Genomic DNA, 288,358 nt, shown 5'->3' on the forward strand with positions numbered 1-288,358 from the left:
GACCTGGGAGTAGGCTAGCCGGGCTAGAAACAGTGGGGTCTCCCTGTTAGACGGGTGAAGGGGCCGTTACCCCTTTGAGTGTTGTATACATTGGCCAGTGAAATGTTATAATAAATAAGTGTGCCTCCGACTACGTCGTCCACGTCTCATTGAACCTACTACACATGCGTGGTGGTAACCCACCCAAGCACTATCCAGGCTCAAAATCCTTGCTTAGCTCGCGAGCTCCGACGAGATCATGCACATCGCGGGTGACCCCGTTGGAGGGGTTGCAAATACTTGACGGTGATTCGGGTTGACGTCGAAACGAGCAACAGCTAACGCACATTCCGAGACGAAATTCGAAAGGCAATCGAACAGCTCACGGCGCGTCATGTTGTCGTGCAGCGGTGAACGAGCACGGGGGTACGAGCGCGAACTTTGCACGCGCCGAGTAATCCCTGCTCATTCACCCATTCTGCTCCTCTGTAAATTCCACTTCGTTATTATTATGTTATCGTCTTCCTTTTTCTGAACAAAGATCAATAATCTAATGTAGACTACCCCCTTTTATTTTATTTTGGGGGGAGGGGGTGGCAGAGGGGGTGGGGCAAAGTGAAAACAGATGTTGCCGAAATGCTGAGATCGCAGCGAGGCGGCGCGCGTGCACGTGGAAAGGGGGGCGCAAGTGACGCGCGCGGGCGCAAGCGTCACGGGGGGAGAGGGGGGCCCGGAGAGCGATCGCGAGGGACTGCGACCTCTGACCCGAGCAGCTCCCGGTCGGTCGGTGCGCGGTTCTCTTCGACACGTCCGGGGCCACGTTCCGAGTGTTATTCACTGACGCGGGTCATATCCTCGCAGCGACGGCGGCGGCAGCGACTTGTTCCCTGGCCGGTGAACGAAGACGGTGGCGGCATCGCGCGACGCTTTTCCCGACGCGCTTCTGCGGCCCGTCTGGAACGCTCTTCCTTCCGACGTTAGGAAAGTCACTGAGAGCTAGGCACTTTTAAATCATCGAGATTGACAAACTCATTTCTCTAGAACTGCTTTTTCTGCTTAGTTTGTTGTCCTTCCCCCGCACTTCCGTTTAGCGCGGTCGGCTACGTACGGCGCGAAAGAAGTTCAATATACACACGTGTATACGCACACGCACCCTCCTTTGCGGTTAATCTACTTCTGTGTGAAGGCCTCCTCACACAGAAGTAGATTAATTTTGCCGTGCTCCTGTGTACCCAGTAAACATGCAGCGTTGGGCCAACGTTGTGCTTGTCGTTGAGCAAACGATAAGTGGTAGATCAACTATGAACTCGTAATCATAGTATCCGTTAGTTTCTCTACTTTATTCTTAGGGGCCGTCCATAAATGACGTCACGCACCTAGTGGAGGGGGGGGGGGGTCAGGCATTTGTGACGATGCGTGACGAGGGGGGGGGGGGTTGAGAAATGTGACATCACATCAAAATGCGCAACTTTAAATAAATATAGACAACACGTTCTACTTAATTAAATAGACTTTTATATAAATGTTTTCTCCTACAACATCAGAGTGCAGCGCCACATTAAATACGCACTACAATGACAATAGTTTAAAGCGATTTGAAGCATGTTTTATTTTTTTTGGGCGGGGACAGAGATTTGTGACGTCATATTTGAGGGGGGGCCTGACTTTTTGTGACGCCGTGTGACGAGGGGGGGGGGGTCAAAAATCGTCCAAAATCGCGTGACGTCATTTATGGACGACCCCTTATATTGTGTCTAAAGATACGGTCACGCTTAGACACTTTACAAATACGAACTTATATTTGTACCGTATTGTATATTTGCATTGTGCATTTGTCGTGTGTATTCATGTTGTGTATTTACATTGTGTATACGAATCGTGAATTTGTATTATTAGTATCGTCTGCTGTATTTGCATTGTGTATTTGTGTTGTCTATTCATATCGTATCGCCTGTGTTGCATATTTGAATTGTGTATCTGTATTCTATATTGGCAATGTATGTTAGTAGTGCATATTGGTGTTGCTCTCTCTGAAGTGCGTTCCCATGTTTTCCACTGCAGCGGTGGAAATGTTGGTGGAAAAAATTCCGCTCATGAAGCTCTGGCGAATTGATTCCTTGCCAAAGCCAGCCCACAAGGTGTGCAACTTCGATTCCAGGCCACGGCTAACATCAGTGGCGAGTGAATGCCTCCCCCCTTACCTCTTTCACCCATCAATTCACACTCAGCCAGCGTGGTGAAGTATGGTCAAACAACCCCCATTGACCGACATTTGTCAGTGGACTGGAATAGGTTTGACGGCTTTGGAAACAACCTGTACCGTTTCATCATGGGACCTCCTTTGCCAGTACCAAAATATACTAATAGGGGTTTTCCCCTTTTTTCTGGCAACAAAACTGACACCTTTTGCAAGGAATCATGCTTACATTAACCACAATACAATCGTGCTCCTTTTGGCGTCATCTGGTCGAACACCATATGAGACTAGGCTCCAAAGAAAGCTGTCTCTGGTGTGGACCAATCAGTTTCAAAGACAATGCATAAATTATCAGAGTATTGTTTTTTGTTTGCATTTGACTGCAAGTATTGTGGTTAATGTAAGCATGATTCCTTGCAAAAGGTGTCAGTTTTGTTGCCAGAAAAAAGGGGAAAAACCATATTAGTATAACGTGTACCGTTCCCGATACCCGCTCCTATCGCGACGAGACTCAGCTCCATTCCCTTTCTGCAGCCTTCACATCCCCAAATCCGGCACAGCATCCACAGCCTAATCATTGCACTCTCAGCGCCAGCAGAGCTGACTTCAAAGGAATCCGCATGGGTCGAGCCTCGTATTGGCAAAATAAATCAAACCAATCTGTCATATTTCCTTCTGAACGAGTGTAAAACTACCCCTGCCCTATATACACTAACGTGACCTATTTTCTCTACAGCTATTCATTATCAGTAACATAGCCTCCCTGGCTTAGCGCCTGTGACAAGTGTGATCAGTGACTGGTGTAGGGCAGTGGCTGTAGGTGTGTCCATCTGGACAAACTCTGCAACATTGTTCGATTACAGCGTCTAAACCACAGCTGGAGCGGTGGTGCGCAGTGGTTAGCACGCTGCACTGTCAACCAGAGGTCGCAACCGGGTACCCGATACCCGTACCTTACCCGATACTCGGCTACCTGTACCCGGCCAGGTACGGGTACGGGTACCCGTTTGCGACCCTGGTGCGGCCGGGTACGGGTAGGCCGTGAGTCACTGGTGAGTCACCGTTTGTCACTCATTTCCCAACGTCTTGTCTCTTCTCACAATTCAAGTTCTAGAATAAACCCACCCGCGCCTGCAACATGGCTTCATCCCAGAGGTCGCAATCGGGTACCCGTACCCGTACCCTACCCGATACCCGGCCGGGTACGGGTAGTCGGGTATCGGGTAGGGTACGGGTACGGGTACCCGTTTTCGACCCTGGTGCGGCCGGGTACGGATACGGGTAAGGAATCAAAACCCGCTTACGACCTCTGCTGTGAACCCCGGGAGGCCTGAGGTCGATTCCAGGCCAAGGCTATCAGAAAGTGGAGAGTAATATCTGAACTGCTCCTGTGCACTATCACCAACCAGCCTGACCACTGTGGTGAAGTATGTTAATGTCTCTAATGGTGGAAGGGCCTCCACGAGAGGGAGCTTGAGAGGGCCCCTCGGGAGGGTATTTAGCCGAAGATTTTACAAATTCAAAATGTGTGTTCCCCCCAAATAGAATGTCTACTTTGGCCCCCCAATGAGCGAGCACCACCGCTGAATCGAAAATATTTTTCAACATTCCCCACCCCCATTCCCACCACATTCAAAAGTCATTGTACAAAGGCGCGGCCCTGCAATGCCCTCACGCCACTGTTGGCCGAAGGACGTCCACTAGAGGGAGCACGAGAGAGCTCCCATCTAGTAGCTGCTTTGTCTTACCCTTGGTCACTGGCCAGGCAACTTGGAAGAGGTGTGAGTACCCACACTTTACCCCAACATGCGTAACCTGCCGATCGACGGGGGGGGGGGGGGGGGAATTTAAGAAACCCGCTCCGTTGCTTCGACTTCCTCGCCGGGTGATGGAATTGATCTGGCGACCCACCATCGCACACCACTGTGGCAGCGTCCCATGAACGCCGGGGCTATACGTGTGTAGTATAATAGCGCCGGCTGGTGGACGGCATCTGCAACTGTGGCGGACAGCCAATGCACACGCCGGGGAGCGTGTGCACGGGTGTGTTGGCAGGGCAGAGGAACTAGGGCAAGGGTCACGGAAAATCCCATCTAGAGGCAACTGGAACCTGCTGGCGGGTTCCAGAAGGGAGGCGTGGTCAGGGCGGAGCCAGGCCGCGCTGGGAGCATAAAAGGAGTCGAGAGCGGGGGCTCAAGGCTGCCGGTTCTGGGAGTGGACTCGTCTCGTCGTCGCCATCGTCGCTAAATGTCTTCGCTAGATATTGTGCTGCCAGATAGTTGTTGGCTGTCTCAGTCAGTGTTAGACGGCCGGTGTTGTGTACATGCTAAGCGACTGTGGAGAGTGTCTAGACGAGACCGTGGATGTTACCAAATAAAGAAGGTGCCTCCTCCAAACCTCGTCTCCGAATCACTGACACTACACGCGTGTTGAATCCTGCCCCGTGTGTACATTGATTTGGCTCCTGAGTTGTGAAGTCAGCGTGAATCGGCTGTGTGACGTCGTTTAAGAACTCAACAAGTCCAGACACACAAAATAAACGACGTTGAAACATTTAAAAATCTTTTATTATTATTATTATTCCACACAGTTAACATCACACTGCAATGGCTATTTTGATTGCTATCCAGTCCATTTTGTGTTCCTTAAAGAAGCAAAACGAAACCCACGACAACCTTGTAGTTATGATCGCCCGCCAGAAAACAAAAAAAAAGATCAGCAACAATATTAATATCAATAACAACAATCGTGAGGTTGATGAACTATCCACCTGCGGATTTGCACAGCGTACGACTGTCGAACGGCTGTGTTTAATAGCACCATGGTTTGCGCCACCCTCCCGCGCTCTTCTTTGGGCTGGTCGGCTCGGCAATACAAAGCGCCGTGCCCCACACAAGTAGTGGCGGGCCGGTGGTGGCCGCGAGGCATCGGCCAAAAGCCCTGGGGTGTCCCCAAAACAGCTGAGCGGGCCACGAACTCGTGAAACGAAGCATCGGTCAGTCACCCAAATATCAGCTCAACATCCAAATGAATATGACAAGGTAATCAGCGTTAATGCGCTCATTGATATATCTCGTCGCTATCGTGCCCTAACGTCGTATTTTGTCTCGTGTCCGCTTCTCTGTCGTTCCACCGCATCTCCGTCTCATCTGTACGCGTGTGTGTATGCTAAATATCTTTCACACCATACGTGGCCAACCGTGCAACTGTAATCGGAGGTTCAGAGGAAGGACAACAAGCTACAACATTCTATCTCTTGTCAATGTCTCTTCTGTTGTGGGCCCCATCCACCTCTTCCCAAATTTGTTTTCAAATTTCCGCTTCGGGCACCCAGCGGGAGTCAACTGGGGGCCTGCGAAGTCATCGCTGTCACTTGACCAGTGTGTCGCACGTGCCACTGGGACACAACCACTGCGCTGGTTGTCCTGCACCTCCAGAATGTGGAGGGGAACGGAGGGATGTGTTGGTGACACACAACGCGGGGAAAACGGATGGGAGACTGGGGGAAAACCGCTTTTTCCCCCAGTCTCCCATCAGAAAAGTGATCCCGCCGTGTGCCTCGAGCCTCTATTGATACAGCAAAAAGTAACAGCGCGCGGAAGAGAGTTTGTACCGACCCAAGTAAGTGTTGGCACTGCGGCGGGGCCCATTTATCATAACAACGCAGCGATGTAACTACGTGCCGCGTGCAATAGCTCATTTTAATTGGATCTGTGTTGTGTGTGCTCACTTCGCCGCGGCGATCAAAGCGATTAAATTCGAGTAGAACAGACCGATCGTTCAAGTGTGTTTTCTTTCAAAAGCCGTGTCGAAATTTAGTGCATTTTTGCTTTTAAAACAGCTGCTGAAGGTATAATAGTGTTGTACAGTATTTTTGATTAACCTAAAAACGTCCGTTATTAGCACTTAAAATGAGCCATTAAATCGGGCCTTGTGAAGCAAAATAAAAAAAAATGTTGATAGATATTCATTTCAGTAATGCGATAAACTCTAAATCTGTAACTATAGCTCGTTATTTATTTCCATGATAACATCTTAACCGTCCGTAGGAGTCCTAATTACAGAAGCAAATAGACAAGATAAATTATAATATAACATAGGTGATGTCTTCGTAGTGAATGGCTTAGACTTTTATATACACAAGGCTTGACACGTTTGCATGCCAATATGATCATATTCCCAACGTTCCAAATGAGGTCGTATACAATTTTCTCTAGGTGTCAGAGTAGTGGATGCCAGATGCTGCCGAGTGACTGATTATAATGTGGCTCGCGCTCTCATCATATCGCCAGCGTCTGGGGCAAATCATGCCCCTGCACGTAATTAAATGTATGCTGGGCAGTCGCATGCCAGAATGACCTCTGTCATTGGCAACAGCTCCACAATCTTGAATTAAAGCTTTCCTGACTGCAGGAATTCATATTATTTGGGTCTTTCTGTAAAGTCACGCAGATGGGTTCAAAGAAAAGAACAAAAAAACTACCTAAAGATTACGGCTCTGCGATCTGCCATTAATATGCTAATCTCTCACATTAACATAGCCACATCAGCGCGCTCGCCATGGAGGCCGCTCAACGATCTTACATTAACATGCAAATTCTTACCTGGCAGCCCTTTGATTGGTGGAAAACCAACCACTGTCACGGTCGCTGCCCACCACTTACATCAACATTAGCTGCCCCGCCCATGCTGCTGACATTTGAGCTACGCCCATTTCCAACCTCTACAAAAACGGTTTGCCTTTAGAAGCTAACCCCCTTTTCCTGATGACGACCGCTTGTGTTGTGATCAAAACGTCATTTTTTTTGTTATTTTCGTTGAACTATATCTACGTGACTTTACCGAAAGACGCATAGAACAGCTCCACAATCAGACATGGTGTGGATGTTGGTTGCCAAAAGCCAAATGGTCACTTGACGCTCACGTGGTTTTGAGGCTTTGTGCAAGTGTGTGTGTGCGTGCATGTGTGTGTGTACGCATATGTGTGTACGTGTGTGTGGGGTGGAGAGTGTGGGGTGCGGTAGTGTAGCTGTTAGCGTAATGCGCTACGAACCTGGCGACCCGGGTTTGATTCCCGCTCACGGCCGACGACCAGTGACGATCATCTGAACCGGTCCTGGATCTCCCCTAGGTCGACTCAGGCTCAAATGAGTACCTGGTGCGATGTGTGAACATCGTTGCCAGGGAGACAAAGGCGACCGGGCGTGGTGTTGGCCACCCACCCCCTCGTGTGCCATGCCAGCCTTTATAGATGCTCGCGAACAGCACTTACCCCAACAGTCTGTTAAGGCTATATGGGGGATCTTTGTCTCTGTTTTTTCAGGTGGCGAGTGGTGGTGCAGCGTCAAGTGAGCGCACTGCGCTACGAATCCGATTCCCACTCACAGCCAAGATCGCTGACAAATATCTGCACCGGTCATGGGCCTCCACTAGGTCGACTCAGCCTTAAGTGTGTGTGTATACAACGACACTTGGGCGACACATACGGTCGGGCGTGAGACTGGCTACACCTCCCCTCATGTAATATGTCAGTCTTAATAGGTGCTCACAAATAGCACTTGCCCCAACAATCTGAACGAGAATGAGTTATCGAGGGGATGAGTGTGTGTGTGTGATTTGTAGGTGTGTCTGCGTGCGTGCGGACGAGTGGTGAGTGGCGCACGACCTCACATCGTCTCTTTACAAGACCAGCGGCTACCTGGAGGGTTTCCAAACACATCGCTGATTTTTTTTTTTACGACTCGCTTCGTTTTATATAAAGTTTTTTTTTTTCACCCAGAAGCCACGTGGCCATGCGCGGAGTCGTGCGTTCCGTGGTGTGTCGGGGGGGAAGGGGGGGTTGGTGCACCGGTCTGTCAGTTACTCTGCGAGGTTCATGCCGCTTCCAGGACTGGCGTAATGACCCAAATGAGCTCACCAAGCGATCCAACACGTGTTTAGTAAACAATTCCAGACAACGGGCGCGGGACGGCGGCGGTGTAGATTTTTTTTTTACTTGGCGCGCAGTTATATAACTCCTCGTGCACTACAACTCCACCACGCGTACCTCGATGGGGGGGGGGGGGGGCGGTGGGAAACGAACGACTCTCCGACGGGATTTTTTTGGGCTTGTGCCGCGCGTTACTCGGGGCACGGTGTGAGACGTTCCGCTCTGCCGGCTTCTTCAGGAACTCAACGAAACTGGAAGAGGCTCCCGGAGCATTGTAAGCGGAACGTCGGGCACCGTGCCGAACAGCGCACGGACCGATCCCGAAAACCCACCGACGGGCCAGACAGCACGAGCGTGAGAACACACACGCAGTGCGCGTAACGAAAGTAGAATTTGGAAAACGTACCAAAAAAAACTCGTGCATGAGATCGCTTTGTGGGTCTCCGTGGAGCATTGCTTCACCACTGCTGCTGGCGCTGCTCGTTTGCTGCTCAATGTGAGTGTGTGTTGGGGGGCGGCGGTGGGGGTGGGCGGGGGGGCGTTTCTAGAAGTTGCCCGGGACTGGAACGCCGCACTCGTACCATCCGACGTAATACCTCCCGGCGCCGATCTGCCCAAACTCCACGGGCTGCTGCCTGTACCTCCTGTAGTAACCTGCGGTGAGGATGAGCGCAACGGAGAGAGAGAGAGAGAGTCAACGAACCGCACGGCTGGCAACCATAAATCCGGCCGTGTTCAACCTGTGGCTCACAAACCTGAAAAGCTTTCGGTAGGGGCACGGATACCGTGCAGGAGAAATTTCAAAATGAGCACGGGCAACATCGTCGCCACGTCGCGGCGACAAAACACACTCGTACGCAACATGAAACAAATGCCGAGGTGTGGCTGTGGGGTGTCTTTGTATTGTGGCCGTAGTAACACGGTGAGGCAGTAAGGCTCAGGTGGAAGGGGTGCTGGTGGTGGAGACCAGTGGTCTTGATTAGGGAGGCCCTCATACAAAAAACTTTGAGAGCCACGACCTTAAGAAATTATCTTGGGCGCCACGCTGACGAGATGTTAACTTCCTCGCCTGGTATACAGGAGGTCGTAGGATCAATCCCGACCCTGACGCTTGTTGTATATCCGGAGTTTGCGTGTCTCTCTCACCGTGCGTGGATTTTTCTCCGGGGTCTCCGGTTTTTGTCTGCACATTTTTTAAAACGTGCGTTTAGAGCATTTGGCTGCTATACATTTCCACGAGAAAAGCCACTTCGTTCGGCTATCATTTGTGGCCGGGTTGTATCTGAAAAAGTTATACAGAATCGCTCAAGGTGCCTTACTTGGTAAAATAAAAAAAATAGTTTCGTTTCTTGGACACAACTAATCTCGTCAGCTGTGATGGAGATCCATCGTTTATTAAGTTGACCATGAATGTGGCCTATTTTCGTGCAGGGCACCAGGGGAGAGGAGGCCTCGAGATAGCGCCGAGGAATGTGGCAACGGGGTCCAACTCACGAATATGGGGCGCAGAGAACAGAGAGAGAGAGAGGGAGATTAAACTTGGCCTGCCTCACAGATGAATGAGTGCACGCTGCTGTCTTCTATTGTAGAAAATCAGCCACAAGAATAATTGCATCATTGAAGTAAGAACCATTGAAGAATCATTGAAGTTAAAAATATATCGTGATTTGAAGCTTTCGTGACTGCAGGAATCCATACTCTTTGGTTCTTTCGGTAAAGTCACGTATAAAGAAGAAATAATAGACTAAATACTAGCATACAACGTTTCGATTTAGCATTCTCAGGAAGAATGTAATCAACCAGGTAGGGTGTTGACTGTTATGTTATCCGACTCTCTGTTGTATTACATTACATTTCTAAGTAAACTAGATTTGTGTTTCTATTTCATTTATACCTGATGATGATTGCTTGTGTTGCAATCGAAACGTCGTATGCTAGTATTTAGTTTATTATTTTCTCTTTATACGTGACTTTACCGAAAGAACCAAAGAGTAATTCCTGCAGTCACGAAAGCTCCAAATTAAGTATAATCCAAAATGATCAGTACAAGAAAAAAGACAAGGACGTTTCGTGACTCGGCAACTGAAAAATAAACAAACGACATACAGACGCGCGCGCACGTTCGCAGTACACTTGCACGTACATTATTTTTTTACGCAGCAGCGCACGAAAAGTCCATAAAAATAACGTGAAGATCGTTTCCAACGGGCCCGCACGTAGCCCGACTGTTTTACAGTCTTGTCGCGCCATCTGTATCCGAGTGTTTATTGTTGTTGATTCTGCATTGGGACTGTTAGGTGTAGGTTTTTACGGCAGATGTAAATCTCAATCGAGGGTCACGGCGTTATTCTCTCCAGCCTCCCTCCCGCTTCTTCCCTGCCCTTCCGCGGCCAACTCAACGAGTGCAACAAAAAAAACGGAGAGAAAAAATTTAAGGAAGAAGCGAGAGGGAAGGAAGAGAGAGAGAAAGACAGAAGGATGGGGTTGGGGGGGGGGGTCTGCATGCGAACATATGGCGGAGATTCGGGCATAAATCTGGTGAGCGCGACACGAATTCTTCGCGTCCAGACATCAAAGGGGTCGCAAGGAGGGTTCTGCAATGTCGATAACATTAGACGCGCCATCGAACCGCCGCCCGTCAATGCGCATTGGCTCATGGCGCTGCGGGCATGGTGGACGAACAACGGGTCCGTGAATTCCCACGGACACAAACGATTCCCTGCGTTGCGCGAAAACAAAATTGCAAAGGGAATGCCGCCGTTGATGTTGTTTTTTTTATTTTATTTCGTGGATAAATATTCGCGTGCGCGCGTCGGTCGGCGTGATTTGGTGCGATCTTAAATCAGCCCGCGGGCAGTCCACCAAAAAAATTATGCGCGTATTCGTATTATTAATATCGGCGTTAATCACTGCGAACACTGTCGTAGGCAAACAATATTTGTGGTTCATCTTCTTAGTTCTGTCGGGAAAGTCACGTAGAATGGAAATAATAAAATAATAAAAATAAAACATAAGAAAATTATTATTATTTTTTATTATTTTATTATTTCCATTCTACGTGACTTTACCGAAAGAACCAAGAAGATAAATCCCTGTAGTCACGAAAGCTTAAAATCGAAATTTTATATTTGTGGTTGCCGAAGTGAAGGAAAAACGAGGTGCTGTAAATTGCTTGCAGAAAGCTTTGTGAATTTTCTACCAGCTGTTTCGCGACCACCAGCCGAGGTCCCAACTTTATATGTTTCAGTCTCCGCATGGGAATCGCTGCACTTACGAACCGAGAGTTTTATTGTTCCTGTGTCAAACAATTAACCCTCAACATCCTGCGCTTAATAAATAAGCACCGACACTTCTCCTTGCCAGCCGAAGTAATCCTTTCGGGACTCCATTCACAAATTAAGTGTGTCATAAAATAAAAGAATAAAAAAATAAAGCGTTCAGATTTGTCATCTATAATGATTGTGAAGATGATGATGATGATGTTGGTTGATGGTGGTGATGATAAAAAGGTAAGGTCAAAGGTCATCACAACCGATGCTAAAAGTGCCGTTGACTTTAGAACAATGTGCATATGTGTGTGCGTGCACATGTAGATGTGTGTATGTACATGTGTACATGCATAGATGTGTGTGTACATCTTTTTGGAGCGGTGGCGCAACGGTTAGCGTGCTGCACTACGAACCCAGCGACATGAGTTCAATTGCCGCTCACGAGCAACGGTTATCTGAACAGGTCCTGGGCCTCCCCTAGGTCGACTCAGCTTCAAATGAGTGTCTGGTATGGTGTGTAAGCATCGTTACTGGAGAGACAAAAACTGTCGGACGTGGTGCTGGCCTCTTACCCCATCGTGTACCATTCTGTCCTTCAGGGGAGCTCAGTAATAGCACTTGCCCCACCAGTCTGCTAAACGCTATATGGGTGGCCTTTGTATATTTTCGTCATAATCGCCTACCTATATCGGAGTGTCTGTACATGTGTGTACGTGTGTGAGTCCGTATGTGTGTACGTATGTGTACTCGTGCATCCATGGATGTGTGTTCGTGTGTGTGTATGTATGTACGTGCGTGCATACATATGTAATAAACGACTGGACCACGATGTCTGGCTCAGTGTCCTTTATTCGGTTCGTGCTGTACACCCACACGGCTGTCTTTACTCTGTAGCTTCTCCAGGGTGCTGACTCCAATGTCGGCCCGATCCACAACAGCAGCTCCGCTGCTGTTTCTCTCACACAGCCCCCCTTGGCTGTACTCGCTGCAACTCCTCTCCCTCCGCAGCTCTGACAGCCTCTTGCTGTCTCTCTCTCTCTCCGCAGCTCCTCCTGGCAGCCACACCGCTGCCTCTAACACGCAGCCCTTCTGGCTGTCTCCTCTCCAGCTGCACACTACTCCGCAGCTTCTTCTTATCTTCGGGGTTGGCTCCCGATGGCCGTCGGCGCCCCCCCCTCTCCACACTCGCCCGCGTGGCCTCACTCTTTTCCGCTCACACCCCGACTGCCTTCCCCTTCCGGTTTACCCGCTTAAGGACCCGAACCTTCCCCCCACGTCACATGACTCCACCCCCCGTGACGTCACATCCGGAAGGTCGCTTACGCCCGCATTACACCACCCTCCCCCGTAGAAAAATCCCAGCCGACCTCGGCTGACCAATAGCAAATCGTAATGCGGCGAACCGAGCTTCCCCCCCTAAAGGACACTAAGCATACAATGTAACAGCAAGAACAACAACAACAACGCAATTAACATCAACGAACGTACAAAAAGCATGCAATAAATACAACTGTAAGAAAAAAAATAACAAGACAACAACAATCAACGAAACGTAAGCGATTTGGAACGTGTGCGGGTCGCCGGCCCGTCCCGGACGGTCGGCGGCCCACTCGCAGAACGGGAACGCGATGAAAGTCGAGGAATGACAGGGGGTAATCCCCCTGTCGCAGCTGGAAGTCCACCGCCGTCCCGTGTCTCTAAAGAGTTAGTCTTGGGCTTGTCCTGTGACCGTGCCCGCAGCTGGGTCGGAAGGGCTGCAGGGCTCGAAGGTCCCGCAGACCTGGCAGGCGTCCTCCGAGCAGGGCCCCTCGTCCCCCGCAATGTCACGGCCGGCCTGTCTGGAACAGGTACGACAGGCGCTCTAGCAAGATCAATGGACGCAGGCAGGGGAGAGTCAGCAGCAACAGACCCCGGCAAGGCAACATTGGGGGATGACGCATCATGTAAGGGAGCAACATATGGTTTCAAGCGCGACGTATGCACAACCCAGCGACGAGACCCAATCTGGACGCGTGCTGACTGTGGGTTGGGAACCGCAATGAGGCGTACGGGACCATGCCAGGGTTTGTGCAATTTCGGCGAGGTCCCCGGACGTACCTGTGGACAATGAAGCCAGGCTAGGTCCCCAACCTTCCAAGGGCACTCCCCCTCAGACCGTCGCGCATATCGCTCGTTCCGGGCCTGGGCTTTGGCCGTAGCCACGCGGGCATTCTCCCGCGCCTCCGTGACTCGGCGAACCGTGTCCTGAATGTATTCAGGAAGTGGTTTACGAGGTCCCTTCACCCCAGTTCCCAATTGCACATCCACCGGCGGCACGTTTTCCCGACCATACATAAGGTAAAACGGCGAATATCCTGTAACCGCATGAGGCGTCATCCTGTACGCCGAAAGCACCCCGGGGATGTGCAGATCCCAATCTGATTGTTGTTCACTCACGGTATGGCAAAGCATGGCAGACAATGTCCTGTTCAGCCGTTCAACCATACCATCCGTCTGCGGATGGTATGGGGATGTCCGTACTTTCTTAGTCCCAAGGCCCGCGCACACTTCCGCCAATAATTTAGAAGAGAAATTCCTGCCCTGGTCCGTGAGGAGTCTCTCAGGCGCCCCCTTATCCATAATATACCCAAACAAAAAGGCGTCGGTAATGGCCGCGGCCGACTGATCGGGCAACGGCCAGGCCATCGGCCAACGGGAGAGGTACTCAACCCCTACCAGCAAATATTTATTACCCCTCGCCGATGGTGGAAAAGGTCCCAATATGTCCAGTGCCACCAATTCATTGACTCGAGACACCTGAATCGACTGGAGAGGCGGCACGTAAGGATGTTTCGGCGGCTTACGTCGTGCACACGCAGGGCACGCGCACACGTGCCCTACGACATCTGTCGCCATGCCGTGCCAAAAATAATGACGTTGCAACGTCAACAAGGTCTTCTGCACCCCTAAATGTAAGAGAGTGTCACAATGGAGGATTCTAATCAACTCGAATCGCAAGGACGTTGGTACCACCAGGCGCCAACGTTCCTGGAACCCCTCCCGCCACATAAGCAGACCATCTCGGAGAGCGGTTTGCGGCCCCACAGCCGTACTCGGACTCCCATTGTCCTTAGCAGACCGCTTCCGCAAGGACACCAATGACTCATCCATCATCTGTTCCCGGATCCAGACAGACCGCGGCAGATTCAAAACCCCGTCAGCCGGTCCCGGTTCCATCGGAGTGTCCGACTTCTCGACGGCCAACGTAAGCGGCTGAGGGGGGTTTGGAATCGGCGAACACCTATGCGTCCCCGACTCACATTTACAAGGGGCGCGCCGCGGTAATCTGGAAAGTGCGTCAGCGTTCGCATGGCGCACTCCCTTCCGATGTTGAATTTGGAAGGAAAATTCCTGTAGCGTGTCCAACCAACGTGCCAACTGTCCGGATGGCTGGTCAATTTTAAGGGCATATTGCAAGGCCGCATGATCCGTACGCACAATAAAAGAACGACCGTAGAGGTATGGTCGAAATTGCCGTAGGAAAAAAACAACCGCCAATAGTTCTCTGCGAGTGACACAGTAGCGGGTTTCCGCAGGAGACAAGACTCGGCTACCATACGCCACGACACGCTCTACACCCCCTTTAGACTGTGATAACACCGCCCCAATACCTGTGTCACTCGCGTCCGTATCAAGAATGAATGGGTGATCGAAATCGGGATAATCCAATGTTGGGGCCGTGGCCAATAGATCACGCAGACTCCGAAAGGCCGCCTCCTCCGGCTGTCCCCAAACAAACTTCCGTCCTTTACCCGTAAGGAGATGCAAGGGCCTCGCAATCGTCGCAAAACCCGGCACAAATCTTCGGTAATACGAGGCAAATCCCAAAAACCGCCGAACATCCCCCACGGTGGCCGGAGTCGGCCAATCCCGGACGCACGCCGTCTTTTCCGGATCCGTGGACACTCCCTCAGCACTCACAATGTGCCCCAAATAGCGGACGGACCGTTGCAGTAGGTGACATTTCTTTGGTTTGAATTTCAATTTGGCAGAACGCATCCTCGTGAACACTGTCTCCAGCCGCGTCAAATGTTCATCAAATGTGCGGCTGAAGACAATGATATCGTCCAAATATATAAGACATGTCTCCCACTGCAACCCCGTCAAAACGAGCTCCATCAATCTTTGAAATGTAGCAGGGGCCGCATTCAATCCCATCGGGAGACAGTTGAATTGAAATAACCCCTGCGGCGTACGGAATGCGGTTTTCTCCCATGAGGACTCGTCAAGGGGAAGCTGCCAAAATCCCGAAGAGAGGTCCAGTGTGGAAAAGAACTTAGCCCCCGACAATGCGTCGAGGGAGTCATCCATACGCGGCAGGGGGTACGCATCTGCCACCGATATCTTATTCAATTTGCGGAAATCAACACAAAATCGCAATTTGCCATCCTTCTTCTTAACCAAGACGACTGGAGCGCCCCATGGGCTGTTAGATGGCGATATAATGTCCGCAGCCAACATGTCTTCCACTGCCCCCCGTACGTGTTCTCGCTCCGCAGGACTCATCCGATGCGAATTTAATCGAATAGGGGCAGCATCGCCCGTCTCAATGTGATGGTAAAGCAACGAAGTGCGGCCCAAATCCAAATCATCGGAGCTGAACACATCGGAATATGTCAACAACAATTTACGCAGCTCACCACGTTGCTCCATGGACAGGGAAGAATTTTCGTCACATAAATGAGCAACCCAACGATCATCCGAACTCCTTGGCTCGGAAACCCCAGCAACAACTCCCCGGCTATGTGGACAATCATGGGTCGCAAACGCCGTAGTGGCATGTGCCACAACCGTACCGGCCGGGACACGGACGTTTTCTCCCCCCGCATTAAGCACCTGTAAAAACGGTAATTGATCCGGCCGGACGATGGTCTGTGCCCCCACTAACGCCAACCCGGTTGTTATCGCGGCGGACGGTGACAACAAGACCCCTACTGCTCCTAGCCGATCAGGCAGGGGCTTCCGATACCGCAAGGGTATAAGCATCTGTGTACCAGGTGGGATGTCCACAGATGCGACGGACAGCGCCTGCACTTGTACGGCCGAAGCAGGTCGCCCCCAGGGCGACGGCAGAAACGAGATTTGACGGCCCCCCGGCAGTTCAATACAATTCTCATTGATTTTGATCAAAATGGGCATCTTAGCCAAAAAATCGGTGCCTAACAAACAAGGAACCGCCAAAGATCTCGATATCAACACAACACCCGAGGCCGACACATCCCCAATAGATATCTTAGCATCCACCTGACCCACGATACCCATGCTACCCCCGTTGGCAGCGACGCACGACCCATAAACCGGACGCACAGCCCCCGGCGGGATGCCCAACAGATGAAAAATGACATCCGAAATAATAGTCGCAGACGCGCCGGAGTCGACCAAAATGCGTACGTCCACCCCTTGTATAGACCCCGGTACAGTGGACGAGCCCGTAGCGGCCGCGACGACTCTCCGTGCCAACTTGCGCCATTGCGTGACCGAGCGACAAGGCCCCGTCGAAGGGCATGCTTTAACCACAACGTTAGGATGGCGCAACGACGGTGATGGGTGAGGTGTAAAGCCTTGCCGAGTGTCTGGTGCGTGCCGACATGCCTGTTTCGGAGGATCTTTAGCCGACTTGACCGGTGCCGAGGCCTCCTGCTGCGGCGGAGCCGGGAAGCGGGCCCAGCAGTCTCTGGCGTAGTGGCCCCTACGCCCGCAGCGGAAACATTCGGCCTCGTTGCGCCGAAGCGCAGGCCTCGCCTCCTGACGGCCCCGTTCTGGTAGCGCCGCGCGCGGTCTCGGCCCGCCGCGTCCCGTCCATGGAGCGGAGGCGGCCGTCAGTTGTTGAGGGCCCCGGTCATCCGGAACATAGACAGCCTGCGCAGGGTTCCACCCCAGCGCATCCCCTTCTTTGACGGGCCCCCCCGTCCACGCCGTCACTTGTTTCCAGCGACGGAGGTTGAATTGCGCATCGAGACACTTAGCAGCTGTCCGGGAAGTTAGCTTCTCATGCCCACACACAGGCATGGGGATCCCTAGATCCCGAGACAGCTCCAACATTTTCCCTAATATGAGAGGCTCGAGCAGGTCCTGTGGCGTCTCAGGATAAGCTGCCATGGCCAGCTCCAGCACCGCACCCCTGAACGCCACGGGCGACTCCTCTGGTGCTCGTTGTCGTTGAGCGAATCGCCGATGCGCATCATCTGGTGGCTCATAAGCATCGGCCATTTCTTGAAAAACACCACATAAAGTTGCCTTCTTATCGGTCGTGATGGAACGGAAGAATCGGACAGATTCGTCGTCCAGGAGAGTCGGCAACACCTCCAAAGCCTCCGCATCAGTCCATCTTGCTGTGCGTACCGCCGCCAAGAAGCGGCAGGCGAACGCGCTCCAGTCCCCACCGACGGAAAATTCTTTAACCGTTGTAAGGTGGCGACTCCGACTCCTCTTCACGCCGTCTTCCAATGGTGGTGGTTGTGATGGCAAATTCAAAATGGCGTCGGCCCGCGGCGTGGCCAAGATGGCGGTTTGGCGCCACGGAGCGCGCAAAATGGCGGCCTCTTGCCGCGTGGGCAATGGCGGCGGCAGGACAGGCAACGTGGCGGCCCGCGGAGCACCACTTGCATCATCCATCGTCCCTGGCGCGACGAGATGGCATAGATGCGCCAGGACGTCCTTAAGTGCCTCCAGTTGTACCGCCATCGCTTGCCATCGTTGATCCGCGTCTGATGATGTCGACGGACCCGCCACCGCGCCAACATCCTCCACTCCCGTTCCCGTGGTCGCCTCAGCCGGGCTCTCCTCCACCACCCCAACAGGATCCGTGGTTGGAGGGAGTTCGTCGTCGTCGGACGAAGAAGCCGATGCAGGCGCCGGATTAACTTTCTTCCTCACTTGTTTCGACATGCCGTTGCACTTCCGACACCAGTGTAATAAACGACTGGACCACGATGTCTGGCTCAGTGTCCTTTATTCGGTTCGTGCTGTACACCCACACGGCTGTCTTTACTCTGTAGCTTCTCCAGGGTGCTGACTCCAATGTCGGCCCGATCCACAACAGCAGCTCCGCTGCTGTTTCTCTCACACAGCCCCCCTTGGCTGTACTCGCTGCAACTCCTCTCCCTCCGCAGCTCTGACAGCCTCTTGCTGTCTCTCTCTCTCTCCGCAGCTCCTCCTGGCAGCCACACCGCTGCCTCTAACACGCAGCCCTTCTGGCTGTCTCCTCTCCAGCTGCACACTACTCCGCAGCTTCTTCTTATCTTCGGGGTTGGCTCCCGATGGCCGTCGGCGCCCCCCCCTCTCCACACTCGCCCGCGTGGCCTCACTCTTTTCCGCTCACACCCCGACTGCCTTCCCCTTCCGGTTTACCCGCTTAAGGACCCGAACCTTCCCCCCACGTCACATGACTCCACCCCCCGTGACGTCACATCCGGAAGGTCGCTTACGCCCGCATTACACATATGTTGATGCGTTCACACACATGGCTGTGTGTCTGTGCCCTAGATTGATAGAGCCTTAAATGCGTATTTATAGCAGTGTGTCAAACATAAACACTGGGAGCATGAAGTGCGGCCGGTCGTGGTGTTAGCCACACCACCCTCTCGTGTGTGCCATGTTGGTCTTTCATAGACGCTCCCTAACAGAAGTTGCTCCAACAGTCTGCTAAGGCTACACGGGGGAACGTTGTCTTTGCCGTGGACATGTGCGCATACACACACACACGTGTACATATGTGTGCGTGCGCAGTTCCCGTACCGGGTATGATGGACAGTGTATCAGCTGGCGGGCGTGGCCCAGTCTTGCCCTCCAGATACGAATCCACGAACTGGCAGTGGTCCTCACCTTTTCCGTCCTCATCTCCGATCCCGTAGTACATTCCTGGACAGGCACAGCACTCGCTGAGGGGGTCTCTGGCCAACGAACGGGACGTGCTTGTTGGGGCTGGTCATCGTCAGCGCACGGGACTTTCCATTGCAGAGGTCAGGGGCCGTCCATAAATGACGTCACGCGATTTTGGACGATTTTTTACCCCCCCCCCTCTTCGTCAAACGCGTTACAAAAAGTCAGACCCACCCTCTCAAATATGACGTCACAAAGCTCTGTCCCCCCCCCCCCCCAAAAAAAGATTAAACATCCTTCAAATCGCTTTAAACTATTGTCATTGTAGTGCGTATTTAATGTGGCGCTGCACTCTGATGTTCTAGAAGAAAACATTTATAAAAAAAAGTCTATTTTATCAAGTAGAACGTGTCTATATTTATTAAAAGTTACACATTTTGATGTGACGTCACATTTCTCACCCCCCCCCACCCCTCGTCACACATCGTCACAAATGTCTCCCCCCCCCTCCCCCAGGTGCGTGACGTCATTCATGGACGGCCCCTCATTAGCTTCGGTTTGTTTCTCCCGGCGTGGCAGACGAAACAATCCTGAATCACTCTGCCCGCCCAGCGCTATGAATGGGCACGCCGCAGTCAGCTGGCCGGCAGGTCGCTTTGGTTGTTCCAGCGAAGTGTGGTCACTGCCACCATCTTCCAGGACATCCACCCAGCGTGGAAGCGTAGGCCAAAGTAACCCTCTCTACACAGCGTCTCTCTCTCTCGAGTGTGGTGGTTGGTGAAGGCGGTAGGACCAGGAGTGGCTCAGACATCACTGCTCCACCGTACCTCCGATTAGGACGGTTGGCGACGTAGGGTGCGAAAGAAGTTCAAACATACGCACATGCATGCACTCGCCACGGATTAGAGTGGCTCTCAGGAGAGATCTCTCTCACTCTAGTGGAGGTACTTTTGACAGCAGTGGCATGAAACTATAAACTATTTTTTTTTATTTTACCAGGTAAGGCTCACTGAGCTATACGGCTCTTTTTCAGATGCGACCTGGCCACAAATGATAGCCCCATGAAGCGGCTCATCACGCGGAAATGTTATAGCCGCCAAATACTCGAAACGCACGTTGTTTCTAAATGTGGAGGGAAAAACTCAGAGGACCCGGGCAGAAATCCACGCGACCACGGGGAGAGAAACACACAAACTCTGAACATACAGCAGGCGTCAGGGTGTGGATCGAACCCACGACCTCCTGCATACCAGGCGAGGTAGTTAACATCTCCTAGCCACCGTGGCATGAGGAAGCAACTTCAGGCGAAACAGTGCCTACCGGTGAGCGAGTCGCTCAGGAAGATTTTGTAGCGCAGGGAATTGCAGAGGATGACGCCAACGAACTTGCGGTAGCGCGTGCGCTTGACGTACTGGCGGCCTTTGCACTCCGTGTCGATCGCGTGGTAGCGGAACGAGAAGGGGACCCAGATGGGCTCCCCACCTTCACGCGAAAAAAAAGAAAACAAAAGCAAAGATCCCCCGCATAGCCTTCAACAGATCGTCGGGGCCAAGTGCCGTTGGCGAGCACCTATTGAAGGCTGTCACGGCACATGAGGTTGGTGAGTGGTCAGCACCACGACTGGCTGCCCCCTTGCCTCACCATTGATGATATTTACACACCAAACCAGGCACTCGCTTCAAGCTGAATGGACATAGGCACACACAAAGGCAAAGATCTCCCGTATAGCCTGCGCAGACTGTAGGGGCAAGTGCTGTGAGCGAGCACCTACAAAGGCCGGCACAGCACACGAGGGGGTGGGTGGTCAACACCACACCCGGCCCGCCTTTGTCTCCTTAGTGGTGATGTTTACACACCGCACCAGGTATTAATTTGAGGCTGAGTCGACCTAAGGGAGGCCAAGCACCGGTTCAAATAATCGTCACTGGTGTTGGCTGTGAGAGGGAATCGAACTCGGCCCGCCAGGTTCGTAGCGTAGCGCACTAACCACTACACTACCACTCACACCCATGCATACATACCTGCATACACGTGTATATGCACACGTAAACAAGCTTATGTTTGAGCAGCAATTGCCATTCATTTTTCGCTCGTGGATTATTTGACGATGGTTCGTCGTCTTTAAAAACCGCGCAGATTAATGTGTTTTTTGTGTTTATGGTTCCAGTCAAAAGGAATCGGTCGATTGAAAATCAACAAGAACATAATCGCCTGTTTATATTGGACGGATTTACGTGTTTATTTTAACGTACATAAGCGCAGAGGCGGCACTGGTTGGCAGAGGTGACATATGACCTCTACACACAAAGAGGCAATTGAACCCATACTTGTGTATGCCTGCAGAGGCTCAGATATATATTTATATTTTTCTTATCAAATTGGTAAGGGAATTGGAGCAATGCCACGAGTTGATACGTTTATATATACAGCGCCGTATACGTGTGTGTGTGTAGTGCAGCGGTTAGCGCGCTGCGCTACAAACCCAGCGACACGAATTCGATTCCCGCTCACGGCTAGCAACCAGTGATTATTATCTGAATCAGTCCTGGGCCTCGCCTACATCGACTCAGCCTCAAATCAGTACCTGGTGGCGGTGTGCAAACATCGCCACTGGGGAGACAAAGGCGGCCGGGCGTGGTGCTGGCCACCCACACCCCTCGTGTGCCATGCCGGCCTTCAGAGGTGCTCGCTAAACAGCACCTCTGGTGCGATGTTTACATGTTTACATCGCACCAGGTACTAATTTGAGGCTGAGTCGACGTAGGGGAGGCCCAAGACCAGTTCAGATAATCGTCACCGGTGTTGACCGCTCACGTCGCCGGGTTCGTAGTGCAGCGCAGTGCTGGCCGCTACACCACCGCTCCCCACACACACACGGTGTCCTAATTGCGCCCTGCTTGGCGCATGCACCACTTAAGTGAAGTGTCAACGCAAATAAAATAAATCGAATACAGGAATAGATATTCCAATAAATGCCTGTGCCCTGCCAATGATATGCGCGCTGATTTGATAGTTGTCAGGATTCCAAACGGCCAGATAGATTGCTTATGACAGTCCATTGCCACGAAGGGTGAGAATGCTCTATCAGAATAGCGAGTATTGCCCTAGACCTGATATAAATTAACATTTATAATAATTCACAGTCAATCCACGGCTGAAAGCATGCCTTAATATTCCACGTCAGTCACGGGAGTTGTTTGGCCATACTTCACCACACGGGTCCGCATGATTTAGCGAAGGGAGATTTCCAGGACTGGGTCAGACATTACTCGTTACTGATGTTATTCGTGGCCGGGAATTGAACTCGGTTTAACCAGCATCCCGAAGTGCAGTGCGCTAGCCACAGCACCACCACTCCACCTTTCATCATTTATAAAACCGTATCAGCGTGGTGAGACATTCATTCAGCAGTGGATTGACAAAGGTCTGCAAGTAAAACATAATAATCTTAACCACAATGGACTGTCACCTGGCGATAAAAAAACACGTAAACATCGTTCTTGCTTCCTCCAAACAAAACAAAAATAAATCACTGCATCGTGTTTTGATGTCCCCCCCCCCCCGCGCTGTTTCGCCATTTGTAGTTTGGCGTTGCGGAGAGAACGGAGTGACGTGGCGCATGAAGAGCTGAGCTCACAGAGCAGGGGACTGCATCCTGAGCGACAGCCCCATTACCGTGCCTATTGCACACACTACCCACAGCTGTCACGGTTGAGGCACGAGGTCCAGCCGCAACATCCTAGCAGCGTCACACGAACAAAGACATCCAACGCCCGTTGTTTGCAACGCCGCAGGGAATGGGTGCTGTTAGCGAGCGCCTATTCGGGACACAGCACAATACGGGAGGGTGGCGGTGAGGCCAAACGGGCCACACCGCCTTTGTCTCCCCTGTGCTGATGCTCGCATGCAACACCGGCCTACTCATATTTTAAGGCCGAGTCAACCTTCGGGGAGGCCCAGGACTCGTTCAGATGTTCGTCGCAGGGTGTCGGCTGCGAGCGGGTATTCCAACTCAGACCCACAGGGCTCATAACGCGGCGGCGCTTAGAGCTAAGCGCTAATCACAAGCGCTCACTAAAGCACACATAGCGTACCATCCTAAACACACATTCGACTAATTCGACCCAGAATCTACACGCACGCACACACGCGGGCACACGCGCGTTTAAATGTCACTCGTGGCCAGAAGAAATGAGTCCTTTCAACCGTAAAAAAGAAACTGAAAACCATTTCTTATTATGTTTATATAAATACTCTGTATAAGTAGTAGATTCGGATGCTAGCACATCATAAACCAAGTTCATCCACTGAAACGCCCCCCCCCCACCCCATAACACGCGCGATAAATCGTTTAATCCGAAAAATGCACGCCCTTTCTCAAAAGGAGCTTTCTTTCCTGAGAAACATTGGCAGGGTTTTTTCATTATCTCCTAGGGGAATGTGCATTCGCCTATCTTTGAAATGTTGAGCTCATTTCTATTCTAAGGAGGTGGGAGCGGGAGTGGAATTACCATTTTTAAATCATCGAAAGCCACTGGCAGACGAGCGTGCTTTGAAAAATAATAAATGCCCCAAAGTTTCTTGTTGTCATGCGGCAACCGAGGTCTCGGGACAACAACAAAAGCCGGCTGACTGAATAATAAAAATCACCGTGCCTCAATGTGCGCCGAAAGCTTCATTCAATAGGCCGCAAGAACGCGAAGCTCGGCTTGATGCTTCCCCTTGCGCACTGCCTCAATGCCGTAGCCTATTTCGAGTTCCAGGATTTGGGACAACAATTCGTGGGTTTCCTGAGCAAGTGAAGTCGAGTGAAAATTTGCCACCGAAAAGCTTTGCCCCCTGATTGAGACGCAACGGAGATTAATTCGACGCCCTGGTTTAAATGTCCACGTGCAATATTCACTGGTTTCCAAATGCTAAATCATTCATAATGTTTAATAACAATGCAAATGTTTTCATCAGGGAACTCGCAATGAGTCTCAAGACAATTTTTTTTTCAGGAGAGTTCTACAACATACAGATGGTTTGGCTAATCCCATTAATGGGTATCTGATTTCGTACGGGAAGAAACCGTATTACCCCGATATAAACCACACATCATGGGGAATAACACTTAAATCTCCACGCATATAGATTACAGAATTAACTTGGGTTCTGCCACCTCTGCGCCATGTCGCAGCCCAAAAGCCTACAGGTCCTAATCCCAGGCAATCTCCTATCCAAGTACAAACCAGGCTTAAACCTGCTAAGCTTCTAAGATCTCACAAGATCGAGTGCATTCAGGGTGATAAGAGCCCCTTCTATATAAGACTTTTGTTAAAATGTTGAAGGCGATGCCTTAAGACAGCGACAATAATAGGCATGGAGCAAAATCCACAATTGTACTGGACTATACTGCATTGTTGATGCTCCCAATCTTCGCCAACCGCACTGACCAGCTTGTGGATTTTGGTAAAATATTTCCCCATGACCCGCATGATTTTGGAAATTGACAAAAAGATCGTGTACATGTATTTAGCATGTGGACACACTTTAAACTCACAGTGCATAACGGCAATGCCAAAGTCGAATGAGAGGGTACATTGTCGTTTGGGTCACCTATTGTTTAATAGTAATGATGACAAGCTCTACTCAATGGGAGGTCGCACCTTCTCTGCTGCTGCCTCCACGTCTGAAACCCTACCGCCCACCCAGCCTTCCGTGCTGCTGACTCCCCGCCCCTGTTAAAGTCCAGGCTCAAGAACTGCCTCTCCTCCTCTGCCTGTGACTGACAACTTACTTTAAAATATATATACGTAAATACATGCCATATGCATGTCTCATGGTTTTTGTACACCATCTGGAGATGCGGGGTTGCATTTAGACACTGGTTATGATAAAAAAAAACTGCGAATTCTATTGTAAAGCCAATATATGTTTTGATAGCGACATTGAAATGGTAACTTACCAGGTGCCCGCACCACAAGAAGGGGGTTTTCTGAAAATACAAAAAAACAAAACCATATACACGCGGCAATGAAACACAGATGAATAACATCTCTTGCCAATTGGGACATCTAAATTGGGAAAATTGAAATGAAAGAAATATGCACGTACTATGTGGCGCAAATATGCAACAGATTTAGAAAGAAAAAAAATTAAAGAAAACAAAGAGATTCAGCCAATATTTGCCCCGAGACATCATCATGGCATTCGCACGCAGATATTAAACAGCACCTGGCTGACTTTTCAATAAAGAATAACCTGGCACTTGGCCACGTAAGTAGGCTTTACGCAGCCGCTCGTAATCCCAGTCGTGTTTTCTGAGTTGGGATGTTTGGTCAATGTCCGTTACACTATTATGATTCGTTAGCTAAGGGAGGGATTTGATGAAACTGCAGGAAAAAAACCCATGGCAGGGCAAGGGGGTGAACGTGGACACTGCACGCAGAAAGGCGGCCCGAATCAGGAATCGAACGCAGGCCCATTTTGCTGTGAGGCACCAGTCATGCAACTTCACTGGGGGGCCACTGGCCTGAGGGGGGGGGGACCCAATCCCCAGGCTACCAAGAGATGGGGAAGTTGGACGAACGCCAACTGTGCTGCTCCACTGATTATTACACCCCTACCGTGCTCAGAACGTTCAAGACCGTGCGACTATAGCCACCATGCTTTTGGCTGACACTACAAACACTGGCGTGTAAAACGACGGGCCATCATCTGTGCTCTGTGCATCGAGGCCCTGGGCTGAGAAGTCCAATAGGCCATCATTTGTGCTTGGAGCATTGAGGCCCTGGGTTGAGTAGTCCAATAGGCCATCATCTGTGCTCGGTGCATTGAGGCCTTGTGCTGTGACGTCCAATGGACCATCATCTGTGCTTGGTTCATTGAGGCCTTGTGCTGGGACGTCCAATAGGCCATCATCTGTGCTCGGTGCATTGAGGCCTTGTGCTGTGACGTCCAATGGACCATCATCTGTGCTTGGTTCATTGAGGCCTTGTGCTGGGACGTCCAATAGGCCATCATCTGTGCTCGGTGCATTGAGGCCTTGTGCTGTGACGTCCAATGGACCATCATCTGTGCTCGGTGCATTGAGGCCTTGTGCTGTGGCGTCCAATCAACCATCATCTGTGCTCGGTGCCTTGAAGCCTTGTGCTGTGACGTCCAATAGGCCATCATCTGTGCTCGGTGCATTGAGGCCTTGTGCTGTGGCGTCCAATGGACCATCATCTGCACTCGGTGCATTGAGGCCTTGTGCTGTGACGTCCAATGGACCATCATCTGTGCTTGGTTCATTGAGGCCTTGTGCTGGGACGTCCAATGGACCATCATCTGTGCTCGGTGCATTGAGACCTTGTGCTGTGGCGTCCAATCAACCATCATCTGTGCTCGGTGCATTGAAGCCTTGTGCTGTGACGTCCAATAGGCCATCATTTGTGCTTGGTGCATTGAGGCCCTGGGCTGAAAAGTCCAATAGGCCATCATCTGTGCTCGGTGCATTGAGGCCCTGGGCTGTGACGTCCAATGGACCATCATCTGTGCTCGGTGCATTGAGGCCTTGTGCTGTGGCATCCAATGGACCATCATCCGTGCTCAGTGCATTGAGGCCTTGTGCTGTGGCGTCCAATGGACCATCATCTGTGCTCGGTGCATTGAGGCCTTGTGCTGTGGCATCCAATGGACCATCATCCGTGCTCAGTGCATTGAGGCCTTGTGCTGTGGCGTCCAATGGACCATCATCTGCGCTCGGTGCATTGAGGCCCTGGGCTGTGGCGTCCAATCGACCATCATCTGCGCTCGGTGCATTGAGGCCTTGTGCTGTGGCGTCCAATGGACCATGATCTGTGCTCGGTGCATTGAGGCCTTGTGCTGTGACGTCCAATCGACCATCATCTGCGCTCGGTGCATTGAGGCCTTGTGCTGTGGCGTCCAATGGACCATCATCTGTGCTCGGTGCATTGAGGCCCTGTGCTGTGACGTCCAATAGGCCATCATCTGTGCTCGGTGCATTGAGGACCTGGGCTGAGAAGTCCAATCGACCATCATCTGCGCTCGGTGCATTGAGGCCCTGTGCTGTGACGTCCAATAGGCCATCATCTGTGCTCGGTGCATTGAGGCCCTGGGCTGAGAAGTTCAATAGGCCATCATCTGTGCTCGGTGCATTGAGGCCTTGTGCTGTGACGTCCAATAGGCCATCATCTGTGCTCGGTGCATTGAGGCCCTGGGCTGGGACGTCCAATCGACCATCATCTGCGCTCGGTGCATTGAGGCCCTGGGCTGGGACGTCGTCTCACCTGATTCCGTGATGAAGGAGAGCTGCTCGGTCGATGGCCCAACACCCAGCTTGTTCTTCACCTGCACCTTAAAGTAGTACCTGTTAGAGAGGGGCGCGACACGTTTAGATGCGGCACTGCAGTGTCTCGGCGGTGTGATGAAATGGCCTCTTCGCACTCCTCTTGTGCTGCTGTCAGCATCCCTCTCTGAGGACGTGGATTAGTCCATCGTAAGGAGGAAGGAGGTGGGAGACACACGAAGTGATGTGGCTGCGGTGCTCGATGCCCTGCGCTCCAAACCCTGTTACCCGAGCTTCATTCCCAGCTGCGGCTCATGTCGGTGCAAAGTGGTATCTGAAACAGTCCTGGGCGTTCAACTAATACTATTTTTTATTTTACCAGGTAAGGCACACTGAGCTATATAGCTCTTTCTCAGAAGCGACCTGGCCACAAATGATAGCTCAACGAAGTGGCTTATCACGTGGAAATGTATAGCAGCCACATACTCTAAATGCATGTTGATTTTAAATGTGGAGGGAAAACCCGTAGGACCTGGATAAAAAATACACGCCAACCACGGGGAGAACATTTAACCCACTACATCCTGCATACCAGGCCAAGTAGATAACATCCTGCCGCCATGTGTATCATTCTTTGGTTCTTTCAGTAAAGTCACGTAAATAGAAAAATAATAATAAAAATTAAATTGAATAAAAAAAACAAAAATAATAAAAATAAAATAAAAGTTTTAAGTCAAAATGTAACCGTGTGTATTCTCACCACCAGGTCAACTCAAGTGTTGAACGAGTGCCTGGTGAGGTGTGTAAACGTCAGTACTGCAGAGACAACGCTAGATGGTTGTTGTGCTGGCTACACCATTCCCTCGTGTGTGCCATGCTGGCCTTAATAGGTGCTCGCAAACAACACTTGCCTCAACTGTCTGGATCTTTGTCTCTGCGTGTACGTGCATGTGTGTTCGGGTCTTAATAGGTTACTCGATCACAGACGACGGTGCCCCCAACCCTTCTGTCAAGGCTACAAGGGGTCTGGGAGGGGGAGATTCCCCTATTGTTTCTGCGCGGTTGCTTTCCATGCCTGGTGTTGGCCTTGAGGTTCTCAATGGGCGCGTGCTTGTCAACTACAGACTTGGTCTCCCACTTGTTCTGCAGGATGTCCTCCAGAGTGGCCGAATGGATGAGATACCCTGCGGCAAGAAAGGGCACGAGTGAGCATCGGCATCAATGTGCCCGTTGAGTCGTCGTACCCCATGGGCTTCACGTGACTCAAGTTCATTTATTAGGTATAGCCCTGTGAGCCATTCGGCTCTTGAATCGGGTGCAACCGCAACAAGCAACAACATGAAGAAGAAACATCTTCAAGTGAATATGTGACTAAGTGCAAACAGAAAATCCAAGAAAAGACAGCAATATTGCAGAAAAAGCACCGTACACCAACACTGTGTGCAAAAATCCCAGTGGGATGCAAGTCAAACAACAACAATCACAAGACAACTTAGATTAAGGCCATCAGTCTAACTCCGTACTACAACAAACAAACATGGCCAAACCAAAAAACTTTTCGAAAATCACCAAAATAAAGCCATAAAAGCAATGAAACAGTGGTCATAGGAACTGTAACCGAATTTTCACAATAAACGACGTAAACAACATGTACTACCAAACTCTGCAGCCATAGCTGGCTGCATGAGTCACTCCACAACAGTAGGAGCATCAGTCGGAGTATCAACATTTTACAGGTAGGAACAATATGTTCCACACTGCCCACCAGGGATGTTTGTCTGTCTGTCGTGCATAAATAAATATATAATATAAACAGCTCTTTGATTGGTGGAGACCTACTGCCGGGTACGGAGAGGGGAGGTGCCTAAGGGAGGAGGGTCAGGGGAGGGGCCTAAGGAAGGGGGGGGGGGGCAGAGGAGGGGCCTAAGAGAGGGGGGGTCAGGGGAGGGGCCTAAGGGAGGGGGGTCAGGGGAGGGGGGGTGTAAGGGGAGGGGCCTAAGCAAGGGGGAGGGGCCGAAAGTTAAAGGGGCTGGCTACCTGGCCGGCTGCCTGGCTACCTCAAGTCAAGTTATATTTTATACAGGTAGGAACAACAGGTTCCACACTGCCCACCAGGGATGATTTGTCTGTCGTGCATATTTGTCTGTCGTGCACGAATGCGGTGTCCAACCAAGTTCCTACCTGCCCACTCCGAAGGAACGTGTTTCAATGCACCTTTAAGATCGGCACACAAAATCAAAACACAGATCATACAGACTCCGAGCAGCCACCAGAGGCGCTGCCAATTCACCGCAACGTCACGGACAGAATCGCTTCTCGAATCGTCAATGTGAAATTTGCGGCGATCGATGGAGCGTTATGGATCGTTTGGGCCCGTGCAGCTTAGCTTCTGATATCTCATGAGATCAGGAACAGTCAGGGTGATATGGGTGGTTTGCAGGAATTTTAAACGTAATGTTGTTCCACAAATAAACATGAAACAAACATTATTAATGCCATGATTTCATGCCCCTAGCAGGCATTTGGTGTGATTGGTGAAATCCCGATTTCATCGCCTTCTGCTCTAATATTATTTGCCAGCTGTACCACTTTTGGATAAAATAGTTTTTTTTAAACATTCCGGGTGGCTTTTGTTGATGACTTCCAGCGAAGAAAAGTGATGTCACAGCTGTCCTGACTGCTGTGGGCCCATCTCAAACATCTGCGCTTCCAATAATAAGATTTTTTTTATTTGCACTAAGGTCACATGTTGGCTTCCTGTGCAACCCAACGGTTCACGTGCAGCAGATTTGCAAGACTGAAAAAACACACAAGCTTGAGAAATGTTCCCATTTTTTTTATCAAAACAATGTCTCTTCTTGGTTTCAAACAAAGTTATCGCCATCATCATCATCACAATTGGCCGTGGTCAATCCACTGCTGGATGAAGGTCTTTCCTGTATTTAAACGTATGTAAAAATGTTGAACTTCTTTCGGACCGTACGTAACCAACCGTGCTAAAGAAATTCGCTTTCAATCTACAACGATCCACCCAGCACCTGCATGCGAACTGATTTCATTGCCCCATCTCCTCGGTGGGCGACCTCTTAGACGCGTTCCATGCCTTGGCTGCCACTCCGTTACTATGCTTGGCCATTGGCCATCGACCCTTTCTAGCCATGACATGTCTTACCCAAGCCCCACTCACTTTTCTCTACTGCCTCGCTTGGTATACAGGAGGTCGTAGGTTCATTCCCGACCCTTGACGCCTGTATATTTGCGCCTGTTTGCGTGTCTCTCTCTCTCTCTCCCTGTAGTCGCGTAGAGTTTTCTCCATGTCCTCCGTTTTCCCCCCTCCACGTTCAGAAACGTGCGTTGAAGAGTATTTGGCTGCTATAAATATCCACGTGATAAACCACTTCGTTGGGCTGTCATTTGTCGCCAAGACGCTTCTGAAAAGAGCTATATAGCTCAGTGGTCCTTAACTGGCAAAAGAAAATAAAAATCGTAACGGTTTGAATGATGCTACTAAACTGCACGCATTCTGTAATCCATGTGTTCCTCTTTCGGTCTCTCCAATTAAAAAATGTATTCAAATCAATATGCTTATGTCTTCACCTGGGTTTTCTTCCATGTGTAATAACAGCCATAGAGTGTTCACGTGGGGATTGGCTTGCCGGTCCTGCTTTGTAGCCAATAAGGGTTGAGACAGGGAGCATGGCCCCGGCGTGATCACGGCATGTCAGCAGGGGTGATTGGCCTGGCCATTCGGGGCCCCAGCTAATGGGGAGCCGGATCAGAGGCGTGGTCCCGGGATTGACAGGGAACCATCGAGAACGGTCAAGGCTGTCCATGGAGGATTGGCTGGGGGGTACCACGTGACGAAGGGATTAAGAGAGAGAGGGAATGATCGAGAGCAGACTTGGGAACGACAAGAGCAGGGTCACGTGCGTACGGGCGCTCTGGGTGCCACGTGCGCGGTGGGGACTTGGTGTGAAGTCTGCCCTCTCTCCGTTGTCTGCCAGCAACGGAGAGTGTGTGAGTAAAGTGTATTTGTGGAAGTGGAAATAAAAAGGACTGATTCCGAAGCCGTCTCAAGAAGGATTATTACACATGTCTCAATGGAAACTGCTGCATTTTTCACAGAGTAAGATTCAACTTAAAAAAAAAAGTTCTTATAGATCTCTGGGCAGGAGTAACTATTGTTCGAGATATTTCGGCCCTTCATGTCATAAATAACTGAATTGTGTGATTGAAATATGTATCAGTTGGTTAATTAATGAATTGCCAGGAATGCACGTGATCTCGTCAGATGTTACTGCCTTCGGAATTACTGCATGAGAGGTGCGGTATGAATAATTAGTGATGATTAATTATCATATCTCGGAAGCTAAGCAGGCGTTGCGCCTGGATAGTGTTTGGATGGGCGACCAACGCGATTAAAACAAATGCAATGGAGAAAACTCCACCGTTGTACTGTACTGACCTCCAACATCTATGCTCTCTTGCCATTACCAATCCACAATGACCAGCGTGGTGAAGTGACATCAAATAGCCAACATGATCCCCATGTCATGATGAGGCCCTTATCCAGCAGTGGATGGGGCCGTACACGCACACGTGACCTTCTTCTACCAGTATAGATCTGGAGTTGCAAACTATAAATCATTGTCGACGTTGTACATCTGAGAAGACCGCTGCTGGCAAGAACAAATGAGCAGAGAGCTGACAGCACTCGTGACTGCTGGGCGACTATTCACGTGTTATTGTCAGTGAGATGGCTGTTGCTTCTGGCTGATCGCTTATGTCATGACGAGTAACTCATGACTGCTGGCTGGTTGGTTAGATGGCAGCGAGTACTGTTAGCTAGCTGGATGGTTAGGTCATAGCTAGTAGCTAGTTGGATGGTTAGGTGACAGCTGATACGAGTAGTTAACTGGTTCGTTAGGTCATAGCGAGTATTAGCAGCGAACTGTATGGTTAGTTCATAGCGAGTACTGTTAGCTAGCCGGATGGTTAGGTCATAGCGAGTACTTGTGCTCAATCCATCAGAATCAGAATATTTATGTACACTGGAGGAATATTACGAGCTATAAAGATTTTTTTTTTGCACAGATGTTCAGCTGCCGGCTTGGGAAGAAAACTAGCGTCGCCGCCACCGCCACCCTCGCAGGCCGCTCGCAGGGAACGCGACTTACACGATGCGCTCAGATTTTTGTTGGGGGATTCCTTGATTTTTTCCAACGCGTGTAGCTATAAGCAACGCAGCGGTTTGAACGAGCCCTTACATCAGGGGTGGGGAACGTCCGGCCCACAGACCGTATAAGGCCCGCGAAATCATTTGGTCTGGCCCTGCCAAGGCAACCGCAGGCAGGACTCGAAATTCAATAAATCTAGGAGCAAACCTGGAAAATCAGTTGCGAGTAGCAGCAACATCATCAATACCAGCTAACATCACACGCCTCGCCAAAGAGAAGCAGTTTCAGCCATCACATTAGGGGTGAGTTAATTCAAGTTTGACCAAATAAACGGGCTAATTTTTAAGTTGATAATTTTGTATGGCCCGCGAATGACGTTTAAAATATCCAAATGGCCCTTGGCAGAAAAAAGGTTCCCCACCCCTGCCTTACGTTAATTCGAGGTGGGTGTTGTCTTGTGACCCTAACGGTAATTTCTCACGGCATTGCGGGAGTCTCCTCGATATTGTGGCTGCTTTTGTTGCTTCCGAGTGAAACAACGGACTGATTTATAATTCAGAATCTTTATTTGGAGCGCAGGGGGAATCCGATGAGCTGTAAAGCTCTTTGTCACACATGTCCAGTGTGTGGGCGGCTCAATTGAACGCCTTCGTAATCAGGGACAATTGCAATGCAGCACTGCGTTACAATGAACACTCAGTGGGCTCCAAGTCATTTGTCATTATCGGCGCCTTCAGCAACTTCCACGTGGCAGAATTAATCCTGGGGACGCCTCTTCTTCTTCTTTCTTGGCATGACATTGCCAACAACAGCCAGGAGGAGGTCAGTGCGTGTGTTCGTGAGCACGCTGGAGATGTTACAACTTTTCTGATGAATCCGGAAAAATTGAAAATCGAGCATATTCTTGACACGCCGTTTAATCCGAAAAACGTGTTTCGTTTCAGATCGATGCAAAAAGAATATCACGTCCCATTGCCCATGTTTCCTGCCAAACGAGGTGATGCCCACTATTTCTATCACAAATAAATGTTCAACGATTGCGTAATGCAAAGTATTTGAAAATCCAAACAAGTAAAAAAAAATCCAAGCATTTGATATCAGTAATTTCTTGTTATCCAAAGAACATCCCTTGAGCATGTGTTTCTGAGCAACGAGTGATTCTGCAGACCTCTGAGACATTTGCCTGCCCTTTGACTGCCGCTGATAAGACGAGTGAGCAGAAGAAGACACTCTCGCGAAGACCCGGATATATGAAGCGTCGCGTTGTACGGAGCGTTGTGTTGTCTGCGGCAGACACCTGGTCTCTGGGAATGGGAGACTGCAAGGTTTTGCGATGTGGGTTTTTTTCGGGTCGAATTGAGAAAATCGAGTTGGATGGATGGAGAGAGAGTTCAGTTCAGTTCATTTATTAGGTATAGCCCTGTGAGCCATTCGGCTCTTGAATCGGGTGCAACCGCAACAAACAACAACATGAAGAAGAAACATCTTCAAGTAATTACGCGCAACAGATAGAGAGTACTAAGGAAGTCCTCGAGCAGGTAAGGGAGAAGTCTTCATTTTGACGATCAAAAAACAGGTAACATGTGGATCGGGCATATATTCAGCATAAGAATATTTATTTATTCCGGAGGAATCAGATGAGCTATAAAGCTCTTTTTCACAGATGTCCAAGGTGAAAGCTTGAATTAATGTATGCTGAACTTTATTAAACCATATGACGCCGATGATAACGCTGATGATGCAATGTGATAATGCTATGTGATGATGATGGTAATCCAGAAATATGTGAATTGGAAAAATTCTCAGGGGTGAAAGCTTCATGAAGGTAGTTCTGGAAAAGTTGAGGATGTTAGGAAAGTGGCTAAGGGGCAGAAAATGAATCTGCTGCTTAATAACTTGAAGGAACGGGCTGACGCGGTGAAACAAAGGAGAGAGCTCAATATCGGACAGGGCGAAGGAGTGAGTTTGAGCCAAAGACACTGACACATGGGCACAGAATCAAATAATAAAAATAAGACATTGATGTACGTCCCTCCATCATCCTCAATATATTGGAATTCATATGCTCAAGATCGGACAGGGCGAAGGAGTGAGTCTGAGCCAAAGACACTGCCACAGGGCACAGACTCAAGGAAGAAGAAGACGTTGATTTACGTCCCTCTATCATCCTCTATATATTGGAATTCATATGCTCAAGATCGGATAGGGCGAAGGAGTGAGTCTGAGCCAAAGACACTGCCACAGGGCACAGACTCAAGGAAGAAGAAGACCCTCCCTTGCGTCCCTCCATCGTCCTCAATGTAGAGAAACGCGTAAATGCGCGGTGAACACCTCGCAATGCCCTCTCCAACGACGCGAACGCTCCCCTGTGCCCTCCCGGTTCGCCAAGACACCCTCCCTGCTCAGAATTCCTGACGCTGCCTCCACTGTCGGTGCCGGCTGTAAGCAACCAACTCCCTGATTTTCTGGGCCATGCAGAGAGTCCTTTTCTAGTGGATCTTGCAAAGCACGTTGCCTCTGGTGGGACGTTGGAATAATAGTGGAACATATCAACTTTTTTTTTTAAATACACATAAGGGCGGCTGGACATATGGGCCGTCGCGAAAACTATTTGGGGAGCAGGCAGCCTTTTTTATTATTAAACAAGGGAGACGCTCTGACCACGACAAGCAGCTTGCAGTAGTCATCAATCATCATCAGCCATCATTTATCCACTGCTGGAGAATGACCCCCCCCCCCCCGTCGACCCCCCCTCGCCCCCCTTTAAATCTGTCGTCATGTCTCACGGTCCAGCAATGCAACGGTCCTCCGAGCTCCCGCACACGTGCTGATGTCATCGCTCCGTATAAAGTACCACGAGGCCGAGCCTTTGTGGACTATGCAAAGGCAGTTTGGCTCAGTGGGGATCGATGCAGTCATCCAAGCAGCTCTCACGAACCCAGACCCAAAAGAAATATTCAGTTGCAACGCCTCACTTGTCAAACGAAGAGGCTGCTTTGCCCCAAACTTGTCATGAAAAGGCGAAATCCTTCGCAACATCACACTGGTCTTGTACATTTTTCTCTACCACGCACCTCCGTGAAAACATCTATAATATTTTTGACACAAAATTCGAAGATACCCGCCTGTGAGTTATAACCCTGAAGGCAGCGATTGCTGATTCGCGGAGTGTGATGGTGAACAAGTTTAGAGACCCTCCTTTGAGCTTCTTTGCTGTTAGCAACTTGCTTGATCGGTCTTACCCTGAGAACGTTGGTGGCAACTGCTGAATCGGTCAACCCGGAAAAGTTTCTGGAAACTGCTTAATTGGTTTTACCCTCAGAAGTTGGTGGCAAATGCTTAAATGGTTTTACCCTGGGAAGTTGGTGGTAACTGCTTAATTGATTTTACCCTGAGAAGTTGGTGGCAACTGCTTAATAGGTTTTACCCTGAGAAGTTCATGGCAACTGCTTAATTGGTTTTACCCTGAGATGTTGGTGGCAACTGCTTAATTGGTTTTACCCTGAGAAGTTGGTGGAAACTGCTTAATGGGTTTTACCCTCAGAAGTTGGTGGCAACTACTTAATTGGTTTTACCCTGCGAGGTTGATGGCAACTGCTTAATTGGTTTTACCCTGAGATGTTGATGGCGCTGCTTAATGGGTTTTACCCTCAGAAGTTGGTGGCAACTACTTAATGGATTTTACCCTGAGAAGTTCATGGCAACTACTTAATGGGTTTAACCCTGATAAGTTGCTGGAAACTGCTTAATGGGTTTTACCCTGAGAAGTTTCTGGAAACTGCTTTATGGGTTTTACCCTGAGATGTTGGTGGCAACTGCTTAAATGGTTTTACCCTGAGAAGTTGCTGGAAACTGCTTAAATTGGTTTTACCCTGAAAAGTTGCTGGAAACTGCTTAATTGGTTAATGAACCGATACGTGTGGACTCAGTGGCGATATTAAATGCGCTCTCCTGGAAACCACCACCATCATCAGCCACGATAAATCGGTTGCTGGAAGACGGCCACCCCAAGCCGTTGCCATCTGTCAAGGCTCTGCAATGAACCACAATCCGCCTGGCACCTGCACACGAGCTGCTTTCACCGCTCCATCTCCTCAGCGGACGTCCGCTCTGGAACTGCACCGCGATACTGGACTGTCGCCCATCATCGTCGTCCCTTCTAGACAACTTGGCGACTTTGTTGTTGTTGTTGTTAAATGTATGCGCCAAAGCAGCAGGGATCTCCCGAAAACAAAAAAGTGTTTTGTTGGCGAATCGGATCCAGATTAGAAAAAAATAATAAATATGTATTCTCGCTTTTTTTTTACCCAAGAAAAGCGGAATGTACATACGTTATGTACATATGTAATGGACATGCGTGATCTACATACATTATGCATCTTGATAAACTGTGAATAACCCAACCAATAATAGAGATCCATTCTCATTTTTTGCATAAATTAACCTCTGCCCCCGCCCCTCTCCCCCTCTGGTCCTTGCACCTGATTGGCTCACAAGTGATGACATCATATTTATCCGTCGATTTAAGAACGAAACAGGAGGAGGATTTCTCCATAACTCTGCCTGTCGCCTGATGATGCTGGTTGTAATAGCCAGTGAAACGTCGTACTCAAATTGTAAATGTTGTGGGTTTACTCTCCAACACACAGTTGGTGTGCTGAACTAGTAAAGAATTGGCACGTTTTGTTTACGTGACAAACCTTAATAATTGGCTGTGCCGGGTGGTGGTGGGTTTAACGACACATTTATATTTACACGATCTAACCCCCAAAAAAACCCTCTATCATGAATATATTACAGCTATCACTGAAGACTGATAGATTGCAACCTCTAGACGCTATGGCAGCCTCCTTAATCTCAAACCGCCGGAGTTATTTTCTTTTTTATTTCTCCATAATGTTCAGACCGCTGCTTTTTTGAGCGATGATCCTCCCTCCTCTGGTGTGAAGAGCCGCATGGGGGCCCATCGCTGTGAAGGTCACGAGGGCGGGAGTGACGTCGCGACCGCCACTGCGACAGCACGATCCAGAGGGCAGCCGTGCCAACAGTTTGGCCCACGCCGCCAAATTTGGCAGAACCGCAAATGAATTGCGAGCAGGTCTCCAGCAATTACATGCTAAGTCGCCACTGATTAAGGTTAGCATGGGAGGGGACGGGGCAAGGCAACGTGAGTTTACGGTTGTTGGCCGTAGCTCTGTGTGCTCTTATACGATAATTGGTGGGGGTGGGGGGGGCAATTAACCAGAATTTTTGCCTCATGGGGAATTAAAAAAGAGTGGAAACACATTTATCATTGCGAGCCAGGTCTTTTTATACAGTTACATTTTTGTCATTCCGCCCAAGCCAAACCCCCCCCCCACCAAATGTATTCACGAGATGGCGTGCCCCCATTCCAATCTCTTACAGAGCAGCGCCACGACCCTCCGAACTGGAGAGAAGCCCACAGAAGCAGATGTTGTAGAGCCGGCTCCGAGATGCCGTCAGTTGACCTCTGATCCACACGGTAGACTAACTCTGCTGCGTGGCACATCAGTTTGCCGCGGCATAGGACCAGGTGTGCCGCGGGGTTTTCGGAATTATAGGAAGGGAAAGAACCTCTAAGCCCGCGCCCTCCCTCCCTCCCTCTCCATTGATCGTGCATGCACAGTGCGGCAGACGGCCGTCAGTCTCCACCCCTGGCCCTCTCAACAGACACATTAGCAGCAGTTGCCCTTTAACAACTCTGGCACCCCCCCCCCCCTCTCAGCCAGTCTACATAACAAAGGCTCAGTCCTTTGTTATGTAGACTAGCCGTAGTCTCAAGCCGCACCAACCTTACCATCATAATAAAAGGGGGCCTGTCCTGGCTTATCCCCCCCTCAACCAGTATATATACGGGGTCGGATCTCTTAGTATTTCTCATTTACTTGATACAGCAAGCGTGCTGTGACGGTTCCACCTGAAGACGGAAGCTTGTGTTGCCTCCGAAACGTCGTGATTTTTATTTTATTTTTATTTTATTTTACTTTTATTAATTTTTATTTTTTACCTACGTGATTTTACCGAAAAAACCTAAGAATAAGAATAGACACGCAGAGACGCACACAAAGCCTCAGAGAGACACACGCAGAGACACACACACACAGACACGGAGACGACGCACACAGAGACGTCAGCAGATACACGCAGAGACGTGGAGACACACGCGGGCAAGCGACACAGACGTGAATACACTCACACAATTGGGCAAATTATTGTTATGGATTTTGGCAGCGCCGCTCGATTTCCTTTGTTCTCCATAAGATCCATATATCTTCTTGGTTCTTTCGGTAAAGTCACGTGGAAGGGAAGTAATAAAATAATAAAAAATAAAACATAATAAAACAATACTTCCCTTCTACGTGACTTTACCGAAAGAACCAAGAAGATGAATCCCTGCAGTCACGAAAGCTTTAAATCGAAAAGATCCATATAGGCACGGGATTGTGAATTCTCTCTTGGCTGCAATGCATTCCCACCCACTCACCCGCCCGGGCACACGGCGAGTGTTTTTTTGGTTCGGTGTGCCGTGAAGATCGAGCAAGCTACCAGAGTGTGCCCTGAAATGAGAGAGGCTGAGAAGCACTGCTGCACGAGGAAGCGATTCACCACACGCTCTGCATATGAGAGTAATGTTCGTCCCGTGACCAGTCAAACCAATAAATAACACTCAGAGCTGAAATATATATAGCCATATCGAGTTCAGAATCGTACGGGTTTTTTTTTCTTCGTGCAATCATTAATCACCGGAGGCTGGGACCGTAAACTCACCACACTCGAGAACGCGATTTAATCACGGTCTGATGGAACCTGGATTCGAACCCAGGTTCCCAGCTGTTACCGGCTCAGCATCCCTGACCCTCTGGGTCACGCTGCTACCTCTTGCTCACAGCGTTCCAAATGGCAGCGCGCAACTCCCCCCCCCCATAACCGCACCGCTGTGCAACGTGTTCGCTTCATCGCAATAAAAAAAAGATCCGCGGCCGAATCAGTGAACGTGACACGTGAGAATCGCAAGGGACTCTGGGCTCTACGTTATCCTCATCAGCGTTCGCGCGCAGCACGTGATTCATGCAACCCACCCTCTTTAATGACCATCGCCCTGCGTGAACGCACCAACAAGAAGGACATCCCCACATTGGGTTTGTTCCGCCAGAGGTGGCCGTGTCTGTGCTCTCTGATACAACAGTGGCCACACTGTGGTTCATGCAGGGCGCCGTGTCAAAGAGAATAGGCCAGCAGCTACCATGCTCTCCCGACGGCTGTGTGCCTACCATGGTCTTCTTGCGTTTTGGATGTGTTGTCCTTCCCCCCGCACCTCCGATCAGTTACGCACGGTGTGAAAGAAGTTCAACGTGCGTGTGTGGTCATCGACCGCTGCTGGTGAATGTGGAATTTTTGGTTGAGCGGTTCGAGCTCAGCTCTTGGTCCACGGGCAATTGGCCCAAAAGTGGGACCGTTTTGCGTGGCAAATTTTAACAGCTATTATTTTTGTTTCAAGAATTGTATCGATAAATCATGAGTACATCCGATTGCAGGGTCAACGTGTTCGAGTTTTACGAGAAGAATGTCATTGAGTGAGGGAGCTGTAGAAATCCGATGAGCTATGAAGCTCTTTTTCACAGATGTCCAGTAAACGATATACTTAAGCTTCCTGTCCATGGTGAACACTGCTCATGGTGGACGCAAGCCCTGTTGGTTATTAGCAGCATTTCCCTGCCCAGGCGATGCCACTCCACCCCCTCGGCTCACGTACGTGGAACTCCATCCTGTTCGCACGTTTTGACTTTCTAAATCGATATTGCCAAGCAGCAGTGAAACGTGCAACCTCTGGACTGGTTCCAACTTTCAGGGTCTCATTAGCAGTTAAGCGCATGCCCTTGTCTCATGGGCTAGCGATGACCTCTGAGCCACCCGGGGTCATTTTTTTGTAATCATTCATTCATCAATTTATGAACTAAACAATTTTTTTATTTTACCAGGTAAGGCCCACTGAGATATACAGCTCCAATTTAGAAGCAACCTGGCCACATATGATAGCTCAACGAAGTGGCTTATCACGTGGAAATGCATCGCAGCTAAATACTGTGAACGCACGTTTCTAAATGTTGAGGAAAAAGCCGGAGAACCTGGAGAAAAATCTGCGCAACCACGGGGAGAGAGACACGCAAATCCAGGCGACAAGATCGAAATCGAACACGACGACCTCCTGCATACGAGACGAGCTGGCTAACATCTCTCATGACCGAAGCAGCGGAGCGACTCCTACCAGACTGCGTCGCCTTGCCCCCGTCGGTCCAGCCGAGGATGACGAAAGAGTGGCAGCCCTCGACGGCCACCACGGTGAGGTTCTTGGGCGGCGAACCCGGGAGGGCCACGGGGGCCAGCTCCTTGGGGATGAGGTCGTCAAGCGTCTTCACCTGGAAGTGCTCGAGGGCGTCGGACAGCGAGCAGGGCGTGTCGGTTTCCTTGCTCAGATAGCGCACGTGGGGCGCTGCGACGGACGGACGGACGATCGGACGGACGGACGAAAAGACGGACAGACGGACAGACGGACAGATGGACGGAAGAAGGAACAGAATCAGAATGTGGTTATTTATATTGAAGGAATCCGATGAGCTATGAATTTTTTCACGGATGATCATGGATCGTGGATCATCTCCTGGGATGCCCTGCAGCACTACAATGCCATTCCTCGAGATTTGGCAATGCCAACACCAGAAGTGGTGGCCTGTGCAGAATATTGTGATAAGACCATGTAGGTTGGACAGGAGACACGGCGAAGAAGATGAAGACAGATGATCCAGTAGGAGTGGGTCAGAATGTTACACCAACAAGCAATACAAAAAACACGATAGGAGTGCAAAGTATGAGATAGGTAAAGAAATCATCAAAAAATATACAAATACAACTTTTTTTTTTAACCAGGTAAAGCCCACTGAGGTATTAACTTCTTTTTCAGAAGCGATCCGGCCACAAATGATAGCTCAACGAAATGTGGAGATTCATAGCAGCAAAATAATCGAAATAATCTCAATACAACCATGAAGGTAACGAATGCGAGTTGGTACGCACATCACGCAAGGCTGCGGTAAACGCTTGCGGCGCACGTTTGTCCCACGAAAGTGACTGAAATTGACAGTGACTTCCAGGGCAAAGCGCGTTTTGCATTATTTCGCAAACGGTGCTTCTGCCACTGATGTGTGTCGCCAAGTTTTTGACAATTGTTTAGTCAATTTGGCCACTTGTCCACAGGGCAAGTCCCTAACAGCAACACGACGTGAAGTTGACACTGCAGTGAACCATCATGACGAGAGCTATCGTGATCCCCACCCCCATTGCAGACGCGTGAACAGACTTGACGGACGACGGACGGAGCTCTTTGCGTTCACACATTCCATGTCGGTCAGAAAGCATCCAACAACAACAAAAAACATCGGAAGTAAAATTCTCGTGGTCAATATTCGAAACGCGTCAGTCTGGAGCGCGGCCCAACAGTGGCGCTGCCGCTTGGTGGGTCGAGTGGGGAACGACGCGCCTCACCGGTGAATCTCTTCCTTCCCGCCGAGTCCAGCTCGGATATCGGGTACATGCGGAACGGCGCGTGGTCCAGGTGCGAGCCGCTACCCGCGGTCTGCAGACCTGGTGGCCGTTACGCCGGCGAGGGCGACGTGACGGCATGGGAGGGGAGGTTACACCGCACAGACACCACCACACAAGAGCAGCAGTCGCAGGGGACAAACGATCGTGGCACGCGATGTGAAGTTCTGCACTCTGAGCCAGCGACTAGGGCACACAGAGAGAGATAGCAGCCGTAGCTCTCGCCGATGTGATTTCTGGTTGCCCTGAAATCACATCGGGGAGAGCACGACGTCCGACGTTTCGGCACGACGTCCAACGTTTTGCTCCCCATGCTGGGAGCTTCTCACATCCCACATGCGGGAAGGTTGCTCAGGAAATACATTCGGGAGCTCAAGAAGAATATTGCCCCACGTGAAACGAAAGATCTGACGGGATCTGGACCAACAAGCAGGAAACATTTACACTGGCGCAGAACGGCACAAGGCGGCTCGTTTCTCCGCAGCCACGGCGTCTTACGGGGTAGGTGCCAGGCGAACCGTAGGCCCGGCTCACGCCTCTTTTTTTCCACTGGCGTACGCGAGCCGCGCCGAGCCTGACTGAGCCGGCTCGGGAGGCGCCAGGTCGTTTTTCTACTGCAGAAGCGAAGCCGAGCCGTGCCGCTTAAGTCATGCGCAACGAACGCGCCGAGATGCGTGAAGGCGACGCTCCGATGTGCTCGCATTGTTACTGACCGACGTGACGTCACATGCAATGAATGCGTCATTAGCCCCGCCCTTGGCCCTGCTTAGCCCCTAGATTCTAATGTTTAATGATATCAGCTTGAATCCAGTATGTCATGGCAAACGGTGTAAAAAACCACCCGCATCACGGCCTGAAGCTTCAAACAACAATAATATACAGCCAATGAAGCGGGCCTTGTAGGCAGGTATTGTAGGTACCTTCATCTACCAATGGCAGGTCCTCAGATTGTCCGATTGGTCCTTCTGCTGATGACTCTGCATGGGCACGAAAGAAATGAAGGGGTCAAAAGGTTAAGGTTGAGAGGTCGTCAATTTGCCAAAGCCACTGCACTTCTATCCGTCACTTCTTTCCTCTCTGTCGGATGTTGCACAGTTGGCACCTGAAGCCCCCGAGGCTCTGATAGAATTCAACCTGAAGCCGCCAGGTGGATTAATGACTCGGCACTCAGCGATTCGCCACCGCAAGTCACTCGCTCACCGGCGGTCAGCCGCCCCCTTGCCACTCTTATGTTGCTGCCATTGCAGTTGATGTTCCCGTGAACGTCACTCGTTGACTCCGTCACCCCGCGCCGCGTTCAGCCACCGCGCTGCAGCTCACCGTCACTTCTTCTTTACCTCGTGAACCTCGTCTTGGGAATTCCCTCCCCATCGACTCTTTTTTTCACAAAAAGTTATTCGAACCGTGGTTCAAGAAACGTATTTAGCAGTGACCCCTATGAAAACTTCAACAGTTTCCGTTTGCTCTTGACTTCGTTTATTGTTATTTTTTGTTTGTTTTTGTTATTTTCTTTGAACCTATCTACGTGACTTTACCGAAAGACCCAAGAATATAAGTTTTCGTTTGACTTTGGACCTTTAAGCCCGTGCTCATGGACCATGACTTTGGAATACGTTCGTGTAATAGCATCGCTCCAAGAGGCTTACAAAGGTCAACATGATTATGAGAGGTTAACAAAATGATTGGGGGGGAAGGGAAAAAAACACACACACAATGCATGCTTCTTCTGGAACAGTGCCAATGTGCGGTTTCTCGGAATTGGCTCGGAGGACGAAGCTGAGTGTCGTCGTCATAGAACAAGCGGAGTGGACTCGTGAAACGGTGCGCTCACGTTGTTCCGATGCTAACGAGCAAAACAAGACGTAAACAACAAGCAACACACGCACACGCACACTCGCACGCACGGATAAATTGGACCGGATGGTCTGCACTTGGAACAAATTCCTGGAATTGACAAACGTGTTCTGTTATTATTATTGTTGTTGTTGTTCCATTTTTGCAGAACAACCGAGTTGTTGCGTGGCATTACAATCTGAAATTATTGTGAAACTAAATGCAATGGTGAAATCCATTCATAAGAGTGTTATGTTTCTATTCCCAGTTCAATTATGCAATTTACGATCATATTTAGAGTGGCCTGAAAACATCGAACAATCATCTACCACCCTCAATTGCTATCATTGTATGTCTTATTTATTCTGAATTACACAAGGGTAATTACAAATATCGATTTAAAGCTTTCGTGACTGCAGGGATTCATCTTCTTGGTTCTTTCGGTAAAGTCACGTAGAATGGAAATAATAAAAATAATAAAATAAAACATAATAAAATAATATAATAGAATATTTTATTTTATTATGTTTTATTTTATTAATTTTATTGTAAAACATAATAAAATAATATAATAAAATATTTTATTATGTTTTCTTTTATTATTTTTATTGTTTCCATTCTACGTGACTTTACCGAAAGAACCAAGAAGATAATTAATAATAATTGAACAAATGTTGCAGTTCACCGCTGGATGAAGACCTCCCGACGCCATGACGGTGATGGAGGTTGTATGACCATACTTCACCACGCTGGTCAGTGCTGGCTGCAGGGCGAGTGAGGTAATCGGGCCTGGCCCTGACGTCACTTGCCAGTGGCCGGGAATTTAACTCGGCACGCCGGAGTCCATAGCACCACTGCTCCCTTTCACGTTCACGTCAAATACAAAGGTGCCGCTGTACAATTGAGGCTATTTTGGCCTACTCCTCCACGCTGCCTAGTTAAGTTGGAAGAGTCAGGAACGCTTTACCCCATCACACGCGACCTACCAATGGGTCTAACTGGGATACCCATTTATATTGCCCGGGTGGCAAACGCAGCGGGGGTTTAATAACTTTGCACCATTGTTACAGCTGCCGTGCGGGGAGATCGAACCAGCAACCTCTGGATTGCAAGTCCAGCATAAACACACAACCTTTGATGTTTCAAATCAAAATGCCCGATTGTGGTAGACACGTGTCACATACGCTGTGTCCAGTAACCATTTCCAAATCGCGAGATATTACCAAAACACGGTGGCAGTGATGTCACGACAGCACTTGTGCCAGGCCATGTGCACTATTAAGGCCATGTGAAGTGTTGAAGGCTTGCTGACAGGAAGTCACGGGACAAACCCGGTTGTTATTGGTTTACTGTCTGAGATGAATGGCAGATGTACCACCTATGCTCCCCACATTGTCAACTTGCTGTGTTTTTGCCACCTGGCACTCCGCTCATTGTTGTGAGGGCGACTGCCTCCAACTGCCCAGTAGCGTTGTTCACGATCCTCCTCCACAAAGATCGATCTTGACACCGCTCGTACCAGTCATAAGCAAGTCCACGCAGTTCCACGTGCTCCTGCGCCACATGAGCACGACTCTCCTGCAGCCCGTGCCACACGCCCAATGCAGCTTCTCCTGCCGGAGGAGCTCACTGATGGGGGACTGTGTCGAGATCTTTCAAGGATATGCGAGCTCCTCACCCAATTCACCCTGGTAAAACCCAGGATTGATCGTAAGTAGGTCAGCCTGAATGTTTCGAACCGGTGCAGAGAAGGGAGGGCATAACTGTGGGCGAAAATACCTGGGTCAGGTAGCTTCCACACAGCGTTACACACCCAACGAGAAGATAATGCGGCTTGACTGATTCAAACGAAGGCGCACACACACACTTTTTTTTGGGACACCATATGTTTCATCGGAGTTGTCATGCCAACCTCCCGCCATTCCATGAAAGAAAGCAACGAGCAAATTGGGTTGCAGCGGGACAGAAAAAACACGATTCTAACCAGAGTTATCTTGATCTGGCAAATCGCAGTTGAATTTTTATTCAAATGTTCCTGCCGTTGATGTACATTTTGTTTCGAATGGGTGTCTCAATGTGCCAATTCAATCACGCTGTGCGATAGACAGATGTCACTGGTGCTTGCATTGCATCGGACTGGATGCATTTGGTGGCGGTCATCCGAGCAACATAATTAAGGGATTTGTTTTGCCCTCTCGGCCGCCACATGTGCCGGCCGCCGCTACAAATGAAAGAGCGCGGTCCACCGACAGCGACCGGCGTGGCACTGTCGGCGGCGATTATTATGTATTCTTTTTTTGCTGCGAGGAATGCGCATGACGAACACGCGCACACGCACTCACGCGCGCACGCACGCACGCGCGCACACACACGCACGCACACGCACTCACGCACGCACGCACACACTCATATGTGCACGCACGCACACGCATGCAAGCGCACACACACGCACACACATATTTACGCACACACACACGCGCGCACACACACACGCGCACACACACACACGCGCACACACACACACGCGCACACACACACGTGCACACACACGCACACATTTACGCGCACACACACACACGCGCACGCACACGCGCACACACACACGCGCACACACGCGCGCACACACACACGCGCACACACACGCGCGCGCACACACGCGCGCGCACACACACGCGCACACACACGCGCGCGCACACACACGCGCACAAACACGCACACACACACGCGCACACACACACGCGCACAAACACGCACACATTTACGCACACACACGCGCACGCACACACACGCGCGCACACACACACGCACACATTTACGCACACACACGCACACACACGCGCGCACACACACACACGCGCGCGCGTGCGTGTGCGCCGCTGGGTGGGAATGAGGAAGACGCTCGTCCCGTGGGCAAAAGCGACTCCAGAGAAACCGCACTTTGCCTGTAAGCACGGGGAAATTACGCAAAACGAGAAACCGACTGTTTGATCTGATATGCTTGATTTTCTTCTTCTACCTCTTCTTTCGTACGGCTCATGCAGACGCAGAGCGACAACTGCAGTTTCACATTGAGGTCGGTCAAGCCGGACGAGCCCGTCAGGAGCAGCCGGAGTGAATCGCCGCCGTGATGACCCCGTGGTGTTTGTGGATTGGGCATTGCAGCCAATGATGTAATCGGGTTTCTCAACAGGAGGTGATTTGACCCAAACCTGTTGCTGTTGGGGTGAGGTACCATTGGCAGGGTTGAGTGGGCCCTTTGTGAGAATTATTTTATTATGTTTTATTTTTATTATTTGATTACTTCCCTTCTACGTGACTTTACCGAAAGAACCAAGAAGATGAATCCCTGCAGTCACGAAAGCTTTAAATCGAAATTGGGCCCTGGTCGTTTTAGATGAATTCGATATTCAAAGAGGTAATTTTGATGCAACGGTTACGAATTACTGTTGTGTTCCAATTCACAATTAGTTGACACGTCAATCATATTAACGAACTATTTACTCTCCTTTTACGATAACTTTGGCCCAGTAATCAAACACATCTCGGATATCATTGTTATCCCTGAGCATTACCACCACACACAGACAATCAGGCCTTGCGAGAGCTGTAAAGCTCACAGCCCTTTGTCAATCAACTGCTGGATGAAGGCCCTCGCCCACTGTGACATTCATCGAGGGGGTAGGGGAGGATGTATGAACATACTTCACCACACTGGTCGGTGCCGGTGGATGAACGTGACGCAGCACCGGTTCAGATTCCGCTCACAAACTGACGTTCGCCGTGTCCGGAAATTGATCTCAGGTCGTTGGGGCTTCACATCACCGATATATATTAATTAACGACTTGCTAACGAGTTGAAAACGCACTTCTGTAGAAATTCCTTTTGGATTTAGTTTGTTGTCCTTCCCCCGCACCTCCAACGAGCACGGTTGGCTACGTGTAGTGCGAAAGAAGTTCAACGTACATACGTACATACAACGTACGTACATTCACACAACGTACATCCATACAACGTACATATGTACATACAAAAAAAAAATCCCCCGTATAGTCTTAACAGACTTTTGGGGCAAATGCTGTGAGCGAGTAGCACCTATGAAGGCTGGTGCGGCACACGAGGAGGTGGGTGGTCAACACCACGCCCGGCCGCCTTTGTCTCCACCATTGCCGATGCGTACTATGCACACCGCACCAGGTACATGCGTAAGTACATCCGCCGACGACTGACCGTCCCCACGAGGCACCGCACCGCGCACGTGAACCCATTCGCTTGCCTTCCGCGCCGTCGCAGTCGGCGCGTCCGTTGACTGCCGCGCCGGGCGGGCACAGGAAGGGCTTGCCGGCAGTGGTGGCGGCGTGCGGGATCACCGTGGTCTCCGCGTCCAGGTCGTAGTCGTACGAGTCTGGCAGCGCTGACGTGGGCTCCTCCTCGTACGCTGCGTGGTCGACCGTCGTAGGCGGCTGCGTGGTCGTGGTGCGTCTCGTGGTCGTCGTCGTCGTGGGACGTCTCGTCGTAGTCCTCGCGGTGGTGGTGGTGGTGGCCGCCGTCGTTGTCGTCCTCCTCGTCGTGGTGCGCCTGGTGGTGGTGGTGGCGGCCGTCGTCGTGGTGGTGGCGAGCGCCGGGAAGGTGATGTGGAGGCCGAGGAGCGGTCGGCCCTCGGGCGAGAAGAGCGGGCGCCCGCGCGCGTCCATCAGCGGCTTGCCGTCGCGGCCGTAGCCGAACACCGGGAGGCCCTCCCGGCTGAGGATCGGTGTGCCGTCCTCCGCTGCGCCAGGGGATCGATAGAATTCAACGTCAAAGCAGTCGTGTGCAGCGCTCGTCGATTCACTCCCTCGCCGGCAAGCGGGTCCGCCTCCTTATCGCTCGTCTATCGCTAATGTCATGCTCACTGTTACCGTGAACCTCGCTCGGTGGTTCCTCCGCCCGTGTTGAGGACTCGCTCTGGAGGACTGACTGTCTCCTGTCCCATCCGCACTGCGTTCCTAAAACTACATATGTAATAATAGAAATCTTTTACCAGGTAAGGCCCACTGAGCTATGTAGCTCTTTTTCAGAAGCGACCTGGCCACAAATGATAGCTCAACAAAGTGGTTTATCATGGGGAAATTTACAGCAGCTAAATATTCTAAACGCATGTTTCTAAACGTGGAGGGAAAAACCAGAGGACCTGGAAAAAAAGCCATGTGACCGCGGAGAGAAAGAGACACGCAAACTCCAAATATACAGGCGTTAGTGTCGGGATCGAAACCCATGACCTCCTGTTTACGGGGCGAGGTAGTTGACATCCCACCACCGTTCCACCACCACTTTTCACGACCCACACTTCTCTCTCTGCTTTTTATCCCGGAACCGCTCTTCTCTTTTCCCAAGTTCTCACTCCACATCCTTTACTTAATTCACAGAAACGTGTTCATTCCTACAAACCACACCATCAATGGTGCTGTTTGTTGCTGGTCACTTGGCGCTATTTTCTCTTTGGGCCCTATGCGCAGCAATCATAATTTGAAGGGGGGAAAACAGCACGCGTCTTTTACGTTCAGTCTTAGTACCTTTGATTTATACCCCTTGGTCAACCCACGGCAGGATGAAGGCTTTCCCATTCACTTGTTGGTCACGGAAGTTGTGTCTCAAGTTGTGCGCTGGACGACAACTTTGTGGAACATCAAGTAGCGGTGTCTGATAAAGAGAGACTGGCTGCTGCCATAAAAACGTGGAATTTACACCGCTGGTAAAAAAAAAATCTTGACTGTTTAGCTTGATCTTTCCAGAGCTTAAATTCAAGTAGCATCATCACTCCAGCGCCGGATGAAACCTTGCCCAAGCCGTCGCTATCTCGCACAGTCTTGTAACGCAACAATCTATCTAGCGCTTGCACGTTGCCCTGATTTCATCACGACATCTCCATGGTGGATGTTATTCTCAGACAGGGTGCTTGCCTTGGCTGCCACCCCATCGTCTCACCCAACATGAGCCATAGAAAAATTCAGGCTTTTGGTTTCTGCGGTGGCGAGATGTTAACTACCTCGCCTAGTTTGCAGGAGGTCGCGGGCTCGATCCCGACCATGACGCCTGCTGCTGTATATTTCGAGTTTGCATGTTCTCGCCGTGTTCACGTGGTTTTTCTCCAGGTCCTCTAGTGTTTCTCTCCAAATTTAGAAATAACGTGAGGGGGGGGTAAGGCCCAGGTGGAAGGGGTACTGGTGGTGGGGACCAGTGGTCTTGATTAGGGAGGCACTCATACAAAAAACGTTTGAGAACCACGGCCTTAAGAAATTATCTTTGGCGCCACGCTGACGAGATGTTAACTACCTCGCCTGGTATACAGGAGGTCGTAGGATCAATCCCGACCCTGACGCCTGTTGTATATCCGGAGTTTGCGTGTCTCTCTCACCGTGGTCACGTGGATTTTTCTCCGGGGTCTCCGGTTTTTGCCTCCACATTTTTTGAAAACGTGCGTTCAGAGTATTTGGCTGCTATACATTTCCACGTGATGTACCACTTCGTTTGGGCTATAATTTGTGAAATCCAGGTCGCGTCTGAAAAAGAGCTATACAGCTCAATGGACCTTACTTGGTGAAGTAAAACATAGTTTAGTAAACGACTAACGCACCAATGTCCCCTGCAGCTACCCTGCGATAGAGTGAAAGCTGGAATTTAATTATCAGTTTTAACTGTGATCTACGTCCAATCCAGCTTGTAAGTGCTTCCACTTGGCACATTCTTTGAAATCAACCGTACGAGGCATTTTCCCAAACCGCCTTCAACTCAAACGATCTGGAACGTTGACAAACAAGAGGCAGCTGAGGCTGAGCAGCCCCTCGCGATGAGGCGTCGTTACAAGCACGCTTTTTTGTTTTACTGGCAGGATATAATTTCGCCTTTGATATCTATCTATTTAACTGCGGCAAGGGCTATGGAAGAACTTTAAAAAAAAAGCAAAAGCATGCTCCAGCAGCAATGCCCAGCCCTAGCCAGATAGACCATCGAGGGCCAACACTCTCCGCAAGCCAGGATAAATACTGATATTGCGACAGCGCTCCTCATCAATCAAACACTGGGGTGGGGTGGAGGCGGAGGGCTCCTTTACTCTGACCACTTGCAGGGTAAAGAAAATCGAATAGGGGAGTGCTTCTGCTTTGATGGGGCAGACTGCAGCAAGCCAGGGGGCAGACACACACAGAGAGAGAAAGAGAATCCACATTGCTGCCCTCGCCGCAAAAGACATAATAATTTAGTGGTTATGGAAAACGCCTCCTGCATATGTGCGGAGTGGTTTGTGGGAGGGGGGGGGGGTCTGCCAATTGCCCATCCTTTGATGCATTTGAAAGAGCGAGATGTCTCCCCGACTGCCTCTCCCTCTACTTATGCCGAGTCCGACTCCCCCGTGCCTGTGCTGTGTCTACGGAGACGTTTTGCAAACTAGGAGCCGAGTAGGCTTTGCCTGCTACGATGGGGATAGTTTGTGTTTATTTGTACGCGTTTGGGTGATTTGGTAACTTTCTTTTGCACTTTGCACTCCTATCGTCCTTTCTTTTTATTGTTTCTTGTTGTAACGTTCTCAGCCGCCCCCGACTGAACATCTGTGGAAAAGAGCTTTATAGCTCTTCGGATTCCTCCTTCAGCATAAACAGTCTGATTCTGATTTCTGGAAGCCGGATGGCTCGAGTTCTTGATCGCCTGGCGGTGGCGGCTAAACGCACGATGAGTAATCGAGCTCTGCAAAGGTGATGGTTGGTGGATCACAGGAATCTTGTGAGGCTTCCTGCCAGTGGGCGGATCGAGAAGCAGCCAATATTCTCCTGGCTCGCCAGGAGAATGCGGTACAGCTGAAGTGTTTCATCCGTGCAGGATGGAGCATTGCCCCTTCACACGTGTGTGCTCTTCACCGGATGCTCCGGTTTTCTCCCGCGTGTGAATTGGTCAAGAGCGCCTTAATATATGGAGGCATGCAGAGCTTGGGAGAGAATTTTGTCGCCGGATGCTGCCTTTCGCGCTCGTCTGCGGTTCCTCGTCGCACCTCTGAGTCGTTCTCTGTCTCCGCAAGAGAGACGACGCCGCGCGGCGGTGCGTAACAAGTTGGAATTATTAATTCAGCGCGAAGCTGCTTGGGCTCGGCTGCTCCCCTCTCATGGCACAATAAAAAGTACATTTGGCATTCGCGCAATTATCATGGCACATTGGCTATCACGAAGGCGCTGCGTTTATGCTCCGTAGGTTTGACAGAACGTTTCAGTGCTGAGTCTTCTTGCGGAACTGGCTGACAGTTTCCCCGACCTTCCCTCCATGGTGGGAGGGAAGTGAACCTAACGGAGGTCAAGCTCTCTCATGATAGAAATGTTTTACGGATTTGTATTTTTTGTTGTTCATTCCACCGCCATGAAGCTGACCGATGCGACGGACGCTCTATATTCACGTACGTCTGTTCCCCTGTTAACCCCGCGAACATCACATAGCCCCCCCCCACCCTGGCAAAGTGAGCCACTTTGTCCCAAAAAAAAGTGGGGCCACATGGCTCAGTTACAGCCCCCTTGCCCAGGTCAGTCTGCCGTCAAAATCCGAACCAATCACACTTTCCCGATTGACAAACCGGGCTGAGCTGATTCATCAGAACGGGGCCATTGCTGCATTACATTGGAATTGGCCAGATCGTGAAGTGTAATTTGAAATATCGGGTCATTTTCTGGTGTTCCTCCCCACCTCTGTGCGTATTCCCCAGGACGTTAATGGAATTTGGCGAGATCGCACACGATGAAATAAATGTGCACCGCGAGAGTTTGTCACGATTTCATTATAATTTTTCTTGCAATGCCGTTTCAGTGAAATCCCACCAGCAATCTCACCGTGTGCACCTGTGGGCACCCTCCACTCCGGCAACAAAACCCCCATCAGGCATCTCGCGGCATGAATCCGTTTAATGCCGTGCCGCAAACATTATGATTCCCAATTTGGTGCCGCCTTATTAGATAGGAGAGTGATCAGCCGCGCAAGCCGCATTGTCAGCTTATCGACGTATCAACGAAGGCTCTCTTCCACCGCCCCCTTCCCTTACCCCGAGCTGAAATAACCTTTACAAAGATGATGGCAGAAAGCCGCACAAAGCTAGTGCTCACACCTGTCCCGCATCTTCGTGATCTGCGCAGTCACGTGGGAGTAGGGTCATTGGCTTGCATATCCACATGACATAAGTGTTGATCCAGCGTTATGAGCCACCTCCGTCGCCCTAGAGGATCGCTTTCAGTTTCGCTGCAGGGCACGTTCAGACGGCTGCTCTTGACGCCTCATTGCAAACCACGTGAGGGGCTCCTTCCTCCGCGAAGCGAGGGGATGCGCAGTCTCATTATGAACGGAACCGCTCGCACGGCCGTCTCACGAGGGAGGGCGGATGGGGGATTGTTTGGTGTGAGTGGAAATTGACAATTTTGTCAGCGCAATACAGCTGCGTTGGACACAAGGTCGGCTAAACAATTGTGGTTCGAATACAAAATTAGTATTTGTCAAAAATATATAATGTAATAATTATCATCATGATCATAATCATCGTCAACGGCCATGAGCTCTCCACTGTCGCACAAGTTAAGTTGCACATTTATTTTGGATTAGATCGTGAAGGTATGAATGCAAATCAGGTTGTCACGTGGGCAAATATGCCAATTGATCTGGTTGTTAGTTCTTGTAGGTTTACATTTTGGGAACCAGCACCCGATATGAACCACAATGTAGCCACTTGCATAGACACTGCACCTCGAAATGAATAAATGTAAAAAGGGAATTGTCAGTGCGATGGTCATTAAGGGCTGGTTGCATGAATCACGCGCTGCGCACGAACGCTGATGAGGATGACGTAGAGCCGAAGAGTCCCTCGTGATTCTCGTCTGTCACATTGACCGATTCTGCCGTGATTACTTCTTTTTAAATCCTTTATATTAAGTTCACTTGCTTGCGCGCTTACGACCGTGCAAATCTTTCGGTCGTTTTTTAACCCACTTCCCGTGATCCAATCGAGCTGACATTTTGCACACAGACTCGTTGTGCGTGACAATTTATTTTCGTGAAAATTTTGTTCCAAAATTTTACACTTTAGGAAAACATTTTTTATATTTAATTACCAATTGCTTAATGATGGCAGGCAATCATCTGACCCATAGGTGGCAGCCATCTCTAGCCAGAGGACGAGAGGACTCTAGCCGCCACGCATATAAAGGATTTATAGTGAAAAACTTTGTTTTTACGGGTTAATTTTTTCATTGTGATGAGGCGAACACGTTGGACAGCGGCGCGGATGTGGGGTTTGCCCGCCGCCAAAAGTCGAGCAGTGTTGGCGTTACCTGTTCTGACACTGGTGTCTCTGGTGTAGGACAATCCGTTTGAAAGACAACGTGTACATTATCGGAGAATGTTTGTTTGTATGTTCACCACAAGTGCTGCGAGTGGTCGATGCAGCAACTTGGTTGCTGGCAAAAGGTTTCTATTTGGTGTTTTAACATCTTAACACCGCCTGTTCTATTGCCAGAAAGGGTGCAACCTATTCCTACTTTTCCATAGTTTAGTTTTAGTTTATATTTTAGTTTTTATTTTAGTTTAATAGTTTTAGTTTAGTGTCTTGGTTTAGTTGTATTTTTTCAGCCTGGTCATCGATGACTGCACACACTCAACACTCAACAACAACAACAAAAAACTAATCAAATAAAATCTGGCCTTTCACCCAATTTGTCTAAATTCCAACTCTGAGGCTAAAAGATGATGGTTTAATTAAATCTTATGAAAGTTTTGCAGGCATGAAAGGTCGTATTTGAAGTGGCTTCAGAAGTGTATTTGTCACGGATTATCCCCGAATCAACTGCGAACAGTAAGGGCCCATTAAGTGAAATGTGGTCATCTCTTCGCATGCCACTAACGCACAACTGGAAGGAAACCAACAGAAAAGTTAAAAGGGGGCAATTATAATTGACCGCGATTAATTTCTTAATCAGGTCAAAGTAGTTTCTCGATTATAGACGGTGCTTATCTTCAGTTTGCAGGTCTGAGCAAGGACGGGAACATCCACATTGCTATGGCAGAGTGGCAACTCAATTGCGGTAGGACAACCACTCTTGACTTCCCACAAAGGCGGCGACGTGTGATGTACGCCTGAGGAAAGTAGAGCTGCATTGACCTTCACGTGATGCTGCAAGCACAATTATCTTATCTTCGCGTAATTCAAATAGCGCCTGACCACATCGCTTTACAGAGAATTAAGAACGGTACAACAGGTGAAGCAGTGGGTGGCGAATCTGCGATGATGCGTGAATTCGGTGAAAGTGAAATTTTTGACAGTAAATGATGACAGTAAATGGATTGAGTGAATGGGGTTAATGAGTGATCGCCATATCATGAGAATATGAAGAGGTAACGGTGGTGGTTATGACGGGAAGATTAAGGTTGTCGTGGGGCGAGCTGGGGGTAACAATAAGTGGCTTTCGAGTGAGAAGCGGAACCTAGTGAGCGAAGGTTTAATGTGGAGGGGAAGTTTGTTCCGGCGAAGGGAGGTGAGAAATGAGAAAAAGAGCGAAAACAACAACAACAAGCGTGGGCCTCAGAGGCTGCAGCCGACCTGTGACCCCACGTGAATGAGCCGCGTGGCCTCACCCTCGATGCTCTGGCCGTCGCTGCCAATCTTGACCTTGAGTGCCTTGCCCCTGATGTCTTGGAGCACCTGGCCATTGGGCGTCAGGAGAATGTTCTTTTCCAAGTCCACGATCTGCGGAGCAGAAACGCGGCGCTTTAGAGACAAGCGCGGGGCGAGAGAGCCGCGGGCCTCAACGATGCGATGGACGCCGCACGCTCGATTCGGCACACGCGACAATTATGTTTTTCTCTCTTTTTTTTTTACGATCAGTGGAAACAAGAAGATGCTCGGTGTAGTCGGCACTTTGTTTCGTTCATCATTTCGTAAAAAAATTTTTTTTTACATTTTTAAACTTTGCTTTATGTAAACCCCCACCTCTCACTCACTCTCTCACTCAATCTCTCGGTCACTCTCTCGCTCACTCTCTCGCTCACTCTCTCGCCCACTCTCTCGCCCACTCTCTCGCTCTCTCTCACGATGATACTTCTACAGAGTTGTATCGAGATAAGTCTCCCACAGTAGCCTTACCGGCACCTCACTTTTTTTTGATGCTACGTGGCTCACTCTGCTCAGGGAGCAGCTGAACCACCCCCCCCCCCCCCACTCTGCTGGGGCCATCCTCAGAAATTGCCCGGAACATTTATGGGCACATTGTTGGGGTAAACGCGGAAGCGGGCTGCACGCAGTCAGTGGCATCTCTCGCTTGAAATCAAATGCAGGGCCACGTTTAATGTTTGAAATCAACGAACAAATTCTTTTGGCGTGAATTACAAAAATTGACAAATTTATTTTTATTCTTGGGAAAGCATTACCTGTTTATACATAATGGTTAAATATTTGTAGATATAATTATATATTTATAAAAACCATTACATATTTATACATGTTATATAAATAGATAATAACGCATTATTTTAATATATACTTATATAAAAAAGAATATAAAATTTTCCCGTTTTATTTATATGAATATAAAATGATATGTAATTATATTCACTATATATACAATTTATATATAAATACATCAAATATAACAAAATATTTGCATGTCTTAAAGGGTCATAACATGTTTTTACTCTTTGGTTCTTTCGGTAAAGTCACGTAGAAATCAAATAAATTAAACAATACACAGAATACAAAGTGTATTCCATTATCTACGTGACTTTACCGAAAGAACCAAAATTCCTGCAGTCACGAAAGCTTCAAATCAAACATGTTTTTTTATACTGATTGTGTTAATTTTATTTTCAACACTTTTGCCAGTCCACTGCTGAAAGTCTTCCCGGAGTTGCATCAGAGTTAGCTGGTTAACTTTAATCTAAATTGTCTTATGGTTGTTATTGTTTGACTTGCATTCCACTGGGATTTTTGCACACAGCGTTGAAATACGGTGCTTTTATTCTGGAAGACTTTGCTGTTTTTTCCTGTTTTTTCCTGATGCGCATAGTCACTTTAAAATGTTATTTATGTTTTTGTTTGTTGCGGTTGCACCCGAGTCAAGAGCCGCATGACTCACAGGGCTCTATACCTAATAAATTAAATTCAAAACTGAACCGAGTTGCGGAGAGGTTGTTTTGCCGTGACGCACTTCCAGCGCCTCCGACTGCCTCCCCAGCAACTGAAGGCCACGACAGCAACGCAATCAAATCGCTCGCGAAATCGCGTGACCCAGAGGTCGGCAAACCAAAAAAATAAACAAGGAGAGACATTTTTGTCTGTTAAAGAGACCGCATGGGGCTCTGTAGCCGCAGGTGGTCGACCTCTGGCGTGGCCTTGAACGCCTGCAACTGCTTTGTCCACATGCGAGCGAGTAGTTTTGCCAAACAAGGTTCTCGCATCAGACAGGGTTGCCCACATTAGACAGGGTTGCCCACTTTAGAATTAAGTTTCCCGCGTTTAAAAGGGTGTCAAGTTTGCTGTTGTTGTTTTGTTCTGGCAATTCTTGTGACTGACTTTTAGTGCTGTTGGTTATTTGAAACAATGGATTAGCTCATTACCAATGGCCTTCAAATGTACGTTACTGTTTGCACTATTAGAACCTCCTTTGCCAGTAGCAAAATATGATCATTGGGCTTTTACCCATTTATCTGGCAACAAAACGGACACCTTTTTTCTTTTTACAAGGAGTTATGTTTGCATTGACCACAATACCTGCACCAAAAGGCGCACTTTTGGTGTCATCTGGTCCAACACCATGTGAGACTAGGCTCTAAGGAAAGCTGTCTCGGGTGTGGACCAATCAACTTCAAGGACAGTGCATACATGATCAGAGTTGTGTTTTTTGTTTGCATTCCGACCGCAGGTATTGTGGTCAATGCAAACATGACTCCTTGTAAAAAAAAAGGTGTCAGTTTTGTTGCCAGATAAAAGGGTAAAAAAACAATTATCATATTTTGCTGTTGTCGTTGTGAACATACCACCTCTCTTCCATACAAAACTGAATTTCAAGATTGTAACAACCAATCTTGCGGTCACAAATGTGCACGGATAATAGACATGGGCATTTGGGTAACGGACCAGATGAGTTGTACTGTAATATGTGACTTTTCTGAAGGCATCCGTGTGCTGTGTCATTTCTGGGGTTTGTTTATCCCTACTGCACCGCACTAGCCAGAGCAGGTTGGTGATGGTGGGACCCAGGGTCGGTTCAAATATCAGCTAACATCAGCAATGGCTGGGAATCAAACTCAGGTCACCGGATTCGCAGTGCAGTACGCTAACCACTCCACCACCACTCCACCCCTGATCATACACACTGCATATATCCTTAGCAACTACAAACTCAATCAGTTAAACAAACATTCATTTGGATGGCGCATTGCAGTAATCATATGTACACACGCAGCAGAAAATGCTGTAAAATTAATTATGCACACATGTACTGTGTATGGCTCATTATGTGAGAAATTTAGCTGAAAATAGCTCGTGAAGTGCGCTATGAGATGTTATTAAAATAAACCCTTGTAAGTGTATGCGTTGGTGTTGTTATAATGATCTATTGCGTGCCATTAATGCAGCGAAGAATGTGAATTACTCATTAGCAGGAAGGAGCCACAAATTTCCATTACATCCAAGTTCATTGGTGGAGGTTATCTTGGGCACTCATAAATGATGCCGGTCTCCCAAATTGGCAATTTAACAGCTCAACTACAGAGCAGGCAAATTATATTTTGCCTCTTCCATGGCTCACACCGCTTGAGCCAAATAAAATAAAATAAACGTCGCTGCAAAGTTTCTTTTTATTTTATCAAGTTGAGCCAAGCACTTCAAACATTGCACTCAAACCCTCAAATGCTGCACGCACGATTCCACACTTTAACCATTAAACCCAGATTCATAACCAGGCTCTCAGGCAACGTCGTTGGCTCGTTATCCTTCACACAGTATTGCCCGCTTAGGGGAGTTGACGCTGCCCATCATCCCTTCCAGGGTCGACAAAATAGTCACCACTTTTTATGGAAGTCAACAGTGGTTGTCCTGCGGGGATAGTAAGACTCACACATCGCCATAGGAATGTGAAATGCCGACGACTGGCTCAGGAAACAAGAGATGAGCACCGGCTCAACACTCGCTCGAGCAGCAAATCAACTTTTGACCGTTTAAATTTCGATTTAAAGCTTTCGTGACTGCAGGGATTCATCTTCTTGGTTCTTTCGGTAAAGTCACATAGAAGGAAAATAATAAAATAATAAAAATAAAACATAATAAAAACATAATAAAATAATTCTCACGACGTTTCGGCCACAACGCAAGCAGCCGTCCTCAGGTGAAGAACAGGTTTGTCGGGAAAACAGCGTCATTCAGACGCGTCATTCAGACGCTGTCTTCTTGACAGACCTGTTCTTCACCTGAGGACGGCTGCTTGCGTTGTGGCCGAAACGTCGTGAGAATTATTTTATTATGTTTTATTTTTATTATTTGATTTTTTCCCTTCTACGTGACCTTACCGAAAGAACCAAGAAGATTTTGACCGTTTGTATGACCCAACTGACCCGGCCTCCGCCGGCCACCTCCCATAGCGCTCTCTCTCCTCGCGAGCTCCTCCGCCGCGGGGATAAGGCGGCGGGCGTCTCAGTGGCACGACAAATAATGGACGACGATTTACCCACTCCCTGCCGTTGGGTGCGTGGATGACTTTCATGTTGTCGTTCCGTCTGCTGTCACCGGTCGGCCTCTCCGGCGTCGACTGGAAGGGCCTCGCTCGGCCTGCGAATCGACGATCGTTTTCACCGTTCCGCACAGCAGTCGCGCGGGTGAGAAGATACAACTGAAGGGCAAACGACGCGGACGATGATCGTTGCAGAGTTGCGCACGCGGTGTTCATACCATGGCGTCGGAGTTCACCCCCATCCCTTTCACCTCTGCCCATGACTGACGTTCTCCCGTTCCCCATACATCGCTCTGATTTGCTTCCAAGAGCGTGAAGCGGTTGGCACGGGCCCCTTGCGCATGGAAAACAGCCTTCTACTCTTCAGTCACGTGATGTACCTCTGGCTGTCTCTTCCTCATTTCAAGTCCAGGCTCAGGGACTCTCTCTCTCGGCTCCTCTGCCTACGCCTGTGTCTCTCTAACTCTATGGATTTTAATTTTGATTTAAAGCTTTCGTGACTGCAGGGATTCATATTCTTGGTTCTTTCGGTAAAGTCACGTAGAAGTGAAACAATAAAATAAAAATATAAAACAATAAAATTATCACGACGTTTCGATTGCAATGCAAGCGATCATCATCAGGTGTGAAAACCACGGCAAGAAAATTTGAAAAAAGTGGCGTTTTTTTCTTAACATTGAGAAAAAACCGCCACTTTTTTCAAATTTCTTGGTTTTCACACCTAATGATGATTGCTTGTGTTGCGATCGAAACGTCGTGAGAATTGTATTGTTTTATATTTTTATTATGTTATTGTTTCCCTTCTTACGTGACTTTACCGAAAGAACCAATCTATGAATTTGCTTTGCAATGCACTTTGACTGGTCCTATTTCCCTCCCTGCCCGGTCACCCGCTACCTCTTCAGCCTCTCCCCAAAAAAAGGGAATTTCCGTAGAGTGGTCTTGACACGAGTATCCTCCCTATTTGTACAGCGCGCCGAGATGCTGCCTCGGTTATCTGCCGGATGAATCCAAATTGAATTGCACCTTTTCAAACATTTATAAAGCAATCTAGGCGCCTGCATCTCGCTGAAGACCACTAAGCCGCGCGACACGTACGCGTGTAACTTGTGTTAACGTTTATAAGCGCGCATGGCCCGTATTGTATAATCAATGAAGCTAATTTAAAGCACATTGCCCCTGCAAACGCTAAGCAATGCTTCCTTTTGCATTGGACGGGAATATCGTTGTGCTCCACGTGTCTTTGCCAACTCTGCGTTTCATTCTTGCCGTAACAATGAGCCAATGGGACACTTCGCCAGTCATAAACAGAGTTTGTGTTTTTTCCATTGTCGCCATTTAGAAGGCGCCAGTGGGAATTTTATTTTTCCAGGAAAGGCCCACTGAGCCATGTAGCTCTTTGTCCGAAGCGACGTGGCCACAAATGATAGCTGAACGAAGTGGCTTATCACTTTTAAATGTACAGCAGCCAAATGCTCTAAGCGCACATTTCTAAATGTGGAGGCGATAACAGGAGAGACCCGGAGAAAAAAAAAATCCACGACACTACGGGGAGAAGAAAAAACAACGTGCACACTCCAAACATACAGCATGCGTCAGGGTCGGGATCGAACCCACAAGCCTCATCCATCCCAGGCGAGCGCAGATCACATCTCGTCACCATGGCGACCTGTCAGCTGTGCGGAATCGAGTTTTTGGGCTCTGCTTCTTGGCCTGGTTTCGTATGCTCATTCCACGTACGTCCTCAGCTCAGTCGCTAACCATGGAATGGGGGTGGGGGGGTGAACGCGTCTGGCCTCACGAGAGACGCGGCTTCATTCCAATGGGAGCCAGCTTGCCACAGGCGCATTCTGTGGGCAGGCCCAGATGGGGGCGATCGGAAGCTGAAGATATCTTTATCATAAAGTAGTAGTGGACTGAGTGTTATACATTAACAACGTATCTATCTGTGCGTATTCGTTCGAACAAATGAGTCAGTCGGTGCCTTAAAACGTTGACGGGGAATACAGCCGTGGCCGCACGCCCGTCCGCGCGCGTCAACTTTGACCGCGGTGACCCCATCGCGCGCACGGCACCGGGTTCTGCAGGTACAGGGGTCAAACCTTGCCACTATTCACGTGGCAGGAACGGCGCTGGCAGGAGAGAGGCGCGGAAGGGGGATGAGTGACCCTCTCTCCGCCACCGCCTGCCCTCGCTAACTCCGCACACGCGCTCGCCCCTGACTCCTAGGCGAGCAGCGCTGTCCGCGGGTTCTCCGATGCGCTTACGGGTTGCGCCGCCGCGCTACTCAGCGTGGCGGTGTCCGACGTTCCGCTGCAAGCGCTGGGAGCTTCTCCAGGAACTGAATTGAGCGATTACATTCTCTAAATTTGGTTGCCTGAAGAATCTTCCCGGCAGTCCACGGAGTGAAACGTCAGAGGCAGTGTACCGAACAACACACAGTACTTGCCGAGCGTACATCTGAGAGATATTGTTTTGAGAGTTACATTTAAAAAAGATAAATAAATGCTTGTAGTTCAGGAGTAAACTTACCGTTGGAGGGACTGCGATTTTCGCCAGAGGTGGGCCTGTAATTCCTGTCATTTGATGTATCAGTGGAGGGATTAGAAGATGTGAGAGGTCTTCCGGCGAAACGACTTCTGGACCCTTGCCACTGTGGTCTGGCTGGCTGCGACGGTGACGATGACGAAGATGATGACGACGACGATAACGAAGATGACGGGTAGGAGGGATTTTGCCTGGAGGAGGTCGAAGAGGGAGCGGCCCGGGAGGCGGATGTTCCTGTAGTCCTCGAGGCAAACGGAGACAGAGACCTCGAAGGCATCCGAACGGCTGAACTGGATGATGACGATGTAGATGATGATGATGATGATGATGAAATTTGCGGCTCAGGTGGTGAAGGCAAATCGTCCCTTTCATTGGCATACAGGCTGGAGGAAGAGTGAGGCCTGGTGGCCCTTTCCCGCGACGATTCTGCCAATGAACTGGAACGTTGGGACGACGGCGAACCTTTTGGGAACCTTTCGGAACTCGATGGCGAAGACGCCAACCTCGGCGACTCCGAATCAGTTGATGTCACAGGTGCCAATGAATAGGCACTGGAAGAGGATGACGATGATGATGATGACGACGACGATGATGATGATGGGGATAACCTTGATGAGGAAGGCACGCGAGAAGACTGCAAAGCACTGGAAGCGATTCGAACGTTCGCAGCTTCCCCAGGAATTTTGTTTCTTGTAGAAGTGGGCGAGTGAGCAGGATTCTGGGCAGAGGGGGAAGATGAAGAGGTTCGCGAATTTGCCGATGGACTTAACGAGGTGCCTGCGTTTGGCTGTCTGTTAAATTTCAACGCTGATGATTCTGATGTCACAGATGCTGATCTTGACGCTGCTGCTTGAGAAGTTGCCGCTGCTGCTGATGTCGATGGCAATGATGATGATGGTGGTGGAAATTTTGACGATGATGATGAAGTTCGGGGCAAATGTGATGATGTTGAAACCGAATTAGATGATGATTTTGCTGGAGACAATCTTGAGGATGGTGATAATGATGATGAGGAGGATGACAGAGAATTCTGTGACGATGATGATGATGACGACGATGACGCTTCCTGTGAATCTGAAGTTCTCTCCCCGAAAGAAACTGTCTCTGAGAAAGACGGGAAAATATCTCTGTTCAGTGGTGCAGAGGATGCAACAGGGAGCGACTCAGGCTCATCAACAATTTCGTATTCCCTGCTTCCAGCCCTCTTGGGTGAAGAGGCCTGGGGCGGCGTGGACGATGACGAACCTAATTTGTTATCTGTCGATGAGACTGTTGCCGGTTTGTTGTCAGGCGCTGGCTGAGAAGATCTTAGCCCCGGTCTGGAAGATGAAGCAGAAGAAGACGAAGACGACGTTTGTCCTGGTCTTGAAACAATTCTTCTCGGATACGTCGACTGCCCTGGTTGAACAATCCTCCTGTTCTTGCTGACAACTGCTGCTGATGTCTGTGGGGATATGTGTTCTGCCGGCAAACCGCTCACTCCTGTTGATGATGATGATGATGACACAGGTGACGATGAAATCCTCGACTCCTGCCTAGAAGACGTCCGCGCATCTGTTAACTCTCGGGCAGCGGGAGACCGCCGCTCACTTGAAGATTCGGCTTCCGCGGAAGACGAGCTGACCGCGCTCACGGCTGCAGATGGAAAGGACACAAGTTCGCATTAGGGCAACAACAACAACAACAACAAAAAGCGAACGTCTTCGCTGACTCGCCGTTGACTCGCAAACGAGCTCAAGAAACCCGGAGCAGTTTGTGCAAAGCGCGCAATTTTCAGTCAGCTGGCCATCCGTCGAGATTAGGGCGAAGCGTTTCTAAGTCGTGAGCCATGACACATGCCTGGCGAGCACACTGGCGCTGGTGAGCGAAAAGCATTGGGCGGCTGATGATGTCGATACGCATCCGGCCCAGGCGCAGCAATGATTGCACAGCTGTGCACCGTGCAACAAACCAGGATGCTGTCACCAATCAAAAAACGAGCAAGAGCTGTTACGGTTCCTTAGTCTTTGCACTTTGTCCGTTTAGTTAGAGACAAAGAGGGGGGGGGGGGGAGCGTGCGGGTATAGCCATGCGAGCGAGCGCATCGCACGGGCAGGTGAAAACCAACTCTTGCCGCGCAGACGCAAGGCCGACGGCGGTCGCTGGAATGACGGCAGGATGGATGCGATGCTGGCGGTGACCTTTTAAGGAAATGAAAGTGCAAAGAGTGACGCCGCGGCTCCTTGCATTCACCGCGAGCGTCTCAGACAGAAAAAGAGAGAGACGTAAATGGAAAATGATATTCCATCGGTCATGCCGGTTTTTTTTTGTCTTTACAAATCCCCCTTGCAGATATATGAGAGAGATGTAAAACATTCGTACAGAAAGGAGGTTTATTCGTCGGGGGGGCGGGGGTGGGTAGGCGCATTGGGTCAAACTCGAAGTGAAAGCCGTTGCCGCCCGGCATGCGCTCCGCCATTCTTCCCGTCCGTGCGGTACCATCGGCCGAGGCCCTCCTTACTTGGCGGCAGCACGAGGCTCAGGGGCTTAGACAGCGGGCCCTGGCCACGTCGGTTGGCGGCACGAACGCGGAAAATGTAGCGCTCGCCGGGCGAGAGGCCCCCTATGGTGCCCCGAGTGACGCCGCCTGGGAAAGTGATCACTTTGCCACTGAAGGGCCGGAGTGCCGGCGTGTAGGAAACCGTGTACTCTGCGAATGGGGCGGTTGGAGGAGGAGCACACGGGGAATGGGATGGGTGGCAGGGGTTGGGGCATGAGCAGGAGAGGTCGTTTTAGATGGGGGAAAGGTGGTAATGGAATTGGTGTGGGGGTGTTGGGGTGTGGGTGGGGCATGTGTGTTAAGACATTGAAGCGATGTTGGTTTTAGCCACTGAGTAGTGGCCTCAGCTGGACACAGGAAGCCCCCACATTGGTTCACAGAGCCGCTCATGGTAACGCTTTGCAGGCAAGGCCACGATCTTGTCACTGGAGGTCACGCCCCCAAAAGTTATTCCTGCAACTCAGTAATGAATTTCACTTTTTAAAAAATTACCGTGCCAAAAATCGTAGCCTTAGTTAAATATAATTAGAAAGAAAATTCTACCCAGATATTTCTTAAATACATTTCCACACCTTTAACTTTTGCAACTATATTAGCAACGTACATAGGGTGTAAAATGTCTTCCCACGGATCACTGCAGCAAGTGCTTGCCAATAGTCTCAGTTCAAATGTGAATAAGTACACAGGAAATGATTCGTCGATTCATAGACTAAACGACATTATAATACTGACGACACGTGCGTCGAGCGATACGTGTAAGAATCTATTATTTAGGATCGATGCAAATTGTATGCCACCCAGACCCACGGTTACATCCTAACGGCTTTACCAAGAGAGAACACATGAGTGAGAACAAAACGAAATGACCACACAAAATGATAGGTTCAATCCAGCTGTGTCAGTGAATCGTGGCAATTCATCGGAACACAGGCGTGTTGAATCATCGCGTGCCAATATAAATATGCATGAAACGCCATTGGATAGCTCTATGTACTTGTTAGTAAAAACTTGAAACACATGAGCCATGAAGGAGGGAGCGATGTTTGAGGATTCGCAAAAGCCAAACTTTGGTCACCGCAACCCGTGCCATCTGTCGACACGTCCACGCGAGCGGAAGCGACCGAGAGACTCACAGTTGCAACTGAGCGACGGTGGAGGTACTTCCAGCAGCAGTGGCGTTGGGAAGCAATTGCAGGGCTGCACCTTGTTCCCTCTTTTTAAATCCTTTATATTAAGTTCACTTGCTTGCTTGCGCGCTTATGACCGTGCAAATCTTTCGGTCGTTTTTTAACCCACTTCCCGTGATCCAATCGAGCTGACATTTTGCACACAGACTCGTTGTGCGTGACAATTTATTTTCGTGAAAATTTTAGGAAAAAATAAATTATATTTAATTACCAATTGCTTAATGGTGGCAGGCAATCATCTGACCCATAGGTGGCAGCCATCTCAAGCCAGAGGACGAGAGGACTCTAGCCGCCACGCATATAAAGGATTTATAGTGAAAAACTTTGTTTTTACGGGTTCACTTTTTTCTTTTCAATCTTGCTGCGTGCGTCGCTCTACGCCCATACCTGTGACTTGTCCCAGCATTCCCGTCGGTGGAGTCCAGAGCACGGAAACGGAGGAGGGTGTCCCGGGCACTGCGTTGACCTCAAAGTCCTCGGGGGGCGACGTGGGTGCTGCCAAAAGGGAAAACGGCGCGAGCGATGATCGAGCGCTGGTACAAGCGAGAGCAAGAGAGACATCGTCGATCGATGGAATCAGAAAATGTATTTATAATGCAAGAGGAATCTGATGAGCTATAAAGACGTTTTTTTCACAGATGTCCAGTCGGGGCCGGGTATGATCAGGACAACAGCAAACAATACAAAAGCACGATAGGAGTGCAAAGTACGAGAAAGGTAAACAAATCACCAAAATACATACAAATAAAACTAAACCATCCCCATCCTACCAGACAAAGCCCATTGAGGAATTAACTTATTGTTCAACAGCGACCTGGCTATCACAAATGATCGCTCAACGAAGTGGCCAAATACTCTAAACGCACGTTGTTTCTAAATGGGGATGGAAAAACCGGAGGACCCGGGGGAAAAATCCACGCGACCGCAGGGAGAGAGACACGCAAACTCCAAATATACAGCAGGCGTCAGGGTCGAGATTGAACCCACGACCTTCTGCCTACCAGGCAAGGTAGTTATCATCTCGCCACCGCGGCACCTGGGGTCACAAGTGAGGATCTGGGGTTCAGACCTCGAGTGGGAGGAGATGGCTCTTTCACAAAGGGCCACGCAGAGTGGCGAGGAGAGGGAGTGGTGGCAGGTTAAAGGGACAACTTTTGTGTCCAGCCCTCACACAAAAATGAGGGCCTCACAATGGGCCTGTTTCGTTTTTTTTGTCGATTTTAAACAAGGAGACCACATGTGGCACTCTGCCCCGAGCTTCCTTGGGTCCTCCAGAAACCCAGTGGGCAGCCCTGCTGCTACTAGGTGATAAGCAGTGGTACGGAATTAAATTTTCAATGGCATGGAACTTATGACAGCCATGCGCCTATCTTTCTGTCACAAGAATGAGCGAAAACCTTATTCAACAAAATGGATAATTTCATTGCATTGCTCTCCATATCGTTTGGACGCACGCAACCTCCCTCAATCCTCCTTCGGAGTTATCTCAATGACGCTGAAGGGCAACTGCCTAAAAAAAAAAGATCACTCTGCGTGGCACTTTAGCTAATGCCTTGTCGTTAGTTATAACTCGAGGCGATGCATTATCTCCCGAAGCATCGGAGTGATTTGCGGCTGAGTAACTGCACGGTGCAAGGCGGCCAGGAGGCGCGACCGCCCTGAATTATTGCGACGGAAGACAGCAAGAGGCGGAATTCTCTTGCAGGTGCCAGGCAAGCGGCCCCGTCTTTTCGCGTTAATTAAAGAGACAATCTGCATTCCGTGACCTTGCAGTACTGCCCCGCCGACAAATTAGTCTTTCGGGGGACCACGACAAGGCTGATTAAGTGCCCCTTGTGTACGCTAACTGTTGCTACTGGCACTTGGCCTGCTTAATGCGTTAACCCGGTGTATCAAAATTGATAGATATTTTTTAAAACCAGTAATTATGCTGAATAATGAGCAGGAACTGGGGTTATTGATTCAACTATTTGGGAAAGTGGCAGAATCCACTTTCACATTTAAATGTTCAACCATTGCCTCTGTCCATATAAATCGTCAAACTGATTAACTGCGGAAGGGTGATTTAAGGTTTGCTGTGCGGTGGGGTAAAATGTGGGAACACCTTGCCACTTCCAGCCTGCCTTACCCAGTATGGAGGATCAAGCTAAATTAGTGTTTGAGGGGTCGCAACATTCGTCGAAATCTGAGCAGTGCTGGGCCCTCTTATGGCGGGACCCCGGGGTCCCATAAGCCCCCGGCTCTCGCATAAACATTCTGTTGTGATGTAAACAAAAACTTTGCTCTTTTTCACCAATGGGTTTGAAGGATGGTGGAAAGTGTTGTCTTGTTAAACTATGCCTTTAAAACTGAAAACTACTTACCTGCAGTACCTCTATTTAAATACACTATCGAAAAATGTGTTTACACCCCTCTGTCAATCATCGTGTTTCTCAGTGTGGATTTGTGAACACACTTTGTAAACAGTCCATAAAATAGTACGCGTTTTCAATGCACTGTTCATATTGTAACAAGCGTTTATACCAATGTTACTCTACAGCGTAGTGGGTCGCCGCTCCTCTTATCTGCATTGATACGAGCGGTATGTGGGGACTATGGCTTAACCGCAAAAAAAACCTATCTGCACAGATGCATACGAACAAGAGAAGTATTATAATCAAACAGGAGGAAATGACGGTGCAACGCATCTCATCTGTTAAATATCTGCAGGTAATATGATTGTCATCCTGGCTGCAGACATTGGTAGGTCACAAATAATAATGAAGATAAGAGAGCAGTTTCACTGTATAATGCATCCCGTTATGACAAATAAAGGACTTAAGTCGTGTAGGCAGTTTGAGCAGCTTTGAACAAGACTTATGATCCTGCCCATACCCGAGCATGGAGTGCATTCGCTTGTTCAGCTCTTCTGTGCATTCGTCCTTAGCTGCTGCGCTTGGACGACTGGACAACAGAACGATCTGCGCCAGGTGGGTCACGGCGTTGATGTGCGCGGTGGGACGGAGTCGCCAAAAATAAATTAACTACGATTTTGCCTTCCGTTTATTCGGGACCCCGGGGTCCCGTCATAAGGTCCAATTCTGAATAGTGAGGCATTGCTGCTGCACTTGGTGATTCTGACCACCACATTCCCATGCCCAGAGGAAAAGAGGGCCGGCCCGTTTGACAAACCGAGCAAACGAGCGTGACCTGGCTCAGACATCTCTCCGTGAATGATGTTTATTAGCCGTGGATGGGAATCAAACTTCAGGCTGCCGGGTTAATACCGCAGTGTGCTAACTATTTGCGTGACCAAGAGGGGTAGATTTAGGAGGGGGTGGAGGGTGGGGTGGGGCGAAGGGGCAGAGCAGTCCTGAAATTTGAAGCTTTTTTAAATATGGCCTTTCATAAGTAATAATAACTTATTATTATGAATATGAATAAAATATAAATTGCCGCCACTCCACCTTCGTGGTGTAAACCACGTCCTTCCTGAAAGACGTCGACAAGCATCGCCTTCCTTTCACCGAGCTCTGCCCACGAAAACAACTGAAGCACTCTGCACGAGATTCTCCAGGTCCCCCATGCCATTGCTCAAACCTTGGGGGGAGCAGTCTTCCCGAAACGCCGCCCACCACGGATCGGGTGCCTAACCCCAAAGGCCGACGTGGGAACACAGCAGCGGAAGGGGGGGGGAGAGTGGCCGGGGGGAGGCGGGTGGGGTGGTGGAGGGGGGAATGGGGGGGCGGGACTCGGGCGTGCGCTGGATGTGCGGGGGGGGGGGAGTGGCCGGGGGAGGGCGGGAATGGGGGGGGACTCACGGGACTCGGGCGTGCGCTGAAAGTACGGGGGGGGGGGGGAGAGTGGCGAGGGGAGGGGGGGCGGGTGGTGTGGTGTGGTGGTGGGGGGGGGGGAATGGGGGGGGCTCACGGGACTCGGGTGTGCGCTGGAAGTCCAGGGGGGGGCAGGGGAGGGGGGGCGGGTGAGGTGGTGGGGGGGGCTCACGGGACTCGGGGGTGCGCTAGAAGTGCGGGGGGGGGCAGGGTAGGGTGGTGTGGTGGGGGGGGGATGGGGGGGGGGCTCACGGGACTTGGGCGTGCGCTGGAAGTGCGGGGGGGGGTGGTGTGGTGGGGGGATGGGGGGGGCTCACGGGACTTGGGCGTGCGCTGGAAGTGCGGGGGGGGCGGGTGGTGGTGGGGGGGGAATTGGGCGGGTTGCTCACGGGACTCGGGCGTGCGCTGGAAGTGCGGGGGGGGTGGTGTGGTGGGGGGATGGGGGGTGCTCACGGGACTCGGGCGTGCGCCTGAAGTGCGGGAGAGGGGGGCGGGTGGTGGGGGGGGGGTCACGGGACTTGGGCGTGCGCTGGAAGTGCGGGAGAGGGGGGCGGGTGGTGGTGGGGGGGGAATGGGGGGGGTGCTTACGGGACTCGGGCGTGCGCTGGAAGTGCGGGCTGCTCCAGCGGCCGTCCCGCTCCCCCTGCGAGGTGCGCACGCCGAACTCGTAGGTGGTGCCGCCCTCCAGGTCCTCCACGGTGGCGCGGAGCTGCGACGCCGTCTGGTACTCGTACGCGCCGCTCTCGCCCCTCTCGCGGTAGCGCACCGTGTAGTACCTGTGGCGGGCACGGAGGGTGGGTAGGAGAGGGGGGGGGGTGAAAGGTCGCAAGGGTGGCGAGCGACGGCACAGACAGCGTTTGCCACAGATGAATAAGCAACGCCGTGTCGATAGCGTCGAGGAGCATAAATTTCGATTTAAAGCTTTCGTGACTGCACGGATTCATCTTCTTGGTTCTTTCAGTAAAGTCACGTAGAATGGAAATAATAAAATAATATTTCCATTCTACGTGACTTTACCGAAAGAACCAAGAAATAATAAAATAATATTTCCATTCTACGTGACTTTACCGAAAGAACCAAGAAATAATAAAATAATATTTCCATTCTACGTGACTTTACCGAAAGAACCAAGAAATAATAAAATAATATTTCCATTCTACGTAACTTTACCGAAAGAACCAAGAAATAATAAAATAATATTTCCATTCCACGTGACTTTACCGAAAGAACCAAGAAGAAGCAGCATAAACTATCACGCAAACTCCGCTGGGCATCTTCGCAGCCGCTTTCGGCTGGCCAAAGACGCATCGAGCGGCGCTTTCAGATGCGCTGCTAACACGGCCGTCTGGAACGCTCTTCCTTCCGATATTGGGAAGCCACTGGAGCCATGCGCTTTTGAGTCATCGAGATTGACAAACTCACTTCTTTAGATCTGCTCTTTGTGTATAGTTTGTTGTCCTTCCCCTGCACCTCCAATTCGCGTGGTTGGCTACTTAGGGCGCAAAAGAAGTCCAACATGCAAACATACAAACAGGCTGGAAATCTCTCGTGTCAAGAGCCCGAGCACAGGCTATGAAAGTAAACAAAGCAGAATTGGCTGTGTCCTCATACGCATTCCTCTTTTATTCATCATACGTAAAGCCCTCTGTACATGTACCATCCTTTGCCAATCCACTGCTGGATGAGGGGCCTCCCCTACACTTTGAAGGTTGTTTCACCATAACTATCGGCGAAGGTGGGTGGAGGTTGGTGAAGGCGTGGGGGCACAGAAGTACAGTATAACAGGGAATTTTTTCCCCACGGGCCCTCTGCCCTGTCATCTTTAAAGAGGGGTTGTCTTGCTGTGAGCAAGCTCTTCAGCAGACAGCATTTACTGATGGCAAGACAACCTCTGCCTGTGACGAAATCATCCAGCATTTGTCCGATCTCATCAGATCTTAGAAGCTAAGCCTAGTAATATTGATCCTGGACAGTTGTAATATGGTCAGACACCAATCACAAATGGTTTTTCATAGATCTTTCGGCATTAAGTTGTGGGCGGCGTAGTACATTTTTTACTGTACTTCTATGCTGCCACATAAATCCTCCCCAGCTCGGCTGACCAGTACGCTTGAAGCATCGTGACCCACACGGCATGACGGGGGGGGAGGGGGCCTCATCCAGCAGTGGATCGATGATAGGGGCTGTCGACGTACACGACAACCATCTGTGTTCCTGTACCCCAGCGGCGGGTCCGGCGATGGCACATGACGAGGTGCAGGGCTCGTCTCGTTAGGTGGCCCTGCGCAGACTGTGAGGAATGTTACGAGGCCCAAGTCCGTCTGGAGAGTTTGTGTGACCGGTTGAATTTGTCTGCGAATTTTCACGGCCCGGGAAAGAACAGGCAGCTAAATAAAACCGGCGCGCGACGGCTGCTCCAATTTATTTATTGTTTACCAACGAGCCCGAGCTGGTCGCAATTACTGTCTCACTCGCGCTGCCTCGACTAATGGGTCAGCTGACCCGTTAAAAACGATGTGAACCCCACGTGGGCATCGAGCGGTGGTGTGGCTGGAGGGTTAATGGGCATCTGGGTGTGTGTGTATATATACATAATTGGCGGTTGTCACCTTGCGTTTACAACTCATCCAATTTTCATTAATATCACCTGGCACGAAACGGAAAACGTGGCCGCGTTTTCGGTTTACTCCAAGAGCCGCAGCAGATCGTGGTACAAGCACGTGCAATGTTTGAGAAGCGATGCATGTAAAATGTTCGCTGGAGCTTCACATAAATGCAGCGCGTGCATGCGCAGGCGCGTGTGCAGTGCATGTCACAGATCCCCACTTTGCTATGAGGACTGTCGGGACAATTTGGGTGTCACTGTGGATCTATTAACTCGAGCGTGGCACAATTGGGAGCGGTTGTGTCATCACTGCAACATGGTAGCATTTGTTCCTGCAGTGCAATTGTTGACCACAATTCACAAAGTACTCATTATAGGCTGAGTCGACCTAGGGGTGTCCCGGGCCACATTCACGTATTAATTAGAAGGATTGTAAGCCAGGGCTCAATTTCGAATGGAATATTTTCCATAGCCCTCAACAATCCCCCATACCCCCCCACCCTTTCCTCTGCACCCACCCGCACCCACCCCCCTCCCTGGGAAATAGGGAAATAGTTTACAGAGCCCAAACCCGGAAAAGCTCCGGTTGAAATGAAGCCCCGATTGTCATGATCCACACCCCTCGATGAGTTCGATGAATGTGTGTATGTTGAACTTCTTTCGCACCGTACGTAGCCAAGCGTGCTAATCGGAGGTGCGGTGTGGGTATGTATATTTCTTGTGATCTCTCCATTTACTTGATACAGCTGTCGTGGCTGTGACGGTTCCACCTGAAGACGGAGGCTTGTGTTGCTTCCAAAACGTCGTGAATTTTTTAATTTGTTTTATTTTACTTTTATTAATTTAATTTTTTTACCTACGTGACTTTACCGAAAAAACCTAAGAGTATGTATATTGAACTTTTTTCGCACCGTAAGTCGTCAACCGTGCTCATCGGACGTGCGGTGTATGTATGTATGTTGAACTTCTTTCGCACCGTACGTAGCCAACGGTGTTCATCGGAGGTGCGGGAAATTGCCACAATTCAGTTGTTTGCTCGGCGTCACGAAACACGATGTAGAAGGTGAACAACTAAACTTCTACTGTGCGTATTCTTAGGTTTTTTCGGTAAAATCACGTAGGTAAAAAATAATTATGAAAGTAAAATAAAATAAAAATCACGACGTTTCGGAGGCAACACAAGCTTCTGTCTTCAGGTGGAACCGTCACAGCACGATAGCTGTAGACGGAAGCTTGTGTTGCCTCCGAAACGTCGTGATTTTTATTTGATTTTTATTTTACTTTTATTATTATTTTTTACCTACGTGACTTTACCGAAAAAACCTAAGAAGATGAATCCTTGCAGTCACGAAAGCATCAAATCTAGAATTCTACTGTGCGGCCAGCAGGACCCAAGGCAGGTAGTTACCTGGTGCTCCCACTGCCGGGTCTGTAGCCCTTGTCGTATGAAGGGTCCTTCCAGGTGATGAGCACGGAGTTCGGCGAGAGGACCCTGGCGTTCACGTCCACCGGCTCGTAGAGACGGTTCACCTCTGCCGTGTACAGACATGGAAAGTCAACACGTTCGTCAATAACTCCGTGGGCCTTGAACCATTTACCGTTCCGAGACGTCTGCAAGGCGCAGGGTTGGGTGTCCCGTTCACCGCCGAATCTCGGAACGCGCGCAAGCGGCTTGGCGTTAGTTTTATCGATTGAGTCGTAGCGCCGCTGTTTTTTAAAGACATTGTACTTACTGACAAAAAATTGTTGCGAAACGACTCGCGCCAAACTGGCACACGTCCTCCCGCATGGCATTTGACTGCCGATTCCGTTCCGATGCCGTACATAGACGTGCACGTACGTCATCGGAATGGCAAAGGGTTAAAAGGAAGCAATATATAGTAGGTGATGTTTCAGGAAATGGCCCTTCTTCATAGCACATAGCAGTGGCGGCTCCTGCAAAATTTCTCAGGGGGGGCAAATGTCTGGATGATTGATAAGGTCCACCCATGCAATGAATAAATTAACAGCTTAAGCATGTAAAGGCAACTTCACTTCTTTAATATTAATGAAAAATAAAGTGACTCTTACAATACATCTTGTTTGTTTATATACTCACTATTAAAACAAACCACTCAAGTTTATTTTATTAAAGATTCCACTAGGTGGCGATAAATTATATTGTTGGATGAAACGTGCTTACGTATGATGACGTTAGCACGTATGATGACGTAAGCACGTTAGTGCATGCCCTCCCGGAAGCCATAGAGAATGCATTGCAGCGCCCCCGTTCGAAAAAAAACATCTTTGAATGTAAGTCTATGGGGCCACTCGGGGCGATTCTCAGCCGTAGTGAAATCGCCCAAAAAGAGGCGGTACTCCACAGAACGTGACATGACGCTGATTGGACTATATCCAGAGGCTGACAGTGACGGCTAGCGTGACTCTGTGGTTGAATGACATTGGTGGTGCGTCGCCCAATCGCCCTAATGAAGAAACCGCCCCTGGCACATAGAAAGCTCAGAGAGAGAGAGAGTTAATAAATTGGCACGTGAATAGTTACCAATTAATAGATGATGAGTAACATACACACCACTTAAACTCGTTATATTCATAAAAGTAAACTTCTAAAAATTTCTGTTACTACATAGAGTCAATTGTATTAAAAGTTAAAATTATAAAATATCGACTTCATCTTATTACCAAGAAATTAATGAAAAGACAGGGATGGTCAGGGGGCAAATTGGACACGAGACCTCCATTTCATTTGGAACGCCGGGGCCTATGCAAAACACGCTACACGACTGATCCAAAATGCGAAATTAACATTCACGCCAACGTGCGAAATTATTCCCATGAATCGGGGCAGGTTTTTCTCCCCCCCAAAAAGATGAAAAAAATAGCTCGGAGTTATTCTACTAGTCATAGTCAGATTTGCAAAAGAGGAGCTGTAATGTCGTTTGGTCACTTGGCCCCTGGCTGGTGCTGAGAGGCAGAAACCCACGAAGATCTGTGCACTCGTTTCATTGCCAAGAGTTCAAGGGGTTCACGTTGACCGACCTGGGCGTTAGCCTGCCAGCAGGGGGTGTGACGATCGCTACGTAGAATCCCAATTTGAGTAAAATTGCGGTGCAATCTTCGAATTCAGCAAAATTGGACCCCCACGACTCCGGCACGCGAATGTCCTTCGCTTGCCAATGACCGTCAAGTGATCTTCAAGCGACGACCGCTTGGACGTGGACGGCACCGTCCGTGGTTGCCGACGTGACCTTTGCACCCCGCAGTAATAATCAAGGGCGGCTGCTGGATTCGAACCGCGAAGCTCTGCAACGAGTGGCGAAAGCCGCTGCCGCCGCCGCTATACCGCGTCGCGTCACGTGGGCACGCGTGTGACGCACCTGACACCACCCGCCTGGTCTGTGCCGCCCTGTACACGGGCAGGCTCCGTCCGAGGGCGTTGGCGGATTGCAGAGACAACAGGTAGACAGACTCGGGCGCTGCGCACGGAGACAAAGACAGGGAATCTTCCGTGTAGCCTTTTCAGACCGTTGGGCAGGCACAGTTCGCAAACTTTTTATTTTATTCTACCAGTTAGTAAGGCTCACTGAGCTGTCCAGCTGTTTTGCAGAAGCGACCTGGAAATCACAAATTATTACTCAGTGAAGTGGCTTCTCAAGTGGAAGTTTATCGTGAAACAAATACTCCGAACGCACGTTTATTCTTAATGTGGCGGGGGGAAAAAACCGGAGTACCCGGAGAAAAATCCGCGCGACCACGGGTAGAAGTTGCAAACTCAAAATATATCGGCGTCAGGGTCAGGGTCAGGATCGAACTCGCGGCCTCCTGCATACCAGGCGAGGTAGCCACCGTCTCACCACGGTGGAGCCACAATGTTCCATGCCGCACGCTGCTACCTGCCTTGTTAAATGGTGTAACCATTTACACACTGCTGGGTGGATAGGGGTGGTTGGGGGCGATGATTTAAAGAAGCCTGCACCATTATTTTAATTGCCGTGCCGGGAGATAAAATCTGCGGTGCCCTGCTAAGGTGGGCACGGGCGTGCGAGGAGTCGGTGTGGCGATTACCATCGCAAAGCCACCCTCGGTCTCAACCCAGAGCCACTCGAATGCGACAAGTAGTATGTGATGTATTTTATCTGCACTAGAACACAGCGACGTAGTCGACAATGCGTCTATCAGTGTCGATGACAAATCGTTGGATTCTCAATCCCGTGTCAATTATCTGCCTGATTGAGATCTCCAAACACAAAACCCCACATTACTGATGGTACGGGGAGGCCTTCGTCCATCAATGCATTGCAAGAGGGACTCTATCATCATTATTATTCATTAGCGTTGTGGACTATTATAATCTCAAGAACCTTTTTCCGCGCGGTCGGCTGAGTTAAATGAGGTCACGGGCTCCCAGCTGACAGCCCACTTCACAGCCTCCAACCTGCTTCGCTAAGCCTTGCCGTGCGCATTCGGTGCGATGTCTCAGTCTCAATGAACGTTGGCGCCTCGAACGAAACGTTAAATCACCCCTTCTTTGTTGTCGCAAAGACGCCCAAAGCGCACGCGAGAAAGTCCAACCCGTGAGGCCGTCGCCTCGACAGAGTCAATGTCACTCCCAGCTCGGACATCTCATTGTTATGCTATCGGCATACCCCATTTTCATTGATTTTACCCGAAATTAACTCTGTCACTTATGATTGCAAGTTGTTGCGAGTCAGTGACTGCTGTAGTGTTAAAATATGGTTCTGTATTTTTAAGATAGTGTGTATATAATATCATTTTATGTAGATATCCACATTTATTTAATATTTTTCTTCTGCAGTTTTTATTGAAAATGCAATATTTGATATCTCAAAAACCTGCTGTGATAGACAAAAACTGATGCCAGATTTGGAATCGGCACCCCAAAATTACCTTAAAACCCGTTGGAATACCTTATACCAGAAAAAGTGTGTTGACCAGTGTCATGAGCGTGTCTGCACCGGGCTTCGGACCGTACCAAGATGCGTCGTTAGAGAGGGCACTTTGCGCCTTTCAACCTTCGCAGCTCGTACCGAGTGGCTGGTTGTGTGTATGTTGCCCTTCTTTCGCACCGTACGTAGCCAACCGTGCTAATCGGAGGTGTGTACCAGGACATCGAGATACTGCGGCTACAGTTTTTGCGGTGTATAGCCCAACCATGTGAAGCTCATTGCCGGTCAGCTGTCTTGTGCTTGGTGACCATCAGCCAGTTCGGCATTGGATTCGAGACTAAAAGTTTCTATTTGTTTTCAAAAATAGAAAAGACAAATATTGTAAAGATCCCTTTAAATCATTGACGTAACAGTGCCTTCGTGATAGCCTGTTTACTGGTGGAGCACAGGTGCGTGAATATCACACGTGGGTTGAAAGTGCCGGTAACAAAACAACAAACAAAGTGTGCCACCGAGAAACGAACAGCACTGCTCTGGGTCCCTGCTTCCCATTGGCTTGTGGGGACGCAGCAGCAGCAGCAGTGGCAGCAGCGAGGAGGGACATCCACACGTTTAGAAACGTCGTGCTTCTGGAGAAGTGGTTCTTAACCTGGGGGTGCGAGATGCCCTCTCTGGGGGTGTGAGACCGTATTTTTTTTACGTAAATAATCGAAAACACAAATTAAGCAGGGGCACGTACGTGCACATACTTTGTTTCATAAAACCGATGTACTTATTAACATTAGACATTGTTTTTTTACGATTGAGAACCAAAGGGGTTGCAAGGATGCAGTAAAGTTCAAGAACCACTGGTTTAGAGTATTTTACTGCGAAACATTTCCACGTAATAAGCCACTTCACTGGTGATCGCCCAGGTCGCTTCTGAAAAAGAGCTGGACAGCTCAAGCGGGCATTACGTGGTACAAATAAACTAAAACAAAAGTAAAATTTCGACTTAAAACTTTCGTGACTGGAGAAATTGATATTCTTGGTTCTTTCGGTAATGTCACGTAGATAGAAACGTCGTGGTTTTTTGCTTAACATTTTTATTTTTATTGATTTTAATTTGTACAAATTTTTTTTCTCACAAATTTCTATCTACGTGACTTTACCGAAAGAACAAAATTTTTTAAAAATTAAGCATATGTATTTTTTTGCTCGTACCCAGAGGCTGGATGCTGTGCGAGCGCGCTCCCTGGGGCAGGTGCACGTAATCGAGCCGCTTGCCGGCCTCGCCGTAGCCCAGCACGTAGCCCCGCACGCGGCCCCGAGAGCCCCCCTCGGCGATGGCGGCAGCGGCGGCCCCCGCGCCGTGCGGCGGCCGCCACTGGAGCGCGACGGAGTCGCCGCTCGTTCGCACCCGCACGCGGCCGGGCCTGGCCGGCGTGTGGGTCTCTGCGCAACCCGCGCAACACACACACAACGTGCGCGCAGAATGCAGAGACGAAGATCGTGCGCGTGTGTGTGTGTAGCCTACGTGTGGGGCAAGCTCTGTCAGCGAGCGGCTGTTGAGGGGTGGCCAACAGCACTACGCACGGACCGTTTTTGTCTCCCCGGTGGCGATGTTTACACACCGTACCAGGAACTCGTTTGAGGCTGAGTCGACATAGGGGAGACCCAGGACCGGTTCAGATAATCGTCACCGGTGTTGGTCGTGAGCGGGAATCGAACTCGGGTCGCCGGGTTCGTAGCGCAGCGCGCTAATCACTCCACACCCACTCCAAAGACAAAGATCTCCCAATATAGCCTTAACGTACTGTTGGGGCAAGTGCTGTTAGCGATAACCTATGAAGGCCGGCACGGCACACGAGGGGTTGGGTGGCCAGCACCACGCCCGGCCGCCTTTGTTTCCCCAGTGGCGCACGTTTACACACCGCACTGGGTACTCATTTGAGGCTGAGTCGACCTAGGGGAGACCCAGGACCGGTTCAGATAATCGTCACCGGTGCTGGCCGTGAGCGGGAATAGAAATCGGGTCGCCGGGTTCGTAGTGCAGCTCGCTAACCGCTGCACTCCCAGATCCACACACACACATGCATACATACGCACCATCACGCATGAACACATTGACAGGCAAATGAGCACACAGTCTCGCAAGCGAACAGTGACAGGGATACGCTTATTAGGCTGGTTGCACCGTTCGGATGAGTGATGTTAGCGAGCATTCACTCTGACAAGTAGCTGCCACAATGCACAGATACTGAGTAGATGCACACTGACACACAAAGACAAAGATCCCCTAAATATATTTGAACAAATGGTCGGGGCAAGTGCTTGCTGGTCGCGAGCACCAATAAAGTCGAACATGGCACACGAGGGCGTCTCTCCCCAGTGTTGATGTTTGCACCGCACACCAGGTATGCGTTTAAGGCTGAGTCGACCTAGAGGATGCCCATGATCAGTTCAAATAGTCGCCGCTGTTATTGGTCTTGAGCGAGAATCGAAGCTGGGGTCGCCGGGTTCGTAGCGATGTGCCCCAAGCCGCTGCAACGCCACTCCCCATAATGTCAAACAGACACACAGCAGGCGGACATACCCATACACACACATAGGCGGTATGCAAGCCGTGACCAAGACCCCCACGCTGCCCTTCACTAATCACATTTACAATTTGAATTTATATGTGGCGTCCAAATGCGACCGCGTCTCAAGACTCTGTCTGTACAGGAACCGTGGGCGCGTGCGTTTTTTATACAGGGGTGCTTCAAAAAAATGTTAACACTTCCGAGAATTTGCAACAATACCACGAGAAATTTGTGTGTGTGTGCCTCTCCGGGCTCTGGAGACCACCTGGAGAAGATTCCAGGCACGTGTTGACAATGATGGCGAACAAGTGGAGATTCTTTGACTTTTTGAAGCTATTAACATTACATTTGTTATCATGTTACAGTGTATTATCCGTTCTTTTTCCATTTAAAACGATAGTCCCATTTAAGTGTTAACAGTTTTTTAGGCACCCTGTATATATAGAGAGAAAGGGACACTGTACGACACCACGGGTGGCTGGGAGAAGGGAGTTCCAGACTCTAACCAAGTTATATGAGCAATAGATAAAAGTGACATAATCCTAATCCTCTCTCGATTCATCATAAGTTTGAACAAACATTATGCAGCTGTTCACAGCTGGTATATTGGAGTGCGAATGTGTGAGTGAGTTCAACAAGCCTTGTGCATTGTAAAACAGTGCAACACAAAACAATCCAGCGTGAAAACGCAAGGGGGTGAAGTCTAAGGTTGTTCATGAAATCATCACCGGACCATCCAGCAGTCGATCAATCCCGGCCAAAGGTTCTGCCCTTATAGGGGTAATAGCCTCTCGTCCCCCCTCCCACCACAATAGCGTCACATCTCAGAAGCTAAGCAGGGCTGATCTTGGGCAGTGCGTGGATGGGCGGATCGAAGAGGGGAGGACCCATATTCTTAGGTTTTTTTCGGTAAAGTCACGTAGGTAAAAAATTAAAATTAATAAAAGTAAAATAAAAAAAATCACGACGTTTCGGAGGCAACACAAGCTTCCGTCTTCAGGTGGGAGAAATTCTCTCACTTGATACAGCTATCGTGCTGTGAAAACGGAAGCTTGTGTTGCCTCCGAAACGTCGTGATTTTTATCTTATTTTTATTTTACTTGTATTAATTTAATTTTTTTACCTACGTGACTTTACCGAAAAAACCTAAGAATATAAATCCTTGCACTCACGAAAGCTTCAAATCTAGGGGAGGACCCACCTGTCACGGAGCCGTTGAGCGATCCGGAGCTCATGGACGCGTGTCCCTGCGGGTTAACCCATCCGCCGCCTGCAGAGGACACGACGCGGACCAGCGCCACGAAGCCACACCGCCGCGCACAGCACACGACGCATGTGTATATATATATGTACGTACGTACGCGTGCGGAACTTCTTTAGCATCGTACGTAGCCAACCGTGCTGATCGTACGTAACCAACCGCGAGCAACCCGACGATGCCCTCCGCTTTGTGTACATATGGCAATGGCAGGAGGTGGCTCATCTCAAGTTGCGGGGAAAAGATTTGGTCTCGTTCTTTTTTATTTATTTTATTTGATTTTCTGCCCAGGGGGTTAGATGCGAGCTGGGTCACACATTGCAACCCCCACCACGGCGCGACAGCTCCGCTGAATGAGATGTCTCTCCGTTTGTCAATTGGGTTCAGCGGAGGTGAGATAATGTTAAGCCGTTGGCGCACACTCATCCAATAAGCCCAAATAATAATGTAGAAAAGGAAAACCTAAAGGTGCAATCGCGCAATTGTCTTGCTCACAGCACCGCTGGCAGATGGACCTCCACTAATCTCGCGTGAATATTACTACATAAATATTACATCTAAAGCGCAGGAAAGCAATTTCCAACATTTTAAAGCTGTTTGACCCTTGTGAACGGGATGTATATTATGTAATATATAGAGCTGTTCGCACATCCAACCAGTCCCCAGCGAGGAGGACATGCGGCGTGATACAAAATTACGTTCCCTGCGCTGTGGATATGCTCCCTCATGCCAGTGCCAAAGACCACTACAGAGACATTACGCACACAACCCACAAAGCAATGCGTAGCCACGTGCGACATATCCCAGCCAATACGAAACGATGCAGCACACTGAAGTGCATCGGTGAAAGGGCGGCCATGGTGGTTGTGGTGGAGGTTAAATGAGATGGGGCCTCCGAAGCCACCAAAGTCAAACTGGTGGAAGCAATCGGCAGGAACAATGCAGCAGTGGAGGCGCCTTGCCGCAGTTGGAACGTTGCCACGTGGTCTCACGGGTTCAGCGAGAAACGACGGCGTTCTTATTTCCACGCGCGTCGGGGTGATTGATAGGTTTTACGTTTCAGAAAACAGACTCACTCTTTCAGCTGCCGGCGCATGCTTCGGTGCAGAGAGTCAAAGTCAAGCGACGAGGCGGAGGGAGAGAAAGAAAAAGGGCAGCAGAGGTGGAAAGTGGAGAGCAATTGAGGCCAACGGGAGATTTGGTTGGCAAACGAAACAAAAAAAAACGAGGTCGTGGAGTGGAAAAGTTTGAAGACCACTGACTTAAGCGGAGTGGTGAAAACCAATCGGGCCACCCGACGCTCTGCGTGTGCCTCTGGTGACCAAAAACCTCTCCGACTACTCGGGGAGGCGGAGAGAGAGGGGGGGGGGGTACCGGGAGCGAGCGCTGCGCCCTCCCCAGACGCTCCACGCGTTCCGTGCCAGCGACTGAGCTGCAGCTGCTTGAATGTTTACGCCGATGGGGAAATAATCACTCGGGGGGGGGGGGGTGAGCGTGGAAAAAAAACACGCCTGTGTGTGTGTAGGAATACGCATACATTTCAGTGAAGAGTTAAGGTGCTCGCCAAGTTGATTTTTTTTTGCTTTTTTGTGTATTCAGAAGAGTTGACTTATTCAGCGCCGCTCCCCCACCCCGCCGCCCCTGTGTCAGACCCTGACTTGAGTGGGTACGCAATACAGTAGTTTCTGTGTGCGTGTGTTTTTTTACTCTTCCTCCAGTGTTGGTGTGTGCCTTGGCTCCTGCTCGGCACACGTGGAACATTGCCCGACTTGCACCCCGCCCCCACCCCCTACCTTGGGCATCGCGTTCTTCTCCACCACCACTCCTCTCTACGAGCCTTCATCTCGCTCGGCGCTATTGCTGCAGCTGCTACCGCGACCGGGGCCCCCCTTATAATTTGCGCGATTGCCCCCCCCCTCCTCGCCTCCCGCCCCCCAGAGAGGACTTCGGAGTGCGAGAAGGAGCGTGATCATGAAAGCACGCGGCGAGTTGTAACTTAATCGCGCAGGTTACGGGGGCTGCCGCGGGTTCCTTTCCCACAATTAGCTCGCTGCGTGCCTGTCTTTCAGCCCAAACGCCGAGCACATGGGCAGGAAACGGGCAACAATGCGGGTGTTGCCGTTAATTCCGCATCACGGTCACACTCCTGTTACGAACACGAATTCTTCGGCGGTCCACTGCAAGGAGGGTGGGAGGAGGAGGAGGGTGGGCGGTGCCGTGCGCCACCGGGGTTAGTCCAGGACAACGTCTTCAAATAGACAAACTAATCCGCCACGATCAAAGGCTGCCGCTTCATTTCATTTCTTTCATGCCAAATAACGGCGTAATCCTACCGGCTGTATTTTTCTTTTTTTTTTCACTTACGCGGGCTCACGACGCGCCGAGCGTCGTGATGCGCTGCGTCGTCCAAAATCCGCGTTCGCGTTAAACCCCTGGAAGCGTCATGGAGCGTCGAGCGACCGGAGCTCCGAAGCGTCGCTCTTTATCTCTCTCTCGAGATGGACACTCTCTATGGACACTCTCTGTCTATCTATCTCTCTCTCTCGAGATATAGAGATAGAGAGGCTCTGAAGCGAGAGAGAAAGCGAAGCTTCGTAGCCCCGCTTCGGCAACAACGCGCGAACGCGCGCGGAGGGCTTTGACGCGCACGCGCGTTGATTTGGTTTAATAAAATTGCATTCGCTTTTTTAAAAAAACGGCCAATGCTGCGCAAGGGCTTCACGCTTGTGAAGTGCTGATTGCGCGGGGTGCTTCGGTGTCTTCAATATCGCTCCTCCTGAACGCGCGGCCGCGAGACGCGCCTCCAGTCGGCCTTCGGAGGAGGCGTCATGCCTGGCAACTTACGCGCAAAGCGCTCCCGCGAGCGGCGCGATGGACACGACGTGACTGGGCTTTGTCAATCCACTGCCGAATAATGGCACGTCATGTTGGCCATGGGGGGAGGGGGGCTCTTTTGACTATACTTCACCAGCTGATGGGCAGTGGTGGTGGGTTGGTGAAGGGGTGGGGTGGAGGGTCCCAGGACCAGTGCCGATATTGCTCGCCACTGGTGTTAGCCGTGGAGAGCGATCGAACTCACTTTGCCGATGCGAATATATGTAACCCTCATACACTTACTTTGTCACAGCAAAGCAGTCCTCCTTTGCACGTGAGTCTATATCCACGGATTAAATTTTTACTAAAAACCTCAAATTTAAGATCACCTCCAAACAGCCGCTTAATTTTCTTGCAGCATCGCGTCACGTTTTCAGTTTGTATCTTTGGTTTCCCACTCAATTCCCCTGTGGAGGGAAGAAATATTCTGGCGGAACAAATATTCGTTTCGACCACGTGCACTAACCGCTGTACCACCGCTGCACCCAAGCATATGTGTATATGAAGCTGAAATATAATACGGAGAAATGTGTTCCTGTTTAGCAACAAAAAAAGGCAATTAAATCAATAAATGGGTCTGTGGATCATGGCGTTGTGGGATGGGTGAAATTATGCCATTTAAGATCCGGTTAATAAAGCTGTGAGCCACTCCTGCTTGGTGATTCTGTGTCAATTACAAGCAAAAATCTCAACACATTCTTCAATAACACTGCCGTAAAGAGGGATACACATTCAATCGACAACTTTTTGGGCATCGCCTCGAACGTTGCCTTTCATATCGTCTCCCTCTGTTGTAAAGGTTTTTTTTTCACGAAAACGTCATCCGTTACGTCCTTCATCTAGTCCTATTCTATCCTTGCCTATGACGGCAGCGAATTTCTTCAGAAGATGAATGCCAAACAACCCTCGAGGTCTGCTCGCGACGAGAGAGGGCTTCGGGAGGGAGTTTACGGGCAGTGTTATTGACGATCGCGAGCCGAGTTCATTTCGTTATTTGTGAGCAACCACTTCCGACGCAGCAATCACGAGTGTGGTTCGCTCTCGCGCACACGACACACAACGGAGCACGACCCCCCGTGGCAAAGAACACACGCGAAGGCGACGTTCGCGAGCGTCGACCTGGTGCGCTCTCTGCCCGGTACACTGGATGTCCCACGCCGTGCTGATTGGAGGCGCTCACCACCACATAGTACACCTCCCCAGGCTCTGCAAAGCATGGGTCGCGCGACAGCGCAGCGCGCACGCACATTACTCCCGGCGGGTATGGGCGACTTCGTGCCCCCGCCTCGCGTTATCGCTGCCGTCTACGGACCTAAAATTGCCCCCGTTTTGGTGAAGGGGTCACGGGCGTTCAGGGGAGGGAAGGCGGCCCTAGTCGGATTCCCACCTGGCCTGGTTTTTTCCCCAGGATTGTCCTCTTGTAGTGATAGTCATCCCGGGAAATCTGTTGGGAATTCCCAGGGTTATTAAGTATTTTTTTTGGTCGTCTAATAATACACCGCTCAAGGCGATCCATTTGAATGTAGTTATCCCCTCTGCTGGTAATGTGAGATGCTCTTCTTCTTTTTGTGATATTTTCCAGCTCTTTTGAAGATCTCAAAGGTGCAAACCCGAACCCCCTCGTGGGAGTTCGCCTGGTCATCTCTTAGATGGTTGCGAGTCAATTAATCACGGCCGGCCACTTGCGAGGAGGCGTCCGCTGGCCACCATCACAGCCCTCGCCTCCCCTCCTACACCCACATCGTGGCTTTGCGAAAACGCAGCACCGCTTAAATGTGCAAGCAATAAAGGGCCACACTGTACATTGTTAGATGGAGAAAATGGTAATTTGCAGATTTCATTGCTTACATTCTCGTAAAAATGACAATCGCTTTCCTAATAGTGGAATAAAACTTCCGATGTGAAGCTTTTTGATTTAGAAACTGCTGGCATTTTTAATTTTACGATATCCAATGACACAATCAAAACATTATTATTATTATTTTGTCTTTCATAAAACAGCTTTCATATACACCACCATATCGCCCTTCTGTACAGGCCATAATCAAAGCGTTGCAAATTCTACCAATGAGAAATTGATGAATATCTCTAAAGTCGTCAGCATTTGAGTGTGGCCGTATCGCGTACATCGCATTGCTCAGTGGCTGCCGGAACGCCGACAGTCAGATTCGCATAGTTCTTCCACTTAAAAAAGAATAATTTGCAGGAATGCACTGCTCGAGTATCCATCATCATTATAATAATCAGGAAACCCAGTCAGGAAGACCTTAATTGACTCCCTCTTGGCTGGCTGGTGCACTCGTTGCTAATTAAAGGGTGGTGACTGTGTCAATAGGTATCCAGATTTGTTAGGGAAAAAAATGTTCAGCCCTTTGTCAATCCACTGCTGGATTAAGACCTCCTGATACCGTGTTGGACAAGGGGGTTGTTTGACCATACTTTACCACGCTGGTCAGTGCGGGTTGGTGTAAGGGGAACCCAGGACTGTGGTTTAGTCATCGCTCGCCACTGAGCTGTGGCCAGGAATCAAATTAGGTCACCGGGTTCATTGGTGCAGTGCGCTAACCACTGCGCAGATGCTCTGACCCGAGATATCAGCGCAACGGCGTCACGAGTACGGCTAATTTGGCGAATTTCATTTTGCGCCAGTTTTAATTTAAAGCTCTAGCGAGTTGTACAGTCTGCTAGGGTTGATGCCGTACATTTGAATCGATGCCATACATCCGAGACCCGTGCGTGAATTCACATCCGAGCAGCGTATTTCAGTGCATGAATGTGTGCGATTGGTCTCGAAGGGTCCGCGATTTTGCTTACAGAGCGCCAAACGATTTATATTTCGGCAAAGTGAATTTCGCACAAGACCCAGCCGAGAACAGCTTTGCTGTCAGGGGTGGGGGTGGAGGGGCGCATCGTTATCCCCACCTGCAGTGGCGTAGCTAGGATATTTTGCGCCCGGGGACAAGCTATAAAATTGGCGCCCCCCCCCCTCCGTTTAATCACATACCAAAATGTAATTACATGACATGTAGGCTGTGTGTGGTGGGATATATATACACTTTTAGGTTGAGGTGTAGATTTGTGCAGTAGTTTCAGGCTGCCGCGCCCGCCGCAATAAGTTATAATGTAACGTTGTGAGCCTCATTTTGGCGCCCCTTTACCGTGGTGCCCGGGGACACATGTACCCCCCTGCCCCCCCCCCCCTAGCTACGCCTCTGCCCCCCTGCAATTTCTGCGAGACGCAACAGCGAGCGCCGGGTGGGCCGCTCGCTCGATCGTGGAGAATGACTTCGGCCAATGCAAAACTGTGCATGCATAGCCCAGCTGTTGTTTCTTCTTCTTCCCCTTCTATCCACCGCTGCGGTGTAATTGTAGATTCGATTCCACCGTGGTCAATGAGGTGACGCGGCCGGCACGTTTTCGAGGCGAGCGTATTTGTGCACCACACGAAGGCCGGTCCAGCACATGTCCTCACGCGGCAACGTGACGCCTCCGGCTACGGCCGTGTGTTTGTGTGTGTGCAATTTGATGATTGGGGTCACGTAAAAAAAAGGACCCCTCCACCACCACCCCCGCACTTCTCTCTCTCAGCGAGCCTCTGTCATGGCCAGAAATAGCACAAGGCGGGGGAGGGGGGGGGATGTGTGATGTGGCCAGCCCCACACTTGACCAGTGCTGATATATTCAAACACAGCACCAGGTACCTGCTTAATGCCGAGTCATCCTGTGACCTTGTCCGGATACCACGTTCCACTGAAAGTTATATGGTCAGAAATCAAACCCAGGTTTCCAGGGTTATATCACGCACGGACGATGACTGTGTCCCCCAACGCAGATGAAAGTCTCCCGCGTACAATGTTTTCGAACGTGTCGTTGACGAGCAACTTAATAAGACTGGCAAAGCGCACGAGGGGCTCGTGTGTTAGCATTTTGCCTGGCCGCCTTTGTTTACCGAAATGTTAACATTTACCACACTATGTACTCATTTGAATCTGAGCTGATCTAAGGGAGGTCCCAAGACTGGTTCAGCTGTTACGTTCCACTGATGTGCATGAATGGAAATTGAATCCAGGTCATCGGGTTCAGAGCACGTAATTATGTTCTAACCACTGCACCACTGCTTTCCATTGCGCTACGAACCCAGCAACTGAAATTAGATTCCTGGCCATGCGCTAAACACCGCTCTAAACCGCTCCCCCCACCACAGACTGTTGGGGAAAGTGATGTTAGCGAGCACCCATTAAGGCTGCACACCGCGAGGACAAAAATACACATCAGCCGCTATTTGACACTAAGTGGTAGTGGCGTCAACGCAGCGCTTGTGCCAGCCTAAGTGCACTTTGAGGCCATCACGTGAAGTGTGGAGGGCTCCCTGTTGGCTTGGAGGCCACGGAACAGACCCAGGTGTTATGGATTAACTGACCGAGATGACTGGCAGATGCGCCACCTGTGCTGCCCACATTGTCTACACACAAAGTTAAAGATCCCCCGTGTAGCCTGTAACAGACTGTTGGGGCGAGTGCTGTTAGCGAGCACCTATGAAGGCCGGCACGGCACACGAGCGGGTGGGTGGCCAGAAACACGCCCGGCCGCCTTTGTCTCCCCCGTGGCGATGTTTTACACACCACACCAGGAACTCATTTGAGGCTGGGTCGACCTAAGGCTAATAACCGTCCGTGAGCGCGAATCGAACTCGGGCCGGCGGGTTCGCAGCGAAACGTGCTGAAACCACGACACCACCGCTCACCACAAAGACAGACAGACATACACACACACACAGAGAAGGGGGCACGGATACACGAGCGGCGCGTACCAACATCCCGGATGAGATGCGAGCGCTGCTCTGCGCCCAGGCGCTCGTACTGGAGCCCCGTGAGGGCCTTGCCGAAGGCCACAATGTAGCTATCCACGGGACGCGCCGACTCAGCGTCGCGCGGAGGAAGCCACGACACGAGGAGGCCCTCCTGCTGCGCGCCGGCACTCACCCGCACCTGCCGGGGCTTGAGCGGGTGCCCCGGGAGGGCAGCTGGTGGGGTGCCGCGTGAGAGGGCAGCAGCAGCAGCGTGTTTGTCGCGGTTGGACCCGAGTCAAGAGCCGCATGGCTCACAGGGTTATACCTAATACATGAAACTGAAAACTGAAATTGAAAGTCGCACCGCCGCAGGACTGGATTAATTCCCGCGTGGCGGTGGTGGTGGTGGTTGGAGGGGTGGTGAGGGCATCTCAGGGCAGCAACCTCGTTGGTCTCGGGTAAGTTCAGAATCAGAATATTGACACTGGAGGAATCCGATGAGGTATGAAGCTCTTTTAACGAGGAGGCCCTCGGTAATAAATACGAAATGCGGCGTATGGTGCCTGGTCGTCGTGGCAGAGTTGGCCAAATACCCACCTCTCTCCAGCGCTCCTTGCAGTGGAGGCCCTTCTGCCAGCAGTGGCGTGAGCAGGCAATTGCAGGGCTGCACCTTTACCAAAAACGTATTTGGAGCTTCATGGCACTTAGTACTGTAATGGTTGAAACCCAATGCTGCACGGTGGTAGTGTGGCAGTTCAGTTGTATCCGTTCCACTGATTTGGTAATGTAAAGCCAAGAGGCATGGCTGTGTGTACTGCAAGCACTTGGGTGCCGCGATTCAAATCGTTTGTTTTGAACTTCGTATTTATCGTCACGATGATTCCTAGGTGACGTTGTAAAAGTGGAAATGAAATAGCCAAGCGGGAAAAAAAACCAATGAGGCATTTAGCATCGGGCATTGGGTGGTGGTAAAAGAGTCCAGGGAAGGAATTTAATTTACAAAAAAAACTATCAGGTCCAGGGACCCCTCTCCCCCCGCCCCCCCCCCCCATCAAAACTTAATCCGGGCCTGCCTCGCACGTATCGTATGGGTGAGGTGGAGAGGGACACGCGGTGAGGAATGAGTTACAAGCAGTGGCTTAATGTCTCACTCGATTTTTTTCCGGAACGCTGCTTGCTAGGCCGGCTGGCTGGCTCGGAGTAGTAGCGATTATCGGCGTAAGGCACTACAACTAGAGTACAAGGTACACCTATCCATAATCATTCTATATTAGTGTACACTGATTCATGATTCGTTTTATTTGGGATAGATCGTCGTGTAGGTTTGATGTCATTTCTTAGCTACCACCCTCCACCACCCGACACAGTCAATAAAATCAGTTGGCATGTTGGCAAATATGCCAACTGCTGATTCTGGTTTAAGTTTTTTTTAATGACATTCCTACATGATCTAACCCAAAAATGTACTCATTATGAATCATAATATTGGTCGTTAAAGCTTACGTATAAAATTCATTATTGCAAACCTATATTAATATGAACGGGTGTATGATTGGAAAAAAAAGCATTTATACAACAACAATAATGATAATAATGGCAAAATTATTCCCGGAACAGCGTTCCGGAGTGTGCCGGCTGAAATTAAGCAGAACCAGTGGTAACCGCTGCCATGTGCTCAGGTCCGCGTGTGGGTCACACCGTGGATGGGCGAAGCAAACCCTCCGCAGTGGGTGGAATGTAAAATGAGTTTAAGTCAGTGGTCTCGCGTTGCAGCATGAGCGCCGCCCGTAAAAAACAGAAAAAGTGACAAAACACACACGCGCGCACGCGCGCGCACACACAACAACGAAATCGGAGAGCAGCACATGCGGAGATTGGGGAGCCGGCGAAGAGAGCATGCGGGACTTTAATAAAGAAGTTGGGGGCAGCAGAGGAAGTCGGCAAGGATGAAAGCCCCTTTAAAGTGATTCCTGGGACACACACCGGTTTTGTCTGACCAAGGCTTTGAATTAGGTGGGGTGGGGGGAAATGAGTGGGGTAGCGGCCGGGGGGGGGGGAGTGAAACTCGGAATGTACAATAGCAGTACGAGGCAGATCCATCTTAATACCATTTTTGGCATTTTTCCCCAGGATCGGCCTCACTGTGCTCTTGGTGTCGTCGCGTTACACGGACGAAGAACACATTCGCGGAGCAGTGCAGCCCTTGGTGTTGGGGGAACGGCTCACGGAGCTCCCTCTGAGAGCCCTTCGAGTGGCTTCCATTCCACACAGTAGGGGGCAGAGCTTGTTCTCACCCACTCTGCATATGAGAGTATTGTTCACCTTTATGAAATTCAAACCAATATTTTTTATTCTCAGAGCTGGAATTTTGCCAAATTAAAGGTAGCATTAAATAGAATGCAATGGGGGTTATGTTCGTTCGTTTGTACAGCCATTAGTGACCGGGGGTGAAGCCATCAACTCACTGCAGTTGAGAACCAAGTTTAATCACAGACAGCTGCCTTGATTCAAATCCAGGATCTCAGCAGTGCGAGCTCAACGCTCTGACATTTGAGCCGCTTCTCCTGCATATCGTTCGTGACACTTATGGGTAGAGATTAGCCCTTCCACCCACTTGAGACATTCAGAGACACTGCTAGCTTTGCTGCTGCTGTTGGCGCACGATACTGCCTCACTTCTGCACGGCAGAAATAAATGATAACGCCACAAATAGAACCATCCACAGCCCCGAGTCAAGTTCACACGATAAGAGGCGACACACAACTATAACTGTACATTAGCGAGGTGAACGGCAGTGGCACAGCGCATCAAACTAGACACTTCATAAATATTTATACGACTATATTCTCATCTCGACCGAGATGTCTGGATAGCATGGAAGCAAAGGCCAACTGTGCTCTAGAGGGGCTTTCTAGAACTCCCTCTAGTGGTACATCCCTGCCACCAGCAGTGAGGTGAGCAAGCAATGTGCAGGTCAGCACCGTGAACGATTTGACTCGTTCTCAAAAAAGTGTGCAGCGTCGTACATGCATGAGTTACGATCATTTTGCCACGATAATAATTGTGCAGCCCTTGGCCAACTCACTGCTGAGCGAAGGCTTCCTCACGCCGCGTTGGGCAAGGCGGAGGTTGTCCGACTACGCTTCACCACGCTGCTCAGTGCAGTTTGGTGAAAGGTGAGAAGGGGCAAGACCGATTCAGATATCACACCGGGTCTTTGCTGCAGTGTTCGAACGACAGGTTGTGATTGAGGATATCACCCGCTACGGATGTGAGCCATGGGCCAGCGTGGAGCTCGGGTTGATGCCGTTCATCGCGCAGTCAACTAACCACTGTGCCACTGATTCACCCCCAATAATACAAAAATCGCATACAATCTACAAGCATTTGTAAATTCTTAATAGTAATAATAAGAAAACACATACAATCATCAACATGTTACATCTACCTACTAAACATGTTCAGGCTGTCTTAACGGTCTATGATGAAAACATTTATGAATCTAAAAATTCGTGCAATATATCTTAGTAAATAACTGACTAATATGCTGCAACGTATGTTTCTTTTGGTAGTTTTTCGGCACGCCTTCCACTTTTTTGTCCGTCTGACCAGACCTGCAAAAGTTACCGCTGAGTAGTGCCTAAGTTAATCAAGTAAATGTTTCTTATCCCATGCAGCTCAAGAGGTCCTCGATTCATGAAGAAATATCAGCTCAAATTTAAATGCACCATCATCAAATATCAGCCCACATTTATATCATCTCCCACATCTAGCTTCTCTGCATCTCTATCTATTCTTACCTGACCACATCTATATTTTCGTACGCATTTAATTCGTTTATCTCACTTTTTACATTTCTATATATTCTGTCACTTCACTAAAATTGTATTATTTGAAAGTGTCAGTGGGAGCGCGCCCCGCAAATAAATAATTTAAACCCAGGTGCCCCCAACAGACCACACCACTGGGACCGAGCGTTGTCCACGTACCTCTTTCATCAGCCACACTGCACCCGAGCAGAGCATGCCAAGCCAGCAAACACACTAATACTACCCGCATGGTTAACGTCCTCTTATCAGCTCATGGAGATTTCAATTCACTCGGCTCGGATCGCCTGGGTCGTGGCCGCTTCGCAACGGGGACGAGCTCGGATCCTGCACGGTCGTCCCGAGCCAGGAGAAAAAAAAGATCTGGGCGGGAACGCAGCTGGGATTGCACTGAGCCGCCGGAGTGGGGGGGGGAAGAGGGAATAACAACTTGGGTAGGAGGAGGAGGAGGAGGGGGGGGGCGCCGTTTTAGAGACTGGGAGAGGCTTTAGGGTTGTCACGTAGTACAGAAACTCCGGCATCAGCTGGGGGAATTTTTGTTTCCGAAAGTTTTTGGGCTGGGCGGTGGTGGGCCCGTTAGCATTGGCTGCTTGACAGAGAGCCAGCCCTGACAAGGGTACCGTGGGCTCGCAAAGTGTGAAGGCGGCGCCGCGATCGTGTCTACTTGTAAATCGGGACGCGGTGCTGCTAACGATCAATTTGATGCCGCCGCACCCGACTTGCAACACCACCTGTGGACGTTTGCTCGTCGCCCGCCGCTGAGAAGCGCTCATGCCAACATCGCTCGCTCCGGTGATGGATGTTCACTCACCGTGCGCATGGCAGACTTGCATACTTGCAGAAAGCAGCAACGTGTCCAAGAAATCCTGCGCTCTTGCAGCGGGCACTGCATGTGGAGAAGGAATGCGCGCTGTTGACTTTGAAATTAAAATCCGCCAATCGGCCGGAAGCTTTGACTAACTTTTATTTTTCTTCGCGAGGCCGATTTGATTATATATTTTTTTTTGTTCATATATTTTTCTTGAATTAGGACAAAAAAAGCTACAAACTGTTCATCATCGCCGAGGTCACACTTGAGTGCCCGCTGTGTATTATCCTGGCGAAGCTGCTTCTGATATACGCGATCAAGTGCCAGGCCGGCCAGTCTAATTAAAAATTACTCCGGTTACATCTCTCCACTTAACGGCTTCTGTTCTGTGCGTGATTGCCCAGAGATGACAATTAAAGCTCACCTGAAACTTATCTTCGTGATTTCAATCATGCTCGTGTGTCTTCACAAACACATTAATGCGGAGGGAGCTGGTAGGAACGTTGGGTTGCTCGGTCAATGGCCAGGGTCAACGAAGGCGTGGTGTATTCCGCAAATATGGCTGACTGTGAGGGCGGGCACAAGCCGGCGTGAGTAGGTTAAACGTTGAGTTTAATAAGGGCACCACGGTGTGACCAGCCCCTCCCCACCCAGCCCCACCCCTCCCACCCCTCACCCAGCCCCTCCCCACCCTCCCCTCTCCACCTAGCCCCACGCCTCCCATTTTTGGATGCACGACGGACGGACGGACACTATAATCCCCTGTGGGCTGGTGTAACCAGGAGGTTCCAACCAGTATAAATGTGTTTCTAAAATCGGCTTGGGTTTTCCTTCCACAGCTTATTGATTCCAGCCTCAAGACTCACAGCACCCTGCGTTTCAACTTGCGGCGTGGACCGTGGTTAATTTAACATGCACGCGTCTCTCATTAATTATCAATGGTCGAGATAAATGGATTGGGTTGCCTAACAATAACAAAGCCCGTATCGATTAGTACACTGCAAAGCTAGCCTGCATGCTATTGATTGAAATTGAGGTTTTGTGATGAACGAGTTTAGCACCAATTCTTTATAGAGCACAAATTCACAACACTGTAGGCAACGCGAGCGCAGCGTTGTAGCCAACTAGGAAATGAACAAACAATCATATCAAGAATCGAGGGACCCAGACTGCCACTGCACGATCATGTATGAAAAAATATCACGAAAACAGGGGTCCTGCAAAAGCAAATCGCAACGACAGTGGAAGGAACGGTTTGAAAGAGGCACTCGAAACATCAGAGGGGTGATACGGTGATCGTCAACGGTGGGGGACTGCTGTGTCCCCGCTGTAGCTGGGAAAATCGTGGACCCAGTGGAATCTCTTCTTGGTTCTTTCGGTAAAGTCACGTAGAAGGGAAATAAAAAAATTATAAAAAAAATAACATAATGAAATAATTCTCACGACGTTTCGGCCACAACGCAAGCAGCCGTCCTCAGGTGAAGAACAGGTCTGTCAGAAAGACAGTGTCTGAATGAACACCACCACTCTTGGCAGCGTATATTTAAGCTGGGTTGAAGGGGGAAGAGCGCCTTGACTGTTAAAGGCGGCTGGATTGAAGGGAAGAGGAGGGGGAGACACAAGAAGATGTCTTTACATATTTGACCATTTAAAATCCTTCACACAGAGACACTCTGCTTCCAGCACGTGTCACATTAGAAGAATGGGAAGAGAGCTCAGAAGTGTTCGAAACTGCGCTAAAATATTGGTATGGTGATTTTTTTTGAGCCATGGCTTTTTTGCCAGAGGTCGGAGGTCATAAGGCATACAAAGTTCATCGCTGGTTCATTTCGGTCAAGAATGAGCCCTTACTCCGCTGTGTACGACAACCACTACTCAAGTGCTGTGAATGCCAGACTGACACACTGACGCACAAAGTTTATTCAAATGTTGATGAACACAACTCACTGCTGCTGCATGTTCGAGAATCTTTACAGACATTTGCACGAATGTGCATATGTTGAACTTCTTTCGCACTGCACGTAGCCAACCGTGCAAGCCCGTGGGCCTCTGTGCAATTGGATCGCCTGCCCATACACATGCACACACCCGTGTATACAGTTCATACCGTATATCATTAATTTGCAGCTATCTCGTCTGCATTCTCTCGCGAAAGTACAATACTGCATTGCGAAATAACAATCAAGTTTTTTTTTATTACGCAGGAACGCTAAAGTATTTTGTAAATTCAGCCATTAAAAGTTGCAGAACAGAAAACTTGGGTGCACCCCCACCAACCGCACAGCTCATCAGCCCCCCCCTCCCCCCCACTATCTACTGCGCAGCGGTCGTTTATTTATGTGACAATTTAGCTTCCCCGTCTGCACTTCAAAAACACACGGAGCATTAAAAAAGTTTTTTTTTTAAAGACTTTCACCAGTGAAGGACACGCCATTAGCTCACCTTCCTGCCACGGTGGTGACACCGCTATGTGGCGGCGTTAGGGGGATGGGGGCTGGGTGGGTGGGGGACTGCGATGTGGCCTGGTTGGGATTGGCCCTGGTGGGAGAGGGGGTGAAAGCCCCCCCCAAATTGATTGCCTGGCATCTGGGCCCCTTCAACCTGTGGGCCCCAGTGCAATTGGATTGCCTGCACAATTGATAATTAATTATGCCATGGTGGGGGTAGACGGGGTGGAATTGGTACATTGTTAATGGACCGTGGATTTAGGTTTTTTTAATGTACAATGTAAAACCGTGTGTGCTCGTGACGAATGGATCAAACACCTCCGATTAGCACGGTCGGATACGTACGGTGCGAAAGAAGTTTAACGTACATGCAAAAACATGGATACGAGGACAATAACAAATAAAGTTCTACAAAAGCTGAAACGTGCACGTAGAAACATGGTTTGAATTAGGAGGAGGAACACATTGATTGAAATATATAAGCAAGTTAGAAAAATTATATTGACTGTTAACAAAAGTAAGTAGGCTTCATTCAGCAGGACGTGTAACTCGAGGCGATGATGGCCTGTGGTCGAGACTAATGACGGAGTAGCAGCCAAAGAAGTGAAGGTGCCAGAGAGGACGTGAACCGCGGAGGTTGATCAATGAAATCTGGCGCGGTGTGCAGGCGCGCAATGGATTGTTGCAGGACTGTGAGAACTGACAGCAGCATGGAGAGACCTTCATCAAGCAGTGGATAGATAACGGCTGAACATGATGACGAACGATCACACAGTAGATACGTTTCTACTGTTAAAACATTCAATCAGATGGCTACGCTCTGTCCTCCCGGCTAGTCGATGTGCTCGGGGAATTTTTTTATGGGGGGCTCGAATATTGGACATGTGTGAAAAAGAGCTTCATAGCTCATCGGATTCCTTCAGTGCCAATTAATATTATGATTCTGAAATATGTCTGCGCCCTGCAAGCCTACCAGGTACCGAGAGCGACGGCCTCCCACTCGGTGGCGTTGCTATTGAGCGTGCAGGCGGTGCAATTACACCAGAGCCTCATGGCTCACAGGAGCCCAGGTGCCGTGGTGCAAACAGAGAGGGAAATGGACAGTGTTGGCGGGGTGGAGAGGGAGGGGGGCATTTAACACTTTGCACTAGAACCCATGCTTCCAAATTTACCCCGATCGGACACCGTCGATGGCTTTCCGTGACACATCAAATGAGGTGCGAAATCCAAATGGCGCATTCAAGTTTGGCCTGACAGACAATTGAAATATTATTTTCCCCTTTCGTGGAGTCTGGCTGCCCTCTGCTTGCAGCTACACTCACTGCAGCCAATACAATTAGCTTTGGGATGAATCACGCGGTGGGGTTGACTACGCATATGCCCGTAATCCAGCGCTGCAGAGGCGATGTTGGTGGATCGCCGGGAGAAGGCGGTACAGCAAAACAATGACGGTATTTGGCCTACTCTTCCACGCCGGCCAGACGTAATTGGGAGAGGTGGTAGTCGCACACTTAACTTCACCACACACAACCTGCCGATCAATTAACTGTTCCATACCTATACTGTATATATTACACTATAAAAACTATTAAAATGTGTTGTTTTAATTTTACAAGGTAAGGCCCACTGAGCTGTATATAGAGATGAAGGTAGCATAGTAAGGCCTTGGCCTAGCAGTGGATGGACCATGGCTAATGATGATGATGATGCTGTGTATAAACTTTTACTTTGATGTGACCCACATCATCTGTATGTTTTTCCTTACACTCCTATACACTCCCACAGGGGATTATTGTGTCCGTCGTGCAGGGAGGGGCTGGGTGGGGAGGGAGGGGCTGGGTGGGAGGGGAGGGGAGGGCGGGGAGGGGCTGGGTGGGGAGGGGCTGGGTGGGGAGGGTGAGGAGGGGCTGGGTGGGGAGGGGCTGGGTGGGGAGGGTGGGGCTGGGTGGGGGGTGGGAGGGGTGGGGCTGGGTGTGGAGGGGCTGGTCACCCCGTGGTGCCCTTATAAAACTCAACGTTTAACCTACTCACGCCGGCTTGTGCCCGCCCTCACAGTCGGGCATATTTGCGGAATACACCACGCCGCCGTTGACCCTGGCCATTGACCGAGCAACCCAACGTTCCCACCAGCTCCCTCCGCAGGAATGTGTTTAATGTGGTATCCATACCCCAGGGTTTACATCATGTCTCTCGAATGCCTTGTTTCCATGAACAGCCAATTCAAGCCGACTCGAGTGAAATTGCGTTGCACTTGAGTTGAAGGGCAAATCAAGTTGGTCAAAGAGAAGTGACGTTTCCATGATTAATCTAAGTTGCTCCAGTCATCACGTGAGTTGGGCAAAGCTTTCCCATAAATACTTCTGAGTTAAGACCATTCCCAGAAATGCTTGCGAGTAAAGGTCAAGATTGCACTGTTTTTAAATTTAATTGTCAAATTAACTGTAGCCATCACCCACGACATTTTTGACAGACGTGCTCTGCAATGTATTTCGCTCCGCCGTGAATTCTCACGGAGGGAATTTACGTCAGCCCATGAAGCGGAATTGTTTCCAGTTGAATAAAAAGAAACCACGAAAACGCGGTGACATGGCCTAGCGCAAGGGGGTCAGAAAACTTGCGGCTCGTTTAAGGAAATGCCTCGTGACATTGTTTATGAAGCATCACCGTCTCGAAATCGAAAAAAAATGTCCCTTCTTGTTATTTTGGTTGCTGACCCCTGGCCGAGCAGTAGCACATTCGCCGCTTACTGCGGTTGTCATAACCGCAATAGCATGCACCGTTAATGACCCCGTGGTGTCATTCGCTAGAGTAGGCCATTCTATTCTTCCGCGTGGCAATACGTTCAGGAACTAAATTCCAATGTCGAGGTCCGTCAGCCACGAGAGGGCTTCAAAGGAGGGAGTTCACGCAGTGTTGCTGTTTCTCCTCTATAGAAGGGAAATAATAAAATAATAAAAATGAAACATAATAAAATAATTCTCACGACGTTTCCGCCACCACGCAAGCAGCCGTCCTCAGCTGAAGAACAGGTCTGTCGGGAAGACAGCGTCTGAAATGCAGGTCTGTCGGGAAGACAGCGTCTGAAATTCAGACGCTGTCTTCCCGACATACCTGTTCTTCACCTGAGGACGGCTGCTTGCGTTGTAGCCGAAACGTCGTGAGAATTATTTTATTATGTTTTATTTTTATTATTTTATGATTTTCCTTCTACCTGACTTTACCGAAAGAACCAAGAAGATGAATCCCTGCAGTCACGAAAGCTTTAAATCGAAATTTGATGTGGTCCATAGTTTGGGTTCCATGGCCACGATGGTATTCTTTTTTGCCTGTCTTTAAATTTAATTTGTGAAGGACATGTTAGCATTGACCTGTTGATGTTCTGATTCAGTTTATGGTTACACCAGTGTCTTCCAGGTTTGCCAAAGCCAGGAGGTGCGTTGTTTGGGGTCTCGAATTAGGTGTTTTATTTATCTGGGACGTCTGCGTTGTTGCACTCTCTCCGCCAGCATTCTTCCGGATCTGGGTGAGATTCTAGGATGGTGACAGTGCGATCCCAGAAGGGGCGATAGGGACAAGAGCTGGCGGCGAGGTACATTGTTGAGGTCTTGGTTGATGGATAGGTTGTCATTAGCAAGAAAACGTGTAAATTCCCTTACAGTTTGCATGTCTCCGTGGATATTTGTGGCTGAATATTCGCCACAACAGGCAGCCAGGGGATAGGTGTCGGTTTCAGTGTTCAGGTTATGATGTGCATTGCGTTATTTAATTATGCATTGAGAAGTTTTGTGTACGATCTCCCGGACTAGGCTATCGCATAACACTGACGAAACCAGTAGACCTAAACCAAAAAAACAAGGAGAGCCATTTTTTAAAATCTAATTCTGTAAAAAAAACCCTCAATATTTCAAGAGCCGCAATGCCACGTGGCAAATGCGAGATTGGTGGGTCCTTAAACACATTCCTGCGGAGGGAGCTGGTAAGAACGTTGGGTTGCTCGGTCAATGGCCAGGGTCAACGGCGGCGTGGTGTATTCCGCAAATATGCCCGACTGTGAGGGCGGGTACAAACCGGCGTGAGTAGGTTAAACGTTGAGTTTTATAAGGGCACCACGGGGTGACCAGCCCCTCCCCACCCAGCCCCTCCCCAACCTCCCCTCCCCACCCAGCCCCTCTCTGCACGACGGACGGACGGACACAATAATCCTCTGTGGGCTGGTGGAACCAGTGGGTTCTTACCAGTATAAACAACGTCACAAAGCAGTCCTCAAAGAGCCGCGTGCGGCTTCGGAGCCGCAGGTTGCCAAGCCCTGGACTAGATCAACGAGAGGGCAGCAGTTCTCAGCACATCATCGGAGGCGCTCAAGGTCGTTCCTGCACCTTTCAGTGGCAGGGCGATTGTATTTGGGCGTCCGCAAATGACTCAGTTGGGACTATACATAGCAATCATCACCCCTTACTGGTACACGAATGCCCCAGGGAGCATTTGCAAGTGAGAATATCGTGGTCTATTGACTTCTCACCTGGTTAAACAAAACAAATGTGAACTTAAACTTGAGAGATGCTGTGGGTCATTGACGTATGTGAAAATGAGCTTTATAGGTCATCGGATTCCTCCAATATAAATAAAGATTCTGATTGGTTTGGGCCATGACACGTGGCTAGAATGGATCTTGATGGCCTGTGGTCGAGACGAACGAAACAGTGGCAGCCAAATGGGAAAAATAACACGCTGAGGAGGACGTAGCGGCTGGGAAACAGGAAGGCTTCTTCACAATTCTGGTTCATCGCCTGATGAAGCTGGTTGTTGTAATCACCAGCGAAACGTCGTACTCGAATTGCAAATGCTGCGGATTTACTCTTCAATGCACAACCGGTGTGCTGAAGTGGTAACTAATTCATTCTAGATTTGAAGTTTTCGTGACTGCAAGGATCCATACTCTTTGGTTCTTTCAGTAAAGTCACGTAGGTAAAAAAAAGATTATTATTTCATTATTCTCTTATTTTTATTTTAGTTTTACCTACGTGACTTGACCGAAAGAATCAAAGAGTATGGTGACTAATTGGCACCGTTTGTTCACATGTCGGGTGGTGGCGGGTTTAACGACACAAATATTTACGCGAACTCACCCCGAAACAACCCCCTTTATTATGGTTAGGGGCCGTCCATAAATGACGTCACGCACCTAGGGGGGGGTCAGACATTTGTGACGATGTGTGACGAGGGGGGGGGGGGTGGAAAATGTGACGTCACATCAAAATGCGCAACTTTAAATAAATATAGACAACACGTTCTACTTAATTAAATAGACTTTTTAATAAATGTTTCACCTACAACATCAGAGTGCAGCGCCACATTAAATACGCACTACAATGACAATAGTTCAAAGCGATTTGAAGCATGTTTTATTTTGGGTGGGGACAGAGCTTTGTGACATCATATTTGAGGGGGGGGTCTGACTTTTTGTGACGCCGTGTGACGAAGGGGGGGGGGGTCAAAAATCGTCCAAAATCACGTGACGTCATTTATGGACGGCCCCTAAAGTCCTCATCTATCTGTTTGGGTCAGGCTTTCGAGCAGCCCTGAGGCTTGTCTCCCGCGCCCCCGTGAGTCTGCAACATCTGGCGCGTTATAAATGTCATTACCGTCATTGCCATTATCAAACACCGCCAGTTGCCTGCTCTGACATTATCCTGTCAACGCCTTATCAGTGCCCTACCTGACTACAGACCAATTCAGAACTTATTGGTCACCCCGTGCCGCTTATAAATCTCAACGTTCATCCTACAAAGTCCCATCACAAGGGAGAAACACAAACAACATTTTTTTTATTTGCCCGCATTGAAACAACAAAACGGCTGTACGCCGTATGGACCCTAAAATTCAAAGTCCCTGCATACCGAGTAAAACCGTACGGGTTGACAGCTACTACCACTTTGACCACCGCCGGTTGCTGTTTGCTGTGCACCCCGGCCCCCTCCTCCTGCCTACCTGGCTGGCTGTCTCGTGTTGTGGTTACTCTGTGACTGTTGTAGCTGCTGCTGTTGTTGTTGAAAGCGGTGGTGGAGGGGAGGGAGGGGAGGGAGGGAGGGGAGGGGAGGGAGGGGGGAGAGGAGGGAGGGGAGGGAGGGGGAGGGTATTAAGGGAGGGGAGGGAGGGAGGGAGGGGAGGGGAGGGAGGGGGGGGAGAGGAGGGAGGGGAGGGAGGGGATTAAGGGAGGGGAGGGAGTAGAGGGAGGGGATGGGAGGGAGGGGAGGGAGGGAGGGGAGGGGAGGGGAGGGAGGGGGGAGAGGAGGGAGGGGAGGGAGGGGGAGGGTATTAAGGGAGGGGAGGGAGGGAGGGAGGGGAGGGGAGGGAGGGGGGGAGAGGAGGGAGGGGAGGGAGGGGATTAAGGGAGGGGAGGGAGTAAAGGGAGAGGAGGGAGCGGGAGGGAGGGAAGGGAGGGGAGGGCGTGGAGGGAGGGGAGGGAGTGGAGGGGGGAGGGATGGGAGGGAGGGGTGGGATGGAGGGGAGGGAGGGGGGGAAGGGGGAGAAGGGAGGGAGGGAATTCCAAGTTGCGCGGGAACCGTTGTGCGTGACGTCACGGCAAGCGCGGGGCGGGGTAGGGGGGGATATCCCCGTCGGCGCGCGCTGCCCGTGCGCCTCCATCGCAGCTGATGAAGCCGCCTGCTCAGTGCGACTCTCTCCGCCGCCGCCGGGCGCAACGGTAAAGCTTCCCACGCCGAACCTCGTCTTTCCCCTCTCTCTCTTTGTCTCTCGGCGACTCTCCTCGTGTCGAGTCGGCGAGGCGCATCTTGGTTGAGTTGCCGCACGCTCGACGGATTCGCGCGATTTGTGGCCTCACGGTTGCCATGTTTACGCGTGAGCGTCGCGACGGGCCTAGCTGCGCGGGAAAGCCTTACGTGTTTCCTAAGCAGCTTGCCCGGCCGAGGTGCCTCCCCCCGGCCACCTTCTCTCACGCGGTGGGGAGGTTTCGGTGTTCCCAACAGGGGTCGGTCTTAATCCGTTGCTCCTCTCCCCTCTCTCCCCAAACTTGAGCAATGGTTTTGCTTTTTGTTGTTGTTAATTTTGTGGCTGCCGTTGTCTGAAGGCGATTCTGTACCGCCAAGGAGATGGAGCGATTTAATAATCTCGCGCGTATTGACAATGTGGCTTTTGCTGATGGTAATATAACAATTCTATAAGGTTTGGGTCAAATTTGAGAAACGGGGCGGACTGTGTTAATGGCTTTTAATTAACCGTTTACTGTATAAATACATCGTATCGACTGTTAAAGACAACGTAACTGGGAGTACACGTCTTGGTTTGGCGGTGTCATATCCGTGGGGTTACTCAGGTATTCTTAATTACCACATTCATACATAAAACACTGATTTAAATGAACGAGTCAAGCATCCCAATGCAGGACTGTCTTGACTCCATCCTGATTAAATACATAGGACGTTGGGATCACGGTAAAACGTCGCATATCTGACTGAGTATACGCGTATAATGTGAAAATACATTACACGTTAGGCAATTACAGCTACGCCGTGTACAAATGCTGCGCTGGTTTGGTCGATTAATTGATCAGGACAAGTATGTGACGGTCGGATTTACAATTTCTCGTGTTAAGCTGCCAATAGTCACGTGCGTTTTGAAGTGTTGGTAAATCGGTGGCTGCCCTGGCAACGCAGGGCTGCGCGCCTGTTGTTAACGAACCCTTTCATGGCTTTATTGTGGTGATTTCGAAAAGTATATTGGTTTGGCCATGTTTGTTTGTTGTAGTACGGAGTAAGACTGATGGCCTTAATCTAAGTTGTATTGTGGTTGTTGTTGTTTGACTTGCATCCCATTGGGATTTGTGCACACAGCGTTGGTGTACGGTGCTTTTTCTGCAATATTTTGCTGTCTTTTCTTGGATTTTCTGTTTACACTTAGTCACATAGTCACTTTAAGATGTTTTTTTTGTTTTTTGTTTGTTGCGGTTGCACCCGATTCAAGAGCCGAATGGCTCAAAGGGCTATACCTAATAAATTAACTTGAACCCACTTCATTGCTCGCAGAGTAAACAGATGCTTGGTTTCGCATAGTTTTCCGTAGACAGCGCCCCCGACTTCCTCCCCAGCAACTGAAGGCTACGACAAAACGCAATCAAATCGCTCGCGAACTGAACATTTGTGAAAAAGTATAAATGCATATTCTGATTCTGAACTGCTTTGTCCACACGTGAGCGAGTAATATGCGAAACAAGGTCCCCACGTTTAGAAGTGTGTCAAGGCTTTTTTTTTCTCGTCATTGTTTTGGCTGACTTTTTGGTGCTGTCAGTTTGAAACAATCGATTTGTTCATCACCAATGGCCTTGAAATGCTTTTTGCTATTGTTGTCATTGTGAACTTACCTCTTTTCCATATTAAACAGCATTTCAAGATTGTAATGACAAATCGGATAATAGTCATAGGTATTATGGTAACGGATCAGACGAGTTATCCTGTAATACGTAACTCTTCTGAAAGCATCCCCATGCTGTGTTAGTTGTGGGGCTTATTTATTCTGACATCACCACACTGGTCAGTGCAGGTTGGTAAAGGTGGACTGGGGATAGGACTGATTCAGATATCATTTGCCGGTGATGTTAGCCATGGTCGGGAATCAAACTCTGGTTGCTAGCTTAATAGCGCAGTCCACAAACCCAATGTGCCGTTGTTCCACCCCACATAAACAATGCAGAACAGTGTTAAACATCGTGAACACACCACGAATAAACCTCGGCAAATTAAACTTGTGAACTATGTTAATCAAACAATACCATGTTAATTACTTGATTGGCATGCTTCAATTAATATGTATAATAATTTATGAAACCCTCTATGTACAGTATCGCTTGCATTGGGTGTTTCGGAGAGATGATTTCTCGTGTATTAATAATTACTCATGCCTGCCTGTGTGTTTGTGTGTGCAGGGGTGGATGAAACATGTTCAGCGTTTTTGCTAACTGCTGCAGCTGGGTTAAGTGGAAACGCAAGCCTATGAGGTAATGTACACCAGTGCTGGATCTATTGTATATACCTCCAGCACTGTATGTACCTGTTGCCTCGCTTGACTATCATGTAACTGTGGATGCCTGTACACTGTTCGCCCCCCCTATACGTCCATGCACTCTACCACTCATTAGTGTCTGCCGAAGAGGTATATTGAGAAAGATATTTAAATATATAGTATTGGCTCATCCACTTATTATGATGCGGATAACATACGCTTGAAATTGGTCTGTAACTTCATTTCATAAGGCCTGCGGCTACGGGAATTCTACTACTTCGAAACGGCCCACAAATTTTATTTATCATTCCAAGCATCTTCGCTGCACTAATTGGGTAATAGAAGGACGTATTTTCTACATGGCAGCATTGTGTTTTAGGGTTAGTATGTTCAGTCACATCTGTCACTCGAATGGCTTCTTGAAGAGCCAAAACCGACCGGCAGTGACACACTCTGGATAACTTGTGCCGGTCATAACCTCCAAACCACAGCTGTGTTGGAACTTTTGGAAGGCCAACTGGCCCGGCTACGAAAAATAAACTTAAGCCCATTTGAAAAACCTACAGCCAAAGCCTGAAAACTTTTATAAATTCATGAAATATTGGCGTCTGCCACAAAAACAATATCCAGACGGGGATATTAGAAAAGCTACATGTGATGTTGGCAATCATAAATAAAACTATTGAATGAGTTCATCAGAACTCTGCACGAAGAAAACATTGGGAAGATGTCACTGCAGATTTGAATTTCAATCACTCCAGTCGTAAAGCGTGGCAGCGCCATGAGAACCAAGGTGACCTCAAAGCCAACAGAGCGCAGACCGCCAAAAACTACAAAGAACACTGCGGCTTCCAACATGTTGTCCTGCTCAAAGACACCAATGGACAAGTTCACGAAACAAGCTCTCCGGAAACGACTCGCCATCACCTTAGGCCAACTACCGCAAGCATTCAATATAACAAGACCTTACGCTGTCACTGAAGTGAAAGCAGCTCACAGGGCCAGACAATCTAGTAAGGCACCAGGATATAAATGGCTGGTGACTTGAATTCTTAAAGAATCTGGAACTTTATAGACAGCAGTGGCTTGCAAACTTCTTCACCGTCATGCACAGACCAGGCAGTACCCCAAAGACATTAAAACAAGCCATAGTCGTGGCCATTCTCTATACAGCTACATTCCAATATCCTTCTTGTACTTTACCAATAGACTGATGGGACATGCCATAGTTGCTAGACTTTCCCTTATAGTTGCTGCGAACTGATCGATGCCTTCACAACCCACAGCATCAACAGAAAACCGGGAGAACAATGATTTTGACCTCTGCTGCCTATGACACCATTTGGGGTTATGGCCTGCTGCTGAAGATGGCCAAAAGCACTGCATGCAATTCCACTGTACACCGAATCGACACACTGCTTAGCAACTGAACCTTCAGGGTAAACTTTGCGAGTAAACACAGCCTTAAGAGAATGATCAAAATGCCCCTTCCCTCAAGGCTTGGTACTAGCATCGTAACTATTTAACATATATATGTGACCTCAGTTTCAGTTTTCAGTTTCATTTATTAGGATTTACCCTGTAAGCCATTCGGCTCTTGATTTGGGTTCAACCACAACAAACAATAAAATTACAAGATACACCTAATATTCATTGTACACAAATCTAAACATCACTTACGTTAACAATAAAATCCTACAGAAAAAGCACAACCCGTCCATGCTGCGTACAAAAAGTGCAAAAAATTCCATTTCGATGTTTGATCCCAATAACAATCATACATGTACATTGTCTCGCAAGTTCATATATGCAGATTACATAGCCCTTGCTGCACAGGGCATAACTTTGAGAATATTGCCAGAATGAACACCTCGTTCAAGATCCAAACATCATACCTTTTGGCTCTGATATTCCTCGAAGACACTGGTATACCATCACCCACATCAGAACATCAACCGGCCGATGCGCTCATCTCCATGAATGGGAAATTAACGACAAGCCACAATGCAGCTGTGGCCATGCAACCCAAACAATAGACCTTATAGTAAACCAATGTGGTCTGCACTCCTTCAATGGAGAAGTACCAAAAACGACACGAACTCTCTGCTGAAGCCCTCTCATGGTTAACAGATCATGACATTGGGATATAGCTCCTGAATATTGCCATACGCTTGAACAGAACAGTGGCAGAAGTAACTGAGGTGTTTGCATTAATGATGTGTTGCCTTGCCAAAGGGTGATCATGAAAGGAGACGGTTCCCAACCTTGGCATAACCTATAATGCTTCAGCTGCTTTTGTTTGTGCTTTTTAATGCTGCAAACGTGCTAAACTGTTGGTATCTAACCTCTCGTGCAGGGATGTAACCTTGGTCATGCTTGGATTGGACAATGCTGGGAAAACCGCTGCTGTCAAGGGGCTACAAGGAGGTATAATTTAAGAGCATTCAGCCACAGTTACCCATTTTCCAATTTGAGCATCAACTCATGAACAGAGAGTCGGTTTAATGCGAGCTGTGTACCGCGTTTGCTGGCATTGACGACCAGTAAACAAACAGTACACAGAGTGCTTAGAGACAATGGGCACTATGTCCACGAGAGGGCGCTGTTTTTATTTACATTGTTGCTGAGCATAGTCCCAAAGCCTAAAACCTCTAGCGACCAGCAACAAACAGCACCTTTAGAATTGTAACAGATAAAGAGTTAACACGTGTCTGGCATTGATCAAGGTTATTGGAGGGAATTCCCAACTTTAGCAAAGGAAAGAAGCAGGAAGTGTTTTGGCCTGAAGGATCTTGGTTGAACAGTATGTTTTTAGAAACTGTCATAATCCACATGCCTTGTCACAGCTGGGTAGTTGAGTGCCTTATGAATTAATAATTTACTGCTTCTTTAACGTTTTTTTTTCCACGAAAAGAAATGCTCAAAATATCAACACTGTTTTAGAGGTTTGATAACGAAATTGTTATTTGAATTTAGGACTTTCTATATATATTGTTCCCCTTTTTCTTTCCACATTTAAAGTTCCCTCTCTTTCATCGCTACGATGTCTCATTCGCAAATTAGACTTGTCTTCATGGGCTTTCACTTGCTCATAAATATAGTTAATGTATATATACAGTGTATGAGCTAAATGTGAGCTTTAAAACGCAAAGGTTAAATTTCCAATGGTTAACGTGAAAGGTTGCATTTGACTAAATCACGCAGAATATACCTGATCTCAGAAGCTAAGCAGCTTGTGAGCCTGGATATTGCTTGGATGGACATCCACGGTGTGCAAAATAGGTTGTGGGCAACAGGGCACTGCATCAAAATCCATTGCAACTTTTTACACCCACATTTATGCCCCCTGCCTTCACCAATGGTGAAGCATCCTCAAATAACCCCCACAGTCCGCATGGCGTGGGGAAGCCCTCATCCAGCAGTGGATTGACAAAGGGCTTTACACACACCTACACATGTGTGTGGCTCTTCTCAGTGAACTTGAAAAGAAAGTTTTTTTTTTATTACAGTTGCAAAGCACTGGTTCAAAATGCCCAGCAGCCAGCAACAAGCAGCACTTTAAAATTGTAATAACAAGAGATGATACATTTCTTGAATTGAGGGAGTGGTGAATTACCAATTAATTATCAATGGGTAATCTGAAAGGTTACTTGGAAAAATGTTGTCTTTTGTTATTTTCCCGATCCTGATTCAAAAACATAACATGTAAATTCTCACATCCAGAGGACCTCAAGGACATCACCCCGACAGTGGGCTTCTCCAAGGCGGAGATGCGCTTCGGCCGCTTTGACGTTACGGTGTTCGACCTGGGCGGAGGGAAGCCCATCCGGGGCATCTGGCACAACTACTTGGCAGAGGCTCACGGCGTGGTGTTCGCAGTCGACTCAAGCGATGCCGAGCGGCTGCAGGAGGCGCACGAGACGCTGTCGGCAGTGCTGGTCGACCCGCGCGTCGCCGGCAAGCCCCTGCTAGTGTGAGTGTTCGCACGCATGCATGCACCCACCACACATCTCTCCACGTCACACTAAACTACACATCTTTTTTATTTTACCAGGTAAGGCCCACTAAGCTATATAGTTATTTCTGAGAAGCGACCTGGCCACAAATGATAGCTCAACAAAGCGGCTTATCACGTGAAAATGTATAGCAGCCGAATACTCTAAACGCACATTAATTCTAAATGTGAAGGGAAACCCAGAGGACCTGGAGAAAATCCACGTGAACACAGGGAGAACAAGCAAACTCCACATATACAGGTGTCAGGATCACCCCCACGACCTGCATACCAGGCAAGATAGTTAGCATCTTATCACCGTGGTGCCCCCCTATATTGACACCAGGGTCATTTTTGGGTGGCGTACTTCAGTGCTAGCTTGATAAGCCACTGTCCCACTACCTTGCTCTCTCAACCTTTCCATTCATCGTTCCAGTTTTTATTGTAATGGTCGTCATCAGCCATGGTCAATCCACTGCTGGATGCAGGCCTCCCAAAGCTGCTGCCGTGATCGCTCAGTCTCGCGATAATTATTTTCGTTTTGTTCCTGATTATGCTGGCTATCATTTCATGAGATGGAAATGTACATTCGGAACTCTCGCGCAGAGTTATGGAGAATGGCCCACACAAGACAATGTAACACAGCTCCCTCTGGTGGACAAAGTAAGGGCAGCACCTTTCTGCCCGCTCTGCTACTAAGAATAATCGTCACCACCACATGGCTGTCAAACTGATATTTTCACAATCCAGGCAGTACGAGTGAGATGAAAAATAATTGCTCATTGAATTCTGACACTGAATTGTGACAATTCATTAACTTACAGGCAGGATGATCATTGCATGCCGAATAATGATTGTGTCTGTAGGAAAGAACATTATATATCTACGTTGTAATACTGGTATGAACCTCCTGGTTACACCAGCGCACAGGGGCTTATTGTGTCCGTCCGTCGTGCATCCAAAAATGTGAGGGGTGGGGCTGGGTGGAGAGGGGAGGGTGGGGAGGGGCTGGGTGGGGAGGGGCTGGTCACCCCATGGTGCCCTTCAAAAACTCAACGTTTAACCTACTCACGCCGGCTTGTGCGCGCCCTCACAGTCGGCCATATTTGTGGAATACACCACGCCGCCGTTGACCCTGGCCATTGACCGAGCAACCCAACGTTCCTACCAGCTCCCTCCGCAGGAATGTGTTTGTCAGTGGGGGGATATTCATGACCTTATTTGCATGTGCAGCATCATCATTGCCAAGAAGTTGATGAGAGATCTCATTCTCTGCCAGTATTTCACGTGAAGTAATCTAAAGTCTGTTTTTGTGAGATTGGCAGGCAAGTGAAGGCTGATAAGAACATTTCCTCACACATTTCTATCAGACTTTCTCATTATATTTAAACACATATTTCCGTAGTTAAAATGATAGGCAGATCAATGTGGTGATTATGAACTTGGCGTGCAAGCTGAGCCAGTCTGACTGGGTATTATTAAATGTTATCTTCTGGAAAAATAATTCTTGATGAACCCTGCCAGGCATGTATATTTTGCCATTTAATCTTAACCATTGATCATTACACTGCTGGATGAAAGCCTCGCGACATCTTCTGATCATGTCGGTTGTTTGATCATACTTCACACTGGTCAGTGCAGTTTGGATAAAGGGTGGCTCACAAATGAACACATTCCCATGGAGGGAGCTGATAGGAACGTTGGGTTGCTCGGTCAATGGCCAGGGTCAACGGCGGCGTGGTGTATTCCGCAAATATGCCCGACTGTGAGGGTGGGCACAAGCCGGCGTGAGTAGGTTAAACGTTGAGTTTTATAAGGGCACCCCGGGGTGACCAGCCCCTCCCCACCTAGCCCCACCCCTCCAACCCCCCATTCAGCCCCTCCCACCCCCCACCCAGCCCCACCCTCCCCACCCAGCCCCACCCTCCCCACCCAGCCCCTCCCCACCCAGCCCCTCCCTACCCTCCCCACCCAGCCCCTCCCTACCCTCCCCACCCAGCCCCTCCCTGCACGACGGACAGACGGACACAATAATCCCTTGTGGACTGGTGTAACCAGGAGGTTCCTACCAGTATTAATATATCACTTGTCACCAATGGAGACGAACAGAGGTCGCCGGGGTTGAGAGTGCAAAGTTAGTATTTGAGCTTAAAAAGGGACAAAAGTTGGAATGGATTCCTTCTTTACAACTTTATTCACACGATCGTAAAATAGAAAAATACGGTTACATATACTGTTAGCATGCTATGTACATACAATTATATTTAAATGCAGCAAGGAATGCGATACGAAAATGGAATTCCCCCACTGGTAATGACACATTGCTATTTAAATTTGCATAAACGGTGCCGTGCAGTGCGTTTTCTGAAGCCAAGAGTGAGCAGCAGCAGCACGGGATTAAACAGGTTGAATAGGTTGCACCGATAATGCTCTCTACACTAAAGAACGTTTTGGGGGGAAAAAACTCTCAAAGTAGAATGCAACTTCAAGTTGCTAGCTTACTTTTACGTGGTGATGCAGAGGTGGGGTTAGTTAAACGTGTAAAGAAAAGCAAGATAACATTGTGCCCATTTCGTTCGTGCGAATTATTTTATTTTGCATAGGCTGAACAAAATGATTACCAGTGAATGGTATTGCATTTGTTTTTACATGTATAAGTTGAAAGAGTTGTGTCAGTTAATTTTAAAAGAAATTAATTTTAAAAGAAATTAACTCTTACAGTAATAACAAGAAAGCGTACAAAATACAGTGATGGTAAAAATAAATATGGCAAGAACTGACAACCTGTTTGGGCGCCAACAAAACCAATGAACACATGCCTTTATTTGTAAATCCCTTATCAGAAGCTTAGCAGTGTGAGATCTTCACTGTTGGTGCACTCACTCAAGTTGCTTAAGCATGTGATGCCACATTATTATGAACCTTAAGCAAGTGATGCCAAGATAATAAGCAAGTGATTATGAACCTTTCCAATGTTAAAGAACCAGGATATGACGGGCAGTGGACCTAACTAAAAGTTGGTAAATCTCTCTGAACATTTATTTGAATCAATTAGTTTAAATGCAATGTGCATCTGCTGTTGGTGTGATAAGCCAGAAGAGCTGAGCTCAGAAGGAGTTAATCCAAGTGGACAGGAATTATTTAACATTGCAGTTCTTGATTTAAACCTTTATTACAACTCATCTAAAGATAGTACAAGCAACATCTTCCTCACATCTTTAATAAGGCTATAATAAACAACACAAAGCATACATGTGAAATGGACACTGACAGATTGATTCTTCCAGTAAGGCTTAACCAGTCTGCATTTGATATTTTTTTCTATTTTTTTATTTTCAGCATTTCATAAAAAAAATATATACATATATAATGTTGGATTTTTCAAACATTCAACGTTAATGTGGATTCAGTTTGACTGCATAGACATTCCTAGAATTGCACAGCTACGTCGTCCTTTCTGTTGACAGTCAAGTTGACCTGGTAATAATTCCTCTGCACGACAAACACACTTTATCTTGAAAACATTTACGGCTACAACTGCATTGCGCGACAGTCGTCGCCTACTGCTAAAGAGGAAATGATTGATGTGGCCCTGCAGCTAAGCAGGCATCCAATTTCCCACAAGTGCGTGATGAATGCATGCAGTAATTAAGCATGAACGTTTCTGCTTCAGACAAACATGCACTCAGGGGGGTAAAACTGAGTTAACAATTAAACATACTAATTAGCACGCAGACTTCTGCAGAAAATCGTAATCCAAGCAGTGGTCTTCTGGGTTAGGCCGCGCATTGAGATTTTATTATTTTGATATTTTGCCGCACTACTGCGGGGCACCTTCAGGAGTTGAGCTTCAACAAATCCTGAAAGTGTCCCAGAAGTAGTGCATGGCGACGCTTGCAGAGAAGAAATACTCAACATGTGGAATAACCTGGAGTAACATATTCCGTGGAAACCAGCCGGCAAACTCTTAGTCGAAAAAAGCTTTTGCCGGGCCGGGAGGGTTGTAAGTCAGCACGTGGGAGATAGGCAGAATTCGCAGCAGACAATGTCAGTGGAAGGTTGGGAGCGTGATCCGGTCTTCCGCGGGGTCAGCTAAAAGCGTAGATAACGTAGCGGAGGAGGGCAGGTGTTAACTGTAGCAGCAGCAACAGCAGCAGCGCAACAGTTTCCGGAACGGGTTCCGGTTCTGGTACTTGATGGCCTTCTGGAAAGTCTCGTTGGCCTGCGCGATGTAGTCCTGCGTGTTGGTCACCGTGTTCTCGATGTTGTTAACCATCTCGCCCTGCTCTTCCACCAGCAGTGCCATCTAAGGGTGAGTGGGAATGGGGGGGGAAACAACTAAGAGTTACTTTGTTGATGAGACTATGCGAATCGAAACCGGTAAAGGAATTTCTGCTTAAGCAAATGCTGGTCAAAAATATTGGTCTAGCGGGATAGGAGAATGAGGAACTAAACGCCAATTGTATTTGAATGTTGCGAGGTATAGTGCTGTACGCTCATTTATTATTTAGTTAATTTCTTAATTGTTTTATTTCAAGACATTTAATCAATTACTACTTGCAGATCATAATATGCACATCTGATTAGTACGGTTGGCTACGTACAGTGTGAAAGAAGTTCAACATACATACATTACTGTTTATGTACACTCCTTGATGAATTGACTTATCTACCCATTGTTCATCTGATGTCATTTAAAATACAGTTAGGATTATTATGCATCAACATTCAATTGCTTCTGCGGACGCCAAATCAAATTAAACCGGACTCCAAATCAAATTAAACCGAACTCAATAATGAATACCTGAACATTGGAAGCAATGCCGCTAATAATTTACCATCCACCTTCGCTCTTAGCCCTGGCAGTAAGCAAGAAGTAGACACAAACAAAATCGGAGGCGTGAGAGGACCTGGCCCTTTCGGGAGGAACAGGCCACACTTTTAAGTGATTTAACGGGACCTAAAGGAGATCACACAAAGGACAACTGTATTAGCTCACACTGGGCACTGCCAGAGGTTGTGTAATGGGTACTTCGATCAGGTAACTATTACTTTTTATTTTACCGGCTAAGGCCCACTGAACTATAAAGCTTCTTTTCAGAAGCGACCTGGCTATCACAAATGATAATTAAACGAAGTGGGCTTATCGCGTGGATATTTATAGCGGACAAATACTCTTAAACGCATGTCAATTCTGAACAGGGAGGGAAAAACCAGAGGACCCTTAGAAAAATTCCACGTGACCACAGGGAGAACATGCAAACTCCAAATATACAGCGTCAGGGTTGGAATCGAACCCACGAACTCCCGTTTCCCAGGCGACATAGTTAATATCTTGCCACCGCGGCAACCCATTTTAGACGCCTACACATGAGGTCACACACACTGAGAGCCCATAAGAGGGTCGTGCGCCACGCACCTGCAAGAAGAGATCGTGGACTTCGCGCAGCCGCTGCTCCAGCTTCAGTAGCTCCTGGTGGCGCTGCTCGATCTCGTTGAGGGCTGCCTTGGCGGAGCGCGTCTCCCCAAGGATGCCCATGGCAAACACCTCCCAGTTGCCCTGCTCGATGCGTTCTTCCAGTTCAGCGTCCGACGCCGGCTGCGAGCCCAGGATCTCCAGCTGCCGGGCGATGCGCCGCTTGCAGTTTTCCCGCTGCGCTATTTCTGCTGCGTTGTATTCCAGCATCACCTGTAGGGCGTGGGGTCGTGACATTTTTTGTTATTTATTTTTCTCGCCGTTACATTCCTATTAGGGACGCGGCACCGCTGTGCTGAAACCGCCAGTCAACTTTTGCCTCGTGGGAGGTTTTTTTTCTTTCTCCTTTGCTGTGCCCTATCGTGTGAAATTCCTCCCCCTTCAATACACACTCTTTTCCTCTGTCTACAAATGTCTCTACAGTACTCCCAAAAAATTACATGATGGCTAACATCAGTCGAGAGTACACTGGTCCTGACCACCCCACTTCGTCACCAACCCACACTGACCTGCATAGTGAATTATGGTCAGACAACACCAATCACGAAAATTTGTGGGGGTGGGGGGGGGAGACTTTAATCTAGCAGTAAATTGACAGTAGTTAATAGTTATTCCTATTGTCATTCACGCTCTCCAGCTAAGCGTGAAGGCATCTGTGCGTATGCTCCGTCCGCCTGTCTGTTACAGGGAGGCACGAAAACTATAGTCGCAGCTGTGGCATGCAAGAAATAAACTCTCCATTGGGAAATGCTCGCAGCTAGATCACCAACATGCTCAAAGAATAGCCACAGATCTACTGCTGCGGTAGGCCCTCTATCCACTGGAGGAATATACCTGTTATATGCGCTGCAAAGTGTATTTTTTTCACGTCAATCAAACCACAAGTTTATTCTTAGTTGAAATTATTCTAATTAAGTAAAAAAAAAGGCAATAGAGCATCGTGTTTTATCACAGACATTGTGTAGCCAGGCTGAAAGTCAACTCTCGCTGTACTTTGAAAATCCGGTTTAACTATGGGTGTCTGAAACCCGGATTCTGAAACAGAATCTCGGTGGTGCTACTGACGCTGAGCTACCCTTCCCGCTCATGTACGATAAGGGCTTAACATTTCACCGAATTTCGATTTATTATCTCCCTTCTACGTGACTATACCGAAAGAACCAAGAAGATTTCACCGAATATTTTTTGGGTCGCCATTAGACTTTAGTAGGTGGCACGTGTGGCGAGTGCTATCCAAAGCCATAGGTGAGAGGCATACATGGAATGCGGTGTTGTCGGGTGTGGAAATATTTTCCGGGTCACCTGACCCGGACAGACCCAGCTAGAATTAATCCCTGGGTATGACGTTCACACGCGGAGAGCCCTGCTTATTGATCTCATGGTTAGGGAGGGGCTGGCTTCTGTGTAGTGCATCACAACTTCAAACACACGGTGTCCAAACACGTGTTTCATTTAGACATATTTGCTCAGTTTACGTCATGCATGAACCACACCTTCCCCTTTTAGGTACTCAGCGCTAAGGCCACTTTTGAATGGACTGCGCTAGGGTTTTAGGGCGATCAGATCAGACTGCCACAGCAAGTTTAGCAAGTATGGGATACCTGGCAGCCACACCTTAATTGGCAACGCCTTTACTATGCCGAACAGGGCTAGTAAGCAGATTTTCAAAGATTTGACTATTTTGAAGCTCTTTTCAGATGTAATGAATTCCACTGCGTTGAGCCAAGTTCATGATATAACAGCTGTTGGGTTTATGGTTCACTATTTTTTGTCAAATAATTGACATTCATTGATTAAAATTTGTTTGAAAAAACTGATGGGATGAATAAGCATTTATACACCCTTGAAACATGTATTCTATTCTTAGTTCTTTCGGTAAAGTCACGTAGAAGGGAAAAAAATATAATAATAAAAATAGAAAAAAAAATTATCATTGTGAGAATTTTATTATAGTTTTATTTTTTCCCTTCTACGTGACTTTACCGAAAGAACCAAGAATATGAATCCCTGCAGTCACGAAAGCTTTAAATCAAAATATGTATCCTACTTGTGTACAAAATAAAAAAAGTCCATTATATTTGGCCAATCTAGATTTAAAAGTGCATAGCTCCAGTGGCTTCCTGATATCGTAAGGAAGAGCGTTCCAGACAGCCAAAGAAGCTCATCTGAGGGCGAGCGGTGCGGTGACCACCGTCTTTCTTCCATGGCTAGTCAAAAGCCGCGGCTGCTGCGAGGATGACCAGAGTTGGCGTGACGGTTTATGCTCCTTGACGGAATCAGCAAGATCCTCAAGTGAATTCCAGCGAGCTACCGCAGAGCGAACACGCGAGGTGCTTCCTTTTTTGACTCGGGGTTGGGGGGGGGGTGCGCACGATCGGCACGGTTAGCTGCTGCGTCCATCCACTTACTGGACAAGTGTAAAATACAAGACCACTTGTGAAAAAAAGAGCTTCATAAGCTTATCAGATTCCTGCAGCGCTTGCCTGGTGGAAGCGCTGGGTGAGGGTATTGACGTGCGCGCGGATGATGCGCGCCGCCGCCGACTGTGCCCCTTGCCGCGCCTCTAGCTGCTCGCAGCTGGCAGTCAGCAGCTGCAGACGCTTGTGCAGCCGCTCGGCGCGCAGGCGCACGTCGCGCGCCACCGCGTTGGCGTCGCGCTTGATGCTGCTGAGGCGCCGCATGGAGGTGAGGAAGCGCGCGTTCTGCTTGCCCATGCGCCGCACGTCCGACTGGAGGCGCTCGATTTCATCTTGGATCGCCTCGGTTTCCTGGAGCCGCACGACGGGACGGTGTTAGGTTCGAGAGCAAGGACAGGACAACTTCCCTTACGGAGTGCCGGATACTAAATTCTCCGGTTTATAAGACGCTTTTTTGTTCCAGTGGCCGCTCTGTTTTTTTCAACTTCACATGTCATACCCTTGTTTCACGCTTTCCCAGGACAGGACTTCGTGTTCTCTAGAAATGTTTTGTTATTTTCAAAATGACACCCAAGTTTGGGGTGTGTCTTGCTTTCCAGAGTGTCTTAAAATCCGAAGAACACGGCAAGCATTTCAAATACAATTTGGCCAGGCCACACATTAGCAGACACACCTCGGCCACTATCTGCCACTGCAAGAGGCCGTTGCAGTCGCACACGTGACTGGGCATGCTGAAATTAGAAACAGTGTTGTTTACCAGGTCAAAAAACAGTGTCCTCTAGTACCCGATTAGTGTGCCTTATATGTTTGAAACGACAGGTAAATATCATTTGCGGGTCGTTTTAAAGTGCTAGGGCTCATTTGCCCATGGGCCGGATGAAATTAAGTCGTGAGCCTCGCCCAGCCTGTGGGCTGAATGTTCGCCACTGCTGTTTTAGAGGACCTGGTAAAAAGCTCGGTGGCAGCATGGTGTGCGCCGTCATAGTCATAGCGTGTCCACAGCCAAACAAGCATTGGGTGGCAATTATGGTGGCCCTGAGCCTGTTGTGGAAACATAAAAATGTATTTCAGTTTGAGCTCGGTCTCTCCATAGAATAACCAATATTGACTTTTGACAAAGTGGTGCTTATTCGTTCAGCTCCCTGAGGGATAATTTGGCTGAGTTGACACCAAATTTACCTTTGTGTCACACACTAAACACGCCACAGTACACTTGGCTGGATCTATGATAACACTCATGCAGAATGTCTGGCCGTAACTATAGATTTATGTTCATTTACTCTTTAATCCTATTTTTAAAACATGCCTGTGGCTTTTTTGGCAGAACAAAGCTACATTCCACTATTGTAAACTGGAAATGCCACTTGACTGTCTGATCAAAGACCAACTTCACTGGAATATTTGTATCTTCTCCCAGTATTGAACGCGCTCACTTTCCTTTAGTTTATTTTCATCATCTACCAGCGTGCAACATTCATTCCGTCTCGATTACTTTCCGTCATCCTTCTGTCGCATGGCTGATGTTGATGCAGAGCAATAAGTACAACTTCACAATCAGGTGGTCAAGCTAGATTTCCGTTAATTGCCGAGCAGTAGCTAAATTTGGTACAAACGACAGTGATGAGAAAGTTTCATCTTCTTGGTTCTTTCGGTAAAGTCACGTAGAAGGGAAATAATAAAAATAAAACATAATAAAATAATTATCACGACGTTTCTGTCGGAAAGACGCTGTTCCATGGCTCTGTCCTTCCGACAGACCTGTTCTTCACCTGAGGACGGCTGCTTGCGTTGTGGCCGAAACGTCGTGAGAATTATTTTATTATGTTTTATTTTTATTATTTTATTATTTCCCTTCTACGTAACTTTACCGAAAGAACCAAGAAGATGAATCCCTGCAGTCACGAAAGCTTTAAATCGAAAAATGAGAGTTTGTTTACGCGGTCATCATCGAAATGGCTGTAACCTTCAAAGCTCGTTGTGACCCAGGCTGAGACGGTCGACCCACAACGCTTGAGAACCTGGATTCATCGTGGGCGGTTTTCTCATTCACACCCAAGATCCGAGTAGTGTTGGCATGGTGTGGTGACAGGATGAGCATCCGGGCCACCCAGCCACCTCACAACCCCTGTTGTATTGAGTGCCTCACCTCGTGCAGGGCTGGGATGGGGGATTCATGCTCAAAGATGACGGATTCCTGCCTGCTGTCGACTTCGTCATCCACGACCGATTTCTCATCTTCGGTCTTGTGCGATATTGTAATAAGCTCTTGCAATCTGTCTTTCATCCTGTTGCTTTAAGCACAGCCGCTCGCCTGCCCTGCCTCCCAGATCAGTCCAGGGGTCTGTTTGGGGGGGGGAGGGGAGGAAAATATATTCTAAATTCTCATTCATGATCTTCATTATTTCAAGATCAAGATGTCATCATGGCCAAACCTATTGATGGCACCGCCACACACTTCGCTTTCTACCTTCTGCCAGATCCAACAGCTGCTGCACAGTTGACACGGGACCTCCAAAACCCACCCCAACTGTTTCCCACCATCTCCTCTTAGCTCTTCCCCTTGATTGCAAGACTGATGGAGACCTCTCTAATGCCCATCTATGCAACTGGCCCTCTCCCATCCTGCACACGTGTCCCACCCAGCATGACCTTTTTTTGCCAAATCATATCTACAACAATCACCGGCCATGTTTCCTTCCAGAGTTCCACATTGCTTCATTTATATTTGATACATGTTAAATTCCCCATTTATGAAAAATATTATTTAATTATTTCTAATTTGTTTGCTTTCAAAGTTCATTTAACACATTATACCAACGTTTAATCAGTGTGTGTATATATATGGACAGTGACAAAGAAATTGGATCAAAATCTGAAAACTATGCAAAGAAGTGATACGAGGTGTTATGCTCTGGAATTACACGGGGAGATATACATGGGGACATAAGGATCAGAAAACAAAATAAAAATATATATTTTAACGTAAGTGGGCAGGACAAGTCGCAAGAAGAACTATGGCAGGCGGTTGAGACTGATAACGGAATGGCAGTCAAAGGAGAGAATATGCCGAGAGGAAGTCCACTGCAGAGAAGGAGCGCTGAGCTCAGGTTGTGTGCAGGAGCGAGACGGATCATTGCATCACAAGACCATGGGAGATGGTGACAGTGTGAAGAGGCCTTCATCGAGCAGTGAATAGAGTATAGCTGCTGCTGATGATGATAGCAACAACAAGTATAGTCATTGCGGGTTATAGCTTTATAATTGCGTCTAGTATTTATTATGTATTGGCCAAATGTACCAATGCAGGACCCTCTTGAAAGTGTTTTGAGACTCAACTGGGCTTTCTTGGATCAATCCATTGCAGGACAATTACGTATGACATCTTCAGCTGGGGGTTAGCTCATGCTTAGCAACTATCTAAGGAACCTTGAGCAAAATTCAACCTGTTTGTAAAACACACGGTTCCCTGGGTACAAGCTCTCAAAATAGCTTTGCAGTTATGACTACAGGTTTTGTCCTTTAGTTTTATGACTGCGGTCGATGTTTAGGCCGAGCCATTTATTAAACTTGTTATCTGGTGGAGTGTACGAATTACTGTAACTACCGGCATTGTGCTTTTCATCATAGCCCTATTCTGGCACATTTTGTTTGTTGTGGTGATCAGCAAACCTGTGTAACCAGGTGCATGTCTATCGCTGTCTTGACGGGAGGGGTGGCGTAGCGGTTAGTGCACTGCGTTGCGAACCCAGGGACCCGAGTTCCATTCTGAATCGCGGCCAACACTAGTGACGTTTATCTGAACCAGTCCTGGGCCTCCCCTAAGGTCGACTCAGCCTCAAAATTAGTACCTGGTGTGGTGTCTTAAAACATCGCTCCTTGGGAAACAAAGGCGGTCGGGCGTGGTGATGGCCACCCATCCCGTCGTGTGCCGTTTCGGCTTTCATAGTTGCTCGCTAACAGCTCTTGCTCCAAAAGTCTAATGTTATACGGGGGATCTTTTTTATTGCATAGTTTTCAGCTTTTGATCCAATTTCTTTTTCATTGTCCATTTTGCAATCCATGTCATAGCAGGTTATCTATATGTACACATCTTGAAATAAGCGTTTCGCTGGAGATTACAGGCCCTAATAATAATAGCAACACATGTTTACACTAAAGTTAGGATCATATTGTATCATTAGTTCAGTTATCATGCACCCCCCCCCCCCATTTTGGGTGGATTGACAGAGCTCTCCTCTTAAGGTATATTTCCCACGTAAGTACAATATTTATTCCGTGAGTAAAACTTTTAAAAATACAGGAGCACTGTCGTTATGTAACGATACATCGATTAATATCAGTTGTTAAGGTTCGAGGTAGTCAGAAGATGGCACATTCAGAAATGAATTACTAGAATCACATAAGTACGTTTTTACCCATGTTCGCTCACAGGATACTTCACCAGCATGGTTAGCCAGCAGACAGCGGGCATGTGACTGTGCACATTTGAACACACCGAACCTAGTTTGGGTCAGGCTCGTTCGGCGTGGTTTGGTTTCAACAGCAGGTACTGACAGCTGAGGTTCAAGTGAGCGGACGTGAACTGAAGTGCACCACCGTCACCATGTCTCGTGCTTTTGTTTCCACGTGGTTATTAATGTATGACTACTGCCAGATGTCACCAGTTTCATTGGGTATGGCCAAGTAGCAGTTCTTTTTTGTGGCGGGGGGAGGGACTGAGTAATGGGGGACAGAGTTAAGGCCTCTTATCACGAAAATATATCTTCATCAACTGCCAGTCTCAGTCTGCTGCTGGATGAAGGCCTCTCCAAGTTGCTGCCATCCTTCATTGAAAATAAGTGAAAGAATGTGATGCAGATCTCTGGCAAAACAAAAACATGTTGCCCAGGAATTAGACTGTCTCCCAGATGAAGAGAAAGATGTAACACTTGAAGACGTAAACTCTTTGCACGAAGAAAACTGGGAACGCCAAGTGCTGATGGTAATGTCATTTGTTTCCACAGGAAAGCCTCACCGAGTCACTCTTTTTCAAGAGGGTCCTGTATCGCAATGTTTGGCCGATTGCGTTGCCGATTGTTTGGCATGTGGGAGGAAACCGGAGTACCCGGAGAAACCCCCATGCATACGATGACATCAAACACTCATCATGAATTTCTGTATTGCCAACTTTGGATAACCTCCTAACCCAAGCCTTCAATACCTGGTTATCCCCAGGGAGTCTCCCATCCAAGTACTAACCAGGTGAAACTCTGCTTAGCTTACGAGATCTGATGTGACCACATATTACTCTAATTTACAAATAATTGCACTGTCTTTAAGATTGATGGAACAAAAAGTATGCTTGCTACTTATGAGGACCTTCACAATATTGTGCCTTAATATTTACAGGAGCTGCTGACGCCTTATGCACCTCATCACTCTTTGAGATCAGCAAGTTCTGGACTGCTGTTCATTCCTAGATTTCGTCTAAAGTCAGGAGAATCGAAGACCTTTACAGTTGTCATGCTCCCTGCCTCTGCAACTCTGTTCCAAGACATATCAAGAATGCCGCTGGCACAAACGACATCTTTTTATTTGAAGTTTTAAAACATTTGTTTGCTTTGGCTTCGTTTGAGCTGGTTCTGATTGCGCAATGGCTTATTGAGTTCCGAGTACTGTAATTTCTGAATAGCACCACCCAGGGATGCTTTGCATGGCTACAGTAGTTCATTGCAGGATTACATTTCGTCGTAAATCTGCCTGAATGTCACAAACGGTTGTCAGGTGTCCGAACAAACTGTGCAGCATTTCTCTCTGGGGTGGTGCCTGGCATCTGTGCCGTTTAACTGCAGGGGTTGAGGGAGGTGTGCCTTGTTATTTGGGATTTTTAAATAGCTTCAAAATCACGGAGCAAGTTTAGCCCTATAATATGTTTTGAGAGAGAAAGAAAACTGGCATTGCAAAACGCCCACAACTATACAGTCGGTTTAACTATTGTTGCCCCTCCACCTCTTTTTTTAGAAGTCAGATGGCATGAGGTCACAATGACGGCAATGATTGTGCAAGTGCGTGGACATGGAGTGTGTGCGTGCGTGTGTTTTGTCCAAAGTAGTTTCAGTCGTGGTTCGCGCTGAACTACGAACCCAGCCACCTGAGTTTGATTAATGGCCACTTAACGTAATGGCATTTAGTAGTCCGGCTTTCTGTGCGTTCAAGCCACGGTATGTTTGGTGTTCACACCATGAGTATAGCACAAGACTATAATATCATGAAGCTGCAATGTTTCACAGGCGATTATAGTTTGCAGTAGTTTCACAGTAGGGACTAATGTTACCGTGTAGCTTTTACCCAATCGTGGTCAATCTCGACCATGACGCCAGCACACACGGCCTTTTTTTTTATAACATCATATAATCTTTAACGGTTAATGTGAAGCAAATGGTATCTATTAATGATTAATACACCTCTAGTATTGACCAGGGTGGCCGCTGGCCTCAAACCGTGAACCCGTGCAACAAGCAGTCAAACCTGTGTAACAAGCAGTTGCTTGGCCATGCCATGCGGTTAGCAAACTGCGCTACAATCCCGTCAGTCAACCTGCGATAGATGTCACTTCGAGTGGCAACTACTTTTTGACCTTTTCATAGACTTGCCCTAGGTTGACTAAACCTTGAATGGTAACCTGGTGCAGAGTGTAAACATCATCACTGGCCCCACAACGCCTCAGTGTGCGATTCCACCCTTAATAGGTGCTCCCATACCCCCACAAACTTGTAAAGTTACACGGGACATCTTTGTTGAATTTAATATGGTCTTAAAATGGATATGGCGAGCTTTAACATAGCAGCCACGATACTTGCCCAGCTACGTGACATTCAGTTAGGCTTGTCCACTGTAATCATTTCATTGTGCTCGAAGAAAGCAATTGGTGCATTGCCTAACACAGATGGCTTCTAAAGCAGCTTGAAAAACGTATTTCTTCTAACACTTGGTAATGCGATAGGCACACTGGCCTTATAGTTTCTGGGTCATTATTGATTTTGAAAGATGCGTGTGAATTTAATTTAGAGTTGATTTATACCCTAGGAAATAACCCCGCTGTTCTTTTTTTACTTTAATCCTTTCTGCAAATGGCTTACACCAAAGGTACGGGTGAAGGCCGAGCTCCTGCAATGCGGCTGACAGGCAAAGGTAATTATTTTGTTGCAGACCAGTCGAGTCCAAGGGTAAAATACAACCCAATTTCCACATTGCTGCATCGGAGGGCCGAAATAGAAATTGGTATTGCTCTGGGCTCATTTTAAACTCCCCGGGTGTAGGGCAATGAGTCGGCCTGTGATTCTCAGGTAGTTCTATGCGAGACACAGCCACCAGGCATGCATGGCGAATTTCTGCGAAAGCTATCAGTCTTTGCCCTCTATGCACGCGATGCTGCCATGCTCTTTGCAGTTTTAAATTAAACCCGGTGCCGTTCTTTCCAGCTTCGATCATGCGCGTCTTTGCGTCATCGATCGCTGCTGCCCCCCCCCAGACCCCGATGCGTTATCGTTCTGCATTTTTGTTAATGGAGTTTGTCCGCCGGGAATGTGTTTAAAAAGAAAGAACGAATCCTGCCATTTCGTTCCTATTTTATTTTGCCGTAACGAAGGTGGGGAAACTGTTCGGGGAAAAACATGGCTCCTCTGTTCCATCTCGGCAGCGCACGAGACGACGTTTGACCACACGCTCAGCAGAAATGCTTTGGTGGGTGAAACGGGGGGGTGGGAAGGAAATATCGATGGGGAAATACGGGAGGAGGAAACTTTGTGAGCCGTAGCAGATAGTTACAAATGTAGCCACACTTATTTTGCAACTGTACGCGGCTTGATTTCTGTTGGGCAACCGTTTATTTTTAAAAAAAACGACTAGAATTTAACTTGTGAAAATGGTGTATTGAAAATTTAAACAAAAAATAAGTGATTGTAAAGGCAGACAAAGATAGCTCCGATAAACGAGTTTCTCATTAAATCAAGGAAATATGTGATGCCCACTATTCAAACATATGACTCATGTTGTGTTACATCATACGCCCGGCTAAGTGTTTACATTTACAGTTAAGTTATATTTTTAATACATAGTTACTCGTTATTCTGAGAACGATTACTAACAATAAGCTCACTCAAGTTGAGTGAATCTTGCATTCACACAAATTAGGCAACCAAAGTCAAAATTAAAAAAATCAATCCTGCACTAGTGGTATCATTTTAAAGGTTATCTATCGATGTCATAGAATGACTTAATAACAGAGTATGTCAAGGCCGTAGCCATGGAGTCAACATTGGGGGGGACCAAATCTTCCAGGGTGTCTGGGGGTCCCAACCCAGAAAAATATCTACATTTGAAAACTAATTTCCTGCCTAAAATATAAAAAAAATGCATTAACACATAGGATGGACTTTTTTATTAATTGTTTACAATAATGTCGAATAGTGTATTGTATTACATTGCTCTGTTTTTACTTTTTTTTACCATTGTTTCAGTGTATGTAATGGCAGAGATTCGGGATTGATAAAGTACGACCATAACCTAAATCATATAAGCAGAAATCTATGCATTGATTTATATGAAGACAAGTCCAGATATTGTGGCCAAGGTTTAGCAAATTGTTATTTTTATTTACATAGCATAGCAATAATTTTTTATCGCAATATATTGGGGGGACATTTTGAGGACATTAGAATATTGGGGGGATGTGTCCCCCCAATATATATTATAATTACGGCCTTGGAGTACGTTAATAGTTTGACACGTGCACAAACTACATTTCGTCATCTTCCCGGCATGTGGAAATACGTATATTTTTGATTTAAACACTAAACACGTTTGTCAATAGCACTGTGGCTTTAAAATCAAAATATAATCAGCGATATTTCAGGCAATGGTCCTTCATAGCATAGAAATCAGTTTGTTGGAATCTGTCTGACACCGTGGCATTTTATGAGCACTTCTCCCTTATCAAGAAAAGTGGACATGTTTCATCTTACAGTCTTAAATTGAGTAACATACAAAGCTCAAGTGAAAATAAACTTCGTGATCATACGAATGATTACCCATGCTTTTAAAGTGGGCGACATTGTGGAACTACCTATTTGTAAATACAAACAAGTGTGGGTTTTTTTGCAACGACTTGTGACACTTCAGGCTTGCTCCTAAGATTAAGAGTCCAGCCTTTAACACAGAGATCACATGAAAGTATCACACTCCACAGACCTGTGGCAGTACTTGTAGCTCTATCTCGGGATGGCATGTGCCCGAGTGAACGTTCTATGTTGTGTAAATATTAAAGTGAAGTGGGAACGGACATGTTACTGTGTTTTACAAACAAGAGATCAAGCAAACCGGAAAAAAACACATAACCAGTTAGAACTACCGTACGTAATAGAATACGAAATAAATTAAAACTCACCAAGGGAAATCTATACACAGGCGTGTCTTGAGAAGTAACATTGATGTGAACAGTTGGAACGGTGGGAAGCTGCTGCTGTAGGTTTCAAACACGTTGGGTTCAAAGTTCCCCGCAGTTGTGACTGAAGGCGACGAAAGAGAAGCGGCAGAATAGAAATCGCGTTCCTCTTTCTCAACGCAAACTCGAGCTTCACGGCCGATACATGGCGTCCCGTCGTCTCCAGCAGCAGCAACAGTAGCAGCACCCCACAAAAAAATCTCCCAGCTCTGGCCGCACACGCAGCGATGTTTTCAGAGCTGGTGCTGATGAGTAGCGATGCTCTTCTTTTCGTAAGACCGACCGAGTCTCAGAGACGTCGTGCTGCAAACGGCGTCGGGGATATAACTGAGGTGGGGCGTCAGCCGGCTATCTCTCTTTGCTGGATGGTTTGGTTTGGCAGTGCAGGGGAAGTACGTAAGAGCGAGTGGGTAAACACAGGTTGCATGGTTCCCATTGTTAGCTGCCCTGGGCAGGAACATTTTTGCAGCCAAACTGGTTCTTCCACAAGTCCATTTTCCGACTGTGTTTTTTTTGTTATGTTTAATGACACTGCCATTTGCGTGCTGTGTGCCGATAAGTCGGTTTTTTTTCACCACCGCACATATCCACGTTCAGTAGGTTTTCCAGCCAAATGGCAGAAATAATTTAATATTAGATCTACTCCTCCATATAGCCTCACCCATAAGCCATCAGTTTGTGTTTAAGAGAGATGACACAAGCAGCGTTTGCTATGATTGTTTGATATGGAACCTCGAGCAATATCTGTTTTTTTTTACAATTAGAAATTTGAGAAATTATTTGATTAATATAAATAATGATTTATCCTTCGTGTTTCCTGTGGCAAAATTAGATTGTCTTTAAACATTAAGGGGGATTTTTTTTATCCTCGTATTTGGTTTTGCAAACCATTTTAACTTAAATAAACAGAACATATTCAAGCGTAACACCGCATTGAGAACCCAGTGAAGACATGCGGTTGTTTGTCTACATGTATACGATTTACTGATTGTGGACTTCAACTGCTACTGGGTATATAGCGGGATCAAAGGAGGCAAATGTCTCGGTTCACCACTGAAGCAAATCTTACATTTGTAAGTAGTTAGCACGAGACTTAAAGCAGTGCACACCGTTCTGTTTACCCTACCCAGTGAGAAACGAATTCACCTTCTTTGTTTGCATTTTGACCACAAATATAGTGGTTAATGCACACATGATTCCTTGTAAAAAGGTTTCAGTTTTGTTGCCAGAAAAAAGGGGGGAAACCCCTATTATTATATTTTGGTACTGGCAAAGGAGGTCTAATGATGGAGATGCTTACCCCGAGCCCTCATTACTTTGATAGTGCATTGTCTTTGGGCTGTACGCCTTTTGGCGTCCTCTGGTCTAGCACCAATTGAGACGAGGCTCAAAAGAAAGCCGTCTCTGGTGTGGACCAATCAGTTTCAAGGACAATGCATATATTATCAGAGTGTGTTTTTTGTATGCATTTTGACTACAAGTATTGCAGTTAATGCAGACATGATTCCCTCTAAAAAGGTTTCAGTTTTGTTGCCAGAAAAAGTGGAAAACCCCTATTATTATATTGTGGTACTGGCAAAGGAGGTCTAATGATGCAATTCACCTTCGTACTGCAACTCTTTGGGGGTGCCCCAAGTCGAAAAAAATATATAATTTTGTGTTTTTTCCTACAATAAAGAATAGACGTTTATCTTTTTTTGTGTCATTGGGGAGAATATAAATAGCTAAATAAATAAGCGGACAACTCCGCTGATGAGACACTACGTGTCAAAACCGATCCAGAGTTTTGCTTGTCTTGGATGGGTGCTGCTAAAAATATGCGGTCCCAGAAGGCCGTGCAGCTGATTGATTCCGAACGATATACGTTCATGTGGAGAGATGGATATGAGATGAAGACGTATTGTCTGCTTATTTAATTTTCTAACATCTCTCCGCTAAATGTCAGCATGCTGACCCTTCTGGAACATGGGTAGAATTGACGTCACTCACACGCTCATGATCACGAATAATACGTACACGATGCAGACCTAGGCAGAACATGTTGCTAGGAGAGATTAAACATGACCGATAAAAGCGGTGATGGAATGATGATAATGATGATGCTGCGATAAAATCAGGTGATCACATTAGGCTTTTATCTGACAAAACCAGCCAGGGTTTGGTAACACTGGTAGTCCAATGTCCAACAGTGGATGGGGAAAGTCTCATGAATGTACTTCGACATTGCATCAATATTAAGATATATACCGAACTTGTGAATGTAGATTTTGTTTATTTTTCTCATTTTTATAATCAGAAACTTGCAATTAATTAATTACTTTAGAAGTATTACATTGTTTACTGCCTGAATTAAACGTACACTACGTTAGATTATATATGTGTTCAATATATATTCAGCGTTTACACGTTACATTGGCTTGGTAGATATTGCCCGTGTTGACGAATGTTATATTGCTGCTGAGTATTCACTTAGATTCACAAGACGTTTGTATTGATTAGTGTGGATGTACTTCAGCCCATTCTCTTTTTCACATTAGCACCCATCTGCCATGAGCAGATTGATCCCTATTAAGCCAATGATGTTACGTTACGTATAAAATAGTACAGTGCTGGTGTAATGATGGAACGGCGGCCAATGATGGGAATAACACGCAAATACGTCCACCGTGGAGATGGAGCGACACAATCAGCTGGTGTGCGAGTTAGTAGGATTGTTACATCGCGTGAGAGATGCCAACGGCTGGGGAAAAGCCTTCATCCAGCGGTGGATCGATCATGGATGACGATGCTGTTATGTTGGCAGACATAGGCAAATGTTATACATTGAAAGCCACACAAACCCCATTGTATGCCATTGGATAATGACAAAAATTAGTCCATCTCCCCACAGCGATATTATTCTCGAATGAGTCACGAGGATTATTAAGCATGGACATATATAACTCGTTTGTCATTCCACTGTTGGGTTAGGGACCTCCCCATGCTGAGTGGGTCTTGGGGGTTATTTGACCCATTGAAGGCTGGTTGCATACAATCCGAATCTGAATATTTGTTTATACTGGAGGAGGAATCTAATGAGCTATAAAGCTATTTTTCACAGATGTCCAGTAGGAGCAGGTCAGAACGTTACAATCGGAGTGCAAAGTATAGAAAAGGTAAACAAATCACTTAGCATTTCCATTTAAAGCTTTCGTGACTGCAGGGATTTATCTTCTTGGTTCTTTCGGTAAAGTCACGTAGAAGGGAAGTAATAAAATAATAAAAATAAAACATAATAAAATAATTCTCACGACGTTTCGGCCACAACGCAAGCAGCCGTCCTCAGGTGAAGAACAGGTCTGTCGGGGAGACAGCGTCAGACCTGGTCTTCACCTGAGGACGGCTGCTTGCGTTGTGGCCGAAAAGTCGTGAGAATTATTTTATTATGTTTTATTTTTATTATTTTATTTCTTCCCTTCTACGTGACTTTACCGAAAGAACCAAGAAGATAAATCACTTAACATATTCACACATAAAACCGAACTACTTTTTATTTTACCCGTTGAAGCCTACTGAGCTATTAGCAGCACACCAGTACACTCGGGCAACGGATTTCGCTGCACTGCCCTCTGCTGCCCACCACATAGTTCTGCAGTAGCAGCCTATAACAATCCGTCTCATGCATGCATCGTGGATTGTGGCTTCGCAGGTTCCAAGCGTGATTCCGGCAATCCAAACATCATCCCAAGATCAGGTCCTTCCCCTGACCAGTTTGACCATACACCTCTCAAAGGCTTGTTCGCCAAATTGTGCTGTAGGGCATGAACAGTCGTAGCAAAGCACTAAGCTTCGCACGCAAACGTAGCAGGTGATTGTGATGCCTTGAAAGGGAGTCAACATAAACAAAGAAAACTGGTTTTCGTTTCTGTTGTGTAAGACGCTCTTTGTCAACGGCTCAGCTATGCACAGTATAGCACATTTCTCTGCTAGCTGTATTTATATAGCCGTTGCCTACAGCATAAAGCTCCCCAATAAGATCACTTCGTATGGCCTAGTAAAGTCAGTTGCTGAAACATAATCCCACAGTTACCTGCTCGCCCCGTGTGGATTTGGGATTATTCTTTGTTGACACATCATAGAAACGTACATTTATGATGATACCGACGCCATCGTTTTATTTGTGCTCATAGCAAAAGCAAATGCAGCGTGAAGACAGACGGCTGAGAGGAGTGGTGGTGCAGTGGTTAGCACACTGCACTGTGCACCTGGAAACCTGAAATTGATTCGCGGCCATGGCTAACATGGGTGGCGAGTAATATCTGAACTGGCCTCGGTCCCCAAAGCTTTACCGACCCGCACTGACCAGCGCCGTGAAGTCTGATCAAATAAACTCCCATGATCGACATGGCGTGGGAAGACGTTCTTCCAGCAGTGGATTGACAAAGGATAAAAAAAAGGGTGGATACATTTGAGATAGAAGTGGAATGTGGTCTGCCGAGGCGTACCCACATGGGCGGCGCAGTGGGTAACCCGTGTCTGTCAGAGCAAGAATTTGCCTGGGTCTCATTCCCGACTCAGGCGTCTCTCTATATGGAATGTGTATGTTCTCCAACTGTTCTGCATGGGTTCCCTCTGGGTTCTCCGGTTTCCTTCCATAGCTCAAAAAAAAACATACAATATTCATTATATTGACCAAACATACCAGTGCTGAAAATATACCTGCAAATTACACAAACGGGATTACACATACCCACATCTTCACCTACAGCAAAAAAAGTATTTTGAGACTCAGAGAGTCTTTGCTGGCTAAACAAGCGTAACAATATTAATAGTAATAGGTGGCTGTTGTTAGGAGAGATGTTTATTTAACGGTACAGAGGACCATTCCCAAGTGATCAGTTTGAGTTGGGAGCTTTGGGGCCAGAAAAATGCGTTTGCTTTGTTATAGCGTCGCCCGCAAAATGGGTTTCAAAATAGTTTTAAAATTACTCTTTTGACCTTTATGACCAATGGCCATGTAATGCAGTTTCACCACCAGCCCACACCTAAAGGTGGGATAATAATGAAGATTATAATAATTATTAATTATTTGTCAATTGACTGCTGAATAAGGCCTCTCCATGCTGTCAGTCATGGGGATTGTTTGACTATACTTCACCACAATAGTCAGTGTGCATTGATGAAGTAGTGCACCCAGTACCACTTCAGATATCACGGGTCGCTGATGTTAGACAAGACTGAGAGTCCAACTCAAGTGTCTGGGTTCACAGCACAGAGCATGAACTGGAGGTGAGATTAAACGGAGCAACAGTCTAAGAGGTGATAAGAAGCACATTAACTATCTTTGTATGTATTTTGAACTTCTTTCGCATCGTACGTAGCCAACCGTGCTAATCAGAGGTGTGGGGTAAGGACAAACTAAACACAAAAAGCAGTTTTAAAGAAATGAGTTTTCAATCTACATGATTTAAAAGGTGCGTAGCTTCAGTGGCTTTCTAATATCGGGAGGAAGAGTTGCGCCCGCCAAAAGCGCATTTTACATTAACATAAGCAATGTGTAAATGTTACCATGTCTGTCAGCGGATAGAGATGGTCATTATCATCACCATGGTGATCAGCCATTGTCTATCTACTCTAGATAGAGGCCTCCCTATGTTGTCACCAGGTATCACGGCCCTGCAATGCCACAGTCCAACTCACTGCTATATTTAGTGTCATACAGTACCTAAATGGGGTGGAACTGTGGCTCAGTGGTTAGCGCACTCGGGCGGCCTGAGTTCAATTTCTGCGACCAGGGGTAGGGAATGTCCGGCCCGCGGGCCGTATGAGGCCCACAAAATCATTTGGCCTGGCCCTGCCAAGGCAACCGCAGGCGAGAATCGAAATTTAATAAATCTAGGAGCAAACCTGGAAAAGCAGTTGCGAGTAGCAACATCACTACCAGCTAACATCACACGCCTCACCAAAGACACGCAGTTCCAGCCATCACATTAGGAGTGAGTTAATGAAATGTTTGACCAAATATAACAGGCTAATTTTTAAGTTGATAATTTTGTATGGCCCGCGAATGATGTTATAAATATACAAATAGCCCTTGGCAGAAAAAAGGTTCCCCACCCCTGCCTGCGATGGTTAATATCCATAGCGAGTGACGTCCGACCCACCCCCTCATTGACCAACCTGAACGAGCCAGGGGGATGAAGTATGGTTAAATAACGCCCATTGGCCAATGCAGCGTGAGAGGCCATTATCCTCCAGCAGTCGAATGACAAAGGGTTTGGACACGTTATATTATAAATCTTGATTTAAAGCTTTCGTGACTGCAGGGATTCATCTTCTTGGTTCTTTCGGTAAAGTCACGTAGAAGGTAATAATAAAATAATAAAAATAAAACATAATAAAATACAATTCTCACGACGTTTCTGTCTTTCTGACAGACCTGTTCTTCACCTGAGGACGGCTGCTTGCGTTGTGGCCGAAACGTCGTGAGAATTGCATTTTCTTATGTTTTATTTTCATTATTTTATTATTACCTTCTATGTGACTTTACCGAAAGAACCAAGAAGATGTCATTCATATCCAATATTATTCATGTCAATGTTTATTTATATTGTATATGTCTTGAGATTCGGTGCTTTAAATTGTTGTGTATAACTAACCATGCATCAATATGGTTAGATATGCACAATAATATATGGTTAGCTTTGTAACAGACAACAATGTATAACACTTGCAAATAACTTGGTATACTTGAAGGCACAGATATGGGTTGTGTCAAGCTTAGTGGCAAGGCACATAACAATGTAAACGTGTTATGTCAGCATTCTTTAGAACTGCTTTTTGTGTTTACTTTGTTGTCCTTGCCCCACACTTCCGATTCACACGGTTGGCTACGCACGGTGCGAAAGAAGTTCAACGTGCATACATAAAGCACTGGATTGTTTTGTTTACGCAACATTTCTAAATGTGTCCCTTTTGCAGCATGCACACGTATGCATTGCTGAAATAATCCATATCGAAACTCGTGGCAAGTTTTTCTGTTTTTTTTTAAACATGACGCATGGGTTTTTTTGTTAATATGTACGATATCCAGATACGGCGGGGCAGGTGTTGGGCTTGCTGCACCCGGATAGCCTTCGCCGTATATTGAAAACGGAATTAGCGCGCAGACCAGTCCCCCGAACTGCCGAGCGAGCGAGGGTCTGGTGGAAAGAGAAAAAAAACACCTAATAATTTCCGCAAAATAACGGAATTGTTTTTGAAACTGTGACCTTTATCGAACAGCTCGTTGTTTCTGTTTTACTCTCCTGCCATTATTCGTGCATATCATTGTCTCGCTCTTTACTAACCGGAGCTGGTGTGATGGAAATTGTGTGTGGAGATGAGAATTGGTCCTGTGCCTGAGGGGTCACAGACATTAAGCCGGCGCCGCTGAGATCTTTTGTTTAAATATGGTTTTCAACTACCTGTGATTATGTGTATCTGTATGTATATTGAACTTCTTTCGCACTGTACGTAGCCTACAGTACTAATCGGAGGTGCGGGGGAAGGACACCAAAATAATCACAAAAAGCAGTTCTGAAGAAATGAGTTTTCAGCCTACATGATTTTAAAGTGCTTAGCTCCAGTGGCTTCCTAATATCGGAAAGGAAGAGCGTTCCAGGTGGCCGCAGAAGCGCATCTGAAAGTGTGCGATGCGGTGGCCGCCGTTGTTCGATGGTTAGTGAAAACCGAGTTCTCAAGTGCAGTGAGTTAATGGTCTCAGGTCAGTCAATATGGCTTCCGCAAATAAAATATCACATTTAATTAGATTTTTGTTTCGCTTAATGTGGAAAAATTCCAGTTGTGAGAATTTGGAAACAAAATATTTCTCACCGTCACGGGCTGTATAAAAGTGTGCCCCCCCTAGGTGTGTGAATAAAAAGATAACTTAACGTTTTTTCAAAAGTAGGTCCATGAAATCTAAAACATGGAGTACCGTATACGCTTCTGGAAGAGTTCCGAATGTATGATTTTGTATCATGATATGACGCTTATAAAAACTACTTGAATAACTTTATTCACAACTATTTGGCACTCCACCGATTGCCCCTCCTGTGATGTTTTCCTGGCTTGGTTGAGAAGTTGGGATTGTGGTCTGGGATGTGTAGAGCGAATGGACTAATGTCTTTGTTGTGATAATTATCCTGTTCTTGTGTTTCTTGTTTTGGTGCCATTTCTTAATTTGTTTATTCCTTTTTTTCTTTTCCTTGCTAGTAGGGTTTTCATTTGCTTGGTAGTGGTGGCTGTATATGGGATTTGGTCCTTTATATATAATTACTGTACAGTGTTATGGGATGCTACTAGCATGAATGCCTGATATATAAAATTAAAGTGCAATGGTTTTGATTATTATTATTGGGAAAAGACAAAAGGGGTGCTCAGTTTGTATTTCACACACTTGTCTTTTCATAAGCATTGTATACTCTGGCTCCATCAACACTCATGCACGTAATCTGCAAGATTTGTCTGACATGTCGTGAGAATAGGAGTGGATTTAACAATTAAATCGTTACTCACCAATATTAAAGGCAAAAAATACGTGCACCAAATCTTGTGCGTAGGACCAGAATTATTTGCAATTCATTCAAATTATATGCAAACATTACCTTTAGGGGAAATGTAATGAACGAGAAGCAAAGAATTTTTTTTATTAAATAGGCGGCGCGGTTGAAATTATACAAAGGGGACTAAAGCATTTCTGGAATTGTGACTCTTGAATCGTGCTAATTAATCAGAAAGCAGGCAGGCAAGACGGTGAAGGATAAAACACTGCCTGACCTCTAGGTCAGTCTTCCCCGAGGTGAATGCAGCTTACAAAAGAAATACCTGCTGCACTGGTCATGACCAACGCTGGTAGCACAAAGGCAGCTGAGCAAGGCTCTGGCCATTTCTGCTCCAGACCTCACCCCTAGCCGTCTTAGTATATGGGGGTGGCTTGGTATGGGATTATTACGTGGCACGGTGTTGCACTATTTTGTTTGTATCCTTTTCAGTGTTTTTACATACCGCTTTGCATTTGATGTAAGTAATGTGGCAGCACTATAGCCAGCATCTGTTTTTGTAAGTAAGTACACCACAGTTTAATGATTGCTCCCGTGGTGTAATGGTTAGCACACGTGGCTTGCTATCCAGATGTCGCCGGTTCGATTAAATCTGCCGGCACCGCAGCTGAAGCTCAGGGCAAGTTTCTTAAATCGCCCCCCACTTCTGCCTGTGCACGTAGGTACAATTACAGTTGGTAAATTTTCATGGCCCATGCGGTGGGGTAAATTGTGGGTACTCCCACATTTCCCAAGACATCTGGCCAGCGTGGAGGAGTAGGCCACAGTCATCTCGAGAGCTCACAGTAGTGCCGGCGCCTCTTCTGACAACATCGGCATGAGCGTGTAATTTGCAGGGCTGCACCTTTGCCTTTTGCTCACAACGCTTGTCCCAACAGGGCCCATCGTGAGGGTTTTTACACAACACGGTTATTTTTTGTTACGCGCATTCTTAAAGTGTCGTAAGCGCTGCTTTGCGTTTACAGCGTGTTTTACATTCGATGCACGAGCTACAGTTGAGTTCCTAGTGCTTCCTTCCACCACCACCCCGCCCCCTTTCGTACTCTTCAGGCTGGCCAACAAACAGGACAAAGTCGGCGCCCTGGGTGCAGCGGAAGTGATTGAGCACCTCTCGCTGGAGCAGCTCGTCAACGAGAACAAGTGCATCTGTCACATCGTGAGTGCCGTAGCCAAAGGGCCCGAAAAGCGCGCCCTGGTTGAGCCGTGGTTGGACTTCGTGTTTGCCGTTTGAACGCTTCTCATTGCCAAATTGTTGCCAGCTGCCTTCGTCACTGTGTTCGTCACGATGTTTGGATCTGCGTGTCCTTGGGTGCCCCTAAAGCCAGATCGCCCACACTCAGCTCTACCCCCGCTTTGCTCTCCCTAGCCTAAACACTTGATATCGCTGCCTGCAACTTGTGAATTGCCTTTGAACAAATCACCCGGAATGTACTGGATTTCATCAGATCTCTGAAGCCATGTTGCGGTTGAGCCTGGATAGTGCTCGGATGGTTAACCACCACACACTGCACTTACAGGGCTTTGTTCGTCAACAATCAATGGAAATATTTTTTAATTAAGCACTTACGATTAACACGGTTGGCTACGTACGATGTAAAAGAAGTTCAACATACGTGCATACATTTATAGGCAACTTCCTTAAGTCAAGGCCCCTATATGTAAATTATTATTCTGCACTGCACACAATAGAGGGTAGTGCAGAAAAAACCAGTGCTGTGCTGTACTTCTATGCTCCCAAGTCGATGATCCACTCCATAAATCCACACTGACGATTGTGGTGAAGTATTGTGAAAATAACGCCTAATGACCCGCTCCGCGTGGTGGGGTTATCAGCCAGCAGCGGATTGACAAACGGACTGTACAATATATTTGGTAAATTGAAAACGAACATCACTTGGGTCAATGGTAGAAGAAATAATGTACAGTCGAGAAAGGAGACTGTGCCATTCAGGCTTGGTGTGGTTTTATGTTAAGCGACGAACACAGAACATGCCTCCCGCATATTTAGTGTAACCAGATGACAGATAACATTGTGTAGTTTTAAATATAACTCAACGATAAACGAAGACGTACCTTCAGAGAGGCTTCTCCGTTCTCCTGCCTCTCACGGTGTTTCTATCTCGTGGATCCGGACTGCGCGTAACGTAACGCACCCGATGCACTTTCCGCTAGCGGAACGTCTTGACGGCCAAGAGCACGTTGTTACGAGAGCGCGTGCGGACCCGCCGTCTCGCTTGCCGCGTTGGGGAAGTGCATTTACCCCCCCCCCAGACTGTATTGGTTTCCTCTAACCCAGCCGAGCTGACGATTGGTTATGCTTATTGGAGTGGTCATGGGGGAGGCGGCGGGGGGGGGAATGAGGCGGAGGGGATTTTGACGTCGGTTGACTGGCCGAACATTATTTTACCACTTGCATGCCCTGATAATATAAGTGCTATTTGGTGCATTATAAATCTGGGATTTGTTGGAACCAAGTGTTTAAAAGTCCAAAGGATTTCATTCAAATCATCATTATCACTCTCATGCAAATGATCGCAGTCACTGACTCACAGCAGTAAAGAGCAGATGATCATTAACGGCAATGAGGAAAGGGTAAGTACACCAAGAGATTTCGTGTGTTTACGGACGCACCTATCACTCACTGCACTGTGGTGACAGGAGCAGCCTCGGAATGCATGGACTTATGAACTCAGATGTGTGTCCCATTCTTAAAGGTGCGATACTAGCCCAGAGTTACGTACATACATGATGTGCTGTTGCCAATAACATCTGCGAATTCAGCTGCATTTTCTTGAACCAGCATGACTTGCTGATGAGACCCAGGCAGGTTGAAATTTGTTTACAGTGTTTTTGCTTCAACAAATGCTACTATGTAATAATGGTCTGAAAAACTATTGGGCCGATGAGAAAGTCAAAAAATGTCTTGGATATGCTCTTACCCATAATATAATTGCTGTGTCCAAATAAGTTCCCTTTGGTTAATGTTAGTTTCACAGTAGGGCAATGCTTGCGGTTTCTTCTGTTGCACGGACTTCCTGACTGCAAAAGCCATCGTGCTGATAAGGAACTTTGCTGAAATTAGTCAATGCAGAAACTAATGGTCAGCTATGAAAAAAAATGTGAGAAACTGAAATGTAAGTCATCTAAATAAGAACAGGGCTGTTCGGACGCTGTCTTTCCGAAAGCCGTCCTCAGGTGAAGAACAGGGCTGTTCGGACGCTGTCTTTCCGACAGCCCTGTTCTTCACCTGAGGACGGCTGCTTGCGTTGTGGCCGAAACGTCGTGAGAATTGTATTTTATTGTTTTATTTTTATTATTTTATTATTTCCCTTCTACGTGACTTTACCGAAAGAACCAAGAAGATCTAAATAAATTTCGATTTAAAGCTTTCGTGACTGCAGGGATTCATCTTCTTGGTTCTTTCGGTAAAGTCACGTAGAAGGGAAGTAATAAAATTATTTCGGCTACAACGCAAGCAGCCGTCTTCACCTGAAGACGGCTGCTTGCGTTGTAGCCGAAACGTCGTGAGAATTGTTTTATTATGTTTTATTTTTATTATTTTATTACTTCCCTTCTACGTGACTTTACCGAAAGAACCAAGAAGAAAGATCTAAATAGTTGATGTGCATGTGTGCAAATGTACTTACGCTTGAATTGGTACCGAAGCTTAAGTTTGAAAAGTAAAATTATTTGAGACGGTAAATACTTCCCTTGTTAAGCATTGTTAAGTTAAAGAAAAATGTACGCGCGGTAAAAAGCCTGTACTTTCACAACGTTGCACAGCTTGCATTCGCTCTTACTTGATTCTAAGAAAAGGATGTGCTTCGTTGTAGTAGTTACTATGTTTCCGGGAAGCTCAACTTGTCAGGCCCAACCACAACCGCTCAACCGCTATCGCCACCCACCACAGTAGGTGGCCCACTCCCTCCGTCTTTCTGATGTTGGCCCTTGTCCATTGCTCACAAGCCCTGCTTTGCTCCCCTGCTAAATACACCCACTAGTTGGGTAGCTCTGCTCTTTGATTTGAGCAGGATCAGGGGCGCAACTATGGGGGGGGAGGGGAGGTACATGGCAGCGTTATGCGACGCATAGGGGCGCAATCGGCCACAGGATGGCCCGAATCAACAGAAAAATAAGTTAAAAGTGTTATAGGTCATTGCGCCCCTGCGCAGAAGGCAAGGCAATGTTAAACAGGGGACAGAATCCTAACTTGCACTGAAGCTAAATAAAATAAAAAAATTAAAAAAAATTAATTTTGAAAATAATATGTGACTTTACCGAAAGAACCAAGAATATTAATTCCTGCAGTCACGAAAGTTTTAAGTCAAAATTTTGCAGTGAAGCTTTGCAACACCAAGACAGCCTTTTCTAAAAATCCAGGACATTCCCGGCCAAACCAGGACATTTGGTAGCTACACGGTTTCAACAGTGGTAGTAGTGCTCGTATTATCTGGACTTTAAGATGCTCTAGAAAGTGAAAGCCACCACCAAATGTTGGCATAATTATGAAAAGAACTGTGTTTTGTGGAGAATATGGTAATAAGGATTACCATCTTCCAGAAAATGATTATGAACGAGCTGCTTTAAATAGAGCAGCGGCTCTTCTTCTGGAAGATGAATCTGAGCAGCTTCTGGTGGTGTTCTGTCCTCTGGGTTGTGACGCATTGCTATGGAGAACTTGTCTTCTGGTTATAGTAGCAGTGCTCCACGAGCGAGCGAAACCAACGGTCTCACACACGTACCGGGAATTCGTCCACGGCAGGAGACGTGTTCGGCCGTGGTTGGCAGCGGCAAGAAGCAGGATCGCGCCATCGTGACCGGGCTGCACTGGATCCTGCGCACCATCAACCACGACTACGCCGAGCTCAAGGAGCGTGTGGAGCGCGACACGGCCGCTCAGCGCGCGCAGGAGGCCGCCCAGCGCAAAGAGCGCAGGGAAAGGGTCCTGCGGGTTCGCCAGGAGAGGTGGGTGGCGCTTGCGGTGATCATCATTATTATTGATAATCATCATCATCGTCAGCAGTAGCGGCCATGATTGGTTGTCTGTTGGATGAAGTCCTCCTCAAGCCACCTCTCACGATTTTGCGATGCAACAATTCCGCCCAGAAGCTGCACACGAGCTGGCTTCATCGATCCGTCGCCTACGTGGACATCATTTTGGATGCGCTCCATTCATTGGCTGCTACCCCGTTATTATTCTTAGCCATGGTCCGTCATCCCTTCTCGCGACATGTCCTTCCAAAGGCCACTTACTTTTATTAATACTATGGATGATCTCATTAAGCTGCGTATGTTCTCGATTTCATGTGTTGCTCATTCCATCTTAATCCCAAGCATGCATCTTTTCGTACATCTTTGCAAACGTCTCAGGTTTTGTTCTATATCGTTAATGTCATAGCAGGTAATGTCAGAGCATGTAGCACACACACACACACACACTGATTACAATTATTCTTATTTTTCAACTAACAGTGGAGTGTTAGCCAAACAAGGGAACGCGCCTGAGAGGACATCAACCGTGGACACGGAGCGATTAAATCGGCTCGTGTGCAGGAGCTGGGGCTCTGTGTGAACGAGCAGTGGCGTGTGTGCTGTACTCAGGGACCAGCAAGAACGCGAAGAGGCGGAGAGACAGGGGAAATCTGTGATGGGGGACGAGGGCAATGAGGTGATGGAAAACCCCTTCCAGCCGATTGAGAACGTCATCGCCCAGGTGACCGAGCTATATCAACTTGCTTTTGTGGTTTCTAGCTATGGAATGGTTACCCTTGCCAAACCCCCTGCCCGCAATTCAATTAATTGTACCGTGCGTCTCGTTTCTTGCACCGTCACGTCCGTACGGTCTTGTTTGTGCTGCCGTAGGTGTTCCGTCTTGTGCACAAATCGCCCCGGAAGCAAATTTGTTCGCATGGAATTGCCACCGATTGAAAATCATACATTCATACGCGCCCAATTCGATCAATGAGCGCAATAATCGTGCTCATTATGTAACGTCTGTATTTAAGAAGGTCTCACTGACTCTCTCAAGGCCCATGACTTTTTGGGAAGGGTCCTGCACTGAGGATGTTTGGCCGATTCCATTCCTGAGCATTTGGCTTCGTGTGGGAGGAGACCCGAGTACCCGGAAAAAACTCGGAGACAAATCGATATTAATTGATGAATGTAAATCTCTATATGCCGACCAGCTGCTTGATGAGCTACATTTAGACAAGCTGTAGTAGCTCGTTTGAGCATCACAAAACTCACATTACAGTCAGCTCTGTTTAACCGAACACCTCTATGTAATCTGCCTCCTGTTAATCTGCATTTAAATTGATCTACAAGTAGAATGTGCCAAAATGTTAATTGGGTTTCCCCCCCCCCAAGTCTATAGATGTCACTCAGAGAAAGGAGAACATTTCTTGTTCATTAATCCTTATAGCAACTATGCTGTCATGGCGTAATGGTTAGCAAACTGCACTTGCAACCCAGAGTTTGCAGCTTTGATCTCCCGGTGCGGCAATTAAAACTGTGGTGCAGGGTTCTTTAAATAATCGCCCCCACCACCTCTGTCCACCCAGCAGGTCACGGCGTGCTGCGCAATAAATTGGGGTGCCACGGTGGCTAGATGTTGACTACCTCGCCTGGTATACAGCAGGTCGTGGGTTCAATCCCGACTTTGACGTTGCCTGCTGTATATTTGTAGTTTGCGCGTCTCCCTCTCTCTTTCCCCGTGGAGATGGTAACTACCTCATACTTAATTTGGAGCTTAGGGTAACTACCTCGCCTGATATACAGCAGTTTGTGGGTTCGATCCCGACCCTGATGCCTACTGTATATTTGGAGTTTGCGGGTTCTCTCTCTCCCCCCATGGTCGCGTGGATCTTTCCCTCCACATTTAGAAACATGCGTTTTGAGTATTTTGCACACGATCAGCCACTTCGTTGAGCTATCAGTTGTGGCCAGGTCGCTTTTGAAACAGTGGGCCTTACCTGGTAAAATAAAAAATAATACAAATGATAGGTGCTCCCACCTGTTTCCAAGGCGACTGACCAGCGTACTAGAGTAGGCTAAATATCCTCTCTAGAGGTCTCTGAGCAAGTAATTACAGGGCTGCACCTTGTATAACAATTCCTTATTAAAGCTATTTTATAGCTATATAAATCAAGTGTGTTTTATAGTGTACTGATGTTAAACCTGCTTGGCAACAACTCCCAGAGGAAGGCGTGTGGTTCAGGTTAAAACTTCTGAAGAATCCTATCACTTTAACTTCAAGAAATACATTTTGTTAGTTGTACGTACGTATGCAGAACTTCTTTCGCACCGTACGTAGCCAGCCGCACTAATAGTAGGTGCTATTCGTAGGTACGTACTTGTTAAGTAAAACGAGGTCACCTATAAACGCAAATCAAATACATCCATCTCTCTACCTCCCCAGATGCGCATTTCCCCCCCCCATTTTTAGAGATGGCAGTACAGCAAGTGGGTTTGTGACTCCTCATATGTGTGGGTTTTTCCTGGGTGCTCCAGTTTCATCCCACATTAAAAATATCCCAATGCACAACCCTCCTGCAAACGTCATGGGTATTTCTTGTATAAATAAATTGCATTATTCTCATGGAGTGGAGTAGTGCCTCACTTTGCGATGAACCTGGCCACCTAAGTTAAATTCCCAGCCACGGCAATCATCAGGAGCGAGTGATATCCTGCTCCCTACCCCGCATCCTTCACCAGCTATCACGGCCAAGCATGGTGAAGTATGGTCAAATTACCCTCATGACTGACACATAATGAGGAGGCCTACATCCGACAGTGTATTGACAAAGTTCTGTAAACATTATTACATTATTTTTACAGTATTTTGAGATGTAATCACAAATCTATCACGGATGGAAAATCACCCGAAATGTGCCTGATCTCAGCAGATCTCAGTATCCAGGCAGGGTTGAACCTGGATATTGAATTGGTGTCATAGGCTGCTGTAGGGCTGTCCTACATAGTGGTCATCCAGCAAAATCGATTGTTGGACTGTACTTATATTCCCCCCACGTCAATGCTCCCCACACTCACCAACCCTGCTAGTGAAGGCCATGATACACTCAGGCCTTCGCTGCTAGACGTGTACCGACCATCTTGGTGAAGTATGGTCAAATAACCCCCGTGTCCCGCTCGGCGTGGAGAGGCCCTCATCCAGCAGTGGGTTGACAAAGGGGCTGTACATACACGCACTGGTACATGTGTATGTATGTAGAACTTCTTTCGCACCGTACGTAGCCAGCCGCGCTAATCGCAAGTGCGAAATGTGCACGAGTGGGTCTGTGCTACTGCCGCCGTGTTATCTCACACGTGCGTGTATAAACTCGCGCGAACTGGCCGTCACCACCGCTCCGTCCGCCGCCGCGCAGAACGAAGATCGAATGAAGCGAGAGAAGGACACGGCGAAGAGGAGCGCGAGCGCCCTCAACGGCGAGGTGGTGCTGCAGGAGAAGGAAACGTCGGCTGCGGGCAACGCGGAGCCCGGCTTGGGGGGGGAGCGAGGCCCCCCCACGTTGGGCGACAGCGCGGACGAGGTGGGACGACCGGCGAGCGGTAGCGCGCGTTTCCAACACTCGGAGGGCGACACCGACCGCACCGACACGACCAGCGCCGGTACGTTCACGCCGTCGACGCTGCAAGACTTCAGAATCTGAATATGTATGCTGGGGGAATCCGATGAGCTATTAAGCTCTTTTTCACAGATGTCCAGTATTTCACAGATGCTTCTGTTGTTGAGTGAGCAAAACCCCAAGGCTTCCGAGAGGTTTACAGCTGGGCTGTCCGATTATTTAAGTAATTGGTTACTCTGCCGAATATCGGTTCGATTACTCAACTGATCAGATAACGTGAAAAAGTCCAGGCCTGTCCCCCTCCATCCACATCATGGCAAAGCATCTGAGCACTCATCAGGACTACCTGTAAACCACGTGATTGGGCATGTGCAGGTGAGTAATATGTAGAGCTGAGCGATCCAATCATTTAAGCAATCAATTACATGTAACATGCTCTTAAAATTTGCGTACGTGACATGCATTCAACATGTTCATGTTACAATTTGTAATGTTAACATTGGACACATCCGAGCCAATTGGTGTTTCGGATATTCCTACTTACAGACTCGACGTTCAGGGCTTGTTTCCACCGAGTGTAATTGTTAATGGCGTTCCACAGGCGTTGATGAGAAGCCCAAAAAGAAACGCAAGAAGGTGAAGCGGAACAAGGTGGAGCCCGCCAACTTGGACGACCACACGGAGGGTGGCACCACCGCCTTCACGGCCACTACTACTTCTTCAGGTCAGCAAAACACAAACAAAGATCTCCCGTATAGCCTTAACAAGACTGTTGGGACAAGTGCTGTTGGCGACCACCCTATGAAAGGCAGAACGGTACACGAGGGGGTTGGTTCAAGTTAATTTATTAGGTATAGCCCTGTGAGCCATTCGGCTCTTGAATCGGGTGCAACCGCAACAAACAAAAAACAAAAACATGAACAAGAAAACATCTTAAAGTGACTATGTGCCAACAGAAAATCCAAGAAAAGACAGCAAAATATTGCAGAAAAAGCACCGTACACCAACGCTGTGTGCAAAAATCCCAATGGGATGCAAGTCAAACAACAACAACCACAATGCAACTTAGATTAAGGCCATCAATCTAACTCTGTACTACAACAAACAAACATGGCCAAACCAAAAAACTTTTCCAAAATCACCAAAATAAAGCCATAAAAACAATGAGACAGTGATCATAACAACACCACCCCCGGCCGCCTTTGGCTCCCCAGTGGCGATGTTTACACACCACACCAGGTACTCATTTGAGGCTGAGTCGACCTAGGGAAGGCCCAGGACCGGTTCAAATATTCGCCGCTGTTATTGGCCGTGAGCGGGAATCGAACCGGGGCGGCCGGGTTCGTAGCACAGCGCTAGCGCTAACTACGACACGACCACTCCAGGTGAGCTTGTGCTGCTCCCACACCCAGTCATGGGACACTGCACTTGAACTGGACCTGTAATGCCACCGTGTAACGTTACACCGCGGGGTAAATAGGCATGAAGCAGGGTGAAAATTAAAATGGGCGTCGCCTGCTCTTGAAAGGTCAAGATATCACCGTACGTTCGGAGAGTTTCACGGAATACGTCGTAAACAATCGTCACTGGCAATTGCCATCGGTACCGGCACTGGTGATATATGGTGAAATGATCTTGCCACGAACCGTACGGCGGTGGGGAGGTCCTCATCCAGCAGTGGATTGACCAAAGAGACGTACGTTAACGCTTATTCCAATAAGCCAGGGGTGGGGAACGTCCGGCCCGCGGGCCGTACAAGGCCCGCAAAATCATTTGGTCTGGCCCTGCCACGGCAACCGCAGGCGGGACTCGAAATTCAATAAATCTAGGAGCAAACCTGGAAAAGCAGTTGCGAGTAGCAACATCATCAATAGCAGCTAACATCACACGCCTCACCAAAGAGAAACAGTTCCAGCCATCGCATTAGGGGTGAGTTAATGAAATGTTTGACCAAATATAACGGGCTAATTTTTAAGTTCATAATTTTGTATGGCCCGCGAATGATGTTATAAATATCCAAATGGCCCTTGGCAGAAAAAAGGATCCCCACCCCTGCAATATGCAATGTAAATTCACTCGCCCAATTCTTGACAAATCTGATCGCTGCGCCCCCTAGTGGGCAACTAAGATGGCAGCTTCTAATCACACACACTTTTCCACTCTGTTTTTCGTGACAAGACACAACTCTATCTGCCATGCCAAGTTTTAATCGATGCACGCTGCCAGTGACAATTGCTGTCCTCTCGAATTGCCCGAGTGTATCGTGGCCTTCACTTATTGGATGTCGCTAGAAATAGGCCAGTTTGCCTTGTGGCGTGCATCCTTAATAACATAACCGAGTAGATAATACTGTCTTCTTGGTTCTTTCGGTAAAGTCACGTAGAAGGGAAGTAATAAAATAATAAAAATAAAACATAATAAAATAAATAATACTGGTAGGAACATCTTGGTTACACCAGCCCACAGGGGATTATTGTGTCTGTCCGTCGTGCTTGGAGGGCCTGGGTGGGGAGGGGCTGGTCACCCCTGACTCGGAAATGGCCCCAAATTTTTATTTAAAGCTTTCGTGACTGCAGGGATTCATATTCTTGGTTCTTTCGGTAAAGTCATGTAAAAGGGAAACAATAAAATAATAAGAAATAAATGTATTTATTGTTTCATATTTTTACGTTTCATATTTTTATGAAACAATAAATATTTTTATTTTTTTATTATTTTATTGTTTCCCTTCTACATGACTTTAGCGAAAGAACCAATAATATGAATGGCCCCAAAGTAAAAAAAATGTTACCGTGTGTTTCCAGATGTCCTCAGGCCAGAACATAATACCGGTTGTTGTTGTTGCATTTTTTTTTTACCGACAGATGTTCGGGGACGACCACTACCACCACTGGTCCTGCGTCCCATTCCCAACAGCGAGTCCAATGACGTTCTCAACTAAAAAACCAACCCACATAACCCACGGCATGGACAAACACCTGAGGACTCATCGGGAACATCAACAGACCACCCTAGTCGTCACGTGAAGATCAGTCCATATGGGATATCTGATCATTTAATTATCGGTCCAATTATGAGTTTGATTACTCGACTAATCGAACAACACGAAAATCGTTGGGAGGGGAAAAGTCGCACCTCTGTTCCTACGTGTCTCTCTGGACGAGAGGTGATGATGTCGTCAGCATCATCAGCCACATCACGCTGGTTGTGGCTTGTAGGGGGTTTCCCACCTTCGGGAGGCAGGATGTGGGGGTAGCCCCAGTTTTTAAAGAGGCCCAAGCAATGGACCATGAAACAAATAGTCAATTGCAAACTTTTAGTAAAATAATTCACGTAATCGATTAATCGTCTGAACTCTAATCATGTGTTTTCATCACTATTGAGCAACGTCAGAAACTTGCATTTTTTCATCTTAAGAACACGGGGTGAAAAGTCATACTGTAGTCAAGCTGCTTGGTGGGTTATTTCTAATTGCGGCATATTGGCTAGAATACTGAATTTAAATTGGTCAGAGAACGTGTTTATTTTAAACTGAAGTATAAAAATACAGCACTAATTTGGTTCACTTGACACTGTATCAGATATGAAAAATATAGAGACTTAAAACTATCAGTGACCAAACTGCAGATGGAGCACATTTCCTTTAGGTCTACCGATTAACGTTTTATATTTTGATAAAGACTCAAACGGGTTTCAAAAGAGATTAGCATGTTTGTTACGATTTATTTTATTCATACCTAACAGAGAATGTGTGTGTTTCTGCAGAAAACAAGAGTGTGTTATTTAACGCGATCACAAATACTGTCGCATGATGATGAAAGGAAACTGTCTGTAATTCAACGTGGGACCACAGGACTTCACAGACAAACCATGCCTTGCAAGGAACCATATTGGTGTTCCTGAACAAAACAAACGCATTGTACCTTCTGCTAATAATTTGGCACGTTTAGTATTGTCGCCTTTTGTTATCGCGCAAGGCTATCATGAAAGTGCTCCATTTCACAGATAAAGTCGGCGAATCCAGCTTGGAGGCTCAGTGGTAGAATGAGCGGTAGCGTTATACCCAGGTAATTCTTCAAATGTCGATTATTTAGATCGTAAAAAACCTGGATACTTAACGTCCACTGCAGTGCAAATGGGTGCGTATTCATGGTTAATACATCCACAGTATTAACCAGGGTGACCACTGTACTTGAACCGCAAACCCCTGCAACATCCGGCAGATGCCCTACTGCTCGGCCACGTCGCTGCCCTAAGCAGCCTAATTTTTTCTACGAACGCATTGATTTCAAACCTTCACATGATGGCTGCATGCAACTCCTACATTCATTTTAACCAACTGTAGATGTATTTCATACTTGTAAAGCCAATTGGCTCATGTACACTTTTATTTTTATCCTCTGTGGAGCCCCTGAGTAAGGTGATATCAAAGTCATGGATTTATGTCAGTTCATTAGTTTTACATTTTATATGTCGTTTGAAGTTATATTTACAACTCAAAAACTCAACCACATAAATCATTAACACTGCTTATAATGTAAAAATATGTAGTGGCTGATGTTTTGCGTGAAGGTGTTTCTTCAGAACAGATGGAGATGGTAGGGATAGCTGTAGGTCGCACTTTATCCTCTATGGAGAGGATAAATGTGACTGTTGGTCATCTCTATTGGTCATCTGGATGGTCCGTTCAGAACTCTGGGTCCAAAGTGCACAAAGGGGGTGGGTGTGACCAGGGCCATGCCTGGCCACCTTCGTCTCCCCAGTGCTGATGTTTTCACCCTGCATCAGTTACTCATTTAAAGTTGATTCCACTGAACGGAGGCCCAGGACTGGTCCGTATGTCTCTTGGCACCGATATTAGCCATGGTAATTATTCGGCGTCTCTTATTTCCCCTCTCCCACCCCTTTACGGAGGCCGCTGGGTCCACTAACTTCAGGCAGCAGCACCCCCTCCACCATTGGCGATCATATACACCATCTTTCGCTGTCGAATAACAGTAGACTACTTCTGCAGTCAACTTAAAACGGTTTCCTAGCTCTGTCAAAATTACAAAGTTTCCTGCAAATCCCCAGAATAAAGTGCAACCTCTAGCATTTGGTTCTGAAGGAAGACTGTCACGTGAAACTTCAGTTTGCTATTTATTGCTCCTTTGCAAGGCATTGTAAACAAGTGTGGAGGTTTTTGTTTGTTATATTTTGTGTTGCCCCTTTGCACAGAGTGGCCAATGCAGTCCCTTATTTGTTTTGTCGCTCCTTTGAAGTGTTTTTATTTGTCATTTTGAACGAGAAAGTCCACATGCCGCAGAACCACCTGCTTGGAGAGCAAGTTTGTTTGCCACCGTGATTTAGGTACAGGGTGGCCCAGCTATAGATACCCATGGTTATTCATACTCTAAGGGCTGCCTGGCTTTTACACGAACACAGCCACACATTTTACTCAGGTTTTACGCAATACCATTCCTAATGACATACCGAGGCACATCTTTCTGAGTTCACCTTTCAAATACAAATTCATCGTTGCATGCGTCTAATGAATTCTAAGCATCACGTAAATGTGTGTATATAAGTACAGCCCGTTTGCCAATCTACTGCTGGATGAGGGCCTCCCCATGCTGTGCGAATCGTGGAAGTTATTTGACCATACTTCACCATGCATGGGTGTTGGGGTGTACAGTACAATGACTGACCTCTGCTGCCCACCAAAAACCCACATCCTAGAATACCTGTTATACTCTTTGGTTCTTCTGGTAAAGTCATGTAGGTATAAATTAAATCGCGACGTTTCGGGCGCAACACAAGCGTCCGTCATCAGGTGGGACAACCACAGCAGGAAACAATTGCTGCATGGTGGTCATTGATCCAAGCACTAATTTAGGGTCAACCCTGCTTAGTTTCTAAGGTCTGATGAGATCAGGGACATTCCAGGGGTTGTCCTGGCTGAACAGAGTTTGTGTGTGGCTGTTCCCAGCATCTGCATCTCCTGCTCCACGTAGGAAGCATTTAAACTCCCTCTACCTTCAGGAGTCGGTTTTTGAAGGCACCGCACTTGTTCAGACTGGCACACGAAGAACCTTGACCTTGTACTTTGTACCTCCAAGTTCGCGTTTCGTAAACATGTGTGTACGTTCCAAGTAGTTTTATTCTGGGTAATTTGGTCAGGGCTCACGTGGTGAGAATTTTTCTCTTTTAATTATCGCGATAGCCATCTTACATGTGTGTGTACATGTCTTAACTTCATGTAGAGCTCATTTAAATCGATTGGCGAGCTTAACATTTCTAAAACTGGAAAGATGTGGATTGTGAGAAAGTTTGGGAAACCCCGATTATATCTACACATGAACATGTGACCATCTTGCATACAAGGGACCGAACCAACATTTATTTAGAATCATTGGCTGCGAAAACTACACCAGAATGTGTTTTAGAGTAGGCTTTTAAAATTATCTGTCGGTCCCAATAACCTCTCTGGACCAACGGACTATAGCCAACTCTCAAAAACTGTTCATGGATCACTGCACCAATAGCGTAGTTTTAAAACTTAAAAATACTAAATCGTAGTGTCTGGAAGTTTTTTCAAACCACTTCCCACATTGGCCTTGCAGACCACAGGTTGGGAACCAGTGAATTGTTACCTATAGTACGATGCACTCCAATTTTTTACTTTTTAATACCTATTGCTTCTTCACAGCTACGCATTTATGTAAAAAAAATGTCAGAATTCACTTCCCAACAAGCACGGGTTTTTTTAATGTGTACTTTATAACGGCGATGTTTTAAATGACATACATTCAGCTGTGCTGTACCTTAATGGAATACAAATATCAGATTTCTCTATCGCTAAGAGGTCGGCCATGAAGTCACCAACATCAGTATATGTGTGTGTAGGTTCCAGGTAGATTATTACGTTATTGGATCACGAGAAGTGGTGGCTGCGACTTGGGAGGGGAGGAGGGGGGAGGCCTTCGTCCAGCAGTGGATTGTCCGTGGTTGATGATAACAGGTAAACTTGTAGGTGTTGTTCACAGCTGGTTTGTAAACGATTAGCATCATTTTGGATGAAGGCCGTTTTATGAAGAGCACACTTTTTTCGTGCGCGTGTACTTTAATGGCAGTATTCACTTTATTTTGTTACAAATACCTTGCCGTGTAATATGCGCGTAGTCAATAAACATATGACATTGAAAATTAGATCATTTTATGGTTTGATTGTATTCATTTTGGTTTAATTGTATTCATTGGCACTGGTAAGAAACAGCCTTAAGTCGTTTTACAAGAATGACCCAGTTTATTTTAAATAAAACTCGTTTGCTTAAAAGACACAACGAATATACTGAAGCACAAAATCGCAAGTTTTAATTTTATAAGTGGAACGAACATGAAAGACAGAACAGTATATAAAACGTATTTTCTGTTCCCATAGCAATATCCAAACTGGCTTTCTTATGTAGATGCCAAGCAATAACAAGGTCTACACTAATGAAAACACAAAAAAATTATACCACGTTTTCATCAGCAGCAGCCATACGCTCTACCAAAGCATTTGGCTGAAATCACTCTTTGGCAACAAAATAGTTGCAAAGAACACACGGTAAAACTTGGGTAAGGGAATGCCCGAGGTAATTATTAGTGCTTTAATATTGCTCACGAATCCCTGACATTACAATGGCAATCGGCCTATTGTCTCTGTTGTAAACAAATCAAAAGCTATAACCATCCGACAAGTGTTTCTGCCGTTGTCAACCTTGATTGCAGAGAAACACGATTAAAGCGCCATGCTAGGTTGGATGACAACCAGATACAGGAAAAGATACGACAGGCAAGGTCAGGGGTCAATGAAGGAAAAGACGATTTGGGCATTTTTTAATGACGAAAAGCGGGAGATAAAAGATTCAAATATAAAGAATGGTAAAGATCCAGAACTGAACCCTGCGGAACACTGATTGGATTTGACCAGCCCCTACTGGATATATGAACAAAGAGCATCATAGTCCATCAAATTGTTCCAGAACAAAAGATTCTGATTGAATAATTGACGCAGACTGAGGATGTGTGAGAGGGTAAGACTTGAGCCAAGAGGTGGGTGCCAGAGATGCCGAGGTGGGAGAGAGTGGAAACAGAACGGAAGACTTTGAGAGCTTCAGGAACTGAATTTAAATTTTTCTGAAGCTCCTCGCACGTACAGAGAGAAGCCTCGGACATACCAAAAAACACGTGGTACGACCCGAACACACATCGGCGAACATTGAAATATTACTCTGCAAAAAAATAGCATGAATTGAAATGAATATCACATGCTTTAATTACAAAATGTGTGAGAATGAATGCGACGTAAAAATCAAGAGAAAATATTTTTAATAACCTTCAAAACTCAACGCAAACGTCACTTGGACGATAAAGTTCTGGAACTATCATATGAAAACATTTTAAGAGATGGCAAACATTTGCAAAATGCTGTTACAGAACAATGGACATAGCCCGGCAGCTACACCAGGTTATCAGCGCAAGAGATTCATCAGGCATGCAGTGTATTTACACTCACGGGCTGATATTCACCAATCGGCCTCGCTCTTACATGTCAAAAATACTGCCACATCTCACCGGTGGGTCGATGGGCTCATTGCAAACGAGGGTTCCTCTTTGATTTCTTGCTTTCCCCCACTCCTTTGCCTGCGCCTCCAGCCCCTGCTTTTGAAAACCACGGAAATGGTTCATCACTGTTAACGCGAATGGCTGGACCCAAGATTTCCTCGAGCACTCTAATTTGACCGGCCGCTTTGGTTGCGGGGTTCTCGTCAATGCTCCCCCCCGTCCGTCACCGACACACCGCGCAATCGCACAATCGGCATCGCCTCGAGTCGCCTCCAGTTGCCCAATGTGCTTCACCTTCAAAAGACTCGCCAGGGTATTTCTGCTTTCGACATCCATTTCACAACGGCGGAGAGGGGGCTCGTCCCCATCGGTTGCGTCTGCATCTTCTTGCTTTATGATTTTCACAATTATGTCAGAGTCAACGATTACTTCTTGAACACGGTCCTTAGGGCGATTTGTACCGAAGCGTTTTTGATTCCCTTTAATTTTTGTTCTGGGGATTTTACTCTTGGAACAGTTTTCGTCATCGCCAGTGCTGATGCCACTTTCACCCGAGTGTTTGGTCTTCCGAGACCGTGCTTTCAGAAACATTTCCGTCAACATAGAATCTGTTATTTCACTTTCAGTAGACAATTGCATCTCGTGATCATCCGTCTGAGCTTTGCACATATCACTTCCGGATGAAAACGGATGTATTACACCATCTGTATTCACAATTGTGGTTCTAGCATCTCTATTTACAATGGTTTCAGTTGCTGCACTAGAGCTTTCATTTTCTGTCTTGGAATAATCGTTGCCAATGTTAGTTTTATGCAATGTATCATATTCCCTATTCGTCACAGAATATACATCACAGATCTTAAAAACCACACTCGCTGCATTATGTTGCTCACTTGTGGCTGCTGCTACTTGTTCCTCCAGATTATGCGTGAAACTCGACTCTACCACTTGCATTACACTCTGGTTTGATCCAATTTCAGAATCTCCTGCAGATACATATTTGGCCTCTGGAGTTGCGGTCATTGCCTCAACTTGTTCACCTTCGGTAATCTTCACTGCAACCAAGGGTTCAGCAGCAATTGCAGCATTGGCCTCTAATCTCGGATCAAGTACTGCTTCAGGCAAGCAAGCCAAAGGGGATTCCTTTCCGCCTTGTGATTCTGCCGTTTCTGATTGAACGCTGCTGCAGAAATTCATTTTCTTCATTCGCTTGCCTAAATATATCGACTTGTGTCCACCTTGACCTGGCAAGTCTCCACAACTGCTGTCAATGATCAAACTCCCTTGTGGCTCGGCAGATTTAAGCTCCATATCCCACAGTGCTAACAAACGCTTCTTTCTGAAGTTAGTGGGTTCTTTGTTGTGCTCTCCCAACGACCTATTGGTTGCATGCAAGGTTGTGCTCGAATGAGCTTGGGCCACTCGGCATTCTGTTACATTTGTGGTCTGATTGGGTGCTTTTTCATCACGGGACTTATTTGCCAGCGAATCTTTCCTATGGCTTGTGCATGCGGAATGCTCTTCCTTCCGTTCAGCCGCGATGAACTTGGCAATTTTCCGTCTGGGATCCTTGCTTTCCTGTATGGTGCTACGCAAGGCTGGCAAAGGAACATCCAAACCTACACTTGCGCCTACATAACCAGCATACAGTGGCAGTGCAGAGTGACCTCTGTTCACCGTCTGCGGGGTTACGGAATGGCTTTGGGTCATCGACATGGGAATGTGCATTGGTGCAGTCGTGGCTGTGGGTTGCACATTGACACCTGTTGGAATTTCTGGCTTTGGCATTACTGTTGAAGATGTGGGCACTTGGGGGGGCCCAGGATAAAGTGGCGGGGGCCCAAAAGGAAAAACACCAGGTGGGTGTTGGTGCTGAGCACTATGATCTTGAAGGTGCGGTGATGATGTCGATATGGGTGAGAAGGCGGATGTTGAAGAGGAGTAACCCGGTGGAAATCTGTTACCCAGTGCCGTCCAAGTCCTGCTCTGCGCAGGAACGCAGGGAGGCAAACCCTGCCATGGGTAATACATCGGGGGCTGCTGCCATAGGGTTGGAGTGTTGCTTTGCATCTGCGGAGGAATTTGCCCAACAAAGCCAGCCATTGGATGCTGGTGTGGATAAGGGTGTGTCTGCAGAGCTAGCGGGTTCATTGGAACCCCCTGAAAGGCACCATATCCGGGCCGGTTACCCTCCTCCGCCGCCACGCAGCTCAGCTCAAACGTCTTGTTAATAACCGATTTCATGAGATCAGTTAAGGTACTCGTGTTCATGGCCACCATTTTGTCAGGTTGCGATGCGCTGCCTGGGGCCACTGAACTCGCAGCCGTCGCAGGTTCCGTTGACAGGGCCCGAACGCTCTGCGGCCTATGCGGCAAGTGTAGATGGGAGTACTTAGTCGAAGCCGATGGGTAATGGAGCGAACGTTTCAAGCAACTTGTGACGTGATCGTGGTTCGAGCTTCTTTCCTGCGGCGCCTCGTGGAGAGGAAAGCACATCAAATTCCTCAAGTTGTAGGTGTAACAGTAATGCGGCAGAGGATCCATGATCTCCTGAAATTAGACCAAAGCATTTGTATGCATAAACAAAAACGTTATAGCTTTCACATCTAAACTGCACTTTTAATTCTGAGTTCGATACTTATTTACATACAAATAGAATTTACCTTCAGTTACTTGCATATACATTTTCAACAGTGCACTATAATCTCATATTGGCAATGACTGCATCTAAGCGTTTTGACAGTACATGTTACAGCTACTGTCAAGGTACATTTTCAAGAAAATATAATGTATTAAAAACACAGGTTTAACAAATGGTACAGCATCGACAGAAACATGGACTAGCAGTGAACTTGACAACGGATGGGTTGTGTAAAAAAGTATTTGCATCATTTTTGTTGAAGGTGGAGAAAAATATATGGAGGCATTTTACTATTTTATTACTAACATTTTCCACTCCATGATTATTCTGCGTTGGGTATCCATTTGTTTTGTGGAAAAGACCCATTTTCCTGCAGAACGGGTTGCTACAAGCACCTTGACAGTTCACCTGCATTGATTCACTCTTCAACACACCAGTGGGATAAATTAATTATTTTGTCCTTTGTAAACGTGACACATTTTTTACTGTTTGGCCGTGTCATGTGGTGGAGGGTTACGACACATTTATAAATAACGCGATCTAACCCAAAAACCTCTTATGGATTATGACCCTGCCTAGCCTGTAGATATTCAATGTCGAATCCAGTGAAGCATTGCTGAAATGTGCATTTCCCAGAAGGCCAGACGGCTGATGAGTTGTGTCAAAAAACAAACTGCTTTATTTTGCGACTGCAGAACGGGAATTTCGTCAGTGATGGCACAAATAAGTGGTACCGCTGTTGCTGCGATGGAGAAAGCTCAAATTATGTATCCAGCTCCTGGTATATCAGGTAAGACACGTGACATGTGCGCTCCAAGAATTGGGGGGGGGGGCAGTAAGGTATGTAATAATTATTTGGTATGGGACCTTTCTTACCAACACTTTGAGACTAGGCTCTAAAGAAAGCTGCCTCTGGTGTGGACCAACCAGTTTCAAAGACGATGCATCTAATATCCGAAAATGTTTTTTGTTTGCATGTCCACCACAAGTACGTGTGGTTAATGCTGACTTGATTCCTTGCAAAAGGTTTCTGTTTGGTGTTTTAACACCTTAACACCTGTTTAATTTCCAGAAGGGGTAAAACCTCTTCTTATAATCATTAGCTTCAACAGGTCATCACAAATTCAACGTCATTGGCCATATCTCGAGAATAAGTCGTACCACCGACGTTTTGGCATTTGAGCTTGAATGTCAAAGTAGACCACGACGTGGTGCAAGTCTCCACTTATTTAAATAAGTACAGTAACATCCATACAATTGCATGCTCACGTCACTGCCACCAGAGCGATAATACGGTCTACTATTCCACGTTGACTGACATGTCAAAAACTAAAGGTGCACCAACTATGACAAGGGGACATTGTTGCTTGTACTCCTGTAATAGATAGGAAGCCGTTCCTCAATTAACTATGGATAATCGAGTATAATTGTAAGAATTCGGCCGACTCAAGTTGTTTTAGCAGAGTCTTACGGCCCTGGCATACAATTGACGTTCTGGGCAAGCCGGTGACGGATAAAACGTCATCCTGCTATGGTGTACGGTGGATGAGAACACAACATTAAATAAGTAATATTTAAAAAACTTGTTTGTAAACACGCTTTAATGAAATGTACCGAACTAGTAATGGAAGAACTCCATGACTCCAGGAAGTGGCCCCGAAGCTTGCCATACCGTAAGGGGCTGTGGTGATTTACAGCCAACATCAGTTGAACGTGGACAATTAGACCCAAGCCAAAACAAAACATATAAAAAGAATGTAAAAAAAAAATATGTTGAATATAGTATTGTCATCAGTATGACATAGCTATACCAAGTTTGCAGTCGATACATTGGGAAGACGGTTGAAATTGAGTTACAAGATTTGAGGAATACAAAGTGAGTTAAATAAAAAAGTGTGCAAAATGTAAAAATATATATATTTCGAAATTTGTATGATAGAATATAGTATTGTCATCAGTATGACACAAGTATACCAAGTTTGCAGTCGATAGCACATTGGGAAGTTGGTAAAAATTGAGTTACAATATTTTTTGAGGATACAACAAAAAAAAAGCGTGTAATAATGAAAACGACACATCTGAGATGCGTCCCACACGTGTACAGAGCCTCCTCCTCCTCCCCACGCCGTGGAGGTCTGTTTGACCATACTTCACCACGCTGGGCAGTGCCGATGGGCGACTTTAGAATACAACGCTGTATTAAATACACTGGTCCCCCAACGAATTAACTATATATGAGCTTAATAGATGTGGCAGTCCGTTTGTCAGCTGGAACAGGACCCTGCGGGGTGGGCTGGTAGGAATAATACTTAGTACCGGTATAGGGATATCGACTGGGTATAGAGGAGTTAAAGAAAAAATTACTGTATTCTAGTGTTTAAAGTTTCGCCGGAAGCGACGGCCATCTTATTTATTTCACAGATCGCAGGGGGAGCGGGCGGCCATCTTGTCGGACAGGGTCATGCCAAGTGTTTGCAGTAGGGGGCGATGTTGATACACGGACGGACGGACGATATAATCTATTGGTGGTCTGGTCCACTTCGTTCCTACCAGTATAATGGCCCCCTCCCCCTCTCCGGGGTTGTTAGATCATACTTCGGGTTGGCGAAATGGTGGCTGGCCGCTATGTACTTACACAATTTCGATTTAAAGCATTCGTGACTGCAGGGATTCATCTTCTTGGTTCTTTCGGTAAAGTCACGTAGAAGGGAAATAATAAAATACTAAAAATATAACGTAATAAAATAATTCTCACGACGTTTCGGCCACGACGCAAGCAGCCGTCCTCAGGTGAAGACCAGGTCTGTCGGGGAGACAGCGTCTGAATGAGAATTATTTTATTATGTTTTATTTTTATTATTTTATTATTTCCCTTCTACGTGACTTTACCGAAAGAACCAAGAAGATACTTACACAATGTTTAACTTGTGTGCTTTATTTATTTTGTACCGATTTGTAGTAACTTGCTTACCTTTTGTTTTACTTTGAACTCCTATCGATGCCCGTATTGTTGTTGCGACTTGTGGACTCGTCCCTGCTGGACATGTGAAAACAGAGCTTCATAGCTCATCGGATTCCTCCAAAAATACGTAAAGATTCGATTCTGACTATGCCATCATCGGTCTGTATCGACCGGATAAGTCTGGGTGCCTGGCCTATATGCAGCGTTCAAACTAAGACGTTAAAAGTTAACCGTAGACGTATTGACAATACATTGCTTAAAGTGAACTATAGTCTGAGAGAATAGACAATTCGAGAATACAGTAAAAGAATACGAGTTAATCATTCTGTGTGGGTGCACAGTACGCTATTTTGAGATACAATATTTGTGTATCTGCCGTGACCGTGGCCGAAACACTGCATCGGATGGCACCTTTATTTAACACATTGTTACACAACACACGATTTACGTATCCGTTAAAACAAGAAAAACTACAGTCACACCATTCACTCACCTTTCTTTGGCGATATCGGGTAAAAAAGTTAAATGAACTGCAATTCTTCACAAGCGCACGTGGCTGATGGGCGCTGCCATTGCTCACTGCTCAAGTCCACGTGACGGAGAAACCACGTGGCTTTTTTAATTGAGGTGGGCGGGAAGTCCATATACCTCCATACACCGATGCAATTAAGGAATCAAGATGTTTATTTGCCCAGTAGAAACCCATTCAGCTAATGAACTATTTTTTCAAGGGCGACTCGGCCGGCAGGCAACATCAAGGCAATTTCCACATTTACAGATTCTAAAAAAATGTATGTTGGTAAATTATACTTAAACTTGAGTGATTTTGAGTGGCAGTTAAATGAAGACCGAAATGGCTTAATGGGGGGGGGGGGGGGGTGGGATACCAAGAAACAAAACTTCGGTGGTTCAAACACTTTGGGGCAGCGACATTAAATTATTTTTTATCCAAAATGTGTGCAAAATATGGGAAATTTCGATTTAAAGCTTTCGTGACTGCAGGGATTCATCTTCTTGGTTCTTTCGGTAAAGTCACGTAGAATGTAAATAATAAAATAATAAAAATAAAACAATAAAATAATTCTCACGACGTTTCGGTCACAATGCAAGCAGCCGTCCTCAGGTGGAGAACAGGTCTGTCGAGAAGACAGTGTCTGAATGACAGAGTCTGAATGACTCTGTCTTCTCCACCTGAGGACGGCTGCTTGCATTGTGGCCGAAACGTCGTGAGAACTATTTTATTATGTTTTATTTTTTTTATTTTATTATTTCCATTCTACGTGACTTTACTGAAAGAACCAAGAAGATGAATCTGGGAAATGTTAATAAGCAAACGTGCATCGGCAGATATCTTTTTGGACTGTGTAATGGTTATAACAGGTAAGACAAACAACAGATGTACGGACTATAGTAATTTACAGGTTTTACACACATTTTTTGTTCAGTCATAATTGCCTTGATTTCAGTTTAACACGTAGGCTTTCGCGACCAATATCATCCATAATACAAGTTTTTTGGGGTTAGATTGCGTAAACGTACTCTGAATGTAAATGTTGTTGCTTGGCTCTCCAACACAACTGGTTAGTGCTGTTCTAGTTACGAATTGGCACTTTCTGCCTGTCGGGTGGTGGCGGGTTTAACGACACAATATATATAATTACGCGATATAACCCAAAAAAAACTATATTATGGATGCCTTCATATTGCAGTTGGAATGGTGTGGCAAAGCTGCTTTGGTTTTGCCATTAGTGTTAAAGGATGTTTAATGGGATTAAAATCGTTCGCGTTATAGGATTGTTTTGGCATTCACAGCGAAGTGGTACAGCAACCACACATTTTCACCACCCCTTTCACATCCTAGTCAAGTTGTAATGGTGTGGCTAAAATGCTTTCGTTGAGAACATCAAACGAATATCAAACGTCCAACCTACGTTCGTTTCTTCGTCGGCCAAGGAAGGAGACGGAGCGATTAAATCAAAGGACGCGAGTCCTTGAACATCGCAGGATATATCGTGAAAGGTAGCGACAGCTTTAGCCTTCTTACAATCGCCAAGTATAAACTAAACAATGTTTTTTTATTGTACCAGGTAAGAACCTGCTGAGCTGTATACATAGCGCTTTAAATTTCGATTTAAAGCTTTCGTGACTGCAGGGATTCATATTGGTTCTTTCGGTAAAGTCACGTAGAATGGAAATAATAAAATAAAACATAATAAAATAATTCTCACGTTTCGGCCACAACGCAAGCAGCCGTCCTCAGGTGAAGACCAGGTCTGTCGCTGTCTCCCCGACAGACCTGGTCTTCACCTGAGGACGGCTGCTTGCGTTGTGGCCGAAACGTCGTGAGAATTATTTTATTATGTTTTATTTTATTATTTCCATTCTACGTGACTTTACCGAAAGAACCAAGAAGACATAGCGCTTTGTTCAGAAGCGACCTGGTTGTCACAAACGATAGCTCAATGAAGTTTACATTCATAGCAACAGCCAAATACTATAAAAGTAAAGTTTTCTAAATCTGGAGAGGGGGGAACTCCAAGAACAATCCACAGGACCACGGGGAAAGAGACACGCGAACCCCAAATATACAGCAGGTGTCAGGGATCGAACCCACGACCTCCTGTAGACCAGGCGAGGTAGTTAACATCTCCTAGCCACCGTGATGATGATGAGAGAGACACACAAACTCCAAATATACAGCAGCAGGCGTCAGGGTAAGGGACTGAACCTACGACCTCCTGTATACCAGGCGAGGTAGTTAACATCTCCAAGCCAACATGATGATGATGAAAGAGACGCAAACCCCAAATATACAGCAGCAGGCATCAGGATCAGGATCGAACCCACGACCTCCATGGAGGCCAGGCGAGGTAGTTAACATCTCCTAGCCACCGTGATGATGATGATGAGAGACACGCGAACCCCAAATATACAGCAGGCGTCAGGGTCAGGGATCGAACCCACGACCTCCTGGAGGCCAGGCGAGGTAGTTAACATCTCATAGCCACCGTGTGATGATGATGAGACACGCAAATCCCAAATATACATTAGGCGTCAGGGTCGGGATCGAACCCATGCCACGACCTCCTGTATACCAGGCGAGGTAGTTAACACCTCACCATGGAGAGAGACGCAAACCCCAAATATACAGCAGCAGGCGTCAGGGTCAGGGATCGAACCCACGACCTCCTGTAGACCAGGCGAGGTAGTTAACATCTGTGACCCATACAGCAGTGGATTTGTCGTGGCCGCTGATGCCGGCGTTGACAATCGTGGAGGATATTAAACAACAACCTCTGTGACCTACGACGGGGCTTGGAGAGGCCATCATCCAGCAGTGGATTGACCATGTGCTAAGGGATGAAGATAGCCCCCGTTAAGAGACGTTTGCGGCAAGTGCTGTTAGCGCACGAGGTGGCGGCCAGCACCACGCACGACCGCCTTTGTAACCCCAGTGGCGACGATCACACCAAATATTCTCTTGTTCGCGGCTGAGTCGACCTAGGAGCGGTTCGGTTAATCTTCACCGATGTTGACCGTGAGCGGGAATCGAACTTAGGTCGGGGGGGGGTGGTTTGGGTCGCCGTGTGCGCATGCGCGCGCTCCCCAACGACCTTCCCCCCCAACAACACCCATCACGTTGTTATTGTTGTCATGTGCTGAATGAGCAACCAAGAAGAGCGGTCCGCCCACCTTATTTATCCCATCGTACGGGAGCGAGCACTGTATACCAGGATGGCCGAGTGGTTAAGGCGTTGGACTTAAGATCCAATGGACGTATGTCTTCGTGGGTTCGAACCCCACTCCTGGTAGACATTACTTTTTGATCATTTTCCGAGCCGCTCCCCCCCCCCTTTCCCAGGGTGCCACGCCGTCTCGTCGTCTCTCCCCTCTCTGCCCGCTACCGAAACGGGGATTTTATTGTTTTTCATTAAAATGTGATGGGAAGAGGACGGACGTCGCAAGTTGCGGAAATGTGCTTCAGACATCCCCCTCCCTCACCACCCCGCGACCGGCGTCAATGCCGCCAGAGGCCACGGGTTACTGCGGTTGCGTGGGGGCGCGCCGTGCACTCGCGCGCTCTCACCACGAGGCGGCGCTGTTGCTGGTGTTGTGACCCGCACGGGGCGCAACGATGTGCAACAGATTGCTTTATGAATCCGATGAGCTCTAAAGCTCTTTTATTTACACAAATGTCTCCGGCATGGGCGAGTCAGCAGTGCAGGCAGGCGGAATAGCAGAGCAGGCAGGCGGAATAGCAGAGCAGGGTGGTTCCAGATGTCTTGTGACCCCCCCATTTAATTTTCTAAAACGCAATATACTTTTTTTAAAGGGCTCTTTCAAACAGCAATTAAATATGCAACGGGTAACAAATGTTAGGGGTCAATTATTTGGGGAGGGAGTGGGGGTCACAAGACATCTGGACCACCCTGTTCTGCTGTACACGAACTCTCTCTCATGAAACCCTCTCGTCGTGGCCGGCAGACCTCGACTTTGAAATGTGTCACCCGTGAACACATTTAACAGTTAATGAGCATAGTGAAAATAAACATAGTGAACGAATTTGCCACACGCAAACATAGATTTTGAAGTGCACCCAAATAGCTCCCAAGGGCCACCCCCCTCATTCGAGAACAAAAATAAGTGCGGGTGGCAGTCAGCCGAGCAGGCCACTCCAATCACCTGGTGAACATTCAGAAAAACGGACCGCGACCCACCACCACCACTACGACCACTAAACAACGACGCAAGCGACTACACTGGTCAACAAAAAAACACGTTTTTATCGCCTGAACTTTTGCAGCTGTTTTAGACTAATTTCAGGGTGCTGATTCCAAATCTGATCTCAGATTTCTTTTATCACATCTCATTTTTATGCTATCGGCATACCCCATTTTCATTGATTTTACCCGAAATTAACTCTGTCACTTATGATTGCAAGTTGTTGCGAGTCAGTGACTGCTTTAGTGTTAAACTATGGTGCTGTATTTTTAGGATAGTGTGTTTATAATATCATTTTATGTAGATATCCACATTTATTTAATATTTTTCTTCTGCAGTTTTTATTTTAAATGCAATATTTGATATCTCAAAAACCTGATGTGATAGACAAAAACTGATGCCAGATTTGGAATCAGCACCCCAAAATTACCTTAAAACCGTTGGAATACCTTATGCCAGAAAAATTGTGTTGACCAGTGCCATTAAAAAAACACAAAAAGAACGTCATTTGACCGTCAACACGGACGAACGGCGTCTCCCGTTAACGATTTCGTTTGCCGTACCACCCCCCTCCCCCCCTACGTGGCGTTCACAGCGGCCAACGAGCAGCGGGAACGCGGTCCGCCGAGTGGGCGCGGGGTGCTTGATAACGGGCAAAAAATATTTATGAAATAAAAGCAACAAGATTTAAAATGAAAGCAACAAGATTTAAAATAAAAGCAAGATTTAAAAGAACAAAAAATGAAATCAACATACACGCTTCCGACAGTTGAGCAGCGGCGGTTCGCGACATCTCCACTAGACGGGGCTATTTGTGAGTGACCTCTGAAAAATGTGGTGTTCTAATTAAAAATGTGGTGTTCTAATTAAAAATGTGGTGTTCTAATTAAGAACAACCTCGTCGTGTTATATTGGCCTTCCCGTGAAAGTGATATAACTGCCTCGTCTACCAGCGGTAGTCATTCATAAATAAATACGAAACAAATCAACAAAGCACTCAAATGTTGTCCCCATGACCCTCAAGTCCACACTACACAACCCCTTTGACACTGACAAAAGAACAATTAAAGATCAGCTCCACAAATTAACCAAGGCAACAGAGACACCGCATACTGAACAATAACAGCCACATACCCTCCTACACCCTCCTACACAAACACCTTTGATCTGTATTCACTGGCAACATGAATACAATGTACACAGGCCTATGATGTACTTCACTTTTCGTTGTGGTCACTCTGTCTCGCTGTTATCTGTGGCAACAGTAACATCACTTTGACTGATGGATAGCTAGGCTCATACTGACAGCCTATACATTTGATTTTGGGTTGAAGCCAACAAACATTTGTGATTTTAAGGCCACACGAGTGATATTGGGCTACATCCTTTACTTTATTTAAAACAACCCATGCAATCGCCATTAAATAATTAACAGAGCTCACTGTACATAATATCCCCAAGATCGGCTACTCATAATAGCTGGCTCCCTCTCCTCTAAAGTGGCCTCTTTGTACAATAATTTAGCACGTCGTTCCTTCTGAGAATCAAACTTCGCTGTTGCTTCCTCCTGGAGCGTGTGCAGGCCGTGTGACCTGCTACAATTTGCACAGCGCAACCTAAAGTCGTGACCTCGTCTCATTACAGCCACGGGCGTCTCTTTCCCCGCCCTGAATGGGTCTCACACGGCGTGGCTAAAATGCGAGAAGCTCATCGCAACGAACGAAGGGGACATCTCTCACTCGGAGGACGCCTTCACAGACGCCCCGAGACCTCCCCTAGGGGGCCGTCCATAAATGACGTCACGCGCCTAGGGTGGGGGGGGTTAGGCATTTGTGATGTGTGACGATGGGGAGGGGTTGAGAAATTTGAAGTCACATCAAAATGCGCAACTTTAAATAAATTTTGACAACACGTTCTACTTTATTAAATAGACTTTTTAATAAATGTTTTCTCCTACAACATCAGAGTGCAGCGCCACATTAAATACGCACGACAATGACAATAGTTTAAAGCGATTTGAAGCATGTTTTATTTTTTGTGGGGGGCAAAGCTTTGTGACGTCATATTTGAGGGGGGGGGGTCTGACTTTTTGTGACGCCGTGTGACGAAGGGGAGGGGGGTCAAAAATCGTCCAAAATCGCGTGACGTCATTTATGGACGGCCCCTAGGAACAAATCAGGCTGCGGTGTTACAGCGGTGTCTAATACGAACAACTTAAAATGTTACCTTCATTAGGCAATTCACGTTGAAAGAGTCATGTTTCTTTTTTGTTTAAAAACACAACAAAACAATTTCTAGAAAAGTATTTTTAAATCCTTTATATTAAGTTCACTTGCTTGCTTGCGCGCTTACGACCGTGCAAATCTTTCGGTCGTTTTTTAACCCACTTCCCGTGATCCAATCGAGCTGACATTTTGCACACAGACTCGTTGTGCGTGACAATTTATTTTCGTGAAATTTTTTTTCCTAAATTTACACTTTTTAGGAAAAAATAAATTATATTTAATTACCAATTGCTTAATGGTGGCAGGCAATCATCTGACCCATAGTTGGCAGCCATCTCAAGCCAGAGGACGAGATGACTCTAGCCGCCACGCATATAAAGGATTTATAGTGAAAAACTTTGTTTTTACGGGTTAAGTTTTTTATTCGTAAAATAATTTCTCGTCTCCAGCTGCTTGGTAACGACCCAACGCCCCTAGTGGACGAATCTCGCCTGCAATTGAGCGCGTTAAACCTTCCCTATAAAACCGTGTCAACCCACACGGTTTACTCCGTATTCTTGCACAGGGAAATTGAGTTTTCAGGTCCATACGGCGTACAGCCGTTTCAACACGGGGGACAACAACAAAAATGGTGCATTTGTTTGTGCTCTCCCTTGTGATGGGATGAATGTTGAAACTGTTTCAGAACGCCTGTATATTGATGGACCTAAAAAGAAATACTTCCCTTTTTTTGGCGTTGAAACAGATCGTTTCCCATCAATATATTGTCTCGTACATATCAGTATGCAAGTGAACAATCTGCATATCACATTATTATAATGTCGAACTGTAATCATCAACCAGCAGAGAAGAACACCACTGCACCTGAAGATGTCTAACACACTTGGTCACCGACCCAATCACAAAGAAAACATGAAAACGAATCTCAACATTACCCTCTCTGACCAGGGCATTTTCTATATATGATGCTGTACAGAAGGCGCCGTGTCTTATCCTATATTTAGGGGCTATTGCCGCGAGGGTAGAGGCAAATTGCAATAAATAAATAGCTTGTTTCGGTACTATCACGCAGACTTCATAGAACAACGCGCAAAGCTGTTGGCCCGGCGTAGCCAATTGAAGAATTGATGAATTCGGGAAGTGGGCTATTCCCATTTACCTCTTATTTCGCCTTGAATTGTGGAATGATGGAATTCAGCCGATCTACTTCGCAGAATAACACGATGCAATAAGAATTATGATAATGGCCTCAATGAGTTGGCAGAGAAACGCACAAATTGCTTTTCCTTTTAATGTGCTTTCGGGTGAGCGAGAATTGGGTTTCGAGAACACCTGCAGTTCATCCATCTCACCTAACCTCACTCCACCTCCCCCCATGCAGTCAACGCGGGCAGTCATTCATGGCCCACAGCTGGGCTCTTGCTCATAATGGCTAGGACCTCACGTATCTATGGGAGGGAGTGTTTTCCATTTCGCGTGCGAAGCTCATGAAAACAAGTCCTGCACAGTCAATTGATTTGGAATGCTGTGGGCTCTGAACTCATACCCAACATACAACTGTGTGGCAACAGCAATTAAGGTGTGTGTGTGTGTGCGTGTGTACATGTACTACAGCATTTGTTGTGAATTTCACTGCTGAAGGAGGGCCTCCCAATGCCGTGCAGGTCGTGGGTGTTATTTGACCATACTTCCCCAAACTAAGTGCAGGTTGGTCAAGGTGGCAGGCACCGGTGGCATTATATTTTGTTGCCGTCTGATTCTTTGTGCGTTCAAACACCGACAAGCTATTTAATATACGTACGTAATACATTCTCAATTACACTGGTCAACAAAAAAAAACATTTTTTTCTGGCCTGGACTTTTGCAGCTGTTTTAGACTAATTTCAGGGTGCTTATTCCAAATCTGATCTCAGATTTGCTCTATCACATCTCATTTTATGCTATCGGCATACCCCATTTTCATTGATTTTACCCGAAATTAACTCTGTCACTTATGATTGCAAGTTGTTGCGAGTCAGGGACTGCTTTAGTGTTAAAATATGGTGCTGTATTTTAGGATAGTGTGTTTATAATATCATTTTATGTAGATATCCACATTTATTTAATATTTTTCTTCTGCAGTTTTTATTGAAAATGCAATATTTGATATCTCAAAAACCTGATGTGATACACAAAAACTGATGCCATATTTGGAATCAGCACCCCAACATTACCTTAAAACCGTTGGAATACCTTATGCCAGAAAAAGTGTGTTAACCAGTGTTATCAATGCAACAAACGTAATTATTTAAAAAACATGAAAATTGTTACCATGTCGATAATAAAGTGCATATTCATTAAAGTATTTAACATGTTGACGATACGTTGGGTATATATTAAATACGTTTATAAAATATGTCGTCGATTTTTTAAACATAAATACACGATCATGCATTAGCCACAAATATAATGCATGGAGCACGTATTACTATTCGGAGCGTACCCATTTGAAAAGGTGCCAGGCAGATCAAAGGGTTGCCCTAAAACTAGGACGCAACACCAAAGCGCTATTTGTAGATATTCACACGCCTTTCAACCTGTCTGACCCGTCGCTGGTCTCAATACGCCTAATTGAATACGCACGCGTGTTGGAAAGCGTGGCATGAACAACACGCGTGGTAATGAATTATGGTGAGACAGGCCCTGGCTTATACACGTAAGCCGTAGCTTGCGTTGCAAAATGCATAATCAGATTGCAATGTGCATCACGCAGTGCTGAATTCTGAGAAATTGTTACGGGGTTAAAGCTGGGAGTGTCATTCAGTACACGTCTAATGAAAGAGGGCAATTGCCCGAAACGTCGCCTATGATATATATTTTCCACTTAAAGATGTGTTATTGACTGATGTGGTTGCGTTTTTACGTTGTTATAAGGTGCTATACAGCTCATGTAATGAAGTCGGCACACTTGGCTCAAGCAGGATTTGACTTGTAAATCTATAATCCTGTGTCTATGTGCAACGTGCCCTCCATTAATTGGCAATGCCCTCCCCAATTTTTAGCTGGAATCGTGCCCTGAATTTGCATCGCACTTTGATTTTCAGACAATTTGGCACACTCTTGAAATACTTTTAGAAAATGTGTTTTGATAGCAATCTTTAAATGAAGACCAATTTGTTTAAAGTCATTGCATTTGTATGAACGCAGTGGATACCGGGTCAGTAGTCCGTGTTCATTACTGAAGGAGGTGTCTCTTGCCTTGTTGGAGGGTAAGAAGTGGTTCTCGGTTAGGGGAAGGGAAAGCCAACCCAGCATTTCTGTACTGGAAGACCTCTTAATGAGTGTATACATTATTTGGTTATGTTGTGAAAATACAGTCAACAATAACAATAACAAAAACCCCTCAACATATACATCAATAACAGTGTGACCTTTGCGGGAAATGGCCTTTCTTCATAGCACCATTTTCTGAATGAATATGTAATGACATGGTGACACCTGCTGGTGAGAAAAGGGAAGCACGGGTACAGACACCGCTAAAACAGCATCCAGTCCGAAAGGGAGCGGTATCTGGGCCAAAGGTAATGGGCGGGGCTGGCCGGGATGGTCCGGGAACCCGCTGGAAGGTTCCACGATAGGGCGTGGCCAGAGGCAGAGCCTAGCCGGAGGCGGAGCCTAGCCGCACCTGCGGTGATATAAGCGGGGGCGGAGTCGGACTCGGGGTTGGTGTGTGGAGTCTTGGGTCCGGACTGCATCGTTGCTCGCCGTCATCTCTCTCCGTCTTCCTGCCACGTGGATGATCTCTTGCGGCTTCCCAGCCCCTCCCCGGCACGCCGCCAGCCAGCGGCGTGGCCGAATGAGGACGGTGGAAGCACGCCGAGTGATCGGCCGTGTGTGTGTAGCCCGTAGGGACGCTAACATCTAAGTGTTGTACCCAGAGTGAGAGATAAGGTTGGCCTGTGTTGTGCCCGTGTATATGAATAAAAGAAGAAGTACCCTCTGCACGACGTGTCGCGGAAGTCGCTCATTACAAATGTATGGTCATGAAATAAAATAATTTAAACCAGGAAGAAAACCATAGGTGGAGTTTGACTTCTATATTTGGGGGGCGGAGGCAAGAGTCCTCACATTAATATGAATTAATATAATTATTTTAATTACTTTTTAACCTTTATTGTCAACTACTGAAAATAAATGATTGAATGAGTCCAGATTGCCCCCCCCCCCATACTCACCCATGCTTGATCTTGGATTCCACAACATATTATACACGTGGATTTAGCCTCTGAAGTACGGTATTCAATCAACGATAACAACATTGAGTTCCCAACGATGCCACCAGAAGGGGAGACGCAGGGATGGCGTGTGACACAGAGAAATATCGCCATCGCGTTTGTATCCGCGAATAATGATTTTAGCGCTGTTTTATAACGAAGTTTTGGGAAATCCTTTAATCAATTCAGTCACTCAGTCGTGAGATATTTCGGGGAACGCCCATTGAGCTAATAAGCGTGTTTCAATCGGGACTCGGCCAACACGGCTGAGCATGTTACATTTGAAAATGTTGGTTTACAAGGTTGCATATATAATCAAAGCAGGGACACTTCATGAACATGAGGAATACAATAGAATTTTTTTTTTGAATACAATAGAAATCTAGTAAGTAATTAAAAATAACATACGTAACACTAGTGAAAGGAATGACATTTAAACATTGAAATGTAATAGTAAGAATTACAAATGCATTTCCGATGTTTAATTAACAGTCAATTGGACCTGTTTTCTCTCGTGTAAGCACCTAATGGCATCACCACTTTATACGAAAGTTATTTCATGTTGCTTCATCTTTCAGAGAGTTATTGAAAACTAATTTCTCTAGAACTGCTTTTTGTGTTGTTTGTTGTCCTTCAGATCAGCACGGTTGGCTACGTACCCTGCGAAAGAAATTCAACATACAGAATAATGTGTATTATAAATAGACGAACAGACCAGTGATAATGCAATAACGCTTCCAAACTAGAGGGATCAAACTAGGGTTGTTTACAATGTAACAAAGCACACATTTTCTTCTAGATAAATAAATAAGCTATGGTTATCGGGCTTCCCAACACTAATACGTGGTGGTGAGATGCTAACTATCTCACCTGGTATACAGGAGGGCGTGGGTTCGATTTCAAACCTGAAGCCTGTATATTTGAAGTTTGCGTGCCTCTCTCCTTGTGGTCGCGTGGATTTTTCTCCGGGTCCTCCGGTTTTTCCCTCCACATTTAGAAACATGCGTTTGGAGTCTTTGGCTGCTATAAATTTCCACTTGATAATCCACTTCATTGGATAATCATTTGTGATAGCCAGGTCGCTTCTAAACAAAACAAACACATTCCTGCGGAGGGAGTTGATAGGAACGTTGGGTTGCTCGGTCAATGGCCAGGGTCAACGACGGCGTGGTGTATTCCGCAAATATGCTCGACTGTGAGGACGGGCACAAGCCGGCGTGAGTAGGTTAAACATTGAGTTTTATAAAGGCACCACGGGGTGGGGGCTGAGAGGGGTGGGGCTGGGTGGGGAGGGGCTGATCACCCCGTGGTGCCCTTATAAAACTCAACGTTTAACCTACTCACGCCGGCTTGTGCCCGCCCTCACAATCGGCCATATTTGCGGAATACACCACGCCGCCGTTGACCCTGTCTATTGGCCGAGAAACCCAACGTTCCTACCAGCTCCCTCCGCAGGAATGTGTTCCTAGAAATCCAGGTCAATTGGTCCAGAGACGCGTGGCGTAATGGAGAGCCAGATATCGGTCTCCATTGAGATGCACGGGACGTTAGACGATCGTATTTGTACGTGGAGTGTGCGTGTGTGTTCAGTGGTCGGGCCTCAGATGGGAGTCTGCTTCTCCTTTTTTTCCCCCTTATTGTATCGCGATGGAAATTGAGCTCGTTGTCGGCTGTATTTTTCAAGGTCAAATCACGAAGGTGCGCCTAGAACAGGCAGCGGTTGCAATGTAATTAATGTTGTCACAAGTCGATATCGGCACATACAGCAAACCGAAATAATAAAACAAAAATAGCCTATATTTTGACTTAAAACTTTAGTGACTGCAGGAATTCATATTCTTTGGTTCTTTCGGTAAAGTCACGTAGATAGAAAATAATAATAAAGTTAATAAAATGATAATTAATCAAATGAAATAAAAAAACACGACGTTTCGATCGCAACACAATCGGTCGAAACGTCGATTTTTATTTAATTAGATTTTTATTCACTTTATTTTTATTTTTCGATCTACGTGACTTTACCGAAAGAACCAGAGGATACAAAAATATCCTCGCCGCGATGACCTGCAATCAAGCACTATGGAAACGAGAGTGAGTGAATGGCACAAACGTTCGAGAAATCCCTTTCCGTGCGCGTTCAGGAGTTGCCATGCCCTGGCTTGATAGAAGAAGAACAGCAACAAATGTGGGACTCCACCTGATTTGTCTGTATACGATAGACCGTCCCCGGCCCACCCTCCCACCGGCACGCGTGGGTCTTCCCCGAGTTTCCTCCCACGTGTAAACACTCATCATTAATTGCCCGATAACACGTTCACATATAGAGAACCGCAGAGCTTAGGCAATTGTTGGTGCTGGCTCATCGCTTTGTCTGTGGTTCATCACGCCTCTGAATCGCTCTCCCTCTCTCTCTACGAGAGTGAGCGAATATTACTTTGACTCACCTTTTGCCCGTCCAAGGACGGGTGTATTGCAGTGAATCTGAAACTTGCAAGCGAAAAGCAGGCCGCGACGTGATATTAATTGGATTAATGCGTGTGCGATTTGTAAGGGCGCGGTGACACAGCCCTATTTAAAGGTTATAATCCCTTGTTCATCATGACGTCCTTTTTACTTCGATGTCTCAATAGCGTCACGGAGATCACGTGACGTAAGGGTTCTGCCTTTGTAGTGAGGGTTGTGAGTTGACGCCAAGGAGGGGGGAGGAGGCGCCTCGCCCCACCCCCCCATGTGGAGTGACGTCACCCGCTATTTTTTATGAATGGGGGGGGGGTGTCCATTTGGAAGACGTCACCTTGTAATGATTATTAATGAGGGGGGCTGTTCGATGTGGAGTGACGTCACCTGCTCATGATTATTAATGAGGGGAGCTGGTCGATGTAGAGTGACGTCACCTGCTTATGAATATTAATGAGGGGGGCTGGTCGACGTGGAGTGACGTCACGAGCGTTGCACACAGACATTCTTGGCTCATCATAGTAGTTGATAATAATGGAGGAGGGGTGTCCATTCGGAAGGCGTCACCAGCTCATGAATGTTAATGAGGGGGGATGTTCGATGTGGAGTGACGTCAATTGCGCATGATTATTAGTGAGGGGGGGGGAGTACTCCATATTGAGTGACGTCACCTGCTCATGAATATTAATGAGGGGGGCAGGTCGATGTGGCGTGACGTCACGATCGTTAAGGACAGACATTCGTGGGTGATTATAGTAGGTATACTGTGAAACAAGTGGAGGCGATGAAGGATTAGACTTCATCCGATTTTGTTGATAACAGTGCGTGCTTGATCATTGCTTCTATCAGTTTTCTTCATGGAGGTCTTTAATATTAGTTTACATCTGACTCGTGCATTAATATTGTCGATGAGACATCTCCACCGTTTGTTGACGTTTTTGTAGCCAAATTCCTGAATAACTAGACGAAGTCTGAACGCAAAAATTCATCGGTGTTGTGCGGAGCGGTGGCGCAAGTGGCTAGCACACTGCGCTACGAACCTGTCAACCCTGCGTTCAACTCCCGGTCACAGCAAAGCACATGTCAGTGACAAGCGGGGTTTGATTTCAGCCGGAGTTGTCTGGAGCTGATGGTATGGTCAAACAACCATCATGACCTATTCAGCGTGGGGTAGCCTTCCTTCATCTAGCAGTGGATTGACAGACAGCTGTATATTATTGTTCTTAACAGACAACAGACGTGCACTTGTTACCATAGTGAAACCTCCACTGTCACACACTTTTCCATTTCCATCCAAATATTTCTTCCAAAGATAAGATAAATGTTTTATTCATACTCAATTACCATGGTTACCCTGCTGACTTCGGTGAGAAAATTACGCAGATTTCAGCGGAGAAGAGAGAGCAATAATGATAAATTGTGGTTGCATTTTTTTTTCTCCCGAAAACTCATCAGCGTGAAGTGTGGGTCGACAATTGTAAGTCGACCCACACTTTAGACCTCCATCTCTGTTCCGAAGTAGGATCATTGCCCGACAAGGTTAGCTTATTGTGCAGGGTGAGCCATTTGTTTTTACACCGTCCAAAATAACGCAGAGGCGTGATTGCGGAAAGCGACGTTTTTATATTTCGTAATCTCGAAACGCATTAAGTATTTTACTTTAATCCCCACTCTGCAAGATAGAAAGCCATCGCTTCATGTACAATATTAAATCTCCATTTGAGAAAAGAGGGGCCCCATTGAAAATCAGCGGGTGCTCTATGAACGCCGTTACCCTGTATATTTTAATGTTATAAGGCAGCGCTAGAGACGAATGGGAGAGCAGTGACGCAGTGGTTAGCGCGGTGCAGTATGAACTCGTTGACTCCGTGTTGATTCCCGGCCACTGATGTGGCGATTAACATCTGTAACGGGCCGTGCCCACAAACACACACCTTCACCTTTCACCAACCCGCACTGACCATTGCGGTGAAGTAGAGTTGACAAATCGCCATTGACTAAAATGCTGTATATATATTTTTGATACGTTATTTTTTAATAACAAAAACAAATCAATTCCGGCCATTCTCAAATCCATCAATACATCAAAGCCATCCCCACGCCCTGTCGGTCATATGTCTGAGCATAGTTCAATATCAGGGTTCAGTGGGAGTTGCTGAAGGGGGGGGGGGAGGCGGAAATTGTCACCGCTGATCAAACGGTGGGCGCGAGATACTTAGCGCAGTGCGCTAACCACTTGCGACACCGCTCCGCCCAGAAGTGCCTAAGTGGTGGTGGTTTATCTACGACCCGAGTTCGATTCCGGCTCACGGCCAACACCAGTGACGATTATCTGAAACTGGTGCTGGGCCTCCCCTAGGTAGATGCAGCCTCAAATGCGTACCTGGCGCGGTGTGTAAACATCAGTACTAGGGAGACAAAGGCGGCCGGGCGTGGTTATCGGCCACACCGCACCCTCGTGTGCCGTGCCGGCCTTGATAGGCGCTACTCGCGAACAGCACTCGCCCCAAAAGTCTGCCGGATCTATGTCTGCGGCACATCCACGGTTGTTCTTTCACCTTATTGGATTTATTAGGCGAATGCAAAAAAACGCGGCGCAATCATGGAACTCGACGGGGCTATCACTGCCCTCGCGTCTCAGATGACGAACATTTCTCGCGAAGGGGTTGTTGCTGTTGTTGTTGTTGTCTTCTTCTTTCGACAATGAATTTAATTATCCGTAAACTTGTTAACGCTGCAGTGACGCGCGGGGGTTTGTGGTCCACACTCATCGCGTCCCCCATGATTATCGCCGCTGACAGTGATCGTGCGATCACTGTCAGCCATCGGTCATGTTCAATCTGCTGCTGGATGATGACATCCAACCCCCGTCCGCACACCAAGCCGTCGTCATTGCTCACGATCCTGCAAATGTAACATCGAGCACAGCGTTCTTCACTGGGATTTCTGCACACAGCGTCGATGTACGGTGCTTTTTCTGGAAGACTTTGCTGTTTTTCCCTGAATTATTCTGTTGCCCGTAGATTTGAAGCTTTCGTGACTGCAAGGATTCATACTCTTAGTTCTTTCGGTAAAGTCACGTGCATTGATGCAGCTAATCTGGCTGTGACGGTCCCACCTGATGACGGAGACTTGCGTTGCCACTGAAACGTCGTGATTTTATTGTTTTATTTTTATTAATTTTAATTTCATTTTTTCACTTTAAGATGTTTATTGTTCGTGTTTTTGTTTGTTGCGGTTGCACCCGAGTCAAGAGCTGCGTGGCTCATAGGGCTATACCTAATTAATGAAAATAAAAACAAATTTCAAGGCCCCGTGGGCCATTGGCGGTCCCTGGTGGCTTTTAGTGCGGCCCCCGACAATACACAAAGAGTGAAAACACCCCTCCCCCTAATCAACATCATCATCAGTCTGCTGTCAAACCCCTAGTGGTTTTAAACGTGTGGCGGCCCCTGACACTGATGATGTCCCACCCTCAACCAGTATATATACAAATACAGTTTCTTGGAATTTCTCTCACTTGATACAGCTATCGTACTGTGACGGTTCCACCTGAAGACGGAAGCTTGTGTTGCCTCCGAAACGTCATGATTTTTATTTTATTTTTATTTTACTTTTATTAATTTAAATTTTTTACCTACGTCACTTTACCGAAAAAACCTAAGAATATGATGATGTCTTATCGGCGAAAGTGGCTCCCGCTCCGCCACCCTCTGAAACGTAGCGAAGACCTCTTGATCTAGCGCCTGCGCACGAACCGATCTGTCATCGCGATTCATAATTGAAGTTGCGCCAGATCGCGTACGCAAGGCGTGCCGTGTGTGTTTCGTACAACCTCCTCCACCCGACGCAGCCGGCTGATAAAGTTGCCACGCGATAAACAAACGCGGCCGATGTTGTGATGCTTCGGCGCTACCGCTGTGTTGGGAGAGCGCTGCCACGCAACATTGAACAATGTGGCAAGATTTTGATTTAAAGCTTTCGTGACTGCAGGGATTCATATTCTTGAAAATGAGTGAAGAAAATTTGAAAATTTCCGTGCTGTGGATTTCACACCTGATGATGATTGCTTGTGTTGCAGTCGAAACGTCGTGAGAATTTTTATTGTTTTATATTTATATTATTTTATTATTTCCCTTCTACGTGACTTTACCGAAAGAACCAAGTATATGAATGTGGCAAGACGTTTAACTGCTGGTTACAAGCAGCAGCAGCAGTAGCAGCAGCAGCAGCAGCATCAGGCAGTTGCCAGAACCGTGGAAATGCTCTCCAGTCTTGGAGCTTACAAATCATCTTATGGCTCCATCTCCTCCGAGCCGCCTTTCAATTATTCGTACGAAGGCGCCGCAATGATTATATTATTTAGCAGATGCCAAATCTCCGGTTCACGCTGCCTCACACATAGTACCGCACCGACCGCATTCCACCTGTGCGATCGGCGTCTCTCGCATACAAATTAAGTCGTCGCAGCGCTGCACGCGCCTGATGATTGCTAAACACGTGGCCACGCGACAAGTGGGGCGCAACGGATTGATTCAAATCAGCGGCGTCAATATTAAAACACATTGTCCTGCGGAGGGAGCTGGTAGGAACGTTGGGTTGCTCGGTCAATGGCCAGGGTCAACGGCGGCGTGGTGTATTCCGCAAATATGCTCGACTGTGAGGGCGGGCACAAGCCGGCGTGAGTAGGTTAAACGTTGAGTTTTATAAGGGCACCACGGGGTGACCAGCCCCTCCCCACCCAGCCCCACTCCTCCCACCCCCCATCCAGCCCCACCCTCCCCACCCAGCCCCTTCCCACCCTCCCCTCCCCACCCAGCCCCTCCCTTTACGACGGACGGACGGACACAATAATCCCCTGTGGGCTGCTGGTGTAACCAGGAGGTTCCTACCAGTATGAACTTTTAGCAGATGTCAAACGCCAGACAGACTGAGTGACGGGACGAGCTGCCTCTTGTCGATGAGCCCATCGCTTGACTCCCACAATTTTAGAAGGGTGAGCATTTCGGCACTTCCTCCCCCAGCAACCGACCAGGATGCCACGAAGCTAATAGCACGTAGCAAAGTTCAACACATTCGTCAATAACACCGTGCGTGGCCTTAACATGCATCTTTTTGATTCTTATTGATCGAGGAGCCTTCTTCTTTTTGTCTTCGGTCAATGCATTGGGTTTTTTTTCTTTTTTATCGTGAGATTGTTTTGGCCAATTAATGTTGAGCGTGTATTGCGCAAGCGGGAAGAAACCGGAGCACCCGGGAGAAAAAAAAAAACCCCCACGCGCGAAAAAAGGAGGCAACACACAACCCCCGTGCCGATGGAAACAGATGGCGATTAGTCCACTCGCTGCGCTGCCCTCTTCTGGCGAGCCAGGGTATGGCACCACCTGGACGCTCACGGAGAGAAATAAAAAGTTTCACATCATCTTGAATGTGATCCACCAACCTCTCGCTGCTGCGTCCACAGTGCCAGACTAAAGTTCACGCATAGCAGACACTACATACGTAAATATGCGACGTTTCGGACAATTACCCTTATTGATAGCACATGCAGGGCTACATCCGGAGGTGTATAGGCTTTCTCCGCAATGTGCTGAATAGGAGGAAGCGCACGGGCGGACACCGATATTGTGTATGCATAATTGATTCGCACACTCAAGCCCAATATGCAGCCACTTGAGGGAGGGAGTGTTGTGCGTGCTCTCTGGAAAATCCGGTTGTACCGATGCATACACACACACGGAGAGAGACGTGCATTCACACACAAGACAACGACACACATCCCCCTCCCCCCGTATAGCCTGCACGAACTTTGGGGGCAAGTGCTGCTCGCGAACAACTATAAAGGCACGTCACGGCTCCGCGCGTGTCGAGTCGCTCGTTCTCTCGCCGTTCTCACACTCGACCTCCCACCATCCCCCCCCCCGTGTCTCATCTGCCATTCACCGGACCCGCCTTTGAGACAACCATCGCTGCGGGCTGATCGAGAACATGCAAATGAAGCAGCTTGCTTAAATATTGAGGACCTTTTTTGTCCACGGTAAGTAGTAGGGGCGCGCGTGCGTGTGTGTTCTGTGTGTGTGTATGTGTTTAAACGGGCGCGACATGGGCTAGAGATGAGAGGGAGTGATGTGGTACAGAAGGATGTGGAGCTGAGTGGACTTGCCGATGACTGGTACCAGCGGTGTCAAGATCGGCCTCTGTGGAGGAGGCTCGTGAAGGACGCTACTGGGCAGTTGGAGGCAGTCGCCCTCCAACAACAACGGAGGGCGGAGGAGCGCGTTGAGAAATGTGACGTCACATCAAAATGCGCAACTTTAAATAAACATAGAATTGTTATAACAACACTCCACCATCATAGTGCAGCGCCACATTAAATACGCACTACAATGACAATAGTTTAAAGCGATTTGAAGCATGTTTTATTTTCAAAATCGTAATATGTTGTTTGTTGGGGGGGGGCAGAGCTTTGTGACGCCGTGTGATGAGGGGGGGGGGGGTCAAAATTCGTCCAAAACTGCGTGACGTCATTTATGGACGGCCCCTTTGGTGTTCATATGGCGCGGTAGTGTAGTATTTGGTGAGGCGCACTGCGCTGCGAACCCGGGGAGACCCAAGTTCGCGTCCCGCTCGGGAGCAATAACAGTGGGCACTCCCGCGTAGGTCGACTCGGCCTAAAATGAGTGCAGCGCCTGGTGCGGTGCGTAATGCGTCGGAAGTTTCTTTTGGTGTTGCGGGTGCCGATAACAGCTCGGGTCAACGTCAACGGGCATCGTAAACCGGAGGCGTTGACCATCACGGGCCCGGTCCGTTCGACTCGAGGGATTATTTTCACGCGATGCGAACTAATGTCCAATAAGTCGACGTTTCGGGCATGGCCCTTCGTAGCACAGAGAGAGGCAAGAGAGATGTAGTGGATGCTGATAGTTGGAGACTGCATTTGTTTACGCCATGGGGCCTGATGAGAAATACATTAAAACACATTTTCTGACGACAAGTTTTTTTCAACTGGCATCAACAATTCCAGAGTAATAACTGTTGAGTAACAAAGCCTTGAAGAAAATGCTACAATGTTGCTGGCGCATTTCACTGTGGGAAGATTTAGTCATCTGGGCATACTCCACTTGGCAAGGGCCATTTCTTGAAACGTCACCTGTTCTATATATACACTGCATATATTATTATTTTAAGGCCACTTATTGACGAATGAGTTGAGTGTGTTTTTTTTTTATATTGCTTGTGCTTGTGCACCACTTCCCACGTCGGCAAAGAATGTATTTTATATTCCTATTAACCTGTTCGTAGGATTACAGGGTACAATAGTACATCATTAGATTATGTATATTGAACTTCTTTTGCACCGTACGTAGCCAACCGCGCCAATCGGAGGTGCGGGGGAAGGACAACAGACTAAACAGAAAAATCGGTTCGAAAGAAATTCGTTTGTCAATCTCGAGTTAAAAGTGCGTAGCTGTAGTGGCTTCCTAATATCGGAAAGAAGAGCGTTCCAGACGGCCGCAGATGTGTGCACCTGAAAGGGCGCGATGCGGCCATCGTCTTCATTCGATGGTTTATGCCCCTTGAGATCCGTCAGATACCGTGATTTCATTGTGACACCGGCGTGTCTCGTACTCTAGTGGTAGTGCCTTACGCCGATAATCACGACCGCACTTCCAAACCGGCCAGCTCTTGACGGCGTTCCTGAAAGTGTGGCGTGAACAAACGAAAAAAAACGAAGCGCTGCGTCATGGTACGAACGAGAAGGAACGCGCTGCGTAATCGTACGGACGAGTTGGAAGGCGCTGCGTAATCGTACGGACGAAAAGGAACGTGCTGCGTAACGGTACGGACGAGAAGAACGTGCTGCGTAACGGTACGGACGAGAAGGAACGCGCGCTGCTTCATGGTACGGACGAGAAGGAACGTGCGGGGGAGCAACAGAGATTTGCCCACCGCCCGAGATGCGAGGGATCACAAAGCGCTCGATTGTAGCGAGCGGGCGTGCTCGCCCAGCGCTGCGTCGCGCTATAAATAGTGGGTGTAGCGCCGTGTCACGTTTCAACGGGAGAAGAGACATCGGAGAGGTGGTGGTGGGGGGGTAAGGGATGAAGCGTAGGTGGGCGACTGTCACGTGAAGATTGTTGTGGGTGTTGGGACTGCCGAGTGCGTTCGCAGAATTAGGTGCGTGCGTGTGTTTTTAGAGGGGAGCGGTAGCTGTTGGCGCTACGCTGCGCTACGAACCCGGCCACCCGAGTTCGATTCCCGCTCACGGCCACGATTATCTGAACCGGTCCCGGGTATCCCCTAGGTCTACTAGGCCTCGTATGAGTACCTAGAACGGTGTGTTAACATCGCCACTGGGGAGACAAAGTCGGTCTGTCGTGGTGCTGGCCACCCAGCCCCTTCGTGTGCCGTTCCGGCTTTCCTAGGCGCTCCTCGCTAAGGGCACTTGCCCCTACAGTCTGTTACGGTCATCGGTGGCGCATTGATTAGCGCACTCGGCTACGAATCCGACGTTCGTCAACGTCGGCGACGAGCAATATCGGAACTTGTCCTGGGACTCGCCCCCCCCCCCCCCAATCACCACCACTCCTGGCCGATTCAGCCCGAAATGTTCGAGCACTCGGTGGAGCGGTGTGTAAACATCGGCATGCGCGTGTTGGTGGTTGGGTGTGTAGCAGCAGCAGTGTTACTGCGCTGGGGAGCAAGCGGTAACATGATGAGGTGCGCGTCTGTGCGCGCCCGTTGAATGGTGGTAGCTTTGGCGTGCGCCTGTGGCGCGTGCATGGGCAGCAACTGCATGAGAGTGCGTTGGAGGGTGGGTGGTGGGGGGCAGCACGAGGGGAGTGTGGGTGGTGGGGGCAGCACTAGGGGAGATGGTGGGTGGTGGGGGCAGCACTAGGCGAGTGTGTGGGTGGTGGGGGGCAGCACTGGGCGAGGGTGGATGGTGGTGAGGGGGCAGCACTAGGCGAGTGTGTGTGTGGAAGAGGTTGGTGGGAGTGAGAGGGAGGGGGGGGGAGGTTCTGCGAGCTGCTGAGTGAACGCGGGGCGACTCGCGCGCGAGTGCTGCTGCTCGAGTCAGCTCGCGGTGCGTGCTGCGTGATGTGATGCGTGGTGATGTGTGCGTGTGATGTGCGTGATGATGATGATGATGATGCTGATGATATCACGTGCATCGCTTGTACACGAAGCGACGAGAAGCTCCCAGCCAGAGTCGAGGTTCCGCACAGGACGAGGCGACCGTGGCGCTGCGAATTGAACGTCATTTCTAGTCGGCATCAACAGGCGAGCAAATCGACCTAAGAACGCAAGACCGCAATTAACGACGGCGGTGGGCACGGATCCGCTTACTCGCTCTGCCCGGTTGCCACTCACCCCGTGGACCCGCCCGCACGATCTGCGTGAGTACCGACCCCAAAGCAATCTCCGCACCCAACATACAATCTACTCGCACTGGGAGGAGCGGTGGCATAACGGTTAGCGCACTGCCCTCCACCCGGCTACCTTGGAAGCCGCCAAGTTGGCTTCCCGCCCACGGCTACCATAAGTAGGCGAGCGATGTCAGAACTTGTGCTCGAACCTCTTCCTTCCCCCCACCCCCCACCCCTAGGTCCACTCGGCCTGAAATGGCGTGAATACCCAGCAATTGCGTTATTTCTCACGCGCGTGCCTGGTAACGCTGTTGTCCTGCGTACGCTGCGGAGTTGTTGGTCTGCGCCGCTGAGCTACAGACCAGTGACCTCCCCCTGCCCCCCCGAGTTCGATTCCCAGCCACGGCTGACATCTGTGATGTGAGCTGGTGCAGCAGGGGAACCCCCTAACCCTGACGTCCGCCACCTGTTGTGGTCCAGTAAGCGGTCGGCACTGGGGAGACAAAGGCGGCCATGCACCACAACGCTCGTGCGCCGTTCCAGGTCATTTAATAGATGCTCGCTAATAGCACTTGCCCCCCCCAACTGTTCTCTGTAGGCTACACGGGTGGAGCTCTCTATTCATGCATGCGGGTTTTATGGGATACAATTAAAGCGGTTCGATTCTACGTTCGGGGAAGTGTGTGAAGCTGTAATCGCGGTAAAGTGTTGACTCGGCTGTGAGTGTATCTCGTTAGCAGATCGCAGATAAAATGCGAAGCGCTTTGCGGGAACAAAACGGTGTCAGTTTGTTGATACAGAGACCGGGCCCTCGTCCTGGTAATGTGGAATTTTCAACACTGGCTGAGGTTCACCCCACCACTGGCTGAGGGTTATAGCCCATAAATGACATCACGCACCTGTGGGGGGGGGGGGGCAGACATTTGTGACGATGTGTGACAAGGGGGGCGGGGTGTTTGAGAAATGTGACGTCACATCAAAATGCGCAACTTTAAATAAATAGACAACACGTTCTACTTAATTAAATAGACTTTTTAATAAATGTTTTCTCCTACAACATCAGAGTGCAGCGCCATATTAATTACGCAGTACAATGACAACAGTTTAAAGCGATTTGAAGCGTGTTTTTTTTTTGGGGGGGGGGTAGAGCTTTGTGACGTCATATTTGAGGGGGGTCTGACTTTTTGTGACGAAGGGGGGGGGGGTCAAAAATCGTCTAGAATCGCGTGACGTCATTTATGGACGGCCCCAAACCAAGAAACTGCATGCGTCCCTCAACCCCCCAGGGGGTATATGCCAACCGTGGATATTGTACGATTTTTGACCCCCCCCCCTCTCGTCACACGGCGTCACAAAAAGTCAAACCCCCCCTCAAATATGACGTTACAAAGCTCTGCCCCCTCCCCCCAAAACCATATTTCCATTTTGAAAATAAAACATGCTTCAAATCGCTTTCAACTATTATCATTGTAGTGCGTATTTAATGTGGCGCTGCACTCTGATGTTGTAGGAGAAAACATTTATTTAAAAGTCTATTTAATTAAGTAGAACGTGATTTAAAAATTTCGTGCTGTGGATTCCACACCTGATGATGATTACTTGCGTTGCAGTCGAAACGTCGTGAGAATTTGTATTGTTTTATATTAACATTATTTTATTATTTCCCTTCTACGTGACTTTACCGAAAGAACCAAGAATATAAGTAGAACATGTTTGTCTATTTATTTAAAGTTGCGCATTTTTGTGACGTCACATTTCTCAAACCCCCGTCATACATCGCCACAAATGTCTGACATCCCCCCCCCCCCCAGGTGCGTGACGTCATTTATGGACGGCCCCTAATCCGTCTACCAACTAAGACTCTGGAATAGTTTTCAGAAGTGTTGCTGCATTTGCTTCGTTTGAATTTCATTCGTGTGTGGGAGGGAACCAGCAGTTCGCAGATAAAATCCCACCACGCATACGAAGATATAATACCTAAAGCTCCGCACGGATAGATTCAACAATCCATTTCTTTATCGCCACCTACTGGCTTTCACCTGAGCCGAAGCCGACACAACACTGTATCCTCATGTAAGTAATAGCCAGGCTTCCTAAATCTGGCGGGTGAGTATTTGGGCACGATCGTGGCGATTAAGTAACGGCGTCCTAAATAAATGTTGCTATATGCGGGCGAAGTAACACCTGGTGGGCAATGTGATAATGTCCCGTGCACTGTGTTCATCGCCATCACGCTGTAATAATTAGTCCATTGGTGGGGGGGGGGGCGAAGACGCATTCGTGTCTACCTAGAAAAGCCTCGCTGATGAATCTCGCGGTGAATCTTTCTGTAGAGTCCGGTCCAGTTCAGTGCCGTTCTTGCAGACGGGTCAGCTGCGGTAACCGGCTCCTGCTCATTAGAGGGTTACGCAGGGTTGGACGTGAGGAAGGTCATCGCATCACAAGGAGGGAGAGGGACATTGCTAGACCCCCCCCCCTGGAGCATTGCGCGCTCGCTGACCCCGGGGACTGCGTTAACCTGGAAATAATGCATCTCAGGAGTCAGGGGGGGATAATTTGTATCATTTTTGCGCCCTGCTGGTGTATTATTAGAGCCGGTGGAAAGCTGAGATACCCTTTTTTTTAAGGAGTATTAATTGGGTGGGGGGGGGCCTTAACGAAACCCTACAGAGGCTCTCTTTCTATATCTCTCTCCGTTTCTGCTGTGGAGCGCAAGAGACGCGGAGTGTGTGTGGTCCCAGCCGTAACCCATGGCCCCGATATGGGCAGTGGTGTTTGTAAATAAAACATCATCATTAGCCGCTCGCAGTACCATCCGGGCGGGATGTTTCCGGTAATTACATTGGGGGGTTACGGCGTTATCGCCGGACTTATTAGTGCCCGATAAGCATCTTTTATTTTTTATTTTAAATAACCATGCGATGTAATGACTGCCGTGGTTTGTTTTAACGGGGCCGTCTCGCACGTAATTGCCAAACGGGTTTGTTTACAAGAGTTCGTAAATTGGACCCAAGATCTGTCCGGGATACGTTCACCCGACCTTTTGGAGGATAGCGTGTTTTTGTTTTTACAAAGTGGAAGACCTCCGTATAGCCTACACGGCTTATTGGGGCAAGTGCTCTGAGCGCGCATGAGAGAAAGTCGGCAACACTGTGCACGGGTGGAAGGTTTTGGCCGCCAGCGCCTCTCCACCCTTGGCTGCGTTTGTCCCCTCACTCCTAATGTTGTTTCCACCTTGGAGCCCGGCACTGGCTCAGGTAATCACCACCTGATGTTAACAGTAGCCCCGGGAATTGAACTTGGGGCTGTTGAGTTTTGTAGCGCAGTGAGCGAACCGCATTGCTACCCCCCCACACACACCCCCCCCACTATTTTTAAACGCGTGCGCGCACACACACACACGCGCGCTCAAACATAAATCTTTGCCGCTTGTGTTTCAGGAAACCAAAGGAATGCTGACACAAGATTGAAAGATGGGACTTCAGCCTGTTTATGTGCTCCTTATCGGCAGATTTTTGTTGTTGTAAATACACATCGTATAAACTACATAACCTTTTTAATTTTTTTCTGGGGAAACATTTCACTCGGCTAGACCGCTCCACGCGCAAAAGCGCTTCTGACGGCGGTGGGGGGGGGGGGAAAGGAGATCCTTGCTCCGAGGCTATATGTTTCATCTTGGGTCTTGCTGCTGCTGCTGCGAGCTGTGATGGATCCACCTGCTTCGGAAGCTCCTTCGACGGGGGAAGATGACGAGTTTGCGGAAAAAATCAAGACCAAGTGCGGTAAGGGGGGGGGGGGGGCAAATGCACGGCTCGCTTAATAAATACACACGGCTCTCGCTCACCAACCACATGCCACGGTTAAATATGGTAACATCGATTTGCAGCATCATCGCATCGATCATCAAGTGTGTTTTTTGATAATCATGTTTATAGAATTGTTTCGTGGCGTGTAGTGAAAGTAATTGGAGGGGGGGGGGGGAACGGTGGTGTTTTCTTCTGAATGTGCCATTTGAAACTCCTGTAATAATAAACAGGAAATGGGTAGTCTTTTAAATTTGTACTTGCTATATTTGTAATATAATAGCCCGGTCCCGCTTAATGGCATTCTAATGACGAATTTATTGTACTCTACTGCTGATTATATGCCTAATTACTAGCAGGACATTTTCCACCAATTTAGGTTTTAAACGTTTTGTCTCCTGTTGGGTGGTGGGGGTGGTGACTCGGTGGTTCGTGCACTGTACTATGCACCTGATGGACACGAGTTCGACTCCCAACCACAGATAACATGACCAGCGTGATGAAGTGTGGTCAAACGACCCGCATGGCCCACTTGATGTCGGGCGGATGCCTTGGTGTAGTGGTTAGCACACCATGCTTTAAATCCGAGTTAGATTCCTGCTCATGACCAATAACAATGGTGAAATATTTGAACCAGTGGTGTAAGCACACCCCACCGGCTCTGCGTGCCGTGCTGGCCATCGTAGTTGCTCGCTAACAGCAACTTGTGCCAACCGTTTCTAAAAGGCTCTATGGGGGATCTTTGTGTTTTGGGCAATTGCGGCCCCATAAGTTGTGGGCCACGAGAGAGTGTCTGCAGGCAGCCAATTATCGAGTCGGTAAGTTTGTGTTTTTTTCATGTTCCCGATGCACGCTGGCTGTGATGGCGAGGTTGTGTGGGAGGGAAAAAAATCTCTCCGTGCACATCTTTATTCCTGGTGATGCTGAACAAATGGCAAATGAATGGCTTGGCCAAACCTGAATCGCTCGTGTGATTTTTTTTTTTTATTATCGTGCCGTGTTACCAACGTCGCATATCGAACTCGCCGGAGACTGGGGGTATTGACGACTATGTAAAGAAAAAAAGTCAGACGAGTGAGAACGTCTGTAGGACATCTGTAATAAAACGCACAAATAGGTTGTTGGTTAAAAATAAATCGCAAGGGGGTCGATGCTGTGCTTTTGAAGAGAGGTGAATTTCATGGGCGAGATTAAGAATGCTTTTATTTACACGTGAAAATGTCAACTTTTGTCAACATCTGTAGAAAAATTACCGTTGCGCCCTGAACAATTTCTGCACTAGATCCACACGGGGCGGTTAATTGATCAGGATCGATACGTGAAGGTCGAACATGTCACGTGTAATAATACCGTGTAACAGTGGTTCCCATCGCCTGTCGCAAGGCCCTGATGTTGTTTTATTGTACACGTGGAGGGGAGGGGGGGTAAAGAGAACGGGGAGCCATAAATAACACGGAAGTGCGAATGTTTAAACTGCATCCACAGCGTGTGAGCCTTTCGGTGTGGCGCACGGAGTTATTCAGCTCGCCATAATACGCCAGTGTCCCCCCTCCCGCATGTAACCCAGATTACAGGGGATGTGGTGACAAGTTGAGAAAGCATCCGCGGTGATTATTTAAATTGTAGCCCATCAACGAAGGCCTGTCTGTACAAATCGGTGGTTCGTGATTTTTATTTTTTTTCCCCCTTTCAGCCGCTCGCGAAGGTTCTGGTTGATTTTCGATGTTCACGTGGCTTGTGAGACGGTGTTCACCACAAAACCGTTGGCTCGGACACGGGTGACCGTGTTCGAACCACCGTGTCGCATACGCCATTCAAAAACCCACTCGGTCATCTCCTTCAAACACCAAAGACAAAGATTCCCCGTATAGCCTGCAACAAGCTATTGGGGCAAGTGCTATTAGCGAGCACCTATGTTGGCCGACACGGCACACGAGGGGGGGGGGGGGTGGTGGCCAGTACCACGCCCGGCCGCCTTTGTCTTCCCCAGTGCCGATGTTTTACACACCACACCAGGTACTCATTTGAGGCTGAGTCGACTGAGGGGATGCCCGGGACCGGTTCAGATAATCGCCACCCGGGTGTTGGCCGTCAGCGAGAATCGAACCCGGGTCGCCAGGTTCGTAGTGCAGCGCGCTAACCGCTACACTACCACTCCCCACACAGTGACACACAGTGACACACACATACAACAACAACCGCAATTCGCCACTAAGTGGCGGTGACATCACCATGGCGCTTGTGCCAGGCTATGTGCACTTTGAGGCCACGTGAAGTGTTGAAGGCTCGCTGATGCGAGGTCACGGGACAGACCCAGGTGCCACATGGGTCGACTGGCTGAGATGTCTTGCAATAGGCACACGTGATGCAACATCTGTTCGTCATTACATGCAATTGCTTGCCATCTTACGGCCCGATATATATTGTCGTTACGTAAACATTAAGTGGCTCAGATCATAGTGCTGCTGAACTGCCACCACTGAGATTTTGAGTTTGAATCATGGATGTCACCTGTGGTTAATAATGAAAGGTTCTCAAATAACTGTGAGCTTGTTGTGGGTCTAGCTATCAACAACTGCACACCAAAAAAAAATAAAAAATGTGGTATTACACTTAATTTGTCGATATTTTAGCTTTAAGAAATTTTGCGTTTTTTAAGTTTGATTGCCTGGTACGGTAATGTGGTAACATGTACTCTAGGTGACGGTGAGTGGGGGGGGAAAAGTACTGCCCCATAATTGTGTGGACCAAGAGGGCTTGAAGGCAACCTCACGCGCAGCTCCTGAGATGTCCACTTCGTGGGCAGTTATTTATTTGACGAAGGATTGCACTGCTCCCAGATCCAAAAATGGATATGGCATCTCACGATGTGACACCGATAGCACAAGCGGGATCAGATTTTTAAAACATAAACACGTTGCTAAGCGAGGGGGTCTTACGGTTATGACTCTAGGTTGGGAGCAGGGTTAGGACGCCACTAAAACCCAAGCAGTTTTGTCTTGAGGTTGCGTGCGCAATGCTGCTGGGGATGATCGTTCTTAGCCACGGCGGCAGTTGAAGCGGTCGCGAAGACGCAGCATCGTGTGCGAGAGCTACCTTGGAAGGATGGCATTGGGCGGGGGGGGGGGTATGGTCTCGAGACGGAAATTTGTGCAAAATCTGAGGTGGTTGTTGCTGTTGTAGCAAATATTGATGTTTTTTCGTGTTGTGGTGATGCACCATGGAGCTTGCCTTTTTTTTAAATACACAGACAGCTGTATAAACGGGGGTCATCTGTATAACATGTTAAATAAACTTAATTGTAGGTGGCATGTCCCACCCTAGGCGCGTGACAGCGTTGGATCAACAGCCATACGATTTTGGAATCGACCAATTTCCCTAATGGCTTTTGCTGGAACTCACTTCCTGGGGTTTTTTTCCCCCGTCAGAACCAAAATCCCCCTTGCAAAGGAGGTACATTTATTCTATTCCATTGGCTTTTTGTCTGGTTATAAAAAACAACACGTTCAAACGACTAAAATTGAAACGTAAACAAAGCTTGCACATAAAACAACTAACAATGTGTAGATTTCGTGACTGCAAGGGTCCATACTCCTTGTTTTTTTCGGTAAGGTCACGTAGGTAAAAAAAAATCACGACGTTTCGCAGGCAACGCAAGCTCCCGTCTTTAGGTGGAACCGTTACTGTATCACGTGATACAGTAATTTTGCTGTGACGGTTCCAACTGAAGACGGAAGCTTGTGTTGACTCCGAAACGTCGTGATTTAATGTATTTAATTTATTTTTTTCCTACGTCACTTTACCGAAAAAACCAAAAAGTATAACAATGTGCACTTTGTTTTGGGAAAGTTTTTAAACTGGTTCTTTTTTTTCAGCGTTTTGTTTCGATATCGCTTGTTAACGATACCCGAGGTAAGTGGTGGAATAGTGACGTGCATCGGTTAGACTTTTGTGCTACGGGACCTACAAAATCCTGCGTGCTGATTCTCAGCTGTGGCTGACATCAATTTCAAGTGACGTCTTCAATCGGCACTGACGACCGGCATGGTGAAGTGCGCAGAGCCGTGTTGGAAGACCTTTAATCCAGCAGTGCCAAAGAGCTGAGCGGTATTATTATTATATTCTTGGTTCTTTCGGTAAAGTCACGTAGAAGGGAAATAATAAAATAATAAAAATAACAAATAATTCTTACGACGTTTCTATTGCAACACAAGCAATCCTCATCAAATTTTCTTGCTGTGGTTTTCACACGTGATGATTGCTTGTGTTGCAATCGAAACGTCGTGATAATTGTATTGTTTTATTTTTATTTTATTGTTTCCCTTCTACGTGACTTTACTGAAAGAACCAAGAATATGAATCCCTGCAGTCACGAAAGCTTTAAATCGTTATTATTATTATTATCACATGAAGGACCACGATGTGAGAGTATTTGTAAATTCGATATTAAAAAAAATTTGCTTTGATCGCTTGTGAATATGAATAACGCATGCAGCGGATGGAGTCGAAGCAGTTTTAAGTTGGCCAGCTCTCCTGCTGAGTTGCCCTGAGGATGATGAACGCTGATGGAATTGGGCCGCTGACGATTGTGTGTGTGTGTGTGCGCGACCCTGATTACGAAGTCTGGCAACACCTGGCCACCCTCATTGGCATCAGCGCTGCAAACATTTTCATCGGCACACTTTTAATGCGCTGCAGTATTTCATTCGATCAATGAGGGGGGCATGTCGGGTTTTTTTATTGTTGAAGGGAGATGTGCTTTTTTTGCCAATAATGCCTGGTAAACTGACAGTAAATTATCCATTTTGTCCTGACTGCCGATGAGGATTGTAAAAGGTTGAAACCAGGTCGGTTATATATATATTTTTTTGCTTTAATAAAGCCTGCCGGTTAACATAATTATAGAAAGCCAATTGGGTTGAGGTGTGTTTTTGTTCTTTGAAACGGTTGTATTTATATTACAATAGTGTATCCATGTTTATTCTGGGCAGCTATGTTTATTGCTCCATGTACGCTATATCTGTTACCATGCCCTGATAGAAATACAGTATTTCTTAATCGTCAATGAATGTTTGATTAATTTCGTTTAACCTTTCGATTGCAAAAAAGTCGTATCGCAATGGATTAATTGGCTACAATTTTCTAACGAACAAACCAGTAAACACTCGGACATTAGAAAATAATTCCAAAACACAGGCTGTCGTAAGTGTGTGTGTGTAAATAAAAAATATTATAAAGGAAAGGTATGCTATGGCGATTGAAGCGGCAAATTACTACCATCCCAGATGCATGTCGGCACGAAAGTGAAAATAATGAGAAAACAACACGAATATATCATAGTCTGCATCTTCACGTTTCCATTGAACATGATGTACGTACCAGCTGCGGCGTGAACAAATTATGATAATTCCATGTAATCTTTCTCTTGACAAATGCTGTATGGGTGCAACCTTATATAATTATATTGACACGTTTGTGCCTTCCCAAATAATGTTTTATCCAAAATGCACTATCGCCTATTCTTAAGACGTACGGTTCAGCAACACGATCCTAGACAAAGAAAACGGATTTAATAAAACGCAACCTAAAGTGTGTGTGCGCAAAGAAGTGCATGCACACACTGTTGCATGCTGAGAATCATATTTAGAGACAGAAACGCGTGGATTTTTTGGAGAATACGTTCAGAGTCCTCGTCCGAAACTGCCAAAAGTAAGTGGACTTGGGGAGGGTCACGGCGCTAGGAGACCATGAACAATGGTCGGGAATGATGATGGAGTGACCGCTAAGGAATGGAACCCGTCCGAGAGACCGTTTGTCATGTGCTAGCTGGATTGTTTTTTCGCTGAATAGCATGAGTTGGTGGCGGTTTGGAGGCCTTAATTCAGCAGTCGTTTTAACCATGGCGGCTGCTGCTGATATATATAGAGCATTTAAGGGTAGGGTGAGTTGGAGAGCATTGGTTTGCACGCCATGGTGGCGAGATGCTATCTACCTTACCTGGTATACAGGAGGTCGTGGGTTCCATCCCCGGCCCTCAAAGCTGTATATTTGGAATTTGCGTGTTCTCCCCGTGGTCGCGTGGATTTATTTTTCTCCGGGTCCTCCAGTTTTTCCTGCCACGTTTAGAAACGTGCCCTTCTATTATTTGGCTTCTATACATTCCACATGAACCACTTTGTTGGGCTATCCATTTGTGGCCAGGTCACTTCTGAAAAAGAGCTATATAGCTCGGGGGGCTTTACCTGGTATAATGAAAATAGTTTTTTTAGTATAATAGTATCCAGCAAACTGATATTTGAATCTCTGCGTACGGCCAATATCGGTCATGCACTCATGCCTCTAATGTCTGCTCTGGTCCTAGGGCTCCACATCACCAACTTGTATTGAGTGGAATGGTGAAGTATGGCCCAACAAAACCTCCATAACCAGCAAAGTGTTTGGGATGCCTTTGGTCAGTTTCAAATTGGCAGTGTTTATTTTTAATACAGGCTGTAAAATTGTGAATGTTGCATGTATTTATATTGCACGCTCATTTATAAATGCATTTTAAATATAACCAATCCTATTATATTGCCGTATGTTGTATAACGACGAGGGGTTAAGTTAATCCAAAAGATAAGAGATGGAATATTTATTTACATCTCTAACCTACAACAAACCGCATGACCAAATCGCTGTGCCCAATCTCATAGGATCTCTGATGCTAAGCAGGCTTGAGCCTGGCTTTTAATTGTATGGGTGATCGCCAAGGCTTGCCACGTAGTGTCGGTGTAGAGTTGAGGGCGAGACCAAATATGTGGCGCAGTGCTAAGTGTCACCCCCTTGTGATGGGTTTCTCCAGTTTACTCCCACGTGTCCTGATGATCACCGACTGGGTCCAACATTCCAATTGCAGGACCCTCCTGAAAGAGGGACTTTGAAGCCCGACAATGCTTTCCTTGGCAAAATAAAAAAAAAACTATTGTTATATCCTTTACATTTACACTTTATGTAGATTCACGAGCTACATTTTCAAGTTCGTTTTTGCAAAATTATATTTCCTCGGTATAATCATGTTTTATCATGGTCTTGAAGATGGAAAACATTGTAAAAAAAGGTTTGGATTGTCCTTTCCACCCGGCCTAATTGAAAAATATGATTTAAGCATATATTTATATATACGCCAATGGTAAATGGGGGTGGTAATGAATAGGGCACACAATGTGTGTTTTTCGTGACGGGATTGTGGAGAACGGTATTGCAGCGGTTAGCGCGCTGCGCTACGAACCTGGCGACCCGAGTTCTACTCCCGCTCATGGCCAACACCGGTGACTATTATCTTAACCCAATCCTGGGCCTCCCCTAGGCCGACTCTGCCTCAAATGAGTACGGTGTGTGTAAAAGCATCGCCACTTGGAAGACAAAGGTGTGGTATTGGCCACCCACCCCCTCGTGTGCCATGCCGGCCTTCCATCGTTGCTTGCTAACAGCGCTTGTCTCAACAGTAATCGGGTTATACAGGGGATCTTTGTGTTTTTGTCGCGACGGGATTGTGCAGCATCGTGTAATTTCCGATGGAAGGTGGCGATTGTTGATAATTAATGTGACAAAAAGTACTCGCAGCTATCGCCAATAGATAATTGCACGAGTGATGCGAAACACAACTTGATTTTTAGGTGCGTAATGTAACGGGAAGGTTTTTTTAAAATATAAAAATGTGCACAACTAAGTTTACAGGGTTAACACATTCCTGCGGAGGGAGCTGGTAGGAACGTTGGGTTGCTCGGTCAATGGCCAGGGTCAACGGCGGCGTGGTGTATTCCGCAAATATGCCCGACCTGTGAGGGCGGGCAAAAGCCGGCGTGAGTAGGTTAAACGTTGAGTTTTATAAGGGCACCACGGGGTGACCAGCCCCTCCCCACCCAGCCCCACCCCTCCCACGCCCCACCCCCCCCATCCTCCCTTTCCCGCCCAGCCCCTCCCCACCCTCCCCACTCAGCCCCTCCCTCCCCACCCAGCCCCTCCCTGCACGACGGATAGACGGACACAATAATCCCCTGTGGGCTGGTGTAACCAGGAGGTTCCTACCAGTATAAACAAACAATTAAGAGCTCCTTCCTCTCATTTTCCTCCACGACCCCCCATCGGCCTCACAGCCTTCTGGGGATACGTCTTTTCAGCAGCGTTGGTTCCAATATAAGCAAACTCTAGACCGCTTTTGGCATTCGCGGCCTTGGTATTCGCGGTCTTATCAGCAGTCGAGATTTGATGAGCTGACCAATGTTAAGGAAAGGCGCCTTTCTGTAATAAATGAGTCCTAATTTGACACCGAGCATGATCATGCAGGACTAAATCCATAATACAGGTTTTTTTTGGGGGGGGTAGATCGCGTAAATATATGACGGGTGGTGGCAGGTTAAACCTGCCACCACCCGACACGGCTAATCAGTAATGTTTGTCACGTAAACGGAACGTGTAAATTCGTGCAGCACACCGGTGTGCTGTTGTTGGAGAGCAAAGCCACAATTATTTACAATGCGGGTACAACGTTTCGCCAGTAATTACAACTAGCTTCATCAGGTGACTGCCACATCTGTTGTGGCTTTGTTCTCCAGCAACGCACCGGTTAGTGCTGTACGTATTGGCACGTTCTGTTGACGTGACGAACCTTAACTGGCTGTGTCGGGTGGTGGTGGGGTTAACGACACACATTTGTGCGATCTAACCTAAAAAAAACCTGTGTTTTATGGATGATATTGGTCGCGAAAGCCTACGTGTTTTTAAACAAGACTAATCGCCCAGCTTCCTTGTGCAGAATGTTAATAACACGGTAAATAATGCCTCTCAATATTTTTCTCAAATTTTTTTTTAACTTTTTGTGCACAACCCCTTGGCTGCATAGTCTTCTAATGTGGTCTTCCAAAGATGATTTCTAACACTGCGGCCTCATTTTAATGAGGACCGGTTTGGGAAGTATAATTTTAGACTGATTGATTATTTGTGCAAAGTTTCCGTTCTTCTCATGTGACTGCTCTACGGCTCTATTCGAGTGATTTGCTCGACGTATGATCCCTTGCGTTTCTCACCTGGTCAAACACACAATCAATTTGAAACTTGAGGGAAACACTTCTCTACGGAGTTTAAACTTCTCCCCACAGCTTCCTGGACGATGCCAACTGGAAAACCAAACTGCGCATCGCGCCTGGGTTGCCACGATACGCCAGCGCGATGATAAACCGTACACTGCGAGGTCCATGATGTGTTCGTAATCGTGTTTTTCCATTGCTGCCCTCTTTACTTCCCAAGTTCCGACGAGATGTGGGCGCTTTGCGGGTGATTTTTGGTCATGGGCAGGGATTGGCAACCTGTGGCTGCATGCGGCTCTTTAAGGACTGCTTTGTGACGTCATTTATTACCCACGTGCATTGCGGCTCTTGAAATATTGCAAGTTTATTTTCTTTTTTGACCGGATTCAAACACAAAAAATTGCACTTGCTCTTTTCGTTTTCGACCCCTTAGTCATGAGCATGCACGTGTACACACACGTGCGCTGAAATCCGACTGTGAACACCTGCTGAAATCGGGGAGGGGGGGGGTCTTGTTGTGGAAATGTCTTGAAGTGGCAGAATGAAAGGGCGAATTGCCCGATGATGCTGGATGCAATTACCAGCGAAACGTCGTACACAAAATTGTAAATGTTGTAGTTTCACGCTTCAACACACCGGTGGGCTAAAGCAGTGCACTATTTGTCTTTTGTCAACGTGACACTTTTTTTTTACTGATTGGCCGTGTCGGATGGTGGAGGGTTACGACACATTTATAAATAACGCAATCTAAACCTTAAAACGTTGATTATGGGCCCTACTACGTATGCATGCGAGGGTTCTTGGTGTGCATGCTCGTCTGGCGAGGGTGCCGCGTAATTCTCTGCGTGGAGCAGTCGAAGAGTTGACACTTTCCACCGCATGCGGGGAGAGCCTTGTTAATGGTGTCCTTTGATGTATATTTCATCGCCCGTGTTACACGCGGGAAGACGGTGCCACACGGGAACACGCGGCGTGATGGTGAAAAGTTACGTTTCCACATTTAAGTTTGTTTTAGTTTTTTTTGGTGGTGTCATCGTATTTTATAACGAGCAAAGGTTATTATCTGGCGCTTCATCTGGGCATTGCATTATTTGTGCATTTTAACGAATATAAAAACACGTGACCCTAATTTTTTAATAATCCAAGAGGTGGCTTGCTGGCTCGGAGGTCCGAGCAGGGAAAGTTGGCTCTGCTGAGATCCTGGGTTTGAATTAGCGGCAGCTGCCTGTGATTTTAATTTTAATTTTTTTCCCAGAATCTCAAGTGCATTGAATTTTTTTATCTCGGCTTGGTCGCAAACAACGACTGCACGAACGGAAAAAAAACCAATCGCATTAAATTTGGTTCTACCCTTAATTTGGCTTAATTCCATCTCCCTGAGGATTACAAATATCGCTCGCTGCCCTGTGCCAAACGTTGCTGTCAATGTGATCTGCCGATAATGTGGTCACTTGAAATAATCTCCAGAGGTAGGTCTGTGATATCCGCTTCCGACGCGCATGAATTGTTTGTTCACGATGATGTGACGCCAATAGTATGAGGGGAAATAGAATTGGAGGGGAAATATATATTTCTTACACGAATATTTTGACACATTTTTAAAAGATATCGCTGTATAAGCAAGTTGCAGAGATTTTAAACTCGTCATACTATTAAAATATTTATGTTGTCTAAAACAACTTGGCAATTCAATTCCCCAGTGTGGACTTCTAATCCAGGAATCTCTGGTTCGATTTGGCCCTGATGTGGTGGAGCAGTTGAAACAATGGGTGCAAGTTTCTTGGATACCTCCCCCCCCCGCCACTCCATCCAACAGTATAGACAGGTCTAGTTAGCAACTCTGATTACGTTTGGCCACGTACGGTGTGAAAGAAGTTCTACGTAGTTAGGTAATATGCGAGTCGCGTGTGGTGGGGCAAAGTGTGGATGCTTCCATTTTTTCCAAGATGCCTGGATATTGTGGAAGAGAAGGCCAAAATATCCTCTCTCGAGGGAGCTCTATAGTGGGGGAGGCCCTTCTGCCAGCAGTGGCATGAGCAGGAAATTGCAAGGTCATGTGCCCCACTTTCACAGTTACCTACTGAATATGGAATTAAAAGTGTCAATGTTGGTTCTGTTAGTGGGGGTCACTGAGAGCGAAGGGAAGATGTGGTTCCAATTTGGCAGTCGCGAAGGTTAACGTGGGTGTTTTTTAATTGGCATTTTAGAAAGAAAGACGCGTCATGTGTTTTTACTGCGCCATGCCCAAAGGTAAAAGGCGCAGCCCTGCAATTTCCTGCTTTGCACCCCGCTGCTGGTGGAAGGTCCTCGACGAGAAGGGGGGGGAGCTGTTTTTCAGAGCCCCAATCCCACACTTTACCCCACGTCCTTACCGGGTCGACTTGTGGTGTTGGTGAGATGTTAACAACCTTGCCTGGTGTGCAGGAGGTCGTGAGTTTGACCCGTCTCTTGAAGCCTGCATATTTGGAGTTTGCATAACTCTCTCTCCCCATGGTTCGTGTGGATTTTTCTCCGGGTCTTCCAGTATTTTCCCTCGTGATCGATGTGCCCTCTTTAGAGTATTTGGCTACTGCTAAACATTTCCACGTGATAAGCCGCTTCGTTGAGATATCATTTGTGGCCAGGTCGCTTCTAAAAAACGATCTGTATAGCTCATTGAGCCTTAACTAGGAAAATTAAAATACTTTTAAATGTATAGGTTTTTTTTTTATACTGCTGGGTAGACAAAGATGGGCTCGTGGAGGTGCAGCGTGGGATTTAAGAAACTTGGACTGTTGTTTTCCCACCCCCCCCCCCCCAAAAAAAAAACACTGGACTGGAGATTGGGGGGGTGGTTTGTGATTTTTAGCGAGTAATCTCTCTCTCGGTATAGAGGCAAAGTGAAATTATTCGTCTTTGCCGGTGCACAACAATTCATTTGCAATCGCCGAGACATTTCAAAGCAGATAATTGTTAATTCATCATCCGGAACTCTTTTCTTGTAGTTTAGACTTCCTAACTTACGCGCATAGCCACCTGCACAAGAATCCTAAACTCGGATGGGAGATGCTTACGCATAGAAAACACTCGACTCGTTCAGAGGATTTGCCACAGGCGTCCATTTATTTATTGCGTGCAGTGTCGCGCAGCGAGGTAGCATTTCATTTGGCGCCCCGGTGCAATATTATGAAAACATTAATTCGCGCACCCCCTTAAGTTGCAATCCTTTTTCTCGATGAAAGCATGCTTCCCGTGCTGTGTCGGTCGTGGCAGTTGTTTTACGAAACTTTGCTGGTCAGAGCGAGTCTGTGAAGGGAGTGCCACCGTTCTCTGTTAAGAAATGTTTCGCCACCGATGGTAGCCGTGGCCCGAAATTAAACTCGGGGTTGCGAATTTATTGTGCAGAGCAGAAGCAGCTGCGTCGGTGTTCCATCTCTCTTCACGTGGAAAACTTTAACCAAACAGTTTTGAGAACCCGCCAAGCAAAGCCAACATGTGCAGATAATGTTTTAGTTTGTTTGCTTTTTTATATTGGCCGTTGTTCATCGCACAGATGTTGATGAAGTGTTTTGACCAATGTGCAGGCATTCGACAACGGGGATAATAACTCGTCTCGAATACAATCATGGCAAAAAGGCCTTGCCAGCTTTTGAGACGGTGCGTGTGAAGCTTCATTCGCAAAGGGCACGCTGCCTTATCGAAACCAATCACTTTCCGGTCGAATTGAGATTGTGGCTGCAATTCTGTGCTCCGAATTTTTAATTCATAATTCACTTGTCGTTTTTTTACACGGCATACGAACTCTCGCTCACTTCTCTCCCACGCCTCCCCGTGACCTACTCTGTGCTCCTCCGGGAAGCAGACCCCCCTCCCGCCCCAACTTCTCCCAACCCCCAACATCTCCCCAGCCGCTGTCTCGTGTACAGATCACTCGCCGCACATACGCCGCAGAGAAACCGTGGAAGAGTGGCTCGCGACTAGAGGGAGATTGGTGGGGTGTGGGGGGTGTTTCAACGTTGGCTTCCTTAAACACCGGGGCCGGCCCCAGAGGTCAGAGGTCTGAGCCGTTTTGGGTCCTGTTCTGCGAGCGCTCTCCGGCTTCACCAAACGAGTGGCGCGCTCTGAACGACATCGACCAGGCGCGCTGCAACCGCTGACCGGGGGCGCATTGCGGATGTGGCTCCCTAAGTGACGATATTGCCTTTTATTTTTGGGAGGCTGGGAAATTACATTCCAGCTTGATGTGATTTTGAGATTGACCAGTGGCAGACCATGGGCTGGAGTGGGGAGGGAGCTGGGGTGAGAGGGGGGGGGGCGCAGGGAAGCGTCGGTTGGGTTTGGCGAGGAACGTGTAACGAATGGAATTAAGTTCTAAAAAGAAACGCACGCGGTTTTCGGCTGCATCGTAGCGTTCCGTTTGCCTGCCCGCCGTACGTAGCCGGACCACTGACAGGCCGCGAAGTGGAAGAGGAGAGGGCCTTTTCAGTGTGTTGCTGCTCCATGCTGTGTATGTGGGGAATGACTGCGCGGTTTTGTCAGACCCCTATGTACGGTGCAAAAGAAGTTCTGCATAGGGTGGGGGACATGCTCATCCAGCAGTGACTTGACAAAGGTCTGTCCATGCATACAGTCAATATTTATCACAATGATATTAATAATAAAAAAAATTGTGATACATCGGCAGTGCTGTTTAAGCACAAATCAAGTTATTGTCAATAACTCTGCCATAAAATAAAACAACAACAATTCGCTTTAGTTTAGGGCAATGGCCCTTCATAGCATGTCGATCGTGTGGAGCCACCCGTGGTGTGAGAGACGCACTCCACATGGCCCGAAGCACAGAGAGGCGGAGTTCATTAAGCAGGCAACTCTTGATGTCCGTACACGTATCATTATTATTTTCCAATTTAAAAAAAGACAAAACACACGTGAAAAGAAAATCGATATCTCAGCACCCGCGCCCCCTCCCCCCATACCCACCAAGTGTGATGTGTTTCTGGTTTGCTAATCGTATGCAGAAAACTGAATTGTTTGGCTGAAAATTGCTTCTTTTAATATAGGGAGATGCCTTTTTAGTTTTTTTAATGGCAGATTAAATATTCTTTATGCAGTGAGAGGACAGGCGAGAGCCACTGGATTTATTTTGAAAGACTCGTGGACCCTGCATCTTCTAACAGTGCCTCTCGAGATGAAGAAGGTCGTGTTTTGTTACGAGCCGTTAAATGCACAATTGCGGTCACCAGTCGGACCCACCAAACAACTACTCCCACATCGCCCCCTGCACCACCGATGCACAGACCACGTGATCCCACACCGCCCCCTGCACCACCGATGCACAGACCACGTGAGCCCACACCGCCCCCTGCACCACCGATGCACAGACCACGTGAGCCCACACCGCCCCCTGCACCACCGATGCACAGACCACGTGAGCCCACACTGCCCCCTGCACCACCGATGCACAGACCACGTGATCCCACACCGCCCCCTGCACCACCGATGCACAGACCACGTGAGCCCACACCGCCCCCTGCACCACCGATTCACCACGGATCACGTGATCCTACACTGCCCCCCCACCCGCACCACCGATTTGCGGGCAATATCAGACTACGAAGCCTCCAGAGGCTACCGAGTGGATTAATCTCGATATCCACACGTGTGTGTATTATATATCGTAATTCACATATCGCCTTGCCATACGAAAGATGAAATTGAATGCACAGATGGGTGCCTTAATCATCATAATTATGAGTACAATGGCTATTCATGCCAATTTTGTTTCGTGCAAGGCTATCGCAAAGGTGCCATGTTTCACAGATGCATACAGTCTGCGGAAGTTTTATGCTAGCGGGGGAGGGGGGGGTGTTGCTGTCTGGTTTTACTCAATTGGATAATTTGCAATGTAATTTTCTAGATTTCGAAAATTATGACCGTGACGCCGACCCAAGCATAGGCCGTTATTTTCTTTTTTTGTGTTAATGATACTGTAATGACCGCTGAAAAGCAGCGAGTGCCTAGTCACCGTTGACTCGCCCGCAGTATTAACCAGGAAGGCTACTTGGGGTTCGAATCGCAAACCTCTGCAACAACGAGCAGCAAACACGCTGCCGCTCGGCCGTGTCGCTACTGCCCGATGAAGTCGACATTACACGGATCGGCTGCGAGGTTGCTTCGTGTGTTTTATGCGTGTGCGTTTTGCTGATTTTTGTTTTAATTTGCATCCGTTTTGCAGTTAAATGTAAGGCTGGCAGTGCAATGTTTGAAAGCGTTGGTTCTATTTTATTTGTGCATCGAGAGACGACTGCAGTTGCATTTTTGAAGGTCGATTTTCCATGGCAAAATAAAACCTTAAAATGGGTTGGAAGTGATAAAAGCATTACTTGTTACAATCGGAGGCATTTGCCAAACAATTGCCTCCCAATTGCTGCGTTTGTTATATCTACTTTTTTACCGTAAACCGTATAGTTCTCAGCCTAGCTAAAGACTTGGAAATGAGTGACCGTCAACAAAGAAAAGATGTCATGTAATCAACTTGGCTATGATGCAGTCTACTAATAGAACATGTTAGGATATGTACTCTTAGTGAAAAATAACAAAGCATAAAAAAATGTTTACTCATCGGTTAAAACACTGTGGTGGCTCTTGTCTAAATGGGGCACTGGGGGTGTGACACCCCACCTAAAAAATAGGGTTTGTAAATATATTTCAAACTAATCTTTAATTCAAGAATAAAAATGGTAAAAAAAATGTTAAACAAATAGTTAAAATTGAATGTTTGGAGAAGGAAAATTGCAAGAAAAAAATTTACGGCCAAGAATATTCGTCCTCATTGGGCCAGATTCTCAGCGAAATGTAGGCCGACCCGATTTTTTTTTTGGTCCGCTCCAATGATGGTACGTATTGGTGGCTTCTTGCTGGCCTGTTCGAGCCGTGCACACGGAGTTGCGCCCGCGATAGTTGAACAAATTCTAATTAGGGGGAGGGGGGTCGCAAATAATTTGGCCTTCACAGATGGCTGCCCGTGCTCTCACGGGCCGCTTCCTGCACAGTCGCTTTCTCTCGAGTTTGGCTTCGAACGCAAAAAGACACTGCTAAAAAAACACGAGGGTGCGGTCGCAGGTTTCTTTTTACTTAACGTGATGTTAAGCATTCATTAAAAAAAAATTGTCCCCTTTTGTGGAAAGGCAACTCTCTCTCGCGCTCTGATTTTTCGTCGTTGATCGCTCGCAATCGGCCATTAGGACCAAGCGCGTAGCCAAATTGTGTTTAGCAAATGTTGTACCCACCCGAAATATGCAGGTCACGTGTGAAGGGTAAAGTGCATGGGGCTATTGAGGCCTCCCTCTCTCCTTAACGGTATTTAGCCACCTCCCCTACGATGTCCAGACGTCTTTAGAAATAGTGGGAGTACCAACACTTTACCCCCTCGGCATGTGACCTGCTGATTTGATTTTAACCGCAGTGTACTAATTTGTACTGCTGGTGGGATGAATGCGTGGGGTTTACAGAAAAAACTGTACCTATGACTGTTTATTTCACTTTCTTCTTGATGTTGCTTTTTAGATATGTAGTGAGTCACTTCAGAGACACTAATAGTAGGAGGCATACACGTTTTAATCTACACTTTCCACAGTATAGGGGATAGCCTATATACTGGTCAGGACAGCTGGCACTCTGCCTGACCCAACACCGATGAGGAGGTGAAGACAGGGACGAAGACATGTGGAGACAACAGGTTCCATTCCCAAACCGCAGCAGCCCCGATCCAGCGTCGGGGCCTCCCTTTTATCCTCCCCAGCGTGGCCTGGCTCTGCCCTCGGCCATGCCCCCTTCTGGAACCTACCAGAGGGTTCTAGGGGCCTGCCCCACGTGTCCCTTCCGTCACCTTTACCCTACATCCGTGCCGATCACATGCCCTACTGGCAGACCGGCTGCTGTATCCTGAAATGCCCTTCACTGCAGCAACCGGCGCTACGCGCTCCAGGGCACACTTCACCTGCCTTGCTGGTAGACCGGGCGATTACACCCACGATCCCGCTCTCTACCAGTAACCAGCGCTACGTGCCATAGTGACCCATTCTATGTCACTACACATATATTTATTTTACATATTGGACATATGTGAATAATAGCTTAGTAGCTCATCGGATTCCTCCAGTCGAAATCAAGATTCTGATTATTTATCACCGAGGCAATGAGCAGCAATGTTTAACTGTCCTATGTTATGAACCCGGTGACCTTAGTTCGGCTCCCTGCCACGGTTAACATCAGCAAGTGATATCGATTTGAAATGGGTGTTGGGCCTTTCACTCCGCTTCAAGCTGATGTGCGTGGTGAAGTATGGTTTAAAACATCCTTCACGGCCAAACCTTGCACCTCCGATTTAGCCCGGTTGGTTATATATGGTGCGAAAAGTTCAAAATACATAAATGGGGGGGGATGCCTTTAGTCCAGTATTGGATTAAGAGCTCTGCAATATATTTTTATGTGTCTATGTTGTGTGTTTCTCTCTGCTTGTGTGTCTCGGTGTCTGTTTTGTCTCTCTCTCAAATTTAGTTCTACCTGATGACGACTGCTTGTGTTGCAATCTAAACGTCGTATTCTATCATTTAATTTATTTTCTTTCTACGTTTTGTGAACACATTTCTTGGTAACTTAAGATCATGAACTGTGTTTTTTATAGTTTCTCTACTGCCAAAAGTACAATTTGTGTGAATCCATTAGCTCGTAATTCTACCATCACAATACGATGAATTACATTACCTCTGCTCCTCATCTTTCTTTTTAAACATTTCGACTGAAAGACTTGGGTTTAAATATTCATGTATTTATTCTAACAGCGTTTGTCTAACTGGGCAGAGGCTATGTATATCGTGAATTGCATTTTGCTCCTGAGCCGACATCTACACACTTGATACTCGCCAGTGCCATAGGGTAGGCAACTTGACACTCTGTTACGCAAATCATCATCCTAATCGCGCAAATGCAATTGGTGATGCTGCGTTGGCGGTGGTGCACAATCAATGAAAGGAAAAAAACTCCACCCGTCAATAACACCGTGGCTGCATATACAAAATTATATTTATGGGTGACGTTTCTGGAAATGGACCTTCATAGCCCATACAGAAGGGTTTGTATTAGTTGTGTGCAATGTAAGTAATGGCCATTGCCCCCAAATGTTGCCGATTATGTTGCCTTTTTCTGTTGCCTTTTTCTGTTGCCTTTTTCAAGGCCGCATTGTGAGTTGTTGTTTACCGATGTGTGTAGTGGTTGAACTGAGACACACGCTTGTTCTTGGAGGCAACAAGTTTATTTAACAACCCCAACAGGGTAACTCCCTAAACGTACAACGTAGCTAACTAGACCCCAACAGGGTCGGCTACATAACGTACAACACGGTTAACTCTGTACTCTGGCCCACTACCTAACTATACAACGGGATACTACATAGCCGTAACCACCACGGGTAACTATATAACCGGACCAGGTCTGTTAACACGCTGCTTGGTCCACGACTAAGAAGCCCGCAGACCGAAGAGCCGTAGACGGCGAGTTGATTCTTAATTTTTGGAGCTTTCGTGACTGCAGGAATTATTCTTTGTTTTTTTCGGTAAAGTCACGTATAAAGATAAAAGAATAAATTAAATAATAGCATACGACGTTTCGATTGCAACACAAGCAATCATCATCAAGTATAATGAAATAGCGACATAGAATCTAACCAGAAAACTATAGACAGACATGTAAGCAGACAGATATCACCAAGATACATAGAGAGAGCAACCCAGGTACAGAGAGGGGTGATCGTCTCTGTGGGGTGGCCTTAAATAGACAGAGGGGGGCGGAGGCAGAGAGAGGGAGGGGGTAGGAAAAAAATGTACATGTCAATGAGTACGAAGGGAGGGGAAGTAAGGTAAGCAGGCTTAGAGGGAGACAGAACACACTAAATTAAATAACCTAGCAAAGTATAGAAATGTTATGTAAAACGACACAGAGTTGATTCCCAGAAGGACAGCCCAGATCGCCCTTGGGACTCGTCTCTTATGCCGCTCAGCGTGGCCTGGCTCCGCCTTTGGCCACGCCCACTCATGGATCTTACCAGGAGAACGAGGACCCTACACCACGTGTCCCATTACCTCTTCTGTCCGGTCACATGCCCTCTCGGATTCACCCGGAATATTTCGTCCTCCAATCTCTGTATTCACCGGATCCCTCATGGACTCTCCCTGGTGCCCCAGCACACGCCGCTGACGGGACCATTCACACCCCTGGTTCTCCTTGGAACTGCAACTGGCGCAACGCGCCGTAGTGACCCTATATATGTCACTACAGATGCAGATGGGGGGGGGGTGTAGTTTTGAAGGTTGTTATCTATAGTTTTAGATAATATGGCACATTTACCCAAGAAAGATGGCGGCGTGGGCGAAACCGAATGCGCGATCGCCAACTTCGCCACACGCGTTTTTGGGGGTGGGGGGGGGAAGTCCACGTGGTCCCTGATATGCCCGGCACTTGCTGTACGTCATGAAAACTTATCTTGGCAAAGAAAGATGGGCAAATTTAATTCGGGTAAATTAAATTCGGGTGTGAATTACGGTCCTAATTGGTTGGCGTACAAAGCCCCAGTAAGAAATCCACCTCGCGATTGTATAACTGATTTCCCACGTGGTTTTTGTGTAATGTGGCTGTCAAAACGTACGCCCAAAGAATCGTGGCGGCCACCTCCCACGGTTTTTTTTTGTTATCAAATGTTTGGCATCCCCCATTTTGTCTGGGTCTGCACCGCATGGGGACAATTTCGGTACATTTGGGGTACTTTGCTGGTAAAAAAAAAAGTGCGAATTATATCATGACAAGGTTGCCTCCTTGGCCGGCGTCTGCCCAAGCGCGCAAACAAAATGCAACCACAGCTTTGAAAGGGGGCCCGCAAGCGGCGGTCACGGCTATGTGTCGAATATAAAACCGCTAACTTAGTTTACTGTTAGATGCTCTGGGAGGCTGCTTTGTAGATTTTTTTTTCTTCCTTCTGTGTACTTGGCAGCAGATTGAAAATTGATTTTTAGACTCTTCACCCCACATTTGATTACAAACTATGGAGAAAATTCTGAGATGTCTTGAGGCTCGGACAATTTTTCTCGCCGCTGTCATGCCGCTGCAGCCAGGCAGGGGGTTTTAACTCAGCGGGTAACGCAAGAAACAATCGCACCCTTGCGCTCGACACGATGGTGAGATGTTAACTACCTCTCCTGGTATGTAGGAGGTAGTGGGTTCGATGCAGACCCTGACGCCTGCTGTATATTTGTAGTTTGCGTGTCCTCTCTCCCCGTGGCCACGTGGATTTTTCTCCCGGGTCCTCCGGTTTTTCCATCCACATTTTAGAATCAACGTGCGTTTTCGTGGATTTGGCTGCTGATACATTTCCACGCGATTTAAGACGCTTCGTCGAGCTGTCATTTGTGACCCAGGTTTCTTCTGAAAAAATAAGCTGTAACAGCTCAGTGGGTTTTACCTGGTAAAACAATTGTTGTTTTTAACAGCGAAGCCATTTGTTACATTGCTAAGGGAGGCAGAGCCCAACCTCGTCCCCTTGCGTCGATTCGTTCCTTATCCGACTTTCTCCCCGTGCCAAAACTTAATCCCACTTCCTCTTTTCCTTCTGCCTTTTCATCATTCTTTCCTAATTCGCCCTGCATCTTAGATCACAGCAGCCGGGGGACACTCTTCTAACTTTGCGTGCGGGCGTCGGTCTTCTGGAAATGTTCGTCGTTTGGTTATTTATACTCCGGTATTGTCGGGTTTAAGTAGGGGGGGGGGGGCAGAGGGAGATGCGAACCTAAACCTGGCTTCTCGCTTAACAACATCAACGCAAGACCACGGTAAATCACATTCGGATGCCGCACATTTCCCCATAGGACGATCTCCTACAAGTGGTCAACTGCTGACTGCTGGTCAAAACCATTGCATGGCAGCACCAAAGCGATAATTCATCAAGGTCGTAGTTGGCGGTGATGAATGGCTCAAGACCCCTGGACATTTTATATTTTAAAATGTATAAAATTGTAATTCTGTCAAATTATCTCATAATTTTTTTTTTTTTATAAGATGTACAATTTTGTATTTTGTTTTACATTTATTAAATTATAAAACCATTTCATGGCAGCACCGAAGCGATAATTAATCAAGTTCGTAGTCAGCGATGATGAATGATTGGCTAAAGACCCCTGGACATTTTAAAATCATAACGCCTATCGCCATGCTCAAAATCGGTCGCTCATCTCTGCAGCATTTCATGCGAAAGATGAATATTTTGGGAGAAATTTCAGTTGGAGTCGTGGGGAAAGTGGATTTGGGATGAGCATTTGACAATTTTGGGGGTGTGTGTGGGAGCTCAGGAGGTTAAATTTTTCAACAGATGCCCTCCTCAGAATATTGATGTTTTTTTCCAATTCATTGGAGAAATGGCGTTTGGAGCAGTGTGTGCGTGTGTGTACGTGATGGGGGGAGATTGTTGAGCAATCTTCGGGGGTATTTAAGGTTAAATAAATAAGTGACAGATCCTGCCTTCTGCCAGAATATTGTGCCTCCATAAGTTGGGCAAGAGAACGTTCTAATTAGTTCCTCAACCCCTGGACACACTTTGGAAGCTGTTGTCATGCAAAATATTTGTTGAGGATTATCATCCTCATTTTGGCAACGCTCCAATGGTCTCCCCCACCCAACAGTAGGGTATGAGGAGTTAAAGGTGCAGCCCTGCAATTGCTTGCTCATGCCGAGCTTGGTAGAGCTCGAGAGAGGCTCCCTCTAGACCAGTGGTTCTTAACCTGGGGTGCACGCACACCCTGGGGGCGTGAGATGCCCTTTCTGGCGGTGCGAGACATGGCCAGATTTTTTTTTTAGAAGATAAATGATCGAAACCACAAATTAAGCACTGGCACGGTGAGTACAACTAACTTTGTTTTCATCAAACCCTATGTGTATTTATTAAGATTATAAAACATTTTAACGCTTGAGAACTCAAGTGATGCGAGGCTACATTGTAAAGGTTGAAGAACCATTAGTCTAGATACCTTTTTTAGGCCTGTTCTACCATGCCGGTCAGACGCCTTGCAGCAGATGGGAGTTGCCCACACTTTGCCTCGCCGCTCGCGAACTGCCGATCGACTAACTGCGGAGTCCCCATTGACACCTCCACTCCCAGGTAGACTTAGCCTTGAATCGGTACCTGGTGCTTTGCGTATGAATTTGCACCTGGAGAGACGAAGCTGGCCAAGCATGGTGCTATCCACAACGCACCCTCGTATGCCACGCCGGTCTCTATAGGTTCAAGTTCATTTATTAGGTATAGCCATTTGAGCCATTCGGCTCTTGAATCGGGTGCAACCGCAACAAACAAAAAACAAAAACATTAACAAAAAAACATCTTAAAGTGAATATGTGACTGAGTGCACACAGAAAATCCAAGAAAAGACAGCAAAATATTTCAGAAAAAACACCGTACACCAACGCTGTGTGCAAAAATATCAGTGGGATGCAAGTCAAACAACCAACAACAACCACAAGACAACTTAGATTAAGGCCATCAGTCTAACTCTGTACTACAACAAACAAACATGGCTAAACCAATACACCTTTCGAAATCACCAAAATAAAGCCATATAGGTGCTCGCTACCATCGATCCGCACCTCCGATTTTAGCACGGTTGGTCACGAAAGGTGCAAAATAAGTTCTACATAAATACAGGGTGGACAGAGGTGGGCAGGGGGGAATTGGGGATTCGTGAAATGTTATCCATTGTTTCAACTGCCGCACCGCGCCGGGAGATCGAATCGAACGGGCGACCGCTGGATTGCAACTCCAGTGTGGCTCGCCATTTACTCCAGGGCAAACGGTAAGATTATAAGAAAAATATTTAAGTGATTTGTTAGACTTTCCAATACTTTGCACTCTTATCGTGTTTTTTTTTAAAATATTGATTGTTATATCGTTCCGACCTCCTACTGAACCTCCTCACAGCTCGTCGGATAAATATCCTGATTCTAGTAGCTGGTGATGTTTCCCGCGGCCGTATCGCACAAACGACCGCTCACACCCTCGCAGGATGTTTACCCGGCACGAGCAGCGCTTTCCCCTGCCGCTGTTTGGCTCGCGTCTCCGCGCGCGTGAGTACGTGGGGGGGGGGGTCACGGCGTGTGGATGGCCGTGACCCCACCCACCCTCCCCTCCCACACGGCACTTTGGCCGCCTTGCAAACTCCCCCGCGCGCTGCTCAATGCCTCCTCTTTGATGCCTTGGGTGGTTGGGTGGGGGGTAAGCATGGGGTCTCCCGCGCGCCCCGCGAACCTCTTCGTTTCCGTCAGCAGTCGGCTCGCTGCCACGCCCGCCACGGCTGCTGCCCGCACACTGCCGGGGGGTGTGTTGGGTGTGTCTGGCGAGCGCTAATTACGCGGATGCAATTAGCGCTTTGAGCTTGCCGAGCTCGGTTACGCGCGCGTGTGCTGCTCTTTGCTCCGACTGAGGCCCTCTGATTTGGCGAAGGGGGGAGGGCAACGTGGGCTGCGGGGGGGGGGGGTCCATTGGGTTATCGCGGGGATCACTGCTTCAATAAAGTTCGCCAGATCTGGTCTCTCCCCCCCCCGCCACCGTGCTATACCCTACAGAGACTTACCTACGGGTCGACCCCTCGGACTTTCTCCTGTGGTGGCAATGGGAGTTCCATGAGCTTACCCACGTGTGGACATTGGCAAAATTTGACTCGCGAGGTATCCATCCTCTAGTACCTTGGGGTCTATGTCACAGAAGTCTCTAATTGGTAAAGGAGGGCGAGGGACTTGGGTCACATTTTTCGTTGATTCCCACCTGATTTGACCTCTGCCCCACCATCCTTTTCCCCCCCTTTAATTATCATGTTCTTCTCCTTCCATCTCTGTCTCCGCTCTCTATGTGCCGTTTGAACGTTGAACTTCCTTCGCGCCGTACGTAGCCAGCAGTGCTAATCGGAGGTGTCCGCCAAAAATGTCCCATTTGGCCCCCCACCCAAGTCAAGTTCAAGCTCCATGGTGCTCCCCTCACCTGAGGATGTGTCACCCTGGCTCTTTGTGTCTCTCTGGCTCTTTGTGTCTCTCTGGCTCTTTGTGTCTCTCTGGCTCTTTGTGTCTCTCTGTACTGTTGCTGAACATACAATTTTTAAGAAAAATATGTGTAGGGAGTGGTATGCCTTCCAGGGCTGTGCTTTCAAACGCTGAATGGAGGCGGTTGTAAGCCCTCCCCCCTCCCCCCCCCCCTCAGTGTGAACATGGCGTGGATGCCAAGGGCAATGCTTTTTGTGTTCTTGTTTTACGTTTGCACGGTTGCCTTGTGCAGCATCTTGACATGCTCTGGTACTTAGGAGGCATTTTATGAATGCTGATTATATTTACTAATAGTGTGAGACAAGTCGACTTGCGTTCTGTTTCGCCACGCAAAATAAAAAAAAATGTAATCTCCGTCCAATTGACGTTTTAGACTTTCGTTTAACCGACATCATACTCTTTGGGTCTTTTGGTAACGTCACGTAGATAGAAAAATAAAAATAAAAATCACGACTTTTCGATCGCAACACAAGCAATCGTCTTGAGGTGAAAACATACAGCAGGCGAACTGCTGAAGCAGGAGAAAAAATATTTTTCGTGGTGATTTTTTAAAATTAGTTTACTATCTACGTGACATTACCGAAAGACCCAAAGAGTATTAATTCCTGCAGTCACGAAAGCTTCAAGTCACGACATTATCAGGTTTAAGCGAGCCAACTGTGGGCCTGTCTTTGACCTGGTTCTCACCAGCCCAACTTGCTTTACACAAAACCGCAGATTTTTAAAAGGTCGCTGGCAAGAGCTCTCCCTCTGAACGATATTGTGTGAAACCCCCATGTCCTATTCTTGAGCATTGTGTGTGAGGATTGCACAGTGCGTCCTCTTTTATTTCTTATACCAAGTCTTTCTGAAACTGAACAACGGACTCTCTGCAAAGTCAGGGGTCAAGAGGGTAACGGCGCAGCAGCAGCCTTGCTACTTCCTGCTCGTGCCACTGCTGGCATTGCGGGTATTTGTGCTGCTTTTCCAAGCTGATGTCGTGGAAGTTTGTGGGAATTCCCACAGTTTTACCTCCACCATGCGCGTCCGGCCAGTCGACTAACTGTGGTGTTCGTGGATCTTCTTCAAACGGTAATGTTTTTTTATTGGACACTGTTAGAGAATGATAATCTTGTGGAGCTGAAGAACATCGTGGACAGAGCAATTGTTCACTCAAGCAATAGAACAATTTCTCGAAAATATAAACTTAAATACGAACAAAAAATTACATTTTGTCAAAAAAAAAAAAGCTATTTCACGGTTTGGAATAATTTGGGCACATCTGTGACTACAAAAGCCATGTGGGCAATGAGTTTAAAGGCACCCCACGGACACGAAACGAAACGGGGGGGAGATGTTACGTTGAGTTGGTAACCCGTTCAACAAGCGCAGCGATTTTTACTTGACCTTTTTTACCTGGTGACGCCACATCACCTGGGTGAGACGAATCGACGAGGGGTGGGGGGCGTGGTCATCGTGCTGGCTGTGATAGATTTATATTGGCCGCTCATTTATTAATTGGGCGTTTTCAACGATACCTCCCAAAGGAGTTTCATAGCTGGACCCTTCTGTTCACTCGCTCTCGCTCTCTCCTGTGCCAAAACTCCGTTAACGTGCAAATTGCCATTTCTAATGAGCCGGCATTCCGGTGTCCTAGAGGTAACTAAATCCAGGGCCGGTGTTAGGCAGGTTTTGGGTTTAGACCCTGAGCCACCAAATGTCCACATAGCCTTACCCAAGTTGATCGTCGTTTTTATGTACAGTATATATCACTGTCATGATGGGCCCTCCTGACACAAACTCTACTGCCCTCCCCGGAGTGTAACCTTGTGAAAGTAAAGCGTGGCCTTGTGAAAGTAATTTATGCTGACAGGCCTCAAGCACAGTTTAACGTTTAACATTTTTACCCGATTCTAATTTTGTTGTCTCATCCGAAAAGCCACCTGTGGTTCGTGTGGCGGATGCTACATGACCGGGTCGTTGCAGTTCATTAAAAACAATGATTGTCGTATGGTTGTCTGTAAAGAAAATAAAGTCGCGGGTTGTGGAAGTGGGTACGCGGATCCACCGTAATTTTAGGGATTCGCTGGACCTCTACTACTGGATTAGCTTTGTTCATTCAATCGCTTCCTTGCAGAGTGATCGTCTCGAAATCCCCCTTTGTTACGGTGCCTCCGATTTGTATTGCATGGGACTCGCGGTATAAACAGTAGATATGATGATGATGATGATAATAAGTCATTTACAGCAATTTGTCAATCCCCTGCTGTTGGTCACATGGGTTTCGTTTGACCACACTTCGCGAAGCCGGCCAATGCGGGGTTGGTTTGGTGGTGAACCTTTTATCTGGCAAGGGCCATTTGGCTATTTATAACATCATTCGCGGGCCATACAAAATTATCAACTTAAAAATTATCCTCATATTTGGTCAAACATTTAATTAACTCGCCCCTAATGTGACGGCTGGAACTGCTTCTCTTTGAAGCGTGTGCTATTAGCTGGTATTGATGATGTTGCTACTCGCAACTGCTTTTCCAGGTTTGCTCCTAGATTTATTGAATTTCGAGTCCCGCCTGCGGTTGCCTTGGCAGGGCCACACCAAATGATTTCGTGGACCTTATACGGCCCGCGGGCTGGACGTTCACCACCCCTGGTTTAGAGGGTTGCCCCAGGATTGGTAGCAGATATTACCCACTACCGATGTCCGCCTTTAGGCTAGGGATTGAACTCGGGTCGCCAAATGTCACGGTGCGGGGCGATGATAAATCTCGCGAAGGGATTAATTTAGTTTAAGATAAAGTTGGTCGACCAACGGCACTGACCCTTGGAGTACATAACACCGCCGCATGGAAGAGATGGCGTTATTCCATGTCGTAAATTTTCATAGTGCTTAAAATCGAATGTCCAATATTAAAGATACGTGGGGGGGGGGGGCGCAACGCCTGACGATAATGATTACGATGAGGGCACATCCTGAGTGAGCGGCGTGGCTCTGCTGTATTTCGTTACTGAACTCCTGGTGAAGCCATTTTTAAAGAGACACTCGGGGCTTGTGCAGTGCCGGATTAAGCTCGTGCGGGCCTGTTTATAAAGGGACCCTAAATAAAATAAATACATATTAATACACAATTTTAACTTGTAAAGTAATTGTGTTTTTCATCTGCTATACAGCCGAACAATACGACATCGCTAACCTTAAACACCCAGTCATTCATAAAAGTTGAAGGCAGTATAGTACTATAGTAATAGAGCAAGTGCAGAATCACTGAAACGATATTGATAGCTTGAAAGCATTTTAACGAGGGGCCCTTGAAAGTGTGGGCCCCGTAGCATTTGATACTTTTGCTTTTAGGATCATCTGGCAACTGGGCTTGTGGACGTGCCAGGGATTGAACTCGGGTCGCCAGATATCAGAGTGCGGTGCGGTGATAAAAAAAAAATGCGACATTATTTTTTTTATTCTTCGAAGAGGTAGACCAACGCCGGACGCTTGAAGTGCATATCACCGCCGCATGGAGAAGATGGCGTTATACCATGTCGTCGTTTTTGTATACAGCGCTTAAAAACTAATGTCAATATTAAAGAGACGGGGGGAAAACTAACTAGTACAATTTATTGAACGTCTGAGCGAGAGGCTTGGTGGTTGCTGTATTTCGTTAGTGGCTTCTGGTAAAGCCATTTGAAAGGGACACTCGGGGGGGGGGGGGGGGGCGTGTGGACATGGCGATACATTTCTGGTGGCTCCAGGTATTTCCTTTCCATGGCACGGAACTGACACGGGGGGGGGGGATATTCTACCGCCAGTCAGATCGGGTGAACCGAAGAGCGGAGGGGAAGCTGAGAAGCCCCACTCACCACCGCCCCCCCTGATATTTACAACGCACATTCTGCAGATTCTTCACACGGATATGTGTTGATGTAAATCCATTACCTTGGCTATGGCCATCAAATAAATACGCATCGTCGCCCCCTCTCCTCCGTCCTTGCGCGAACGACGCGGAAAACCATCGTTTTGAATACCGCGGTGTCAAGCACCTGACGAAATGTTTCTCTTGCACGCATCGGGGTCCATTGTGGTCGCAGTGTTCGTTTCTCCTTTTTTACTTTTTATACGAGCTGTATTTAGTTATTCGGAGGCTGCAAACTGTATAGGCTGCAGTCTAACGCCGCCGTGTAAATATATTCTCTCCCAAATAGGCTGCTGCTGCTGTGTAACGGGTTAGCACAGCAGACTTGTGATTCGGAGGTCACTGGATCGATTCAATCAAGGGAGAATCAACAGTGGACGCTTCTCAAATCGCCTCCTCCCGCCTCTCTCCACCCAGTAGTGTTCATGGGTACTACGTCGGTTAGTTGAATGGCCAGGTCGTGTGCAGTGTAGGGTAAAGTGTGGGTAGTCATGTATTTTCCAAGACGTCTGGCCGACCATGAAAGAGTAGGCCAAACTGTCTCCTCCAAGGTAACTCGTCACAAGAGGCCCCTCTAGTGGAGGACCTTCCGCCAGCAGTGACGTGAGCAGAAAATAGCAGGGCTGCACCTTTACCTTTGTATTCACTTTTGTACAAACGCTTGTTTGATTTCGTTAGTCAAAATAACGCAAGTCTTCCAAATGCTCTGTGCAATCTGTTTACACCTAACGGTGCTAAAATCTGTAGTTGTTACGCGTGACTGTATAACCAATGTTTAAAATGGGGCCTCCAGAATAAGCCCTTTAAGAGGTTCGTAACACTTGTGTGTTCGCCTTTCCATCTCAAAACTTTCGATTGGCCCCCCAGTATTTATTTTTCGGGGTCACGGAAACATTTGAAATAAGGAGGCCCTGTGTGGAGCAGTTTTCCGATCGTGGCTGTAGTTATGCTTTGGCTTCATTTATTACACTATTCCCAGGCGCCAGCGAACATTACACACACACATGCACTTGAATGGTATTGCACACAAAGACTCCCTGTACAGACTGTTGGGGCAAGTGCTGTTAGCAAGCAAAGACGAAGATCCCCCGTGTAGCCTTAACATGCTGTTGGGGCAAGTTCTGTTAGCGAGTAGCACCTAATGAAGGCTGGCAGGTTTTGATTGGCCAGCACCACGGCCCCGGCTGTCTGTCTCCCAAGTAACGATGTTTACTCCACACACCGCACCTAGGTACTCATTTGAGGCCGAGTCGACCTAGGGGAGGTTCAGATAATCGTCGCTGGTCTTCGCGAGCGGGAATCGAACTCGGGTTGCCGAGTTCATAGGGCAATGCGCTAACTGGCTACCCCTACCACTCCCCCCACATGGTTGTTGCGCGCGCACACAGCCACAAATGTAGCCTTTCACGAAATAATAAAACACACATTAGAGTCACGTGTTCACCCCCTTCCCATAGACTCTCGCTTTCACATCGACTCACGCCCCCCTCCTGGCCGAGTTGCAGCCAACAGGAGTTTAATATTTCTGTGTCCTGTGTGGGCGCGTGGTGGCATGGAGCCGTGATGTATCGGGGGGGTGGGGGTATGGTAGCAAATAGTTGAAGACTGCGTTTCGATTCCACCCCTAACTTTTACCGAAAAATAGCAGGCGAGTTCCCCTGGAGACCCCCCCCCTCTCCCCTCCACGTCCCTCGGCATCATTGTCTCGCCCTCCAAGGTCGGGGGGAAGGGGGGGTAGGGTGGAAAACTCTCCTGAAGCAAAAGTCACCGTGAGAAGTGAGAACGACGCTCGGTGCCCCGAGTGAAAAACGCGAAGACGCGCCCGCTTTGCTTTATCCACATCGACGCGCGCGCGCCACGCGCCACGTGCAAGTCACGCGGCCGCCGCGGCTCCTGTTACAGGGCGAGTCGATTCATTGTCTGCCCTGCCCCGTGTTGCCTTCCTCCTGTGGCAGAGCGCGCCGGGCATGTTTCGGAGTGCCCTTTTTTTACAGCGTGGCACGGTTATGCACGGGCGCCGTGGTTTTCTGGCAGACGGGGGACACCACACGCACCGCGGGCCAATGTTGTTCAGTCTCTGTTTGATAGGTGGTGAATGATGATGGTGGTCATCTCTGTCGGTCAATCCGTGGCACCTGGGTCTGTCCCGTGACCTCCTGCCAGTGGATATTCGACACTTTCACGTGGCCTCAGTGCACATAGCCTGGTACAAGCGCCATGGTGATGTCATCGCCACTTGGTGGCGAATGGAGGTTGTTGGTGGTGGTGGTAGAGGAATAGGGGAGTGGTAGTGTAGCATGTTAGCACGCTGCGCTACGAACCCAGGTACTCGAGTTCGATTCCGGCGCACGGCCGACACCAGGTAACGATTGTCTGAACCGGTCCTGGGCCTCCCCTAGGTCGACTCGGCCTCAAAAGGAGTACCTAGTGCGGTGTGTAAAAACATCGCCAATGGGGAGACAAAGGCGGCCGGGCGTGGTTGCTGGCCACCCACCCCCTCTTGTGCCGTGTCGGCCTTCATAGGTGCTACTCGCTAACGGTGCTTGCCCCAACAGTCTGTGAAGGTTATACAGAGAGAGTCTTTGTCTTTTGGTGGCGGTGAAAAGGATTATTGCCTGATGCCTGACGTCGATTGCTGTCTGCTGGGAGGGGGGGGGGTGTTAGGCAAGGTATGGGCAGCGATGGCTTTCACAACTGGAGTTTAAGTTTATTTGACTTGTTACACGGGGGTGGTCCCGTTTTTGAGCCAGTTGCCCCCCCCCCCCCACCTGTTTTACAAAGGGGAGATCTGTGATGTGTGGGGGGGGGGCACAGCAGCAGCAAAAAAAAATACATGGAAATATTGCAGAGCGAGAACCTGGGTCCTTAAGGAATATTGCACAACCAAACAAACGAGGGATTTTACGGTCGTCATAAACGTGTGAAACATGTGTTGGTACGTTGAACTTATTTCGCACCGTACCGCAGCCAAACGTGCTCATCGGAGGTGCGTGGGGGAAGGCCGACAAACCAAACACACACACTACACACACAAACTCCACACACACGCCACACACACAAACTAAACAAACGCACACAAACTACACAATCCAATCGAACGTGCGAGCGGTGAGGGCAAGAGGTGCCAGCGAAACAAACTTACGTGCCAGTAAGCTCCGTTTTAGTTAAATGAAGGACCGACCACGGGGTTGGCTCAGTGGAATTTAAATGCCGCACTCAGCGGGGTGTCCAATTTTGGAAGCATTCACGAAGTCGGGTAAAGGAAGACGTGCACCGCAATACACACAGCTATTTTACTGCAGCTATGGCCCAGAGGTCACAAACGGGTTTTCATTCCTTACCCGTACCCGGCCGCACCAGGGTCGCAAACGGGTACCCGTACCCGGCCGGGTACGGGTAGGGTACGGGTATCGGGTACCCGATTGCGACCTCTGGGATGAAGCCATTTTGCAGGCGCGGGTGGGTTGATTCTAGGAACTTGAATTGTGAGAAGAGACAAGACGTTGGGAAATGAGTGACAAACAGTTACTCACCAGTGACTCACGGCCTACCCGTACCCGGCCGCACCAGCGTCGCAAACGGGTACCCGTACCCGGCCGGGTACGGGTAGCCGGGTATCGGGTAGGGTACGGGTATCGGGTACCCGGTTGCGACCTCTGAGCTATGCCCCCCCACCCCCTGGCTGTGTGGACAAGGATTTGTTAGACACGCGTTGGAAGGTTTGATTGTAATAAAATAAATATATAACCTCGAATGAGCACTTGAATTGCATCTCATCAGTGTGGACTGTTGTTGCTGCAGAATCAGAAGCTTATTTAAAATAAAACTACTAAAGAAGAAAATGTTTTTATTTTACCGGGTAAGCACCCCCTGAACTTATATGGCTCTTATTCAGAAGCGAGCTGGCCACAATTGATAGCGTGACGAAATGGCTCATGTGGAAGTGTATAGCAGTAGCTAAACACTCGAAACGTACTTTTAGGTTTTTTCGGTAAAGTCACGTAGGTAAAAAAATAATAAATAAAATTAATAAAAGTAATAATAAAAATTACTTTTATAAAAAAAAAAAATACCTACGTGACTTTACCGAAAAAACCTAAGAATATGAATCCTTGCAGTCACGAAAGCTTCAAAACTCGAAACGTGTGTTTTCGAAAATGTGGAGGGGGGAAAAACCGGAGGACCCGCAGAAAAATCCACACGACCACGGGGAGAACGTGCAAACTCCAATTATTTATACAGGCGTCGGGGTCTGCTATCAAACCCACGACTTCCTGTATACCAGGCGAGGGAGTTAACATCTCCTGCGCTGTTTTAATCCACGACGCGAGTGGCCCGTGGTCATTCTCGACGCAGTGAGAAACTCGTATCGGCCAGCGCGGCGAGACGCCAGTGTGTGCGTGTACCCCATTTTCCAGGGAGATAAACCTTGGAGAGACGGACCATCGTGGAGGCGTGCGTGTGTGTGTGCGCCCCCTTTTCCAGGGAGATAAACCTTGGAGAGACGGAGGCATCGGGCAAGCTCGACGATTTCCTTTCACACTGCTCGGCTGCCCCCCTAAGAAACGAGATGCGCCGTTTCGCGCCCCGCGCGATCGATCCCTGCTTGGAAGACTAATACTACTAATAACAGCTGCTTAATGGTGCGTTGTTCTTCTATATCCGTGTAAAAAATGGCCGCGGTCGTGGTGTTTGCCCCCCCCCCTCCCCCAGCGCGTTTGTGTTTTTGTTTCGTCGCGAGGGCTTGCGAATTTTTATTTTAATATCGCCGCCAAAAAAAACCAAAGGACAAAACAAACACCGCATGTTGTGTGCGGCGGGGGGGAGAGGGCGGGCAGTGGATGACTCCAAGGCAAAAGCAAACTGAGCACAAGCTGACTTAAAGCTTTCGTGACTGTATGAATTAATATTATTTGGGTATTTCGGTAAAGTCACGTAGATAGGTTCAAAGAATAGGAGAGGGAAAAAAGTTGGCAAATTATAGTGTGGGTTTGGTGCGAGAGAGCAGGGTAGACCTTAACAGAGACGAGAGATGTCAACTTGTCTTCACGCGCACAAGGATCTGACTATCTGAGAGTCGCCTAGATGGGTTCAAAACCTATCTACGTGACTTTACCGAAAGACCCAAAGAATATGAGCAAAAAGCTTTCGGGCTCTCCAAGCAGCTGGAAGGAGGGACACCAATTCGTGACGACGATGATGGTGTGGACCATTTATGATGATTATTACCGCGATATTCAGATCCTTGTGCGCGTCAAGACAAGTTGACATTACATCTCTCATCTCAGTTCAGGTCTGCCCAGCTCTCTGCTCACGTCGCAACAAACCCACACTCTATAATTTGCCAACTTCTTTCCCTCTGCTATTGCTTCCAACACTATTTTTTTTCTCTCTCTCTCTCTCATGTCATCTCAAGAGGCTTTAACAAGTCAAAAACAAGGGGGTCGAGAGGGAGGGGAGCGGGGAGGGGGGATTGGTTGTCTTTCTAATCGGGGGATGGGGGGGGGGCTAAGGGAAAGCGAACCCCCCACTGGCAGAGGGCACAAGAATGAGATCACTCTTCCACCAACCCTTTGACCTCACCCTATGGTCAATTGCACTGGCAACGATGCGCAGTAGAAACAAGCCCCGTGGTTTTTTTTATTCTGCAGTGTTTTAATGCGTGCGATGGATTACCCTTGAAAACAGAACCGTCATGCGGGGTTCTTCGGGCTTATTTTTGTTGTTGCGGTGGTTGAGGTGGTGGCGGCGGCGAGGGGGGATATAATTTAGTTGCGAGCCCCGAAGCAACTCCAACTGTTAATACTGATTAGTAACACGTGGCCCTGGGTCTCTGCCCTGCACCTCGGGGCAAACAAACTCCCCCGGGTATCCTCTCGGCAGGCGCGCATCGCTGGCTTTTGCCCAGGCCCGAGGCTTTCGCACGATGCGTGTGATCCGCAGAGTGGGGGGGGCGACAAATGCGCAACAGCCGCAGTTGCCGTCACGATACAAAATCAAAACCATGAACGTAAAACAATTCCCATTTTTTTTTTATTCTCACGTATGGATACTAGGTACTACTGTATGTTCAGGGAGCTCTATGCCAATGAGGTCGGCAAGCCACAAAGAGGGGGAGGGGGGGGCTTCATGAGTTTGTGTAGTTTTTATAATTCTCGTGCTGTAGTGTAGGGGGTCCCCCCCCCATAGTTTGGGTTGCATGGCCACAACCGCACCGTGGCTTGAAAAAAAATCAAACGAAGAATTGATGCCGACAACCAAACTTCGAGCAGAAATGTGTCCGAGCTCACCAGAGCTCCTGAAGCTCAGCAGGTCTGAGCCTGGATGGAGCCTTTGGATGGGCGACCCAACCAGCGCTCGCAGGACTTTCGTGTTCGGTGGCTTGTGGCGGCCAGCTGAAGGCGGCAGTGCAGCAAAATCCGTTGTGGCGTTACTCGGCCAGGTTCCCAGACCTACGGTCTCCACCCCACCTTTTCACAACCCACTCTCTCGCCCGGCACGGCCAAGTGACGACACTCCACGCGCATTTGGCGTTCGCCCGCCACTCGTGTAGCGCAAGGACACCGCGCGGTGCTCCGCGAGTCACAGATGGGTATGGTCCGCCAAATAGGGTGCGGCGTTTGTGTGTGTGTGGGTGGCGTTCACACTTTTTAGGTGTGGTCGTGTAAACCCCCCCTCCCTCCCACCACCGCAATGGTCCACGTACATGGCATTGGAGTTGACCCTCCATGCAAAAAGTGGAATTACACGCAAACTATTGAGTGCGTGCGAGGTTTAAACCGGTCACTTTTTGTATTCTTATCGTGCTCGAAGGCTCACACTCCCGCCCGCAAACTGGAGAGTTCGTTATTAAACTTCGGTGTTGGGCAACATCGGAAATGTGTATCGCGTGTTAGACCAAAAAAAAACCGAGGCATAGCGAATGCTGCGTTTTAAATATCGTGTTACAGTGTTGTGAGATGATTAATGGACATCTCAAATGTTAATTTATTCCAGGGTCTCTCCGAGTCCTGTTGCTTCGTTTGCATCAATGCGTAATCATGCCACAATGTGTGTGTGTGTGTGTGGCGTGAATTTTGCAGGCAGGGGAAGTGGTGCCATACATGTGGCTAATATTTGGCTAATTGTTGTTGTGCTGAAGGATCAATTGCCCGCTTGTTTTGGAGACACTCCCCGACTGAGGCGGCAGTTGATTGGCTAAGGTCCCATTGCCTGTGCTGTGTGCTACAGCCCTGGCTTTGTGTTTCTCCTTAAGTGCCGCCAGGATGGTGGAGGGGGGGGGAGAGAATACTCTTTTGAAAAATGTGTAATTATTCATTCGCCTCATCGGTTACTAATGTTTCGTTTGGGAAATTAAACGTCGTTTTAATTACGAGTTGCTTTGTGTGGTCGCGGCGCCGTGCCTGCCAAATTTTAATAAAGTTGTATTAAATAATAATACAAAAGATGGCCTGTTTGATTACTATACATTGTTATAGTCGTTAAACAAAAAAATTCAATCACACTGTGGCCTTAAAATCAAACGATTATATTAGGTAAACGTTTCGGGCAATGGCCCTTCTTTTTTTGAGTGCCATTTCATGAGGATTGTGAGCGTTTGATCTTCGTACTTCTGCACCACTGTCAACTTGGCGGCGGTGGCAGCAGCACCGCCAACTAATTTATATAAAATGCCTTCGCTCTGATTTTGAATCCTTTGTATTGTTTATGCTGTATTATGAAAAGTTTATGTGAGAAACGTTTTATAATAATTCTGGCAAAATTGCCCGACGATGCTGTTCGATGTAATTGCCAGCGAAAACATCGCGGCACTCAAGTAAATGTTTATTGATTTATTCTCCAATACGTCGGTGGGCTGAAGTAGTGACTAATTGGCACGTTTTATTTACGTGACCAATCCTTACCAATTTGCTGTGTCGGGTGGGTGGAGTTTTAACGACACTTATACTTACGCGATCTAACCCAACAAGAAACACATTCCTGTGGAGAAAGCTGGTAAGGAACGTGTTGGGTTGCTCGGTCAATGGCCAGGGTCAACGGCGGCGTGGTGTATTCCGCAAATATGGCCGACTGTGAGGGCGGGCACAAGCCGGCGTGAGTAGGTTAAACGTTGAGTTTTATAAGGGCACCACGGGGTGACCAGCCCCTCCCCATCCAGCCCCACCCCTCCCACACCCCCCACCCAGCCCCACCCTAAACCTCCCCACCCAGCCCCTCCCTCCCCACCCAGCCCCTCCTTGCACGACGGATGGACGGACAGACACAATAATCCCCTGTAGGCTGGTGTAACCAGGAGTTTCCTACCAGTAAAACCTTTATATTAATTATATTGGTCGCGGACGCCTACGTGTCGAACAGAAAGTTAGATCCTTAAGAGGGAATATTTCTTTGGACAACTGCTAACGGAATGAAAACAAAAATGGTGAAAAGCTGTTGACTGGAAGCGTAGGCCAAAATTCCCTCTAGTGGGGATCTTCCAGACTTCTTTCTAGTGGAGGGGGCCTGCCTGCCAGCAAGTGGCACGGGAAAACAATCGCAGAACTGCACCTTTATCCCTCTTACGCCTTTTAAAAAATATATTGTTCACCACGTGTGCTTTCAATGGTATCCGTAGTGCAAGCACAACCTGTATCAACAATTCATAAATCGGTTGTCTTGACACGTCGTGGGGGAAGGTTTGCTGCTAAGCATTTGCAAGTCTGCGTTCAGTCTGCATTATTAGGTCTCCTGGAGGGGAAAGCGGTTTTGAATTTGCAGTTGCAGGAGCGCACGCGACACAGATTCTGGTCCGAGCTCATAACTGAAGCCCCCACTAATGGTATGCAAAGGGGAAAGCTCTGGGAATTTGGTGATGCGGCTGTTTAAATGGGGCCTGTGGTACCGGTGGAGGAGGGGAGGGGGGAGGGTGGCCGATTTATCTCAATAAACGTACGATTCGCGTGCATCGTACGGGAATGACCCGGTGGGCAGGGAGCGAAGCTAATTGCGAAGGGAGCTAAGCTAAACATTTTTAGAAACGTGCGTTTTTTAAGTATTTGGCTGCTATACATATCCACATGATGAGCCAATTTTGTTGAGCTATCATTTGTGGGCAGGTCGCTTTAAAAAAAAAAGCGCTGTATAGCTCCGGTGGGCTTTACCTGGTGAAAATAAAATAAATGATTCCATTTTAATCAAATGCATGCTGATGAGGAGACGATAAGCGCCTCGCGCTGAGAAGCCACGAGTGATCCAGTCCACTGGCGATGCTGCGGTGTATAACGCTCTGAGCACATGGGACCTTGCGATCCAGAAGTCCGCCGGTTCGATTCCATCGCCCGGCGCGGAAATGGAAATTAAACGTGAAAGTTTTCTTGAAAGGCTCTCTCCCCGCCTGTGTCCACCCAAGCGGTGTGAATGGGCCTGTACCGTCCACGGTGGTTTGCTCATCGGTAGGACGCGCTTGGTGGGGTGGATTTGCGGGTAACACCAGCATGGAAGACTAGCCAAAATACCCTCGGATGGAGGGGGGGGGCCTCTCAAGCTCCCTCGAGTTGGAGGCATTTCTCCCCGTCGTGGCGTGAGCAATAATACGCAGAGGGCTGCATCTCGCGTGCAGTAACACAGCCTTGACCTGCTGGTGGGAGATGAAAGCGAAATTGGATTTTATTCAAATGAATGTTGATCAAGGGGAGACAATTCCCTTCTACGACTGCGTAGTTTTTTTTTCTCAGTTGTGCCGCTATGCAGCGCTCCGACGCGTTTCCCTCGGTTGTTACCGCACGTGGTTTCCGCTCGAATGTCGATTTTGCTCCGTGTGCTGAAACTGAAGCTTTTTTGGGGGGGGGGGACTAAAGTGAATTTCTGTTCCTGAAAAAGCTTCCAAGCGGTACAACCCAGGAAACACACAGGTGGGAGAGCTCTGTGATTTTTCTCGCGATTAGCACCAACCCCCTGCACAAATACACGAGGCATGGATGCTGTTCATCGAGTAACTCCCGATGCAATTAAATGGAATTGTCAAAATCGACGTGAAGTTTGTCATATTTTTCCATTCAAATTCCTTCCCCCGGAACCTCCGATTTGGCCTTGCTGGCTACGTAGTGTGCGACCCAGAAGATCGACATACACACGACATACACACGACATACATACGACATCTACCGTACGAGAGACTGAGAGATTGAGACACAGCGGTAACGGAATGAATCGAATCGCCCTAGCACTCTGGGCCATCGGTGGTGAAAAACCTTCCAAGCTGATCTTCGCGATCACTCCACAGGAATGCGTGCGCGCTCTGTGGCGAAAGCCGCCCGTGTGATTCGGGGGGGGCGGTAAAAGCTGCACTGTTAACGCGCAGTTCCCATCCCTGGAGGATGCACGACGCTGTGGGAAGAAAAAACACTGAAGTAAAAAATGTCACGGAGAACGGTGGGGGGAGGGGGGAGATAAATGTAGAACGTGGAAGTGGAGGTGCTTGTCGCAGAAATGGTTTAAAATAAATAGGTAATAATTAGGGGGTTTCCTGATTTTTTTCTGGCGACAAAACTGAAACCTTTTCAGAAAGAATCATGTCTGCATTAACCACAATACTTGTGGTCAAAATGCAAACAAAAAACGCACTCTAATATATGCATTGTCCTTGAAACTAATTGGTCCACACCAGAGACGGCTTTCTTTTGAGCCTCGTCTTAATTGGTGCTAGACCAGAGGACGCTAAAAGGCGTAGAGCTCAAAGACAATGCACTATCAAAGTAATGAGGGCTCGCGGTAAGCATCTACATCATTAAACCTCTCTTTTGCTAGTACCAAGATATAATAATAGGGTTTTTCCCCTTTTTTCTGGCAACAAAACTGAAACCTTTTTACAAGGAATCATTTTGACTACAAGCAGTGTGGTTAATGCACATATGAGTCCTTGTTAAAAGGTTTCAATTTTGCTGCCAGAAAAAAGGGGAAAACCCATATTATATTTTGGTACTGGCAAAAGAGGTCTAATGAAATAAATAGATGCCGTTATCCCAGGGTGTTAATGTTACCATTTAATATTGAATGCGTTTTTTTCTTCTATTTAATGAAAAGAGCGTTTTTTAAGGGCACCAATCTGCCTTTGTGTGTTTTTGTCGTTGAGAGCTCGGCGTTTTGTTTGTTTGTAGTTTGAGTTTTTTTTTATAATTGCGGCCTCTTAAATTTGTCCGCAGAATGTTTCGACGGCGGTCGCATGCGAACGAAACCGATGGAATTCCGCGGTCTGTAGCACCCCCCCCCCAACCCACCCCATGCACAGGAAAGCTGTGTTAGTCATTTCGGAACGCTGCGCGGCTCTCGCTCCCCATCCAGGTCTATAATTTTGCAGCGGCAAAGGGGGGTGGGGTGGAGGGGGGAAATTGCAATGCTTTGGCCCCACGGCACACTTGGCTCGCCTGGACCCCGGGCACAATAAGTCTCGCTGTGCGCGTGCAAAAAAAGTGTATATTGTGGCTTGACGTTTTCAGAAAGGAAGGGGGGGGGGGTGCGGGAAATATTACAAAAAAAGCACTTGGTTGTGCACGCTGGACAATTGGCTCATTCAGCGGCTATGTTGGCTGTGTGTGCTTAGCCAAAGTGGGGAGGAGGAGGAGGGTGTGGGGTGGTGGAGAGACTTTTTGGCACCGGGGACTTGAAGGGAAACTGGGTGTGCAGTGTTTCCATCGGCTGCAAACGCGTCGCACGAGTTGCCGCTGGCATTGATCGGCGACCAATTGTAGAACAATTCAAGAACATTACCGCGATCATTTTGTTGGCGAATTTAGTCGACTTGTTACAATCCGAGGCACGCCCTGCCCACGCGGTATTGACGAATTGTCACCGTGCGATTTAGAAATTTACTCTCGTTTTTGTTTTCGTTTTTGCCATGTTAATGATAGTATTTCTCACTTGCTACGCTTCATTTGCAGTCTTATTTGATCCATTAACCTTAAAGGGAGCATTTGCATTAAAAAAAGTAATCTTTTCTCAACTTGCCTTGACAGTGCTTCAGATGGATGGTCATGAACTTTTTTTTTTGTTGCCAAAAAGTCCGCAAGGAAGCCCTGAGAGATGAATGAATTCTGACAATTACGTTGAGTGGTAGAGTGAGGATCACCTGGTACGGAGGACATGTGCAGGATTATGACAAATATCAAACTCGTGATTGTTTTTATTTATATTTAGTGGGCTTGGGTAGGACCCGACCACGGCTAGGAGGGGCTACGGCGGACGATCAGGAATCGTAACCGAGCGATTGAACGCGTCCAAGAAGAACGTCCGCTGAGGAGATGGAGCAAAGTCATCGCTAGTGTGCAGGCACTATGTGGATTGCTTCATCGCACGATCATGGGAGATGGTGGTGCCTTGGAGGCCTTGAAAATCCATTTTACCCCCCTCCCCACCCTTACCTCCGTACCTCCGATGAGCTCGGTTGGCTACGTACAGTGCGATAGAAGTTCAGTATACATACAACATTGGCTGATTAGTAATTTCTGACATGTATGTATGTTGAACTTCCTTCGCGCTGTACGTAGCCAACCGTGCCAATCGGAGGTGCGGAAATTCAATGCATCTATTGTGATCGATTTACGAGTCGATAAAATCCATGCAACGTTTCAAACGTCTAAATGTTTTATTATGTGGGGAACTGTTTTCCAAGGAGAACACGTTGAAGGTGAACATTGCAACGCGGGATTGGGATGAAGAAGCGTGCATTTAATTTGGACAGGAGCGCGCATTTCACGAAAGGTTGTCCCACGCGTAGAACGTGCTTTTGAAAAATTGCGTAGACGTTTTGTAACCCAGGCAAAACGTACAAAACATCTGGCTCCGTTGGTCACGGCGTGCCAGTCTTTGCCCGTAAATCAAGACAGGTAGGGGACTGTGTGTGTGTGTGCGCGCGCGCCGGGGTTGCTGGACTGCACACAAAAGCACGATGCAATGCTTGTTGAGAGCTAGCATTTTTCTTGCAGCGTTTTTTTACATAGGACGAAAGTCGGATGGGTAACTGCCAATGGAGGGGGAGTGGGAAACGCCGCATTTGCATCGAGCAAATCTGAACATTTGCTCTGGCTCGTCACCCAAGCGGTTTGTTTAATGTTGTTGTTGTTGTTGCTGTAGGGCAACTCTTTTTTTGCAAACGTGGCCGTTTTTTTTAACGAGGGTGAAGTATCCCTCCCATGGCAGCAAACACGACTGTACACCGCACGCTCGTTCACATCGGATCTTCTCTTGCGAGAGTTCCAGCGCCTTCCTGCTACGGCCCGACGGCCAAGGGAGCGGTTCGTGCGCTCGTACCGAGGCTCGCTCGCACGACGCGCCCAGCTCAAGCTCGCGGAGGGATTTCGATTTAAAGCTTTTGTGACTGCAGGGATTCATCTTCTTGGTTCTTTCGGTAAAGTCACGTAGAAGTGAAATAATAAAATAATAAAATAAAACATGATAAGATAAATTTCGATTTAAAGCTTTCGTGACTGCAGGGATTCATCTTCTTGGTTCTTTCGGTAAAGTCACGTAGAAAGGAAGTAATTAAATAATAAAAATAAAACATAATAAAATAATTCTCACGACGTTTCGGCCACAACGCAAGCAGCCGTCCTCAGGTGAAGACCAGGTCTGTCGGGGAGACAGAGTCTGAATGAAACACCACCACGCTTGGAGCGCATATTTAAGCTGGGTTGGAAGGGGGAAAGGGCGCCTTGACAAAAGAATTTGCATATCAAGAGGAATTTAGCATATTTATGGGAAATGCAGGTATGTGATTAGTACTACTTGTGAAATGCGTAGGAGGTGGGTGGGGGGTTTACCTCGCGGAGGGAGTTCGATGGCGGTTGGGCGGGAGGTGAAGCAGCCACGGGCGGCCGACAAAGATGGCCTCGTTTCGTGGCGGGGCGACCGTCTTTATGAGACATTTTTTTTAATTGGCTTAATTTCACAAACGCGTGTCAAAAAAAAAAAACGAGCGGTATTTTGTGGAGGCGCGGGGGGGCCCGAACGCTGCTGAATTCGTCGTTACTTGGTAACTTGATTTTTTTTTAGTCCGCGGTCATCGTTTCAAGTTCCATTTATTAGGTATAGCCCTGTGAGCCATTCGGCTCTTGAATCGGGTTGCAACCGCAACAAACAAAAAAACCAAAACAAGAAAAAGAAAACATCTTAAAGTGACTATGTGCAAACAGAAAATCCAAGAAAAGACGGCAAAATATTGCAGAAAAAAGCACCGTACACCAACACTGTGTGCATACACCAACACTAAGCCTGGGAGGCGAGCCGAGGCTCGGTGGAGTTGACCGTGCGTGGTGCAGTGGGTCGGTTCACTTGTGCACACCCTCTTCGGATTGGATGCAAATCTTGGCGACCTGAAATTAGTTTAACACGTAGACTTACGCGATCAATATCATCGATAATAGAGGTTTTTGGGGGGTTTAAATGTTGTGGCTTGGTTCTCCAACACCCCCGATGTACTGTACTTGTGACGAATTGGAACGTTCTGTTTGCGTGACAACCCTTACTAGTTGGCGGTGTCGGGGGGTGGCGGTTTTAACGACACATTTATATATTTACGCGATCTAACCCACAAACATCTTGAAAATATTGGTCGCAAACGCCTACGTGTTTTTCACCAGAATTAACCAATGCACGGCACAGCCTTCCCCTGACCAAGTTACATTTAAACTCGTAAGACGGCATTTGTCTGAAATGTTTTTGCCAGGTAGCCAAAGCAGAGCGGCTTGGGATATTTCTCCCCACAATTCTTGGTATTATAATTATTTTTTTTTTACATTGCTTGAGGTTCCGGCTGGCTTGGCAGAAGGTTGCGAGTTCAAATCTACGTGGGGAGTACAACTTGGTGGGGGGAAGGCAACGGTGGTTGTAATTTGGATAAACTCACCCCATCGTGAATGTGGAATATTCACCACGGACTCTGTGCACGGGAGGTCGGCACTGATGTTTCTATTCGTTTGAGTAGCAAATCCATGTAGCTTGCCGACTTGTGACTGTTGAAATCTTTTGGCGAGTTTTTAGTGACTACATCGCGTGCTTTCAAGATGTGCTTCTGCTGCGGGCTTCTGGAAGGCTCGTCGTATATAAGCCACTGGAGCTATTCGCCTTTAAATTTAGATTAAAAAAAAAACGAATTTCTTTCGAACTGCTTTTTGTGTTTAGTTTTTCCGTCCTCCGCACCTCTGCTTTATAACGGTTGGCTACGTACGGTGCGAAAGAAGCTCTACATACACACACTGAATTGTAAAAACCCTGAACATGGTCTTGTGCGAATTGGGACATTTTCAGCAACCCACAGTTGCTAAAATACGCTGATTGTGAAGGTATTTATTTTCTTTGGTTTCTTAAGATAATTGCAACATTAGTAGTAGTATACAGTATTTTTCGCGTAATAATAAACAAGACTTGATTTCTATAGGTGGAAATACTTACATTGCTAAATTTGGTCAAAGCGTTTATTTTGCCTTTAAAATTTGGCATGTGACAAAGAAGTAGAGGTTAAGAGCTTTTATTTAATATAAACTTCATATTTGCTGATAATATCTGGACGAAGGAGATGTGTAAGCTGACCAAATATGTACAGATCTCTTCGCGACGAAAAAATTGAAATGGTGAAGCGGCGCTTTTATTTTTAAATTCACGCACGATCTTTTTCAATTATTTTTTTTCTACATTCTTCAACCCAGATCAACTCGAGACCACAGGATCGTCTGAAGTACAATCGTGTTGGGGCATTTGTCTGTCAAGTAAGAAGGGAGGCAATGATTGCTATGTGTAATAATCTGGATTGAATAATTTGTGGGGTAACTCTACGAACCTAGAAAATTTGGACCCTGACACTGGCACGCAACGGCCTTCTCTTGCAACTGACGTCAGGGGATTGTTTTACTTCCACTGTGGCGCAGACGGCGTGGAATGTTTATTACGGTTATCACTTCTTTAAAAAATATATATTTTACCAGGTAAGGCCTACTGAGCTGTATAGGTATTTTTCAGAAGCGACCTGGTCACAAATGATAGCTCAACAAAGTGGCTTATCGCGTGGAAACAGTATCGCAGCCAAATCCTCTAAATGCAACGTTGAGTCTAAATGTGAAGGGGGGGGGGGGGAAACCAGAGGACCCGGAGAAAAATCCACGCGACCACGGGGAGAGTGGGACATGAAAACTCCAAAATATACAGGCATCGTCGAGGTCTGGCTCGAACTAACGATTACACCTACAGTGATAACCAGGCTGGCCGCTGGATTTGAACCGCTGACTTCTGCAACGAGCAGCGACGAATGTGCTGTCCCCTGGGCCGTGTCCACCGCCGGAGAGAAGTGGTTGGGATAATTTGCCGATTTCGAATCCCTCCTTCCCCGCTCTCCCCACCCATCCCCGGACCGCGTGGCTTCATAAGCCATTGTCATTTTCGCCATCGTCTTTTGGCAGCTGAACAAAATATGTCCGTGTCTGCTCGAGGAATGACAGCTTGGCGATGCGATGGCACACGTCTCGAGAATATTTAGGTGACATTCCCCCGCGAGCATTCCAAGTCGGGGCCATTATTTTAATCGCGACGTGTAAATTGGCCACTTTATTGTTTTATTTGCGTGTGCAAAATAACTTCCATTGCATTTGCAACTCGCAATTCATAAAAATTGTCCTTATTTGGATTGAGGGCTTCGCTGGTAATTGTGATTTTATTAGATAAATACAGAAGCGACCCATGTTGAGTGGAAATTCTGTGGCAAAAAAAAAAAGACTACTCTCATGCACGCTGACAATTCCATGCGCACGTCTTGAACGTAATGAGGCTGTCGTGTTGCGCACCGGGTCAGCGACTCCAATCCAGTGGCTGCCGTTGCATGACGATAACGATGAGTATGACGACGATGCAGAAAATATTGAGCATTTAAAAATTGTCTGCATGGCAGGAAAAACAAGTGACGCGTTGCATCCTTCCTAGCCATGCTCTTTCATTATTTTTTTTGCGCGAGCCTTTGGTGATGCATTATCTGACGTCTAACAAAAAGACGCCTACACAAACAAAAATACAAACTAAGGCCACTGGGAGTGGGGGAGGGAGGTCTGCGCAAGCACACAAGGACTGTAAGCCAACGACGACGACGTGAAACGAGTTGGCGATTGTGATAATTGTTTTTTTACCCTTTTATCTGGCAACAAAACTGACACCTTTTTTACAAGGAGTCATATTGCCATAGACCACAATACCTGCAGTCGTAATGCAAACAAAAACACAACTCTGATAATGTATGCACTGTCCTTGAAGTTGATTGGTCCACACTCGAGACAGCTTTCTCGAGTGTGGACCAATCAACTTCAAGGACGGTGCATTACGACTGCAGGTATTGTTGTCTATGCAAACATGACTCCTTGTAAAAAAAAAGGTGTCAGTTTTGTTGCCAGGTAAAAGGGTTAAAAAACAATAATCATATTTTTCTACTGGCAAATGAGGTTCCAATGGTGATTTGGAGATTGTCAATAATTTATTTGGTGCTGTTGCTGCGTTGTTAGCGGTGCACAAACACAATTGATTAAAAAACTACGCTAGTGTCCGATGACCCTGCTTTTTTAGCACGTGTCGAGCGATCGTCCACGCGCACGATCTCTGGGACTAGAGAACAGGGCCGAGAAACCCACTGTCAATCAAGAAGGGTGGAGCAAACACTTTACGTTCTGGTTTTGGGCACGGGAAGCAAGATGATTGGCTGGGACGTTCTAAAGGAGAAGTCGTGTGAGTGACGGGGGGGGGGGTTAGGTCCAGGAGAGGGGGAAGAGGTGAGGATTGGTGGAGACTGAGTTCGGACGAGGGGGCGAAGCCAGGAAGAGGTTAAGAGGGAGCGGGAGCTCGGATCGTTGCGGGAGAACGCGAGTGACGGTGTGATGGACGCGTGCCGTGAAAATATAAAGACTTGCCCAGAGGCATCGCCTGAAAAATCGAGTATTACATAAAAAAAAAATTAAGGCCACAGTTGACGACTGTGAGGTTGATTTTATTCTCACCGGTACCATTTTGTGGAATTGCGTCCAAGGGAAAAATGGCTCGTAAAATTATTAATGGCAATTAGATGTAATTGTTGGGCTGGAATGAGACCGAGCAATTGCTCCATCATTTCGGAGAGATGATGCAAAGCAAATCAAAATAATAGTTGAAAATTTAATTTTACCACAACCAATTATAATCGTGACACCTTCGTGTAATCGCACGGGAAAGTTGAATTGTAACACGCCTCCTTAAAATACCGACAGTGATGAAAGGGATGAATAATGTTGCTGGGTTCTTTTAGTTCAGTTTGTAAACTGGGATGCTGCCATTGTGCATTGCTGAGCATTCTAGACGTACAATCCAGGAGTGCGTTCAATGGGCAGAGCGCTCGGGCGCTTTCCGATTGAACGGCCAGTTCACAACGCAGAGGGCATTGTCACAAGAGCGGTCTGAAGCTGCCTGCTAAACGTAAGGTGTGCAATAATTCTAGATTTGAAGCTTTCGTGACTGCAAGGATTCATATTCTTACTTGATACAGCTGTCGTGGCTGTGACGGTTCCACCTGAAGACGGAAGCTTGTGTTGCCTCCGAAACGTCATGATTTTTTATTTTATTTTACTTTTATTAATTTTAATGTTTTACCTACGTGACTTTACCGAAAAAAACCTAAGAATATAAGGTGGCAATGTCACCACCCGGCCAATCGGAGGGCACCGTAACCTTGATGCACACACTCGTGTGTGCCTCGTAGCGCAACGCGACTGCTCTGGTCATCGAAGACCGGTTTGATTTCATCTCCGGGTGTGGCAGTTGAAATGATGATTACATTTTCTTAAATTTCCATTACCACCACCACCACCACCTCTGACCCTCCCGGCAAGTGTAAATGGGTTCAACACGGTTAGTTGATGCACAGGTCGCATTCGGTGGGGGTAAAGTGTGTGGGGCACCTCCCATCTCTCCCTGCAAGGCGCATCTGAATCGGCGTGAAAATGTAGACCCAAATATCCCCACGAGGGGAAGATATGTGTTTTTTAGGGGGCACCCTCTCGTGAAGGCCCCTTCCACCGCCGTGGAATTGTTAGCAAGACGTTTGCAGGGCTACACCTTGACCTTTACTTGTTAACCGGACGCATCGAAAGCAACGCCCGCTGCCTGTTAACCAACGTTAGCACGATAAGGGATTGAGAGAGAGTTGAAGCTCGATACCGCTTGCTGGCCACGTGGGGTTCCCACTACCGTGCCCCCACCCCCACAACGACGCAGCAGTTACCACTCAGTGGCGGCGTCCGTCTAGGGCAGTCCTTGGCATGCGCGCGTCGCTCGGCCGTCACTTGCGAGCCGACGCCGATGACGGTTCGATCAATGGGAAAGTGGCTTTTTTGAGAAGCGAGAGGACGGGGGCAGGGGGGGGGGCACGACTTATCGGCCGTGTCGGGCCGCATACGAGAGAAGTGTGCGAGCGAAGGACTCCCCAGCGCGCGCATTCACGAACCGTGCAGTTTTGGAGTTGTTGTTGTTGTTGTCATCCCCTGTGTCCATTATACAGTGTTTTTTGAGAGGCGGTTAGATCGCGTAAATATTGATATTGGTCACGAAAGCCTATGTTTTAAACCTTCCCCCGTGTGGCGCGTGTGGCTCCGTCCTTCCAGGATCTATTGTTATCTGAGACAATGTTCTGATGCTGTGGTGTTCATTGTGTGGGTGTTTCCGAATTATAACAGATGCTGTATCTGTGTTTTCTCACCAGTTTTACCTGTTACAATCAATAAATGACGATCGGAGTTGGACGGTCATCCTGGCTCCGAGGGTTTATTGAACACATGGTTATCTACTCGACTAGAGGTGCAACGCAGCGCACAGCGAGGCCGAGATATGCTTGCTTGCTTGCGCGCTTACGACCGTGCAAATCTTTCGGTCGTTTTTTAACCCACTTCCCGTGATCCAATCGAGCTGACATTTTGCACACAGACTCGTTGTGCGTGACAATTTATTTTCCTGAAATCTTTTTTCCAAAATTTTCCACTTTTTAGGAAATTCTTTTTTTCATATTTAATTTAAAATACCAATGTGATAAAAATGAAACTCTAACTCAAGAAAAACAGAAATGAATAATAAAATAAAACCGATGCCACGCATATAAAGGATTTATAGTGAAAACCCTTGTTTTTACGGGTTAATTTTCGAGTGGCGTTTAATGCAACCCGATTGGGTATCAGAGAGTGGACAGCGGATGGAATACGTGGAGTTAGAGACATCGAGGTGGGAAATGGGTGAAACATTTCCTCCAAGTGCCGTTCAAATTACAGTTACCCAGCCTGATGAAGAATGGTTTCCTAATTGGCTTTCCTCAATACCAGCTACAGTAATTGCCTTTCTGCATTTACCAATTGCCTGGTGGGCTCCGTTCGAACGCGAATTCAGATTTTTACCCGCTCCACGTGCCCGATTTGCTCGACATGTCCCATGCGATGTGAGGTTCGATGATTTTGAATTACCGCTCACCCTAGAACATGAGGAATGCAATTCAGATGATCAATCTTTGCTCCTCCTGGTCCCGGTTCATTTGCACACCACACCAGGCACTCGTTTAGGTGTGAGTGATGCTAGGCGAGGCCCAGGATCCGTGGAAACATCATTCTCCACTGCCGTTTGGCTGGCGTCAGGCATCAAACCCAGGTTGCAGAGTTCACACCGCAGTTCGCCAATCACACGTACGCACGAGATTTACATCTTGACCCGGGCAGGGCACCGTTGCAAATGAGACTCTCACCCCGTCCATTGACTCGACTTAATCTTATTGTAAGTCGACACTCTCTAAGCAAAACGGAATGTGTGTGTTTGGCAATCGTCCGGTGCGTGCAGCGTGTGACAACGTAATTTTGAATTGAGAACGCTGGTGGCGAACACAGGAGAGAAGAGGTTCCGTCGATGGGGCCTCGTGTAAAGCCCTCCCGAGGTGACGATACGAGCAACTTGGCAGGGATGTAACTCAAGTTGTTCTCACTCAAGTGGAGCCTCTGCTGCTCCAAGCGTTTTGGGCCTTGCGGCCAATATGCCAGGCAGAAATCAGTGCCGGATAATCTTAGCAGCAAAAGTAGAATAAGCTACGGGCCCAGCACTTTCAGGGGCCCCGCACTAAATGCTTTCAAGCCATTTATTCCGGTTCAGTGATTCTGCACTTGCTCTTACTGTAGTACTATACTGCCTTCAACTTTTATAAACGACTGGGTGTTTAAGGTGAGAGATTTGTCGTATTATCTGGCTGTATAGCAAATGAAAATTACAATTACTTTATGCAAGTAAGTTTTTTAAATATATTTTGTGCTTTTAGGGCCCCTTTATAACATGCTTAAGACCCCACACTAGCTTAATCGTGCACTGGCAGGCATGCTGGCACCGTCGAGTCAAGTGATGTCACCAGTGGTCCCAGAAGCTACGTTATTAGCACTGTTGGCTACGTACGGTGCGAAAGAGGCTCAACATTCACTACGTATATTAACGCTCCCATGCGAAGTAGGTATTGACACGCTTCCCCCGAGTGTCATGTAAAAAGGTAAAGAGGCAGCCCTGTGGTTACTAGCTCTTGAAACGCTGGCGGAAGGGCCCTCCACCAGAGGGAATTCTCTAAAGGGGTGATTGGTCTACTCTTCCACACCTGGGCAAACGCTTTGAGATGAGGTGGTGTGGAGCACTCCGCAACGCGGCGATTCGCCGATCGACTGAATGTGGTGAACCCATTTTGCACTGTCGGGAGGACGGAGGCCAGGGGGTGATTCAAGACGCGTCGCAGCCTTGTTTCGGCTGGCGCGCCTGGAGAGTGAACGGGCGTCCTCTGGATTGGAGGTCCAATGTGTTAACCATTTCCGCATGTAATTATGTAAACCCAAGTCACGTCTGCAGTGTTTTTCACCACCATGTCGAGTGTGTGTGTGTGTGTGTTAGAGGGGAGCGGTGGTGTAGCGATTTTGCACGCTGCGCTACGAACCTTGCGACCTGGTTTCTATTCGAGCTCATGGCTAACACCAGTCGTGACGATTATCAGAACCGATCCTGGGCCTCGCCTAGGCCGACTCTGGCTCATGAGTACCTGGTGCGATGTGTAAACATCGCCACGAGGGAGACAAAGGCGGCCTGGCGTGGTGTTGGCCACCCACCCCCTCATGTGCCGTGCCGGCCTTTATAGGTGCTCGCTAACAGCACTTTCCCCTTCAGTCTATTACAGGCTATACGCGGGGGGGGGGGGGGGTCTTTGGACGTTTGATAAATTTGAGGATCAATTTTCGCACGCTTTTTTCCCCCCTACCCTGGGGTCCCGTGATTATTGAGCCAGTTGCTCATCACAGTCACGATAGTGTGGGGGGGGGGGGGGGTAAATATTCTGACTTTCCGTTTATGTTGTGCGGTGCCTTTCTTTTATGAGACGACACACAACGTGACAACACAACAGCAAGGCGGCCAAATGCCGAAACACGGCAAGTGTATCGACTCCATTTGTGTGGAGCTATTGAGTGTTGTTATCCCCCTCCTCGTGTCAGTGAGTTTTTCTCTCTGGGTACTCTTTGGTTCCACACGAAGCCAACGCATCCCAATGCGCGCGGGGACCCTCCTGGGAGAATCTTGACTCGGTGAGGTTTTCCTCCGTTTAACTAATAAAGGGCATTGTCAGCTCTGTGCTGCGAGATCTGTAATTCATTTTGACTTCAGGGCCATATGGTAATCCGCACGCATCTTATAAATAAGCATCCCAGCATACATCCGAGCAAAAAAACATTGCACTGAAATCACATTGTATTATGTTTTTTTTTACAATGTGTGTGAATTTATTTTGCACAGTATGTAGCCAACCGTGCTAATGGGAGGTGCGGGGGTGCGTTTGACAGCAAACTGAACACACAAAGCAGCGCATCGTTCATGGGGTGAAGCAGCAGTGAAGTGGTTCGTGGTGCCACTGCGCTATGAACCCAGTGCCACGTGAGGTTTGATTTTCCCGGCTACGGCTAAACCTTACTGGGGACCCCCCCCTCCCTTCCTCACCGGTCAGCGTGGTTAAAGAGTGGTCTGACGACCCCAGTGACCGAAACCGCATTAGGGGGCCTTTGTCCATTTAGTGCAGAGGCAAGGAACCTTTTTTCTGCCAAGGGCCATTTGGATATTTATAACATCATTCGTGGGCCATACAAAATTATAACTTAAAAATTTGCCTCATATTTGGTCAAACATTTAATTAACTCACCCCTAATGCAATGGCTGGAGCTGCTTCTCTTTGGGCGAGGCGTGTGATGTTAGCCGGTATTGATGATGTTGCTACTCGCAACTGCTTTTCCAGGTTTGCTCCTAGATTTATTGAATTTCGAGTCCCGTCTGCGGTTGCCTTGGCAGGGTCAGACCAAATGATTTCGCGGGCCTTATACTTCACGCGGGCCGGACGTTCCCCACCCCTGATTTAGTGGATTGACATAAAGCGGCAGTAAATTATTTCATTTTCAAAGCCAATTGAGTCGAGGGCTGTATAGCTATCTACCTGCATGGCTGTGTGTACCTACATGATGGTGCACGTGCCCCCCCATAGGCAGGGCACGGTCACTGTGGTTAACTGTTTGTCTGGACATCCTCTAAACGTCTTCTTGGTTCTTTCGGTAAAGTCACGTAGAAGGGAAATAATAAAATAATAAAAATAAAACATAATCAAATAATTCTCAGACGCTGTTAGACAGCGTCAGACGCTGTCTTTCCGACAGACCTGTTCTTCATCTGAGGACGGCTGCTTGCGTTGTGGCCGAAACGTCGTGAGAATTATTTTATTATGTTTTATTTGTATTATTGTATTACTTCCCTTCTACGTGACTTTACCGAACGAACCAAGAAGATGAATCCCTGCAGTCACGAAAGCTTTAAATCGAAATTTATCCTCTAAACGTTTGCGTGTGGCTAAAGAGTTGCCCACAAAAAGTTAGATAAATATCACGGTGTCTATGTATATTTTTTAGTCTTCCTTTAGTTTCACACGGTGGCAGTTGCTGATTATGCCAATGTACATAACCTTTAAAAACAACGGCTCTCCTCCTTGGTGAGTCCATAGCCTGTGTAGTAGTTGTATACATCGAATGTTATTAGCCGCACCTGTCCCAGAATGCTGCTCCAGAAATAATGTTTGTTTAAAAAAAAAAATCGGCTCCCAATGCACATCTTGCCTTATTTTGTCCCTGTTATTTCTTTAAAAACCTGTTCATATGAATATCGGTCACAATTCTGTTTATATGTTCAGGAGCCAAATGCCCTGTGTCGATCTGCTTAGCCACAAGGCGCTTTCAGAGAGTTTGTGCAATGTCGCTATTCGTCCATCGGAGTGCAAACGACAGTCGTTTTACTTATTCGGTCCATAGTTTTTTGGGTTGCACGGCCACAGGTGCACTCCTGTGGCCGTATCTTTAATTTCCTAACTTATGAAGCGAACGTGCGCATCGGCTTGTTGATGTTCTGTTGATGATTGATGGGTTCCACCATCGGTGTCTTCGAGGAGGTGTGTCAAAGCCAGGATACAATAATAAAATTCATTATCGATAAGCTTACCATGTATCCTAGCAGGGAGTGCCTTTTTATGAATTGGGGGAGAACTTCACTTATCCAATTTTTCTTCTTGGTTCTTTCGGTAAAGTCACGTAGAAGGGAAGTAATAAAATAATAAAAATAAAACATAATAAAATAATTCTAACGACGTTTCGGCCATGTCCGTGTCTTCCTTTCTACGTGACTTTACCGAAAGAACCAAGAAGATGAATCCCTGCAGTCACGAAAGCTTTAAATCGAAATTTGATCCCATTTTGTAATGTAACCAATAACCACTGGGAGCCAGGTGCTAGTAAGACACTCCCCAACTTCCTAAAGCACGAAATGTAGCAGGGTGCTTAGATGTTTTTTTTTATAAATCCAAGTGCTGTGATGTTTAAGGATTTTATAGCTATCTGGAGCCACTTGAACCCTGGGGAGGAGGATTAGTCATTCATATGTAAAAAAAAATCATACGTAGTTAATAAGCGTATTATGTTAATTACCCACATAGTGCTACTTTCTCGGCTAATTAGCGAGGCAAATTGTGGTATTTAGTTGAAGTCCGCTCTTACCTGTTTGCAATTTTGTCAAAGTTGGGGTGTCACTCTTTTGTGGCGAGACACGGTCATTCATGACTGATTTAATTGAATACTCAGAATAATTTACAGCCTGTTGATCACTCGCACTGCTGGATGAAGGCCTCTCTCCATCTTGTGACATTTATGCACCATGCCCCTAACCTGGCAACCGGGGTGTGAGTTCTGGCCAAGCATAAATCATCATCGGTGAAATGTGAAATCTGAAGCCGCACCCAGATTGACCCAACTTTGGTGGCCTATAGTCCTCAATAACAGCTTTCGCCCAAATAACAATTATAAAATAAACCCTTTTATTTTTCGAGGGGTAAAGCCTCGCGGAGTCTCAAGAATTGTTCAGCTAGAGGAGCTGTTTTTATTGGCCTGCCTGGCCAATTTTACTCTTGAATGTTTGGCACGTGGGAGGAAAGCATGAGCACGCAGGAGTGAAAAACAATCGCTCCCTTCGTCTATGCAGATGGGTTCATAAACACGCTTGCTGTCCTGTCATCTCGTGGCCCCACCTTGCAATCCAAGCCTATAAACAGCGCCTCCTGTGTCCAGGGCAAGGGGGAGCTGTGGCACAATTGTTAGCGCACCTGCGCTATGCTACAAACCAGGTGACCCGGCTAACATGAGTGGCGAGTGGAAACTGGACTGATACTCGAAACCTCTTCCCTCCCACTTTCAGAAACTCACACTGACCATACTGTAGTGGCTTGACAAATGACTGTAAAAAACGTCATTGTTATCATTATTTCCAGTCGGACTCCTATCCAGGGAACGGGTCAAATAACCGTGCGATTTTAAAGGGGTGAACTTCTTAGTCCTTTGTTCTACAAAGAGCCACACAGCGTGAGCATTCATGAACTCCCCCTTGAAGATCACCATGCACAACCACATGACGGCATGTGGCTGCAGGATTGACCCGGGATGTTACAACGAGAGCTGTCGAGGCGGCAATGTTCATTTTATTAGCGAAATTAACCAACCGAGGGATTTTCATATTTTCGTCAACGATGACTGATTGGATGAAAAACCATCCAGTGTGACGATGACTACCACTTAGCCACCAAATACCAAAGGGTGACCTCACCGTGCCGAGACGAACTGAAGTGGTCACAATGAATACGCAGGCAAAGAATGTGGAGTATTGTTAACATGCACTACAGCTCACTCAATGGCAAAATGTACTATTGGTGGAGGGGTTGTATTGTGTGCCGCCTCTCACCAACAAAATAACCTCTACGTTTGACGGCTTTAGGCGACCAGACTATGCGTCTGACTCCACGAAATCAACAGACTCTCTCTTGGCTAAACGTTCCAAACGTCATCGTCAACTAGACCTGGAGACTACGATAACCTTTTGCGAGGGGGGGGGGGGTCCCCAGGATGGGAAGGGCTCGTGGCCTCTGTTGACGAGAGCTGGTGACGGCGTTGTCTTCCGCCATAGCAGGATTGGATGTGGCAGCCTCTTACCTGCGGCTATTTTCGAAGCGGCTTTTCTATGGAGTCTGCAATGGAGTGGGGGGGGGGGGGCAATGGGGGGAGGGGGGAATTTAACGCCCGTTAAATTCTGAACCAACGCTGCAAGGTTCTGACCCCCCCCCCATACCCAGAGGTATATGTGGGTACACCACACAGATACATCCATCGGCAGGTCGCGTGCAGTGACAACGTGGGGGGTACTCCCTCCCACCTCTTCTGAGACATGCGGCCAGTAGGGAAGTGTAGGCCCAGAATACCCTCTAGATGGGCCCTCGACCTCCCTCTACGCGCTTTGAACTTCTTTCGCACAGTACCAAGCCAGCCGTGCTAATCTGAGGTTCGATTAGCACGGTTGGCTACCCTCGAGATGGGCCCTCGAACTCTCCCGTCTAAGTGGTTCTGTGGGGGGGGGCGGAGGGAGTGGCTCCTTCCACCAGCAGCGGCATTAACAGGCAATTTCAGGGCTGCACCTTTACCTTATACCTAATGAATTTGTAACACATTAGCATGGTCTGGTTCTGGAGAGACGTACCTTTTGCTTTATTCATTATCGAAACCAAATCTGCGCCAGGTGTTGGATTAAATTTTACACCCGACCCTGCGATGCATTCGTATATCAAAGAGAGGCACATGGGGTTCTTGTTGCGAATTATTGAAAGTGGTGGTGGTGGTGATGGTGAGCGTGGCTCATGGCTGACTTTGCTTCACACACAGCGGTCGTTTTTTGCTAATGGGAATTGGCAAAGCGGCGCTCAGCAGTGCGGCTGTTTGAAACAAGAGCTGGAGTGTCTGGCCGATGCTGCCTGCTCTTGCTTGTTAATTAATCCTTCCACGAGTTTCTATTCATTATTGTCGATGTGAAAACAACAGCGGGGGTTGAATTGGCGTAATAGCAAGGTATGGCCGTCTCGTTAAGTTGCCGGCGTGGGTTTTGTTTTTGAATTAAATATTTAATATCTGACAAGTTGTCGTTTTTTCTTTCGTGAGTGTAACAAACAGCCCTGCTTGCTCTGCAATTTTTCCAGCATCTCGTACACCCAAAAGTAGAAAAAGAACGATACAACCATAGGTATATTAATTTAATTAATAAATGTATCTATCTGTTTAACACATAGGCTTTATTATTAGAGGTTCTTTAGTTAGATCGCGTAAATATATAAATGTGTCTGTAAAACCCGTCACCACCCGACACAGCCAACTAGTAAGGGTTGTCACATAAACAGAACATACCAATTCGTCACTCGTACAGCACAGCAGTGTGTTGTAATCCCCTCCATCATTCTGCAAGAGCGCAGAAGGGTGGTCATCACATCTACGCCTCCTTTATAAGGAACGAAACAGGTGGACTTTTCCACAAATTTGGCTGTCGCCTGATGAAGCTGGTTGTAAATACTGGCGAAACGTTATACTCAGATTGTAAATGTTGTGGCTTCGCTCTCTAACACACCAGTGTGCTGTACTAGTGACGAATTGGCCACGTTCTATTTACGTGACAACCCTTACTAGTTGGCTGTGTCGGGTGGTGGCGGGTTTTGACGACACATTTATATATTTACGCGATCTAACCCAAAAACCTCATGGATGTATCTATCTGCGCAGAGCTTTGATGGTTGCCTCCTGGTATGCGTGGTGAGTTTTCTCCCGGGTACTCGCTTTCCTCCCATCATGAAGACAAACACTCATTCACGGAATTGGCCAAACATCCCGATGTAGCAAAACCCTCCAAAAAAATAAGTCTCCAGATTTTTGCGGATTAAAAAATTTTCAATTTGCATTGGGTTAAATAGTTGGTTGGAATCTTCTTGGTCACGTAGAAGACCACCGACAGACCTGGTCTTCACCTGATGACGTCTGCTTGCGTTGTGGCCGAAACGTCGTGATAATTATTTTATTATGTTTTTTTTTGTTTCCATTCTACGTGACTTTACCGAAAGAACCAAGAAGATTAATCCCTGCAGTCACGAAAGCTTTAAATCGAAATTTAGTTGGTTGGAATTTAGTTGGTTGGAATACCTGAAGACGATGACTCCTGAATTTCCCACCAGGTGGTGCTCCTTCCTCCCCCCGCCTCGTTGTAACAATGAGATGCGGCCAACTCTGGCCACAAATCTGATCTGGGCCACTCAATCGAGCCCTAGACAGCTCAACCGACTCGGCTAAATGTCCCCCCCCAACCCACCCACCTGAGGTCGCAACCGGGTACCCGATACCCGGCTACCCGTACCCGGCCGGGTAAGGGTACGGGTAGCCGTTTGCGACCCTGGTGCGGCCGGGTACGGGTACGGGCAGACCGTGAGTCACTGGTGAGTAACTGTTTGTCACTCATTTCGGGTGGGTACGGGTAGGGTACGGGTACCCATTTGCGACCCTGGTGCGGCCGGGTACGGGTACGGGTAAAGAATCAAACCCAGTTTGCGACCTCTGCCACCCACCCAGCCTTGCTCAACCCCTCCGTGGGCATCGGTGCCCAGTCGTGTATTTAGCCGCCGGCCGCCACTGCTGCTGCCCTCGCAGTAATTCCGGCGATGTCCCGTGGCTTCAGGACACGAGTGAGAATTGTTTGGTGGCGCGGCAGTGGCGCGGGGGGGGGCAGAGCAATCGCGCTGCCCGCTCTGATTCGCCCGCACGGTTCTAGGGTGCATCGGGTTGTTTTTTTGGCATCAAAGGCCCCCATCATTCATGTGGGGGGGGGGGGGGTACATCGTGAAGATGTCCTGGCTTGGTTGGGAAGTTGGAATGTGGCCCAATGGACGAATTTATTTTGTTGTTTGTGCTTTTTGTGTTTGGTGGCATTTTCTTCATTTGTTGATTCATCTTCTTGGTTCTTTCGGTAAAGTCACGTAGAAGGGAAGTAATAAAATAATAAAAATAAAATAATTCTCACGACGTTTCGGCTACAACGCAAGCAGCCGTCCTCACCTGAGGACGGCAGTCACGAAAGTTTTAAATCGAAATTTGTTGATTCATTTTAGCTTTTGCTTGCATGTAGGGTTTTCATTTGCTTGGTAGTGGCCGTATATGGGATTTGGTCCTTTATATATAAATTAATGTGCAGCGTTGTGGGATGCTATTAGCATCAATGACGCGATGTAAAATGAACGTTGTATTATTATTTGCGTCTTTTTATCGGGGGCGATCGGGGGAGCCAAGCCAAACACCGGCACCAAGGCAGTGAAAAGGACTGCGAGCAGATCGAGTTGCGAAGTGGCTCTCGCATTGGTTCCCTAAGCCTGGCCACGCTCCACCCAGCTGGATGGAGTTTTTTCAAGGTGCCCTTCGTCACGTGCATGCTCACGTGCAAAGGCCCCTCTTGTCTGCACGCTGTGGAATGAGGATCTCTGTTCAGCAGAAATACGCTTGGCCATGCAACCCCCACGACGTGGTATGTGTATGCATGTTGAACTTCTTTCGCACAGTACGGAGTTAATCGGAGGTGTTGGTGTGCAGCGGTTGGTGGGGGGGAGGGGGCCAAGCTTTTACCGCAGCAGGGAATTGACAGAGCGCTGTAAATTATCATCATTATTACCACTACTTAGCATGTTAAAATATCAACCGCTCTGTTCTGAAACGGTGAACATCGCACTCGTGCACATTGACAGATTGAGTACCCTGGGATTTACAGGTTGCCTGCTGCGGTGCTCGTTATTTACAGCTTTCATCAGAGTGTGTGGCCATTGGGCTTGATTCGTTTTATTTAACAATGCAGGCGTGGCCATGAAAAAAGCCCTGCCGGGATTTGTTTTGTTAAACGAAGGGGGGGGGGGAAGGTGCCCTCGGATTTTTAACGGCCCCCTCAGATTTAGCACGGTTGGCTTACGTACTGTGCGAAAGAAATTCAACATACGTAGAAATGTGTGTGTGTATATATAGACTGTTATTGCTTTGTAGTGGTTCAAATGCAAGACCCCGTAGCACTTTGAAGCTTGATAGATGATTGCTTCCCAGAATTTTTTGAGCCGCGCACCACCGTCAACCAGTACCGGATTATCCGAGTAGCAAATGTAGCTACATATGCTACCGGCCCCGCACTTTCAAGGGCTCCGCTAAATGCTTTCAAGCTATAAATTCCCGTTCAGTGATTCTGTACTTGCTCTTACTATAGAACTATACTGCCTTCAACTTTTATGAACGACTGGGTGTTTAAGGTCGGCGATTTGTCGTATTAGCTGGCTGTATAGCAATTGAAAATTACAATTACTTTACTATGCAAATAAAACATTTCTTAATATTAACGTGTTGTTTTATATATAGGGCCCCTTTATAACATATGCTGCAGGCCATGCACTAGCTTAATCCGGAACCGCCGTCAACCCACTAAATAAAATGCTTGCGGATCGCCACTCTCCAAGAAATGTTTTTAATTAAAACGATTTCGAATTCACGGTGCCAGCAACGGTTCTACGGACCAAGTCCCATGGCCTTGCAGAGCAACTTCGTGGTCCACGGGACCACGGGTTGGCAACCTCCAGCTGTGCGGTGATTTTTTTTTTTTGGAACGCCGTTGCTACAAGTCACGTGGCGTAATTGAAAATGTTGTATCTGTAGAATTTGTATATAACACTTTTTCGTTTGTTTATCCAGAAAAGTCCTCACCGAGCCTCAAGACTTTTTATTTTCAGGCTAGTCCTGTTTGCAGCGATGTTGCTGTCATGCCACTTGAGTGATTTGCAGGTAATGTTTCAGCATTAGGATGTTTGGTTAATAACCGGTTGCAGTGTAGGTGGGTTGGTTTTTTTTGCTAATGGGAGCAAACCAGATAACCCGGGGGGGAAACTCACGCAGAAAGGCTCCCAAGTCGGGCATCGATCCTCGGCCCTTCTCGCTGTTCGGCACAAGCGTTATCACCAGAACTGAGATAACAAAGGTAAATAACAATGTTATATTTGGCATTGGTGTGGGTAATATTGTAAAGTAAAAGATTTTGTTTATAACAACCCTGGGGCCTCCCATTTAAACTTAATCCGGCCCTGGGTGCAAGACCATTTAGCAGAGGTGTCCTTTAGGATGAGATGCAAAGTTTGCCATTTTCTATTGAAGATCATTGCACACGGGGGAAAAACAGCCCGCTGGTTGAATTCGAAGTTAATACTCCTGGCAAGAAGATCAGAACAGTCTCATTTGAATGTGCGAAAGTCTCCTCGGCCGGATCGAGGGGGATAAATGGGCGCGGCACGGGCTAGAGAAGAGATGGAGTGATGTGGTACAAGAAAACGTGGAGCTGAGTCGACTTGCCAATGACTGGTACCAGCGGTATCAGGATAGGCCTCTGTGGAGGAGGCTCGTGAAGGACGCTACTGGGCAGTTGGAGGCAGTCGCCATCCAGCAGCAACGGAGGGCAGAGGAGCGACGCTCACAACAACGAGCAGAGTGCCGGGTGGCTAAAACACAGCAAGTTGACACAGTAGGGAGAACAGGTGTTGCATCGGCCAGTCATCTCAGTCAGTCGACTTGTGGATGGCACTTGGGTCTGCCACGTGACCTCCTGCCGGCGGGTGTTCGACACTTCACGTGGCTTCAACGTGCACATAGCCTGGCACAAGCGTTGTGGTAACGTCACCGCCACTTAGTGGCGAATAGCGGTTGTTGTAGAACAAGTGAAAGAGTTAATGGCACGGCAATGCTCGCTCGTTTCAAGTGACGTTTGATGAAGAAACGCGAGGAGGATTGGGTGAGGTTTGCGGGGTGGAGATGCTCTTGGATGCCTCCACAATGCAATCTCTCCTCCTCCACGCGGAGGTTGGTGCATTCATCAGTGGCGGGAAAACTTCTAAAACCCCTGCACTTCCACAGCTGTGGATAACGATACGTCTCTCAAACACACGTCGGCTTTCGAAGCCAAATACGATTCGCGCAATATTTTGGGTTGGGCCACCACGATTGACCAAAATGTGTGCCCGTTCATAAATGCCACACAAACACCAAACCCGAAGTTGATTTTGTCACGTGACAATTAAATACATTTGTGACGATTAATATTGGTGAGGGTGATTTCTCGACTTCGCCCAAAAAAAAAAATCGATAACGACTCACGACAAGCCTCTTTGCGGGAAGAGCGTGGAGACTCTGAAGTTTTATATCCGCGCCACCCGTGTTTGTGCAGGTCAGCCCGGGACACGTGATTGGCACAGAGATAGGGAACTGAAGAATGATTAAAGAGGTTGCATCGCTGCGAAGCGCGTGTGTGTGCGCGCGCGCGCGCTCAGCTTTTCTACAGAGTACAAAGCTTTAATATCAATTGAAGAGCATTCATAGTTATTCAAGCATATTATTAGCGCGAAGCATACAACAACAACAAAAACCCGCATTCGAGCAGAGATGAAAAACCGCCACAAAGGAGTTGGCGCTGGCTTCTGCACGGCTCGGACGAGAGGGAAACGCCAGCATCCGTGGCCGTCCTTAATCCATTCGCTCGCTTGTTCATCCAGATGAGGAACAAAAAATAAATTAAACGGCGTGTAGTGCTGACCTTTGCGACCTGTGCGCGGCGCATGCATTACAAGCAAGAAACAAAAGTGCATAAATGCCGAGCTGGAGGACGCGGGCTGGGTGGAGATGGTTAATGCATTAGTTTAAACAAACCCAGCTCATCCGAGGGAACTCGTGGGTTGCATTGGCGCTGGTTTCGGGGGGGGCCCGCCTAACCCTGCCGGATACTTTCATGATCCGTCGTCATGGCGATGGCTTTTCTATCGCGTCGCTTTTTTCCCTGTAAATTCCCAAACAAATAGTGGAGGGGGGGGGGCGATCGCACGGGGGAGTACACCGGGCGTTTTGAGAAAAAAAACACAAATCTAAACAAATTATTCGGTTATTTACGTGCCTGGATCATACACCCCGGCCTACGCACGCGCGCGCCCGCGGAAATCTCATGAATTTTAAACGGACTTTCAGCATAAAGCAAATTACTGTGGGGACAAATCGCATCATTTGTGTGGGCCCCGCTGAATGAACATGTTCCTGCCGCTAGGACTGCGTCCCTCATGCGCCGGTGCCTCGTTTTCAGCGACGTTGGGAGTCAAACGGTTTAGATTAGCGCGTAGGATGTCAGGAGGGTTATTTTTTCAGGATCTCCCCTCTTTTTTTTAGGTAGCCATACGAGGAAAACATCTCCTTAAGGCTGCGAAGGCCATTTGAACAAGTCCCGGTTTTTCCGTAATAAGACAGCCCAAGATGATGTATTTTTGTTTGTACTTCTCCTCCTCCCGGGATTGTGAGATATCCTTCTGCCCATGGAATGTCCCGGTTTCTTTTTTGTATTGCAGAGGTGGCAAACCTCGCGGCGGAGGGAACTTGCAAGGCCGATTCAGATGCCGATTTTTTAAAGTTTTTTTTTACTTTTTTTTTACTTTTTTTTTTACCGTGGCCGGGAACCGAACTCGCTTCGCACTCCACCACCGGCGCTTACGTGTACCCCCTGGGCGTGCATCCCGAAGCGAGCGACGGGTGTCACTCCGCGCCCTTTTCGTTCGAGGCGTTTTCAATCCTGACCGATGCCTCCCCCGTGCGACGCGCGGCGCGGGGCTGCCCATCGCGCCGCTCTGCGCTGCGCTATCTTTAGATCCGCAGCTGTCGGTGGTGGTGGTGGTGGTGGCTGTGGGGGTGGGGGGCGCGTGCAGCGATCCCGTCGGCGTCACCACCCCCGGCCGCACGCGCCACGGCCAGCGTTGTCGTCGTCGTCCCCTACCCCCCCCCCACAGCTTTCGGCGCAAGGAGCACGCGCGCGTTATCGGTTCGAGCGCGAGCGTTTGAACCGATCTCGCGCTGCTGCCCCCAACCCCCCCCCTCCCCCAGCCAAGCCACGGCACGTGGGGCGCGCTACCCACACGAAATGCGTCGCGGTGCTCGAGTGGAGAATGTGTGAGCGGCAGCAGCAGCAGCGGCAGCCCGTCTCCGGCGGTGGTGATGCCGACGATGGCGGCGGCGGCGACGGCGACGGCACGGTTAGGGATCGGTTCTGCTGCGTTTCCACTTCGGTGGCCGCGTCGGATGTGGACGACTCCTGCGGGAGGAGATCCATGACGGCGGCGCCCGGTAACAGCGCGAGCGGTCGACGTGAGTTTCCTAGGCGGTGTTGTCGTTGCGCGAGTGTGCGTGCGCGTGCGTGCGCGTGTGCGCGTGTGTTCCCCCCCCCCCCCCTCTGTGGGGGAGCGGTAGTGCAATGGTTAGCGCAACTGGACTGCAAACCCGGTCGACTGGGTTCGATTCCTGGCCGATGCTCAAATCGGTGGCGTGTATCTTGACCTGTCCTGGGCACTTCCCACGGCTCGGCTCGGCCTTGAATGATTTCACGGTGCGGTGTCGTCAAAGGCACTGGGGAAACAAAGGTGGCCAGGCACGATGCTACCCACACAACCCCTTCCCCCTCCCTTCTTCCCAAATCTGTGCCCTGTACTGGTTTTAATACGTGCTCGCAAACAGCTCTTGTGCCCACAGTCTGTCTGGCTGTGCGTGTGTGTCTGTGATGCATGCACGGGCTCGCATTCTGGAACGGTAGTCTCGAACAAATGATCAGTGTGTGTGCGCTTTGCGTGGTTTCGAAAATTAGAATTAGAACAACGCATTGTTCGTGCAGCCAAGCTGCTTTCCCTTTGCAAGCAATTTGTTTAGTGTGCGTATGTCATATTTACATTTGAAGGTAGTTCCATGGAATGGCATCAATTATTAAATCAATGAAATATATAAGACTCTGTAAATTAATTGCATTTTAAATGAAAACATGCTCTGTGATGAAAATATGGCCTGTGTCAGCGTTTCAATCATTGCTGTGGATTCCCATGTGTTATGCTCTTTAAAAATGTCACGCATGCTAATAAAGTGTGGCTTAAGGTTCTGCGGTGCAAGCTGCATTATTCATCTCGTGTTTAAAGAACCGCCGTATCCAGCACCGGCTGCATGTGTCGTCTTTTTTGTTCGTTTCATTGTTGCTGTACGAGGGGAGCACCCCCACTCTCTCACCGTGAATGCATTACAGTGCGCGCTCCGTAAGATCATCGAGAGAATTATTTACCGAAAACAACTTCTCTCTCGGGTGTTGTAAATAATTGCACGCTCTTTACGGCTGACATTGCCCGCATACTTTATTAACCCCGGGAGCTCCCGCGCGCTGCGGTGGTGGTTGGCGAGCCGCTGGGGTTTTGCGATGCAGAACGTGGCCGGTTCGGTGCGATCTCCTTGCTCCTGCAGTTGTGAAACAGCGGCGTGAGTTTCTCAAAAATCCCTACCGCGCGCCTCCTGTCCACCCAGCAGTATAATTGGAGTCGCCGCAAGTTGTCCGAACGGGCAGGTCGCGCGCGGTTGTATATGTGGAAGAGTAGACCAAAACACCCTCCAGTTCGCTCATCATCAAGAGCCCCCCCCCCCGCCTCTGCTAGCAGTGGTGTGAGCAAGCAATTGCAGGTCTGCGCTTTTACCCCTTTTTGTTGTTAGTACTGATATTGAAACACTCCTATAAAGTAGCTTGAAGACCCTTGAAACCCACATCCTCCGACCCGATAGGGAACAAAGTGGCTCACGATTCTCGCTTTGTCGGCAGGGAGAGGAGATACGTAGTTGGGGCCTCTCTCTTCCTGCAACACACGAGAAGCTCTCCCTCTGTTTTCACGTCGCGCATTTCGGAGTGCACACACACATAGAGGGACACCCCCTCCCTCCCACCCCCAGACGCGCCTTTGTCTAAAATTGAAAGTGGTGGGGATCCCAGTCAGACCCGGAACGGTTGGGCCCCCCCAGTGGTTGCAACCACGCCAACAATTGGCTGTGTTCACTAGGAACTTTTTTTTAAATAATCGCACACGTTAGTCAAATCCCGTATCGTCATTTAGACTGGAGGCATCGTGGTGAGCTCTGAAGCTGCTCTTTCACAGATGTCCAGTGACTCGCGCGTGCTGTAAACACCGTGCGTGCTCTGAGCCCCGCTCGGAGAGCTTTGGCAATCTTTTGTTATTCTGGAGAAAATTTAGCGAGGTGTAAAACAAAAAAACTCGCCCCCATGGCAATTCAGCTTGGTGGGGGGGTGGGGTGGAAGTGTGGGGTTGGGGGCTCTTGTGACCAGGCAGAGGCACCGCAAGGAGGCAGAATGCACCACTTTTCTCAGAGGGGTGTCCGGTGGTCAGCCCCTGCTCCAAAAATTGCCTTTAGCAACTGCCTCCAAAGTTGTGGGGGGGGGGGTTGTCCGCCGAAGAAGAACACGGGCGGATAAAGCAGACGAAGCACACGCTTCGAACGCGCTGCAAACTCTTGACCAGGGGTTGGAACGGGAACAGCAGGGGGCATTGTGTTGTTCACGGTGATTAATTTATTTCCTGTCCATGCTTGCGGCCGTTTAATTTTTGAACGCTCCGTGCAGCCTCGGCGGTTGTTGAGGCAGCAGCAAGGCCCCCCCCCCCCTCCTCCTCCACCCCCCACGACAGCTCCATACTTGAGCGGAGCCTCAGCATGAGGGCTATAAGCCTTGTTGTGAGAGTAAAAAGGGACGGAAATAAAAGAACGTTTTTTTTCTGCGTTCCCTCCTCCTCCTCCTACTGCTCCGTGGTTGTGTGGTGGTGGTGGTGCTTTGCACTGTGAGAGCTTGACTCAGGCGTCGTTCCCTTGCTGACGGCTCTAAGCAGATGTCTCTGCTGTGCGGTGAGTAGAGAAGCCAGCGCGCGTTGTGTCGTTGCGTTCTGTGCGCACTTTAAACAGCAACAAAAAACCGGCGCTTTTCAAAAATGTACGGCCGTCAAATTCGCTCGACGTCGACCTGTTTTTTTTTACTTCTTCATTTGCTCGTTTTGCCGATTTTACCGACCTCGTTTGTCCCGACTCGGACATGGGGGGCACGCTCAGCCGATCTTTCCTCCAGTCCCCGTGCGGCAGACAAACGCCGCTCTGTTAACGTGCAACGAGCAACGCTGTGTTGGATAGCATTTAAAAAACAATAAGTTCTATCGATGAGAAAGTAGAAAAAAAACTGCAGGATGAATAGATATTATTTTTAGTTTGTGCAATTTTGTATATACGCTGTAAATGCTAAGCCAGCAGCAACATTTCAATCGTTAAGCCTTTTGTAATTTCCCGCCATTCAATAATGCGCGGTGACATTCCGCATTCTAATTGAAGTAATTTGGTTTGTCAATTTGCGACCAAAGCGGCATGGCCATTGTGTTTTGCTGTCCGTGATTGCAGGCCTGCGCTGACGTCGCAATGTTCCACTGTAATAATTTATTAAGATCGATTAATGTTTAGCCATCCGTTCTATATATTCACCGGATGCTGGCGCCGCGTGTTAGCGGCGAGCACGCTGGGTGTGTGCTCCAGAAGGAGGAGGAAGTTCATTTCGACCTCCTGTCGCAGCAGATGAAAATGATGTGCAGGTTTCTTGAAATCACCTCGCCCTCTTGTCCGGCCGGCCGGGTCGCATGCGCGGTGGAGGTAAAGTGTGGTGGGTGCTTCCACCTCTTCCAAGAGTCTGGCCAGAATGGAAGAGTAGGCCAAATAGCATCCTTTGGAGAGGTTTTCCATCCTAGTGCAGGCCCTTCAACCAGCAGTGGCATGTCCAAGTACTTGCAGGGCTGCGACTTTTACCTTTTAAAGTCTATATTCGCCAATAGAGTAGATTTGATTTTTGTATTGGGTGAGAGGTGGGGAAAAAATCTGTTTTTTTACATATGTGAAGCAAACTTTGAGTGAGTGTATTACTTTTACATTGTGTTATGTACGAAAATGTCACGAGTGTGGATGCACCGTGGTGGAGACTGAGATATGCTGCAAGAGGGCTTGTGTCAAGTGGCGAACCAGGATGTTGTAGGACTGGAGTGGACGTGGATATGATGGCCCAGCCGATATCAATGAGTGGACAAATATAACAAGGAAGGATATTCCACCCACATGAGTGGCAGTAATACCAGGAATTAACAGGCTTGGTTCATAATGTACGAGTTATCGTTTTGATTTATGTGCTGTATAGCAGAGTCGATGTACATAACCTGTGTGGTGGATCTGAATTGTCCATGATTTGGGGGTTTCAGTCCAAATAAAAATAGATTTGTTTGCTTCGTTTTTAGCATCTTGTTTATCTTATGTGTATGATTTGAATGTTGAACTTCTTTCGCGCACTGTACGTAGCCAACCATGATAATCGCAGGTGCAGCGGAACGACAATAAACTGTACAGTTTACATTTCTTATGGCTAGGATAATGAAGTTAATTTACAGAATAAAAATAAAATATTCTTACGTGGACGATTCCATGCTATGAGCAAATGAATCGGTTTAAGTTTGTATCCATGCATCCCTACATACATACCAGGGGTTTGACATTTCTTTAAAGACTTAAAATGTGAATGGTAGCATCTTTGAAAACATGGCTTAAACTGCGCAATGGATTTATTTATTGTATTTATATGCACTCATTCGCTCTCGTGTTAATTCTCTACAAAAGGCAGCTCTCTGAAGGTTTTAGTTATCGTGCCATTAGCATTAGTTAAAAGTCCAAGACAACCTCTCCTTAAACGCAATCCGTACTTTGGAGTGGTGATGCAGTCACTAGCGCGCTGCACTCTCCACAGAGCGACCCATGTTCGATTCCAGGCCGTGGCCAACATCGGTGTTGCCGAGTAAACCGGTCCTGACCCCTCGTCAACAAACCCGCTCGCTGACCAGCGTGGTGAAGTCGAGTCAAACAACCCCCAAAACTGACTGGACATGGAGAAGCCTTCATCCAGCAGTGGATTTACAATGGGGTGGTAACTTAACACGATTCGTATATACGCTATTTGAGCGTGAATCGCCGGCAATTTCGGTTTAAATCGAACTCGCAGAGTTCAGGTTCCTGAGGTGAGATCCAATATCCCCCCCCCCCAAACATCCTTTGGGATGGTCCTTAACGAGTGAAAGTGACACCGTGCGAAAAGGAGCGATTTTTTTTTGGATGCGTGTCCGCTGGCTTTGGTGCTGTGAACCGCGACTCTGCGGCAGGTAGCTTCAGTCCGAGTCAGCTCTGGACGGAGCGGGGGGAAAGAGGCCCTCGGATATCGAGCCGTTTTTTCGTAGGGTCCACTACTTTCCAGGGCCGCGTTAGGTAAATTCTAACTTTTTTTTTTTATTTCATGGCGGTTGCCAAGCACGGGCCCAAAGCGGCCCTAGAAATTCTCAGCAGGTTCGGAGCGTCGAGCCCGTCTTGAATTCCATGAAGGAGTTGGAAAAGTGCGAAGAAAGAATTGTAAACGGAAGGAATATTGGCCTGGGGGTATGGTGGTTTGAACACCGCTACGTGCTCTAACCCGCCCCCCCCCCCCCCCCAAAAAAAAACCTCATGGATGCAATTGGCCGCGAAAGCCTAAGTGTTTAAACTGAGCCAAAACTGTCAGTCTAGTTCCTGAATCATCGGGTGCAGGATGCACTGAGTGATGATCACGGGAACGGCAGCCATGGCAGTAGCAATAGAAGAGTGACACTGAGGTGATCGTCCGTCGCTGAGCGAGGTGACTGTAGTGGAATCTGCGAGGGGCTGGATCGTCCATCAACGTTGGATTCTGTCGAGTACAGTGAGGTATTGTGTCCGCGCAAGACGATAAGTGATTTAATAGAGAGGGGAGGAGGACATTGTGTTGGAGACGCAGAACCAGGCACAGAGTGCCAGAGGAAAAGGTGACGATATCGAGCGTGGTCTCCCGTCGACTACCGCTGCATATTTTCGTTACTTGGTTAGAAATCCAGAGTGCTCGAAATGCAAACTGCATTCACGTGATTGATACAATGAGAAGCTGGGTGGGGGTGGGGGGGTAGCGTGCGGGGTATGCTCGGGCTTTCTCCTGTTCAGAATGGAGAAGCGTTTGCTGCGAGCAAACCCGTGCGTCGTCAGATTCGTGAGCTGTGGGTGCTATGCTTTATCGATTTGTTTTTTTCTCCTCTCTTGCAGCTTAAGTAGTAGGGTGAGTGCAGAAAGAGACCGCCCTCGAAGGCCATCGATAACATCACGCCGGGGATTGAAACCCCACGTGGAGTAAATGCTGATGATGGGCTTGTTAGTTTATTTAATCCTGGCAGTGTGTGTGTGTGTGCCACGTTTCGTTTCAACTTTTTTGCGTGGCCTGAAACCTTAAAAAAATAGCCCAGGGCGTACGTACACGGTCCACACCCGCAGATTGCTGTCCAGCCACCTCGTGACCACCTCCGCGGGTCCCTCCCCCCGGTGGCTTTGAGAGTTTCAAAGATCGGTGCGATCCACCAAACCCCTCTTATGCCTCCCTTTCGTCTCGAGTCGTTGATCCGAACCCTATGCCTCTAAACCACCGAGTTGATGGCGTACAGCGTGTCAATAAAGTTATCGCTCATTGGTACATCGTTAAGACGGCAGCGTGGGCTAAGTCGATAATGCAAGTAATAGAATATATATTCTTTGGATGTTTCGGTAAAGTCACGAAGATGGGTTCTTCTTTGAACCGCTCTACGTGAATCTTGATTTGAAGCTATCGTGACTGCAGGAATCCATACTCGTTGGTTATTTCGGTAAATTCACGTAGTTAGAAATAAAATAAAACAAATCGCGACGTTTCGAAATATCCCAAGAATAAGAATTCCTGCAGTCACGAAAGCTTTAAGTCAAGATTTAATTAATTACATTTTATAAAGCGCCCCTCTGCAAGCTACTCAAAGCGCTGTAAGTAAATTTGCTTTTCGCCAAGGGGAGGGAAAAGAAACGAAGTGTCCGTCTAAAGGTAATTTAGAGAACTCAAAACGAGTGAGAGTAAAACACGACTCGAAGTGGACTTAAACCACTGCCCTCGTCTCCAGGTTGTGAACAACGCTGGGGAAAAGGGGTTCCATGGACAGTGAGCAACACAACAAGACCCTCCGTAGTGATACAAAGACGGATTCCCCCGTGTAGCCTATAGCTGACTGTTTGGGCAAGTGCTGTTAGCGAGCACCTATGAAGGCCGGGACAGAACCACGCCGGACCGCCTTTGTCTCCCCAGTGGCGATGTTTATAACACCGCACCAGGTACTCATCTGAGGCTGAGTCAACCTAGATGAGGCCCATGATCGGTTCAGATAATCGCCACCGGTGTTGACCGTGAGCGGGAATCGAACTGGGGTCGCCGGGTTCGTAGCGCAGCGTGCTAACCACCACACGAACAACGGACGATGGCTACCTTCATGAAACTTTTGTGCTCGTAGCTCGAATGTCGATGCTACGTAAAAAAACCTATTAATTTCCCCCTGGCCGTATAACTCAGCTCCGACACGAAGAGGCAGTTAACGTAATTCCGTCATTTTTCTGGCGCTCGCTCGCTCGCTCGCACAAAGGCTACGTTTATGTAATTTCGGGAAGTGTTACAGCCATTTATTTTCGCTGCTCCAGCAGCAGCAGCATGTTTACACTGGTGGCCCCCCCGGAGGGATGGGGGGTAGCGCTCGGTGCGTCTGGGGCTGCCTCCTCGGCTGCAGCGGCGGGGGAGATTGCACTGGGAAGGTCGGCCCGGTGCGGGAGAAAATAATTTTTATTTAAAAAAAATACCCACCCCCCCCCCGATCGATGCATGGGGAAACAAACTCAACTTTTTTTTTGGAAGCCCAACGTCCTGACTCTTGTAGCAAGACCATTCGAGGGGGGGCGGAGGTGGGGTGGCGTCAGCGATTGCTTACAAGCAAAAATCAAAGGCTTAGGTGCCGCCCGAAATGTGTTTTTTCGCTTGCGTGTAAAGATGCGGCGCTTGCAATTGCTTGCCCTCGCGTCACTGCTGGTGGGAAGGCCTCGGCTCGAGCCGCATGCTGCTCTTTTAAGGACTGCCTCGTGACGTTATTAAGAGACCACCTTCTCGTGTTCGCATGAAATTGCTGCTCTTGAAATATTGTTAGGGGTTTTTTTTTTAAACCAAATTCGATTTTTAAAAAAATGGCCCATTTCTTTTTGGCTGCTGACCCCTGGGCGACAGGGAGCTCTAGAGAGCCTCGTTTAGACGACGGTGTACTTTGCCCCCTTCAACCACGATGGCCAGGTGTCTTTTGAAGAGGTGTGAGTACCCACACTTTACCCTACCACACAGTTGCCAATTGACTCGCTGTGGTGTTACCCACCTTATACTGCTGAGTGGACAGAAGTGGCGAGGGAGGTGTCAGTTTTTGTACCAGTTTAAAGGGTAAAAACCTACTACTATATTTTGCCACTGGTAAAGGAGGTCTCATAGTGTAAATGCTTACCCCGAGCTCTCAATACTCTGATAGTGCGCTGTTTTTGAGTTGTACGCCTTTTGGCGTCATCTGGTCCAACACCAATGGAGACTAGGCTCTAAGGAAAGCTGTCTCGGGTGTGGACCAATCAACTTCAATGACAGTGCATATCATTACCATTATCAGAGTTGTTTCTTTTTGTTTGCATTTTGACTGCTTGTGTTGTGGTTATTGCAAACATGATGCCTTGTATAAAGGTGTCAGTTTTGTACCAGTTTAAAGGGTAAAAACCTATTTCAACTGCCACGTTGGCAATGTCGAATTGAACCGGTGACCTCTGGATTGCAAGTCCAGTGCGCTCACCATTACAACCACGGCAGGCCTACTTACGGATTCGTTTCTCATGGGATATTATCGGGGTCACTGGTAAAACGGCAGGTAGGTGAGTGACTAGTCGCCTTACTCCAGTCTACCAGTGAACTGGACAACTCTTCTTCTTGGTTCTTTCGGTAAAGTCACGTAGAAGGGAAGTAATAAAATAATAAAAATAAAACATAATAAAATAATTCTCACAACGTTTCGGCCACAACACAAGCAGCCGGTCCTCAGGTGAAGAACATGTCTGTCGATAAGACAGAGTCTGAATTTATTGTATTACTTCCCTTCTACGTGACTTTACCGAAAGAACCAAGAAGATGAATCCCTGCAGTCACGAAAGCTTTAAATCGAAATTTGGACAACTCTGATAATGATATGCACTGTCCTTGAAATTGATTGGTCCAGTCTTGGTGCCAGATAAAAGAGTAAAACCTTATTACTATATCTTGCTACTGGCAAAGGAGGTCTCATAATGTAAATGCTTACCCCGAGCTCTCAATACAATGATAGTGCGCTGTTTTTGAGTTGTACGCCTTTTTGGTGTAATCTGGTCCAACACCAGTGGAGACTAGTCTCTAAGAAAAGCCGTCTCGGGTGTGGACCAATCAATTTCAAGGACAGTGCATATCATTATCAGAGTTGTCTCTTTTTGTTTGCATTTTGACTGCGTTTGTGGTGGTTATTGCAAACATGATCCCTTGTATAAAGGTGTCGGTTTTGGTGCCAGATAAAAGGGTCAAAACCTATTACCAGTGAATTGGAGTTGGCGCCCGTACTCCATAGCCACAGCCATATCGAGAAGTGTGTATGTAATTTTGAACTTATTTCACACCGTACATAGCCAACCGTGCTAATTGGATGTTTGTCATACCTCGGTTGCGGTAATACTTTCCATGTCGCCAATCTGGACGGACTCAGCTGAACTTGAGCCCTCCATCACAGCTAATTATTATTTTCGTAAGGCAGAGGTGACGATAAACATGGGAGTCTTTTTTTGTCGCTTTATCATGTTATGCTAGGAGATGCTTTTTTAGCATCTGAGTTCGGTGGAATCTTGGGTTTGTTACCGCTCCATTCAGACGCTCACAATGCAGAGCTTTTGGGGGAGCCACTAATGCCAGGTTATTTATCCAGGAAAAGCCCCAAATAAGTCTCATGATTCCTCATCAGGAGGGGTCTTGCATGGGAGAAAACCCATGCCGATGGTGGTGCAACACTGAGTTCGAGGCCATGGTGGGGTGAATTGCCGAGTGGATATCCGAGCTCATGCCACGGCTCGCCTCTGACCAGCCCACATTGACCAGTGTAGCAAAGTATGGGTAAAAGCACCCTTGAGTTACGTGGCATGGGGTGGCCTTCATCCAGCAATGGATTGACAAAGGACTGGCAGTTAAAAGTTTACAGTAACAAATAACAACAGCAACGGTTTATATAGCCCTACTCTATGCTTTGCTTTTCACTGTAAAAAAAACACGAATATTGCATGTATTTAGAAATATCTTCGTGATATCTTGATTGTTTTAGCAGATGTATTCCTTGATGTGACAGGCAAAACAAATGGGCTTGCTCTATGGACTCAATGACATTCCACTGGCCACAGTAAATACCATCTCCTCGCGAGAATAAATTACGTAAGGATCTGGCCATTATATTTTCTTGCTCTGGAATGCCGTGCAGGACTCTTTTGCTTACGAACCCCGCACGCTAATGAAATATTGCATGTTTTTCCCCGCGCGGTGCAGTTTGATAGGATTTCACCAGCGCAGGAATGTTTCCATTTCAGAGACAGCAACGCGCGCGCACCCATACATCACAGAAAGACCTCCCACAATTTTCAAGATTTCGTGATTTTAAAAATAACAAACGAAAACGGGGTTCTCGGTCTCATAGAATTTTAAGTGGTTCTCTTGCACGCCGGTTAGAATAAAGGATCTTTCACGACACAAAAGGCATTGGGGCTTCTCTGGGGATAATTCTCGCTTCTGCTTGCGGTGGGTGGTGTGGTTGCAGTTTGCGTGTGTTTTTGTCTTGATGTTTGTGTGGGTGGTGTCGAGCGGCAGTGTCGCGGTTAGCGCCGCTGCGCTTCGAACCCTGTGACCCGCGGTCGATTCTCTGACGGCCAACACCAGGTGACGATTATCTGGGCTTCCCCTAGGTCGACTCAGTCTCAAATTAGTAGTTGGTGCGGTGTGTAAACATCGCCACTGGGGAGACAAAGGCTGTCGGGCGTGGTGCTGGCCACACAACCCCCTCGTGTGCCATGCCGGCCTTCATAGGTGCTCACTAGCAGCACTTGCCCCAACAGTCTGTTACAGGCTATACGGGGGGGGTGCCTTTGCCTTTTGTTTGTGGGTGGTGCATGGGTAATGTGGGCATTGGTCCACGTGAGTGCATACATCCTCTTGTCTGTGTGCAAGTAGCAGTGCAGTGGTTAGCGCGTTGTTAGATCCCCACGCTTCGCAAACATCGGTGGCACATTTCTGAACCAAGTCCCTGGAGCGGTGTGTGTAGCCATGAGCACTGGGGAGACAAAGGTGGCTGGGCGTGGTGCTGACCACACTCCATCCTTGCGTGCCACGTCAGCCCTAATAGGTGCTCGCTAACATCACTTTCCCCAACAGCCTATGGAGGCTACATGGAGGATTTCTGTTTTTTGTACATTGAATGTTGGCTCTAGAATCCGAATGGGAATCATTCTTTATACTGGGGGAATCCAATGAGATATAAAGTTCCTTGCTCACAGATGTCCATTAGTCCAGGTTGATCGGTGCTTGCCGACTGCCCTCGTCCCAATAGTCTCAGTGGCTATGCTAACTGCGTAAACTGTAGGCTTGTGCACAGGAAAGAAATATAGAGCGATAGATTTAAGCCGCATTTCAAACTGTTATGATGCGTGCCACTACAATATACACTGCCCATTGTTCCAAAGTAATCCAAGCTCTACGCAGGCGTCGCTTTTCTTCCGCTCTATTAACATTTGGGGCTCCCGGCTGCAAACATTTATGTGCCGTGATGTCCACGTTGTATAACCGCCAATTTCGCGCTAGTCTCAGTAACTTGGCCTTTCCGAAGTGTCTCCGATTCGCCCTCCTGTGCCAACAACGATGTTTTCCAGTAGGGGGGGGGGGTCTAAATAGTTCCATGGTAGACGAAGACAAAGATCCCCCGTGTAGCTTTAGCAACTGTTGGGGCAAGTGCTGTCAGCGAGGTAGCACCTAATGAAGGCCGGCACGGCACACGAGGTGGTGGGTAGCCAACATCACGCCCGGCCGCCTTTGTCTCCCCAGTGGCGATGTTTACACTGCACCAGGTACTCATTTGAGGCCGAGTCGACCTAGCGGAGGCCCAGGACGCGGTTTAAATAATCGTCACCGGTGTTGGCCGTGAGCGGGGATTGAACTCGGGTCGCCGTGTTCACAGAGCAGAGCGCTAACCGCTACACACAAAAAACAAAGATTCCCCTATAGCCTGAGCAGACTGTTGGGGCAAGTCCTGTTAGTGAGCACCTAATGAAGGCCGGCATGGCACACAAAGGGGGTGGGTGGCCAACACCACACCCGGCTGCTACACTACCACTCCACACACACATGGCTTTGGCATGTGCCTCCGTGCCAGAGTATGCGTGTCCACGATGTGCATCGATTCATTCGTAGTGTTGAAGACTTGGTTCACACGCTTCCGATGTCGTCGCCTAAAACCGTGTGAAATAGCAGACCGTGTTATATTCGTATTACATTTTGTAGCAACGGGTTTGCATTGCCCCCTGTTTGCCACTACATTTTGCGGTGCGTACACAGGGCACGTACAGCCAAAACTTGTCAAAAGTCCACTGCGCGAGGAAACCGCCGCACGCCATATCGGTCACGGTGGCTGTTTGGCCATACTTCACCAACACTGGCGTTGGTGAAGGTGGGGAGCAAGTTCAAGTTCATTGATTAGGTATAGCCCTGTGAGCCATTCGGCTCTTGAATCGGGTGCAACCGCAACAAACAAAAAACAAAAACATGAACAAAAAACATCTTAAAGTGAATATGTGACTATGTGCAAACAGAAAATCCAAGAAAAGACAGCAAAATATTGCAGAAAAAAACACCGTACACCAACGCTGTGTGCAAAAATCCCAGTGGGATGCAAGTCAAACAACAACAACAACCACAAGACAACTTAGATTAAGGCCATCAGTCTAACTCCGTACTACAACAAACAAACATGGCCAAACCAATACACTTTTCGGAATCACCAAAATAAAGCCATGAAAACAATGAAACAGTGATCATAGGAACTGTGACGAGATGCGGGAGCATAGAAGTACAACACCACAGTGCCGCAGCTTCCGATGACAATTTGCCACGCAATGGTGGTCACCGGTCCAAGCAACTCTGTGCAGTTTCAAACCCTGCTTGGCTTCCGAGTGCTGATGAGACGTGGGGCGCATTCCCAGTGATCTTGGTCACAGTGGCTAGAATAGGAGGAAATATACATTCGACTCTCGATTCGAACCGTAACCCCCCCACCTCCTAATCGTGACTAATAAATAAAATATGCAAGGGGGAAGGGGGGAGTGCAGAGACCAACTCTGACGTGAATGCAGCAACACTCGGCACGGAGAGTGCTTAATTCGTTTCTCCGCGAAGGGCGTGTGTGCCACACGAAACATCGCAACACACACACACGCGGACGTGTCCGAGTGTTTATAGCGAGTTTGGCAGAAGGATGGGGAAGAACCACCCCCCAGTTTTCTTCACCAAGTTCGAAATTCGACAACTGCGGCAGAGCAGCGCTGCCAGATGTTCGCTGTCTCTTGTACGAGCGACCGCATGGGCAACGTCACGTCGTGTGCTGAGCGACGTACATTCACTGGCCGTTTATTTAACTTTTCTTCTCGGTTATGCGCTTCGTTACTGCCCTGCCCCATGGCCGCGTGTAATCTGCAAGCAGCGTGTGAGACCGTGTGCTCGAATGTAGTGGCCGGAATCCCCCCACTCACTCTCTTGTCATTCTAACTTTTATTTGTTTGTTTCGGAGCCGGAGCGTACACGTCCGCATGCCGATATGCTCTAGAGGGGGCCCAGATCTATGGAGAAGCTCTGCTCTTAGTCGATCAAGTGGGATTCTTTTTCTTTTTGACACGAAGCCTCTGACCGAATCGCCCGAAATGTGCCCGATTTGCGTTTAGCTCTCAGAAGCTAAGCGGACTTGAGCCCGGACAGTGCTCAGATGGGCGACCGACGTATGTGCAAACTTTTTGTCATCGGCGGCTGTGGGGGTGTGGGCTACAGTGTGAGCCGCAAAGGCCAGTGCAGCAGAATCGATTGTTGTACTGTGCTTCTGTGCTACCGCGTCTGTGGTTCCCCCCCCCCATCCTGCCTTCGCCAACCGGGACTGACCATCAAGTTTGAAATACGGTCCCAAGAACCCACGCGGGGGAGGGGGGGGAATGGGGAGGCCTTCATCCAGCAGTGGATTGCCAACAGGGCTGTACATATGTGCACGTGCATGCTTGGTACACTGCAAGGCTGTTGCCAGTGCTTACCTGTCTTGTTGTTGTTTGTCATCTAGATGAGCGGGTGGGCGTGCAGAGAAAGACCTTCACCAAGTGGATCAACTCGCAGCTGGCAAAGGTGAGAGCCCATATTCTTGGTTCTTTCAATGTGTTGTGGCCGAAACGTCGTGAATTTCATTGGGACACTGTCTTTCCGGCAGCTCTGTTCTCCACCTGAGGATGGCTGCTTGTGTTGTGGCCGAAATGTCGTGAGAATTACATTTTATTATGTTTTATTTTTATTATTTTATTAGTTCCCTTCTACGTGACTTTACCGAAATAACCGAGAATATGAATCCCTGCAGTCACGAAAGCTTTAAATCGAAATTTAAAGTGAGAGCGCCTTATACTTTCTGCGCTTATCTTGGTTGTTTGTTCGCCGTCGCGCTGCTGCCGCCACACAAGCCCCTCCGTTGCGTTTTCCGGTTGTGCCGCCGCGATTGTCCGACGTTTTGCAGATCGGCCTAAAGAACGCATCACAAGAAGGGGGGGGGGGGGGTGTACGCATTGTTGCCATCTCTCTTGACGCCATGCAAGGCAGTCGTTGGAGCCAAGGGCCAGCAAGGGTGTCTGTTGGGGCAGCGCTAACTTAACTGCGATTTAGTGTCTCTGATATGTGTAATATATACAGTATTTTGTTTATGTAAATGATGCTGGAAATGTTCCGCCGACCCAAATGAGTGAATGTCCATTTAAATTAGCTACATTTTAAGAGTGGCAAAAATTAAAGTAACAATTATGGCGCTTGATTTAGTAAAATGTAGGTGGCTGGTGTGGCCCGGGATTTGGTGCACTGTGCAGGCGCCCCTGAGGACCTGGGTTCAACTCTGGGTTCAGCAGCCAGTGACTAAGCCGTGTGCCTAAGTGTAGTCAGCAGCCCGTTCAGCAATCGATTTGGTATGATTTACAGTGTGACGAACACCTTTTGGATGTATGACAGAGCAAATAAAAAAAATTACACATTTCTATTCTCCTCCACATGTGTTCAGATGCTAAATTGCATCGTTATAATTACTTTAATTAAAATTAATTATATATATACCCCCAACCCCTCCTTAACACTCCCAGCTGTCCTACTGCCACTAAAACTGCACTGCCACGTTTAATAATAACCCCATTCTTAATTTCAAACCATTATCATCTCATGGAGCAATTTCGTAATTGCTGTGTAAAGCGCCCTTTGGTTAAAGCGCCTTTTGGTAAAGACGCGATATAAATCTGGACGAGATGAGATGGGCTCGTGAGAACGCAGCTCAAATCGCGGGTGGCTGAAGCGGACGCACTGAGCCAGTGACGGCCCGGTGCCTCCGATCCCCTGAGCGCCCAGGGCAAGGTGCAGTCGGTGTCGCCTGCCCCCTGCCCCCCAAAATAAAAATCCGAGCCTCCAACTGCTCCGTTTCCAACAATTCAGTCGCAGGCTTGCCCCCCCCCACCCCCCAACTCAGCAGGGGTGCCCTGGACAGCCGCCCCCGCCCTTGCTTCCACCACAGCGGATTACTTGTCACTGTTCATCACTGGTTATGACTATCTTGGCCTCTTGAGATCTCCCCCGGTTAAACAAATACACTCTCGACTACGAGGCTTCTACGCCTGGTGGGGTTGGCGACTTAAAGGGGGGGCCCCCCTTTGCCCGCTGGTTCGCCGTGATCAGCTCAGGCTGGCCTCCTCGGTTTGGCACCCGTGGGAAAGGTCAATGTTGCCCGTGGAGTCGTCGCCGCCGGAGTGCGAGGGCTCTGACCCGGCGAGGCTTGCTCTAGGATCGACCGCCGCAAGGGGGGGAGGGGGGTGCGATGCATGTGTTCCCACTCTCGCCGCCCGTCTGCCCGCCCGCCCTATTTATGCGAAGCGGCAGGGAGGAAAACCGGACAACGCCGCCTTGGAAAATGTGTGCTTCTTGCTGCTTGCTGGGACCACAGCCGTCGCCACTGCTGCTGCATGCTGGGGCCGCTGCTGCTGCTGCTGCATGCTAGGGCGGCATGCTGGGGCCACATGCTCCCACGTGTCCCCCCGCAACCCCCCCTTGCGCGTGAATCGCAAAGCGAGACAGCATCTGGTCTTCATCACGGCTCTTTCCACACGGCCCCCTTAAGCAGCTGGCGTCCAAAACCAGATGAGATGGGGGCACGCACCCTGCACCACGGCCTTGACAATACAGGAAGTCTAGGACACACATGCAGCAGCACCATTGATCTCCAATACCGGAGCAGTAGCGAACCGGGTTTTCCACGTGCACTTTATCACACAGAGCTTTTCTTTGTTGCCTGTCGCATTTGAGCGCATATATGTGCGTGATAAATGGCTTTCAAACGTTGCAAGCGATCGGGGAAGGGTTCTTGTCTAATGTGGAACATGAGGCAGCCTTGGTTTGGATGCAGCCAAACCATTCATGTCGCCATGTGGGTGCATTTTTTTGGATGCGGTGGCGAGATGTTAACTCCCTCGCCTGGTATGTAGGAGGTCCTGTAATATTTGGAGTTTAAATGTTCTCCCCATGGTCGGGTGGATTTTGCGCTGGGTCCTCCGGTTTCTCCCCTACACATTTTCGAAACACGCGTTTATTTGGATGCTGTACATCTCCGCATGATGAGCCACTTCATTGAGCGATCCCTTTTGGCCAGGTCGCTTGTGAAAAAGAGCTGGGCCTTACCTGGTAAGATAAAAAATATCTTCGTCTAGTTTCGGTTTATTTCCATCGTTGTGGTTGTGTGCCTAAAATGTGCGCGTGTGCGATGGTGAATGGGAAGCGCCTTCATTGCACTTTGAACCCAGTCGTCTGGGGTTGATTTCCGGCCAGGTCTAAGAGGCCGTCCATAAATGACGTCACGTACCTGGGGGGTGGGGGGGGGTCAGACATTTGTAACGATGTGTGACGAGGGGGGAGGGGGTTTGAGAAATGTGATGTCGCATCAAAATGCGCAACTTTAAAATAAATATATAATTATTATAACAACACTAATTGTTATAACAACACTCCTACAACATCAGAGTGCAGCGCCACATTAAATACGCACTACAGTGACGATAGTTTAAAGCGATTTGAAGCATGTTTTATTTTCAAAATGGAAATATGGTTTGGGGGGGGGGGCAGAGCTTTGTGACGTCATATTTGAGGGGGGGTCTGACTTTTTATGACGCCGTGTGACGAGGGGGGGGGGGGTCAAAAATCGTCCAAAATCGCGTGACGTCATTTATGGATGGCCCCCTAACATCCAGTTCAAGTGATATCTGAAGCAGTCTTGGTCCTCCTCAGGTCGACTACCTTAAATGAGTACAGTCATACCTCGGTATACGACCGCTTTGGAATACGTCGAATTTGGAATACGTCGTGTTTTGACGAAAAAAATGTCTTGAGATACGACGTCTTGCTTGGGATACGACACGCTTGCTAGAACTTGAATGGGTTTGGATGAGTCACCGCGTACCCGCGTAGACCCCCGTTCACGACTCCTCCCCTTCCTCACCACCATCCTCGTAGGCTATCAACTCCTCTCAGCATGGTAAAGTGACGTTAAATTTTTTTTTTTCCCATTTATTTAAATTTATTTAAATTTATTTATGCATGTTAGTAATGAGTAGTGTCTAAATTATTCTATGCAACCCTATTAATGTATATGCCATATAAAATATAATTTCTTATACTCTGGAACGGATTGTTTCCTTTCCCTTTATTTCTTATGGGAAAAATTCGTTTGGTATATGCCATTTTTGGTATAAGTCCTACCTTCTGGAACTAATTAACGACGTGTACCGAGGTGCCACTGTATCTATTGCCGTGTGCAAACCATCAGAACTGGGCAGACAAAAGCAGGAAAGCCACGCATGGTGCCGGCCTCGCCACCGTTTGTGTGTGCCGTGCGTAGCCTTAATATTGTTTTTGCTGCCGCTTGCACCAACAGTCCATCGTGTAGGTTAATCTCGCACTCTTTCAGTGAGCCCCCTGTTGAATTCTTGGTCAAGGGTGTCATTGGCAATGGGCAACTGGCCCCCATCCTAGGCAGACTTATTTATAAAAATGAATGCCTGGAACGTCCCTTCTTGTCAGCACCCAACTGTTGGCAGGAAACTCTGTCTGGGCATGGTGATGGGTGACAGAGGCCGTGTTTTAAGCCGGGGCAATTGTCCCCGTGTATAACATTAGGGTCAGCCTAAACACTCCACTTTGCACTTCAACCCGAGGACCAATTCCATGGCTAAAATGAGGAGCGAGTGATATATTCTGATCTGATCCTGGGCATCCAACTTCAGCAACCTGCAATTGACCAGCACTGTGAAATATGGCCAAACAACTACGCCCCCACCCCCTCCCCATGTGACTTTCAAAGAAGTGGGAAATCTTTTCGATTTAAAGCTTTCGTGACTGCAGGGATTCATATTCTTGGTTATTTCGGTAAAGTCACGTAGAAAGGAAATAAAAAAAGCAAAGCAGGTGAAGAAACAGAGCTGTCGGAAAGACGGCTGCTTGCGTTGTGGCCGAAACGTCGTGAGAATTTTATTTTATTATGTTTCATTTGTATTATTTTATTATTTCCCTTCTACGTGATTTTACCGAAAGAACCAAGAATACAAGTGGGAAATCCTTCATCCAGGGAGTGGATTAATAAAGCTCTCAAATCGTGTTTATAATGAATTAATCATGGTTTACATGTCAGCCCATTATGCGTAACGTGTATTACTTAGCGGTGAATGTGGAGCTCGCTGTTAATGACCAGCTGGCAGAGCCTTGTCGTGCTTCTCGGTGTGAGCGATGCAGAGGTCGCAACCGGGTACCCGATACCCGTACCCTACCCGATACCCGGCCGGGTACGGGTAGCCGGGTATCGGGTAGGGTACGGGTAAGGAATCAAAACCCGTTTGCGACCTCTGGAGCGATGGTGGCACGCCGTGATCGCGGCGCGTAGACTCTGGCGTAGGGTTGACGCAGCTCAGCAACAACAACATCATCGCTGCAACGACCGCCCTGCCTCCAACTTCTCGCCCGCTGCTAACTTGCCCCCCTATCCCCCCCCCCTCCGCAAAAACCTATTTAATTTCACTACCCTCTGAGCGTGGGGCTCGCCTAACCATTGACCCGCTTCGTGTGCTGTTGTGCCGGTAATAGCAGCCCCGCTAGCAACGTGCGTCCCCAGCAATCTAGGCAGGTTAAGTGGACAAATTGTGTGTGTGTGCCTGTGTCTTCAACGGTAGTGTAGCGGTTAGCGCGCTGCGCTTCGAACCTGGCGACCCGGGTTCGATTCCCACTCACGGCCTCCCCTAGGTCGACACAGCCTCAAATGAGTACCTGGTGCGATGTGTAAACATCGCCACTAGGGAGACAAAGGCGGCCGGGCGTGGTGTTGGCCACCCACCCCTCGTGTGCCTTGCTGGCCTTTATAGGTGCAGCACTTGACCCTACAGTCTGTTAAGGCTATACGAGGGATCTTTGTCCTTAACGTGCACATAGCCTGGCACCACCACCGTGGTGATGTCACAGCTACTTAGTGGCGAATGGCGGTTGTTGTTGTTGTTGTGTGTCCGTGGGGAGTGTTGGCAGCAGTGGTTAGCGCACAGCGCTGCTGCAAACACTGCGCACAGAGTTTGATTCATGACCACGGCTGACATCCCCAAGGTCGACTCGGCCTTAAGTGAGTACCTGGCGCAGTGTGTAAATATGTTGCCGTGTGGTTTGTCAGCCTTTAAAGGCCCCCATCAATCTGTTAAAGGCAACGTGGGGCGATGTTTGTCTTCGTTATTTATCTTGTGCATGCAGGCTGGAAGAGACCCTATCGAAGACTTGTTCTTGGACCTGCAGGATGGTAGAAAACTCCTAGAGTTGCTGGGAGGCCTTGTTGGGATCCAACTGGTGAGTGTCACAATGCACAGAAAAAGACTTGCACGCAGAGATCACTTGCTTTCGTACGGCATGTAAGCAACAGTTTAACACGTAGCAGGCTTTCGCGACCAATATTATTCATAATCAACTTTTTGGGTTTAGATCGCGTTATGTATAAACCCTCCACTACCCGACACAGCCAATCAGTAAACAAGTGTCACGTTGACAAAAGACAATTAGTTCACTGCTTTCGCCCACCGGTGTGTTGAAGCGTGAAACCACAACATTTACAATTTTTGAGTACGACGTTTCGCTGGTAATTGCATCCATTCTGGCGAATTGCCCGATGATGCTGGATGTAATTACCAGCGAAACGTCGTGCTCAAAAATTGTAAATGTTGTGGTTTCACGCTTCAACACACCGGTGGGCTAAAGCAGTGAACTATTTGTCTTTTGTCAACGTGACACTTTTTTACTGATTGGCCGTGTCGGGTGGTGGAGGGTTACGACACATTTATACATAACGCGATCTAAACCCAAAAACGTTGATTATGAATGTAAGCAACAGTTTGCGTAGGTGATGTCATCATTGAACGTGTTAAGGTCCTTCGACCAATTTAAGGCGACCAGTAAGACGCTGGTACGCATTGCAACAATACCCTCCAGGGCGTGTGGCGTGGATGGCGCCCTCGAAGGTTCTGGGCTTTACCACAGTCGCAGTTTGGCGATTCGTTGATTTTGCATTAATGGAACGACGTGCCCATCTCCCGTGCTGCATCCGAGCTCGGCTCGGTGTGGTCGTGGAATATTTGCCAGGTCGCGAGTGGACTCGATAAGTTTGCATGTGACCATTTAGCCAACGACCAGAGCGAGGGTTATACTGGACACGGTATGGAAATATCACACCGTGGTTGCCTGTCCACTGGAATATGTGGCCACATGAGCAGTTGCTACAGCCAGAGCGACATGGTGTGCCGGGCACGGACGGACCCGTCGGAAATGAATCCCCGACTGCATAGAGACGTACGTAATGAGAAAGTCGCTATTGGGAGTCGTTGGATCAATTGTAATTTATTGCTGTGCTATTTTGTTTTTGGGTAGAACACGAGTTTTTTTTTTACCTTATTCTGCTCATGACCTACAGAACATTCACAGTTTCTCCTTTGTGTAAAAGTAACAGGAGAGAAGAAAATTGACCGGTTTAAGTTAAAAGGTCAAAAAGTTTTGTGGGTGCACTAATTTATATGTGTGTGTGTATGTGTGTGTTTTAAAGGTTTTACGAAATGTTAATCGAAAAGTCGTTTTGGGCAAAATATCAACTTCAGACTTGTTTTTTTTCTTTCTTTCTCTCTTGGAGGCCACATCCCATATGCGTAAAGAGTTAGTGTGTGATTTACAGGTGCCGGAAACAATCGTGGAATTTGGCTTTCGGTCCTCATTCTCTGCCTCCTTGAATGTGTGCGCATATGTGCATGTGTTTTATTTTTTTCAACTACACAAAGAACCAAACTCTGACCGTTCCTGCACTCCTTCCACTAAGCTCCATAACTTCCTGAAGTGTTATTATTTATCTCTCTTTATATATCTTCGGTGTTTGAAGTATCAGTTGCGATTGGTGTATTTGGCATTTACACTTGATTACTATCATTATTATTACGAAGATTGTTTACCCAGTAAGCCTCGTCGAGTCTCAACTCTTTTAGGAGGGTCCTGCCAAGTTTTTTGCAGTATGGGGGCAATTTAGTAATTTTCATTACATTTTGAAACGTGGCAAAGAAAATTGGACCGTGACATCGCGGGATATTTAACGTCCACTGGAAAGCAGATGGCATGTCGAGTATTTTACGCTTGATACACCCAAAGTAACCAGAGCTGCCTTCGAAGGTAGGACTGCAAATCTCTCTAATAAGCGTTTTAAATGTACGTTCAACTTCTTTCGCACCGTACGGAACCTACCGTGCTAATCCGAGGTGCTGTGTCGCTTGTGCCGTGCCACTGCCAGTTGGGCTTGCGATCTCAGGGCCAGTCTCCCAAGATTGATTCTTTCTCCCTCTAATTTTCTAAACGGGGGCAGAAGCATTTGCAAAAAAATTGTCTGCGTAGTCTTCGCGTTTCTGTTTACGTCTCGTGCCACTCCGGGGCGATCAGGGATGTTTGGAAGGGGTTGGAAGGGAGGGGGGGGTAAGGATTTAAAACAGAAGCGGTGGTGCCACAAAGTCTGGGTGCGACACGCGAGAGCTCAGCGTCTTCGCGAGTGACCCCCCCCGCCCCCCACGACTGATTTCCTCTCTCTCCCGTCAGCCCGTGGAGCGCGGCGCGTCGCGACTCCATGCCCTCAACAACGTCACCAGGGCCCTGCACGTCCTGCGCTCCAACAACGTAAGCACGCGGAGAGGGCTTAGCCCAGTGGCACGCGTTGTCGAAGTGCGCATGTGATGCAACCTCTTAGGTTTCGCAAAGGTCGGCATCTCCTGCAGCGCATAAGCCTCCCCGCGTTTTTTTTACACGTGTTAATGACGTCGACTGTCTGGCTTGTCCAGGGCAGGGACAATCGATTGCGTTTTGCTTGCGTTAGCTGGAGCGTCGTTGACGCTTATTGGCCCCACTGCAGTGTCGGCAAGCGAGGCTGCCTAAGCCTGTGATTGCTTGATGTGGCACGCGTGGGTGGCGAGGAGCCATTGGGATTGAAGCGAGGGGTGTGGGTGTCCGGTGAATGCAGCCCCGAATTCTGGCTTCAGGTGCGTTTTTTTAGTTGATTCGGGCGAAGATTTGCGGCAGAAGCCAGACGAGGTGGGGGGGGGGCCTTTTAATTCCTTGCACCGCAGCTCATGCCAACCACACAGCACCGCAGCGAGCTGCTACAGGGTGGCAGGGCCCACGAACAACTTTAAGACGTACTAATAGGGGTTTTCCCCTTTTTTCTGGCAACAAAACTGACACCTTTTGCAACGAATCATGCTTACATTAACCACAATACTTGCAGTCAAATGCAAACAAAAAAACAATACTCTGATAATGTATGCATTGTCTTTGAAACTGATTGGTCCACACTAGAGACAGCTTTCTTTGGCGTCATCTGGTCGAACACCATATGAGACGAGGCTCCAAAGAAAGCTGTCTCTGGTGTGGACCAATCAGTTTCAAAGACAATGCATACATTATCAGAGTATTGTTTTTTGTTTGCATTTGACTGCAAGTATTGTGGTTAATGTAAGCATGATTCCTTGCAAAAGGTGTCAGTTTTGTTTCCAGAAAAAAAAGGGGAAAAACCCTATTGTATATTTTGGTACTGGCAAAGGAGGTCCCATGATGTAACTTTAAGACGACAACGCCGAAGCACCTCCCTCGCGATTGGCACTTCAGTTGAGCCACAGCTGCATTAAATGCGCACGCATATTCAGGCGATGCACCCCCTGGAAATACGGTGTACGTCGTGATCCATTAATCTGGGAGTCCTCGGGGCAATGATGTCATTAGTGTCATTTACTTGCTGCTGCTGCTGGGTTTTTTTATTTTCCGCGAAATGAAGAAGTTACCAATTTACGGCGACGCTCGCGTAAATGTTTACTCTTTGCTCGCGGAAGCCTTTTGCCATTTTGGTTCTTTTAACGTCTTTCAAATTCTCCTCCCTTGGTCTTCTGGGAAATGGTGCAGAAGCAGGTAGGCGGAAAAACGCACTTTGTCAGATGCCCCTTTCTCTTCCGCATACGTCGCAGCCCTCCTGCGCCAAGATAAAACCGCCGGTGGAATTGCAGCATTATCCTGAGCCGGGGTTTTGTTGCCCCGCGGGTATAAGTAGGAAGGCTCCATGAAGAAAATTGTTAATATGGCGAAATAGTGCATTTTATCATCCACATTACCTGGCCATCTTGCATTGGCTATGACTGCAGCGCATTGCAGTCAATGTTGGCCTTCATGATAGCCGGCCAGGTGGCTCAGCTGCAGAGCGAGCTGCTCCCAATTGAAAGGTTGCGAGTTCAAATCCTCAGCCCATCACATTTAGGAAGCCACTGTGAGCGATGCACTTTAAATCTAGATTGAAAACCCATGACTTTAGAACTTCTTTGTGCCTGATCATTGGTTTTTATCCTTCTATCTGGCAACAAAACTGACACCTTTTTCACAAGGAGTCATGTTTGCATAGACCACAATACCTGCAGCCATAATGCAAACAAAAAACAGGTTTTTTTGTATTATGGCTGCAGGTATTGTGGTCTATGCAAACATGACTCGTTGTGAAAAAAAGGTGTCAGTTTTGTTGCCAGATAGAAGGGTAAAAAACAATTATCATATTTTTTACTGCCAAATGAGGTTCCAATGGTGTGAATACTTTGTGCGTGTTTAGTTTGTCCCCCCCCACCTGCACCTCCGTTTAGCGCAGTTGGATAACATGCGGTGTGAAAGAAGTTCATTGTACATACATTCATCACTCCAAGGGTCATTAAAAATGTACCGGCTTTGTGCAGGAGTCAACAATGGATGACCTTTAAGATAAGACTCGCCGTCTTTGCCATGTGAATGTGGAATTTCCACCGCTGACAAGGGGTTTTAAACAGGAGACGCACACCGCCTCGAGAAATAAACCTTTGACCTGTCGTTTTTTTCCGAGTCGCCCGTAAATTTGACCGAGGCAGCTTTTTGATTGTGAAGAGATGCATAAATATATATTTATTTACACCATACTTTGAACTTTCATGAACAGTAACAAAAAAGTTTCGATTTAAAGCTTTCGTGACTGCAGGGATTCATCTTCTTGGTTCTTTCGGTAAAGTCACGTAGAAAGGATATAATAAAACAATAAAAATATAAAATAATAAAATATTTTTTTCGATTTAAAGCTTTCGTGACTGCAGGGATTCATCTTCTTGGTTCTTTCGGTAAAGTCACGTAGAAGGGAAGTAATAAAATAATAAAAATAAAACATAATAAAATAATTCTCACGACGTTTCGGCCACAACGCAAGCAGCCGTCTTCAGGTGAAGAACAGGTCTGTCAGACGCTGTCTTTCCGACAGACCTGTTTTTCACCTGAGGACGGCTGCTTGCGTTGTGGCCGAAACGTCGTGAGAATTATTTTATTATGTTTTATTTTTATTATTTTATTATTTCCCTTCTACGTGACTTTACCGAAAGAACCGAGAAGAGTAAAAAAAAAAGATCAAATCAATTAATGACTACCTGTTAAGAGTGCGAAACTACCTGAGCAAACAATGTGAGTATAGTAATCGTCAAATTGTTACTGCAAATGCTATGAGGACATCAACATAAAAGGTTACGTGCACCGATCGTCAAAATTGAATGTTTTTCGTCTGGGCTTGGATGAGGAATGTAAATCTCCACGCCTAATGGGGCGTGAAATGCGAGGCATTTGGGGATTGTCATTCAGAAATCATCGCTCATCATCAGTGCCGCATTCCTGTGGCGCGGTGCATTTGTTGATTGATTTTATGCGCCAACAAATGTGAGTGTCGCTTAGCCCCATCTGCTGTGTTGTGAGATTTGAGTGACTTACAAAGGAAGAGGGTGGGGGAAGCTGCGATGATATTCGCTCCGACGGCCCGTGGCAACTTCCGGCAATATATAAATTTCCTCCGTCGCCATGTCAAAAATGTCTTCCCCAGATCTCTCTTGTCCGCGTGTTTCGTGGGGTCTATACTTTACCTGTTGTTGCCCAACGATCACGGGAAGGGTGTGGGATCTCACGTCGCCAAATTGGAGTGGGGGGCCATTCGTCTCAATGCAGACGATCGTGCAAAATCGATGCGTCCAATATTTTACAAAGTACATCGTCATCTTACTCTCCTGCATTTGTGCGCACGCACGCACGGGATGGGAATCGGTGGTGTGGTAGTTAGTTCACCGCGCCTGCGAACCTGGTGACATGAGTTCGAATCCCGCTCACGACAAAGGTCGGTGGCGATAATTATCTGAACCGGTTCTGGGTCTCCCCCCACACTTTAAGTTAGTACCTAATGCGGTGTGTCTAAACATCAGCACTGGGGAGACAAACGTGTTGGGGACCCCCACTCCTTTGTGTGGCGTACCAGCCTTGATAGGTGCCCGCTGAAGGCACTTGCCCCAACAGTGTGTTAATGGCTATATGGTGGGGGAGTGGATATTTGTCTTTTTTTGTCGCTGGATATGTTTGTGCGTTCATGCCCCCATGCTCAGGTGGAGCTCGTTAACATTGGGGGCCCGGACATTGTGGATGGAAACCACAAGCTCACGCTCGGTCTCATTTGGAGCATCATCCTGCACTGGCAGGTAAGGGTTATGGCAACTGGAGGAGTCGTTCACTCCTTCGGCCCCCCCCTCCGCTCCATGGCGAGTTCACAATGCGGACGGAGGTCATGATTTGATTGAACATCAACACCAAAATTATTTTAGTATATATAGCGTCCGAGTGCAGCTCAATTTGAAGACCTTTTTAAAAAAAATTACAATTGGATAGAAGGCAGAGGTGCAGGAATGGTCATGGGGTGTTGGAAACTTATGAGAGCCGAGAGAACACCAGTGTGGCACTGCCTGGGATGAGGCAACTTGGGCCCAGCCCACCACCAACAACAGCATCAGCAGCAGCATCATCATCAGCAGCAGCATCATCATCATCAGCAGCAGCAGCAGCAGCAGCATCATCATCAGCAGCAGCAGCAGCAGCATCATCAGCAGCAGCAGCAGCGCCGTTGAGTCACAGGGCATCCTCGGAGAGCTGGGGCCATACAAAGTCTTATTTGAAGCAATTCAAGAATTATATTCTTGGCTCTTTCGGTAAAGTCACGTAGAAGGGAAAACAATAAAATAATAAAAATAAAACAATACAATTATCACGACGTTTCGATTGCAACACATGCAACACAAGCAATCATTGTGAAAACCACAGCTGTGGTTTTCACAAAAATATTGTTTTAATCAATTCTTAAATTTCGATTTAAAGCTTTCGAGACTGCAGGGATTCATATTCTTGGTTCTTTCGGTAAAGTCACGTAGAAGGGAAAAAATCAAATAATAAACATAAAATAATAAAAAATTCAAATTTTCTTGCTGTGGTTTGCAATCGAAACGTCGTGAGAATGTAACTGTTTAATTTTTATTATTTTATTGTTTCCCCTCCTACATGACTTTACCGAAAGAACCAAGAATATGAATCCCTGCAGTCACGAAAGCTTTAAATCGAAATTCAAGAATTTATGAAAACATTATTTTTAACTCTGTGGTGAATGCTAGTGCCTCCAAGGGCTGGACCGACGTTACATCACGGTACCACGAGCAGTGGATGATGATGGCTGATAAAAAATAATAATTGTGAAGAAGATGATCGTGATGATGATATTAGGTGTGTTGCAGTATAATTCGCTCAGATGCTCGGTTACTTGGCAGGAGTGTCTGTGTAAATCCTAATTTGTGAGGGAACCATGCGATATTATTGCCGTCGTACTTGGAATGCCTTGGCAGCCTGTCAAAGCACTCCCGCTAACGGCTGCGCATGATTTTCTGCTCTGCGCGATGGTCAGGGACTCTCTCCAATCAGGGCAGCACAAAAGGCCACTCCTGGCGAATTTTGAAGCAAGACATTTTTTTTAAATATATAGCACCGTGTAATCTTGCCGTCCTTTCAGTCGCCGTGCGTCTGCAACGGCCGGGTCCTTGAGCGCAACAATAATAGGGATAATATGTGGATTACCGGGTAGTGGCGTTTATCTTTCGTGGCCCTGACCCACGAGTGGCTTTTGTGCCGTTTTTAATACGCATTTGAAAAGGGCAGGAAATTAGTGCAGCTCCCGAGGCAATATTGCTCGCTATCGCTTCAACGTTGCGCAGAGATAGAGCTGAGGCCCGCCGCTCGTTCTCTCGGCGGGTCTGGGATCGGCCGTTTGAAATTGAAAAGGCCGAGGGCAGGAAATAAAGCGGAAGCGTCGCCAGGCACCACGGTGGCGAGATGCTGACTACTCCCTCGCCTGGTATGCAGGAGGTCGTGGGTTTGATCCCGACACTGACGTTTGTGCATTTGCAGTTTGCACGTCGTCCTCCCCGTGGTCACGTAGTTTAATAATAAGAGTCCTTATAATGTTCTTGGTTCTTTTGGTAAAGTCACGTAGAAGGAAAATAATAAAAATAAAACATAATAAAATACAATTCTCACGACGTTTCGGCCACAACGCAAGCAGCCGTCCTCAGGTGAAGAACAGGTCTGTCGGAAAGACAGCGTCTGAATGGTCCTTATAATGTTACAGCCCTTTGTCAATCCGATGATGGATGAAGACCTCGCCATTATTTTTGCCATAGCTGGGAAAGGGACTGAGGTTAGTCGATTCGTAGGGCAATGTTGAAACCACTGTGGCATAAATTTCGATTTAAAGCTTTCGTGACTGCAGGGATTCATATTCTTGGTTCTTTCGGTAAAGTCACGTAGAAGAGAAATAATAAAATAATAAAAATATAACATAACTTCACCAGATGAAGCAGTGTGGGTGATCAAATGAAATGAAAATGATGCTCATCTCATTTGTTTGCTAAAGCAAATGCCAATAGATAACAGATGTGTGGAAGACCAATGGACTTCTCGACTAAAACGTTTTTATTTTTTTATTATGCATTTGTCTTCACTTTCAACATGAAGCTTTTTTCAATTCCTTTGTCAATTAATTTTTTATCTGGCCAGGCGACTCTGTGGTTACAGCATGTGGCTCTCAATTACTGCCAGCAAACAATCCATTAATTTGTGTTTTGACTTGATAATACAATCGGAAGCGGTTGCGTTCAATTCTAGTTTTGAGGGTCACCTCAGCTCATGGCCTAGGATTGGTAGTCCTGTGAATAATCTCACCCTTATTATGACAGGATTGTGCAGTATTTACCGCTGACCCTGGAGATTAACACTGCCCCATTGCTCGCTCGAGCAGGAACACTTTCATGGATTTATAGGGAGAGCGGTAACCTCACAGTCATTCTCATGTCATACAGTGCGATCCTCCTTCTTAAACGTTAACATCGTTCGGAACGTAATTCTCTTTCTATCTATCATCTGCCAGCCTCGCTGCAATGCTGATCTGTAATCCGGTCCATTTGATACGTCATCTGTCGATCGCCTTCATAGTCTACCTCGTAGTCTCTGCCCAGGTGTTGTACATACACTTTTGCATGTATGTACGTTGAACTTCTTTTGCACCGTACGTAGCCAACCGTCCTAATCGGAGGTGTGGGAGAAGGGTAACAAACTAAAGACAAAAAGCAGTTCTAAAGAAATGGGTGTTCAATCGACATGTAGAAGTGCATTGCTCCAGTGGCCTCCCAATATCGAAAGGAAGAGCATTCCAGATGGTCGCAGACATGCATCTAAAAGCATGCGATGCGGTGACCACCATCTTTGCTCAATGGCTAGCCAAAAGCCGCTGCTGCGAGGGTGACGAGTTGGCGTGATGATGGTTTATGCTCCTTGCTGATGAGATTGGCAAGGCTGGCGTTGTAGTATGGCCTCTTCCAAAAACACCTCCAGATTTGAACGCGGCCCGCTAGACGCCCACAGTTCTTTAGAGGGTTCGCACAAGGGTCCGAGGTTCGTCGTTTGAACGCAAAGAAGTGAAACGTCGTGACACGCCAATGCTGACCGTGCTCTCCCCCCCCCCCCCCCCCCCTCCGATGGCAGGTGAAGGACGTGATGAAGGATGCGATGTCCGGCCTGGAGCAGACGAGCAGCGAGAAGATCCTGCTGAGCTGGGTGCGGCAGTCGACGCGCGACTGCCCCGACGTGAACGTCACCAACTTCACGAGCTGCTGGTCCGACGGCTTGGCCATCGGCGCGCTGCTCCACAGCCACAGGTGCAAGGCAGCGGGGCGAGGAACGACATCGCACGTGGCGGTGCAGTCATCCGGAGAAAATAACTTTTAAGTCTATTGATTGCCGCGAAACCTCTCGCGTTTCGAGGCATCGGGAACATCAACCGTAGCAGGATTGCAACGGGCCTTTGCACACGTCTCCTTCATAAATGGGAAGTTTCAGACAAGCCACAGTACTGCGATTGTGGCCATGCGACCCAAACTATGGGCCATATTGCAAACCTATTGTAGTCGGGCGCTCCTTCAACGGAGGAGGAACGGCGAAAAACTGCGCAAACTCGCTCCTCTGAAGCCCTCTCATCGTGGCTAGCAGACCTCGACATTGGCATTTAGAGTCTCAATGTCGTATTGCCTTTGCGCAAGATGGGATAGAATATTCTTGCGTCTTTCGGTAAAGTCACGTAGACGGGTTGAAAGAAAATAACAAAAAATCATTTTAAAAACTACTACGTTTCGATCGCAACACAAGCGGTCATCTTCTCAAGCGGAACCTGAAGACGACCGCTTGTGAAGACGACGGCTTGTGTTGCGGTCGAAACGTCGTAATTTTTTTTTCTTTTTTGTTATTTTCTTTTGAAGCTATCTACGTGAAAATCGATTTAAAGCTTTCGTGACTGCAGGGATTCATCTTCTTGGTTCTTTCGGTAAAGTCACGTAGAAGGTAAATAATAAAAATAAAACATGATAAAATAATTCTCACGACGCTTCCGCCACAACACAAGCAGCCGTCCTCAAGTGAAGAACAGGTCTGTCGGAAAGACAGCGTCTGACCCAAGAACATGAATTCCTGCAGTCACGAAAGCTTGAAGTCAAAATAGGCTAGAATGTTTCAGTGCAGCAATGTCTAGCCCCCCCTCCACCCCCATTCACTCCCAATAACAGCATCGTGATACCTATAGCCGACACCACAAAGGAGCAGGGGAACATTGACCCTCAACTTGACGGATGGGGGAGCCAAGCAATAGACTTTAGGCCCCCCTCCCTCCCCTCTCTTAAAATCACTCTGAATAGTGGAGAAACAGTATAAGGTATGTGGTTTTTGTTAGCACGTTGTTTTGCGCTTAGAATTATACCTGCACTATGTGATTTGAAATGTCATTGATAAAGAATAAAAATGTGTCGTTGCGCTCGTGTTATATAAGCAGCCACCTTGTGTCCCGCATCCCCTTGGCTCCACAGCTCCTTCACACTGAACTTGCACATTTATTTCTATCTAACATCAACAGAAAGTATTCTTGGTTCTTTCGGTAAAGTCACGTAGAAGGGAAAAATAAAATAATAAAAATATAAAACATATTTTTTTTATTAAAAATTCTAAAAATATTTAAAAAAAATTTACTTTATTGTTTCCCTTCTACGTGACTTTACCGAAAGAACCAAGAATATGAATCCCTGCAGTCACGAAAGCTTTAAATCAAAATCATTGGAAAGGTTCCGCATTGGGTCGTTTGGCAATTTCCACGAACGAGACGAGAGTTTGGCTTCGCGTCGGGTGAAAGCAGATTACCGGGAGAAAACCCACCTTTTTGTATTTTAGTTCGTTGTCCTTTCTCCGCACCTCCGATTAGCACATGTGGCACTACGTACAGTGCGAAAGAAGTTCTACATACATACGTACATACCGGCGGGTGACACTCGGCACTGCCATATCCCGGGCCACACGTCGCAGCCCCATGCCTGTTCAATCTGGAAAGCCCTGGCGGTCATTCTTTTAGGCACTCGCCAGGCTCAAGCATGCTCAGCTTCCGAGATCCGACTGGATTAGTTGAATGTATGTGATGTGTGTTGAAGTTCTCTCCCCACCGTATGTAGCCAATCGTGCTAATCGGAGGTGCAATTGATGCGGTTTGTTCGTCAACAGGTTGACTTGTGACCCGTGACCCTCCCCCGACCAACTCATCCCATCATCATTTTCCTCGTCTGCCCATGTGCCCAGGCCGGATGTGTTTAACCCGGTGGAGGAGCTGCGGGAAATGACCCCTGTGCAACGTCTGGAGAGAGCATTTTCATTGGCCAAGGATCATCTGGGCATCGAGCGACTCCTTGACCCAGAAGGTAGGAGCATATTATAATAATAACAACATGTATACATGTACAACATCGTCGTTGTCAGTCATGGTCAATCCACTCCTGGATGAAAGCCTCCCTAACCACAAGCAGTCACCAACACCCCCCCCCACCACCATGATCCTGTGTAGCAAAAATCTGCCCAGAGGTTACACGCCAGCTGATGTAATCGCTCCATCTCTCCCCGGGTTAACGTCCTCCCGGATGCAGCCCATCCTTTGGCCGCCCACTCCGTCGCTATTCGTGACCATCGGCTGTCATCGCATGCCTAGCGACGTGCCCTTCCCAATCCCGCTTTTTTTCCACTTCACGGTTTGGATGATGCAAAATTGCTAATGTGTGGCCATATTGTCCATCCGCTGCTGGATGAAGGCCTCTCCACACACACCGTACATGTCGTGGGCGTTGACTAGACGAGAGCACGCTGCTCGGTGCGGGTTGGTGAACAGGGGGTGACTCGGTTACTGTTTCTGTTAATTGCTCGCCACTGATGTTAACCGTGGCTGGAAATTGGAACGCAGGTCGCCGAGTTCATAGCGCACCGTACTATAAATCGCATAACTTTTTGTTTTTAACCGAGGTCCTCTGTGGGTCATCCCTATGAAACCGCTTATGACTGCATGTTTCTTACCTGCGTCAAAAAATAATAACAATCCATCAATAATGAAATAACCGTGATGGTAAAAAAATAACAATGCACAATAACAAACAAAATAAAGTTAACCCGCTGGCTTAAAGGCATCCGAATTATTGTAAAGACACATTTATTGCGTTGGACCTTAAAAAAGTTGTATTTATTTGTTCCGTGTTGGGGGGGAAAAAATATTATTATTATTTCGTAACGGATCGATAAGTAATTTTTCAACACAAACAGAGGATGTTGCTGCAGTGCGTGTGCCAGCCACTGCTGAGGTTTGTTGCTTCGGATTAGAATGTGAAAGCACAGCTTTTTGTAATCGGAAAAACAACTTTCTTTTGTCATTGTTCATACCAGAATCTTTACGAATAATTTTTTTATCTAGAAAACAAAGACATTTATTTTTCTCACTGGGGATAATAGCAATCATAAAAATAATAAGAAAACTTGCAACGCACGCAAATTTTGAAAACGGACCAAAGTTCGAGTGTGACTCAGAGGCACGAAGCCCAGCTCGGTGACCAAGAAGAGGGCTTTTAGCGGGACAGGCTCACCGTCGCCGTTGCCAAGTGATGATTTGTGAACGCGAACGAAGAATGTAAAAGCGGCATGGAATTCGGGCTGGAATTCCGGACGGAAAGTGTCCATGGCGAAACCGGCAATCGGCAGTTCCACAGTCCACGATTTTTTGGGACGAGCAAAATCAGGGATGCGCTGCGCATTTTTATCGGTTTTCAGAGGGAAGAGTTAATAACGACGACGCCGTCAGGCTTGACGGAAGACCTGAGGTAAAGGGTGTTGAAAACTCATTTCTTTAGAACTGCTTTTTTCCATTACGTTTCGTTGTCCTTTTCCACACACCTCTGATTTTTAGCACGGTCGGCTACGCGAGGGGGCCACAATAAGTTTGACGTACGCGAGTGGTGGCGGAGGATTGCTCGCCCGTTGTAGTGACCGCCAATCGCGTTGCTTCGCAGACGTGGCGACGGCGCGGCCCGACAAGAAGTCGGTGCTGATGTACGTGACGTCGCTCTTCCAAGCGCTGCCCCAGCGCGTGTCGCCAGAGTCCCTGCGCGAGGTCGAGTCGCTGCCCTGGAACGCCGCCGGCGGCGGAACAAACTCTCCCGACCCCCTGCGCCACCGCCATCGCGCCTACGCCGGGGCGGACCCCGCGTTCCTCCCACCGCGGTCGCTGCCCTTCCTCGCCGAGCACGACTCGCCAGTCCCCGGGCACTGGTCGCCCGTGTCGGGCAGCCGTTCGCCGCTGCCGGGGCAAAGGTCGCCTCTGCCGGGCCGGGATTCCCCGCAGCTGAGACGCGCCTCGGCGTTCCCGTCCCGCGAGTCGTTGGCGTCCGGCCGATCGTCGCCGTTCCCTTCCTGGGAGTCGTCGCACTCGGGCCGCTCCTCGCCCTTCCCGACGCGGGAGTCGCCGCTGCCGGGAGGTTTCTCATCCCGTCCCGGACGCCAGGGTCCCGCGCGGGAGCACAAGTCGCCTCTGCCAGCTAGGAAGTCGCCCAGCATCGGTAGAAACTCGCCGGTCCCGCGCGACTCTCCCGTCGCAGGGCTCGGCTCGTCACTGCCAGAGCCGATTACTCCGTCGCCAGTGCAGCAGGATTTGGCGCCCGGTGGCCAACGCGATGAGGTGTCATGTGGATCGTCCCTGCCTGCTGCTCGTGTGCACGATAGACGCCGTGCAGGGGATGACTCCCTTGCGCCGACGCAAGACACAGCTGAGACGGAAGCAACCCCACTGCCGCCCTGTGTCAGTCTCCCACGGGTAAGTCTTCTGTCACGTAAAAAACACACACTTTCCAGCTTCGTCTATAAAGAAAATCTAACATGAACAAAACTTTGCTACAGAGTTGTGCTTCTCATCGATACTTGCCCCCCGGTATCTCCAGTGATAAGGAGATGCCCTCGGCCCTGCCAGCTGCTATCTGGGCCCCCTTGTCTCATCACAGTCGAGGGATGTATTGCTTTCTTTAGCGAGAAAAACTGTTATCACTAATTACAGACTTCCAAGGACAAAATGTTGGAAAGCAAAACGGAATCCATTATGGTGCATGGTTTTTTGACATGTTTTTTTTTTATTGCTAATAACACATTTGTAACCGATGCAAAAACCCATCAGCTAGAAATATGCCAGCAGGCTGTAAATAAAATGGTAATGCTAATATACGTATAATGAATCAAATGTGTTTTGGGCAATAAAAGTACAACATGAAATACCCAGCATGCTTTGCATGTCAAGTTGATGGCACCACGCTTGCATATGTTTTACATACAGCCTGTGAAATTGTATTTTCATTACATGATCAACAAAAGTAGGTCGATGGAAATAATCTTTAGTTGCATTGCAGAGGTTCAGAAAGAGCATATAGGTATGAGCGATATCAATGCAGCAATAATCTACATTTTTTACTGCTTTTTGTGTTTAGTTTGTTGTCCTTCCCCGGCACCTCCGATTACTACGGTTGGCTACGTACGGTGCCAAAGAAGTTCAACATACAAGTATACACACAAATAATTTTTTTTATTCTGCTGGAACCTGCGTTGACCCCTACCCAGTTTCGCAGCGTCTGCATCGCCCTCGGCTCGAAATCCTCCCAGGGTTGTTTGCGTCAATGACACTGACTGCCTGGCTCATCGGGACGACAGCGTCGATTGATTGCATTTTGCTCGTGTCGGTGGAGCGCCGTCGCTGCTCATTGCCCCGCTGCAGTCTTAGCAAGCGTGGCTCAGGTGGCTGCCTACGCCTGTGATTACTTGATGCGGCACACGTAGGGCGCCAGGAGTCGTTGGGATTGAAGCGGCGCAAGCTGTGAGTGTCGGTGAACGCAGCCGAATGTTTTGTGGACTGTTCTTGCATTCCCTTTCGCTTGCCTGGCTGTTGAGTGGTGGCGTAGTTAATTAGCGCACGGTTCTGTGAACCCAGCGACCTACCTGCAATTCCCAGCCGTGGCTAACAACAGTGACGAGTGATGTGTCAACCGGCCCTGAGCCGCTCCACCCCTCCACCCAACCTGCGTTGACCAACGCGGTGAAGTATGGTCAAGCATTTATCCCTCCTAAGAACGAAGCGGGGGGAATTTCTCCACAAATCTGGCTGCAGCCTGATGATGCTGGTTGTAATTACTGGCAAAACGTCGTACTCGAATTGTGGATGTTTGTGGGTTTACTCTCCAACCCACCGGTGTGTGGTACTTGTAATGAATTGTCATGGGTTTTGTTTACGTGACAAACATCACTAATTGGATGTGTCGGTTGGTGGCGGGTTTAAGGACGCATTTATATTTACGTGATTTAACCCAAAAAAACTCTCATGGATATGGTCAAGCCACCACCACGGCCGATAGTGTGAAGAAGTTTTCACGTCTCGGTGATTCGACAAAGGGCCGTCGATTACGAGTGATATTCATCACAACAGTAACGCCATTATTTTTTTCATGTTTAAATCAATATTTAGTTGAATATCACCTTAAATGTGTTGCCCGCTTGCTGTACTTGGCAATTGCTACATTGAACATCACTCGTGCTTGCAGTGACACTTGAGCCCAATATGCGCACTTAATATCAACTTGCAAGCAATGGAGGTTGTGAGTTGCAGCTGAGTAAATAGGAGTGGACAGCAAGAGAGGCGTGGGTAAGTGGTGGCGTGGGCAGTGGCCTGAATTTTATTAATGGCCTCTGACAGCGGTGAGCGATATCACAACCAGTCCTTGACCTCCCCCAGGTGTACTCAGCCTCAAATGTATACTTGGTGCAGTGTGCATTCCTTGACCTGGAGAAACGAAGGCAGTTTAAAAAATCAGTTGCCAAGTGATCTCCCAACTAATCCCTTGGCCTCCGAGAGGTAAACTCGGCCTCATGTTGGAGTACCTTGTGCAGTGTGTAAACATCAGCACTAAATAAGCAAAGGCTGACCGAACCGTTCCCGCCATGCGCCGCGATGGCCTTTCACGGGTGCTTGCTTATAGTGATCGCACACCCGACAGCCTGTTGACGATTAAACGCGGGATCTTTGCCGTCGAGTGGGAAGGCCCGCTCTAGGTGTGTGCGAGGAATGGAAGGCAGGCGACAGGTCGGCTGACAGACGCCCAAATGGACGGGTGGACAAGGCAGACGGGGACGGCCAGATGGGCACTCAAACTGGCAAGGGGCGTTTGTGCCATCCACGTACAATCCACTGGGGGCTTAACCATTTTAGGGTTTCGTCATCGTCAGCCACGACCAATCCACTGCTGCATGAAGGCCTCCCCAAGCCGCCACCGCCTCACTCACGATCCCGCGATGCGTTGATCCACACGGCGCGTGCGAGCGAATCGATTTCATCGCGCAATCTCCTCAGCAGACGTCCTCCCGGGACCCGTTCAACTCCTTTGGCCACGGTTGTTGAATTAGCGCCTAATTGGTTGTCAGCAGCGTGCAAAAAGGGGCCTGTCAACCGTGGACTGTGTCGAGAGTGATCGGGGGAGTCTGTGGCTGCTGTTTGTGATGTTTGATAGCTATGCCCCCCGAACTTAATTTTTTCAATTATCGTACATTTTCCGTTGATGCCACAAGGCGTTGTTTGACATTCGTTTAATGGTAATGATGACAGTTGTGACAGTGCCAGTGGCGCTTGTAAAACACGGTGGCAAAAGTTGTTGCAGTGTGTGTGTGTAAATGACAGTTTGTAAATTATGGTAATTAATCTTGAGACGACCATTGCTTTGGTTTAGTGCGCATGCAAATATCTTCTGCCTCTGGTCCACCCAGCAGTACACATGGAAACATCTCCCATGGTGGGGTAAAAGTGTGGGGACTCCCACTTCTTCCTGGCCACAGTGGAAGTGTAGGCCAAATACCTGGCAGAGGGGTTCTCTAGAGACAAAGAACCCCCCCACTCCCCGTGTAGCCTTAACAGACTGTTGGGGCAAGTGCTGTAAGCGAGCAGCACCAATGAAGGCTGTCTAGAGGACAGAGGCAGTCGCATTACCGAGCAATCGCAAGGCTGTCCTTTTGCCTTTCTAATCTTCAGCCAGCTTCTGCAGTCGTCGTCGCTGCATATCCAATTGCCAGTTTTTATATTTTAATATTCTTTTCGCGGCGAGGCCCGCGCACATACGCACGCTTATGTATGTTTGATTAATGTGGTGTTTGGGGAATTGTGCGCATCCTGGAATCGGAAGCTTTACCATTTAATTTGGCTTAATTAAATATATGGGTTTTTTTTATTATGTAGAACATGCCCCGATAATAATATGAATGATATGGGCTGGGTAAACGCATGCGCCTCTTCTGTGTTTCCACACGAGTTCACCGCTAACACTTTAAAATCGCAATTTGGATTAATCTAACGTCGAAATGCAGAGTGGTGACACGGCTATTAGCCCACTGCGCCGTGTACCCGGTCAACCTACGTTCACGGCTAACATTGGTGGCGAGGTGATATCTCAACCGGTCTTGGATGGCCCCTCAACCTTCACCAACCCTGCGCTCATCAGCGCCGTGAGGCCACGGTCAAACAACCGTCACGACTGACACGGGGTGGGGAGGGAGGGGGGGAGGCCTTCAACCCGCAGTAGAATTACAACAGGGCCTTGAATTAAATCCGTAAATAAATACCTCATGAATGGATGAATGGGAACGGCTTGATAATAATTCCAGAGCTTGAAATACTTCATGTAAATGACATGCAAATGTAACAAAAAACATGTTAATTACAAAAAAATATTAATTGAATGCATATTCTTCAAATGAATGCTTGTTATCTCAGAATATTTATCTGGCCCTTGGTATACACATGCCCAGGTGCGCGATGAATGGGGTATAAACTATCTTATTTAGCATATTTTGCTACATCGGAATCGCCTTAACTGCGTTTCTTCTTGCTGTATTCTAATAATGCTCGTGTGCTTCCATTACATTCACGTTGAACCCGAGTATGGCACATTGTGGTTACAGCCGGCAGTGGATAGGCCACACGTCACCAATGATGTGGCCTGGTCCGTAGCCCCGGTGAGGTCCCACACATTGCACAGCTCCTGCAGTAGCCGACAGACCAATAGACGGCGTCCCATGGTCCGTGTCTCACCGCATGCACGCGCGTGGCAGTGTCATTAGAGCAGCAGCGCACTTCTGCACGTTGACCTGTGAGCTGCCCGCTCCCAATCGAAGCGAGTGGAGTGGCCGAGTGGTTTGGATGGGTGAGTTGCTAGAGTAGCCTCACTTCTGCACGTTGACCTGTGAGCTGCCCGCTCCCAATCGAAGCGAGTGGAGTGGCCGAGTGGTTTGGATGGGTGAGTTGCTAGAGTAGCCTCACTTCTGCACGTTGACCTGTGAGCTGCCCGCTCCCAATCGAAGCGAGTGGAGTGGCCGAGTGGTTTGGATGGGTGAGTTGCTAGAGTAGCCTCACTTCTGCACGTTGACCTGTGAGCTGCCCGCTCCCAATCGAAGCGAGTGGAGTGGCCGAGTGGTTTGGATGGGTGAGTTGCTAGAGTAGCCTCACTTCTGCACGTTGACCTGTGAGCTGCCCGCTCCCAATCGAAGCGAGTGGAGTGGCCGAGTGGTTTGGATGGGTGAGTTGCTAGAGTAGCCTCACTTCTGCACGTTGACCTGTGAGCTGCCCGCTCCCAATCGAAGCGAGTGGAGTGGCCGAGTGGTTTGGATGGGTGAGTTGCTAGAGTAGCCTCACTTCTGCACGTTGACCTGTGAGCTGCCCGCTCCCAATCGAAGCGAGTGGAGTGGCCGAGTGGTTTGGATGGGTGAGTTGCTAGAGTAGCCTCACTTCTGCACGTTGACCTGTGAGCTGCCCGCTCCCAATCGAAGCGAGTGGAGTGGCCGAGTGGTTTGGATGGGTGAGTTGCTAGAGTAGCCTCACTTCTGCACGTTGACCTGTGAGCTGCCCGCTCCCAATCGAAGCGAGTGGAGTGGCCGAGTGGTTTGGATGGGTGAGTTGCTAGAGTAGCCTCACTTCTGCACGTTGACCTGTGAGCTGCCCGCTCCCAATCGAAGCGAGTGGAGTGGCCGAGTGGTTTGGATGGGTGAGTTGCTAGAGTAGCCTCACTTCTGCACGTTGACCTGTGAGCTGCCCGCTCCCAATCGAAGCGAGTGGAGTGGCCGAGTGGTTTGGATGGGTGAGTTGCTAGAGTAGCCTCACTTCTGCACGTTGACCTGTGAGCTGCCCGCTCCCAATCGAAGCGAGTGGAGTGGCCGAGTGGTTTGGATGGGTGAGTTGCTAGAGTAGCCTCACTTCTGCACGTTGACCTGTGAGCTGCCCGCTCCCAATCGAAGCGAGTGGAGTGGCCGAGTGGTTTGGATGGGTGAGTTGCTAGAGTAGCCTCACTTCTGCACGTTGACCTGTGAGCTGCCCGCTCCCAATCGAAGCGAGTGGAGTGGCCGAGTGGTTTGGATGGGTGAGTTGCTAGAGTAGCCTCACTTCTGCACGTTGACCTGTGAGCTGCCCGCTCCCAATCGAAGCGAGTGGAGTGGCCGAGTGGTTTGGATGGGTGAGTTGCTAGAGTAGCCTCACTTCTGCACGTTGACCTGTGAGCTGCCCGCTCCCAATCGAAGCGAGTGGAGTGGCCGAGTGGTTTGGATGGGTGAGTTGCTAGAGTAGCCTCACTTCTGCACGTTGACCTGTGAGCTGCCCGCTCCCAATCGAAGCGAGTGGAGTGGCCGAGTGGTTTGGATGGGTGAGTTGCTAGAGTAGCCTCACTTCTGCACGTTGACCTGTGAGCTGCCCGCTCCCAATCGAAGCGAGTGGAGTGGCCGAGTGGTTTGGATGGGTGAGTTGCTAGAGTAGCCTCACTTCTGCACGTTGACCTGTGAGCTGCCCGCTCCCAATCGAAGCGAGTGGAGTGGCCGAGTGGTTTGGATGGGTGAGTTGCTAGAGTAGCCTCACTTCTGCACGTTGACCTGTGAGCTGCCCGCTCCCAATCGAAGCGAGTGGAGTGGCCGAGTGGTTTGGATGGGTGAGTTGCTAGAGTAGCCTCACTTCTGCACGTTGACCTGTGAGCTGCCCGCTCCCAATCGAAGCGAGTGGAGTGGCCGAGTGGTTTGGATGGGTGAGTTGCTAGAGTAGCCTCACTTCTGCACGTTGACCTGTGAGCTGCCCGCTCCCAATCGAAGCGAGTGGAGTGGCCGAGTGGTTTGGATGGGTGAGTTGCTAGAGTAGCCTCACTTCTGCACGTTGACCTGTGAGCTGCCCGCTCCCAATCGAAGCGAGTGGAGTGGCCGAGTGGTTTGGATGGGTGAGTTGCTAGAGTAGCCTCACTTCTGCACGTTGACCTGTGAGCTGCCCGCTCCCAATCGAAGCGAGTGGAGTGGCCGAGTGGTTTGGATGGGTGAGTTGCTAGAGTAGCCTCACTTCTGCACGTTGACCTGTGAGCTGCCCGCTCCCAATCGAAGCGAGTGGAGTGGCCGAGTGGTTTGGATGGGTGAGTTGCTAGAGTAGCCTCACTTCTGCACGTTGACCTGTGAGCTGCCCGCTCCCAATCGAAGCGAGTGGAGTGGCCGAGTGGTTTGGATGGGTGAGTTGCTAGAGTAGCCTCACTTCTGCACGTTGACCTGTGAGCTGCCCGCTCCCAATCGAAGCGAGTGGAGTGGCCGAGTGGTTTGGATGGGTGAGTTGCTAGAGTAGCCTCACTTCTGCACGTTGACCTGTGAGCTGCCCGCTCCCAATCGAAGCGAGTGGAGTGGCCGAGTGGTTTGGATGGGTG

The 288,358-nt window shown here is 47.9% G+C and overlaps 4 protein-coding genes and 1 non-coding gene across 6 annotated transcripts in view; 3 read left to right on the forward strand and 2 right to left on the reverse strand.

Moving 5' to 3' along the window:
* Positions 1-8,649: 8,649 nt before the first annotated feature.
* On the reverse strand, positions 8,650-93,020 carry LOC144947903 (fibronectin type III domain-containing protein 1-like). The gene is made up of 23 exons (XM_078877294.1): positions 92,920-93,020; positions 88,952-89,164; positions 85,261-85,347; positions 81,211-81,279; positions 78,649-78,879; positions 75,916-76,014; positions 73,947-74,070; positions 70,522-70,709; positions 66,509-66,616; positions 64,896-65,084; positions 62,381-64,030; positions 59,846-59,946; positions 55,761-55,872; positions 48,409-48,900; positions 43,222-43,278; positions 42,245-42,343; positions 40,971-41,195; positions 28,582-28,690; positions 27,508-27,587; positions 25,182-25,211; positions 20,555-20,716; positions 19,151-19,273; positions 8,650-8,759 (listed from the first exon to the last, which is right to left on the reverse strand). Exons 1-23 carry the CDS (start codon positions 92,987-92,989, stop codon positions 8,650-8,652), a joined length of 4,728 nt encoding a protein of 1,575 aa, XP_078733420.1. The 5' UTR covers positions 92,990-93,020.
* A 9,585-nt stretch (positions 93,021-102,605) lies between these two features.
* ARL13B (ARF like GTPase 13B) lies at positions 102,606-150,743 on the forward strand. 2 transcript variants are annotated; one of them, XM_078877295.1, is made up of 10 exons: positions 102,606-102,715; positions 104,951-105,022; positions 107,384-107,454; positions 108,751-109,000; positions 136,028-136,133; positions 139,740-139,942; positions 140,579-140,690; positions 143,362-143,605; positions 144,164-144,286; positions 146,427-150,743. In XM_078877295.1, exons 2-10 carry the CDS (start codon positions 104,964-104,966, stop codon positions 146,501-146,503), a joined length of 1,245 nt encoding a protein of 414 aa, XP_078733421.1. In that variant the 5' UTR covers positions 102,606-102,715; positions 104,951-104,963; the 3' UTR covers positions 146,504-150,743. The 2 variants fall into 2 exon arrangements, with proteins under 2 accessions (XP_078733421.1, XP_078733422.1); XM_078877296.1 differs by lacking the exon at positions 102,606-102,715 and adding an exon at positions 102,727-102,806.
* On the reverse strand, positions 112,504-126,622 carry STX11 (syntaxin 11). Its single transcript, XM_078877187.1, has 5 exons — positions 126,339-126,622; positions 119,061-119,255; positions 116,981-117,265; positions 114,441-114,710; positions 112,504-113,327 (listed from the first exon to the last, which is right to left on the reverse strand). The coding sequence occupies exons 2-5, from the start codon at positions 119,196-119,198 to the stop codon at positions 113,151-113,153; spliced, it is 870 nt and encodes a 289-aa protein (XP_078733313.1). The 5' UTR covers positions 119,199-119,255; positions 126,339-126,622; the 3' UTR covers positions 112,504-113,150.
* A 10,740-nt stretch (positions 150,744-161,483) lies between the features above and the next one.
* TRNAL-UAA (transfer RNA leucine (anticodon UAA)) lies at positions 161,484-161,566 on the forward strand. The gene has a single exon. It is a non-coding gene; the product is annotated as a tRNA-Leu (tRNA).
* Positions 161,567-246,953: 85,387 nt separating this feature from the next.
* LOC144947799 (dystrophin-like) overlaps positions 246,954-288,358 on the forward strand; it is a 330,156-nt gene continuing 288,751 nt past the window's right edge. Inside the window, exons 1-8 of the mRNA XM_078877152.1 lie at positions 246,954-247,294; positions 261,328-261,389; positions 267,057-267,149; positions 269,421-269,498; positions 273,290-273,382; positions 276,762-276,934; positions 278,889-279,007; positions 280,634-281,433. Coding sequence (XP_078733278.1) covers positions 247,096-247,294; positions 261,328-261,389; positions 267,057-267,149; positions 269,421-269,498; positions 273,290-273,382; positions 276,762-276,934; positions 278,889-279,007; positions 280,634-281,433 — 1,617 coding nt within the window. The 5' untranslated portion in view covers positions 246,954-247,095. The remainder of the gene's footprint in view (positions 247,295-261,327; positions 261,390-267,056; positions 267,150-269,420; positions 269,499-273,289; positions 273,383-276,761; positions 276,935-278,888; positions 279,008-280,633; positions 281,434-288,358) is intronic.

This window comes from Lampetra fluviatilis, chromosome 47, assembly GCF_964198595.1.
Source record: "Lampetra fluviatilis chromosome 47, kcLamFluv1.1, whole genome shotgun sequence".
NCBI lineage: Eukaryota > Metazoa > Chordata > Hyperoartia > Petromyzontiformes > Petromyzontidae > Lampetra > Lampetra fluviatilis.

Coding starts and splice junctions, on each gene's coding strand:
- LOC144947903 (XM_078877294.1), bottom strand. CDS start 92,989: ATGCGGGTAGTATTAGTGTGTTTGCTGGCTTGGCATGCTCTGCTCGGG. Junction 81,280..85,260: donor CCGGGCAGAGAGCGCACCAG/GTCGACGCTCGC, acceptor TGTCCTCTGCAG/GCGGCGGATGGGTTAACCCG. Junction 70,710..73,946: donor CCCGGCAGTGGGAGCACCAG/GTAACTACCTGC, acceptor TGCCCGCCACAG/GTACTACACGGTGCGCTACC.
- ARL13B (XM_078877295.1), top strand. CDS start 104,964: ATGTTCAGCGTTTTTGCTAACTGCTGCAGCTGGGTTAAGTGGAAACGC. Junction 107,455..108,750: donor TGTCAAGGGGCTACAAGGAG/GTATAATTTAAG, acceptor TCTCACATCCAG/AGGACCTCAAGGACATCACC. Junction 136,134..139,739: donor ACAAGTGCATCTGTCACATC/GTGAGTGCCGTA, acceptor CGTCCACGGCAG/GAGACGTGTTCGGCCGTGGT.
- STX11 (XM_078877187.1), bottom strand. CDS start 119,198: ATGAAAGACAGATTGCAAGAGCTTATTACAATATCGCACAAGACCGAA. Junction 114,711..116,980: donor TCACCCAGCGCTTCCACCAG/GCAAGCGCTGCA, acceptor CACGCCCTACAG/GTGATGCTGGAATACAACGC. Junction 113,328..114,440: donor TCCACGATCTCTTCTTGCAG/GTGCGTGGCGCA, acceptor ACTCACCCTTAG/ATGGCACTGCTGGTGGAAGA.